Source organism: Nyctibius grandis, chromosome Z, assembly GCF_013368605.1.
Source record: "Nyctibius grandis isolate bNycGra1 chromosome Z, bNycGra1.pri, whole genome shotgun sequence".
NCBI classification, from domain to species: domain Eukaryota; kingdom Metazoa; phylum Chordata; class Aves; order Nyctibiiformes; family Nyctibiidae; genus Nyctibius; species Nyctibius grandis.
In genome coordinates this window covers 16,658,028-16,946,385 of record NC_090695.1, presented here as the reverse complement: position 1 = coordinate 16,946,385, position 288,358 = coordinate 16,658,028, and the positions used below count along the sequence as shown (strand labels likewise).

Genomic DNA, 288,358 nt, shown 5'->3' with positions numbered 1-288,358 from the left:
GTCTGTATACAGGACAAAAGTTGTTGTAGGGCCTCTCTTCACCATCTGAACAGATACTCTTAAGTATCTATTAAGGGGCTTCAGAACAAAAATCTTTCTTTTTTTTTCCTTTAAAATGTAAGTTGATGTTTTGACAATAACCCCAGAAGTAGTACCCAAAATACATGCTGGAGGAAGGAAAGAGAAGGAAAAAGTTATTAAGCGGACAGCTTTGGCCAAAACCCAGTTGCATACACATCTAGCATCAAATAATTTAGTGTGAACTACAGAAGAACGTTTCAAACATTTTGTAATTCCTGTCATTTCTGTGTGACTGTATGGTACTCTCCTCTCGCCTGGCCTTCAGGTCTATCCACTCGAACTTGAGAGAAATTTTTTCTTGCCTTGACCAAGAAAAAGATGCTGTTTATTACTGCAATGCAAAATAACTGTAATAGCATTCGGGGTCCATCCATTATACCGGTGCTTACAGACCAAATTCAGTGCCAATGAGATCAAGTGCAATTCATTTCAAACAGTTGTGTCTCCCTAGCTGCAGTGAAAGCATTTTAAAAAATATTTGCTGTTGCATAGTTTTCATTCCCAGCCTGAAATGAAATAACAGAATACTTCTTTTCACTCTTCTAATGACATTAAGAGTGTATAAAGTCAATTTATATGTTACATGAACTTCCTCATGTAATGAATTCAGTTACAGTTCTTACCTCTAAATGGGAATAAGATATTAATGAATATAGGTTGCTCCAGTAGCGTAGTTACATATGACAGGTTTTGTGTTTTACTGTATACAGATTTTCAGTGTTTGTATAGTTCATATTTTTTTCTGGTAGTCATATTTTTAAAGCATTTTATTTCATTGTTAATAACAAGTACTGGCATTTGTGTTTCTCTTGGCTCAACATGCTGATAATGCAGTAATAGATATATTGAGAAGTTCTAACATCCCTAATTTCTTTGCTTAGCTGTTATGTCTCAATACCAACAACTTCAAAAGAAAAAAAAATGTCCAAGTAGGATAACATATAACTTAATTGAAATTATTTAAAATAATTCTTCAGAAAGCTTCACCCCAGACATTCTTCATTTAAAGAGGGAACTAGGAAAAAAAGGGAAAGAAAAAAAGAAAAGTGTCTACACAGGGATCTCCTGTTCTTAATTTTGGTTGAAACCATGCATACCCCTTTGAAGTATTGGCTCTAATACACACCTTATCCCTCTCTATGCCAGCCATATGAACCTATTTACATTGTAAGATTCAGCCAGAGGCCAGGAAAGAGATATGTACAGTAATTCCAAACACAGTCTATAAGGAAGTGCCTCAAAGATTTTCATAAAAGTCAATGACACCTATCAAATGGCATTAGAAACATGTAAGCAGGCATGGCCATGATTACTTCAAACTGACATGATAGTACCTGTCTCAAAGAAATTGCACTTTATTGAATTGTCTTTAAACATTTATATAAAGTAACAAAGTCAGCAAAGTAGTTTAAACTTCCACCAAAACAGATGTCAAAGAGTGACTATGCTTTGAAATATAAATGAAGTCAAGGGTCTTCTGTTGCTTTTGAGTAAGACAAGCTGACTGAAAAGCAAAACAATTTAAATGAAAAACATTGTTTTTCTGTTGTGGTACTTCTAGCCATAACTATCTATCTGTCTGTCTGTCTGTCTGCCTATCTAATAAAAGTAATCTGTGTTCTTAAAGGTAAAGAAATAAGACTGAAAATGCACTCCAAAGTCAGCCTTTAGTACTCTGGAATAATGGGAGATATTATTTTCCACCCCTGGATCCCTCTCCAGTACTGGGTACTGCGTACCCTTATAAGGAATGACATAAATTTCAGCAAAGCTTACTGAGTTCCATCAATGCACGTTCTAGGTATGATGCTAAATATTTTGGAGATTACTTCAGCTATCTAGTTATGAAGAATGACAGTCTGGTGTATGTCATAAATCTACAGTAAATCATAAATCTGACACAAATTATCATAGTAGAAGGGGAACTGAGATAAAGCCATACACACTCAGCAGTAACAGCTTTGGATCACCACAGAACATATATGTGTGCTTGACTTTAAGTACTGAAACCATCTACATTCTTCAAGGGAAATATGTGCTTGAGGGACTTCTTGCTTATATCACCAAACCTTTGGAAAAAACGTGTTTTTCAGAATTTTCCAGGACTGAATTTTCCAGTATGTTTTTTTCACGTTATACAATATTGACAGCATTTGTCACTCTGTCACTGTCAACAACTGATTGGGCATAGATCCCTGGATACTCACACTGTAGTGCTTCTCTATCATGATCTCAGTCTGTGTACGAGCATGTGTTGAACACATTAAAATGAATCATCAAAAGGCACCAGGTGCATGGAGTGAACAGAGCCATATAAAAAAGCAAGAAAGTCGTAAGCGCTATCATGCCCTGTTTTCCATGAAATAAACAAGGGAATACTGCGCCATTCCATATTTATTATGGTTAAGGGTGCATTTAGCTCCCACAGTAATCCAGACCATCTCTAGGCCAAAGAATTTCATGTACTAAGATGGAGGAGATGACAGAACTAACTTAGTGCTAAATATCCATCAAACAGTTTTGCTGTGGGTTATGTCTACATTCACTTTTCTCAAACTCCATATTTAATAGTGTTTCTGCTTACACTACAATGTCTTCAATTAGCATAACATTTTTGTTCTGGAGCTTGACCCCTGGTGTTTGGGATATTTGGCTTCCCCCAGGTTCTGGCCATTACTCAAATTCTGGCATTCCTGAACGTCCATATGGACATAAAAGTTGCCAAACTTCAAATTCCAACCAGAAGCACCTCCTGCTCTTGCTCTGCACACATTGCTGGATCACAGAGAGATGTGCAAAGTTCTCGGATCCTTCTCTGGGTCTCCATCCCTATCTGTTCAGCCTCAGATTTGCATTCAGCCTGGGCAGTTGTTGCAGTGAAAGGATGCCCTGTGGATTCTCTGCAGCTCTGGCCAGATCTCTGCCCTTTCACAGACGACCTCCCTCAGGTACCTCACCTGCTCTAATGCTGATGTCTCATGTGGAAGCCAACCAAATTCAGAATTCAAGCTCGTGGGAAAAAAACCTGTTCCACCAGGGTCTGTGCTAACTTTGCCCCACCTGACAGGGACACAAGCTCCACTCTTTATGCCAGATGCTCTGGAAGTGGTTTTCCAGTGCTTTCTTAATAATTTTCTGTTTATTACCTCTAGCATTACTAAGATGTCTCAAATGCCTAATCAAAGTAAAAATTAGAAATGCAAGACTAATCACTTTCTGAACCTTTTCTCCAAGCGTAAACAGTAAAGTGTCTGGCAGTGAACAGCAGTTTGACATTTCATTTGCATTGCACTGATATGAAAATCTGCTAAAAGTAACCAAAGAAAATGTGCATTTGTTACTATCAGAAATGCTCTAGCATTAATGCTGGAAGGCTAGGATATATCTTGTTCACTTTGCTGGAAGCATACTGAAATTTTCCATATCTGCATACTGAACAGTGATTCTAAGAATTCTGTTGAAAAAAATACTGTTCCTTAGTATCATTACCATCAACTATTCTGTTACTATTATTACTGTTACTGCAATAGTTTATCATTGATGGCTGATATCATGGGCCTACCATCCAAGCTCAGAACATCAATACCGGCATTCAGAAGGGGCCAACACACTCCTGGAAATTCCCTCAAATTCCCCAGACTCAGCCCTTTGTACACATACCACAGAGGAACTGTGTTGGTGGTCTCCAACTTGAGATCAACTGGATGCTGTGTAACCTTTGCTGGAGAGATGAGCAACAAATGCCAGCTGGACCATTCAGGTGTCAGTCATTCTTAATAGAGCTTTTCTGGAGAGTCCTGCCTACATCATTCCTCCTGTTTTTTTCCAGCTTTATGCTGCCAGGTCTTGCTGAAATGTCACTGTAGTTGATTTGCTGGGCAATGCTTTAAAGACACTTTTTCTTTTCTAAACAATAAAAATGAACCAAGTCACGCTTTCACAAAATGATAACACAAATGTGAAGATATATGTAAATACACAAGTTAGAAATCTTTCCTTTCTGTTGTCAGGCAGCCGCTAAGATCCCAGCCCTGGGGCAGGAAGGGCAGGGATGATGGTTCCACTGCTGTGATAGCACAGCCAGCTGCTTGCCAGCCTGCCAAGCTCTGTGCACCTCGTGCAACTGAGGGATTTGGCAGCCCTGCCTTGTTTATCCTCACCTCCAGTGAAATATTGAGAGAGGGTAACCAATAGCCTTAGGGATGAGGCACTAAGCTGACAATATAAGGTTTGGGCTTTACCACTTCAAAGGGCTGACTATAATCCTGCGTGCATCACTAACAGTATTTTTGACTCTTCGATTTTTTTATATCACTGATGGCAGTCAGTTATCGTTTGACCCTTCCCCTTTGCCACAAGTTGCACAAGATCACCCCACCCAGCACAGGGAGCAGGTCCCAAGTGCGACAGACCCAGACCTTGGCCCCGTTGCTTCTCAGAAGGAATAAGCCAAATCTTCTTTGCCTCTGTCTATCTTGCTGGAGGCTGTCCTGAGGAGCCCCAGACCCCTGAAGCCCCAGAAGAAGTCAGGGTAGAGAAGGAGTCTGTCTTGGTTGATGAGGGCTGGGTCAGGGACCAATTAAGCAATCTGGACGTCCATAAATCCATGGGCCCTGATGGGATGCACCCGCAGGTGCTGAGGGAGCTGGCGGAAGTCATTGCTAGGCCACTCTCCATCATCTTTGCTAAGTCATGGGGAACGGAAGAGGTGCCTGAGGACTGGAGGAAAGCAAATGTCACTCCAGTCTTCAAAAAGGACAAGAAGGAGGACCCGGGTAACTACAGAACGGTCAGCCTCACCTCCATCCCTGGAAAGGTAATGGAAAAACTTGTCCTTGGTGTGGTCTCTAGGCACATTGAGGATTGGGGGATCATTAGGGGCAGTCAATATGGCTTCACCAAGGGGAAGTCCCGCTTAACCTACTTGATAGCCTTTTATGAGGACATAACCTGGTGGATAGATGATGGTAAAGCAGTAGATGTGGTCTATCTCGATTTCAGTAAAGCGTTTGACACAGTCTCCCACAGCATCCTCGCAGCTAAACTGAGGAAGTGTGGTCTGGATGATCGGGTAGTGAGGTGGATTGTGAACTGGCTGAAGGAAAGAAGCCAGAGAGTGGTGGTCAATGGGGCAGAGTCCAGTTGGAGGCCTGTATCTAGTGGAGTCCCACAAGGGTCGGTACTGGGACCAGTACTATTCAATATATTCATTAATGACAAGGATGAGGGAATAGAGTGCACTGTCGGCAAGTTCGCTGATGACACCAAACTGGGAGGAGTGGCTGACACACCAGAAGGCTGTGCAGCCATTCAGAGAGACCTAGACAGGCTGGAGAGTTGGGCGGGGAGAAATTTAATGAAATATAACAAGGGCAAGTGTAGAGTCCTGCATCTGGGCAAGAACAACCCCATGTATGAGTACAAGTTGGGGACAGACCTGTTGGAGACCAGCGTAGGGGAAAGGGACCTGGGGGTCCTAGTGGACAGCAGGATGACCATGAGCCAGCAATGTTCCCTTGTGGCCAAGAAGGCCAATGGCATCCTGGGGTGTATTAGAAGGGGTGTGGTTAGTAGGTCGAGAGAGGTTCTCCTCCCCCTCTACTCTGCCCTGGTGAGGCCGCATCTGGAATACTGTGTCCAGTTCTGGGCCCCTCAGTTCAAGAAGGACAGGCAACTGCTAGAGAGAGTCCAGTGCAGAGCCACAAAGATGATTAAGGGGGTGGAACATCTCCCTTATGAGGAGAGGCTGAGGGAGCTGGATCTCTTTAGCTTAGAGAAGAGGAGACTGAGGGGTGACCTCATTAATGTTTATAAATATGTAAAGGGTAAGTGTCATGAGGATGGAGCCAGGCTCTTCTCAGTGACATCCCTTGACAGGACAAGGGGCAATGGGTGCAAGTTGGAACACAGGAGGTTCCACTTAAATATGAGGAAAAACTTCTTTACAGGGAGGGTAACTGAACACTGGAACAGGCTGCCCAGAGAGGCTGTGGAGTCTCCTTCTCTGGAGACATTCAAAACCTTCCTGGACTCGTTCCTGTATGATATGATCTAGGTAATCCTCCTCTGGCAGGGGGATTGGACTAGATGATCTTTCGAGGTCCCTTCCAATCCCTAACATTCTGTGATTCTGTGATTCTGTGAAATCCAGAGCTCTGCTTGCTCCATGCGCATCAACAGGTAGGAGCTGAACAGAGACATCCAGATATGGATGCAACCGTGTCACAAACAGCCCTGCAAACTAGCAGTATGTGCTGGGTCCAACACCTGAAAGTGGGAGGATGCCAAGGGAAAAATCCACCTTCTGCTGTCACCTGTAGGGTTGTATTCTGTGTTGTGCATCTTCAGATCTGGGGCTTGAGGAGACAACATTTGTAATCTGATGATGAAAGATGAATAATAATAGACTGCAATTGTAATGGACCACTGTTGCATGGCAGCCTTTCCCCAGGTCAGAATCCATTTTTTTTAAAGCCTAAGTGAGTCTGCAATCATAAAAAATAGCTCATTAAAAAATGGCTTAAAAATCAGAAAGGGAACTGCACAAACCTGTGGCTGCTAGACCCTTTCTCTGTGTGACCCCACCAGTTAGCAGGCAGGACTGAAGCAAGCTTGTTACAGCCCAATATTAAACGAACACAGAGACAGAGTCTGGTTGCGCCAGGGTGCACTTTGGAAAGACAGAATGTGAAAAGGAAGTATTCTTTGGCAAATTTAATTTAAACAGGCTTCAATGGAAATGTAAAGAATTCATTACATGTCGGTAGCAGAAATAGGAGTGCTGTATTCAGTTGTACACCTCTCATTATATTTCTATTTCTAACACTTCATTGTTTCTCAGACAAAGCATTAGTATTTCTTTCATTTCTGCAATAATAAAACATTATATTTATTACTAAGAGGTAGAGACTAGAGACAGAAGGTAGGGAGCTTTCATCCAGGTGGACAAGACAAGTGCTCTGTATGGGCATTACTTAATGTGGAGCCATGACTCACATGCAATGACATTTTAACAGCTTTCTGTGTTTAATTTCCTTTTCTTTAACCAGTAGCCTAACACAGCGGCACTCAGACTGCAGTCTATGGACCACCAGTGGTTTGTGCGGCTCTCCCAGGTGGTCTGAGGAATACGCCATGCCCGACAGATCTCAAGGAAGGGAACTGAGTGCTCCAGAAGGTGTTTTTTTTCCCCTTGTTGCACAAATGGCCTCCAGAGAAAAAAAATCTGGGAAGCCATTGGGTTGAGGAGCCCTTTTACTTTAATTTTTGTGGGAAAAGAATGCTAACAGTTGGGTTTTGGACACTGGTTTACATTCTCAGTGTCTATAGTAGTCAGAAAGCTTTAAGCCTTTGTAAGGGAAGACAAAACAGAGCTGCAGATGGTGCAGAGCAACAGGACCAAACAGTTGCAGAGGGGGCTGGAAGCCAAGCAAGTTTTATCTGCCTGACACTTTTGGGAGATTTTGGGCAGTCAGATCTCATTACTTAGGCCAGATTTAATCTTGACCTCATGCCTCCCACCTCCTGTGAGGTCCCAACATCCTCAAGGGAGAGCTTCCCTGGGTTTCTTCTCCCCTGCTTCTCGAGAGGCTTGTTTGGCAGGTGAGGGGTGTAGCAGGCAATGGACCACATGGACCTGGTCATCTCCAAGCCCACGTGGTGTATCTCCCACAGAGGGACTGCATGGAGGCATGATGATGGACACGCTGCCAGCGGTGCCCACAAAGGGCTCAGAAGCCACGACATCAACCCTGGAAAAGAGAGAGGACGCTTTCTGTTCTGCTCATGACCCTCGTGGACCTGGGGGATGACTTGAACTTGGGTTGCACATGTGGATCCGTTTAACACCTGGCAGCAGTGTTTCGGGGTGAACTCCAAAGGAAAGGGTGCCACCTACTGAACTGCCACCCACAGCTCCCACAGCACCCGACTTCTCCTTGGAGATCCTCTCCGGTACTCACTGACCTAGCCTAACCCTGCCGTGGCTTATGAGATCCAGTGAGCTCATTGCCTAAAGGGGCATGGCTGCAGGCCAGATAGGAGAAATGTAATACTTAAATAATGCGTGTGCTTCAGTGTTCAAAAATGCAACAGTTTGGAGAGGGTAAAGAGGATGGGGGAAAATTGGAAAGCTGGTTGCATGTCCAAAATTAGAGCTTGTATCAGAAGCAAGAAAGAGGACAATATAACCAGTTTACAGGGAAAGAACACTTCCAGTAAGGTTCATTTAGCCTATTTCTAGCAATGAAGTCTGTCCTAGGAAATTTCCATTGCATTATGATGGGCTTAATTAGAATAAGTGCATTTGGCAGAGCAGTGGGAAAGGAGAATGCTACCATTGCAGGGTTAGCTGCATGCCCGTCTTCTGCTCATCCTGTTCGAAGATACCTGCTCAGATGTTGGGCTTTACTTTTCCTCAGGTGCAATTCCAATGGTTTCCCAGGCTCAGAATCAATTTGGGGATGCTCAGTTCTGAGCATTAGCCCCAAATGCCCGATAAGTCCAAGCAGACCTAGGACACGCAGGTCTTCTACGGACTCAGTTGAAAAAAAAATAAAATACAGAAATATGTTCTTGTTAAATTATTAGGTCATGGAAGCCTGTTCTGTACAGTCTAAACCCTTTTGATATCCCTAAAAGCTAGATCGACTTCCATGGTATCAGTTTGGACCCTAATGACTTCAGTGAGATTAAATTTAAGCCTCATATAGTGACGTTAGGTCTTGCAGTATTCCTGGGAGCCTCGTAACTACTCAAAATTGCTATATTAGAGTCTGGTGTGACCCTCTCTTGCATCCTCACTCTTGGTTTCTCTCTTGCCTCAGAGATATTTGGGGAATGCTGGAGGCCAGAGGGAAGATAGAATGGGAGCTGCAGAAGGCTGACATAAAGATGCTTAGTCTTTTTGAGAAGAAATCTTCCCACAACTGTTATTTAATGCTATTTTGGCCTTTTATGTTATATGGGGTTTGACAGGAAGACTAAGGCATCTTCCGCCTCTTATTTAGGGCTTAGGTCTGCAAATGTCTTTAGAGCCACAGGTTCTATCTATATTACTGACACATCTTGCCTGGAAACATTCACTGAAATAATAATTCTACTTTCACAAAACAGGTTTTTTTTAGTAACATCGAATCAATTCTTCAGAACATTTTTTTTCTGCCTTCAAAGCGACTAAAAAGTTGTTCTATGTGAGAAATAAAAAAAAACCTCAAGAGCAAGAACTAAGGGCCAACATCAGAACAAAATTTTCAAACGTATCAAAACTATCAGTTCTAGAAAAAAACTCCCCAAAAATGAAATGGTAATTTTGATATTTCTCCTAATCTGGCATCAAGGAGTTCCAAAACATTGTTTGCCCCAGACTCCCCATTCACCCCCCCACACCGCCCCATCCCTAATGGAGAGAAGAATAATTTTCTTGTGTAGTCTTTTAGTTAGGGTTTAGGATGCTGAATATTTTACAAGATCATGCCCTGGAACAACTCCACTGCAAGTCAATGGAATGATATTAGAGCAAAACTGGGCTAAAAAAAGAGACTCAGGCATGTAATATACCCTGGGGACTCAGAAAGTTCCAGTTTCCTTTCCATAGTCTTACATTACTTGCACTAGTACCAATGCCATGAATGCCTTCAGAATTTCAGTTGTAGACAGTAAGCCATTTTAATGCAGAGAGCACTTTAAAAAGGGTGTAAAACCAGGTGAAAGCAAAAGATGCTGCTCTACAATCAGGAGATAAGATAACTAGCCAAGGAAACCTATGAATATTTCACATTTGGCTTCTGGGCTGAGAATTAATATCTTTGCCAGACTTCAAACAATTTTATTGTAGCTACTAAAACAATACACCACTAAGCCACTAAAATGATATTTTTGGAGTAAAATGAACTTTCAGTAAAATTTGATACTTCCAGAGTACTGTTTGTAATCACTTGAGAGAAAAATTTTTTTTGCCTCTTTTTTTTTTTAATCTTCTTGTGAAGTGAGAGGAATGTGCAAACCAGTATGGGCTAGTAAAGCATATGACACAAATTTTGGCTCTACTGAAGTCATAATTGGATGAGACTATGATCCACCCACAGAAATAACACAAATCCTTTAACAAGAGACTTAAGAATAGTTAACTAAAGCCAACATAGCAACAAACTTCCCCTGAAAACACACCTTATCTCAGGAAGTGAAAACTACTCACTGCCTAAATTTCAATTAACTTTGTCATGCTTTTCAGAACCACAGCAGTTGCAAGCTTTATTCACGTTATGATGACAGATAGTTGCTTTTACGGGTCTGGCTTGGTGGAACTGTGGAAAAAGGCTTGCCAGACTGTATTACATGAGTGAAAAACATTAAATAGACAGCTAACATGTCTCATCTCTTCCTCTACCTCTTCTCTCATTTTTTTCCTATCTTTTGTAACCTCCCATAGAGGTTTATGTGTGTGCATCTGTGTGTGTCTTTGTGTTTGTGTCAGTAAAAGCCCAAACATTAGATCACAAGTTCTTGTTTATATAAGCTTCAATTTACCCTTCAGGCAGAAACTTAGAGATTTCCAAACACACAGATGCTTGCCACTATCCAAATTCAATTTGAAATGCTCTGCACAACATCTCCTTTAACTTAACTAACCTTGTATTGTTCAAATACTTCATAACGTGTTTTGATTGCCAAACATCATTACTAACTTTGCCATCGTTAACAAAGCAAATTGAAACACAAATAAATGGAATTCCATAAAATGTCAAATCTTCTGGAAAAAAAAATTGTGTTCTTTTTATTAAACACATAAATCTGATTTTACAAATACTTACTATGCAAAGTTATTACGGAAAAGCTATCACAAAACCAAAAGAATATGTTGCTACCTGGTATGATCAAGACCCTGAAAGAGACCCTACAGGAATATGTAGGAATGGGCCATCATCTGCCAAGAGTCTCAGGACTATAATTCATTCACATAGAGCAAAACCTAAGGAAGGGAGACAGAACCCTCAGGAAGCAAAGCAAGGTTTACCTACGGAATTGCCAAAGAATGCCCCCTCAAGGGAAGATCTGTAAGTTTGTGGAAGACAGAGGGAGAAGGGCCGAACCTAGCACACTCTGGGAAATGTAACGTTTTCAGACCATGACACAGTGCAGTTTCTTTCCATGGGCACACTGCGGAGGCAGCGGTTCTTCGCTCTACAAATAATTGAAATAGGAGAGATTCAGGAAGAGAGAATAAGTGTTGCTAACTTCCAAAAAGCTCATGCTGCAAATAACATGGAGGAGCCTTCAAGATCTCACCCCTTATGGATTCATTTCAAGAGAACACACAAAGCAAATGTAACTTAGTTACAGACAAAGGAAGCAGAAAGTTTGTCATCATCAATCTCTATTTTTGCCCACATGTTGCCAGAAAGCAATGCTGCTTTTAGCTGGGCTTTTTTTTTTTTTTACCCTTTCAGACACAACATGGTTTAGAAAGTGGCTGCACATAACCCTCCCAAAAATAATGAAAATCTGAGTCTAGCAATGCCATTATCTGCTAGATTACGTTCTGGATCGGGAAGCGATATTCTGCATGGAGGTTCTTCTGCAGGATGTCCTCCTGCTCCCGCTTCTCCCTGATCCTCCTGTGTCTCCCGGAAAAGGGATGTGGGGCCTCAGTCTGCAATTTCCATCCTATGGAATGGACGTGCACAAACTCTTGATAGCAATTAGCTGACCCAATTTTACTGTTGTTAATTTTTCCTTAATGAGCTAGCTGCTGCAGCGCAAATTTGTGGCAAAGCACTTACTCTGTCACAGTGGACCGTGATTCTGCAGTGTCCTCTACCAGAGACGATGTTGTTTACACCTCAACAAAAGATTGACAGGATGCCCTGGGTAGACTGCGAGATACAGTAGGTAGTACTGCGTGCATGGGATGCTGCCGCAAACAGCTGAAACGCTGCAAGTTTACTTCCTAATTTCCCAATAGTAACTTCCTCATCTACCTATATGCGTTTGATATATATTGAAAATATGTTCTATGCCCACAGGATATCCACATATTGTCCCTTTCTGGCACAACATAAATCTACTGCAGGAATTGTTGCATAGCTTGAAAAATGTAAGCACAGCATGTTCTCCAAGATTCATAGCAACATATGTCTGTGTATCTTGTTCAGAGCTGTGCCTGAAACATGTTAATGTGCATGTACAAGCAATGGCACGTAAAGGGGGTTTTGGTTTAGGCACATTTTACCACTGGATTTATATGGGCATGAGGTAACACCTACTTCTTTTTTTTTTCTTCAAAGAGCTAATCCACATGCATAATTGAAACAAGTCCTTATTCTGCTCACTATAAATATGTACCAGATGTATCTATTCTAAATGTTACATTTTGTAGCGTGGTGGGATTTGCTAGTACCTATGAGTTATGTCAACCTTGATCCAAAGGGAAATAAAAATGAAGAGCATTGCACTGTAGGAGATGGTGTGTCCCAGACATGGTCACAGGCAAGTCTTTAAGTACAGTAAACAGCTACGTTATCACCCTATTGATTTACTCTGTGTAACATGATGGCTTGATTGCTGTAAACAGGAATCACGCCACTAAAATAACAAACAAAATTGATTGTACTGAAGCACACACATTGTAATTTTCACTGGGTTTTAGGCTTGCTGTGATATACACTCACAGATCATGGGGTTATGATTATCTGGTCTAACAGGAGAATAAAGATGTGAAAATGTTGTGAATACACTACATTGCATCCTTAAGAATTAACTTTAAGTATTGGGCTGCTCGCAGTTTGAAGGCATTTTAAAAGGACTCATCATGTGACAGTGCCTTGGCTTGAGCTAAATAAACACTCTCGGACTTCTGTCAAAACCCTTCTGATAAAATACCAGCCAACCCTTTTAAAAATACAGATATACCGCAGAAAAAGTTGCTACCGCTTTTGGTTCTCTGAAAATCTTATTTCTCTCAAAAATGCTATCACAGGATGCCAGATATGGACCCTTTTCTCACCAGGTCCAGGTGACCCAATAAAAAGGCTTTACGCCCATGATCACCAGCAGAAAATCCTGTCTCTAGTCCAAGACATTCAAAACAAACTGGAGAAAAAACATAACACAGCTTCAAAGCTTTCTGAGATGTTTATCCTCTCATTTGTGCATCTGCTAAAAAGTCTCTGTTTTCACTTAATACATTAAAAAAATACAGCAAAAAATAGAAAAGCAACTTGTGAACCAATTACTAACGAGTAAAAGTATAACAGATGCAAACAAAGAGCTGCAGTATTTTTCACCATATGTTTCAAATCAATCTTATTCCTTCATCAGTTGGAAACAAAGCATAATGTTGTGGTTCTAACAGTAACTAACCTTGATCTATCAAACCACAGAAAAACTAGCAGTACTTTGACATGCCATTTGTTCTATTTATCATAAACAGTCAATACGATTAACTAAGATTCACTGTTCATTTAGAATTATATTATCTAATTACTGCTATTTCAGCTCCTTTTCTAATTGCCCTCTGGAATTCAAATTCCCCCATTGCTCATTTACTAGTTTCTGCTCCATTCACTTGGCATTTTATTTAACAGCCTCCAGTCTGCAATTTCAGGTACACAGGTCTGGAGGCGAACAGGGTGGTGATGGGGAGAAGCCGGGGAAAGGGCTGTGCAGGACTGCAGCTGCTTCCCCCTCACATGCCACAGACGGTGCAGAGCACCGGGGTGCACCAGCACTGCGGCTGTAGTCCCTGACGTCCTCCTGAGAAATCTACCCACACGTACAGGCACCTGCATGACATGGCATTTTTACTGTCTTTAAAACAAGCCATTCATCTTGAGGTTAATAGCAAAAAAGCTCCACATACTTCGGTCACAACACGACTGCCTGAGAACCTCAATGTGCATTTTAAAACTAGAGGCTTTTTCCTGACTTCTCTCTTCCTCTCTCTTCTGCTTTTTTCATTTAGGTCTTTATTTGGCTTTTGCACCATAGAGCCCAAATGATGCTCCACATCTTTGAGTCTGTCAGCAGGCAACGGGCCTGAGAAGATAGTAAGAGTGAGGCACTGGAGAGAACCCCACAGTTTCAAGCTTCAGGTGGGAGGCATGACTGGGTGATCTCCGGAGAGCCCTTCCAACTCATGTTTCTATCATTCTCCCTTGCAGCTTCCTCGTAAATGCATGGAGACACGTTAGTAAGAACTGCAGGTGCATTTTTGCACTTGTCTGCAGTGTGTGTCACAGTGGCTGAATATGGTGTGAAGGTGCTTTTGATGTGGATGTTAGGGTCTCCTTTACCACCTGTAAGCAATCAGCCACAGTACCAGGATATTACATGCAGTGCTCACCAACATCTCGCAGGTGTGTTGATGTGCAGCTCCCTGCGCATACAGCAGTTCAGGCAGGGCTAGCAGGGGGATCTTCAGTGTCACAGCATTTACGGGCACACTGTCACCACGTCAGACTCTCTGCTCCCTCCTTCACTTCCCTCACAGCTCTCTGCATGGAGCTCTGCTCAGGCTGGTGCTTAGGGGAGTAAATATAATCTCTCTTGCTTTGAGGATATATGAACTGTAGAAACTGAGTGTTGTAGGTCTGCCAGATTCCCAGCTCTCTGAACCACCTTAGCCTGTGTTTCCTGAACTCTCATGATCATTGGCTATGTTCATGAGCTCAGTGAACTTTGCACCCAAAACTAAGATGAGAAAGCAGGGACTTAATGTAAATGCTATGTTCAGATCTAACCATGACTTTGGGCCAGCTCCAAAGGAGGACTTAAGCCCTTTATTTGGGATCTAGGAGCTTATACCTGAAATACCTGCCTGAATATACTGAAAGTACCTGCCTACCCCTGGAGACATCTGGGGTTAATAGGCAGTTGACTTTTTTCAATTTAAATTTTCCTCCAAAGTTGGTCAGTTTGTGTATCCACATTGACCCATGTTGGCATGGACAATCAAGCTTAGTTCCATCTTCTTTATGAGATGATTCAGAGTTATACATCCTCCCTTAGAGGAAAATGTCCTGACACTAGACTAGAAACTGAGCTGGGCAGTTGTACGGTCCACCACTATGCCACTGCACCGACAAGACTTCAAGGTTTATGGGGCCAAACATGATGCAGTAGTTTAGCGGTTAAGTGGCTCAGCTCAGTAGGAAAAGTTCTGAGTTCTGGTTTTTGCTCCTAAGACAGTGTCTGCATTTTAGATGAAATAAACAAAATAGAGGAACAATCATTGAAATGGGCACCAGAACTGTGCTCCCTAGCTGTAAGCCTAACCACTAGACTATACAGTCACGCTCTGGCTCTCTGTCATGGTTTAAAGCTGGGCCGGCTATTAAACATGTGGCAGATGCTCTCTGTTATCCCCCCAACTCCTCCCCCCAAAGGGAAAGGGAAAAGGGAGAGAGACTTCTGGGTTGGAAAGTTAAAACAGTTTTAATAAACTATAATAATGGAAAAGAGTATAATAATAATAATAGAAATAATCAAATATATACAAATATATATACAAAACCAAGATTGAGCTCCCCTGAAGTCAGCCACGTCACCACCGGCACTGCAGGGCAGGCTCCGGGAAGGCCCAGCCTGGGCCTAGCGACGGTCGGGAGCTGGATTCAGGGATGCACAGATCGGGATCGGGGGCAGCAGGAAAACAGACGGAGTCCTCCTTGGACACTGGCCATAGCAGAAAGAGAGCGAGACCCTCGTGATCCCCCCGCTTTATACCGAGAATGACGTGTGTGGGATGGAATACCCTCGTTGGTCAATTTTGGGTCACCTGCCCTGTCTGCTCCCCGCTGCAGCTGCGACCCCCGTTCGGCTTTTCACTCGTAAACAGTGAGGAATTCAGCAGTGACCTTGGTTTCTCTAAGAATAAGTACAGCAAGAGCCTTACTGCACAACATCCCTACCGGTACCTCAGCGATAACTACAAACTTCGAGCGTTATCAGTCCTGGAAGCAGACACTGTCTGCAAACATGCAGTTAGTTTCAGAAAGTGCAGTTACTTAGAGGAGACTTAGCTGAAAGTAAAAATCGCTGAAAGGAAAATCGGCCTGGTTTAGGACACTCTCTCAGTCAGTCTTTCATATTTTCCGCACAGCAGCCTCATTTTAGCAAGGGGGAGAGGAGAGTCTTTTTCTACCTCCTGCATCAGCCTATCAGGATTAGGCAACCTCCTGGTGATCTCCATCTTCTGGAAAGCAGGAGAAGAGGGATTAGAGTATTTTGAGATGAGGAAATAATTGAGTCTCTTTCTCCTGAGCACTCTCACTACTTTTGAAGGGCACAGCAGAAGTTCTGGCTTCATTTTTAAGGAAACAAATGAGCCCTGCCTAGTTCTTTAGAGACATATACCTTCCAGAGGGGGTCCTGGCTGTGCACGTCAAGTGCATAAAACCAATTTCTTGCAGCCCTGAGTAAAGAGTAAGACCTAAGACACACGCTATCCTTAGGGTTTCTTTTTTGGCTGGCTCCTGGTGTCTGTAGGCTGACTGACACAGGGTAGCTCCTGGCTTAGCTGGCTCTTAGGTTTCTCCTGTCATTCTAAGATGCCTAAATTCACATGGACAATTCATAGAGAACTACTTTGAGGTTCTGGTTGTCATGCTGGGGTACTAGACATCTGAAAGGTTTTGAAAACCCGGGCTGGGTATTTAAATTGGATCAAGCCTACAGTATAGGAGTACTAAAATTTCTCTTCGTTCTCGGTCTCTCCAGCCTTTTCTGCCCTTATCCTGCCATGTGCCAGTGAGAGGGAGAATGTAGGCAAGACTGTGGCTCCAGGACAAGTCCCTTGGTCTCTGTCCAATTATTTTTTCCTTCATTTTCATATTCATCTCTCTTCTCCCTTCCTCCCAGGGAGGGCAGCTGAGACCATGTCATCAGAGACAACCCTCATTTCTCCTCTCCTCAGTTGCATTTACGCTTCCCGTTGGTTGAAAGACAATGGTTCCCCAATGACGTCACCCAGAGGAGATGTGTCCCAGCCTCATCGGGCGCTCGCATTGGCCAGTGAAGAGCCAGAGCCTTTGTTACATTAAAGATTCACATGAAGATGAATTTGCTGTGTCTGCCCTTGCAGTCAGCAGCAAGGCTCCCGGCTGGGTTCTGGTGGCCAAGATTCACCAGAAAAGCCCTTCACTCCCAGCTGGCTGAGTACTGAAGGGGTAGACAGACAGATGGACTCGATGTACTGTACGGAAATGAAACTGGTTAAAACATACACACGGAGAGAATGGATTATGACTTCCTTTTCTCTTTGCTGTCAAACCCGTATTAGCCAAGGAGAGGTCTAGCAAGAGTGCTGTAACTATCTAATTACTGATTATAAAATGGGGTCATTCAGGGCACTTTCTGGCTCTACTCACTGATATCATCCCAAAGCTGAGGCCCAACATCCTACTTTACAGAAAAACAAACTAGTAGCAGAGGAGAAGACCCTGGTGCCTGGGTTTCTTTTCCTATGTAGACATAAAGGGGGTGGCATTACAATACTCCCACTGGTGGCTGGACGTAACTGCTTGCTCAGGCTGACAATAGGGCACATGGTGGTCATTTTCCCTCCTGGTGTATGCAAGGACAGTGGGTCCCTCTTCAAGGAGAGAATCACAGAATCATAGAACTGTATGGGTTGGAAGGAACCTTAAAGATCATCTAGCTCCAATCGCCCTGCCATGGGCAGGGACACCTTTCCACTAGACCAGGTTGCTGAAGGTCCCATCCACCCTGGCCTTGAACACTTCCAGGAAGGGGGCATCCACAACTCCTCTGGGCAACAAATATTGCAATATTGGAGCTTAACCCCATGCCTTTGCATGCATGCTGTTCTGGTCCAGTGGAGTCATTACTTCAGCCTCTTTTCTCATTCAGCAAGATGTAATCAGGTTTTCAATACTTGGAGTAAGTTTTCTTCACAGGTTTGGTTTTCCTGAAATAAAAACCCCAAATGTAATACCTTGACTGGAGTTATTGTCTCTTTCACCAGTTTTGACAGGTACCATAATGGACAGCTCACAGGATCGTGCCACTATCTGTGGATGTCTGATCTGCCTTGATTCTGTCATTGATCGTTAGTTGCAGTCCTTGACTAGGAACTGAAACAGAGAGCTCCATAGGCAAAAGGAGAACAGTACCAGGTCCAAAAGGTTAATTTTTTTACACATAGAATGATCGCGCGCACATAGAGGCTGCCCACCATCACAGCACTTGAGTATCTCTCTGATTCTGTGTTCCTATCTACAGCACAACTCCTATGGTACCAAAAAGGACATGTGTCCCACTGTGTACTCAGAGGAAAAGTATCACAGCTAAATGACCTGCACCTTGGCCTGACAGTTTCTCACCCCATCTCTCACTGGCCAAATCCTGCACAAGGACAAAGCTCAGGGTGGTGTCTGCAGGTAAAGTTTTACATAGCTGAATCTGTCATTTTCAAAGATGATTTTGGAGTCAAATTATTATTTATCACCTTACCATAACACAATAAAAGTCATGCTATATCTTTCACGGTTGAAAATAATGCATAGGGATGACTATAATTAATTTGTTGGGTTTTGGGCAAAGGCCACTGGAGTCACAAAACCATACAGTGTCCCAGAGTGATGGATTTTACGTTTGGATCTCTTTGAATGCTGCCTAAAATTATACACACGCTATTTCCTACTGAATCGGAAGATACTCATTTGTATGGCCCATTCCTTGTAGCCATGTGGCATGCACTGTACTCATTAAATATGCTGCTGACACCATACTGCCAGGAAGCAATAGCTGTTGAGTAGGGGTAAACCCCACAAATATTTGATCAGAACATGTCTTTCATCACAGCAACATAGCCACGTCTCAAAGAAACCTGATGTGGGAAAAGCAGAAATAGCAGTAGCCAATGCATGGTTTCACTGCTGGGACAGCGTTAGGAATTGATCTTTACAGTGTTGATCTGAAATAATCTTGTAATGACAAGCAAGAGCAAAGCACAAGCAATGTGAGCCCAGATGGCTCCACTGCAGGTAAGACATGGATTTCCTGAACACATAAGTATTTTGCTCACCAGGATTCCTCCAAGGCAAAAGTTTGTGGTTTCTCTATCCCTTGACCAAGAATCATGTTACTTAAAGATACTTCTGCCCCAACTCAGCAAATAGTAGATATGTGCTGGAATTACTGTTCTCACTGACAGACTCACTAATCTGAAAAATCAGGAGGTTAAGGTTTTTTAAAAAAAATCCCTATGATCATTTACTCTATTTCAGCAGTATGGGAAGGACAAAAATCTGTATGAAAATTTTTTGGTTTATACCACTGCAAAGGTGGAAAACAGATATACGGTGCTGCTTTATTAGGAAAATTGATTTGTTCTTAACCAAAACGTTGTGACTACAATACAAAATCTTAGTGAAGACAAGGCAGCTTATAGTTTTCCCACATTTTGGTAGGTTGTGCAGACATGAGGAAAATCTAAGGCTATGGGTAAGACACTTCATGCTAGAAAGAGAACCTGATTGTCTTCAGCAGGATTTTACTCTGTTCATTCTGGTTCTTGGCACACGAGCAAGTCACTGCAAGCATAGTGTGGGCACAGGGTTGCTCATGATAACTGTCCTGGTGCCTGCTCTTCAGGAAATTCACTCCTTAACAGCAGCAGGAGCAAGTTAGTTTGTACTTACCAGAGAGTAGGGTGTGTGAGGAGCAAGTACAAAGTGGCCAAGCTAACACACAGCTCTGTGGTAATAAGTTCATGGGACAAAGCCCCGGCATTAGCAAGCTCAGGGAACTCACCTCCTTCCTAATGAGGACAACACAACTGCGTATATGTGTAATGGGTCTGTCCATCTTCCAGGGTGATCTCCCTGTTTACACCAGAAATCACTCTTTTGACTGAAGTACAAGCTCATTAAGAAATCAGACACAACCTATTACAAACAATAGCTCATTAAATCAGTGCCTGCTATATTGCTTATCTTCCTTTTAACTGTTGAAACTGTAATCTTTAACAAACTTTCCTTAGCCAGTGAAATCCTCTTATTTTAGGAGACAAAGGAGCTCCTTTACAGCTGCTGAGGGTGAGGACAAGGTGGCAGCTCCATCTCTTCTGTTGTTGAGGTCTTCAGTGAAAACTCCCAAGCCTTCTCTAACGTACAGTAACTTGGGTATTCCCAACGGTAGGGATAAGTATTTGCAGGTAGCACTAAAACACTGCAACTACTGCTAATAAAGTTAAGTATGTCCAAAACTCTTCAGAAAATACTGATTAACTTTCAAGGACACCCAGTACCTTTTTGTTTGAATTGGGTTGTTACTGGAAAAAGCTATGCTTTAAACTAATGTATAAATTCTGAACTACATCAGATGGTGTTCTCTGCATAATATATTAATTGGATGCAAAAGCAAGAAGGATATTAATGATGTGACTCAGAAACTACTGTAGAGTCCCACTCCCAGACTGTTGCTGTTTCTGTATTTCTGACCATTGTATGGCATTGCAATATATTTAATGATTTGGTTCTTCCACTTCTAGAACCCAAAACCCAGAAATAGTAACACTTGTCTACTGCAGAGAGGTATTGTGAGGTTTTACAAATATTCTACACTGAGAAAATGTAAACTCTATAAAATATAGGAAGCCAGACTGTCAAACTAGAGGAGATCAAATTAAACAACCAGTTCTCTATTCAAGCATTAACTACGCCAACAGCTACTGGAAACTAGTGTACACTTGTAGGTCTTGGTGAAAAGGGAGGGACTTCCAAAGATGAGAGTGTTAACTTGGGTGCTCATATATCGAATTAAATTTTAAAAATTCACTGAGACTTGAAAATGCAGAGCTTATATTCTCCTTTTTTTATATAGATATGTATTACTCTGCATATATACTTACATATAAATGTGATACATAATTTGTGCATTCTGCTCCTCCATGTCAGTATTTCAGAAATTCTCTCGCTTCCAGGAAAGATTTGCAGGTGGCTGCAGCCTGCTTCAGAGCACACAGTAACATTAATACAAGCTGACTACGTGTGGTTTAGTTTGAAGCTGGACTGTTGTAAAAGTCCTGAAGCTCAGTGTCCTTCTGCCCTTCCATCCTGCCATTACTCTTACAGGTTCCCTCGTCAAGCCCTTTCTAGGATCCTTTCCTGGTTTCTGTTTGTACTAATGAGCTTTTTTATACACAAGTTTACTTTAGTGCAGATGGTATTTGTCCACAGCCAGAAACACTTCCCAAGAAGTACCACAGCTCAATAAATAAGTTCAAAAAGCATCTTAACGAAAATAAACAGTCAAATGAAATATTGCTTGGATCAAAACAGAGATTAGCAAGTATCAAATCCTATGAGCACCATAACTGGCCCCTTTTCACCTCTCTCCTCTCAGTTTTAACAATTTGATCTAGTACACAAGTATAAGAAATAGAAAATTGATTTCATGACTATATATATGTGATTTAATGAGACTTGGTAACTCGATCTGCCAACACCTGTGCTGCATTAAAAACAGGATATTATGCATCTCTCTAAACTGTACCAGATAGAACTGTTCACTTAGGGTGTAGTGTACCTTGCATTGCAGGAGCGTGGTAACACACACCTCTCACCAAAGACAGTGGAGAGTCCCTGGAGAAATCCTGGCCATGGCTTTTTCCACATAGGTGGAATTTCTTCTTTCCGTGCATGCCGTTAATTTTATTTAATTTGCCTTGATTTTATTTTTGCATGTAAAGAAAAAAGCAGTGCAGGCATACTGTTGATACTTCGTGATAAGCACAATTCCTATGAAAATATGTCACAGTCCCTTAGAAGGAACAATGATAGGACGCAAAAATGAACAGTTTTCCCTGTAGCTGAAAGACGTATTATGAAATGTTAATGAACAGCTCATCATGCATTTTCTTCATATGAATGTCCCATTTACCTATTTTTCTTAGTGGGCTTTAAGAGTAGGCATTCACCCGTTAGCATTGAGGACTTTATACCAAGATTTGGCTCCTGCATTTGATACGTTTGAGAGGAACGAAGTTGAGATACAACCATAATGAATAACATGACATCATCCCAAAAGTGAGCGATTGCTGCTAACGTGTACTGCCACCAAATGGTCGATTAACTGAAAAGCATCAGTTTCCCCCATACACTAGGCAAAAAGACAAGTATTCCCAGAAATTACTCATGTGGCCTGTTAGAAAAACATGTTTTTACTAATAAAGTAATAAATTTGATACAGTACTTAGTATTTCATGAAAAGAAAATAGGAAATTAAGTGTTTCAGATCCAAAGGGGAATTATTATTGGATTAAATAAAAATGCCTAACCTTCTGAAACCCCTTTCCTCTCCTTCATTCTTTCAGTTCTAGCCTTTATTACACCGTGCCCTCACTGAGAGATGAACATCTCCTGTTTGAACTGGGATTTCCCCCTTCATTGCTGCGCCAGGGAGCCTTGTTTTCCCTTTCAATACTTTTATACTGCTTTTTTTCCCCAAGCCTATCAACATTACCTTGCCAGGGATTTCCTGCCCCTTCATTATGGCAATAAAGAAAAAATACTAACCAAGCTACATGACTCCCCCTCAGTCTGCATGGCTTTGTCTACTAAATTCATCTTATCGCCTTCAAGTTCTGGTTCAGGACTTGCTCCTGGTGCAAAGCCTGCAAGATACGGACACCGGCTAACGGCTGACAACAGAGCCACAGTGGGCCACTGAGTGATGCTCTCCTGTACCATAGAGGTCCCAGTGCATGATTTAGCGCTGTTCTTCGGTGAGCAGTGCCAGCCTACAGCAACCAGTCACCCTGATGCCCATCTCACCTTGTTTACATCCTACTTTTTCTTCCTAAGTTAAATTTTAAGCTCTGCAGACCAAAGCCTGTATCTTCTTATATGCTTGTATGGTGTTAAGTACAGCTGGACCCTGATTGGGACATCTGGGTACTATTACAAAACAAAAAATGAATCATGCCAGTAATAACTAGGACTTAAACAAAGCAGCAAAACTTATGGTCAGAGTCTGGCGTTTGCAGCATGGGAATGTAAGAAGTGCATCTCCTTTCTCATGGTCTAATGCAGAGACTGTCCTAATTCTGGTACTTGGGCTAAATTAAAAAACACATGGTAACAAAGACTGACTTATTTGGGGTGAGGGCTACTCTTGTACAGTACTTATATACAGTACTTAGGAGATCGGAGGTACTTGCAGGCATTGCCCCAGTACAGAAGTGCTACCACTGGCTCTGACATCCATGCAATGAGATGGAAAGGTCAAGCCTTGCCTGAGACATTCTTCAACACTGGACATGAAAGTGGGTGCTGAGCCGTGAGGAAGAGCAGCACTCTGCCAGCATGCCACAGACACCAAAACAGTTAAAACCTTCAGCCTGTGCAGTCTTCTGGGCAGCACTGTGCCTTCCTATCTGCCTGAACAGGATTTATTTATCAACACCCACAGGTGCACTAGAGCTGCCTTTGGCACGAACCCCTCACTCTCCGAGTTTGGATGGGAAGAGAAAAAAAAAAGGGAAAGCGGACGTCGTGAATGAAGAGGATGAAGGACAAGATAAAGTGCTGAGATTATTGGTAGTTAAAGAAGGCATGTGACCAGCTTGGAAGAATATATTCTTTATTTCCCAGCACTACTCTTCGCAGAAGTAAAGTTGTCACTCTAATCAATCAATCAATCAATCAATCAATCAATCAATCAATCATTCAGGTTGGAAGAGACCTCTGGGATCATCGAGTCCAACCAATGCCCTGACATCACCATGTCAACTAGACCATGGCACTAAGTGCCATGTCCAGTCTTTTCTTAAACACATCCAGGGATGGTGACTCCACCACCTCCCTGGGCAGCCCGTTTCAGTGTCTAATGACCCTTTCTGAGAAGAAGTCCACATTTTTTCGGCCTGGGGGATGCAATGGTCAGGATCGATCGAGGTGCAGTGGAGAAAAAGGTGCAGCTGAGATCTGAGGCAGTGTGAAAAACTGTATTTGTGAGATGAATGGGGCATCCAAGCTGTCACTGTAGGAAGGCTAGAGGGAGATAGCAATGCAAAAAGAGCAAATTCAAACATCAACAGACAATTAAAATGGCAACAACAGAAGAAGAAAGTATGTATAAATCCCTTCTGTCATTATGCACAGAATAATTTGTAAATATGAAGTTAATTTTTTTGTGAAAGGAAATGCCAGAATATAAATACCTGCGGCCAGAAGACAGGTTTCAGTATGCCAAAACCAAGCCCTGGTATGCTATTCCAGACGGCTCAGTCACAAAAGTAGACCTGGGTTAACACAAATGTTAATGCATGTACTTAGGCATCTGAGCACACCTTATATTTTGTAGACTTATAAAGGAAAGTTAATTTCATTCAATTAAAGATAGTTATGAAAAATTATATCCTGGAGGGCAAGACATAACAAACACTGAGATCTTATCCTATACTTGTCTGTGGCAACAACACATAGTTAAAGAAATCAAGTAAAGGGAAGACTTTACAAAACCGTGGAAAAATTAGTCTCAGTTTGCATATCCTCTGGAAAATTTATCAATGTGATGGTTCAAGACTAATTAGAGTTCTGACTCTGCTTTTAAGAGAGAAAGCCAAATACCAGTCACAATAAAACAATAAGCATTGTATATAATGTGATTAACTCAAATAGTCACAACTACTGTAATGTCCTGAGAGGTCTCTTCCCGTCCTTTGGTGCCCATCCTAGTACACATATAACTCTTCTGCAATTGTAGCTAACAACATAGGCTTGAGAACCAGGACCTTCTCCATATTGATGTATGGGCCAAAGAAGTGCTGCCTAAAAAGCTGAGGAAATAAAGCCTCCCAGAGAGGACAATAGGTTTTCTTTACAAAACATATGTGCTAAATTTCTGTTTTTACTATCCTCCGTCAGTTTCACTCAAGATGCATTGCAAGTTAATTGCTTTATCATTTTTCACATACAAATATCACTTATCCTGGAAAACAATCATCTCTTCTAGATTTCATGAAATAACAATGTGCTTTTGCTTTAAGTGAAGGAGAGTGGGGGGAAAAGGAGAAGAAAAAATAAGAAGCCTTAGTGAAAATGAAAGACTTGTGCCAGACAGACTGGATCTGCATTTGCAATACCCTTGCTTCAGGGTATTTGGATGTATCCACAGTTTTGATTAAGACCATTAGAGAGACAGAACCCAACTGTAAAAGTCTAAGAGAGATCTAAGCAATGCTTAGAGTGTATTTGGATATAGAGTTTTGGCTGACCTATTTAAAGGATGATGTTGTGCAAGCGATTACTCCATAATCTAGGCAAGTGCCAAGACATATTTAATAGGAAAAAGTAGCCAAGACCTAAAAGTTTTCCTTTTTCTTTTTTTCATAAAGACTAAAAAAATAAAAAAAGGATTATATACCACATTGTAGAGTTAGGCAGATATCTCTCTGCAGAATAAGTCACCATTTCTCCTAGAAAAAACAGCATTCAAATTAGGTGGGCAATTTAGGATTATTTCTGTAAAACAAGACAGATTTGCTACGGTTCTGAAACAACTGTGACGGTTCCTTTTCCAGTAAGCCAGAAACGCTTAGTGAGCTACTGCCTAGTGATCTGTTTGGGCAACTTCACCTTACAGAGGATCAAAACTATGCCCCACTCCCAGGGCTGTGCTTTGTCTCTCTTTCAGTTCTTCTCTTGGCCTCTGCACAAAAAACAAGAAGGTTCAGCCATTTTTATTGCAGTTGTTAGGTTCCTCCAAAACACTGGACCAAAACCCAAGTGCTGTAAGAAATACTGTATTGCATTAGCACACTGAACAACAGGATAAGATAGTAAGGAAAAAGCATCATCTAAATACCGGACAAGGAATCAGGGTTTTAATCCGCCTTCTGCTAATGATTTCTTTGTGGCCTGGAGGAGTATCACATATTCTGTCTGCCTTTGCTTCCACATCCTAGCTGCTCAGCAAGAGGATAATGATCTCAAAGCTTGTTGTAAGAATTAGTTAATAACAATAAGCGTGTTGATAAGGTCAACTAGCAGTTTTGTGTAACAAGAAAGTGATCTTGAGCATGAATGAGTCTTTTCCTGATGAAAAGCTGGTTTAAAGAAAACAGATTTAATCAAGAAAAAAATGCCTTTTGGTCAAACCAGAGTGGAAAGTCTACTACTGAAAAAAGAAGCTCCAGATTAGAAATGCAGACATAGTATTGGCTGGTAAAAAGCAAGGCCCTGTTTGCAAATATTTGTAAATATTTGCACCAAGCTCCAAATCCACTCAAAGACAGATCCTGTCTAGTCTCACAAAATAGGTCAAGTTTATAAATGTACTAGCTAATACACGGATAAGCACTACCCCACACAGAGCATCACTGCTAAAATACATTAGGTGGGCTGGCTGATGCTGAGATGCTTCTTGTTGTGGGATAACCTATTCATTAAATCCATCCATTTGCAACAGCTTGAGGGTAATGGGCTCATTTTGGTTTCTCTTCAGAGAAAAACATCCCTTCCTTCCCACTGGGACCTTCAACTCTCTAGTAAGCCTCAGGGCATACCTGGAGACATTTAAAAATAAATAAAAAAAAAAAACAGAAAACATTCCAGGAAATTACATTTGGGATTGAACTTTATATGCAATCAACTGAACAACATATATGTGCAAAAACCACTAACTGTGGAAGTCGGTCTTGCGGAGGCAGGGGAGAGCTGGGAGGCTGGTCCTGGGGGAGGCCATGCACTGCACTGCTCTCCCTGCTACCGTGCCACAATGCCTGCCTTCTATTAAACTCTCCTCCTGGTGGGGTGGGAATTCTTGTGTTCCTAAACCACTCATGCACAATTCATAAGCATAATGGAAATTAAATTCATTGAATAAAATATGTGCTGTAAGTTAGGCAATTGTCTCTAACATGTTCTCTGAAAGCTTTGTCCATTCAATTTCAAATTATTCCAAAGACAGATACATGGATATAACTTCTGATTTCCTCTGGCCCTCAGGACTTTGTCTGAGTACTTTACCATCTGTAGCATATTTATTCTCACAAGATGTCTGTGATATAGAGAGGGACTATTAAATCCATCTTAAGGATGAGGAATGAGAGCCAGAACAACACTGGGAGAAATAGGTGATCTGGGCTTGAGTAGGGTATGAATCAAAGCCTTTCTGATCATACTAAAGCCTTACTTAGTGCATGTTTACCCCCCAGTATTGTCTTTGCTGAGAGTTTTTTCAAGCTGGGGAATTTGTGGAACTGGCAAAAATTCTACAAAAAATATTTACTTCTCTTTTTTTACAGCCTATAGGGCTTTTTCCCAGCATGGAAGATTGGAAGGAGCTGGAGAGTGAAATCTGAGATAAGGGGAATAGGTTTACAGTCGCAACGTGAAGGTAACTTCCCTGATATCAGTGAGACAGAAATTCAAGCGAGGCCTCAAGGAGGGAGGGAATGGGAGAATTTCCTTATAGCAATGGGCAAAAAAATGACAGGAGTGATGCTTTTCACTTTTCAGATCATATCGAACTTAAGAGCACTACGTGGTTGTTACCCAGCACAGTTAGCTCTCCTGTCAGAGCTGCAGACAGGTTTAGTTTTTCAACTTGAGCTGTAACTCAGCCCCTGCTGCCCCTTACTGCCTTCTGTTGTTCTCCTATGAGTGTCTAGCCCTGAAACATACTTTTTATTTAGGCACTAGATCACATTACACATATCTAAACTGCTGTCTATTGTTACTGTCTTTCAGTTTTGCTAATTTCCAGAAATTCTAGATTCTCTAGCTATATTAGGTTGCATTTTTTCAGGCTGAATCACAGTTTAATACTTCCAACCCATATTCCTTAACTCTCAGTGTGAACTTTATTATTACTCCTGGCCTCACAGAATCACAGAATAACAGAATGGTTGGGGTTGGAAGGAACCTCTGGAGATCATCTAGTCCAGCCCCCTGCCAAAGCAGGTTCCACTACAGCATGTTGCACAGGGTCACGTCCAGGCGGGTTTTGAATATCTCCAGAGAAGGAGGCTCCACAACCTCCCTGGGCAGCCTGTTCCAGTGCTCTGTCACCCTCAAAGTAAAGAAGTTTTTCCTCATTTTCAGATGGAACTTCTCATGTTTCAGTTTGTGCTTGTTGCCCCTTGTCCTGTCACTGGGTACCACTGAGAAGAGTCTGGCCCCATCCTCTTGACACCTGCCCCTCTAGTATTTGTAAGTATTGATAACAGGTGCACACTTCGCTGGGTTAAGAACTGGCTGGATGGCCAGGCCCAGAGGGTGGTGGTGAACGGTACCGCATCCAGTTGGTGTCTAGTCACTAGTGGTGTCCCCCAGGGCTCAGTACTGGGCCCAGTCCTGTTTAATATCTTTATTGATGATCTGAATGAGGGTATTGAGTGCACCCTCAGTAAACTTGCAGACGACAATAAGTTGGGTGGGCGTGTTGATCTGCCTGAGGGTAGGAAGGCTCTGCAGAGGGATTTGGACAGGTTGGATAGATGGGCCGAGACCAATGGCATGAAGTTCAACAAGGCCAAGTGCCAGGTCCTACACTTGGGCCACAACAACCCCATACAGCGCTACAGGCTGGGGGGAAGACTGGTTGGAAAGCGGCCCAGTGAAAAAGGACCTGGGGGTATTGGTGGACAGCCGGCTAAACATGAGCCAGCAGTGTGCTCAGGTGGCCAAGAAGGCCAACAGCATCCTGGTGTGTATCAGGAATAGTGTGGCCAGCAGGACTGGGGAAGTGATCGTCCCGCTGTACTTGGCACTGGTGAGGTCGCACCTTGAATACAGTGTCCAGTTCTGGGCCCCACACTTCAAGAAAGACATTGAGGTGTTGGAGTGAGTCCAGAGGAGGGCAACAAAGCTGGTGAAGGGTCTGGAGGGGTATGACCTATGAGGAGCAGCTGGGGGAACTGGGATTGTTTAGCCTGGAAAAAAGGAGGCTGAGGGGAGACCTTATAGCTCTCTACAACTACCTGAAAGGAGGCTGTAGCGGGGTGGGAGTCAGCCTCTTCTTCCAGGCAACTAGCAACAGGACTAGAGGGCACAGCCTCAGGTTACACCAGGGAAGGTTCAGGTTAGACATTAGGAAAAAATTCTTCACAGAAAGGTTTAGCAGGCATTGGAATGGGCTACCCAAGGAGGTGGTGGAATCACCATCCCTGGAGGTGTTTAAGAGAAGACTAGATGTGGCACTTAGTGCCATGGTCTAGTTGACACAGTGGTGTTAGGTCAAAGGTTGGACTCGATGATCCCAGAGGTCTCTTCCAACCTAGCTGATTCTGTGATAAGATCCCCACTCAGTCTTCTCTTCTCCAGGCTAAACAGACCCAGCTCCATCAGCCTCTCCTTGTAAGAGAGATGCTCCAGTCCTCTGATCATATTTGTAGCCCTCTGCTGGACTCTCTCTAGTAGTTCCTTATCTTTTTTTGAACTGTGGGACCCAGAACTAGACACAGTACTCCAGGTGTGGCCTCACTAGTGCAGTGCAGAGCGGGAGGATAACTTCCCACGACCTGCTGGCCACACTCTTCCTAATGCACCCCAGGATACCATTGACCTTCTTGGCCACAAGGGCACATTGTTGGCTCATGGTGACCTTGTTGTCCAACAGAACTCCCAGGTCCTTCTCCGCAGAGCTGCTTTCCAGCAGGTCAACCCCCAACCTGTACTGGTGTATGGGGTTATTCCTCCCTAGGTGCAGGACCCTACACTTGCCTTTGTTGAATTCCATGAGGTTCCTCTCCACCCAACTCTCCAGCCTGTCCAGGTCTCACTGAAAGGCAGCGCAGCCTTCTGGTGTATCGGCCACTCCTCCCAGTTTTGTGTCATCAGCAAACTTGCTGAGGGTACACTCTGTCCCTTCAGCCAGGTCATTGATGAATAAGTTAAACAGGACTGGACCCAGTACTGACCCCTGGGGAACACCACTAGCTACAGGCCTCCAACTAGACTCAGCACCACTGATCACAACCCTCTGAGTTCAGCTGTACAGCCAGTTCTCAACCCACCTCATTCATCCAACTCACAGTTCCTGAGTTTTCCTTTGAGGATGTCTCCTTCATGTTTACTTCACTTCCCAAACTTAATTACTGTAGTTTTACTATCCTTTTCCATTGAATCAATATTGATATGCAATAAGACTAATCCTTATGACACTGTGTAGATAATTCACTGCCAGTGTAACTTACTGCCATTAACTGTTACTCTTCATTTATAACACTTCAGGTAATAAAGGCACTGATCATGTGCCTATTCAGTTCCCAATTTACAATAATTTTCCAAGTTTTCAAGAAGCAATGAACAAATTCCTCTCTCATATCTCGCTAGACTTACTCCATATACAGTATCATACAAATCACTGATGCTGATTTACATGCTATAATAAATACCAATAAACAGAGGATGCTATGATCCTTCTATGTCTCCTTATCTATCCCAATATGACAGTTTTTATTTTTCAATAATTCTTTGCAGCAAGAGCACATGATCAGACCGCAAAGTGTGCAGCACATCAAATGAGCCCAGTGATGGGGAGCGCTGTTAGCCCACAGCAAATAGATTTAATCTGCAAAGGAAAAAGTTTAAGTTCTTTTCAATGACTTTGCAACTAGTAAAAGCTGGGAGAAAATACACTGTCAGTTGCCATGGCTTGGATGACTTATGGCAACTTAATTGTATTTTTGAAATTCAGAGTGATCAATCTATACTGTAAATGCTTATAGCTCAGTTCCACTGGCTCTGACATTCCCAGTACCAACGCTTGCATATGTATCATGAACCACTGAGAGCAAATATAGCATCAGTCTTGCCACTGCCAGTATTGTATTGCATTGAATGACACCCTGACTCAGATTCTGATGTGACAGCATTCTACCCGGACATACTCATGATGCTTTTTTCTTTGAATTACACCAGATGGAAGAGTCAGAATTGTTCAGTACTTTGGGAGAAAATATGAGCATTTTGAAGACAGCTTTTAGTGACTAAACAGCATTTTCTCCTTTGAGTAAATTTTGAAACAATCCTTGAATAGATTTTTTTTCTTTTTTTTTGCTTTTCTGCTGCTTAAGGTGCTGTTTCCAAAAAAAGGCGAAATGAAGTCGTAAGAACTTGTGGCAAATTAAATATTTATGGATACCCATATCCCTATTACTGATTCATGTATTTACAAGAAATCCTTTAAGCACATTGACCAAATGCAAATGCTAGTAATTAGATCAGCCTCACTAAATATTCCCATTATTGTTTCATACGAAGGCATTTTTCTTAACTTCCCTTACTCAAAAAAGCTGTTATTCCTGGCATGGTACGGTTACCCTATTCTTCTCCAGCAGCAACTGCACTTCAGTGGTGGGTGAAGAATGATTTTTATATGTACAGTCTGTAAAACTCTTTGGGATCTGTCATGATGAAAGGTGCTCTGTGTACAACACTATTATTAACTTAGTGTATTTCATCAGGTTATTCTATTTCACATCATGTTACTCTACTGAAAAAGCCTTGCCAAAAATAAAAGCTGTGCAATGTCATCAATGGAGAAAACAGACTCCTTCAAGAGGCAATGTAGCATGCACACAGCATGGAAGTCCCCAGGAGTTCAGGCTGGCATTGCTGTAGCACGCAGGGACATCTGCAGTTTCAGTGTGCGTTAGGTGTAAAACACTGTGTACGGTGAGATGAAGGATAAGAACTGAATTAGATTGTGAAGAATGCTTAATATATCAACTTCTGAATTAATACCTCTTCAGAACTACTGGAGATGATAATTTATATTTTATTAGTTTATGCAGATGGATGTAATTTGGCAAATTCTGAAACAGTTTGTTAAGCTTTTTAGCAGTCCTAATAAAAACCATCTGAGTCTTCTTAAACGGAAAGCTTCTATTCAATTATTCATTATTTTAAGAGATAAAATAAAACCATTTGTTTTTTCCATTTATTTTACTGGAAAGTCAGTGCCTATTACCTTTAATAATCCTCTTTTTTTTTTCCTAGCTAGTTCTTTGTAATGTTGTAAGTTGTATCATGTAGTTTTTGTACAATTTATGGAAGACTGTTGCAGCTAAAGAACAAATACAATGAAGATCAAAATTAGGATCTGAATGATTTTTGATAAGACTTGTGACTGTGACTCCTGAAATCCTAATCACGTTCAACCAACTCCTGGTTTCCTAATTGTATTCCAGAATAGCTCATTTTAAAGAAGGAAACTAGACGCAGAACAAGATCTAAGGTTTTCCAAGTAAAAAAAAATCACATCAACACTTTATTACTTGTTTTGCACATCTTTACACAAACAAACAAGTACTAATGTGATTAATTTATTGTATTCCCAAGGCCTCATAAATCTACAGGCATTCTGTGACAATATAATAACAAGTTTTGTTTTGAAGGTTGTAGCTAATATTCTAGCTAACGAGCCTTCCTCTCCTTAAGGCTGAACGACGGATGTGTTCCAAGTCCTAAGCAAGAGGCAGCGCATTGCTGCACTGCCACCAGCAACGACCAGGGCTGTGCCTGCGATTTCGGGAACCACCTTCTGCTTTGGCCACCTCGATGATATGAGGAGGCCGTCATTAGACCAGGTCTCTGCCCCTTAAAGGGTATGTTTCATGGGAGACTGACCAGCACAGCACACTGTCCCCTCTTTGCTTTGCATGTCCACGCTCCCAAGCTATCAGATGGCCCTAAATTATCCATATTTTAACTGAAAGGAAAAGAAAAACTGTCAGAGATGGATCAGGTTCTCTTGTAAATCATATTGTTCTGCACACAGAGGAGTTAAAACCAGACAAGGGTGATTCTTCTCTTCACCTTCCTAATTGTGGCCTACGCCTGAAAGCAGTTTTTCCATAGTCCAACTTAAAACAGTCCAAAAATTGTTCAAAATTAGACTAGATCGAAAAAGCTCTTCATAGACTGCTTTCTGGGGAAAGAGCTAGCTAGTAAATGCACCATGGCCATACCCTCTGCAGCTACGGACTCCTTGTCAGCAGCTCATCACCTGCACTGTTTATAAATATGTAAAGGGCAAGTGTCATGAGGATGGAGCCAGGCTCTTCTCAGTGCCATCCATTGACAGGACAAGGGGCAACGGGTTCAAGCTGGAACACAGGAGGTTCCACATAAATATGAGGAAAAACTTCTTTATGGTGAGGGTGACCGAACACTGGAACAGGCTGCCCAGAGAGGTTGTGGAGTCTCCTTCTCTGGAGACATTCAAAACCCGCCTGGACGCGTTCCTGTGTGATATGATCTAGGTAATCCTGCTCCGGCAGGGGGATTGGACTAGATGATCTTTCGAGATCCCTTCCAACCCCTAACATTCTGTGATTCTGTGTGATTCTGTGAAGAGTGGTACCTGGTTTAAAGTTGTTAATGTTGCTGTACCCTAAGGGGCAAGCTGCATTCCATTCACAGCTCTTCTTTAAATGCATAATAATGCAGTGTTAATGTAGAAAAAAAAACCTATGTTCAAGTAACACAGTATAAGTTAAATTAAAAACTAAGGTTTCTGATTTCAGAAACAGAGGCTGCCATACCAGAATATTTTTACCACACTTTTGTTAAAATCTCATAGGGTATTATTCTCAGCCCCCTGCAGCTGTAAGCACAATGGGTGGACTGAGCATTCGCTCTGCATATGCTGCTTGGCTTTAAGTCAGACTTCTTAACAGTATCTCAGTGGCATTTTCCCCAGGCCAATTCCCTTTGTTGTGTTTTTGGGTTTTTTTTGTTTTTTTTTTTTACAGGAAAGAAATATATGTCACTGAAGAACCACATGAGAAACAGTCTTAAAATTGTGACACATCCTTCATCTCAATGGAAATGCCCCCAGTGTTTCATCTTAATGAATATATTGTAGGGCTGCATTGAAATGTAACTTCTTATAAACAAATGCAAGCAAAACCAGAACAAATATACTCGCCACCCTATAGTGAAGTATATTAAACTCCACTGCTTCACTTTGTTGGAAATGACTGATGAAAGAGAATAAGATCAGCAGACGTAAAGCAATAAGGAAGACGGTGAGGAGGTTTCAGCAGGAGGGAGAGAGAGTGCTGGGCAGGGGATGCTGAGCAGCTGCCTGCCCCAGTGCCTTGTATGGAGGGAATAAAGGTGGTTTTAAGACATCTGTCCGTTCAGCACCAGTAAAAGAAGGATCATGTATGACACACCTTATTTTCCAAAAAGTTGGGTTAAGATAACCCACCACAAGCTTTTGCAAATTGCACTGACTGGGTTTTTTTGGTAAAAATTTGGGTTCTACTGCTTCGCAGAACTGCCATAAAGAATTAACAATTCTTTTACCTTTAAATCAAATAAATCTGCTAGTAACTGACACTTAATAAATATAACTGACTAGCAAACACAGTGTATAATTGTAATAATAAAATCAATAAATTCCGTATATTCATATTTATAGAGCCTCTTTCAGACCTTGAATGTACTCTTGGCTTAAGGCTTGATTACCCCATGCTACTTCTTACAAAGTTTTAATCTTCCACTAATGGCCAGAAGTTTATTTTTTGTTTGTGACAATTACATGGTTTTTATGGGTCAAGCAACAGGCCTTAGGAAAAATGCTGGGATGGAAGGGAAGGGGAAGTGCTTTGAATGTTGATGAAGAATTAATTCAGAACTCAGTTCTTCCAGGCTTTTAATGATGTTTTCTTTCTGGAAAGACATTAGAGTTATTTAATTCATGTGACCTCTATGGCATTGAGGACAATGCTTTGATTTTTTTTTCTTTACTATGCTTTCTGTTTTATCTTTTTTATTTGTTATATTTAGAGGTATTTTTTACTTATCAAATGTGATGTTTAAACTCTGCTGTAATTACTGGCTTTTTTTCTTTCTCACATTTAGTTTATTAATGTTGTTACCCACATCAGATTGACTAAATATTTTGAGAACTCTTCAGGGATTGATAGAGGGCAATTAATATCAACTGTTGATGTTCTCTTTTCTTTTTCCCAAGATCTTATCTTTAATCTAGATTAAAGGGATGGGAGAAGGAGAGGAATTCAAGTCATTTGGACCAAGATTTAGAATCTAAATGTTTCCAAAGTTGTGCTCAGCTGTTTTGGTTTGGCCTTCTGCAGTGACAGGGACCATCTGAGGACTTTGGATTTGGATCCAGTTTGGATTCCTTGGAAATGAGCCTCACACACAGAGGCAAAGATAAACGCACAAACGTACACACAAATGTTCATGCTCGACTGGGCCCACCTCTTGTTGCATATTTATAAAGTTAATCTGGTATTATCACAAGGTTAATAGTGGAATAATCATAGACAAAAATAGATGGTCAGAGACAAACTAGGAGATCTCTACGACAAAAACCTAAACACTATTGCTAGACCCCATTCCCTCTTCTATCAGCCAGTCTGGCACATTAAGCCAGGATATTAATTTCATGGGTCTTTACAGAAGAAAAATGTCTTCTAGAAAAAACTGGAATTTAAAATGCTACAAGATGCTGTCTGCCTCTAATGAGATATAAGATGGCCTCAAATGTGGGCTCAGCAGTTAAAAGGAATGCACCAGATCCACTGCGCTTATTCAAGCACACAAGCTTCAGTGGGACAGAGGGAGTCCCAAACCACTGCAGGACTTGCTTTGCAGCAGACTGAAGTCTTTTCCTAGAAAAAAAATGCGGGCAACACCTAACAAAGCTGACAGGAGCTCTCTTTGATCCCAAAGGTGTGGAAGGCTAGTGAGATGTACCTGGTATTGACTAGTGGACAATTATTAAAAATTGACAAAATGACAGCTAGGTACATGATCTGGAAGTACTTAACCAAGAAAGGAAAAAGAAATTTGTAGAGAATCCAAGGTACATCAGCTGTAATTCCCCCTTCCTCTTTAGTCAACTTTGCATTTCTTCCTTCTTTTCAGCTTCTTCATATTTCACCTTTTCTGTACTTCAAAAGTAGTTTATCACTCAGTGGTTGGGGGGGGCGGGATCAAACCCAAATCAGGATCTGAATCTCAGGAATGATTTTTGAGCTACCACTGGACTCCATTCTGTAACAAGGTGGAAGGGCTGGAGCACAGGGTGATGTGCAGAGCAGTGGTTTTTACCGAGGCAGACCTCACACAGCTCTGGCCCCTGCCAGGATTTAGCGGTCCTACATTCCTCCCAAAAGCCCAGATGCGTATTCTCCCAACCCAAGGTTTTCTACCATCCCCTCATCTTCCTCTCTTCATCTTCCTGTCTTTCACCTCCTCAGCTCAGCACCTCATTTTCTCTCCCCTCTGCCGACTGCTGTTCTGCCTCCCAAACCCACTCCATGCCTCTGCGCCCATCATCTCTGGTCTGCTTGTGGGCAGACTTGGACCTTGGGATGTGCCAAGTAGCTTGCTTTTGCCAACGCCTCTATAAAAGAACAATGAATTATTGTGGGGTAGGAGCCTACACATTGCTAGTAAGGACATTGCCATTGGCATATGATAATTGAAGGACAGAAGAAAGGTTAAACAGGCCAGGTCTGAGGAGCTGCTTGGAAAGTAAGATTGTTCTTGGACTCTCTGGGATTAGGGCTGACCTTGTTAGCATTTGTACTCTGGCTGGTTTCATCTTACCTAACTCCAAGTAGCTGGCCAGGTACCTTAATCAGGAATGCATTAATTGTTAGCTCCCTCTTGAAAATCTTTCCAAAGTGTTTTTCAGCTCACCCCTAACTATTCCCCAAAAATGTCTCTCTCTCTTAACAGACTATTAAGGTAGCATGGGTCAAATATGCTCCTAATTAAAATCCCTCAGTTAAACTGTGTGAATCAGACCTTTGCATTCAGCTCACGCCCCACAAACCTTAATTCTACATTCATAAAGTTGAGGAGGAATGAGACGAAAAAGTGTAGACCTGCAGGCAAGAAAGTGATGCAGCTGAATCCTGTGTGACGCTTTTATTCAGCCGGTAGCATAGTGCATGTCATTGCATGAGTTGGCTCCGCGTGTTTGCGTGTTGGGACATACGGTAATCAGAGAAGCCACAGTGCTCAGTGCTACAGGCAAAAAACGTGCCGGTCTTTGTTTCTTACATCCCCAGAGACTCAGCTAGCAAGAAACAAATGTTGAGAGGTCTGAAAGAAACCCACAAAAACGAGTCAAATAGTGGAACCAGGTCTCCTACTCTCTGAGGAAGAGACACAAATAATAACATTTTCTGCAACCTAACGGGTTGAGAAAAAATCTGCGTAGGAAGAGCCCTGAACGTTGGGCTAGTTCCAGCTGTGGATCAGCACTCTGTGGTCCAAACCCAATACCTGGACAGAAAGCAAAAATCTAGACCATGCCTCAGCTGAAGAAAAACATGAACTTGATGGTTTTTTCTGTCTCAGGGCTGATTGCAAACATTTAATACCACCGACCATGTGAAACTGCAGTCAGAACAGTGAACACACAGAACTATTTTGGCATCCAGGCTATTAAGAAACAATGACCTGGTTCGGATCTCAAGGATATATAGAACAGTGTTAACCCCATTCAAGAAAATGGTGTTAGGCTGCTATAAATACAGGTTTTGTGAAAAGAAATTCACCTTCTATTATTGGTGACCAAGATTATTCGGTTCTTACTTAAATTCCTAAGAAAAGTGTCCCACTTTTTATATACCCATTTAACTTGTAAAAATCCTCTGGCTCCCTCATTTTCTCCTCCACAGTCAGTTATTTTATTTTACTGATTAATAAGGTCCCATTTATGGGCTCTCAAGTTTGAGTAGGCGATAAATGTGTAGTCCTAAGCACAGGGATCTGTTGAGAATGGAATTGCAAGAGTTGAAGAAATGAGCACTTTCTGTGGAAGTCCTCAAAGTAATAGGCTCATAGAAGAATTGACACAGGAAGGGAGCTTGGGACATCACCCAGTCTGAGCACCTGCTCAGAGCAGAACGACTTCCAACATCAGCTCAGGCTGCTCCGTGCCTTCCTCAGTTGAGTTTTGAATGGAGACTCCAAATCCCTTCTGGGCAACCTGTTCCAGCGCTTGCCCAATCCTGTTCTGAAAATATTTTCCTTAGCATCTTCAAGGGGTAATTCCCAGAGTAATAGCAGATGCCCAATTATCTTGAACTGATTCAGAGGTCCAGTGCTTGCTCCCCAAATGAAAAAAAAATCAAGTCTTGCCTAAGCCTTTCCTGGAAGAGATAAAAAAAGTAATATTTTTTTTTCTGGAAACTTTAAAAATGCATGTTACAGAATTATTATTCATCCTTTTACCCCTTGAGAAAGTTGTTCTTGGAAGAGCAGCCTCTTCAGAAACTGGTATAGCTGGAAACTCTACATCAAAATTAGAATAAAAGGGGTAGATAATGGAGCTACTAAGATTTTTGTTTTATTTGCATAAATCTGTTGCAGAGTAACCTACAGTTTTGTGTTTTACACTTAGTGTTGTGTATTGGAATTAGGACAACAAACATCCAAAGAGACGTCATTGCCATCCATGCTGTGTTGAAATTCTGGAAATATTTACTCAAAACAACTACACTCCTGGCAGTTCATTCTGTTTCAAGGCTGACAAAGTTTCAGTGTCTCAAAAACAGCAAGGAAAATAAACGAGTATTTTAACAGGCCCTGGCTGCAGAGCCCTGTGATGAGCCCACTTCATTGTCAGGGTCAGTTTAAATCAGTTCTGCCATTGATCTCTATTTCCCAAGACTGTTTACAGCAACTATCCTTTCCCCATGACTAAATGTAACACTGATGTAATGGCCAATACTGATGTTACATGCCAACAGTTAAAGGCAAGTGGTATGAGAATCACCTAGTTGCAAATTTTACCAAGCAAAGGTACTGAACTTGAAATAGTTGCAAAATTTATAATATGTACAATTGCATATTATCAATACCTACTATTTTCCCGTCAATCTGCAAATTTGTCCGTCCCATCAGAGGGATTCTAGTCCCCTGGGATTGCTCAGTGAAATGAAGCTGAGGAGCTCCACAGTCTTCCCCTGATCCAGGGAAGGCTAGTGTATTCCCAGCACATCAATGACCGAGGTGTGCAAGTTCTGGGAGAGTTTTGCAGCAGATGTTCAGTGACAAGCACAAATCAGTGAATATCCATCCAGATTTCTTACCTACAGACAGAGTGGTGTTATACTTATGTTTCTTCTGCACAAATGTATATGCTTTCCTTAACAGTGTGGCCAAAGGCATCTGAGTGATTTGTTTTTCCTTAGAACACCTCTCAGTATCACACCTTCCGTGAATGCTAACAGGATCTGTTGCTAGGGACTTTTGTGCTGTCATGCCCTCTTTCCAGCTTGACATGTTTTTAAGCTTTAAAATTATGGTGATTTAGTCTGTTTTAGTCTGCATGGCAATGAAATTATATAAACTGGTCTTAAAAAGGATACTTATGAGCATCATTTTATGTATTTTAATTATATTTTAAGTTTCCTGTTGGGGTAGCAGCACTGTGAAAACTCTCATATGCTCAGAAATATTTAGTTTAAAAGGTTTTTGGTCTGTTTGAAGTACTTCAGTGCCTACAGAATGAAGTACATTCAGTTTTTGATAATTTACATTATTTTCCCCCTTTATATTCTAATAGTTAAAGCTGAGATACCTTCCTCTGCATTTACCAAACTGTAGCAATGTCTCTGAAGCCCCGGTAGTCTGACTTTAACAATAAAAGATCTTTCACAGTGGTCGAGACAGAACTGAAGAAGTTCCAAGATGAAGCTGTAGAAACAGCAGTAACACGAAGTCTTTGAAAGAAAGATATTCTGCTTTTCCATCCCAGGTTCTACTTGAAAGTGTTGCTCTATCGCACGCATGTGATGGCAATATGTGGCATATCTATATACAGTCCTTTCAAATATTGGTCTTTGAATGTGAGGACATGAATTTTCTTTCAGAGCTGCCCAAAGCAATGTCTTATAATCTGCCCTAGCCTCCTGAAGACACCAAAGAGAAAAAGGATCCACAGTTGGAAGAGGCAAAGAGACGAATCTCCGTTCAGCAACATACAAAGGCAATGCCCAGGTGACAAGTCTTCACAGCTTGAATGTATAGCTAAAGTGGTGTTGCAATTTGCATCAAGCATTACATTTTCTTTATCTCTGCTGGGTCAAAGAGAATTGTGAAAAGCTAAACCAAGTACACAGGACATATAAATAATATTGAGACTGGTCAGTAACTACTTGAAGTTAATTCTGGCCCTGTTACCTTCAGTTTCACAATCTCTGAGGTCCCAAGAGAGTCTACAAACCAGGACTGTCACATACGAAGAAAGTAAAAAATGGACAAGACAGTAGAAGGATTCCCAAACCACAGTTCCTCATGTACACTATATCCCTTGTCACACATATGCTGGATTGTAAAACTAACTCTTTTAACTAACAACTCCTACTTATTCTGCTATAGAGAAAAAGCATCACTACATTGAAACTTTTTGAAAAAGAAATCACAAACAGCTTCATTCTCTCTCTGTTCAAATCCCAGGGAAAGATCCAAAGCAAAAGCTCAGGTCTACTGTAGGCTTGTAAGATACAGGCTCCCACTAACCATATTAATTTATGTGTGGATGAGTGTGTGCATCATTCAATTTTAGTAATAAAGAGGCTGAAACTCGACATGACCAGTTTTAAATTGGGCTGATGCTGGAGCTGTGTGAAACTGAGATGGGAGTTCAGGAGGAGAGGTCTAAAAACAGGCATTCTCCCTCAGTCCTGAGAAGCACTCCCAAGATGCTCTTACCAAAGGAAAAGTAACGACAGAAGCACTGAAGAAAAGAATTATTACCTTGGGGTCACTGGAGGAGGCTGTGTAGCATTTGAGACCCTATTAGGTTTGTTATAGACCACTTTCATTTCCCAGGTCTGAGATCTGAGTACTGAGCCCAAAGGAAATTCCATATCAGTTTCTACTTTGGAGAGTTTACTTTTACAGGGAAAGCTTTATTCCAGATCAGTTGAGTAACCCATAGTCCCTCACTTAATGGAGGGAGGTTACTCGATATTCTAGAGATTTCTCCTCGTAACACCACTTCTTTAGTCCAACTAAGCACTTGTGAACTTTTAATTTGATAAACCAATCACAGGGTCTAGACTTATTCTCAAAATAAAGGACAGTTTTACTTCCAAGGAACCACCCCTAGGTCTGCCCACAATCATGGCCTGTGTCTGGGGGTACCAGCACCCTGACCCCAGCTGTACAGGTCAGCTGATGGTGTGCATGGGCAGCAGATGAAACGCACTCAACTTCATTAACTTGCACCTTCATTTCTTTGACAACAGCATGCCCATCTTCGTGCACAAATTTTTAAACTGTTTTTTTTTTGAATGTAGTATTGGGAGAACAATTACATTCTGGTATTGGACACCTGACATTCTTCTGAAATCTGGGTTCACTTTTCTGTTCTTAAATTTGTGAATGACTAACAAAAGACTTTATCAGTGTGAGTTTCCACTTATGTATCATTGTTATATTGGCAACCCTTAGTCAGTAGACCCATGAGCAGTTTATTTTGGCATAAACTCCACACTGCTGCTGAAATAAATGATCACACTTTCCCATTCCTTGTTCCCACCCATACCTTCTCTCCTGAGCTGGCATCAATGTCCATGCAGCTGCACGGTGAACCGATATACTTTCTTTGCAAAGTTTTTTTTGGCTGGGGCTAGACAGCTTTCAGCAGTTACATTTGATGGCAAGGCTGGCCACACTAGCTGAAAGTGCTTACGGAATCAGAAATGCTACATGTGTACATAATATGGCAAGAAATGCTTTTGTTAGCCTTTTAAAACAAGGCCAGTAATCATTAGCATCAGGTTGACTGAAGTGTATCTGCTCACTACCAAAAAAGAGGTAAGCAGTAACTGCTTATCTGCAAGACTTTAAGAGTATTATGAATTTTGACAAGATTTGTAAGTGCAAATTGTTCAAAACAGACTGTAAATGTCCTTATTGCAGAAAGCACATAAAGCTGTATGAAACTCAAGCCTGCAGATACCACGCTGCATGTATTAAGCAGACATGGTATGCTTTAAACTTTCCAGCTATTTTTACTTCTCACTGTTTAGATATATATGCTTAAGAGGAAGTGACAAGGCCATTCTTAGGATTAGCTATAAATTCTGTCCAGCCAGGAAAACCTGAATTTCAGCAGTGGTTTTACCTTTGCATCTAAAATGGAAAGGCAAAGAGACATTCCTTTACTTTAATCAATATTTACTTTCCATTTGTATCAGTCCTGCAGAATTTGATTGAGGGACATCAGCTCTCTAAAAAAGACTCAGGTTTGCAATTCCAAGAGCCCTATAAAGTTGCTGTACATCAGTACAGAGTATGCTTCTCTCAAGCTGCTATGGGCAGCACTTTTACCACACTCTTGAAGCATTCTGCAGTGTATCTAGACTCATTGCAAAGGTGGGGAAAAAAGGCTGCTGCCATTTGTTCTTCAGAGCAAACACCAGCCAGGAGCAAGTATGTCCAGGTCCTGATGCTGCATGGAAAAAGAGGTTGCAGTTCCCTGGCTGTGGGTATATATATTCATTAACTAAAATTGTATAAATATTTATCAAAAATAAAAATTTGAGGAGGCCAGGAGAAGTCCAGACTAAGGAAGGGGACACCAGAGGACTTCCTTGAGACTGAAATGTGCTGGGGAAAAACAACTGGGACATGCCTTGAACAAGAAAAAAAGAAGTAACACCATAATTCTACTTAAATGTAATTTATACTAGCAAACGTTTGTCTTTACCTGGCAGTTGGAAAAAAATTGCCATAACTGCAATTTGCCCTAATATCTTTACCAATCATACCACTGCTTGGTCTCCTTGGTAGAGATATCTGGTAAGTCATCCGAGTTAATCCATGGAAAACACGTTAGTGCTTCTGCTCATTGAAGGATTATTTTTTCTGTTAATTTTGATTTTAATTATTGAATAGCATTATTCCAAACACAGCACTGGAAAAACAGGACTCTGTTAGGAGACTTAGGGCTTGTCTCACACAACTTTCATTTTGTTAACACATTTGGATTCAGTTTGTGAAATGGTCCATTTGAACAAGTTTACTCTATTTGTGAACTGGAGTGCTAAGGAAGAGAAACTCTTAAGTACAGAGGAAGATCCATGCTTTCACTGAATACCTATTAGCAAGAGAGAGCTGGTGAGGAAAACACCACACATAACCTCTGTAGTTACTTCTAAATTCTTTCCAGAGTTGCCACTTCCTAGTACAAAGACTCGTGAGTGTTCAAAGCCTGCACTCTTTGTTTGCACATGCATGACCATGCATCTCGATTGCTCATCTATATCCCTACTTTCTCCTGTGCCACATTGCTGTCATTATTTTGGTGTCAATTTTAGTACCTGGGTCTCCAACGTACTAAATATGAGAAAGAGTTCGGCTATTAAAACTTTCTTATTTAGAGTTATAAGCCATGTAGAAGTGCTCATTAATCAGACACGAGCTGCAAATGCACAATACCACCTAAAAATGGATGGGACTATTTCACTCAACTTCAGCTGTCTAAAAGTCAGGTGTCTAATCTAGTCCCATATGATCCCTCTATAGTAAGTGAAGCTCCACAGCTGCCTCTAGACAACAGATATCTTACCCACGGTAAGTATCAAAGTTAGGCCAGTGTAAAAGACCTGAACTGCTTTCTGAAGATGTCTCTACCTCTTCATTAACTAAAGGAGAAGCCTAAGCAACAAATTAAGGCTCATTAAATAACACTTGGACAGCTAAAATTAAGTCAAACAACTCCCATCCTTTCTGACAGACCTCAGCTCAGAAGCTTCCCACAGAAATCACTGCTACTCTAGCTAGTGTCACCACTGCCCTGCGCTACAGCTTCAGCTTATAGTCTTTTATTTTTCACCCTTATCTTAGTTCTTGTAGTTCCTGTGATGCCTTTGAAACCTCCTCTGACTTGTCAGTACCACTTAGACTCAAGAGGCCGTGACTCACACACACCAAACGGATCCTGGCACGCAAAGTGTTATCAGCTTCACAATTCCCCTCAGGTATGAACACTCCTATAGTGCCTAGGGTACTGACTCTCTCAGGGTTTTACTCAGCAACAAAGCTTCATTTTAGGCATTATTTTTGTTATCTCAGTGTGCTTGCTGAAGTCTCAGGTTCCTGGTTATGCATCATTAGCTTTGTTATCTTCTCCTATATTATCAGCTACGTTGAGCTAAATTGAGGTCTGACCTATGTTAAAATCAGTTATCCAGAATCTTGAGAAATCTTCTGGTGTCTCCAAGGCATCAGGCTTTTCAGTTGATGAATATATATTCACCTAATCCAGCCTTCTAGATAGCTGAACAAGTACTTTATGGATCAGCCAGAACCTTTTTTATTGCAATACTTATAACACTTACTGGCTCTATTGATCACTTCCCCTTAAAAAGTGCTTTAGGAAAAAAAGCAATAGAAGAAGACAACCAAACAACTCTCATTCCCCTCCTCCCTTCTCCTGACATATAGCTATCATTGAGTTGTCAGAGATAATTGCTGGGGCCTATAACAAAAAAGCATCCATTAATCATCTCTTGCATTTCTCTTGGTAGTATTTGAAGAAAGGAAATAATCACTTAACGTAACACTGGTGCCAAAACAATATCTCAAAATACAGGTCCACACAATAAATACCTTAACATTTTCTGGCATGCATCTAATTTATATTTAGTAGACATGAAACACTTGCATGGAGAACTTTTCCTTTTCAGTGCACAGGTGATGCAGGGAGGGAACTTGCAGGTATGAACTTCTTCCTCTTTCCCAAAAATAGTCACTTGAGAATTTTGGACCCAGAGTACTTTTGTAAATTTTGCAAGACTAAATTACTGTGCTAAAGGGAAGATATCGTCCTTCCAAATTACCATTTTTTCTTAGAAAAAATAGCCTAAAGATTCTTTAAAGTGACTATTTTCCCTCAGGATTTCCAGTAGATTCACATCTTAACAATTTTTTAGTCTGCTCCAATGCTCAAGTTTGTTCTCATGCTATGAAACATGCTTCTGTCTATGTATTGACGTGGCAATGAGGTCTGACAATAGTCCTCAGCTCAACACCTTTTCTGATTTTTCCAACTCTGTGGCTTCCTGCTGAGAAAAAATTTTCCTCGGCTTCCCCTGCTAAAGAGGACTATACTATACTATACCATGACATCTCTAATCTTCAAATAATGGTATTTTGTTTCTTTATCACCAGGAGAGAGTATTCACTAAGACCAAGATTAGCCCCAAGAGGCCAATTTCTCCAGACCACCCCAACAGTCAACAGAGAAACAGGCTTTGGCCAGGGGCAAGCAAGAGAAGTTGTTAATTTGGTTCTTCTGAGTCACTGGAAAAGCCTATGGGTTTCCGCTTCTTAGAGTCCAGGGAGATTAGGCTCACTAGGCTAAAACAGCTTTTGGGAATACCCTCCAAAGCATTTTGGAAGTTCCTGACAAGTTCCTCCTTCCTTCAAAATGCTGTCCAGCTGATTTCAAGGAAAAATACCCTTTACATCACTTCATGTCATGTGCAGTCACTTCAGTCAAATAACCCTGCAGTCTGCTTGGGTAACCTTCCCTATTTAGCTAATATATTGTTACATTCTCCTTATAGCATGCAGTCTGCTGGCCCCCGAAGAAAGTCTCAAGCCTTTGCAGTTTTGATTGCCTGACGCTCTGGGAGATGGGAGAGGAAATGCAATCATTCTTGTACTGTATTTGCATTGGTCAACGTTCTTGGAGTTCATTGGGGAAAGGAATTGGACAATCCTGGTCCTGAATCCTCAGCCTAATCCAGAGTAGAGCACCAATTAGTTTTCGCTTTTTTTAAAAAGATTATGTAACTTCTACAAATGGAATGGGTGGGAATGCGAATTGTGGATTTAATAAAAATGAGCTAAAACTTTTGGATTTTTGTTCTCCTTTCAAAGCTAAGGAATATTAAACTTTACCAATTTTAGTGAGAGTTCTTACATTCCATTATGCAGCCAGGTTAAAAAAGAATTTTAATTTTATTTCATTTAAAAACTTAACATCCCCACATCTCTATGTGATTAAAGTTTATTTCAAGATTTCTGATGAATGTAAAGTTTAGAGAAAGTAAAAATACTGCTGCCCTAAGAAGTGAAAAAGAATAAAACAAGATTGGGGAACTATAACATTTAACAGTTCAATCAACTCTAACTCTGTAAGTATAAGGATGGAGTGACCGTTGATTGATATGTTAATTTCAGAAACAGATTACATGTTAGTCTAAGAATAAGATGTCAGCTGGTGCCCTCATGTGGATATCTGTGCCGTTATATGTAATAGAAAACGAAACTTTTAGTCAACACAAAGCCACAGAAACTAGCATCTCAGTTCTGCAAACAGATTTTGGATAGTTTGTTTAAGACAGGCTTTCATGATTTGCCTGCAGTGCAGGCAATCCTGTATTACTTAGTTGTAAGCAGAATTTCCTAGTTGGATGCCAGGATATGCATGGCTCATAATGTAAATTTGAATTACAAAACTGAACTCATTCTTAACTCCACAGCCACAATCTATCTCCCTCACAAAAACTATTGATTCATATTAAAAAGTAAAAGTTATCAAGTGACTGGCTTTCAGAACTAATCACACAACTTTTTTCCAGGGTTTGCAAAAATTTCAACAGAATCTAGTCTTTCTTGAAAAAATGCCTTTCTTATTTACAAAGAAAGCATTCCAGTTGTCAGCCAACACAGAGAAGAGTTGAATATGCACAGGGCATCTAAGCTGGTGGAAATAATTCCTGTTTGATCAACCTCAGTGGAAGACATTATCAGTCAAGATCTAACCGTGTTTTCCCAGAAATGTGCTAAACAGGTGAGCGAAAAGCATACAACACTTACAATAAGAATACCAATTCAGTTTTATATATTGACTGTATGATGATGAACATCTGCAGACTGTTAGCAAGGGTCCTACATTGATGGCGAGGAGGTAGGTATGGGAACACAGCATGATGCAAGCTGCAGCCAACCCCCTGGCTAGGGTCAGTGCAGATCTACTCCTAGTGTCTCTTGTGCCACTGTCTCTTTGGAGTGCTTCTAAAAGTGTATGCAATTTTGACTCTATTACTCAAAAATGCTAAACTTTAAATGTAGAATTAATCAAGATGTTTAAATAAAAGCCCAGCATTCTACAGAATCAGCTATATAATCTTTACTTCTTAATTGTAAGGAAAAGATTGAAGGCAATCCAACTAGAATACTTTAACAGATATTGAAAGAATTAACCATGTGATACAACCAGAATCTAAACCTAAACTAGACTGGCATTTGCAGAATATCTTGTCACAACTGTGCCTTGTGTGCCCCCAGAGGTAGGTAAAGATACTGATCTGAAACACTGTAAAAACTTCAGCAAAACTTCCATTTTCAAGCTAAGCAAAGCAGCTACAATGATTATAAAGAACTGATTAGGTAGGTTAGACGCAATCTGTAATCTGATATGACAAGTGTCTAACTCAAAACCCAAATTCTGAACTGATGGGTAAAGAGGTTGGTTTTATTTTCATCAGCCACCCACAGATCAGTTACTCCCGGAGAATTTCATTGGGTTCAGCAATCCATATTGTGAAATGTTTCTTACCTTGTGCAATGCATCAAATTCTTACACACGATGATAATTAGAGGGCCAACAATTTAATCTGGGAATATAAACTAACATTGTATTATTTATCTGCAGGCATTTTATGTCTTCCTGTGCTACGTGCTTTACAAAAGGACGGAAAAGCATTCAAGCCAAGCAAAACACAAGAGACAAGAAAGAAATTTTATCTTTTTAAAGATAATATCTGAGACATGACTTGAAGATTTGATAGCATTCAAAATTCTCTGTCCTTACAGCTACTTTGTTACACAAATTCAGGGCCTCTGCAGGATGTAATGCATTTTTGACATCACAATTTTTTTCCATAATGACAGATAACACATTTGCTATTTTGAATATTTAGATTATCCAGATCAAATATTAGCCAGGTAGTTCAGTAACATGCACTTTAAAATATGAGGTTCTATGGGATAAAATTTGTGCTTTGCCTTGGCATCGAAGATTGCAGAAACTGTTTTTACCTTAGCACCATCACTGAATGCCCTAATGCCCTTTCCCACCATTCTTCAGACCACGTGTTACATTGCTTAATGATCATCCAAAACTCCATAGCTAGCTTTATTTGAATGCTGGTTTAATACAACATTTAGCTATTCTTTGGGGCAAAGGACAGTATGAAAATGAAAGAGATCACCTCTTTAGGAATACTGTAGCCGTCAACAGAAAAGGAAAATACTTTAAACAAAACCTGAAAATTTATGCAATTTTTAAAATCTCATTTAACAAGTTACATATTTCACTTACTGCTGTTGCTCAATGAAAATAAAAAGAAATTATTGTAGAAAAGACTTGCCCATAAATGAGACAGTTGAACAGAAAGAGTTGTGTGCCTATGAATTATAGTTCCAGACTGCTTATACTCTGCCTTAAAGCTGTGTATTCTTCCTCTGTGCTTGTGCAATGCATTTATATTGGAAGGCCCTCTTAAAACTGAGAGATCTATTGGTTTAGGGAGCTAAAGATTAATTCCAGATGTGGTCATGCTCTTCTAGCCCTTCAAAAAGTAACTACTGCACCATCTGTTTTGTAATAGACAATTTCAAAGAGTGCCAAGGGGAATGTTAAAGACATTGGTCAAACAGCCACATATACCTCACACACAGGAATCCTAGAGGTCATAGTGCCTCTGACAGATTCATATTTTCACTTTTTTCTGCCCATTCTTCCACCATGGAAACTCAAGGAACAGCTCTCCTTCCTCCCAAAATAGGAAGGAGATGTTTTCCAGATTATTACCAATGTTGACATGTATGAGACCAAATACAGACCTGAATTCAGTGGAATGACTGGAATTCATGGTGACATATCTCTTATCTGCCTCTCTTTTGGATCCTTGCACATTCTTCCAAACAGCTTTGTTTTTTTGTTTGTTTTTTTTTTTTTTAAATGAACTCAGTAGCAGGAGGTTAATGCTAAACTGACTTCAGATCTGTCTGGTTGCGCAAGACAAATTAAGGGTGCCACAGGCAATGAAAGGTTATTCCAGATCATGATCATTTTTATTTTTACTGGTTATTTCAGGAAGCTCGAAGGAAAGGAATTGTGTCTGTTCTTCTAAATACAGTGTTATGCATCAAGATCTACCTTTCGGGTATATAACAAAGATGCACTCAGGTCTAGCACCAACATAACTTAAATTCTTCACAACAGTAAAACCGAAGTAAAAGAAGTTCTCTGAAGATTTCCTAAGTGTAAATCTGAAATTCAGAGCAGCAACTCATTATTTATACCAAGTAGTCCTGAAAAAAGGTCTAAAATGAAAACAAAATGAAACAGAAAATCTGCTAGAGCTTAGACAATCACAATCTTGTGCAGTCCCAGAAAGTAATTTTTTTTGCAATGACATTAAGTAAATCATTGGTAAAAAGAAATAAAGATTAACAATATGTCTCCAGTTCATTCCTCTTTGTTTTTCCCAGTGCATCCAGTCATGTTTTATACCAATTCTTGTAATAAGTTATTACAAAAATAGCTTAAGACTAGCAGACTAGTGTACCTACTTAAGTTTTGTTGACTTTGCTGTGGTTTCCTCCATTCAACAGCACCCTGCAGAATCAGTGCCCTAGACTGTAAGTTTAGTGTCTGGGTATAGTCCAGCTAGATCTTCAACTTCGAAGTTTGCTGCTGGTAAGCAAGAAATAAATTAATAGGAATAACAGCTCCTCACCATTTGCCTCTCCTTAGTATTATTAGAATTGAATTTCTCTTAAGCCATGGTCTATTTGGGTGGTGTAAGGGAATTCCATACAGTAAGATTTGCACTTTTTTAGTATTAAACATTACTAAAACAAAGAAAGGTTGGAAAGCGGACTAGGAAATGTCTGCTTTGGAGGGCTTCAACGCAGCTTTTAAATTTAAAGACATCCAAAAGAAACACATTCTGAGAAGCTAATATAAATATTGGTGCAGGAAGATGCATACACACCTGTTAGCTAAAGTAAAGGCCCCGTGGCTTAGGACAAGATTTAATTCAAAATATTAGACTCAATAAATAACACTTAGAACTAGACATTATACACTGCAGCTCCTCACAGTCACACTCTAAACCAAAAGCTGCAAGAAGAAAGTAGTGCCTGAAAGAAGGATCCAAACCAGAAAATATTTTAAGGGAAAATCATGTGGAGCTAGCCTATAGAAATCATAGAGAAGAGATGGTTTTGAAAACCCAGTCTCTATAGAGCTAACAAGTCTCCTCCAGAGCTATAGAAACACCTGTCACTTCATCTTATGTAGGTATCCATACTTCCAAAAAACCCCACAAATCAAGCCAAACTAACAAAAGAAAGAAAAAAAGGAACCTGAATAAAACTCACTCTTGCAAACCAAGCAGTAGTTACACCTCTTCTGAGGCTGTTGTTCCTGGAAGAAAAGACCTCCAGAATGAAGAGGTATTTAGGGGGAGTTTTGTTTTAGACATTCATATTACACCTCAGCTTAATTTCTGGTTTTGTTTAAGAACTTTTAACCTCTTTTTATCTGTTCTAGAACATAGTTAGTAGATTATCACAGTCACAAATCCTACTATATTCCTGTGCTTTTTAGGCTTAGGTGAGTCATTAGTTGGAGCTCAAATCAAGGAAAATACAGAAATTCACTGCCAGTAACTCTTCTCTCCTTATTCTGTAGTGGACCTAACTCTAAATTAAACCCCAAATGTGTAGATAAATCTTCCAAAGCTCACTTTTCTGGGCTGAGAGGCTAATTTGCTCCAGCTGAGCCCAGCACTCACCCACTTCACTCCAAACACAGACTCCTGTGGCACGTCTTTTGCAGCGGAAAAATGTGCGAGCCTCTTGCTAGCTACCAGCTGGGTCACACGCACCTTGTCAAAGTGATCTATTTCATTTAGGATGTATAGATCCAAGATTATACATCCCAGAGAAAAAAGAAAGCAATCATTTTATTCACTTGACACACGCTGTCTTGAGGAGAGTTCAATTTGTAACAGTAGTTAATCATTCACAAACAAAAGCACACAGTTTTATTTGTTCCTTGAAGCAGAGGATTAAGACATGGTGTACCGGGTAACTGGTACAAAATACACACTCCATGGAAGTAATTGTATTTCTATTGCACATTTTTTTTGAAAACTTTATCACTTTAACACTCATTGTCTTTGTACCTCAGAGGCAAGAATTATTACCTAGAAAGGTCTGTTTCCTTTCTCAATCATCTTTTGGAATGACTGCATAGTACTTCTTTATTTGAAGGCCTTTATTTTTTGCTGACAGTGCTGCATCCAGCTAGGACACGTTTTACACCTGCCCGAACCACAATTACCAACCACAAACTCCCTGTTGCTGATAACCACTGCAGAGCTCCCCCTGGTTCGCCTGAAGGGAGGAGCTCCTCATTTACTGTCGTGAGGTTACAAGCGTTACCAAACACACAGCATAGCAATAACCCTGGCCACCCATGAGGACATGGCTCCGGGGCAGAGCTGTCCCTTGTGGAACAGTTGCCATGGGTCTCGCCGCAGCACCTGCCATATACCCCGCGCCGCCTTCCCCTGCGTTCTCCCACACAGGCGATTGCTGAAGGCATATGGTTGTCCACGGCAATCTCCACACTGACACAGGACGTACTCCACAAATACTGTTATCAGCATTTTGATGGATCTTTGGCTTTTATGCATTATGTATACCTATTGTGTGTAAGTGCAGTGGATGTACAATGTGTGCAAGGCAGCAGATGCATAATGTTTGCAATCGTTTGCAATCTCCGTGCTCTCTGGGGACTGAGCCCATGTGAAAACCTGGCTCTAAAGATGCTGTCCCCAAAATTACCGGCTGCGTCTGGGGGCCAAAGCCACGGCCTCTCATTCCCTGCTCCCCCACCATCCTCCGAGGGCCGCTTCCCACCTCGGTTATTCCCCCGTGCCGGGGAAAGGCCCGGGAGCTGGCCTGAGCTGCACCGCTATGCGCGGCCCGGCCCGGCCCTGCCTCTGCAGGCCTAACAGCGCCGGAGGCCGGCAGCGCCGCGCTGCCGGGCCAGGCCGCAGGGGGCGGGCCGGGCCCGGCCCCTCGCCTCCGGGCGCAGGCGCCACTGTGAGCCCGCGGGGGGCGAAGGGCTGCCCGCCCGGGGACGGCGGCTCCATGAGCTGCCAGGTACGGGTAGTCTGTCGGTGGCCCCGGGGAGAGGGCCCGGCTGGAGGCGAGGCGGGTGCCGGGGCGGGCGGCGGGGGTCCCTCAGCCCCTCTCCTCGGCGGGCAGAGGCGCCGGGCGCGCGAGGCCTGGGCGGCGGGAGCGGGACACGGATCCGCGCTGACTTACCCCTCCGCAACCATTTCCCTGCTCTCCTGCCGGCCGGGACAGGGGGAACGCGGCAGAGCTTATCGGCATTAAAGCCAGGGAGAGCTTCTTCTCACGCTTGTTTGGTGTCGGTTGTTGGTTTTGGCATTTTCGGAGAAGTTAATGTGCAGTAGCGTTTTTTTTTTTTTTTCGCGTTACCGTGCATTAGGCCGCGACGCCCTGATGGCGTTTGTTCCCCGAGCAGGTGTCGGTGCTGTACTTCGCCAGGAGCGCGGAGCTGGCCGGGCTGCGCTGTGAGACCCTCTCGGTGCCACGGCAGGTCACCGCGCTGCAGCTCTGGGAGGAGATCGTCAAGGTGCACCCCAGGTACTCGGGAAAGTTACTGCTGAGGTGCACAAAGCTTAACGTGGTTGGGGTTTTTTGGTAAATACAAATTCAGCGTTTAGAGCTAAGCTGGAACATGTATCAGTACTTTGGTACCGTAAAAACAGTGACGTTAACTTGTTCTTGTAACCTGCAGCAAGTGAACTGCGTTTTGGCCAGTTGGAAATGCCGTAATTTTATGTATACACAAGGAAAGACTAGGTCCAATAAATGGACTAGGGCTATAAATAAGAAATCCATGATAATGTGCAGGTGTTTTCAATCACTTACCTTTAACTGTGCTGTTGGCTGAGCTTATGGCACACTCTGGAAGGCGGGTCAGGAAGGGAGCTGAAGCCCTGCCACAGGCTTCCAGCCACTCAGCCCTTACACAGGAAATAGGTTCAGCCACTTTTCAACCTCCTCTGCTTTGGAAAAAAACCCAAAGCACTGTTGGTAACATTTCATGGGAGTCTGGTCCTGAGTGAGCGCAAGATGTGTGCTGTAAGGACCCCAGCAGCGCTGGTGCTCTTTGAGGGTGTCAGCAGAAGTCTCCCTTCAGGTTAAGGCTGAGGGAAGGTGCTCAGTCCTGTCAAGAATGAGTCTGAGAAACAGGTGCAACACCGTTTTGGAGGTGGGGAGGAAAAAAAAAAAAAGCAAGCTATAACAGAGGTTAAAGTCCTCAAGATTTAGTGCTGAATACACTGGAATTTCCATAGTGTTGGACTTAGGTGCCAAAGTCTTCCTTTAGGCATCACCCTTCTTTATTAGATCTCCTCTCAAAGGCTACGAAAAAAATTAAGTATTTAGCAATGGCATCTGTTTCCAAATGAGAAGCTCTAACCAAATTTTAGACAGGGGCCTTTTCCTCACGGAGAGTTGAGATGAAGTGTGTTTTCAGGGAGGAGGCAGTAGGGAATGAGTGTGTTTTACTTCGCAGCCTATTACTCGGTGTCAGCAGCAGCACCTTTGGTTGGTTTGCCATAGTTTGTCAACTTTGTCCTTTTATGAATGATGACTTGGGGCAGTACATTTTGCATGTGCAGTTACTTCCTGCCCGCCTTCTTGGAAAATGCTGCTGCTCCTAGCTTTTCTGGAAAAACTCAACATAATTGTAGGACATTGACCACAGACTTCTATTCACATTGCTAATGGATATTCAAACTGCAGCTTGAGCATACTTTAAAATGCTCTTCTGTTCCACCCATTTTCCCCAATGAATTAACTTACAAGTGACATTATTTAGAGCCCATCCTTCTAATGGGCACTTTAGTTCCATAGTTGTGCTCAGTTCCTCAGTGGATTGCTTTACTTTGATACAGTAACTCCCTTCAGTCTGCCCTCTGGCTCAGTGCTACTGTGTTTTGCTCAGCCTGTGCCTTGCCTACTTTTGTCTGACTGGTAGGAAATAAGATGATTTCTACTTGTAACCTTTTGGCGTGACTACTTGTTTCTAGGGAATACAGCTCTCTGCTGTCTGTGCCAGATTTTGTAGTCTAGAACAGTAACAGTTATCACTCCTGCACCTTATAAAGTAAAATGATGGCATTTTTTTCTGGTCTTACTGGTGTTGCCCTTATAGTCACTGTGTGATTGCACTTAGTCATGAAAGCAACTCCCTGCCTCATGGTATCCAGAGCTGTGGACTCTCACAGCAACATCTCACAGGGGTGAAATCAAACAATACATAGAAGCTCTGCCAGAAAACACACCATATCTGCCCTCTTACTTCTATTGCCACTCCTTACCCATAGCAAATTTCAGATCTGTGAGTACCAAAAGCCTTATAAACTGTGAGGTTATGCAACAAGAGCAACTCTTTGACCATTGAATCTTCATCAGGACTCACAAACAGCATCCCACAGTGCTTCTTGCATTGTAAGAAAATTGCTCCAGTCCAGCCAGACTGAATCAAGGGAACATTTCCTTCTAATCCCAAATTGGACGGTTTTTACCTCTTGAGTTACCTAATTCTTTGTTAGAAGCTGCTGAAGTGTGTCTGGTATACATTGGTTCGTTCTGATGTAGGCCTATGACAAATCCAATTCCTGACTTCTGAAAATTATACTGAGTTGTTTTTTCCCTACCACCACAAGAAAATCCCAGAGCAGGAGGTGGGTGTTTGTTGTATTTTTGAAAGTGTATTGTAAGCAGAGCTGTGTGAGTCTCAGTGGTATTTATCCCAGCTGCCCTAGACTGTGTACCAGTTTGTTCTTTAATGAAATCTCATGGTTAAATGCAAACACTCTATTTAGAAACCTGTTTGTGCTCCTGCCAATCCCCCTCAGGCTTGCTGTCATCCGGGATCAAGTGGTTTTTGCTGTTCGGCAGGAGTACGTGCTTCTTGGAGATCAGCTCCTGGTCCTGCAGCCTGGAGACGAGGTTGCCATCATCCCACCAATTAGTGGAGGCTGAAAGTGCCCAGGTTCTGTCAGGTAGGTATCACTTCTTGCTTAGTTTCCTATCAAGTGTCATCCTGTACTAAAATATCTCACGGATTCTGTATAATGTTCAATAATCTTTTTTTGTTTAGGTTCAGAGATGTGATTGCAATTCTCTCCCTCTACCTGGTACTCTTTTGAGAGAGCGTAACTTGCATTTCCTGCTGGAGAGAACCATTGTGCTGACCAGAAAAGATAAGGTGGTGCACCAATAAATGATTAACACATATGCAGTAAATGGAAGAAAATTGCCAAAGAGGTCAGGCATTGTTTTTAATTTGTGTTTTAGGTCTTGTTATTCTTTCGTAGTTGTTTCTGGCTGCCAGTAGGTACCCAGCTTGCCTAAATAAGATAGTAATGAAAAAACTCCTGCCACTTTTTAACAGAAAAGATGATACAGAAAAAGAATTGACTGCTGCTTAAAAAAACCTTTTTTTTTTTTTAATGTTTGTTGCTGTCAAAGAAATATATCCTTAGAATAGCTTCGTTTGTTTGCATGCTTTCAAGTGCCAGTCCATGTATTTACTGCAGCTTGTTCCATTGCTGCTGCTCAAAATACTTCTTTTCCTCCTCATTCTTAGATGAACTGATGACTGGTTTCTACTCAGAGAAATTTAGAAGTGACTCCTGTGTCATTGAAATGCACTGATAGTATGAGGTCCTGAATGTCCTTGAGAGCATATAAAACTTTAGGATTAGAACTCTAATCTGTGTTTATCAGAAATCTGATACATTTAAACTGTGTTTCATTTCAGTATAAGATAGGGAGGAGGGGCTGACAATCTTATCACAGATTTACTAGCACAGTGGCCTGTGCTGCTTGATTATCCTGTTAAACGGGGGCCTCAGACTAGTTCTAGTTTTGTCTTACTCGACCAGACTTTCCTACCAGGAAAGAACCTGTATGCGTTAAAAAACAGGTCATTGCTTGATATTTGCAGTTAGTATTCTCTCAGCAAGTCTGACGAGAAGAGAATTTGCCATGGAGACTGGTCTCTTGGAATGAGGAAGTAGGTAGTGCATGTTTTCTGCGTCAAGTGGGGCATCAGTACTGGATAAAAGGCAGTTGGCCAGTGCTAGTATCGCCAAAAACAACAGAATCTGTTTGGTTTCAGCTTTTCTAGTGAGCTATGGATGAAAGCGAAGATGTGCCAAAAGATTTTATCAAGCTGAAGTCTGAAAAGCTCTCAGTAGATGAAGTGTCAGAGCTGGTCATTTCATCATACTGTGGGGCAGTGTCTCTGTTCATTGGTGAGTTTAATATTTTGGAGCTGGATCTCTGGGTGTGTTAATAGTCTAATAAATGGAACCTAGATTGTCCACACCCCAAACTCATGCTTCTCAAATAAATAAATTCCTGGAGTGAACCCAGGATATTTAGAAAACACATTTGGAATTATTTAGAACAAGGCCATGGCAGCTCTTAAACAGCTGCACTGGGACAAAGTGGTGAGAAGCTTCGCAGCTGGTGTGGCTATCCTAGGGCTCAACAGAACAGCGGCTCTGGAGTACAGAACTGCTTGGCAGCTATTCTCCTGTCCCCTTGGCCACAGCTTGTTCAAGGTGGGAAGTGGGATATTGTGGCTATGCAAACCACAGGTCTACACCTGTATGAAAGCTCCTGCAACTCAGATCTTCGTTGAAAGTAAAGTACAGTTTTACTCATGGGCTGATGAAGGTCCTGTCCTGTTCCTAAATGTACATGATACAGATCTTGAAACCTGTTTGTGCTTAAACCTTAGTGCTACTGGGCTCCTAAATACTGAGTAACTGCTAAGGTCCTATTATTGCATTTGCCACAGAAGATGTTCCAGCCTTGGACACTACAGACTGCAGATTTGTATAATGTGTAAACTAAATTCTTCCTTGTATATTAAAGATTTCTCTTGTTCGAAGAATCTTTTTACGCAACCATGATTAGAGGAGGTTGTTTATATTTCCGCAGTGCTGACCTTGACCATAGCAGGAGATCCTAGGTTTTACTCAGTATTTATATATAATGTATTATTACATAATAAATATATAATATATATATTATAATATATATTTATTTACTCAGTGTTTTTGGTTGATATATCTTTTGTGTTTAGGTACTACAAGAAATAATTTTGAAGGGAAAAAAGTGGTTCACTTAGAATATGAAGCATATACTTCAATGGCAGAGACTGAAATAAAGAAAATCTGCAGAGATGTTAGACAGAAATGGCCATCAGTCAAACACATTGCAGTGCACCATAGACTTGGGTATGTATGGCCAGACCCCATCTTTCTGCAAGCGGAATATTAATCCTTATCTGGTGCGTGGTTGTGCTTACATAGTTGCAGGACATGCAGAAGTCTTTATAAACTGTAATGCAGCAAAGTTGGCTGCAGGATGAAGCTCTCACTGTGGAGCTAAGTTTCAGAAATCGTCTCTTTAAAAAAGTGTGCATTGTATTTGTATAGTATAGTGTTTGCTGGAGTCCACATTTAGCCTGCAGGATCCTTGATGCTGGTGTGATGGTTTGAAACTGGGGAGAAGGGATTGAGATTTCATTCCAGGGAAGGGGAGGCTGTTGGTTTGTTTTGTGTTTTTTTAAAGACATGAAGTTGGCAGCACTTTCTTTTTTCTTCTGTCTTCCATTGAGGTGCCACAGAATGATCTTATTGTCTGATTTAAGTCAAATTATGCCATAGGGAACCTGAAAGCTCAGACTCTGAGGAGGGGAGAGGCATGGTAATTACCAGCCATGCTTGCTGGAGAGCTTCCTGTTGTTCTCTGAGTCTTGGATAAGCATTTTCCGTTGGGTTCAAAACATGGAAGAGTAGTGTCTGACATACTCTTGAGCCTTCACCGTTCATCAGATTTCTCACTGAAACTAGCAGGATTTGCAGAGTCTGTTGCAAATGCTTTCTTCCTTTTCTCACAGCAGGAATCTTAGGAGGTGACTGCAAAGGGTAATATTAGCTCTGAGGGGTAGTTTCCTTAAATTTCCTCTATGGTTGACAGAGAGAGTGATTCTCTTGAGGGCAGCTCAAAGCATTTAAGCTTAGATTTTTCTTATAAACTGTTTGCCAGAGGAGTCTTACTATAGAGGGAGGGCTGGGAGGCAGCTTTTGGGAATACTACCATTGTGAGGAGCAAAACAAAATGATGTGCTACTTCTGTTAAGTTTGGAAAACAACACACCAAACAGGAAAACTTCATAATTTGAAATCAGAAGTTGTCAGAAATTAAGTTTCATTGCAAAATCTGCATAGTTTGAGGCACTTAATTTCTTTTTTCACAAATTCTTGTGCAAACTGAGCTGATTTCTTAGGTTTTCAGATAAGAACTGGCGGTTCCTAACTTGTTATTGTTCATTATTAAGCCAACTTCCAGTGAGTTTGCTATGCATTGTTGCAAGTTAGCAGTTTTCCCCTCTTAATTCCATAGACTTTATTTTAAAAAAAAGAAAGAATGGAAGAAAAAAGCATATGTCTGGTGGGTTTATTTATTCTAAAGCATGGAATTCTCACATCTGGTACTGATTTTGGTTGTGGTTTTCTTTCTTTTGAAAAGTGTATAATCTTTTGGACGTGGCTTGACACTTGCTCAGAATGAATGAGTCAGGAAAGCGTGTGGCCAGAATACTGACGTGACATGGCGACAACTTTTGGGTGCTCTTGATGTTAAGCATTAGCTAAAGCTGCTGTTGTTCCTCTTCTCCCCCTAGTGTGGTTCCAATAAGTGAAGCAAGTGTAATTGTTGCAGTCTCCTCTCCACACAGAGCAGAATCCCTTGAAGCTGTAATGTACTGCATCAATACCTTAAAAGCATCTGTCCCAATATGGAAAAAGGTATGTTTGGGGATGAATTTGATTTTAGGCCTGTGCCAGTCTTAGACAGCTGGGCTAAAGGCTGCTGCTGCTCTTAAGGGAAGCAGCTGAAGCATTATGGGCAACAGTTGCTCCTGATGGGATGCCAATGTCTAGTACCAGTGAGTTTCCTCTAATGCAGCCAGGCCCATTTCTGGCAGGTAGGACACCTGGAAGGTCCTTCCTTGCCTCTACCATCCAGCTCCTCTTACTTCTAATGCCATCCTGGAGTCAAAGTGAAGGAGCCTTGAGCTCTCCTCTTTTGAGTGGCAAAACTCAGTTCTACACAGGCTTGTGGAAGAACTTTGACTCAGCTTTGCTGCAAGTAAAAGTGGCATTTCTTGTCTTTCTCCTTTCCCCTTGTCCCTGTGGCCTTGAGAAAGCACAAGGCGTTAAGCAGCAGCACACAATGAAGGGATGAGCAGAGGTCCCAAAGCTAGTATGGGCACACAACAATGTGTGGAGAGACCAGCCTGTGTCTAGAAAGAACCTCATTGCATAACCACAGTGTTGTATGCAAGTAATGAGCATTACCTCTGCCTTCTCTCCCAGGCAGGACTTGGCATGTGGTAACAGTGATGTTCTCTGCATTACTCCACTTTCCTGACATCTCTTTTAGGGATACTGGAGTTCTGTGGTCTCAGAAAGAATAATCAGGGGCTCAGAGCCCTGCTGAATTTGCTTGCTTAGGACTGGACTGCTGCTGGGTAGTCCAGTCTGTCCTGAAGTTCTAATACTTACTGTATTTTGCATATTGTTGTCATTTTTATGTTTTTAGCATTGACATTTTGTGTACACTAAAATACGCTCCTAAAAATGATCGTACAGTAGGTTAACATGGCAACATGTAAAAAGGGCAGTTTCAGACATGAGTGCTGTGTACTCTACAGCTTTTACATCATTTCTTCTAAATATCTTTCTTCAATTGACTTCAGTATAGATGGGCCCTTGTAAATTTAATGGGGCTCAGCCTGAGATTTAGCATCTGCCCACATGTAAGTCAGTATGTTCCAAGGGTACTGCCCTCTTTTCTGTTTGCCAGACAAGTGCTGTGTAGTCCTTTTGTGATCAGTAAATAATAGCAGGATGGCTGTTGAGTTGTTTGGCCTGGCTTGTGGCGATACGTAGCAGACTCCCACGATATTTCCCATTCTTTGTTTATATTTGCAGGAGATTTATGAAGATGAATATTCTTGGAAAGAAAACAAGGAATGCTTTTGGGCAAATTCAGAAAAATAAATGTACTCTTTTAAAAATAAAGTGTTACTGTTCCTAATGAGCATCCTGGTTTAGCTTTGAGTTGTTTTTACATATCAATCTGAATAATTTAATTAGGACTGAATGAAATGAATGAGTAGTAATTAGGGTTGTTAAGCTTTCTTGGCTCTCCTTTGAAATAATCTCTCTGTATTCTGCATTTTAACATGGCATCAGTTTTTAAAACAATCGTCCCTAAAATTCTTGGTTGCAAGGTGTTTAGTCGTCTGTGAGATACACTGTGTGAGATATACTATGCTTTAAGGCCTTTACATTGGTAGTCTGTGTTCACTGTCTGCATGGGAAGTCACAACAGGACAATTGGATTTTTTTAAATCTTAAAAATCCTTTAATTTTATATGGCTGTAGAATCAGTTTGCAAGCTTTATGCTATTTTGACATTCTTGTAATGTGAAAGCTACTTGAAGTAGATGAAATATTTTGGTACAGACAGAGAAGAAAATATAAACTATACTCCAGAGTTATTAGCTTTTTAGTAGTGGTTACATTCGAGTAGCTCTGTCTCACAGAAACATTTTTACTGTGCAGCTGATATTACAAGTCCATTGCATTAAAAAGATATGGACAGACCTTGATTCAAAGTTAGATCTAATACTCTACCAGCAACTCACTTGCATTAGCAATAACATGCAAACCTGTAACTACTTGATGTCTAGGCACGATTAATTTTGAAGGAGCTTTTTTGGCTGTGTAATTGTATGGTGCTGCAGGAAAAAAAAAAAGCCAGTTATTATTACAAAGAGACAACTGTAAGTTTAGTAGTTTTAGTAGTTTGACTTTAGACATGTTAGGATTCAAAGTAATCTAAATGGATTAGTTTTTGAAATGAAAGTGAGTCTGTTGAATTTTTGCAGTTCATATATGCGTTTATATTCGCATCTATGATTTTAATACCGTTTTTCTCGTTACTGTTTTGAAACATAGTTAAAAGAGAAAAAGGCTGATATAGTATGCCTGTGCTTCCATTGGAAACAATGGGCTGCTCGTCTGAGTAAGATCATTTTATTTGTATTATTGTACTGTGCCATGATAGTGTTTAGATGCTAAAGAGTTTAAAGTCCTATTGTGTACGGCATTTTCACTAATGCTGAGAGGCAGTTTTATCTAGTCATCATTGTTATTGTAGACAAGATGATATATAAAAAGGAAGGGTAATGAGGTAAAGAAAAGTAAAATGAATTGTTCAAGTTTGCATATCATTACATCACACAACACTTAAGCCTCAGTGTTAAGTATCAGCTGTATAATCCATTTCACTGTGTCTGCAGTAAAAATCTACGAACAGCTGCTAGCTGCACAAAATAAACCAAGGAAAACAGGTGATCTTTTTTCCCCCCAGTGATCTCAATCAGTTTTAATACTTACTGATGGTTACTGCACCTGGATTAAGTAAGCCCCAACAAAACATACAACTTAAGGCAGAAGCATAGTTAAATGTGTTTGTTAATCTCCTGATGCACTTTCCTCAATGGAAGTGAGCGAGTCCTTCCTCTGCAGGACAGCAGCTGCTCCTTGCGTGCTTACACATAGGCAGCCTCCAAACTGTGTGGGCCCTATTATCCAGGCACATCTGAGCAAGTTCAAGGGTGAATTTTCCTTTGCTTTGGAGGTTGGAGAGAAGCCCTCTGCTATTTTAATGTCATTTTTACCAAGAATTGTACAGAATCCTGGGTACAGATCACTTCCTCTGTCAAATAATTCTTTTTTGTTTTTATAAAAGAAAGAAATACACAAACTGTCCCATTTTTGGTGTTCATTTTTCCACGTTTATGTTTGCTGTTACCATGCAACTAGCGTATTAATTTCACAAAAATAAATGGCTAGCTTGCCTTGTAGTGGATGGTTCATGAATGAAGTAAAACCTATGCAGTGCTTGCATACTGGTGCTGTGCTCTAATACAGAAAACTAGTGGTATTTACAACAGTTAAATTGTACTTGGGACCCTATGATCAGGGGCAATTCCTGTGTTGCACTAGTGCACCTCTAGTGCTGCAGTCTCCTGGAAGATTTCTTCAGAGTGACCTTAAGTGCACCTTCCTCATCAGCAGTGCAGCTGGGAAGGAGGGTGCAGAAAAGAAGAGAAAGAATAATTGTGTACCTCCCCACAGTGACCAGGAACAATGAATGGAAGAGATGTTGTACTGAGTCACAGCTGAGTGTTACAATGTGTGTACGCTGCCATGGTCAAAACAATGAAATGTCATTTTGTGTCCCTAGCTGTGCATGAGGCAAGTACTGCTTTGTTCTGGAACAATGATGTATCAGTCTTGTGTAACTTTGGGTTCTTCAGCTGGCATCTAACAGCGAAATGGAAATGCCCCTAGGAGGGATGATGTGCATAATTAGAGGTAAAATATATCTCGCTGAAATTTAAGTCCATACTCTGAGCTCAGTGTTCCGGCTCCCTCTGTAGGGCTACCCTCTCTGCTAGGGAGATATTATCCTAAGAGGGCAAATAAATTACTCTGTTCTAAGATAGCTGCCTAAGGCTATGTCTGGAGCGACCCAGAAGTACTTCCAAATTTCCAGGCCAGGGGATGAATCCCAGCTGTCTGACTGTGTGTCAGGGAAAGATGTGGCTGCACATGTCCTAGTTTCCACACATGCAGGACTAGGCTGCTGGGTGAGGGCTATCTTGTGTTCTGGTGAGGTCCGTGAGTGGGATGATAGGCAGCTGCAGATCAATATACAATGTGGTCCTAGCTTTCTGGGATGAGTCCAGCTGTTTCTCTGCCTTGGCTATAGGGGAGGGTAATCCCACTCCTCCATAGCTCTTCCAGCTGTTTTACAGTGTGCTGCAGAGGTGGTGGCTCCAGGTGTGGACAGATGTTCCTGGGAACAGACACTGCAGACCAGAGGGTCATCGTGTGATTCCTCTAGAGATTTGCCAGACGAGGGGTATTTGTGGAAGCGAAGCACATGTCTTCAGAGCAAGAGTTTGTCCTTCTGAAAGGATGTCTTGGTCTTGGCTGGCAACATTTGAATACACTGATCCATCCCTTTGTCTGGCGGAATGTCCATGCACCAGCATTGTTTAATTTTAAGAGTTTCCTTTCTTGATTTTCATCTTTCCTTCTGCTCTGTTCTCAAGAGAAGCTCAGCCTGGTGCGTACTATGAAAACAGTAACTGATGGATTGAAATGAAATAAACGGGGACCGACGACACTGTTATAAGGAGCCTACCCAGGAGATGGCAGCAGAGAGATGGCTGTGTGAGGAGCGGCTCCCAGCCTGCCCAGGTGCTCACTCTGCTGGGAAATCCAGGCGCTCGCTTCGGCTGACACTCATGAAACCACCACTGTCGCACTCAGGAATGAAGCCTTTACATCGCTCAACTTTAAACTAGATTTTTGGCTTTCAACTCACTTTCCCCATAGCTGTTCAAAGAATTTGTAGTTTTATAGACTAACACATTCATTTGCTCCCTCAAAGACATCAAAAAACTGCTAAAACTAGTTATTAACAAAGTGAAATTGTCACTGGAAGCAGACAGTGCTACCCCTGACCCCGATAAAGCTCTGGAAAAAGTCAATGTTGAGCTCTTCATTGAGTCTCCTGTGGAGGTACTGGAAGAAAGAGAGTTAAGAATAGGCTGATGACTATAAATCATCAGTTTCTTTGAGTACCTTAGGCCAGTTTTTTAAAAACAAACCAACCATAGAGTTTGATGAAAAATTACAGTTACAAAAATTAGCATCCTGATGTATCTTTATAGCAGTTCTTTTATAAGTTCAATTTCGACTCTTTTAAAAGAAAGAGGCACATATATTTTAAAAACTGCTAGTGCACCAAAGCTTGTGATTGCCTATGAATAATTGATCATAATTGAGGGCAGAAAGGTTGACTTAAAAGATAGGACTCAGCTTTTCTGAGGCTGTGAAAATGACATACACTTTATTACCTTTAAAGGCAATAAAAAGTTGAGGCAATTAGCTGTAGATTTTGGGATGTGTTTTCATACTTTCATTTTCCTTAGTCTTTAATTTGCAAGCTTTTGTTGTACTGCAGTTTTGGATATAAAGGGTAGTACACACAAGTCAGTATATAAGGAATCTGACTTCCAAGTTTGCAAAACAGTGAGACTTGGTGAAAGATGGAGTTTTGAGCCTTAAGATTAGGGTCATCTGATTCTGTATTATGGAAGTGTTAAAGTTGGTAGCCTGAATGTTTATGTACCACTGTTAAAAGTATGGAGGAGTTGAAAGTAGGGGAAAAAAAAGAAAGAAGCTCCGTGAAAGTGGCTAGTTTTCAGGTGGTTACTGCCATGACTGTCTTCCTATTCACAGCCAAGTTCCTCCATCTCTTCCTTTCCCCCTGTGCTTCTGCTGAAATGTTGCATTCGGCTTTTCCAACGTATGGTGGGGAGTAGCCAGAGCTGGTGTCAGGATGTGCTACTGCTGACCAGTTCTGTACATAGTATAAAGTGCAGGGCATGAGACTGGCAGCATATGGTGTAATTTTAGATGCCAGTGATGGTAACCCCATGTTTATAGGAAGGCCTGGCCACGGTAAGATTTTACCACCAACTATTCAAACAGAGCCATTCAAATACAGGTATTTTGCACTAATGTGAACTGACTTACATACTACAGTATAGCTTACCAGTAGTGACAAGACTTCAAGTGTAGCTTCTTTGTATACCTAGCAGAGTCATGCCTTTACAGTTTTCACTGTGTGCTACTGGAACAAAGACATATTTGTCCCCATTTTATGTAGTGCTTTTTCAGCAGCATTTCTTCTCTTTAGAGTGCTGTTTAAAAATAAATGAGTCTGTTGTTCAGCAGTATTCTTGTTTTTATTGTAGTAATGCTGTTAGGCCCTAGGTGGGCACCACAGTGATACAGTCCCTGCTCCCACAGAGCTTACATGCTAGCTTTCAGAAGTCAGTTTGATTATAAACTCTCTTGTACATCCCAAATCTATACATAGGCTCATATGAAACTAACTCTGATTTTGGACTTGATTCTAGTACTTCAGGAAGTCAGCAGCTAGATTTCAAGACCAGAATCGGATATTACTTGAGTTTGCTGAAGGTATTCCTGACTTCTTTTGCTGCAAGCACAAACAGAAGCATGTGCCAAAGCTCAACATTTCAGAATATTATTTCACCTGTAATGTGCTGTTTTAAAAAAGTAGAACTAAAAAAAAAACCATCCCCTTGCGCATAATACAAAATATACATAATATTTCCAGCATTATTTGTGGCCGTGCCAACTTAAAAAGTGCAATAAACTCACTCATTACAAAACTGAATTAGCCATTTAAGTATTAATTGTAAAAGAAAAACAAACTAGTAACTTGAAGTGGTTAGGATACAAAAACCTTACCCATTGCTATGCCTTCTCTTTATTTTGGGAAAAAGTAGTATGTCCAGGCTTGTGGGGAAATCCTGTTGTCTGGGTCAAAATAAAACCCAGTGAAGACTAGTGAATTGAATCATTGCTACCTAATTGATAAACTGTTATATCCCCAGAGAAGCTGAATGTCAGATATTGACCTGTACCTCCCACTGAAGATGGAAGAAGGAAATCTGGCTCAATGCCTAAATTTCCCTTCTAAGCAGTGCCAGAAATGAAAGATGCTGCCAACTGCTGCGTTGAGAAATTCCCCCTCTGGCCTGGAGTGCATGACCCTGGTTATGTAGGAGCTTCCCACACATACTGAGTGTAGAGTTTTGCTTTCTTCCTCACAAGTTTATCCAAGAATTGAGGCAGACAAATTTTTATCTTTACTTTCAGGGCATTTGCCCACAGGGTTTATAATTATAAGTCAGGAGCTTATTCTTTAGTTTATGCAATTGCTACCTTTTTTTTTTTTTTTACTTTTTAAATAATTGTTTTGGTCACAAACTCAGCTGATGGCAACAGTCTTGTTTGACAATCAAGAGTAGAATCTGGATTGTTTTTCAGAATGTTAAAAAAAAAAATCCACCCCAAAACATAACATTTCATACATACAAAATAAATCCAAAACACATATAAAACTACACTGAGCACAATCCAGCTGTAACTGCAAATGACACTGTTATTTGCCAAAGACATGGTTGGCTCCTGACTAATTATTGATTAAAAAAAGACAGTAAAACTTTCAAATGTGCTCAAGCCTAGTTTTTGAAGAGTTCCTCAGAAAATAATCTGAAAGGTGCCTAAGCATAATTACAACCTAGTTTTGGGGGAAAGAAAACATGACTTCCCATTCCGAATCAGGCACGTTTAAATGTTTTACTTTTCAAGTAAATCACCTCGAGTTGGAAACAATCTCACTTGCACGGCAGCCTACATAAGGCTAACACACTCATCTTCTCTCACAATCAATTATAAGCATAACTGCTAGCCATGAGAGAGAAAGTCAGCCAAAAGGCCAGTTCCCCTGACTGTTACCAGTCTTACAGCATGGGCCTTTTTAAGACTGAGCTTTCATTAAAATCAGGCAGCGTAATGGCATGTGATAAACTTGAGGTGTGTAACCAACACAAAGTCACCCAAGTGTTGTGCTCAGAGCTCCTTCCAGAGCACTACAGTACTTTACTGTATAAAACATAAGTTAACTTCATCAAGACATGAACACGTGGGACCAAATAAAATGTGACGGGTAAGGAGGTCATACTGAACTTTGGTCTCCTGGAGGGCACTGAGATGCTAAAGAAACAAGTGCAGTAAACAATTTACAGAGCTTAGATCTTCACTGTCCTCTGTCCTAATGTGCATACTTCCTCAGTTAATATCCCCTTTAGTTCACTTCATGCTCTTAGTCTTGCAAAATCTTTCGGTACAGAATTAAAGGCAAGATCTTGATTGTCTTCCCTATTTATGTCAAAAGCCAAACTGATGTCAGAGGGACTGTGAGCATAAGGCCCACTGTAACAGTAGTGGTAGTGCTTCTCAGGATGAAATTTGAAAACCAATCATAACATTGCAGAGAACGTGCTGTAAATGATTATGAAATTCATATTTTCTTCTTGGAGGGAAAGTATGCAGAAGGCAGTTATACATACCATTTGGCAATATTTCCCCAAAACAATGTACTCCAGTAATTTAGTTGTGACCTTAGTGCAAGGAGTATGGTGAACTTTTGGAACAGTTTGCCCATCCAGTGGTCCTGTAGCACCCACACAGACATCTTCATACGCAGTTCCCACTTTATAGATCAGTTAAGATAAAGGTTTGCTGGTGCAAATTATTTCTCTAAAACAATAAGGATGGTGCTAGTCAATGAAAAAATAAGTTTTCTTCTCCCAGTCTGGAAGCTGTACTCACTACACATTCATCATCAACTTAATAGAAAATGTCCTTTGCACATATGGTATTTGTCAACTGAATTACGAACTGATGCTGTTCCACAATAATCTGAAATAAATTGCTCTGTTTCACTCTGCAGTGGATCAGGAGAAGAGTTGCTGGCACAATATGTCACTGTAAACTCTGGACCTGCCAGTTCTAAGGGCTAAGTTTGTTTGAAAGGCAAGAATTTACAAGAAAAGGCACTATAAATCATTTTTTAAAAAAACCAAACTGTCCTGCAGTTACTCTTATAATGGAGTAGAATCTGTAAAATATTTTCATCTATAAAAAGACACTTTCATTAAAAATGTTTAAATGTTACTAAGCTTTAAGGCACTCCAGCTGAAGAACCGACTGGATCACAACTACTGTTGGTGGCTCAGATCTCTTCTCTTTATCCACTCAACTCATCATCTTCAGTCTTTGTCCTTTGTGAGTTCTGTAATTTCATCGACATCTTCTATATCCTGTGTCATTTTCTCATACTGCCTCTTGAAGAAGCCAAGCTGTGAGAAGTATTAAAATAACACCACATTGCAGGCAATCATCGATCATTACATTTCTCAACTAAGCTAAATAGTGTGAAGGTTAGAAATGCACATGTGTGCGTGCACAGACATACAGTGTTTGATTTGTAGACAATTCCTAACTCTTAAATGAAAGGAGCTAGGCCTTAAACTCCTGCCTGGTGCAACTAAATGCCAAAACAGCAGCGCTGAGTAGCCAGTTGTCTCCCTGCCAAGATACAGGCATCTCCATGCTGCCTTGGTGTGCCAAGGAGCCCTTCAAGCACCAATGCCCTGGCACACAGAAAAACTTTTCTCTCCCCTTAATCTAGGTATCATTTGTAAATAACTTTTTTGCCCTTGCCCTTCTCTGTTCTCTTCTTGTCTGTTCAGTGTATATCCTCTCCCTCCTTGCTTCCAATTCCCAGCCTTGCCCACTGGTAATATCATGGGAGCTCAGAGCCCAGCTGGGGAGTTATGGAAGGAGGCAGGCAGTGTCAAAAGGGAAAAAGTAAATGCCATAGCCCCTATTTTGAACCACTAGAAACTCATTTATCGTCTTCACGTTGCCAGTTTCTATGGGGACTCATTTCAGAATTTTGATTTTTAAAGCCCTTCTAAATGCTCCCATCAAGGGTGCAATGCCAATGCAGTATTTTTTATATATATATATATATATATATTTTATATATATATATTATATATATTATTTTATATATATATATACCACCAAACTGCATGTGTGGTTTTGTTCAGCACCAGAGAAGAGAGGTTCCAAAGAAAATAGCCCAAATGTATTTATCCCTTTCTGCTTTTCTTCTTAAGAATATAAACACCTACTTACTTTCCACAAAACGGCAACCAATACTAACAGCAAGAGGAGTCCAGCCAATACACTGCCAATCACAACACCAACTGGTATCTCAGCTTTCTCATCCGGCTTCATTATTGTAACTGGGATCTGAAAGCACAGAGATTGTGCGTTAGGGGTTAATGTTAACTGCATATAAAGTAGGATTTGTAAGCCAAATACTTCACTAATCAAGAATAGCTGGACTGAACACATTCCAGGATCAATGACTGGAACACACCAGGCAATTACAGCCCTTTGACTGGTGTCCATAGGTACCTGGTTGCACCACCATGGCACATGTCAGTGCCAGTTAAGCATTAGGGGCCCTCATCACTCTTGGCCACACACAACAGGCAGAGAAGCAATCTCTTCCTGCCAGCTTTCTGCCTCTCCAGTAACAGAAGGTCATTCAGAGTTGTTCCCATAGTGCATGGACACACCACCACTAGGTAAACCAGACATGGTTACATGCAGGCGGGGAACAGCCTGATGTAGAGACCCATCTCAAAACAGACTTCTGCTGCATCAGCTGGAGAAGAACTACTTCCAACTGAGCATTGTCAGAGCCTGTTATCTGTGGTGGGCAGCTGTAGGAGTCAATACTAATCATGGAGGCCAAACACCATCATGCACTCACTGTGTCTGCTGGAATTTCTCCCCTCTGGTTGAGCAGGTCCTCTGTCTTCTTTGCCTGCTGTTCCTACCTTCTGGGAAACCACTAACAATTTGTTAGATCTTCTCATGTTAATCTGTGTTCTCCATAGTCAACTGTCTGAATTTGCTGTAAGATGTATGGGTCAAACAGGAGTGTTTCTAGCACACCTATGCTTCCTGAACTACAAATTCTGGGAGAGCTCCCAGAACAGGATATGGTGTCTGGAAGTTAGTTTTCAGGTGATACCCTATCTAGTTGGATTGGGTATGACCAACTGTATAGTTAGGTATAACATAGTTGCTCAGGGAGACATTGCTGTAATATTTATGATCTGTCAAATCTTTGGATTTAATCTTGGAACAACATGCATTTAGCATGAAGGTTTTTTCCTTCCTGAAACATGATAAAAGAAGTCACATTGGTTTACTTTCTCAGGGTTGCTTGCTCAGTGCATTTGTCTGGTGTAATTTAATCTTAAGCTTTCTGGGAAACGTGCACTGGACTGACATCTCAGTGATTTAAGTAATTTCTGCTGGAAGGCTCCAACGTTGTGCTAGGTGTGGCTATGTGTATTCATTTCACTGAGGCAGGATGGCTTTGTGTATTTTCTAACCGATTGGCCATAATGATGATTATAGCAGGTTAATGATCTGTCCTCCAGCTGGCAGTTCTTTCCAACTTGGAAAAAATCTGAAAGCTTTCACACAAAGAATCCTAAGCAGCTTCCCCATATAGCATCACAAGATAGTTAATTCATTTGGCTACACAGCAACCCAGCTCATCCAAACTAAAGAGCCAGTCTCATATGTATGTGCAGTTTGCCTAGTAATGCTTTCTCCATTAGATTAACAGTGAAGTGGCAGTGTTGGAGATGTAAATTGATGCCTAAGACAAATATCTTCTCTGAAGTTAAATTGTGGTCAGTAAGACACCATGGCTGGGGTTCACCTCATCTAGTGTTATATCTACAATATAGTTCCTTGGCTTCCAATGGAGAAGGACAGGCTCTTTTAGGGCCTAATTCACCCTACTTATTTTCAGGATCATCTTTAAGAGGAGATGAATTGCATCTCAGAAATACCTGTTCTTTCTATGGATTAGGGTTTATAGAAGGACTAACTCTGATGCGGATGACTAATGTAGATAGTAAGTTGGATGAATCCTACTACCCTTGTGGTACTTAAAAAGCCTGTGCAATTAATTAGCCTATTTGCATTGTGTATTAATGAGTTTCATCTCCTAGCAGAGATGAAGCCACAAAGCTGAGGCACTCAGCACACTTCAAATAGAGGCATGTAATTTTTCTGCAAAAACATGGTATTATTTCCAGAACTACATTCTCTTTGCTTCTTCAGGCACTGGAGGTTTCCCTGAATACAAATGGGTCTATTTAGAGGCTCTTCACAAGAAATGGAGTGATCCATGAGAAAACAGTGACAGAAGATAGTACTGAATTATGGTCTTACTTCCACAGTGAGGTAGATAAATCAATAACCACCTTCGTACATATTTAACTGAATTTTCCATTTCCTGTGAATGGGCTATGCTACACATTCTCACAGGTATTTGACTCCCTTACTAACTTGCATTTTGGTCTTCAACAGCCTTGGTTATTTTTATGGATATAACAGGCTGGTAAATTCTGTAAAAATAAATCTAAACTTAGTATTGCAAATGGAAGAGTGTTCCTCTCTAGACAAGCCAAGAGAACAAGGTATCTTTTTATTACAACAGCACCACAGCGCTAATGTATTCTTCAAGTGTTATTTATTTTTGTATATAGCAGATGGAAACCTTGGGAGAAGGATTCTACACTAATAAAGTGGTGGTTTGGAGACTTTTCTTGAGATTAGCTGTATCCATATTGTCCGTATGACAGCCATTCCAAATGCAAAAAATACTCCACATTCTTTTACAAATGAGATTAAGTATATTTGCTGGAGATCTGTGCCAAACATCTGTCTACAAACATCAAACCAAATACACTTACAGAAGTAAGACTATAAATCAGATTTGTGAAAATGTTTCCCAGAGCTCATTTATCTACAACAATTAATTCCATTGCAGAAAGAAGTCCAAATTTTGATCTTTTTACGGACAAGAAGCTAAATGAATTTAAAAAGTTTCTAACTGAGTTTTGCTGATAGTTCTACAATCTATTTGAGATCTACAGGTTTTAACTAAGTCTGGTTTATATAGCAGTTGGCGGAAATGAAAACACTTTAGGAACTTAAAGGAAGATGTATATAGCCAAAAGGGTACATTAGTTCAACATAATCAAACATCATCAGAGTTTGTAATTTGCTATGTACTTCTAAAGGACACGGAACATTAAATATTGTCACTTTAATACAGTAAAAGATAGAGAAGTTGAAAAAATATAGTTATCTATCACTTACAGTTAGGGTATTCTCTCCAATTACAAATAACTCAGGGTTATGCGTATCAATTTTTGCCTCTGCAGAGAGTTGTAATGTCTGGAAAGTTAACTGAAAGGGAATATTAAAAAAAACCTGTAAAGCTCTGTTACAGCGCAAAAAAGTTAGACTGTAGACATCCTAAAATAATTCTCTTGCTTTGAAACGAAGACTTCAGAAACAGAAAAATAATCACAGTATTAAGAAAATTAAAATGATCTTTTTATTTGTCCCAAGCTAACGTGTCTAGGAAAGTAATAACGTATCAGTAAATCAGACCTAATTTTGCTGTTCTTATTAGCAATGAAATTGGAGAACTGACTTTTTTCTTTAACATATAGTTCAAGCAAAACAGAAGGAGTTGATTATATATCCATTTTTATAGTTATTTCAAAGCTGTCACTGCTGCTAGCAGGGAAGAGATGGGGGGAAAAATAACAGTGAGAAAGGGAGAAAGAGCTCAGCAACAAAAGACAAATGGGGATGTATCTCTGGCCTTTGAAAGAAATGGAAACTGGATGTTCTTTCCCTTTTTTCCCCCCTCACCTCTATCCAATGCTTCTGGTTTTCCCCATTTATTTTTTCCTATCCCTATCTGTTCCTCTCCACTGCTCAAATTCTGACATCCCTCCCTCAGTTTAAACAGACGGCAACAAGAATCTGAAGCCAATTCCCATTTGAAATGGGACCTTGTTCCAGATCCCACTTTCCTCTGTGCATGTGTCAAGAGGAGAGGAGCATGGCTGTGCAAACCCTGCTAGCTCACCGCTGCTCTTCTCCCCGTGCAGTGGGCACGGTGAGCCCCCTTTCCTACAGCACCACTGGGAACGGCCTCAGGTTCGTGGGAGCACAGCAGCACTCACCAGGTGTACCAAATGCAATGGCTGCTCTGTTATTTTGCCTCCTCAGCCATCTCTCTGTGGAAGGGCCAGGTACAGTGGGCTTGACACCGGGAATGTGAGCAACCGCGGGTCTGCAGCAGCTGATGCACACCAAATTGACTGTCCCTGCATTATACAGTTATTGCACGCCTGCACTATGGCCATCTGCCCAAGCGGTCTGTCATGCGCTCCTAGACGTTTAGAAACCTGCCTAAGCACTATTCAGAGCACCTCGATAATTCCTAAACGCATCTTCCTTTGCTTTGCTTAGCAGGTACTGGCAAGCCTGCTATCCCCTTCTTGGAAAATGACTGGTTGCCACTAAATAAAAAGGCTGATTATGTGCATTGTTGAGTGCTTGCAAGATTATTTGCACTGAACATTGATAATCAAATAGAAAATAACAAAATGGGAGATGAGAGGAAAACTGTGACGTGATCTTTCCTTCCCATCACCCAGTGGTAAACAAATTATTTCCACTCACTTTCTTGCAAGGGTAGCAACCTTTTGTTCAGGTCTCCACCTCCTGCATACCTGACAGTACTAAGAAGTGGTCTGGACCCAGCTGATATGAAAAATACAAACTTTAAAGACAGACAGATGTTTTTCTTCACACACTTACATAAGTATATTACATTATCAACCTGACCTTTTCCTTTTAAGAGCTGAATGCTAAAGCTGACAACAGCCCTGCTGTTAAATGTCAATACCTGCCATAAGACTCGCCAGACAAACTAAGGAGACTGCGTCATGTTCCTGACGCTCTAGACAAAGCCAGGACTCCAAGACAGTTTGGTTAGTTGCCTAGCTAGGAAGCAAACATGGTCTCATTTCAAAAGTCTGGTAATTCACAATGAGTTATTGTCCTGGAGGACACAGAGATTTAAAATGGGAAAGTCAAGGTATTATTGATGGATATTTTTTAAGCATCCTGTAGGTCTTCAAGCAAGGACTGTTTCCTTGACATAAACTCTAATAAAAAACAAAAAATCAATTAAAAAAAATTTCCACACCTTCTCTAACAAATATAATGGGCAGCACTAACAGGCTTTTGATATTTTGATGTGACTTAAAATGATCCCTATGTAGGCTGTGATGTTCAAAAGCTAAAAGCAACATTATTTTCCAGGATACGACAATACTGTACTCTGCTGTCCTATGCTGAGTTTTGTGGAAACTGTAGTGTCCTGGTTTCATGCAATAAAATTTATAGAAGCAAGTTTCTGTTAGATTTCGTTTCAGTTTGTGTCCAGCCATGGTGATCAAGGGCAGCTGACCCAGGCTGTCCCACAAATATATTCTATATCATTAACATCAAGTTCACTACAAAAGGCAAAGCTTGCTGGGGAGGAGAGGGGCTCTTTTTGCTCTCCTCTCTTCCTTCTTTCTCATTCCCAGCGACTGCTATTCCTGGAGCAACTTGCTGCAACTCTGTAGCTAAGTATAATTTTGTGTGTTCTGTATTATCATTGATATTGGTTTCTTTATTTTATTAAAACTGTTTAACTTTAACCCACGAGTCTCCCTCCTTTTCCCAATTCCCTTCCTGAGTCAGGGAAGAGACACTGGGTGAGAGAACAACTGTTACTGTTGAGCCCCAGGTGCAGGCTAAACGTAGACATGTAGTTACCCTTGAATGAATTTAACGGGCACAGAAAATGTTTTTTTCAGCTGTGAAGATTGCATTATCACAGCATTTTCTTAGGTTTTGTGCTGGACTGAAGATTATCACCTCCACTATACAGCCTCACTACTTTAATTTTAGAGTCAAGTTTTCAATCTGGAAAAACACACACACCAATGTAAAGTAAAGGAAGGTCTTTCTGGATTGGAAGGTCTCTTTACTGAACTTTGAAAAATATAGGAGTTAGGAAATATTTGAGTATTGGATCCTTCATGAAGATGCAGCTGATACTCACAGCAGCAAAGGTTCCGTTCCAGATTCGGGTGGACACGTTCACAAGGTACTCTCCCTTCAGCATAATGTCTTCCAGTTCGCATGCAATGGTACTGCATTTGACATTCTTACAGTTCTTCCAGACGAAACAGCAAGGAGAGGCAACAGCATGCATTAAAAATACACATTAACAAATGCTCTTTTAACATCCAGATTTTTTGCCCTTGCCTTTGCCATTCTGTGCGTACAAATTAAATGCTTGTAGGCTGTGAAGAACATGCACCTTTTCTTCTGTCTGTCTAAGGCAGATGCAGCATGTGCGAGAACATCCATAGGCTGCACTCCTGCACTGTGAATGAAGAATGCCACCCCCACCACAGCTGTCCCCACAGGTACAGCAATGGGTTTGTAAGGAGCAGCTCAGTGCCCCTGTCCCGCAGTACTGCAGCCCTGAGTCTTACCAGTTCTTTGGAAGCTCTGAAGTTCTCTTTTGTGAAAGATGCAGAATAAGGTCTTTTTCCTATTTGCAGTGGATTTATCTGAGCTTGACAAGTAACACCTCTGGCCTAGGAAAGATGGCAGGAATGAAGCTGGATGACATCATATTCAGGCGTTTATAGTCACAATAATAATAGATACTTCTGGGATGAGATGGTGGCTGTAAAAGGCTAGATTATGAATTATATAACACTGGATACTTTACGAAACTAAGAGACTGTATGTGGTTTTGGTAAGAATTAAACAACTCTTATGGTAATTTTTTTCCCCCTAGATTGACCTGAAGGGTTTGTCCTGATCTAAAAATTCCATTTTTACAGTAACCTTCCCAGGAACTTGGAGAAGGACTTAGCTGAAGAGTTCCAGAGTCGTATGAAAAGTCAGCCATGGACCATAAAGATAATCCATATCTGCCAAGTAATAGACTAGAGTACTGCTGACACCGTGGTCCTCCCCATTCCCTTATGAGGAAGGGACAAGGAGAAAGGGCATATTCTCTGAATCTCAGCCACACAATGAGGGAAATAATTGATGTTTATGGTACTGATTAAACTGCAAAACACAGCAATTTACGTAATTCAGTTCTTCACCTGATCTGTGGTGACTGCAGTTATGTACATGAGTGGGTTTTCTTTGCTGGTCAGTTCTGGAAGATAGATTTTTACAGATGCCATCTTTACTGGAATACTTCCTGTTGTTATCTGCAAAGCAAATAACTCACAATTAATTCAGGTAGCTATACTTACATATGCATAAATTAATTGATATAGCAAGAAAATCAGAAATCATGGATGAGTATGGAAGAACTGGACTCTTTTTGCATCAATTTTTTTTTTGTACTAAGACACTTAGGGTAGTAATTATACTATGCTAATAGTAAAGCAGAAAGTGTACTGTATAGCTTCAGGTCCCTGTCTGTTTCCTTAGCAAAGCTCGTATTAACTGCATGAAATATGTTTTGAAAAGCAAGTATTCTGCCACAGCCAGTAGGCCTTTTATTTAGTCTTTTAGAGTAGCAGTTACAGGAATGTAAATGGAACATAATTTAAGTTTCTTCCACGTTGCATATTTGGATGTAAGTTTTTCTGAGTTATGTAATAAATGCTGTGATCTGGCTAGTTCTTTCATCTGGTTTGAGCACTTAACCCTTGCCAAACTTCAAGTTTCAAAGTCCAAGCCTGCGAAGACTTGTTTTCCTTTATCAAGTCGACAGGAGACAAACATCCTTTGTGAAAAAACAGTCTAAGTTGGACTAAAGTTAAGCATTAACCATCTTCTAAATATGTAAACAGTGCAGGACCAATCCCTCTCCCCATTCTACTTGCGCAGTAATTGCAAATTTCATCCTTAACCTCATAAAGACTGTAAGCATTTATCCCCCACCTATCTGCAATTTTTTTTTCTTACTTGACTGATTCCAAAGCATCAAAATCAGACAGTGAAATCAGGAATGTTTTTTTCCACTATGTTTTGGGACCAGGCTACAGGAGGAGGTAAGGCAGCTTCTTGAACCAGAAACGTTTACTAACCTTAACTGAGAAGTTGAATGCAGGGCCAATATCTTCAAAATTATTCACAGTGGAAGGAATGTTATGACCAGAGTACACTTCATAAAAGTTGATGTTGGCAAGCCTAGTTAACAACCATAAAACAATACATTTCAATTTGGCAGCTGCTTTGAAAACATGTTACTGGATGTACCTTCGTGAAACAGGTCAGAAGTACAGTCAGAGGAAAAATAAGGCACTTGTACTGCTGCTGCTGTTTGAATTTTACAAAGTTGGTTAAGAAGATATACAGTGTACTGAAGCCCAGAGCCAGAGCGAGCATGTGAACGTAAGACAGGAGGGCTGCCTGAGACGCAGGCTCCACTCAGCCTCCTGCACCCTGTGGTGTTTCAGTGCCATACCGCAAGCTCCTCTCCTGGGCACAAACTGTGACTTTGAGCCTTGCAGTTGTCTCCCTCCTCAGAAAGGGCCCCCGACAATCCCCCTTGGTACATCTAGAACAGCAAATACTTACAGACTCTGAGGGAGATCCTGAGACCTAATGCCATAGACCACAGGCAGGCTTGTTTCCACCCTGCCTGGGCGTGGAAACACACATAGCACCCTGCTTGTTTGTGTGATACATATCCCATGGCCTTCTGTTTCCTCTGAGCCACTTACTTTGTTATTTAAGTGTTTCAAAATTCAAAATTTCCAAAGTAACACGAGGGTAGTTGCAGCCCACCATAGCATGAAATTACAGGTGTGTGATGGAAGAGTGTGGTGCAAGGACCCGTGGATGCTTGAGGGGCTCAGCCAGTTGGGACCATGCTGAAAGACAATGAAAGCATCTCTGTGTAGTGCATTGTATCCATGTGCTACCTGTGAGCAGCTCCTCTGCTGAACCATGCCAGAACTGTGTCTACCCTTCATCATTAGTTTTCATTAGGAGGCTAATTTGAGCAGTTCAAAAGCAAGCTGTGGAATGAGTCAAGAAGGAGCAGGGGCTATCATGATTCCTACAGCAGCTCTTCCTGTAGCACAAGGTGCAAATCCATCCTCTTTACCAGTGCCTCTCACCCCCTTTAATCTGGGTGACATCTGTGCATACAATCCTGAGGAGAAAGACTTGGGGGTAACGGTCAATGAGAAGCTCAACATGAGCCAGCAATGTGCGTTTGCAGCCCAGAAGGCCAACGGTATCCTGGGCTGCATCAAAACCAGCGTGGCCAGCAGGTCGAGGGAGGTGATTCTCCCCCTCTACTCCACTCTCATGAGACCCCACTTGGAGTACTGCGTTCAGCTCTGGGGCCCCCAGCATAAGAAGGACATGGAGCTGTTGGAGCAAGTCCAGAGCAGAGCCACGAAGATGATCTGAGGGCTGGAGCACCGCTCCTATGAAGACAGGCTGAGAGAGTTGGGATTGTTCAGCCTGGAGAAGAGAAGGCTCCACGAAGACCTTCTATCAGCTTTCTAGTACCTGAAGGGGGCCTACAGGAAAGCTGGAGAGGGACTTTTTACAAGGGCAAGTAGTGATAGGACGAGGGGGAATGGTTTTAAACTGAAATAGGGTAGATTTAGATTAGATATTAGTAAGAAATTCTTTCCTGTGAGGGTGGTGGGACACTGGAAGAGGTTGCCCAGAGAAGCTGTGGCTGCCCCCTCCCTGGCAGTGTTCAAGGCCAGGTTGGATGGGGCTTTGAGCAACCTGGTCTAATGGAAGGTGTCCCTGCTAACGGCAGGGGTATTGTAACTAGATGATCTTTAAGGTCCCTTCCAACTCAAACCATTCTATGATTCTATGAATCCCAAATTAACACATGTGCAGTCTCACAGAGGTGCTTCCTGATCAGTTGTGCTCCTCCATGCTGCATCATGGATCCTTTTCAATCCTCCATACTTCCTCCCATGGGCCCTTTCCTTGAAGAGTCCTCACAAGGACTCCTAGGAAAACCTGCATGATACATTTTCTACTTCCTTATTGCTCAAATCTTCAGTCCTTCCAGGATGCACAGTATCAGCTTCCTTGTCCTTGCAGGAGTCACTGGTAAGATCGATTCCTGCCCTCTTCTCCTGGAAACTCAGGTTCAGAGATTTTTCCCTAGAAAGGCTTCACTTCAGCAGGACAACACTTTTTTCTCAACCCATGTATTTTAAGAGGTGGCTCCTTGGCTATATTACCTGCCTCAAGAAGGAACTATCTGCAGATAGGTATTTCCTAAGTGGAAGAGTGTAAAAATGAGATAACTCCAAGGGAAGGATTTAAATTTGTACCTTGGCTTAATGTGTATTTCCTTTAGTACTTTTAAATTGATCCATCTCCAAGAATAACTAATCCTTTTCTGGCAGCAGGGATTCTTTCATGCCTTGACGTGCAAGTGAGGAGATGCACCTGACTTCAAACCCCTGTTTTTCCTTGAGTAAGTCTTTTATACACTCCATGCCTGGCCTTTTCTGAAGCATTGAGCTTCTGTTCATATTTCTCAGCTAATTAAATTTGCTGATTCAAGTCTGCACCATCTCAGTTTCCTAGGAGGCTATTCAAGTTGCGGTGCTAGCCCCCTAGTCAGATCTTCTTCCTGTAGTCTCTGTGCAGCTGCTAACTTTAGTAACAAACACTCTGCTTCTGCTGAAGCCTCATGTAACTTTCTCAGGGAGCTGAGAGAATTCACATCACTTACTCAAATGCTTCTCTGCAATTAAAATAACCTGAAAATTTCTTCATGACACCAGCATTGGTGCACCTAGCCATGGTGAATGCAGGGCCTCCTAATATTCTGAAACTGCTGATGCAAAGCAGGTTATTTAACTGATCTTCTGTACTGTGGTCCCTATTCCAGCTCAGGTCATCCTGCGCAGCCAACATTTCTTGTAGTTTGGTGATCTTTGAATATTCATTTCCTGAATTCATTGTTGCTGTGCATTTTTAAGCAGCTTCCTCTTTTTCAAATTTCTGTCATTCTTTGAATAACTACTGTTTATTTTCTATCAGCTTACGTTTACAAATTTTGGAATGCTTTGGGATGCAAAAGCATTTTTGCACCAAGAATTGGTGACCAAGTGCATCAAATGTAACTACATGTCATTTATCCTAGAAATTCAGTAACTGGGAAAGATAAACAAATCTTTTATTTGATAAAAAGTAAAATATCCTATCTTGATCCGAGAGTCAAACCAGTGTATTTTTGTTTCAGTTCTAATGTAAGTTAAATTGTAACTGAAATCATTCTTGTTTGGAACACTAACAGACTAATTACTGTTCCAGTGCATCCCAAATCACCAGGGGTTTCCAGGGCTGAAGATAAGAGGTTTCAAAGGGCATGATATGAAGATCAATCTTAAAGGGATTTTTGTCTCTCTGCCCCTGCCTGCCCAGCTGTCTCTCTTTACAAACTGCCCTTCCCAGGGTAAATGACCCCTCTTGCAACAGCCCTGCCTGCCTTCTGCGGGGAGGGGAAAGGGCTGACACCAGGAGGGAAGGGGTAGGTGTGAGCCAGAGTCTCTGGGAAAGCAGGGTGTGCTGCTCCCAATGCCAACACAGCTGCAGCAAGGGGAAATCTACCATGTGCCACCTCAGGTTTTAGTTCAAATCATTATTTCAAACTGCTAACGAGTTTATATTTTTGGTCCAGGTTCAGCAGATATGTTTGAGCTGGGGTACTTTCTTCTTTTTCTTGTTGTTGTTTTGTTTAGTTTTGATCATTTTAACTCCAGATTTGATCCAATGTCACTACATTTGAGCCCAGAGGCCCAAACTTATCATACAGTATATACTAATTATATTAACAAAACCACAAGCACTGTTTAGTTTTATACCACTTCCATTCATCTGCAACAACTGCGCAGAGGTGAACGTGGGTCCATGATTTCTTACTACACATTCCATAATTTTTTACATTATTGGAATAACGTAAAATTCTGCTAATGTTGATGAAGTGGGAATTTCTTACGACTTTCAAAATGAAAACAAAGTTTCACTATCTTTTCAGTGGCCTTTCAAGACTGTTACTATATTCAAATGCCTTGGCAAAATGATAGTGACTCTATATTATTCAGCATACCTTGTGAAGTGAATTTCTGCGTCGTATCGCAAAGGAATTGATAAGCTGACTTGGTTGTCCAGTTCTTGCTTTTCCTTACTTTCACTGTTCATCAAAATACATTTAAGTCAGGTGTTACAATATTGTTTTATACAAATAATATATTAATACCTAACTTGCTTTCATACAATTATATACTTTACCTCAATGCACGAAAACTTAGAACTGCCATATTCTGAAGATTTTTCAGGTTAAAATCAAAACTAATATCAAAGGATACCTATGGAAGAGACAAGGAACACACAGTAAATGAGCTGATGGTACAACATTCAAAGGACTTCCCAATAGCAACATAATTATTCATATGTGCAACAATCTAGAATTGCCCTCTGTATCTGAGTTCTCCACCGATTTCTGTGTAATATTTCAGTAATTTTTAATATTCCAGAATTGCTTTGTTCTATCTTTCCCCTACAAATAAGCATTGTTACATAAACATGACCTATTTTCATTTTTAAATTGGTTATAACTAGCTACAAGCTGCACCAGAAGGTGTTCAGGATTGCTTCAATTACATACTTTTAAACACTAGCACTAACACAAGCTTTCTATTCACTCTTTTCTTCCATTGGTTCCAACAGGCCCGCTTTGAGCAATGCCATCAAAAATTGGGAACAAACGTAACTTTTTATGTGTAACTTTTTATATAGTGGGTTTTTTTTAATTATTTTGCTGCCCCCACTGCAGAACGTCATGTTCCTGTTCTTTCTAGCAAGTTTCTTATTGCTCCAGTTGATGGTGTTAGAGGCTGCAAGGCATTTTCTGTTCTTCCCTTGTGGAGTAAGAGATTAAGTTCCATGAAACCATGGATATCCCAAGATTTATGGTATATATGAGAAAATGGATATATGATCTATCATAGGGCTGTGTGGGCCACCCATCTCCTCTCAAAGCAATACTGCTTTCTTGGACAGATGAGATTCACAGAGCAGGCGAGAGAGCTACCCCAGGTTCACGCAGCAGGAGGGGTTTGATGGGAATTGTGCTCAGTTCCCAGGAGGCTATGCACGATGCTATCTGCTTCAGCCCTCAGCCTCCAACAGTTACAAAGCTACAGTAGCATTTGAAAGCCATGGGTAGAGACAAATGTGCTTCAAGACCCTTTTTTCCTTTAATCTGGCAGGGAGTCACAAAAGTTTAGACCTCAGTTTGCTTCTTTTAACGCCTCTGAAACCCAAAGGGAAGTTAACTGTTGCCAAATGTAAGAAATCCTCACCAGCAGTAAATGCAGATTTAGGGGAAAACAACAACAAAAAAGCTTTTGGATATCATTCAAGGTTATTTAAACACACTAGCTGTACCTGTTGTCCTGTTCTGAAAACAGGATAGCTTATTTGGCAAACAACTGTACTTTGTGCTGTTCCTGTTTGACACGAGACTTCAGTCCCATCACTCTGCAGAGGAAACAGACAGAAAAGTCATCTTAATATCAGGTTTTGATAAAGCAGAGAGGAAGTTTCCAGTCTGTATCTTCAACAGGACATGTATTACAGTAAGGAGTAGTATAAATAGGTGTTATGGCAGTAATTCCTAGAGATGAGTGGGGCATAGGCAGGGCTAGGAGAGAGGCAGGAGAAAGGTGGGACAAGGACCAGTCCCGTGCGATTTCTTGTGAGCTGTACTGATCTTATTAGAGGTCTGTGCTGGGCTTGGAAGAAGGAATACAGGCTAGAGAGTACAGGTCACCTCCAGCATTAACTCCTACAGTGCTTTTTTACAGCATTTTTATGTATCTTTTGCAGGCATATTTACACACACAACCTGAGAGCTAGTTAAGTACTCTCACTGTAGAAATTAGTGTGCAGAGGAAAATTCTATCGTACTTCTTGTAGAAAAAATCTACAATACACAAGAGTTTATTTACTACTTTGCAGAATATTTAGCATGTCGTCATCCTACATCAAAGACAAACTTGTAGACCGTAGCCAGTTATCATCACTTTGAAAAGAATTCATTAAAATGTACTGTCTTTTGTTACAAGCATCCCTAGCAGACATTTACCATTCATGAATTATGCTACAACAAAAAAAACACAAACCCAACAATATATTCTCATCTTATGCTTTTCTTCCTGCTTTGAAGCAGGCACATTTTTGTCAAAAGCTTCACTTGCAGGCTGAAATACTTCTAAGCAAATGGGCTTTCAAAGCAAAAGAAAATCCTAGCTCCAGTGTGGTCTTTTGGCATGAGTGGAATGAACAATTTTGCTGCACAACAGGATGGGGAGGTAGAGGGGCACCCTCAGCACTGTGTGGAGTACTTCTGCCAGTTCATTGTTCAGGAAAATGCTGCTCTTGGGCAGTGATGAATGCTCCTGTCCCTCCTCTCCCTTCATTACAGTGATTGCTCTGGATTTCAACCCTAGGACTATCATGCACCTCTCCAGTAGTGGCCTGACCATATAAGCCAAGCACTGAGGTCTGGATTTCATCCTTCATGAATTGTTTGGGAGTGACAGTTGAGATTATAGATTTACTGCATTCTGCAAAATAGTATGTATAATTCCTTTCTTTTCCCTTTCCTAAGAAAAAATTCATTAGAAGAAGAGCTTCTGGTATAGCAATCATTTAAATATCTGATTAACTGTCTAGCTGGAACACATGGCCTTGGCAGTAACACTATTTCTAGATCCAAAGGCTGTGCTTTAAGGCTGCATCATTGATGCTGCATGCTTGATTTATCAAATACAAATTCCCTAGGGCACAGCAACTGCATTCAGGCATGCTGTTGGGAGTCAAGCAGAAGGTGTGTGTGCCAAGGCCTAAAGTGAGGAAAAGATGACTGCAATACTGAGGAGGTGAGGTCAAACTCGACAGATTGCCAGCTTTTATGCTGAGTTGGCAGTGTCTCTCCTTGACCTAAATAAACTGATATGCCGAAGGGAATAATTCTGGTATTCAAGAAAATAAATAGGGAGAGAGGTTTGCACAAACATTCCTTCCTGGGATAGGCACTACTAGAAAGAAAAAAAGAAATATTTCTCCAACAATCTCGAAAATCAGTGACAATAATAGAAACGCTGAGGTTGGGTAACACGTACCGGTAAAGAAGATGAAGCAAAAAACAAGTTGTCTGAAAATGTAGCCTGGATTCTGGTGTTATATGCATTTTCCTTTTTATTTCTCAATTTCACATTGAACGTTAGTCTTCTGTTTTTGCTGCTGACAACAAACTGCTGTTTGCTGTTGGAAAATAAAGTCTATTGTTGTAAACAGAGGTACTAGAACAGCTGTAGATCATGAAAATGTGTTGCCTGTAGCCAACAACAAATAACAAGCACAGCAAGACATTTCCTATGTTATAGTCATTTAAACACTCTGCTTTCTAAACCCTTTGACATAAGAAACTCTGTGATGGTGTTTCTTAAAACCAAATGGAATTAGTGTCTTCTCAAAGTGCAGGACCTTGATTACATATGGGCAAGGTCACTTTGCTGAATTTTCACAGGCTCCACCCTGGTGGGAAGGTTAGCAGAGAGTGGGCAGCAGACCCACATGGCAGGTCCAGGAAAAGGCAGCCCTGTCTCTCTGCATACTGTACACGTATGCATATATCTGCATATGGACCTGCAATATGTGGTGCCCGAATGGCTGACCCCAGCTGCTCTCCCAGTGTGCTCCCCTTCCCGACAGCAGACAGCCAGACACGATTCTTCTGAATGCTCACTGTGTCCTGGTCCCTAACGTAACAAAAATTTGGCTTGTCTAAGCTGACAAGAATCCTACTTCTATATCTGTGTTCCTGTCATACTTCCTTTTCCTTGATTAGTTATTTAGACAGAAATGCTATTGCTTTTTTTATCCCTGCTATTTCTATGTAGGTGTTGAACTAGAAAGGCATTATCACCTAGAAATTCATCCAAAGCCTACAGACAAACCAACTGTTGAAAACTTAACACCCAATCCCAACAATTCCACTGATTCCGCTCTTACCCATCATCTGCCTTCCGCTGAACATTCAGAACAAGATCACAGATACAAAGTTCATCTTCACCACAGTCTTTAATAAAAGGAATCTATGAAAAACAAAACCATTTCCTGAATGAGAGAGCTCAACTTTAAAATTATCTACAGACAGTAGGGTGCAAACACCTTTGAGGTGAAGCACATTCTTGGTTTATAGATAAGAAAATCCCTCTGAAGGGCATTAAAAACTCTGACACATGAACAAGTTAACTCTGAGTAACATGTTACTACATGTCAGCTGATCCATGAGAACAGTGCAGGCACGTTATTGTTAACCCACAACAAACGATGTAATCAAAGGAGTTCCATCTCTCTTTCACATTCTCTTTTATTGTAGGATAAACTAACCTAAAATAGTTCACCTTTGCCATCAACTAGAAGTTCACATTTACAGTGACATGGCTCAACTGACATGCTTGTTATACCATGGTGGCTGATGTGTGTCTGAGCAAGCCCATGCAATACAGACAAACGTACAAAAAGAACCAGGGGACATCCCCCCAGGTGCCTTTTTTCAGCCCAGTGACTTTACTAGAACACCAGTTGTCACTTGCATATACCTCTTTGGCGTTTGTGGGGGCCACACACACATTATGGACGTGTGTATAGCCACGCATTTTTCGATAGTGAGTCAGCATACTTACACTATAGGCCACAGATGCAGGAGAATATATATCAAGGACAGGGCTGGAGCCAGGATTTGCAAGGTCAATGTCAATGCGCAAACTAAGTGAATTTACTGCATCAGAAGGTTCCTGTAAAACACATAGTTCAGATGATAGCTGTCAGCACAGCAAACAGAATAAAATTGGTAATTCTACTGTAAATTGAGAATGCATAGTAAAATCATACTTGGTCTAAACAAGAAGTAACAGTACAAAGCTTCATTTCTTGACAGAAATGACTTTGTGAGATTGCCTAGTGTGGGCTCCTCTTGCTAAACAGCTTTTACTGCTGTTTCCACGATAAAACTAATTTTCCTAGGATTCCTGGAGACTCATAGAATCATAGAATGGTTTGGATTGGAAGGGACCTTAAAGATCATCTAGTTCCAACCCCCCTGCCATGGGTGGGGACACCTACCACTAGACCAGGTTGCTCAAAGCCCCATCCAACCTGGCCTTTAACACTGCCAGGGAGGGGGCATCCACAACTTCTCTGGGCAGCCTGTTCCAGTGTCTCACCACCCTCACAGGAAAGAATTTCTTCCTAAGATCTAATCTAAATCTACCCTATTTCAGCTTAAAACCATTCCCCCTCATCCTGACACTACATGCCCTTGTAAAAAGTCCCTCTCCAGCTTTCCTGTAGGCCCCTTCAGGTACTGTAAGGCTGCTAGAAGGTCTCTCCAGAGCCTTCTCTTCTCCAGGCTGAAGAGCCCCAACTCTCTCAGCCTCTCTTCATAGGAGAGGTGCTCCAGCCCTCTGATCATCTTTGTGGCCCTCCTCTGGACACGCTTCAACAGGTCCATTTCTTTCCTGTGCTGAGGACCCCAGAGCTGGATGCAGTACTCCAGGTGGGGTCTCACAGAGCGGAGTAGAGGGGGAGAACAACCTCCCTCGACCTGCTGGCCACGCTGGTTTTGATGCAGCCCAGGATACAGTTGGCCTTCTGGACTGCAAGCGCACATTGCTGGCTCATGTTGAGCTTCTCATTGACCATCACCCCCAAGTCCTTCTCCTCAGGGCTGCTCTCAATCTATTCTCCGCCCAGCCTGTATCTGTGCTTCGGATTGCCCTGACCCATGTGCAGAACCTTGCACTTGGCCTTGTTGAAGTTCATGCGGTTCGCACGGGCCCACCTCTCAAGTCTGTCAAGGTCCCTCTGGATGGCATCCCTTCCCTCCAGCGTGTCGACCGCATCACACAGCTTGGTGTCATCAGCAAACTTGCTGAGGGTGCACTGAATCCCACTGTCCATGCTACCAACAAAGATGTTAAACAGCGCAGTCCAAATGCCAACCCCTGAGGAATGCCACTTGTCACTGGTGTCCACTTGGACACAGAGCCATTGACGACAACTCTTTGAGTGTGACCATCCTGTCAATTCCTTATCCAGAGTGCTCCATCCATCAAGTCCATGTCTCTCCAATTTAGAGACAAGGATGTCATGCAGGACAGTGTCAAATGCTTTGCAGAAGTACAGGTAAATGATGTCAGTTGCTCTTTATCCTTATCCACCAGCGCTGTAACCCCATCGTAGAAGGCCACCAGATTTGTCAGGCACGATTTGCCCTTAGTGAAGCCATGCTGGCTGTCACCAACCATCTCCCTGTTTTCCATATGCCTTAGTATAGTTTCCAGGAGGATCAGCTCCATGATCTTGCAGGGCACAGAGGTGAGACTGACTGGCCTGTAGTTCCCTGGGTCTTCCTTTTTTCCCTTTTTAAAAATGGGAGTTATGTTTCCCCTTTTCCAGTGAGTGGGAACTTCACCAGACTGCCACGACTTCTCAAAAATTATGGATAGTAGCTTAGCAACTTCATCCGCTAGTTCCCTCAGGACCCATGGATGCAGTTTGTCAGCTCCCATGGACTTGTGCACCTTCAGGTTCCTTAGATGGTCTCGAACCTGATCATGTCCTACAGTGGGCAGATCTTCATCCTCCCAGTCCCTGCCTTTGCGTTCTGGGACTTGGGCGGTGTGGCTCGAGCACTTGCCGGTGAAGACTAAGGCAAAAAAAGTTGTTGAGTACCGCAGCCTTCTCCATATCCCAGGTAACTACGTCTCCCGTTTCCTTCCAGAGAGGGCCCACATTTTCCCTAGTCTTCCTTTTATCACTGACATACCTTTTCTTGTTGCCCTTGACATCCCTGGCCAGATTTAATTCTATCAGGGCTTTAGCTTTCCTAACCTGATCCCTGGCTGCTTGGACAATTTCTCTGTATTTCTCCCAGGCTGCCTGCCCTTGCTTCCACCCCCTGTAGGCTTCCTTTTTGTGTCCGAGTTTGTCCAGGTGCCCCTTGTTCATCCATGCAGCCTCCTGGCGTTTTTGCCTGACTTCCTCTTTGTTGTGATGCATCACTCCTGAGCCTGGAGGGGGTGATCCTTGGATACTACCCAGCTTTCTTCAGCCCCTCTTCCCTCCTGGCCTTTATCCCAAGGTACTCTACCAAGCAGGTCCCTGAAGAGACGAGAGTCTGCTCTCCTGAAGTCCAGGGTAATGAGCCTGCAGTGTGCCCTCCTTGCTACCCTAAGGATCTTGAACTCCACCATTTCATGGTCACTGCAGCCAAGGCTGCCCTTGAGCTTCACATCCCCACCAGCTCCTCCTTGTTGGTGAGAACAAGGTCCAGCATAGCACCTGTCTTCATTGGCTCCTCTATGACCTGGAGAAGGAAGTTATCATCAATGCAGCCCAGGAACCTCCTGGATTGGTTATGCCCTGCTATAACCTGCCCAACAGATACCGGGGTGGCTGAAGTCTGCCATGAGGACCAAGGCTTGTGAACATGAAGCTACTCCTATCTGTCTATAGAGGGCCTCATCTGCTCAGTCTTCCTGGTCAGGTGGCCTGTAGCAGATCCCCACTATAATGTCACCTGTCCCTGCCCTCCCTTTAATCCTGACCCGTTAGCTCTCAGTCGGCTCCTCATCCATCCCCAGGTGGAGCTCCATGCACTCCAGCTGGTCATTGACACAGAGGGTGACACCCCCTCCTTGTCTCCCCTGCCTGTCCTTCCTAAAGAACCTGTATCCTTCCATTCCAACGCTCTATTAATCGCAGTCTCTTTTAGGGCTAAGGAACATGCAGATTCTCTGCAGCTGCAGAAGCTGGTCCTCAAAAGCCACCACCAGGTGACTTTCATTCTCACCTGGCTGCAGAAGTCAAATTCCTATCCCACTCTACCATACCATCACAGAAAGCAGCTGGGCCCGAGCAACACTAAAACACAATATACCTCATGTCTCCTCTGTTTCTTAGTACTGAATGAATACTCTTCTAGCTCCATGGCTCATGGTTCCACAATAGTACAAAAAATGATCAACAAGTCAAAGATATTTGCATTGCAAAGCAAAGCAGGAATCCAAACCCTCTACCTGACCTAACATCATGCAGGGGGCTTAAGGCAACTCTCAGGGCTGTGTTTGGTCTTTGGTTCTAGAAAAAGATGGAGACTTGCTTATTTTTATTTTTTTCCTAGGTGTATACCTCAGGCTATCATGCACCAGAAGTCTGCCTGAAATGTCAGTTTGACAGAAAACATTTGTATGTATGTATTAGTTCTTACAGAAGAATCTACTTAGAGGGAAATTAAAATCTATCGAAACTATGGGCTATGGTCTCTGTGTTATGTCAGAGATGAATTACGTAATTGGAACTGCCTCTTCTATCCTAAAAAGCTGTGTTTAATTTGACAGTTATTAGTTTTTTTGAAATCAGAATCTTACTAAGTATTTTTCAGTTGTGGTGGATTTGAGAAATGTAAATCACTGAGTACACCATGCATGAAATTCATCTTACAGACACAAAATTCATCAACGTCTTCCTCTGATCATTTTTGTCACATAAGACTGCTTGCAAGTGCACTTACCTGCACACTGAAGATATCATGAACACAATTCTCCTCATGACGTACCACAAGATCCTTCTGCATGTACCTTTCATTATTTTCTTTGAATAATCCTCTAGAAGTCATTCTAGACAACTGGAGATCTGCATCCAATGTTGCATTGTACTTTATAGCTACAAGAAGAATAACAGTACATTTTTTGCTGAGTATGACTGCCCATGATCTCATTACTATGCTCAACCTTACAGAGTGACCCGGCTTTCCAAACCACATTAAATATTTTACTTTTTTCATAGCTTGCTAAACACAGAACAGCCTCAAAATAAAAAAATTTTCTCTTGTGTTTTCCAAAGCAGTCAAACAGGTTTAAATCCTGATGTAAGTTCTCATCCACAGAGAGCACATTAAATGGCAATCAATCCAGTCTCCACTGCAGATGTCTGAGCCTGCAGCTCAGGCAAGAAGCCAGTTACCAGGGCCAGGATTACGCTAGATAAAGGGGCCTTGCAACAATATCCCTGAACTCTGAGGAGACTATAAAGAATCTGCATCTTCTCTTCAATCACATAATGATTTCTGTCTTCTTCTCTTCATGTTATGACTAATACGCTGTGGAAGTTCACTCTTATTTTACAGCTCACAATCATGAGTTCCTAAAGGTACTATACACAGCACTGAAGCAGTCCAACTGGTGTTATCCATGACATTTAACTAAATAGCTTCATGAGAGGCCAGTGCTGGTCTCAGAAACATTTGGTGCTCTTTGTTCCCTGAAAAGAAGAGCTTCTCCCCGCTGACACCTGCACTGAGCCTATGGAATATTTTTTTTTTTCTGAAGGAAGAAGAAAAGGCTGCAGTCTGCTGTTGAAACCAGCAGGTTGAAAAAAAATCAGCTTCCCACTAATGGCATTTTCTGGGGTTTATTGAACAGCAAGGATACAGCTCTCCTTTATACTGTTAATTCCTCACTTTTCAAATATTATGGAGCCAGTGACAAAAGTAGGTCTTCAAAACAATTTTTGAAGCACTTAAGTTTTACACTGATTTTGCCTTTCTTGACATTCAATCTAATATATCTTTAGAATTTCCACTTCTCATTTGAATAATGGACTTTCGAAGAAATTAATATAAGACAAGTCATTGAAATACTCTTACCCACTTGATTATTTCTCTTAGCAGGTCTAAATGTAGCCTGAAAACATATTTTGACAGTTATTTCTGTGTTCTTGTTCAGCAGACTGATTTTCTCAGGTTTAAATGAGGCAATTATGGACACATTTGCAATGCTTTGTGACCTGAAAAATATTTTTAAAAGGTTACATACGATTTTCAAGAGCACTGGGTAATGTAGAAGCTGTTGTCTATTACCACCTGTAAATGTAACATTGATTTTCTTGGTTCCCAATGTAAACATTTTTTAATGGTACTGGTAAAATTATTTTCTTTGGATATAAGTGAACTTATTGATACAGTAGCTTTCAGTAATGACAATAAATAATTTATCATGTCAATTTAATGGATAATCAATGTCTTTATCCTAATGCTCTAATCATTCCCTTAAGATATCAGAGAACAAAGCTGTTGTCCTGTTTTCCCAATAAGTAACCTCCTTCTGCTCCTTTAAGGAAGTTACTGAGCTCCTCTAGGAAGGTGAAGAAGGGTAATTCTTCATTTTAATTAATATTCTTATTTTTCAGAAAAACAACTTTCATGTAATTAATCAAGATTTTGAAGAACAGTTTCAAAGGAACCCTGCATGTAAAAACAAACACTTTAATCAAAAGTGAAACTCATTAATCAGACCAAATGCCAGAGTGAAAGAAAAATGAGCATCTTCATTAATCAAATCTAAATAAATGCTGGTAATCCAAGGAGCATAATTTTCTTTAATGCAATTCCCACCAGCAGCAGTTTTATTGTGGGTCAAAGGTCCAAACTGACCATTCATTTTTAATAATCTTGTTTTATTATGAAATAAGTAGCAATTCAGTAATGTTTTTCTTCTTACAATGAGGAGCCTCAGGCGAGAAGACAGGCAACAGGAAAGCAAACTGCATTCTAATTTAGCTCCTCAAGGAAGTAGTGGAAAATACACAGTACTTAGGGAGGCAGAAGATTTGGGTTCTGTGAAGCCTTTATTCTTTATTTTGTGAAAGTACTCAGATTGCCCTGGCAAAGGCCACTTGCCAGAAAAGGTGGGTTTCTTGCCAGAAATAGGTGCCAATTCTCTTTCACTGACCTCTGTCCTTACCCTGCAGGACAACTTTCTCCCCAGTAAAGGTCATGTAGGTTATGTGGGAAATGGTTTCATCTGTCTCAGGTTCAGCTATCAAAATTATACAGTAGCTACTGAAGTACAACCTGCTGTTACAAATACTCTCACGCAAACCCTACTCCCTTGCTGCTGCCCCTTCCCTCTGGACCATGTGCCTGCACAACAGCAGTAGGCACGGGTGTCTCCTGGCCCTCCCCATCCCTGCTCAGGTCCCTCCCAGTAGCCCCCGCCACCCAGCTTCCCCTCCATGCCCTGGCTCTGCCCCCCACACTGCCTTGGCTTTTGATGGTCTGATGATACATGCTTAAAAGAGGTTTATTCTAATGCTGTTTTTCAGCTAGCTACAATAGCAGCAATGAGGCAACAAGTGTGTTAGCTCTGAACACATGGAATGAAAGAGCTTTTTTGGTTTGTTTGTTTTGCTGTTTAATTAACTAAATGCTCAACTTGCATCTGAATCATTAAGTGCTTCCTTTCTAAAAGAGTTTACCAACCATAGCAGAACCACATTTCCATCAGCACCAACTGACACATCAGTAATGTCATCGTCATCTAAGTCTCTATGGCCATCTACTGATCTTCCAAAGAATTGAAGCCGTTGTCCAAAAGCAGAATCCGATCCTAAAATTTTCTGGGAAAGAGAGTTTGGTTACTAAGTTTGACACAAGCGTGCTTAAGTCTGTAGATAGCAGCCTAAGCAATGGATTTTCACTGATATTCCCTGTATATGCAATGTATTGTTTAGACCAAATGCTTTTGTGGATGTTTTCTCAGATGCTTTTAGGCACTTTTTCCTCCCCTGTTGGAGCAGACAATGGACCAGATTTTTCTGTCTTGGATCAACTAACTGACTGCTGTATGCCAGCTAGTATTTACTGGAAACTTTTTCCATCTCACATTGAGCAACTCAAAGAATAGGAAGCTTAACAGGGCTTATAACAAATACTTTCTGCAACCAGAAAGTCTGAATGGAAAGTGACATTAAAATCACCATTATATTAACATACAGGATATGCAAAGACAATTGAAAGTCTTTTCCTTTAATATGACATATTTATAATTTACAGAGCTGGGATTTATCTAATCCTCATTGCTGTACACCTACCCTAAAAACCTGAATAATGGGTGTCAAAAAATGTATAGGAAATTAGCTAACTTCATACGCAGGCACCAAAAATTGTAAGAGGCTCAGACGGAGCATCTTGCAAGTCCTTTTCCTCTATGTGCTTCAGTATATAAGCATCACAACTTCAACCAAGGCATGCTGACAGCTGAAGTAAGGAGAGGCATAAAACGTGAAATAAGCCATGAGAATAACAATACTCCTTTATGGGGATGAAACAGTAGCCAATTAAGAGACAGAAAATCCCTCTGTTTTCCCCTAGCAGATCTAAAGGCACAGAGTACAGCATTATGCAACAAAGTTAATTACCTGAGAATATTTGGTACGTATAGTCTTTTGAAATCCATTGTAAATGTAAATTGCTCCAGAGTTTTGGTTTTCCAGTGGTGCACCTATTACAACATCATTAAAGCCATCCAAATCAATGTCTGCAAGTGTTGCGATCGCTGATCCAAAGCGAGCGTTTTCTGACCCTTGTGGACCTTCCAGGAGTTCTTGTTGATCCAAAATTCCCTTTAAAAAAGGTGAAAGAAGAAAAAACAAACACACTGCTATCATTGCACCAGATTAGACATAGGACCAGTATCTATGTGCATTGTTTTTTGTTTTTGTTTTCCAGTACATTCCCCTTGTACCGCTCAACCCTGAATTCCTTCCCCATTGTATTGCCCATTCAGTTTGCATTATGTCTCAGAGTCTTGGCAAGCATTACACAGCAAAATTAAAGCATGCTATGCAAAGCACTAACAGCAAATATAACCATATGTATGAAGCTTAAATGCTCTCACTGTCCTCATCTGACTGTTCTGAAAGTTTCACAATACATTGAAAAATACAGTTTTCAGTTTTGGATTACTAGTTTTTATGCAGAGGGAATGGAAATTATGTAACTGGACATAATTCTTTGAAACAGAAATGGAATTTCCTAACTAAACTAATGCAAAAAACATGTGTCCAAATGCTAAACTCCTGACCTCTCCAGTGCCAATGAAGAAAGAAAGACTGGAGATTTTTACAGTTAAATAATCACATTTACACTAGCTTAAATTCCATCTCTCTGGCAAATACTGTTCTCATCTTTAACCTCAGTTTTCACGCTGTGCTTAAAATTTTAGAAATACCAGCCAAGTTATTTATTAAAAATTACTAGAAAAGTATTATTTGCGCAACATGGACAAGTTGCACAAATCCAGGTTCTCTAAAAAAAATTAAAAATAATTCTTTCATTATTCTTAATTTTTAAATAATTTTAAACCTAACGTTTGACAAAGACTGAATGTTGTAAGGATAGTCTTCCAATTTACTCAGTTTTCAAAACATGAAAAAAAAAATCCTTCATTTTTCTTTTCTTCCATATTTCGCATCCAGTTCTACAGTCAGAGAGACCAATGTCAGCTGCCAGCAGTACCACTTCCAGCACTTCCATCTACCTTGAAATTGCCTTAGGGTACAGTTTCCTGTTGCTCCAGGATGATATGACTGTGAGCTGCTGCGGAGAAGGGCAGTCCTTCCTCTCTATTTATGTGATTGCAATTTACCTAGTTAAAAGGCCATGTTCTGTTTTCTCTGATGGATGTCAGGTATTAATTTACTTTGCATATCCTGACATCCAATGACCGATTGAGAGAGAATGTTCAAAAGTGCCAGAGGCTTCAGGACTGTTAGTACAGATACTCCAGAAACACCTGCTACAGGTCTGAATAAAAAACACAGTCAACAATCAGACAAATAACATAGGTTCACTGAACAAAGAAGACAACATAAGTAACAGCAACCATGCAGTGTGAAAGTCTACAACAATGCTGAAAACTGGCAGCAGAGCATTAATTAGAAATGTTTTGGGAATACTGTTAGGTGGCAAACAATTAATTAGTAAAAGCCTCAATCTAAGTTTTACAGAGGAACGGTCAACCTTGTGTTATATTTGTGTACAGTGCCTACAACCAGGACCAGGGAGCCACCTAGAGCAGCAGGCCCCTGGTCACTAATAGTGTTTAGCTACTAACTTGCTTATTGACTCCATTTTGGTCTGTCCCAGCTGGCTTATTCCCAGACTACATGCACAAGCAGTTCTGGGGAAAGTCTGCAGTTGCTCCTGAAAAGCAGAATGGGTGAGATGGCACTGGGAAGGGCTCCATCACAGTCCTCTAACCAGGCAGGCTTGGCATCATTTACCCCTGCCCTTATGCCACACCTTAGGAAAAGCACATGCTCAGTTTCTCATTACAAAAATGCCACTCATGATATTTCTAACACTTCAGAAAAGATACACTAAATAGTGACTTAGAGGCCCTGAAAAGATCCAGGCCCAAAGGCTTTTTAGCATGCATGTGGCCAGTCTGCTTTGAAAGAAGCTAGCCCTAAGCAATGCCGGCTTGAGCAAGTCTGCTGCACCTTGACTGTGAGGCCAAGGGCTGCTCTTTTGATCACAGTCTGATTTAACAGAATAGACACTGCCACTAAGTACTATTGCAGTCTGGACAGCCTTTTCCTTGGTAAAACTGTAGTCCAGGGAACAACAGTAAGTCCCTCCAGCTGTAAATTAAAGTATCAGCACTTATCACAGATTGAGAGGCAGGAAGCTGATTTCAGCTTTGCTACAGTGCCATTCTTACCTTTGTGATGGAAAACATGTATACTCTTCCTGCCTCTTTCTTCAGGTCATTCATAAACATTGGTGCACCCACAAGCAGCGCATCTGTCACAGAATCCCTGTCAACATCCACTGAACACACCACACTACCAAAGTAGGAGCCAATCTGAAATCAGTAGTAAGAGAGTCGTGTTTGTATGTGGACTTTGTAAAGCATAGTGTTTTAGGAGCTGACTCAGAAAACTTACACCCAGAAATAAGTTCAATACTAATAAATGAAACTGCCCATTGGAATGAAATTACTCTATAACATACTCCAGTGTTTGAAGAATCATTTGTGCTGGTTTTGGCTGGGGTAGAGTTAATTTTCTCCATAGTAGCCAGTATGGGGCTGGGTTTTGGATTTGTGCTGGAAACAGCATTGATAATACAGGGATGTTTTTGTTATTGCTGAGCAGAGCTTATACAGCATCAAGGCCTTTTCTGCTTCTCACACCACCCCACCAGCGAGTAGGCTGGGGGTGCACAAGAAGCTGGGAGGGGACATAGCTGGGACAGCTGACCCCAAATGACCAAAGGGATATTCCATACAATATTGTGTCATGCTCAGCATACAAAGTTGGGAGAAGAAGGAACTGGGGGACATTTGGAGTGATGGCATTTGTCCTTCCAAGTAACCGTTATGCGCAATGGAGCCCTGCTTTCCTGGAAATGGCTGAACACCTGCCTGCCAGTGGGAAGCGATGAATGAATTCCTTGTTTTGCTTTGCTTGCACACATGGCTTTTGCTTTGCCTATTAAACGGTTTTTATCTTAACCCATGAGTTTTCTCGCTTTTACTCTTCTGATGGGGAGTGAGCGAGCAGCTGTGTGGTGCTTAGTTGCTGGCTGGGGTTAAACCATGACAATGGCCTTACATGTCCACTGTTTCTGCCCAGCAGCTGCTGCTATGGCTTTACCACTCCGCAGTAAGAATGCAAACAGAGAAGAAACTATGGGAGGTATATTTTTTTATACTAAACTGTGCACATGAAACTATCCAATCTCTGATTTACTCTCAGATTTGTCTTACAAACAAAACCAAAACCACCTAAACTCACTGCTCTTTTCCAAATGGAGAAAAAGAGAATGAGCGTCCAAATCTCTTTTGACGTTATCTACTTCACAACTTCTCAGGCAGAGTGGAGCTCACTGAGTCTCTCCCAATTAGAAGTGTTGACAGAATGATACACAAAGTAGCTTTGTGTATTATCTTTTACCACTAATTGGATGACTTCCTAAAATACTGTTTAAGAGTTACACTTAACCTCATTGAAATAGTCTAGTGGCAGAGAAAAGTTCAAGTGGATTCTAAATGCATTGCAAGAAAGAGGAATATTCAGAACAAATGCATTGCAATTTACTGCTGTGTGAATAAAAACAGATGCCTCCAAAATCTGTGTTCGTGACCAAAATATACATGCCTGCTCGCCTCTCTGGGACTGCACAATTGCGATATTACCATTACTGTCAACATCATAAACCACTACTCTGCCAGTGTAGTTGGATCTCGGTGCGCCAGCAACAAAATAGATGGAGTTCTGAGTTGAGAGAACAGCAACAGAGTAACCTGGGGAGAGAAGTCAACATTTAACATGTGTGAGAGACAATTAACTACAAGTCGTCAGCTGGTTATCCATAAAGGCACAGAGGATGAGTCAGTCTGGTACGTTAATCACAGGGAATGATGCCTCCAGACGGGAAGTAAAGCTGTCACATATGCATAAAATTTGCAATAGTCTTTTGGAGAGAACAATGACACACTGATCAAGTTGAAGCAGGTTTGCAGAATAGCATGGTGAATAGTTTAGCCTATTCAGTAAAATGTAGACCACAAAAATGTCATGCTTGTGAAGGAGATAGGAAAAAAGAGTGCAAAGAGTATCCCTGGAATGAAGATATAAAGAGAAACACGAGATGAACATTTGGGCCGGCCTTCAAACCGGGAAGGAACACCTAGCTTCTGCAAAGCTTGCAGTGCGTTTTCCCACAGCTCACCAAACCACAGCCCGTGTGTTGGCTGAATACAACAGGCTATATTAATAGCTTGTCAGCTGAAGGGCTTAGGTTGATTGAACTTCTCTGAACATTTTAATCCTCATTCCCATTATTCTCACATTATTTGCTTTCAGGAAACATCTTTTAATACCTGGAAATATTTTAAACTTGTATTAGCACTATAAAGCTAGCATTACTACATATTTTACATTTCTGTGGTTTAGTTACAGTAAATTTATTTTAACAGAAGAAAACAAAATCATCCTTTATAAAGACTAGTTTAAACTGAGCAACAAAATCCCAGTGATTGGGCAGAATATGCACGTCTTTAGCAAGCTGCAGGACAATGTGAGGAGCACAGTCTCAAAGAATTATGCCTTGGTCATTACATATACCAGTCTAATTCAGATTTGTGTTCAGTCGCTGTTTTTCTAGGGAGAGGACATAATTGGAGACTAGAAGTTCAATAAGCAACAACAAAACAAGATTTTATTCTGCAAGTTAAGGCCACACATTCGTAATTAATACACCATACAGCCATTTGAAGTGAGAGGGTACAGCGCAGAAGGTGGGCCAATCTAGCAAGCTATGATGTGCTAGCAGCCCTTTAGTTTGGGCTCCTCCAAGTTGGTGAGAGAGAGCTGGTACAGAGAGCTCCTAGTGGGGGACAGAAGGAGGTGGAAAGGAAACAAAGGGACAGAAAATACAATAATTTATAAATAACACCTCTGTTAAACTGCAGCAATATTCCTAAAACTATAAACTGAATTGGAAAATGCCAAGAAAAGAGCGAACACAGATGAAATGATATCAAGTCAATCAACTTCTCATCCACATGCAATTGGGGAAGTACATACCAATATTACAACAGAAAGTACCCATAATGATCAGTATGATACACTAAGCAGCCTTTTCAAATCCCATGACTTCTAATATCTCTGTGACAAAGGTTGATTTTTTTTTCAGCCTACCACATTAAGTAGAATTTTAAAAACACAATAAAGATTTAATTTAAAGAACTGTTGACCAGTGAATAAAATCTTTTTGGATGCAAAATTCTTTTCATCCTCTCAAATCAGTTCTTAACTGGAATCTGCGTAGAGCTGAATTTCCCAAGTTCTTTAATATCTTAATAAAGGTTTGATACATTTCCAGATTTGTATTTCAGCCCCTTACCTAGATAAGAGCTATGATTTCTGTCCTGTAGAATTTTTTCAAACACATGGCTTGGAAAGGTGGTGACTCTGTCTGAAGACTCCTGAACTACTGTTCCACTCCAGTCATAGGCCCCAACAGCACCCAGCACCAGAACATCCTTTAAAAAAAATAAAAATCAACATTTTAGAGTTATCTATTTCAGAAAAAGTGTGAGCAAAGCTGAAGTTACCGTACGTAATTTCCTACATCACTATGTTTAAGGCAGTGATGTACCGTCTAATGACCGCAAGCAGTTGACTGGAGCTGCTTATAGTTACCACTTACATGCCCTGTTGAGAGGGATCATCACCACTCTACTGCAAGAGGATAAATCACTGCTTTAGCTCCCAGGGCACTGCAACTCAGGATAAAATGGGTTTGTTTAAACACACTGATAATTTCCTAAGACTGTCCACTCTGGAGCTGGGCTTGCCAAGCCTATGCTTTTATGCACTCATGATCCTCAGAAGACTGAGGATCAGACAAACAAAACTGTAAGAAAAAGTTAAAGCCCCCTTTGCCAACAAAAGTGCCAATGACAGCACACAAAGGCTGATGGAAAAAGATACAAGACTTCATTCTTTAAGTGTATTGTAAGGAGATGTCCTTGAGAGAACAGTTAAATCTAAAATCCAAATTAATAAGGTTTATTACACAGAATACTTAATACAGAAATACTTAATCTTAGACTTGCACACATAAAGCAAACATAGTTTAGATTATTCACGTTATTTAAATTCTTTACTGAACTGAGATAGTTACAGAAAACCAGAGTGAAAACAGTATGTATAATTTCCCTGAAGAAACCCCCAAATCTTCCTTAATTTTTGTCATTTCCTAGCATCAAGTTATTCATAAATTAAAACTTCAATTTGTGCAAATACAGAGAACTTTTAAGAAATTATTTCATTCATCTTTAAGGGCTATGATAAAGAAACAACCTTCCTGTATTTTCAACTCAAAGCTGCTTGAACCACACTTGAATTTTACCAAGAGGACCTATTTGGTCAAGACGATCTTAAAATTGAATAGCAAGAAAAAGATATCTGATTTGTTATTCTTTCTAAGTGAAATATGCTTTAAGCAAATATTTTTAACTTCATAAATATTAGACAAATTCTTTTCAGGCTTGATTTATTTACATCTTGGTGACTGCCTAGAAATATACCAGCTTTAGAATATGGTTTCAATTCTTCTGAGTTATTCAACTACAAAATATTAACTTGGAGCAATTGAATTTTTCATGCTACGAGAACTCAGAAATCACTGAAATAATTGGATTAACACAGGTCAAAAGCATTACATGAAAGAAACTATTACTCAGCGTCACATATTCATGTATATTTTTTATTTTAGGGATATACAGCATCTATTAGAAGTAATTTTTGTGATATTCAAATAAAAAAAAGATGATAATTTGACATTCTCCTGCTTGTAAAAAAAAAAATCTTAAAATTGGTCATTGTGCTTTTTTAGTCTTATTTTGTTGCACTTCCTAAGAATTCATGTCTATGTAATTACATCTATTTGTGTCATTAAATAATTAAATTCACATACCCTTTTTTGTGAGTAATATGCACTGAAGCCCACCTGTGACATTTCCATTTGGAATGTATCACCTTGATCTGTACCTGGTGAAATAAATATTCACATATGGTTAACCCTATAGAACCACACAAGAGATCTAATATTGCTGCCTCAGAGTAGCTATATGGGGACTATACATTATTTTTTTCCTAATCCACCCATTCTGCTAAAACATTTCCACCATTTACAAATAATGGAAATCTGAGAGCTAATAACCTTTAATGGAAAATTGGTAAGATGGAGCCATGATGCTACTGAGTCTCTTCCAAAAAAAAGGTAGAGGATGATGATAAAGATGGCTTGAATCAGCCTGCACAGTATTGTCACTGTGGCTAATCTCTTTTTATGTTTCCTAGGAAGCACTAATATGCTGACATTAGCGGCTGTAATAACTGCATATTCACAACTTTCAAATGAATGTTTATTATCATATAGTACTTACAAAACTGTTGTAATTGTCTTGAAAAATACTGTGACATGCAGGAATATTTCCTAAGCTAGACGGATGGGACTTGGGTAACCGGAATTCAACGGGAGTACAAAAAACCCAGGACGGGGAGCTTACATGATCCCCTTGACTTGATTAGCAGCATGGGCCTGGTAAAGAATAGGCAGAGGTGAAAGAGAAGCGAAGATTTCATCCTGAGCACACAAAGGTTGCAGCCATGAAAAGCTCCTCAGGGGGAGCTGAGGGCAGGTCACAAGTCTCCCAAGCACGACCTAAATTTGACTTTGAAAATCTAGCTTTTGGGGAGACGAAGTGCCTCTGAGTCAGCTCTACAGCACCCTCCTCCAAACAGTACAGAGAACTGTGGGTGACACTAGGGACAGAGCCTGGTAGATGCCACATGGATTGCATTACTGTAGCTTCAGTTCTGTAATCAGTAACCTAGTCTTCTGATTTGCTTTTTAAATTCACAGTTGCTTAGCATTAACAGAAAAACACAGGTGAATCTGACAAGCATAAAGATACCTTTACTCCTCCAGTGGTAATAGCTCTGAATACCTTTGGACGCATATGGACAAGCCCCCAGTGGATGCCTGAAGCCCAGGACTTGACTGAAATTTTCAGCAACTGGGGAATATCTCCCACAAATTGCAGAAACTAACTTGAAGCTCAGGCTCATTAGGGGTGGGGTAGCTGGGGGAACCTCTTGTGCAAACCAGAACCTTCCTGGGGAGCAGGCAGCAGCCTGCAGCTCCAGCTGCGCGTCGTTTTCACAGTACTACACTAAAGTGAAGCTAAATAAAATGCTTAGCTCATCAGCTGGAAGAATCTGATCTAAGTTTTCAGAGACATGGAGTATTTTACCTTCTATACTAAAAATGCGCTCTCCAAGCGTTCCTGCTTCTTCCAGTAGTGCAGCCTCAGACGACACATTAAAGAAATACTTGTCTGTTGGATGACTAGCAATTCCTTTGATTTCTTTAATTAAGTTTTTAGTATCAAGTTCATGCCTGATTAAGTATCCCAAAACCTTGGATAAAAAAAGAACAAAATAAGATGGGTGAAGGAAATCATGGTGTTAATCCATTTCCTTCTGTATTATTTGAGTAAATATTCTACATATTAAAAAAAAATTACCTTAATTCATATTACTGAATTGTTTATCAGACTGTATTCCTACACAAGGGACCATTCAGACAGGAAAAATACATAAACCAAGGCAAAGGAGAAAATCACTGAAGTTGCTCAGGTAATACTGGTTTTGCTTTTTCAGCCAAAGATGACCAATATTTCACTAGTTCATAAAGATTCATTTCACCTAGTTTCAGTCTCACCAGTGTAACAATACAGAACATGCACTTTCATATATACACAACAAAATGATCTTTCAAAAATTGCAATAATATATATAATTATAGTATTACTTACAGCAATGCCAAATCTGGTTATATTGTCTTCATTGCATTTACTTATCACTGTTTTCAAGTTGGAGCCATCATGTGATTCACCATCTGTCACAACAACCATTACTTTGGTGGCTGTTGGACGTCCTCCTGATTCAGGTGAGAAGGCATGCTGCCTGTTGTAAAACATTGAATTTATCACGTCTATTTATAATGAATGGAATTCGGTATACATATTGTAGCGAATATGTCCATCACTGACTTAGAACAAGGTGCATCTGTAGTGCTTTTTATTTGGAAATTAACAACCTGCAATAAGAATTTTCAATTATGCTTCTGATAGCTTCTTCTCAAAGTACTGCTCAAAGAGCCATCAGAAACGTAATCAAGGAAGTAGAAAAAAAAATCCAAGTAGGACTGGATGGTATTTCTGATAGAAATGTACATTCCAGGGAAACAACATATTTTTGTACAAATGTTTCTAAATAAAAAGGGTTTTTTTTGTCAAGAACTATTAATATTTTGTAACACCAGAGTAGCCGGGAATTGGTTCCACCAAGTTCAAACAAAAGGAGAAGAGTATTAATAATAGGTTCCTCAATACTACTGCAAATATCAACTCCATTGAAGGCTGAGTCTGTCCCTAAACAAGATTTCAGGGCCATTTGATTCAGCATGTATTTTGGCCTAGAGTCCTATCTTTGATTCAACTGCAAATTAGCATCTTCCTATTGAGAAACAGACCTGGTTTGTACATGTATTCAGAGTCACGGTACATCGTTTTAAGTTTTTCCTGTTTTTCATGCTGCTCGTGCTGCAGTGACAAACTGACAACAGATTTTATTTTCTCTGCAATCAACCAAAGCCTGACCTGCAAACAGGAATGTTACCAGTCCCACTGAATCCCTGGATAAACTTTACTTCTTTCAATGGTTTTGTATCTTTCCTAAAAGCTTGTTTGTGCGTCTGATGCACTGTCACGTTTAGACACCTGTGACAGCCCAAACAATTCTGTTGGGTACGAGAACTACTTTAGCGTAGAGTTTAACCCAATGCACTGGGAACTTCCTCAGAGGCTCCAGGCACTTGCAGCGGGAATGAAATTCAGGATGTGCCCGTTGCCTCATAAGGTAAGTTACAATAGTTGCACAGTAGTCATCAATGTGTTTTACCTTGCATTGTCAATGGCTTTGAAAGTATTAGTCAGATCTCCTCCCTTCTGATATGTTCCCTCCATTGCTTTAACAACCTCATCCTTTGTTTGATATGTATTCAAGTTGAACACTACACGGGGATCGTTAGCATACTGAATTAAACCCACCTATGCAATAAAGAAATGATGTTAGATTATCATGCATTACAATGTTACATAGAATCGTGACGCTTACTTATTTGTCAGGTTGGAGTAAAAGATCTTCAGATGCACATGGGATTACAATTTTCTTTCAACACATGTAAAACCAATTAATATTAACATGTTTGGAAAGCAAAGAAAGCTAAAATGCTCTTGCACTTCATGTCATTTATGATGGACAACAATATGTTAATGCAAACAATCTGAAACAGCAGGCACTAAATGTTTGCTTGGTTACTTCTGGAAGAGCTGATGGATAGCAATAATACAGGGAGCTCTGGGAAAAATGAGAAAATAGCAAAAATTCTACAAGCTGACAGCACCTCAATCTGATCTCTTCTAAGAAATCCTAAAGGTTAGTTACTTGACAGCACTGTAAACCCTATTTATTTTTAATACAGGTGAAGCTAAAGACATATGCTAAGATATATATTTAGTATGAGAGAAAAAAAGAGGAGAAGATGCTAACAGTGAGGTTCAGAAAGGACTGAGCAGGAAGCCTAGCTTTTAAGCACCTCACTTCCAAAGTCGCCCAAGGAAGAAGGCAGCCTTTGGGAGAGAGATTTCCAGTGCCCCAGTCTTTGTTTCCAGAACTGTTTATGGAAAATGGACAACTGTAAAGACAGAAAATGTTTAAAAAAAAAGCAATAAAATTTTCCTTACCATCAGCAAATTAAAAGGAAAAAAGAACTCAAAGATCAGACAGTAACCAAGTAGGAAAAACTCCTATTTTAAAGATGCAGCAGTTGGAAAGTAAGAGCTATATGAAAAGCCCATAAAAAATCTGTTCTACTTTTATCACATTCCCACAGACTACATTTTAATTACTTTTACACCTAATGTATGAAAGAGCTGACTCCACTAGATATAACCTAGACTTAAGTTTCAGTTGGTTTATGTTTTGAATCAAATTACTAATCTCTTCTGAAATAGGTTAGCTGTGAGATAAAAAACCCAATACTGAAAGATAAAGACAAGTGCGTAACCTGTGACTTTGGTGGAGGTACTGTAGTTACGCTAAAGCACACTGGGTTCCTTTAAAAATGCTAATAAAACCCACTACTTCTTTTTTTTTTTTTTTTTTTTCCTCTCAAAGATGTCTTTGACTTACCTGGGTTTTGTTAAGGCCTATGTCTAAGCCTTGTACAAATTTTTTCAAAAATGCCCGCACAGCATCCCATGGATAAATGCTGTTTGACTCATCACAAACCACCACAACATCTATGACAGAGGAACACTCTAAAACAAAAATAAAAAGTGAAGATTAAATGCACTTTCAGTCTCAGTATACTTACAATTCTTTGGCTAAACCCAGAGGGACATACTTAGGTCTCACACAGGCAACACTTCACATCAGGAAGGTTTTGCCAGAATGAGGACTCAACAGAAGCATATGCAGATTTTGAGCCTGCGCTGGTGCACTGCCTCTGAATTCAGAGGGGTGAGTCCATATTCATATCAGCATTGGATCATGATTTGTCAGTCTTTACATGTGAATCACAGGACTTTGTTTTTTGCTCATACTTTTTTTTTTTAAATCCCAAATAAAGAGTCCCCGACACAACATATCTTGATTTCGTTTGATATATTTTTTTAATTGAATCTTTTTTGCACTTGTTGCCTTACTTTGAACAGCAGGAGAAAAGCTTCTTAGGATCTGGAAACTTGGACTGATTTCAGAACAGACTCCTGTTGCATAGTATTGGCTTCCACACTGCTGTGCCCACAAGGGACCACAAGTCTTTAAAAATAACAACAAAAAGAAACTATAAAAATAACAAATATTTGTCTCACTGTATCCATATACAAAAGCACAATTAGCAGGACTACAGGCATATAGGATCAGAAAAGCCCTCTTGGGTTATCAGGTCAATTCCCTTGCAATCATGGTGACAGTGTAACCACTTTCATAAACTTTCTCATTAAAAAGGTTTTCTATTCATGATCATCCTCGTGCCTCCTTCTGCAAGCTGGCCCCTTCAGTCTATGCGCAGCTATAATATCTAGGGAGTGTGACTTGGTCTGCAAGGAATCTGTCCTGCTTTAAGCCACCTGCTCTACAAACCATGGTTTTAAAACTAGGTTTGGTATTTGCACATCGCTTATAAGGGTGCAGAGAAGTACTTTCACAAACCAGGAGGTGTCATCAGAGAGGCAAGCAGGTCGCTGCAAATAACACAAAGAGGAACTTCTCTTGCGGTACGTCCGATTACCACCAACGGTGTGACCACACTGAAGAGTTTTGTGATCAGTGCGCACAAACACGCACACATTTATTAACTTGAGAAGCCCTGTTCCCTAGGAAAATTCACTTTTCCAAAATATTTAGAAGTTAAACTTCATCATCTCCAGTGAGGGTGCAGCCTCATGGTATGCACTGTTCTATTTAGCTGTGGCTGAAAGAAGTTTGGCCCTGGCCTCACATATCCCTCGGCTACGCGTTTCATTGCCTTCCGGGGAAGATAACTTGCTTCTTTGCCGAAAATGATCTCTGTAAAAAGAAACGTTTTCAGCTGGATCAACCAGCTGGTTGCATGACAGCCACACCTTTGATATAGAAGGATTTTTACAAAAGTACCTAGATAAAAAAGACAGATACTGAGACAGTATTTTGTCGTGAGGATATTTGAGGGGGAGGGATTTTCTTTTTTAAAAGAAAATCATGTTAAGAACTCAAGGAAAAAACATAACCTCTGTTCAACAGTTCTGAAAGAAATGATAATTTAACTTCCTGTACTTTGTGACTGCCCTATCCAGTCAGGAGAGCCTGTAAAACAGAAAATGCACCATATCTATTTAGGAAAAGAAGACAGAGTGAACAGCACTATTACCCTTTTACCAAGAATATTGGAAAAAAAGGTAATTAAAGGCAGAAGTAAATGGAAAATGAGCTAAATCGCACACTGGTTTACCAGTGGTAGACCACATCAAACTATCCTAACATTGGACAAGATGGCAGATTTTCTAGACAAGAGAAGAGCAACTGGATCTACATTATCTGATCTTACATGGCCTTTTAGCTGCTACATGGGGCATGATTAATTTTACTGGAAAAGATTGATATTTACAGAGGTGAGGTACAAAATAAATCTATATTGGTAACTATGAAGCTGGAGGAGAGTTACCAGTCTTTATTTTTAATTTAAAGTTCTTTTTAGATCAATCTCATTTGCCCATTTTCTGGTTTTCTTCTGCATTAGTGGTAACTCAAAATTGCGATGTTAATTTTGGACCAAAAAATAGAAAGTTCTAATAAATTTTGCCAACCTTCACTTAAAAAAAAAGGGAAAAGCTCTAATATTCTAGCATTGTTAGAGACAGAAATTTAAGATGCATCATTAATGCAGGGGAAAACTCGGAGATCACATATTAAGAGCTGATAAACTTGAAAAACGGAATGTTAGAAAGGGGCACAGACTTGCCCTTAAAGACTAATGTTAAGAAATGTGGACATAAACTGGGAGCTCATTGAGTGGAATAGTAAAAAGCAGACTGATCGGGCACTGGCTGATTGCAGGGTGACCATAAGCATGCAGCCAGCAGGAAAAGCAAATATAGCCTAAAGATATGTGACAAGCAAAGCTTAGCAAAGCGAAGGACAAAGGAGAATGATTGTGAGGTGTTAAATATAGAAGGCACATTTCACATGTAGCGAGATCGGAGCTGTTCCTTTCAACTAAAGGCACAGTACTGCCCCAAGAACAAACTGATACAACCTTAGATCAGAAATCCAGAAAAAAGTTGTTAACCATCAGTGAAATTCTTAAGCACCTTTCCAACAGGACTAAGCATGCCTCAGAAAAATGTAATGAGCATGTGGAAATGACTGCCCTGTACTTAGGATGCTTGCAGGAAGCAATCACATGGCATCAAACGCCTGAACCAGCAGGACCCATGGGCTACAGCACTGACATGCCAGGCTGCGTCACGCTCCAGCCAAGCAGCCCGGGGATGCAGCACAGGCTGGTGCAAGCTCATGGAGGCTGAGAGAGAAGCAGCTGCAGGAGGAAGGAGCACAGTGAGCTGGGAGGAAGAAGGCCTGAACATAACCCAGAGAGTCTATCACAGAGGCCAGCTGCCAGAGACAGCGTCTTGGAGCGAAGTCCTGGCTGGCAGCAGCTTGCTATTATGAGCAGACAGTCTCTGCTTGTTGTCCAGTTCTTGCCACAACTAAGTCATAGGGCTTTTGATGTTTGTTGAGGCTGGGTCACAGATAAGCACCTGTCTCCAGTATCCCATTCTCCTTATTTCAAAAAGAACTCCTGTTGCCAAAGTTCATGTCTTAGCTGTCAACTTTTTTTTTGTTACTTTATGCAATTTAAGGAGAGTCAATCACTAACGTATGGATCAGGAAATTCTTTTTAACTGAGAGAAGTTCAAGTATTATCAGAAAACAGAAATTCTTCTGCATGAAATGTTTTAAATCATTGCAATTACTGATACTGATTAAAAGTGGGTATGCACGGGACAGTATAAACAGTAATTAAAGGTATTATCCAAGAGACAGAATAAGATTTTATTTAATCAGTATCTTCTCAAACCAACAATCAAGAAGAGCACTGTTGCTGTATTTTGAAGTTACGATTAACTTCACCAACCCCAACAGAGCTGCTGGAAAGGCTGGAATTAGACCTACTTTTAAGTACTTCAGTGAATTGGGCTATGTGGTAATGAAGATAATAAACATTTGAATACTTTTGCGATTACTAGGAAGACGTAACAGAAAAATAAAAAGCTTACAGTTAGCCTCAAAGCTCTTTGGTCTGTGGTTTATTGTTTCACTTAATAACTGCACATGCCTTCAATGTATGCATCAAACTGGAAGACACCTACACTGCAACAGTTCTCATGCTTACAGTTAAGACTCTAAAAAAAGCATATTAAACAGGCCTTAACTTCCTTTCAATTATGAAATCTGTTTTGCAGGCTCCAAGGAGCGCGGCTTGCAGAATATACACATAGAAAATGAATCCTCCTCCTGCTCACTAACCAAGTAAAACATATTGCAGATCCATGGGACTAGACATCCGAATATCTCAGGAGAACAGTCACTGTGCAAGGGTGTATGGTGGAGGAGAGATCCCATACTGTCTTTTAAAGCATAATCAGAACTATACAAGACTGCCTTAAAGATGTCTATGGTGGGAATATTCTTGCCTACATTGTCTGACTTAAGTTACAGAATCTTTAATTACGTGCCCTTCCATAGGATATTTAGATAAATGACGAACGAGAGAATTCATAATTTTCCCAATTTTGGACCCTAGGTAATGACAGTGGGAAGGGATATTTTAAAATATGCAAAATATGTATTAATCTGTGCTGCATAACAAAATATATTCAGCTTGGATTTATCAAAAAATGTGGAGAATTCTAGTTTCTTCATTCTCCTCAGGAATTGCTGTGTGTACTGAATATGTCCTTGATACGTACCAAAAATCCTCCTGTTTTCGAGTTCTGTATCAGAGTCAAGCCAAGGTTCATGTCTTCCTTTATCTCAGTCACATTTGGAATATTTATTACAGCTGAAATAAAAAGAGATACTAAGTAATGACAGAAAAGTAAATAATATGTAGAAGCAATTAAGTAAGTCAGAATTCCTTTTCAAAAGCTTGATTTCTCGGAATCTAAGATGCCTTTTCCAAATGACTGCATACAATTCTGAGACGAAATGAAAGCTAATCTTTGTCAAAAATTTGCTAACCATTAACTATAGACGTGAATTAAGTATGGCCATTTAGAGTACCTGCTCTCAAAAGAGCTGAAGGGAAAAGAGAGGAAGAAAAGGTCTACCTATTATTTTTGGCTGACTGAGTAGCTGCAGAGCCGAGCAGCTACTGTTACATTCCTCAGGACACCAGACTCCTCTGATCCAGTATCAAGCTCTAGACAAAAACCTGGAAGGAGCAGCAGAGGACAGAAACGCTCCACACCACAAACAAACATAAAGCAGGCATCTCAGCACACTCTGCTGCCACCCCATATTTTCATTGCATCCAAAAGCGAATCCCATTTTATACTCAGTCTGCAAACACACAGAGGCAGAAAAGGCTTCATATATATTCAATAAGTGCTATTCAAAATGAGAATGTAACAAGTGTTAAGTTACATTAAGAGCGTGGCGGCCTCCTCCAGCTGCTCTGGCCCAGGACCCTCCTGCCCTGCCCTGGGAGCCCAGCCCAGTGCACGGGGACCCAGGGCCTCAGCCCAGGCTGAGGGACGTGGCACCGGTAGCAAAGCTGAGCACATACCTGAGACGCACACAGACACACGAGGACCCTGACAGGGCTGGGCACACAGACTGGCATGGACAAGGCGCTGCCTTCAGCAGCACCCGTGTACAGGGTGTGCTCCTCCAGGGCTGGCAGAGGCGAGAGGTCACTAGTGCAGGCACATGCACACACCTGACACTCCGGCACTCCCACACGCACATTCGCAGATCCCTCAGGTACCAGCATGGCCTCTCTGTCTGCCCCGCGGCTCCCCATACACTAGTAAGTATATGTAAGGGAAGACATAGACCCACGGTCCTGCTCCAGCTGCCAGCGCGGAGCCCCTCTCTGATGCAGAGCCCTGGTCCCCCTGCAGCAGCTGGTTTTGGGACACACACGGTTCCCACCCCACGGCTAGAGGTTAAGGACCCCAGCTGCTCCAGTGGCTGATGCTGAGACGCCAGTGCTCCAGCTGCTGGCACCACAGGCCTGGGCACCCACAACCCCCAGCCCAACTCGAGTGGCAGGCACCAATTTCCACTCACACACACACGGGACTCACCAACAGCTGGCACTGAATCCTCGCAGCACACTCACACACACAAACATTCACACAACAGAGACTGAGATTATGCAGAGAGATAGTTAAGATTTAATAGGATAGATTGGTCTGGCACAGAAATGAGGAAAAACTGAACAATTGTAGCAAGACATTATTCATTACAACTTACCTTGTAAATTCAATTTTTCACATGTGGTTTTGGACGTACCAACAGGACATGCATAGATATCTCCAGTTCTGCTAGCTGGATAGCCACTCCAGGGTGAACCAACCAACAGCCTAAAGTAACAGGAACTTCATTAGGTCTTTAATGATACGGGAAAAGTCCAGCAGCATTACTGCATAGCACACTGTAGGTAACAGGTGAAGAGGCTTTTACCAGACATAGCACCTAAGGCACTCAGGAGTGTTCTCCAGAGCTCTTCAGCAGCTTTACTTGCATGTTAATACACCGGATTCACCAGGGGCAACACTGGTGGAGAAGCCTCTGGGGATTAGGCTCCTTCAAATATGTATACTGTTGTTTCTGTGACATTATGTTGTAGTGTCAGAAGAAATACAGCAAAGATATTAATATATACAGATGCATACAAATTTAGAAATATATACATTGGGGATTGAAAGACAAAAAAATTATTGCCCTGTCAGTTAACAGTTAACTGATTCCTTTTCAGTTATTCTTCTAGGTGATAAGAAGCATTTCCTACAGGATCTGCTCAGCAACAGTCAAATGCTTACGTCTGAGCTTGAACACTATCACACCTTGACAACCCTGAGTCAGAAAGAAAATACTGCAGGTGATAACAGTGTGCTGCATGAAGTATTTAATCCTGAACAAGAAAGTTAAGACTTATAATTTGTACCTACAATACAAAGTGATTCACTTTCTCCAACTCATTCCTTCATCTGGAGTTAGAAATCTGTGTTCGGTCGGGGGGTTATGATCTAGTGGCAATTACAGAGACTTGGTGGGACAACTCGCATGACTGGAATGTGGTCATGGATGGCTATGTCCTGTTCAGGAAAGACAGGCCAGTAAGGAGAGATGGTGGAGTTGCTCTTTATGTGAGTGAGCAGCTAGAATGTATTGAGTTCTATCCAGGGGCAGATCAGGAGCGAGTTGAGAGTGTGGGTACGAATTAAGGGGCAGACTGGCATGGGTGATACTATTGTGGGTGTCTATTACAGGCCACCAGATCAGGATGAGGAGGTTGACGAGGCCTTCTACAGGCCCTGGTTGTCGTGGGGCATTTCAATTACCCTGATATTTGCTGGAAGGCCTACTCAGCCAGCCATCCTCACTCCAGGAGGTTCCTCCAGTGCATTGATGACAACTTTCTGATGCAAATGGTGGATGAACCAACTAGGAGAGGAGCGTTGCTGGATCTTGTTCTCGGTAATAAGGAGGGTCTGGCTGAAGCGGTGAAGGTTGAGGGCAGCCTTGGTTGTAGTGACCATGAGATGGTAGAGTTCAGGATCTCATGTGGCAGGAACAGAATATCTAGCAAAATCACAGCTCCGGACTTCAGTAGGGCCAACTTTGGCCTTTTCAAGCAATTGCTAGGGGAAATCCCATGGGACAGGGTACTAGAAGGTGAGGGGGCCCAAGATAGTTGGTTAGCATTCAAGGACTGCTTCTTCCGAGCTCAAGATCTGAGCATCCCAACAGGTAGGAAGTCAAGAAAGGGTACCAGGAGACCTGCATGGTTAAACAGGGAACTGCTGGGCAAACTCAAGTGGAAGAAGAGAGTGTACAGATCATGGAAGGAGGGGCTGGCCACTTGGGAGGAATATAAGTCTGTTGTCAAGAGGATGTAGGGAGTGTCCTGGTTTGGCCCAAACCAGGCCAATTAGTCTTAGAGAAACCAAGGTCACTGCTAAATTCCTCACTGCTTACGAGTGAAGAGCCAAAGGGGGGTCGCACCTGCAGGGGAGGAGCAGACAGGGCAGGTGACCCAAGACTGACCAACGAGGTATTCCATCCCATACACGTCATTCTCACTTTCCTATTTATCACTAACCCACCGCCTCCTGGAGGTGGGGCCCAGGAGGGACGGGCCCTCCTGTCTCCCACTGATTGGTACCAGCTTTGCCAGTTCTCCAGTTAAAAGCCTGCAGGTGTGATGGCACGGGGAGCTACTGCATTTTCCCCTCTGCCTGTGCTGGGGGGAGCAACTCTGCCTGAGGAGGACTTCCAAGCTCTTGATCTTGATTTTGTATATATTTGATTATTTCTATTATTCTTATTATACTCTTTTTCATTACTATAGTTTATTAAAACTGTTTTAACTTTCCAACCCATAAGTCTCTCTCCCTTTTCCCTTTCCCTTAGGGTGGGTGGGGGGGAGAGGGTTAACAGAGAGAGTCTGCCACCAGGTTAATAGCTGGCCCAGCTTTAAACCATGACAGATTTATTGGTGCCCAACGTGGGGCTCGAGAGAAGCTCCAACAGGTTGCTCTGATAAGTTGAATCCTGGCTCTGGTGGGAGGAGACCTGGAGAGCTCAGCTGAGAGAATATCAGATTTCTTCCTCTGAGATTTACAAGGGGTTGGAAATTAAAACAGATAGTGAAGATGGTGATGTCATTTTTGAATGCTGTGTTATCTCGTCTTTTTATAGAGTTTCTTTCACAGTTGAGTATTGCAATGATGCCTTACCTGCCATGGGCACTGTGTTATTGCTTGCTTCTTATGAATGTTTACATGCAGTTTAGCAGTGGGCGCTGGTTGAAATGTATTGTTTTGGTATGGGGTTTGATACTGATTTATGCTGTGATAAACTGGGCAGTTACTATTCCGATCTCTTATCTCTGTGACACAATGATGGGCAGCTTTAATCGCGAATCAGTAGCAGCGACTTCATCTGCACGCTCCAGGCGTCCTTTAGCTGATTCTGTTAATGATTACACTTCCAGTTTTACTTCGGGAAATAGTACCTTCTCCTTTTCTGCCAAGCTGATTCCACTAGATTTTTGCGAAATTAGGATGGTGCTGTCTAGGTGGCATGTTTTTATTTTCGGTTGTCCTGAATGTGTTTCTGATGTGGGATAAGATTAAATATCGGTGCAGGGACAGTTGTAGGTGTTATGCAGTCACCTCAGAACCTACAGTGTGTGCTGCCGCTACAGCCACTAAATCCACTGAAACCTTGGCAGCCTGCACCACAGCTGCTACACCCCCCAAGATGGCCACTGCAGCTACTCAGACTCTAACAAGTCTCAGCACTCCCACAACAGCCACTGCATCTACTCAGACCCCAGCATCTATCGAATCTGTACCAATTGCTCCTGTAACCAGGAAGAAATACCAAAAGAAATCAGCTCGTGAAGAGAAGGATGATGACTCAGAGCCTTCTAAGACAGAGCCATCATATGACCCAGGTGAGGGCCCTTCTCAGGCAGAGTTAGGGCCTGACACAGATGGGGGTTTCCTCAATCATCCTTTTAAAGCAGACCCATCACAGAAGAAAGGTCCTTCTAAAGCAGAACTATCACAAGAGGAGGACTCGGACGTAGAGATAACCTACCACTCCTTATCCCTGAAGGACCTGAGAAATATAAGGAAAGACTTCAGCCGTTATGACGGTGAACCTATTATTACCTGGTTGCTCCGATGCTGGGATAATGGGGCAGATAGCATGCAATTAGATGGCAGAGAAGCCAGACAGTTGGGATCCCTGTCCAGACATGGTGGTATTGATAAGGCGCTCGCAAGAAAGTCAAACACTATCAGTCTCTGGAGGCGACTCTTGTCAGCTGTAAAGAGCAGGTATCCCTATAAAGATGATGTTATGAGCCACCTGAGCAAATGGACCACTATAGAAAAAGGTATTAACTACCTTAGAGAACTAGCTGTGCAAGAGATCATTTATAGACACCCACGGGAAGTTGTAGATCCTGATGAAGTGGAATGCAACCGATCCATGTTCCAGAAGGTCGTGAAGAATGCTCCACCGACATATACCCATACATTGTCAATGTTAGTATGGGGAGAAGATGATATGGCACGTTCTACTGTGGGTAAAATGGCTAACTGCATGCGACAGTATGAAGTTAGTATTTCTTCCCCACTGCAGGCACGCATCTCGGCTGTGGAAAAACTGACTAAGGAAAACAAGGACTCATTTAAACAACTGTCAGACAAACTGTCCAGGATCGAGACTCCCTACCTACACAGGCGCGCGTTGCAGCTGTTAGGAGAAAACGCTCTCCTACAGGACCAGCTCAAAGGAAACGGAACACATCATGAGGTATCCTGTGGTTTGCCCCGTGTGGTTATGGGGAGGACATGAGCAGATGGCATGGACAACCTACCAGTACCCTATAGGCACGAGTACGTGAGTTGCAAGCTAACAGAAATACCAGAGAGAATTTTTCTAGAAGGATGGCTGCTCCAGTTACCAGTGAGCAGGACCCCAGTCAGGGGAGATGGGCCTCAAATCCCTTTTTCCCAAGTGTGAATAGGAGAAATGAAGGTCCAGTCCCTGTGAGCAGCACGAATCCATTTCTTAATTAGGGGGGCCCTGCCTCCAGCCAGGTGGAGGAGAGGGACAACCGAGTTTATTGGACTGTGTGGATTCGATGGCCTGGCACATCAAAACCTCAAAGGTATCGAGCCTTGGTAGACACTGGTGCACAGTGCACCCTAATGCCATCGGATCATAAAGGGGCAGAATCTATCAGTATTTCAGGAGTAACAGGAGGATCTCAAGTGTTATCTGTATTGGAGGCCGAAGTGAGCCTAACTAAAAATGAATGGAAAAAGCACCCCATTGTGACTGGCCCAGATGCTCCGTGCATCCTTGGCATAGACTACCTCAAGAGAGGGTATTTTAAGGACCCAAAAGGGTATAGATGGGCCTTTGGTATAGCAGCTGTAGAGACTGAGGACATTAAACAGCTGTTTACCTTGCCTGGCCTCTCAGAAGATCTTTCTGTTGTGGGGTTGCTGAAGGTTGAAGAACAACAGGTGCCAACTGCTACTACCACGGTGCACCGACAACAATATCCCACCAATCGAGACTCCCTGGTCCCCATTCATAAACTGATCAGACAATTAGAAAATCAAGGAGTGATTGGCAAGACTTGCTCACCCTTTAATAGTCCTATATGGCCAGTGCGAAAGTCTGATGGAGAATGGAGATTAACTGTGGACTATCGTGGCCTAAATGAAGTTACGCCACCGCTGAGTGCTGCTGTGCCAGACATGCTAGAACTTCAATACGAACTGGAGTCAAAGGCAGCCAAGTGCTATGCCACCATAGACATTGCTAATGCATTTTTCTCTATTCCTTTGGCACCAAAGTGCAGGCCACAGTTTGCTTTTACCTGGAGAGGTATCCAGTATACCTGGAATCGACTGCCCCAGGGGTGGAAACAGAGTCCTACTGTTTGCCATGGACTGATCCAGACTGCACTAGAAAAGGGTGGAGCTCCAGAACATTTGCAATACATTGATGACATCATTGTGTGGGGTGATACAGCAGCAGAAGTTTTTGACAAAGGGGAGAAAACAATCCAAATTCTTCTGAAAGCTGGTTTTGCCATAAAAAGAGGCAAGGTCAAGGGACCTGCCCGGGAGATCCAGTTTTTAGGGATTAAACGGCAAGATGGGCGTCGCCAGATCCCGATAGAGGTGATCAACAAAATAACAGCTATGTCCCCACCAACTAACAAAAAGGAAACACAAGCCTTCTTAGGCGTTGTGGGTTTCTGGAGAATGCATATTCCAGATTACAGCCAGATTGTACGCCCTCTTTATCAAGTGACCAGAAAGAAGAATGATTTTCAGTGGGGTCCTGAACAATGACAGGCTTTTGAACAGATTAAACAAGAGATTGTGCATGCAGTAGCCCTTGGACCAGTTCGTACGGGACAAGATGTTAAAAATGTGCTCTACACCTCAGCTGGGGACAATGGTCCTACCTGGAGCCTCTGGCAGAAAGTACCAGGGGAGACTCGAGGTCGACCCCTAGGATTTTGGAGTCGAGGATACAAGGGTTCCAAGGCCAACTACACCCCAACAGAAAAAGAGATACTGGCAGCATATGAAGGAGTTAGAGCTGCTTCAGAGGTAATCGGTACTGAAGCACAACTTCTCCTGGCACCTCGATTACCAGTACTAGGCTGGATGTTCAAGGGTAAGGTTCCCACTACCCATCATGCAACTGATGCTACATGGAGTAAATGGATTGCATTAATTACACAGAGGGCTCGAATAGGAAACCCTAATCGCCCAGGAATCTTAGAAGTGATCATGGACTGGCCAGAAGGCAAAGACTTCGGAATGCCACCAGAAAAGGAGGTGACACGTGCTGAAGAAGCCCCACCATATAATGAACTACCAGAGGATGAGAAGCAGTATGCCCTGTTCACTGATGGATCCTGCCATCTTGTAGGAAAGCATCGGAAGTGGAAAGCTGCTGTATGGAGTCCCATACGACGAGTCACAGAAGCCACAGAAGGACAAGGTGAATCAAGTCAATTTGCAGAGGTAAAAGCCATCCAGCTGGCTTTAGACATTGCTGAACGAGAAAAGTGGCCAAGGCTGTATCTTTATACTGACTCATGGATGGTAGCAAATGCCTTGTGGGGGTGGTTAAAGCAGTGGAAGCGAAGCAACTGGCAGCGCAAAGGTAAACCTATTTGGGCTGCTGAATTGTGGCAAGATATTGCTGCTCGGCTAGAGAAATTAGTCGTGAAGGTACGTCATGTAGATGCTCACGTACCTAAAAGTCGGGCAACTGAGGAACATCGAAACAACCAACAAGCAGATCAAGCTGCTAAAGTGTTCCAAATAGATTTGGACTGGGAACATAAAGGTGAACTATTTTTAGCTCGGTGGGCTCATGACACTTCAGGTCATCAAGGGAGAGATGCAACATACAGATGGGCTTGTGACCGAGGGGTGGACTTAACCGTGGACTCTATTGCACAGGTTATCCATGATTGTGAAACATGCGCCGCAATTAAGCAAGCCAGATGGTTAAAACCTTTGTGGTATGGGGGACGGTGGTTGAAATATAAATATGGGGAGGCCTGGCAAATTGACTATATCACACTCCCTCAAACCTGCCAGGGTAAACACTATGTGCTTACCATGGTGGAGGCGACCACCGGATGGTTGGAAACATACTCTGTGCCCCATGCCACTGCCCGGAACACTATTATGGGCCTCGAAAAGCAAATCTTGTGGCGACACGGCACGCCAGAGAGAATTGAGTCGGACAATGGGACTCATTTCAAAAACAGTCTCATAGATAACTGGGCCAAAGAGCATGGCATCAAATGGGTATATCACATCCCCTATCATGCACCAGCCTCTGGGAAAATTGAACGGTATAATGGGCTGTTAAAAACTACCCTGAAAGCAATGGGGGGTGGAACCTTTAAAAATTGGGATAAGCATCTGGCACAAGCTACCTGGTTAGTTAACACCAGGGGATCTATCAATCGAGCTGGCCCTGCTCAGTCAGACCTTCTACATACAGTAGAAGGAGATAAAGTCCCTGTGGTGCATGAAAGGAATCTGTTGGGAAAAACTGTCTGGGTACTTCCTGCAACGGGCAAAGGTAAACCCATTCGTGGGATTGCTTTTGCTCAGGGACCTGGATGTACTTGGGTGATGTTGCAAGATGGTGAAGTCCAATGTGTCCCTGAAGGTGATCTGATTCTGGGTGAGACTACTTAATTCTGAACTGTATGTTGTTGCTGCATAATACTAACAGTGTTCATAAGTGTCTTTCAGGTTAAGACAGTGGTGATGAGACCGGAGCTAGCTGCAAGCGGTGTCCAGTAACCTCCTCGAGACTGACATTTTGAACCTGCAACCCGTGGGCATGAACCATGACAAAACTCATACCATGTCTCCTGCCCTGAGAGACTGCTAGCCACATGGAAACCCACAATCCTGAACTAAATGAACTTGATGAACTTTTTGCATAAAGATGAATCATAAACTAGTGATATGTGTATATATATTTGAAAATGAAAAGGTAGTGGTGATCTGAGTATGACGTGAATGGTATGGAATAAGGGGTGGAATGTCCTGGTTTGGCCCAAACCAGGCCAGTTAGTCTTAGAGAAACCAAGGTCACTGCTAAATTCCTCACTGCTTACGAGTGAAGAGCTGAAGGGGGGTCGCACCTGCAGGGAGGAGCAGACAGGGCAGGTGACCCAAGATTGACCAAAGAGGTATTCCATCCCACACACGTCATTCTCACTTTCCTATTTATCACTAACCCACTGCCTCCTGGAGGTGGGGCCCAGGAGGGACGGGCCCTCCTGTCTCCCACTGATTGGTACCAGCTTTGCCAATTCTCCAGTTAAAAGCCTGCAGGTGCGATGGCAGGGGGAGCTACTGCATTTTCCCCTCTGCCTGTGCTGGGGGGAGCAACTCTGCCTGAGGAGGATTTCCAAGCTCTTGATCTTGGTTTTGTATATGTTTGATTATTTCTATTTTTCTTATTATACTCTTTTTCATTACTATAGTTTATTAAAACTGTTTTAACTTTCCAACCCGTAAGTCTCTCTCCCTTTTCCCTTTCCCTTAGGGTGGGTGGGGGGGAGAGGGTTAACAGAGAGTGTCTGCCACTGGGTTAATAGCCGGCCCAGCTTTAAACCGTGACAGGGAGGCAACTAGGAAAGCTAAGGCCTCCTTGGAATTAAACCTTGCAAGAGAGGTCAAGGACAACAGAAAGGGCTTCTTCAAATACATTGCAGGTAAAACCAACACTAGAGGCAATGTAGGCCCACTGATGAATAAGGTGGGGGCGCTGGAGACAGAGGATAAAAAGAAGGCGGAGTTACTGAATGCCTTCTTTGCCTCTGTCTATACTGCTGGAGGCTGTCCTGAGGAGCCCCGGACCCCTGAGGCCCCAGGAGAAGTCAGGATAGAGAAGTCGGTCTTGGTAGATGAGGGCTGGGTCAGGGACCAATTAAGCAATCTGGACGTCCATAAATCCATGGGCCCTGATGGGAAGCACCCGCGGGTGCTGAGGGAGCTGGCGGAAGTCATTGCTAGGCCACTCTCCATCATCTTTGCTAAGTCGTCGGCAACGGGAGAGGTACCTGAGGACTGGAGGAAAGCAAATGTCACTCCAGTCTTCAAAAAGGGCAAGAAGGAAGACCTGGGTAACTATAGACTGGTCAGCCTCACCTCCATCCCTGGAAAGGTGATGGAACAACTTGTCCTTGGTGCTGTCTCTAGGCACATCAAGGATAGGGGGATCATTAGGGGCAGTCAACATGGCTTCACCAAGGGGAAGTCATGCTTAACCAACTTGATAGCCTTTTATGAGGATGTTACCCGGTGGATAGATGATGGTAAAGCAGTGGATGTGGTCTATCTCGATTTCAGTAAAGCGTTTGACACAGTCTCCCACAGCATCCTCGCAGCTAAACTGTGGAAGTGTGGTCTGGATGTTTGGGTAGTGAAGTAGATTGTGAACTGGCTGAAGGAAAGAAGCCAGAGAGTAGTGGTCAATGGGACAGAGTCCAGTTGGAGGCCTGTGTCTAGCAGAGTCCCTCAAGGGTCAGTACTGGGACCAGTACTAGTCAATATATTCATTAGTGACTTGGATGAGGGAATAGAGTGCACTGTCGGCAAGTTCGCTGATGACACAAAACTGGGAGGAGTGGCTGACACACCAGAAGGCTGTGTTGCCATTCAGAGAGACCTAGACAGGCTGGAGGGTTGGGCGGGGAGAAATTTAATGAAATATAACAAGGGCAAGTGTAGAGTCCTGCATCTGGGCAAGAACAACCCCAGGTATGAGTACAAGTTGGGGACAGACCTGTTGGAGACCAGCGTAGGGGAAAGGGACCTGGGGGTCCTAGTGGACAGCAGGATGACCATGAGCCAGCAATGTGCCCTTGTGGCCAAGAAGGCCAGTGGCATCCTGGGGTATATTAGAAGGGGTGTGGTTAGCAGGTCAAGAGAGGTTCTCCTCCCCCTCTACTCTGCCCTGGTGAGGCCGCATCTGGAATATTGTGTCCAGTTCTGGGCCCCTCCGTTCAAGAAGGACAGGGAACTGCTAGAGAGAGTCCAGCACAGAGCCACAAAGATGATTAAGGGGGTGGAACATCTCCCTTATGAGGAGAGGCTGAGGGAGCTGGGTCTCTTTAGCTTGGAGAAGAGAAGACTGAGGGGTGACCTCATTAATGTTTATAAATATGTAAAGGGCAAGTGTCATGAGGATGGAGCCAGGCTCTTCTCAGTGACATCCATTGACAGGACAAGGGGCAACGGGTGCAAGCTGGAACACAGGAGGTTCCACATAAATATGAGGAAAAACTTCTTTACAGGGAGGGTAACCGAACACTGGAACAGGCTGCCCAGAGAGGTTGTGGAGTCTCCTTCTCTGGAGACATTCAAAACCCGCCTGGACGCGTTCCTGTGTGATATGATCTAGGTAATCCTGCTCCAGCAGGGGGATTGGACTAGATGATCTTTCGAGGTCCCTTCCAACCCCTAACATTCTGTGATTCTGTCTGCCATAAGGTTTCCCCTCCAATATCGGCCCCTCAAGATCCCTTTAATTTTTATCTGAAAGCTTTCACAAAACCGATTAATTCACCCCCTGGGAATACTGCTTAAGAACACCTATTTTTCATCACAACTTTCTGAGACAGTGAAACCCAGACAGTATAGGGGCATGCAGGGCGGGGAAGAGAATTCTTTATACAGTTTAACATGCAGTGAAATAAGGGTAAGCCAAAACATGACCTTAGGAAGATGACTTCAAGGGATATGAAAAAATTAAATGGGTGATTAGAAAGCAGGGACTGGGAGTATTTGCTCCAGCAGCAACATGACTTTCCTTTCATACAGAACAGTCTATGGTAGTAATTAATGCATTTATGGGACAGTAAAAGGACAAGCAACGGGTCCCCAGTACAGAATACGGAGTTTCATAAGAAACGATCTTTTTTAGTTGGTCAACAGGCTGCTAAAAGCAAAATTGTCATCCTCTAAAATTTTATCAGTAGATAATGCAAATACAGAATACATAAAAAGAACACATTTTGTGAAATTATGTTTCACAGCAATTGCTATATATCATACTAACTTTCCAGGGATCATCTGATTTTACTGCTGCAATTTTATAACTAGTTTGAATAAAATGGCTTTCATAAAAATACATAGTTTTAGATACACAAGCAAGAGTTTGAGTCCTTTTTAGCTTTCTGAAAGAAAATACTGCTAACTGGATTTCTTTAGTTTATTTCATCGCAAACACAAATTTAAGAGTACAAACAATGTTATGCTGTTTTACCAGTTTGCTTGGGGTAACTTCAGATTCTATTTTCTTTGTGTAGTGGTATTTTAAAAATACCTACCGCCTTCTCAATTACCTTGCTGAAAAACAGTGATTACGCAGGCAGCAGGAACAGGATTTTGTGTACTTTTAGCATCTCTAAACCTGCAATTCAGGTTCATATAAATACCTCTCTCTCTAAAAACAGTGTATGTTACACCAGCTGTGAGGAGGCCTCTCATCTTCTTCTTATGTTCTGAGGAATATAGCCTTTTCTGCACAGTGGAAACCAGAACCACCATAGCTCAGGACCAAATAACCAGAGCTCATGAGAAACTATTCTGTCAGTCACGTGCTAATAGACGATACAACCCGCCAATACTTGCAGTGACAGAGGGCTGGAGCCAGGCAATAGCGATCGGGAAAAGGAAGACAGTGTCACAGTCTCTCCACTTGCTAGGTACTACAAAGGTATTTACAGTTATAAAATGCTAACTGGGCTGATGGGAGAGAGGAAGGGCTAACAGTTTTTGTGGAAACAGAACACAGTTTTAAAAAGGATGGCAGAACTGTATGTGTTATATCTGAAACTGGAACAGCTTTCAGCATTAACTGTCCAGCTGAACACTGCACTATGTACATTTATAAATATTTGTATGTTTTTTCTAAGTTTCCCAGAAGGCAAATGTATTGAGTTCCCGCAGGAAGACAGCTACTGTTCAAAGAATGACCTTAATGGATCTTGGAAATTCCCCCTGCACCACTCCGTCTGGTCATGAAACTCACTGTTAAATCTCTGCACTGCACTGACATCGCTCTGCAGCCATGGGTTATCCTGAAGCCCAAAGCACATAGTTTCACTCACCGAGTGAGAACTAGAGGAGGAGAGGAGGAGGAGAGGAGGAGGAAAGGAGGAGGAGAGGAGGAGGAGAGGAGGAGGAGAGGAGGAGAAGCATGCTTGAGCAGTAGCTTTCCCCAAATCCAAGCCTAGCACCAAGCCTAATTCCAACCCTCACCCTTGCTATTAGCATAAACTAGGGACAAACACCATCCACAGAGTTTAGAAAAAGCAGTTATCTCCCTTTCAGCATGCATATTTGCGCTCACTCCATGGGCTTTATGCTGCTCAGCAGTAATGTGGGCTCTAAAACTCCATTTTTCCCCAACCTCAACATAAATTCCAACCCAGACATCTATTTATACCAAAGAACCATCACTCTTTATACCTAATCCACATCTAGAACTTAATATTCACAACTGTATTTTACTTTCGCTATCCCTAAAACTAACCTTGTGGCTGTTGTGTGGTACAAACAGAAAAATGTAAGCCAAACAAGACAAATTCTTAGAATTTTAATCTCAAATCTAAATCTATGCCAATTGTGCCCAAAGCGAACTTAATTTTGTCTTTCATTTGGCTTGCACTCCTCATACTTTACTGGAAGTTATAATACTACCTTCCCCTTTGCTGTATTAGACTTCCTTGTAGATTTGTAGGGTTCATGAATCTCAATGCCATAACTACGCTGTAGGCCAAAAAATGCCCCTCCACACACAAGTGTTAAGAATTTAACACTTAGAACTGACTATTACTGACACTGTGATTTTCAGAAATGAACAGAGCTATTAAACCCCTTCCCTTATTTGACTTAGTCTCACCTATTAGCAGTATGAATGAGAAAAAGTCATTAACCAACTTCTGCCAAGCCTAGCCCTCTACTTTTAATTGCCAACCTTAAAGGTCCTAGGAAATAATAATTATTTCTTTTGTACTCTGAGCCTTACTCAAGCTTGACGCTAGGCTTAATCTATATTAGAAATCAGCAAGTCCTATTTGCCTTTGAAAATTAACATAAACCATTACAGCAGAGAATTACCCAATACTGCTCTGGGAAAATGCATGTGTATCTTTCCAAAACATCAGACATGAAGAAAGCAAGAGAGTATCTGGATAGCATCCTGCTAACTACAAAAATATTTTTTTACTGTGATTAAACAGGATGCACACGAAGCAGAGTGAAACAATGTATCCAGAAAGAATGCAAAAAATGAGTACTAAAATACTTGAAAATGCTTGTTTCTAAATAAACTGTATCATGTATAGTATACTAATTAAGGGTCTTTTTCAGCCATGAGTTAAATATTTATTTTTACAAAACTTCCTTATGTGTCCTTGCAGACTGTCTTTACACAATACTGTAGTGATTAGCTTGCAATATTGCCACTGATTTTATTATTCAGCTGCTTATCAGTCTCCAACACTGTATACAAAGCATTGGAACTACATGAAGTCAAAAAAAGTTCAGCAGCAGTGCCATACCACACAGGCTGCAGGAGTGGCAGATCAAAGTGCAACAGGAATTATTTCTGGGAAATTACACCATGACAAAGCTAGTAACTGGCAGTGTGATGTAGCAGAAAACAAAATCAGAATTCATGGCGAAGGGCTGAATTCGCAGCTGTTGTCAGACCACGTTTTATATTTTCTGGTTTCTTTTTTTTTTTTCTTTTAATGCATTTGCTCTTTACTGTGTTTTTTTTTTAAACACAAAGATGGCTAATAGGAAATAGGAAAATAAAAGTAGAAAGGACCTCTTAAATCATCTGGCCCTTCCTGTAATTACAGGAAGCGATGAATAGATACAAAGACCAGAAAACTCTTCACTCTCATAGATGCTTCTCTGCACACCCTAAAACACTTATCACCATCTAAATCTTTCAATCCTTTGAATAGAAGACTCAAAACTTCAAAAACTACAGTAAGCTATGGCAAGCAAATTTGACTGACAAAAGGCCTAGAAGACAGAAGCCAGAGCTGCTTCTCCAAGCAGGAAAAAGGCAAACTGTAGGGCATGCAGTCAGGGGAAGCAAAAGCTGGGCAAAGAATTCAACGTTAGCAGTAGTGCTGGCACTGAAAAAATGGAGATGTAACAATGACAGCATTTTGTTTAAAAAAAAAAGAGTTGGCAGAAATTGCCCTCCTCATTAAAATCAAAGGCATTGATTTCAACAAAAGTTGCTACAGAAATGTGTGTTTTCGGCAAAACATATTATTGGTCTGAGGAAGCAACACATCACCTCAGGAGAAAGGCTGCTGGGCTTTGATGAATAGTGAGTAGCATGCAATGATTTTTAAAACTATTTAGTAGTGCCATGATTATGTGATACATCAGTAAGGGCAGTGCATATTACGGTGTCATTAGTGACATGATATGGAAGAAACAAAATACTTCAAAAAAGAAAAATCCCATAACATAATTCCCAAAACAAAATTCAAAATTTCCAAATCCTAAGCATGCAGACACAAGTGAGCAGGGTGGCTCAACTTGATACCAAACAGTACCTCAACAGCAGGCTGAGATTTTAGCTGTTGTAGGATGTGTCTACAGTCTGAAGACACATACGAGTAGGAAAAAGCATTTTAACAGCTATATACAGCTATTCAATCTTCCTCACCTGAGAGTGATATAAAACCAAATGTCAGCATGGAGTAAGTACTGTTATCTTTGCAGAATGTACTATCAGCTGCTGTTGAGGGCATGCACATTCAAGGCAAACTTGGCAGGGTACAATTAGCCTTTCTAAAAGATTATGTTATAAAATAATAGAGACTTTGGTCTCAATTTAAGGTTCAAATAGAGATGATCTCATGACAGGGAGAACTAGAGCGTAAACTGAATGATGTGTCTGTTGTGGCTTATTACTTGTGAGGTGGACTGCCTAAACTTTTCTAACTGATAAGTTTCTTCGGTGTTCACAATTTTCCTTGAGTTCATTAAAGAGCCTGTTTTGAAATTCCCACCAGACACCAAAAGTTTGAGCTGTGCTTGACTTGCAAGTTTGTTCTTATTTACAAGCCTCAGATGCCATCAATGCACAGCAGACCAGTGTCCAATTATCCTGGATCATCTGACTCTACACAAAAAGGGGTCCCTTGCTGATTTTTGTCACAGCTTCCCAACACGTACCAGTCCCCTCTATAGCCCTACACTCCTGGTTGGACTGTCTTCCTTCTTCTCTCTGAACTCATCTCCAAGTAAAAATGATAACATACTGCTGCATGCAGTCCCAATTCTGTGGAAATTCCCTTTATCATTTTCTGTAGCCCTTATTGCCTCAGGAGATGTACCTCCCAGAAATACAGGTGAATAATATAACTAGCATCTCCTGTTTTTTCTGTATCTCTCCTTTCTGCTCTTTGAGAGAGTACAGGAAGATTTTTAAAGCTGTATTTAACACAGCACCATGCGATTTTATTAACAGAAACAAGGTCTAGGAAGTGATGAAATTTCTGGTGGATCTCAGATTCTGGATAATCTCTCCCTTGGAGAGACGTGCCACCCCACCAGCGTTTGATGTGGTGAGCAGCCTCACTGTGTCTGAACAGAGTTTTCAAGTGCATTACATTCTTGCTGCACACTGATGGTCTCTTTATAAAAGCATATGGTGATAAATGCTCCCTTCTGACAGAAAGCAGCGTCCTGGTCTTATGCAAAGCTCGAACTGTTTCTCTCACTCCTAGTTCAGCCATGTCAACATGAGACTGCAGTCTCTGTGTCACTTATAGGAGAAACCAATTCTACTGAACTTTTATTTTTTTTAATAACCCACACAAGAAAAAGCTCTATTGTGCCAAGAAAAAGAAAACAGCCTAGAAATGAAGAGAACAAGAGAGTAAACCATGACTGACTTGTTTTTTAAGACTGGCTAATGATTTCTTGAGAAAGAGACTGAAAAGAGCTTTTCTTCACCGACGACTGTCTTAACAAGTCATGGTTACTCAAACAAGAGGTGACAAAATTCCCCTGACTTTTGGAGCTATGGTCAGACACCATGCAGTGAATGAACAAATTATGAAGTGGCTATCTACAGAAAAGCTTCCCAGATTCATAATATTCATATACTTGGGAGATGATAAGAAAAGTTAATTCGAAGTTACTTTCTTTCCTGAACTCCACCACACGTTATCCAAGAAAGTGGTAATGGAGGAGTTTTTATATCAGAAGTAAAAATAGAACTGGGAATTATAAAATGTAAATAGCTTGGGTAAGGCTGGAACCTAGTGCTACTGTTGCAAGCTTATAGAAAAACTTAGAAGAAGGATAAAACACAAGACATAATTTCTCTATGTATGAGCCAAAGCATTCAATTCACTTCAGGGAGACATTCTTGTTCTCCTTCAATGGCTTTACACAGAAGTTTTAAAAAAGAGCTCTGATCTATGGGTGACTGAACACATAATTAAAACAGGCAGAAACACAGTGAGAAGCCACTACAACATCAGGGAAGGCGTGGGGATAGGTTGTGAGCCCACCCAAGGGAGGGAGAGGAAATGCTGAGCTTTTAGTTTAGGGGATACGGCTCTGCTCTCCTCTTACTTTGCCTCCTGGTCACTGGTGGTAAACACAGTAAAGCCAAAGACGCAGTGAGATCTAGGTAGTTGCATATGCAACCAACTGCAACTGCAGTGTCTCTGTGCAAGGCTATGCATAAATGTCTCAGCTAGCTCGGTATTTTTGTATGGACTTTTCCAAACTTTAACTGTAAAATACATTTTCATATGCATTTCCATGGATTTCAGATTTTGACATATTACTTTCTTTTTACTGAAAAAAGTTCAGTTACTTACTATCCATCCATCATCACTTAAGTAAATGTGCCAGTTTGTGGCTATTTTCGTTCTGACACTGTTTCAATCTATGGAGAATGACACACCTAAAATGTTGTCTTGGCTTATGAGAATACATATAACTTGTGTGACTTTCTGCTATAGACCTAAACCCATGTATGCACAAATAACCACCAACAGTAGCTGAATGACACTGAACTCATTTATAGACATATAGTCCTTGCCATGAAAGATACCTTAAGCTTTGTGGTTGCTGAGGCTGCAGAAGAGGAAACAATGTGTTTTCCACTAAATGGGCTTACTCTGAGTTAATATTTTAAAGTTCTTTTTGAAACCAACATAACCAGAAAAAATATTTTACTAATTAGTCATCAAGCCCAATGTTGTGGCAACAGTGGATTTCACATCAAATTTTATGGCTGAAGAGATTCAACAGACACAAGGCCTTTGCTAGGATGGTATTATATACATACAAATATGCCATCCCTTGAGAAGAAAACGCTTCGTACTATATCAGATACAAAAGGATATAAATTTAAGTTCACTTAATTTTAATATTAATAATTTGAACTTCCCAGCCCTAATCATTTGTTTTAACCTGAACAATGTTAAAATGGAAAAATATCCCACATATATGTAACGTGTAACAGAGATGGTATTGGTAGAGGAAGGAATGAAATGAGACTTAAAAATTCTACAGCAATTGTGAGTCTGAGGAAACTGCTGTATTGGAGATGAAAGTACAAGATTAATAGAAAGACAGACCTCAGTTCGCATTGTGTAAAGGAAAAATGCCTGAACCTTCACATGTGTGCACCCTTAGAATATTTAAACTTTTGTTTTAATAACATAAGTATTTATTCATAAAAAGATAACTCTAATATAAAAAGGAATTAACCATTTAAATGAAATGCAGAATTATAAAAGAAAAATGAGTTGCAACATTTTTTCCTTAACCTTTTAACTGGACATATAACAAGCTGTTCAAATTGCTTACCATTTGCCTTGTTCATTTGTAAACTGTTGAACTGCATATCCAAACTGCTCTCTTGATGGACCAGAAAATATTTTTGCTTCTAGGAGCCCAACATTGTAGGCTTCACAGCACTTATGAAGAATGCCTGTTAACAGAAAGATTATGATTATCACAGAAGCAATTAAAGAAGAACTTCGATCCCAGTGAAAAAGGCTCTTCCTCTGTGCCAGCTCCCCCGACAGAAGAAAACAAAATGTAGCCTTTGACACGTGCAAGAAAAAAATCCGCCTTTTCCCTACAGCACGCATCTGCCCATGCAGAATGCCTGTCTAGCACTCTTTACAGGTCTTATAATACTGTGGTCAGAAATCAATGACTTATTCACTGTTTGACTTAACGAAAGTTGCAGCACTACTAATGGGCATGTTTTAGCTGAAGGGAGGCAAGAAATACGATTCAGAGGTCTGTTATCCTCGTTTACCCTAAGGCGTAAATTAAGCTTAGGGCACAGACACACATCAACGGCCTGCTGAGGTACATTAAAATGATAATGCACTGACTGTAACTGCTAACACTGTTCGTATTCTAGTGTCTGTCTGTAACTTAATGTTTGAAGCACTGGAACAAAAATCAGGTTATCTACTGCATAAGAAAACCTTTTTGAGTCCTTTCATTATCACGCTAGAAGCCTTTGTTTTCAGTCCAAACAGTCTGAACAGTTGTCCAAACAGGAAAACTTAAGAAATACAAACATGCAAGATAGAACTGCATTAATAAATCACGACACTTACCACTGAAACTCCACTTTGCTGTGGTCATTATATTAACCGCTCTTCCTTGGGCACTTGTATGCCTAGGAATAAGGGTATGCCACCCCATGCTGTTTTGGGGGGAACCAGCAGTGTGGGCTGGGGAGAAGGTCCTAAGTGTCACAAGTTTGCAGGGCATGAGGGCCCGCTCCTCATTCATAAAGGACCTGACTTCTTTCTCATCAAGCTGCAGCTGGACATGCAGGAGAATGTCCACTACAGAAGCTGCAGGAAAAGGGTCAGAGTCCCCTAATAGCTGGGAGTGGGTAACTCCTCCCCCAGCTTGGAGGTGGAAGGACTGAGACAACGGTGGGATGCCAGGAACAAGCTACAGCCCAGTTGGGGAACACCTTAGGGCTCCTGACAACCCTCCAAAAATGGCAGTGATGGAAGAAATCATGACCTGTTGTTGCACTGTGAAGTTACTGCCCGAGGTGCCCAAGTGAGGCAGGTTTGTGGCATTGCTCACGGGTTAAACAACATCCCTCATGTTTCCCCTCCCTTCCTGTGTTCCCAGACAGAATGAGTCTTATCTGCTTTACACACAAAATAGGCCTCACCATGGTTATTTAGTATGAGTCATTGTGTAGCAAAGTGGCAGCCTTTATGACAATCCCTTATAACAGGGACCCTTTAAGAGAGACGTGCCTATCTTTGGCATCTTGAAAATATATCACAGAATCAACTAGGTTGGAAGAGACCTCTGGGATCATTGAGTCCAACCTTTGACCTAACACCACTGTGTCAACTATACCATGGCACTAAGTGCCACATCTAGTCTTCTCTTAAACACCTCCAGGGATGGTGACTCCAGCACGTCCCTGGGTAGCCCATTCCAATGTCTAATAACCCTTTCCGTGAAGAAATTTTTCCTAATGTCTAACCTGAACCACCCCTGGCGCAGCTTGAGGCTATGTCCTCTAGTCCTGTTGCTAGTTGCCTGGAAGAAGAGCCTGACCCCCACCCTGCTAAAACCTCCTTTCAGGTAGTTGTAGAGAGCTATAAGGTCTTCCCTCAGCCTCCTTTTCTCCAGGCTAAACAATCCCAGTTCCCCCAGCTGCTCCTCATAGGTCATACCCTCCAGATCCTTCACCAGCTTTGTTGCCCTCCTCTGGACTCGCTCCAGCACCTCAATGTCTTTCTTGAAGTGAGGGGCCCAGAACTGGACACAGTACTCGAGGTGTGGCCTCACCAGTGCCAACTTTTTTAATTTTAGAATTTAACATGCTTAAGTTCTAAGCATTTCTCTAGTTTTTATGGGCAGGGAGCTCATTGTTAGTATCACTTTCTTCTGGGTCCCAAACCAGTTTTGGAAGAGAGTTTAACAGGGATTATATCAGCATAAAACAGTCCATGACAATAGCTTAGCTGTAATAGTCATAACAATAGTAACATAATAGTGAGAACATTAAAATTGCAACTGCAGGTTTGCAGGCAAAGTTCATGACATGTAAAAAATTTCAATGACTTTTGTACCTTTGACCATAGAATAGAAAAAAAACGTTACTAGCAGAAGACTAAATACAACTCATGCAGTTACTACTTCTTACCACAAACTCAAAACAGGAAATAATATATTAGTTATTTCAAACAAGCACTATCTACAGCTGGTCTCTGTAAAGCAAGAATCACCCTTTGCTAAAAGTATAGTTCCTTGAGAAACATCCTTAGAGATAAATATATTTCCTGAGTCATGTTATTTAAGACTGGAGAAGACAATGTGTACAGACATACTACTCTCTGTTTTGCAATACTTTTGACACTAAACACAACCACATATACTCATAGTTTAAGTCTGGGTTTTGGGGAGAGGGAAAAAAGGAGTTGAGACAGATATTGACTACTGCCAGTAAGTTTTTTGTTACCTAATATAGTTGCATTTTATCAAAATATTTTGCTCATGTCACATCCTACGTTTATTTTTTTGCTCTGTTCTTTTCAAATTATATTATCCTCAGTCAGAAATCAAGCACAATTTAGCAGTGCCCCATTCTCAGAGGCCACAGAAGACTACCACAATGCCATCCTGCATGTAAATACAGAAGAAGAGTAACTCTCCAAGTTACATGCTGCACATAGAAATAAACTCTTGCTTTTGAATGAAGAGCCAAAAGTATCCTAGAATGATAAACATTTCTAGTCTGACCCCAAATCCAATGACATCTAGAGAAAAACTCTTGACTGTCTGGACTCTCTTGCACAGTTACTAACAAATCACACTGCTAGCCAAATGGTAACTTTGCTAGATGTCTTCTGTCTAAGTGCATTGGCCAACTTCGGTGCAAATGTATGGAAGATCTTTCAAACTGTGTCCAAGGCGAGGGTTTTATTAAATGCTACAGCCAGGGCAAAAATTTCCAGAACTGGATAAAACTACAGAGACCAGATGTCACAACCAACAGCCTGAAGGGAAGTCCCTGTCCTGGTTCAAATTCCCCTACGGCGCTGTGACAAGTCAGATGGGGGTCAACACAATGCATTCTGGGTTACACGTTGCCTGTCCACCTCCCCCCTTGCCCTCCCCACAGGTGCTGCAGCACCCCTCCCTGGACCTTCCAGGGCTGCTCTTATGGTCCTGCTTTCTCCAAGACGGGTGCTGATTCCAGCCCAGCCCAGGGATGCTTCACCTCCTTGCAGTTTCTCTGGGTCTCATCATGGCTTAGGGAAGCAATGCCTTTTTCTCCCCAACCTCCCATCCTGTCTCCTCACTGAACCATTTCACCCATCCTTCCCATTCACCACTGGGGCTTGATTTTATTTTTCTTAAATTGTTTGCACTACTGCAGCAACAAAGCACTGCTCTTTGAGGGTAAGAATTTCTACCTGGAATAAGGGGAAAAGTGTCTGCCAGACCACAGGTCTCTTCTCAAAACTGCCTCTATCATCCCTACTTTCTGGTCAGGCAGCCACTCAAGGCCAACAAAAAGAAAAGACCAAAAAAGCAAGCAGAAAACTCACCTCTGAAAACACACTGCCATCTGCAATATTCTTGTGGATCAGCTTTGCCTCTCACTCATAGCTGCTTTGCAAAATCAAAGTAGAAAAGCTGGCAAACATACTCAAGACTCACCACAAACATTATCAAGTGAATCATAGTTTCAACATATTTCAATCACAGTAATTTTAAATTCCACATTTTTACAGTTTTTAGCAGGTTTTTGACTTTCAGATCTACTCCACACAAATCTTGGTTTGGGCCTAGCAAGTATATACTTGCAATTATATACTAGGCATTTTCTTGATATTTTCCTCCATCTTATATAGTGCTTACACTATAAGGACAGCTTTTATCCATTTTGTATATCTATCTAAATACAGTATTCAGAACAAGAAATTCAAGCATTTGTAGCCAAAAAAAAGAGGAAATGCTAAGTTTGCTTCAAACCTATTTTAAGCCTGTGGCAGAATAAGAGGGTCTCTTATGCATTAAATGGGTGCCAATCATGGAAGCATCTAGGTTCAAAGTACTGTATATTCTAGGCTGGAAAGATTCAGTATCTGTTGCTGCCTTCAGGCAATGAACTTCGATAACTTAAGAATCTTGAAATAAAGAAAACTAATTCACTATCTGGATTTTAATAGCTTTTGGTGACAGACTTCTACTTTGTGACCTAATGATCACGATGAGAGACTAGTCGGGCAAGTAAAACTCCACTTCCTAACTTCTGTCTGTAAATGGCACTTTATTTACAGTCAAATAAACAGACTGCATGGAACAAAGGAGGCCAGATAGAAGCTTAAAGCTTCTGAAGGCCCCTCTGAAGACTTCAAAAGCAGCAGTTCCTCTCTGCTGATTGGGCAGGGGGCTTGGGCGCTTTGGTTTAAACACGACAGCTTCATTGAGCAGAGTAGCTCCCAACATAAAGCTTCAGAAAAGAAAAGTTAGAAAAAAATCCTTAATGGGATAAACGGAACTGTAAGCTTTCCAATAAACTCCAGTATCTCTTTGCATGGTGTTTTTTTCTGGGAATTCCCATATTCCAGCAACTGCATTATTGCAGTGTATACCACAGGAGATGGAGTGCAGGAGTATAGCTGCTTTTGGTGCTTCTGCACCACCATTTTCTTGCTTCTAGCAGGACAAAAAATAATACATGTTCTGACTGTGCACCTTTAAGCCTGAACATGTGGGAATTCTTCTGTAACTACAGACAACACGTCTAAGGATGACTATAATGCCTTCTGTTTTCTGCCGTTGAAGTACAAGCTGAAGCAAGTCTATTGAAGTACTAAGTCACATTAGGTACACCCAGTTCATAATTGTTTTGATTTTCTAAGCGAAGCTCACTGCTTAAAGCGAGCAAGCAGAAAATGTCTGTTGGGTAATCAATCATGATTATAAAAGTTGTCTGACTGTAACCCCTTATTCAGATTAATCAGTATAACAAAAAAGTTTTTTAATTGGATGAGAAAAAATGAAATCAGATTTTATGTGTTTGATTACTTGGTTTGTGAAATAAGTTTATAAAAGTTTAATTAAATATATGAAAAATATACTAAAAGTATTATTAGCCTGCATTTTGTGTAATAAGTGTCATAATAAATGTGTCATTTTTTCAGTCTAAATAGTAAAATTGAATTTTCAATCACTTCATATTACACTGCAAAGGCGATGCTCCAATTTAACATGGCAATATATGACAGAATCTCATTATCATACAGACTCAGTTACGCCAAGTCTCATCTCTCATTAACACATCCGAACAGAGGCATTCACTGCTGCTATTTATAGCTTGCATCAAACAGGTCTAGCAATCACAGTATAAGGAATAAAGAAGACACAATGGAATTTGTCTACTGAGTCTATAAGGATCAACCTCATGCTAAGCATGAGTTTTAGATTTATCTAGTACTAACCTTGCCAGAAGTAAACTTTACAATGAAGGGAACTTCATCACCTTTTTTCCTTAACAGTATGGTGTTCGCTTCTTCGAACAACTATTAGCTATTAAACAGGAAAAATTTGTTACATAATCCAGCTAAGTGACCATTTGTCTTTGTGAGTGTGCATTCACGCCAGTAAGGATGCCAGGACAGGGAACAGAAAGAGCCCCTGTGGGCAGCTTCTCTCTGCTCAGTAGCATGGCCACAGCTACAAACGCTGCCCCTTGTGCCACCTCCAACAGGGCAGCAGACCCTAACAAACCCAGAGTCATCAGCACGCTGGGGGATTTGGGGGTGTAAGGAGTAAGCCTGTAGTCACCAAAAAAGAGCAAGGCCATGACCTGGCACTATGGTAAAACCAAAATAGTATGACACGCATTCTCGCACAGGTTTTTATAGTCTGTGAATTGTTTTGGAAAAAAATATCAAGAAAATCCCACTGGATTATTGTCTGCTTCCTGAAGCAGTTTCATCGATTGGCAGCCAATAAGATGTGTACAGCCTACACTGCCTTAATTGCTCAGTCTAGCATTTTTAAAGTATCTATTCTTTCCAGAAGAGGGCTTTACTTTGCCCTTTATGTTAATCTGCTCCAAGAGAGCCACTACAAATTCCACAAAGAAAATTCTTTCCCTTGGCCTCAAAGACTTTTTCCTCCAAAGAACATACATCAGCAGGACCCTGAAGCCTGTCAGACCCTGCTGGGGGCGGAGAAAAGAAAGGGGTGGGAAGGATGAGAGAACTCATAACTCTTGCTTTCTGCTGGCTGTTTCTCACAGTGGATTGCACACTCTCTTCATGACTGAAGTATTTCTAAGGGCTCTCTTTGGGACGGATTTTCTGATGTTTTATATTGTGCAAGATCACACTGGATCTCCTTAGCTGTCAGGGAACTTGTAAAAGCACCTTTGTCTCACTCCAGTACCCAACTGGCTATTTTTTTCATCCTGCTGCAAAATTTTGCTGAAATTGGCTCACAGGTTCCAAAGCTAGTAAGGGAGTACAGGCACCTACAGATACTGTTCGCTCTATAATCACCCACTGTCCTTTAAGTATTAGGCAGAAGGTGGAATGAAGGCAGGAAGGGAAAGTAATGAAGTTATGAAAGATGGGAGTCACGTAGTATTTGCTTCATATTAAATACATTTAGCGTTACTTTACTGCTCTTTATTAAAAGGCAACAACATTTTGGTGTAAGAGTAAAGTTACTCCCTTATTATTCAGAACCTAAATTATCAGACCAGTAATCCAGCTAGAATTAGTCAACTATTCTTACAGAATTAACAACCCATAATTTGAACAGCTTTCATAATACATTGTGTTTTGAAGGTTTTATTGACAAGACTGTGAATACATAAAGAACAAAACAAGCAGCAGTTACTTTATTCTATTGAATTGCAGTACAGATATTCTTCATTGTGGCTTTCAGAAGCCACCAAGCAATTCTCACTGCAATGAGCTTGTGCAGGGAGCAAATCTGCCCAAAAAAGGAAGCACTTTTTTTTTCGTGTCTTCAGCCTGATCCGCTTTACTGTATTGGTACGTGCATTGTGTGCATGCACAGGAAATGACCTCAAATCAAGTTCTTTTCATGTAAAACAAGTAATTCTATACTGATTGCAATGTTTGGGGATTTTCTGTAAATGAGGATAAATATAAAACACCTTTTTGATGTATCTTTAGTGTACTCAGTCAGGGATATGTGGAATTGTCCTGGTTTGGCCTAAACCAGGCCGATTGGCCAGGTGGGGGGGTCCAACCCACTAATGCAGGGAAAAGGGAGGACTACTTATAATTCAATCTGGAAAGGTATATTAACCTTTACCCAATACAGTCAATGTAAGTCAAAAATATTTTCTCATTAATTTTCTCCTGTATATTTACTTCTCTATTTTTTGTAATTTTTTCTTCAATATGCATAACCTCATCAGTATATATTTACAATGGCAAGTAGGTATCTTCAGCTCATGCACTGAAACAGCAGTTTCATAATAACAGTTAATCTGTTTTTATTTTAAATCAAACAGATTTCTTACTGAGAACAACCTTCTAAATAAAGACAATGTGAACATCTGACAGGAGTCGGAGGTTCACCTCTCCTACGAAGACTGGCTGAGAGAGTTGGGGCTCCTCAGCCTGGAGAAGGCTCCAGGGAGACCTTCTAGCAGCCTTCCAGTACCTGAAAGGGGCCTACAGGAAAGTTGGAGAGGGGCTTTTTACAAGGGCAAGTAGTGACAGGACGAGGGGGAATGGTTTTAAATTGAAAGAGGGTGTATTTAGATTAGATATTAGGAAGAAATTCTTGACTGTGAGGGTGTTGAGACACTGGAACAGGTTGCCCAGCGAAGCTGTGGATGTCCCCTCCCTGGCAGTGTTCAAGGCCAGGTTGGATGGGGCTTTGAGCAACCTGGTCTAATGGAAGGTGTCCCTGCCTGTGGCAGGGGGGTTGGAACTAGATGATCTTTAAGGTCCCTTCCAATCCAAACCATTCTATGATTCTATGATTCTATGAGTCAAAAGGAGCAAAGAATGAGATTGGCAAGACACTGGATTTTTTTGTACTAAAAGTCAGAGTATCTTATAATCCTCACTTCAATTACTTGGTTAATATTTCATTATGTTTACAGAAGCCTTAATAGGCAAGTCTTCATTTTACTGCTTCATCTATTTGTTTTACTTTGTTTTATCCCGAGACCAATGTTTTCTTCACATCAGCTACAATATCTCCAACCATTTAATTATTAACAGAGATTATAACGTTTAGTGTAGAAGTAAATTACAGGCCACAAAAAAGAAAAAAAAATCCCTACCCAGAAGAAAGGGAAAACAATGCCTCATTTAGTAGCAAATCCTCCTTCCCGCCCCTCTTCCTCCCCTCCTCTCCCTCCCTCCAACAAGTTTTCTTGGTTTAGTTGGCCGACTGCTTCTTCCTGGAAGTAGGTCAGCTTCCAGCCTGAAAGCCTCCGCGTGTGCGACAGCCTGAGTCACTGCCTTTCAGTTACAGCTCTTCACGATCCAAGAAGCTGCACCGACGAGTTATCAATAACCTGCTATAAAAGCAACCCAAACATGGTATGACACACAAATTGTGAATGAAAAGTTGGAGAGACTGGGATAACACGACTAGGTGCTGTCTATTTTACTGTTCTGGCACTGCTGCAGAATAAGAGATCTAATTACCACGACTGCATTAGTTACTCTGAAAGACTTGTTTTTCTCTTGATAACTCCCTATTTGTGGCCCACACATTGGCCTCCTTGGCTCCCAGAGCAGATGAATAAGCTGCTCTTCATCTGTAGTTCAGAAATCTCACCAACCTACTGTACACACAAAGACTGATTCCAAAGTAATGCTTAAGAGCAGTTCCTGCAGGACTGACAACTTCCTATCTGTTTTTAATAAAGACAGCAAGCATTCAAGCCTACTCAAATTTATTATCCTGGCATGTTTCCATCATTAAGTTCAGTGGGAAAAACTTCCTTTTACAGAAAATTCACATAAATTGCATCTTTTTAATATGACCTGCAGTTTTTCTTTTATCTTGGTACAACAAACAGGATTGTTTCAACTTTGTCCTTAGAGTACCACAATTTGTTCTCAACGACACCACAAAGAGATTAGAAGTACATGACACTAACAAGCTGTACACACAATACATGTTATACATGCAGTTGGGTCACTGACTTCACAAGTAATGATGATTAAAAAAAAAACCTTCACATGCTTCCCTATGATAAAAAATGACTTTTCAAGCAGCATTCCACTCCAGCAAATTCTCTTCCCTTGTGTCCACATTATCAGCTGTTGACCCCTTTTTTAAAACCAGCAGTATTTCCAAATATAGTCAGAGAAGCACGAGCCATATTACGACTGTAAGAGTGGAAATGCATGTCATCACACAGAAACCGATGCAACTGCTATCTCTGTACCCTACTTGCCGCATTTGCTATGCTATGCTCAGCTGCTATGAAAACATGTTTGTAGACAGACGAAAATGCACGTTAGCACACAGGTATCAAGAAGATGGGAAAGCAATCAAAGGCATCTGTATTTTCCTGCCCATATCGCACTCTAGGCTATATGAAAATGTCAATGTACTATAACATATTAGTGTATTTTATCATATCCCTGTTAAATGTGACCTGAAAAGGCTAAATTAGAAAAAGGCTGAGGGACTTGTCATCACCATTGATCCCTCTGCTGCTCCAGTGTCGCAGCCTGCAGCGTGAGGACTGCAGTGGCTTGAGAGTGATCCTGCCATCACGCCATTTAGGACACCAGGTTTAGGACCCTGTTCCTCCCTCAGAACTTCTCAAGATCTAGCCGGGAGCTCAGCTTTCTGCACTATACACACAGCCCCAGAAACAAGAACAGCCTCAGCTGTAAAAAGTTTGCTACACCAGCTTCCTGCAACAAGAAAACCTCCAAAGCACCACAGGATATATAATACAATAGTTGGAAGAGCTATAATTATCAGAACTTTTGTTTTCCGATAGCAGACTTGACTATTTCTCCCTCCTGATTGTCATGGGAGCTCATGGCCTGGCAGCCTGAATGGTAGGTAGGTGGTCCCAATCACCCACCTGAAATTCCTCCTTAATGCACATTGAAATGAATAATTCTGACAACATATAGGGCCTAGGCAGAATTTGGGCTCATTAAAACCAGGAAAACGATCCAGGAAGCCCAGACTTCAGTAGCTGCTTAACCCAGAATGAACTTAAAATTATCTGTCACCTAGGTTTCATAGCACAAAGTCACATAAAAAATTCAGAATATGACACAGGTGTAGAAGCACTCCTGTCTAAGAGCAAGGTATCCTACCCTACTGTAGACCCACTCTGATATCATGGCCAGAGGCGATGAATGCTTCCTGATTAAATAATTTCTGCTCTAAATAATTAAATGATTTAACTAAATAACTTCTTTTTATGCACTGCCTACTTACCAAATGTGAATTGCATGAGCAGTCCAAAAGGGCCAACTCAGAACTGCTCTCCTCCCAGCTAAGGGCCCCAGACGTTAGGCCAGAGGCAAGATGTGTCTTTGCTTGTCTGACTGGAAACACAAATATGCATCCCAGGATGAGCTGAGACCTGGTTTCAATAACAGAGGTAGAGAATGCTTCTCCAACTACTTTATTGCCTGGTAGCAAAGACATTTCTGGAAGAGTTTGAGAAGCAAGTCTACATTGCCATGAGCCTCAAGGGAGAACTAAGCCCATGTTTCCCAGGTGATTACTACCATCACTTTCTTAGGCAGATACTTCTTGAAAAAAAAAGGCTGAATGAGACATCTACCTCCCAAAATTCTTCCCCAGCCTTGACCTCAGCAGAAGGAGGTACCTCATGCAGGTGCTTGAGAAGGATGGAGTTCAAACACTCCCCTCAACCCACTACTTAACTGTAGGAGCCTTTCTGCTTTGCAAGCAAATATTTTTCATGCACTTTAAAAGTGCCTAAATGTCTCTGCTGAGTCCAAGGCACCCAGCTGTGCACTCTGGGGCAGGGGGACCAGGTTTCAGGTGAAGTGGGGCTGCAGCGTGCACTCTCCCAGCCCTCACACCAGACTCTGGTATATCCAGATGCCTGTGGCCAGGTGGGTGACAGGCTATCTCTAGTCAGAGTTCAGAAAGAAGTTATCTTTTTTATAAAATGCAGCCATTGTACGTTTTCGGGTCAGAAAGAAGGACCCATGTACATTTTAGAAGAGTTTTCTGGAGATAATACTTGCTTCCACAGAAGCAGAACAGTTGCTTTTTTGTCTTCAGAAAAGCAAAGTCTATTGTAGCTGTCAACTACTCAGAAAGACAACTCCAGAGACTCTTAAAGTATTTTTTTACTGTTCAATATGATGAACTGGCTTTGGGCAGTTTGGAAAAGAAAACAAAAACAAAAAAAGGGAGAGCAGAGACAGTGAAATGAAAGGATATTTGGCTAGAGTCAAATGGATAACTATTATTAGCAGAGATACTAAAGGACTACTCTCCAAGCAATGCTGCTGGATTTTTTTCTCTGTTTACTGTTTTGCCCATCTTTATAAGAGAGTTCATTTTCAGCCATTTCTGCGCTGCCAAATTTGACCTATATGCACTTATGGCATATTTAAATGGAAAGTCTATTTGGTGGGCATAGCTAGACGAAGTGTCAGGCCACTTAAAATTAACTTAGGAAAGGTTAGCTAAATTCTCATTTGAGAAATTTCAGTTAAATCTGAGCTTAATATCTATAAATCCAATCAGTTCTATGCAGTACTGCACATAAAGATAACTGAATTTTATACTGCACAGTAGGAATACTGGATTAGATTGCTCTCATGTTCATTATTAGAGCAGTATTTTATTTGCCTTATTGGAATTTACAATTAAGAAAGTAGAATCAGTGAAAAACTATTTAATAAAGTGTTGTGCCTTTCTTCAGTTAGCAATTACCATTCCCCTCAGAGAGAAAAGGCAAATAAGTATACAGGCACAGAAACATTTGAGTCACACACCCTCCATTGCAATGACGTTTGGTAACCACCTAGGACACCCTAGCTGCCCAGGGACAAGATGCCCCACTTGCTTCTGCTTCAGACAGGTGTCTATCGAGGGGATTCTTGTGTTTACTTTCCTTATTTTAGCATGTTGCTATTAAGAAAACAGGCCACTAACTCTTGACACAGGTTGCCCTGGTTTGGACACTTATGTAGACATTTACCTAATGAAGAGAATGGGATCAGCCAAGAGCAAATTTAGGCTTAAAGTCCAGTAATTCACCGATTTGTTGCTTTAGCAGATTATGTAATGAAGTAGAATTTCTTACCTGGTGTGCTTTCACAGCTGAAGGGAGACATGAACACAATGGTCACAAGAACTGAGAAGTTATGAGAAGTGACTGCTGTGTATGTGAACAAGGTAGACACCCTGTTAGCTAATCCAGCTGGTTTACCTGTGGGCAGCTGCCTTACTCCAGGCAGCATATAGCATGACATGAACACATCCCAAAAGAAGTGCTGGGTTCACAGCTTCTCGTAATGGCATCCATTGCTGCACTAAGCTCATGTGAGCCAAGGAGCGCCGGCTGACTATTCCTCATTCAGATAAGAAGTCTGATCTTGCAGCTGGTTTAGGCAGTTATTTACTGGGTAATCCAGCAGGGCAGGCAGCCTGGGCATCTGCAGTCTTACCACTACTTACAGCTTTGTGTTGCAGCCTTAACTCAGCATCAGCTGCTGCCAGCTTTCTTGTTTAAGGGAGGGTCACTTATATATGAGACAGATAGCTAGACAAGCACATAGATAGACTGCTAAATAGATAAAAGGTAAAAACCTAATTCAGTCTTTCCCCACCACCCCCCCCATTCTCAAACTCCTTGGGTATTTCCACTATGCAATACACTCCCTTCCAGAAGTGTGTGTTAACAGTAATTTTCGTCAAGATTTCTTTATTGTCTGTTCTTTAGAAAAAAACAACCATTTAGCCAAGGAAATTTGTGTTGTTAAAAAAATACCCTGTATGAAATAAAGGAAGAATGATGAACTTGGAAGCAGCATTCAAAGGGCAAAATAAATCAGGAGTAAGGCAAGAGAGTTCCACCAGGGCTGTGGGTAACTTCCAAGCCCTTCACCCTGTCTACCTGTAATTTGAAAGGGACAAAAGAATCCGTGACATTCATCATCTGTGACATTCAGCCATGCAGATGCCATTTGGTTATACACAAAATGTCTTTACTCCTCCTGCATTCAAAGAGTCTGTTGATCTTACTTCTTTGCCTGTATAACTCCTCTTTTAAGTCCTGCATAACATGCAAGTTAGATTTTTAAAGAATATGCATTTCCAGCAGAAAATAAAACTTAGTCCTCTAAAGATCCTGAAATGCTATTCAGGGACTATTTCAAAGTAACAATTACTAGCACTCAGAACACTGAGTTTATTCAGCGATTCAGAACTCCCAGACTGATTTGGAAGCGATGGAAGTGCTCGCACAGCTTATGTTGACTCCACTAGATACCTTTAGTATTCTCCACCTCCAGAAAATGAGTGCAGCATGAGCAGGAAGAACATTATCGCATACTGCTTTACAGGGATACACACTCACACTCAGCTAATATAGACAGAAGGTATCATTTATCCCGTGTAATTCACATTCATTTATTTTTGTTATCCTTTTATCAGTGCCTTGAGAAGCGGGTATGTTCACATAACTATTTAGCACAGATATGTGTCAGTCTTTTTCACCTAAAGGTTTATAAATAAAAATCCTTCTCCATTATCTTTTTTTAACAGAAATGAAAACCAAGGCTGAGACAGTTCTCTGATGTCCTTGAGTAATTTGAATGAGAACAGTACAGCCAATTTATTTACACAAAAACTAAGCTTATCAACTTGCTTTCTCTTGCTGTACAGGGCCTGAAATCCTAACACAGCGCAGTATCACAGGGCCAGAGATCACTATGTGAAAAAGAAGTCCTAAACATTAAAACTGCTAACGGAAACGACCTCAGCCGAGCAGATAACATGTGTTGGTATGCAAGTGCATGGCTGCGCTGATGAAAATCCAGCCTGTGTCCCGTCTGCATTTCAGCATGGTCACCATGGAAATGGGAACAGGCCTGCACAGAGCCTAACAAAGGAAACCTCTACATGAAAATAACAACACTGGATAGAGACTGCCCAAGAGTTCTGCTGGGGAAAATTACTTGCTTTACTCGTCTGAAGATGCAGAAACTCTCCTTTACCCACATTAACCTTAAAGGAAAGTATTTTATTCATATTTAGCTGTTTCAACATTAAGCCATTACACTGTCAGTTCCAGTTATTAGCCCTCATGAAAAGACATTACATAAAGTACACACAAAATCAATTTTCATTCATTCAAAATTAACAACAGTGAAGAACGACCACAATGAATAACATTTATACAGTGGCTAACAAACAATAAAACCAAGCAGTATCAGTCCTTTTACTTCTTTGACTTCTTAAATGAAAATTCTGTGTCACTCAATCAAAAAAGCAAAGAACAACTCGAAAATTGTTCCAAAGCCAGAGAGCACACAGTTAAAACTTGTTGGTAAGGTCTCATGTTGACTTTGTCCAAATTATGCACAAATAAATATTAACTGTTAATGTGTTCAGGAGTGTGATGCTAATACCCTGTATTCTTTCTAAAATAAACATCATTTGTGCAAAATACAAGTCCTGTGTGAATGAAGCCTTACTTCAACGTGCAATGCTTTGAAAGGCAAAACTCCAAAAATAACATATAATAACTCTCCTACTACCTGATAAACTCTCTTAAAGTAGGAAAAACTAGAGAGAGTTTTCGTTTAAGAAGAGTTCACATTTGGGTCCTGCTTTCAAACAATCTCCAGATTTTAGAATGATTTTTAACATTAGCACTACTCATAAATACGTTATAAAACAGCAAGGTAACTAAAGATGATCACAAAGAGGAAGAAAGGCAGAAATTAAGATGGGCTGTACAGCTTTAAGTTGGTGTGTGTGCACGTGTGTTATGATCATACACTGCATTTTCACTTGGACTTCTGGCTTCATTTATTGCACCGAAAGTGCAATTTTCACTTTTTATTCAGTTATCAGCTTAATCCTTGCTGCTCAGTACATGGCCTTGTACTTTTTATGTATACTATTTTAACCTACTGAATTAGCATCTTCCTTGTGGATTAATCTCTACATATCTTGACCAGAAGCATATAAATAAGCACTTGCAAGTGACAGAGAATTTATTTTTCAATACTCAAGTGAAATGAGAGATCAACCTTAGCCCAATGAAAAAAAAAAATAAGGTCAAAAGTACTTGCCACTTTTGGGTATCGAGTGATACAGCTAAAACCTTATTTTTTCAGAATGCTTAGCACATTCAAAATACAATTTTCACTGCCTTCATTCACAGCTGTGAATACACAGCAGCTTTGCATGTCAAAACGCACTTCCACAACCATCTCAAGCCAGTGGAAGTGCTGGCTACCAGTGAAAGGGACTTTTCCAGCTTCCCTCCTTCCTCTGGCCACGAGTTCTGACTGTCCTCTATGCCAGCACTAACACTTAAATAAATTGCTCAAGTAAATAGGATCAATTTAGCTCATCTCCAAAACAGACCTGGCCCAAAAAAGGGAAAAAATTACTCAGGAAAATGGGTCCCTGACCTGTTCCCCAGACCAAGCCCCAGTGGTAGCATGGGGAAACTGGCGAGAACATCCAATCAGGACTGGACGAAATGTCCTTGGAGCGTCAGCCCCGCATTCAGGTCAGCTTAACCAGATCATGAAAACGCAGCTTCAGTTTTGAGAACCCCTGGCTGAGCAAAGAGAAAGAGAGGAGCACAAAAGCTCCAACCACATGTCAAAGATTTGATTTAAATGACTCGCCTGAAATTGCACTCGGCTTTTGTGACAAAAAAAAAGGAGAGAAAGAATCCAATTTTGCAAGGGGAAAAAATAAATGTACCTTTCTCATCATCCTACCTTTCTTCCTCATTCATAAAGCATCTTCTAATTTGAAAACTAAGCAAGGCAGGAGTCCCAGCCTCTTCTCTGATCACGCTACCTTCCCCTCTCCACAGGCAGCGACAGCAGCAAGGCTGTACATGTGGACCCAAGGGACCACATGATGCATCGATGCGCAGAAGGGACAAATACAGATTGCTAACTTGTTTCACGCACTTCCTAACATATGCATGTTAAACTCTGGTCATTTATCACAACCTTCATCCCAGTTTAGACAGAAGTGATCTAAAGAACAAGACTACATTAGTGGCGTCCTCTCCTATCCCTCTCTACAGCTCTACAGCCCATTGACAACAAGGTCCCCAGGACAACAGGATTTTTTTCATCAGCAAGTGTCAGATATGTACCAAACAGAAAAGGGGTTACACTTGGAAATTCTGGATTCTATCCAAAGTTTGACAGAAACCCTCCCCTCCCAATTTCACTTAGGGCTGCTTTCTCCTCCAGGCTGCCTTGGTCCCACAGGGAGGCTTGAGGACTTGTGATCCTCAAGTGGTACACCTGTGGCCCAAATGGCATAACCCTTATTTAGCTGTGATTTTTCACTTCAGTGTTAAATAGTGTGAGGGGTGCATGCTTCACAGAGTGGAGATTTTAAGAACATACCAGAGTTGTATCATTCATGTCCTAGTTTGCTGGAGGAAGGTGCGTGGTGGGCTTGAATGTGAAGGCCTGCTAAGATAGCATAGGTGAGGCCACACTAAATTTGATTTCCTCTACTTGGCATGGTCCTCCAACACTATTACTTGAGAGTTGACTCTGGAGTGAATTATTCTCTTAAAATGGAGAACAAGCCGATTCACCCGGAGCCCTGGAATCAGCTAACAGCATGCAGTACAGACAATCAGTGGACCAAGATCCAGAAGAAAACTGGAAAGCAGAGTGCCTCAAGCACCAACTGAGATTGGTGTAAAAATACCAAATTACATGAGAACACGAGACGGAGTTTCTGTGTTTGCAGGTGTAGACCTGCACCTCACACACAAACAGCTATACCCCACTACAACTCCCAATAGCAGAGGAAGTCTGACTGAGCTCCACACCAAGTATGGACAGAATTTGTTATGTTAGAATCAAGCTGATAAAAACAGATTTCTTTCCAGAGGAATGCAATTTTCCAGAGATTTGTTACTTGGCCAAATTTAGGTAGATTTTCAAGACAATGCAAATAACACCTTCCTGCCAAATTTCAAATATATCCTCTGAAGCGTGAAGGCACTAGAGCTTTCCAAAGAAAATGTTACCAGAATTGAGCCCAGGAAAGCTACTGTATTTTCCATTGGCCTCGCTCTCTGAAAGAGCTGGGCTATTTTGGCCCTGTTTTTAAGAATAAGCTAAGGAAAAAACTGGGTACTTAAAATGTAAATTTAAAGAACTAGATGTGGTAAACCTCTGAGCAGCTAAGAGCAGTGTGTTACAACAGAAAGCATCAGGCTTTTTTGTATAGGTTGCTCTATTAAGTCATTCACTTATTGTTATTCCTCTTAACATAATATACTTCTGTGTGCTATATACTTTTTAGTCAACGAGTAACAAGGTTGGGAGCAAAGTCTTACTATCCAAATGGTAGTTCTATTGCATTTCTATTCCTTTCTTCTTGTAGCATGTACAAAGCCCTAATTACTTCCGAAACACAAAAGTACACACCAACAATGAATAACCCACACCTTTACTAACTGTTGCATTACTTTTAGTTGAATTTGGAGACACAACAAAGCAATAAGCCTATGTGGTCCATTTAATACAGCTGATAATTCATGTACTGACATAAAATCAAGTTTAAAATAAACTTGGAATATTTTCCTTAAGTATTGACTAATTCAGCTAAGCTAGCCCAACTAAATTCAAGAATACCACCTTTGAAAGTAAACCAGTTCATTAGAATTCAATCAATTTGACAATGATTATGGGAGAACTACAACTGTACTGCCACAGCGGGACTCCAGATCACTCAGGGAAAATGCTCCCATCCTGAAACTTTCTTTTCCCTGCTACTTCTAGAAGATCAAAAAGGCCTAAGTGAGTATTAACTCAGCAATTACATACACTAACATCAAATGTCACGACACATCCAAAGTCAAAATTATGACAGGTTTCAACTGTATAAATGAAGATAAATCATGGATAGTGCTTGAACAAAGTAGACCTATCCCACTTCTGTCAGCCTCATTGCCAGAAGAAACCTCCTCTCACAATCTAGTCCTTATCTTCTGCTTTCAGCACCGCTCTACAAACCTTTGCAAGTCCTAAGACCCCATGAATTACAGGGCATGTTAATGGTCCTGGTATGCAGTGACTGTAACCAGGAGAATAAAGGATGGATTAAGCAAAAGTGCAGAGCGAATGTTTTGCCCATTTGATACTTCTATGATTTTTTTCTTTTTATGAAAAGTTACCAGGTTATTTGTATACTGTATATCTCATCACAGGTTAATATTTTTGTATTTGATTTCATACCCTGCAGCCGCACATTCCGCTGCGGCGTTTGCTATAGTTACTGCAAGAACAAGTTGGAACAGCTCATCAGTGAAAACTCATTTTAATGCTGCTCCTTCAGTGACTTGCTAATTAAGGGTTTGTGAGAGTACACAGTAATATTAAAATGCTGCAAGTGCTTGGGAATTTGCTCATGGCAAGTGAATATGATGGCTTATAGTTCCCAGGAAAATATATGTAATGGTAATTTAGTCAGCCAAGAGAAGGAGGAGATGGTTCAAGTTTCCCTGTCCTTTTCCAAGGAGCGACATCTACCCAACAGGGTGGGAACAGACCTAGAGGACTCTCGCAAATTAGGAACAGCACAATGAAGAGTATCTTCCCTTTTAAAAAGCCATAATCACCATATAACCGTAAATTCACACGCCAAACTGCACCCATTCCCTCCCCCCACCGCGCACACACACTCCCATTTCACGGGAAGGGGAACTCCACGCCAACCCAGGAGCTCAGGGGTTCAACCTGCTTTAAAAATGCCGCCGATGCATCGCACTCCACACAGCCACCGCCACACGCGCTTCTGGCCCACAAACCAAAGAGCCGCCCGCAGCCGGGCACTCACCGCCCGCCCCTGCCCCGTCCCCAGCGCTCCGGTGAGAGGCGGCGGCCGCAGCCGGGGGCCGCCCCCCGCGACCCCCGCTCCGCACCGGGCGCAGCCGCCGTTCCGCGCCCGCGGAGAGACCTTCGCAGGGCGGGGGGACCCTTCCAGGGCGAGCGGGGGGACCTACCCAGGGCGAGGAGGAGCAGCGGCGGCAGCGCCGCGCCCGCTGAGCCCATGGCGCGCTGCAGTGCGGAGGCCGTGCCGGTGCCGGTGCCACTGCCAACCTGGCCGCTTCCCAGCGCGGCACTAAGCACCACCTGCTCCTCACCGCCCCGAAATACGCCTCCTCCTCCTCTTCCTCCTCCTCCTCCTCCTCCCCGCCCCCTGCGCGCTGCGAGCGCGGAGCCGCCGGAGGCAGCTACGTGCCCCCCCGGCCCCCTGCAGGCTGCAGGCGGGTTGCCCCCTCGGCACTCCCCCAGTTTCAGTCCCTAGAGGAGAAGACATGGGCGGTCGCCCCGGCTGGCGCTGCCCGGCGCCGCGCTGGAGGGCGGAGGGCCGCGGAGCGAGGACCTGCTGCCGCACGGCAGGAACCGCCGCCTCAGCCCGGGGTACCCCGAGACAATGCTTTGCGGGGGTAGGGATGCCTCTTTTCCCGTTTTGGAGTCAGAAAATCATGGTAAAACGTGGATTTATGTAACAGCGTGGAGCTGCTGTCTTCCTCGAGTACTAAATTGCTCGTTTAATGACATTGAGTCGGTGTCTTTAAATGAAATTCGTGCAGAATATGCCCTCAGCTGTGTAGGAGTGCAACAGGATGCAGGAGCCTTGCCACACAACTGATCAGAAGTTGGCAATGATGGTGAGGACGTATTGCCTATGCAAAACACTGCCTACGTTGGCTTAGCTGCCAGGCCAATATCCAGGGAGACAATGTGAATTGAAGCCTGTAAAAATAGGGAGGTGAGGATTTTAACTTGCTAAGAAATCAGAAAGAAGTGCAAAGTGCAATACCTGTGCGTGTGCAGCTTTCAGCCTATCTAGCCTCATCAGCACTGTTTGAATACTGTGTATTCTGAGTATTTGAGAAACATTCAGTTTCTCCATCCCACAGTTTTGGTAAATATAAAAATCTGTGGTGCTACCTTTTCATATCTGACGTATTCGATTTTGTAACAATGATTTCTGTGGAATAATTTTGAACTTCTTGGCATTAACATTGTGTAATGAAAAAGACAGTTTGCCTGGAAATTTGAAGTTGAAATGCTTCCTTCTTTCCCCCTTCTCAGCATCTAAGTCATGGTCCTTTAGGTATGACACAGACTGTAGCTTTTATTTCAAGAGTGCTATAAAAGTACATGTGTTGTCCTAGTTTCTTATTTCTTTTTAACATTCTGAATCTGAATTCTAAGTTAAAATGAAGAAGCCTGTCAACAGATGTTCAACAAATTGTTCAACAGGTATTTATTCGGACATTGGTTCTTTATGGACATAGTGTAGTTCAAGAAAGCTCCTCTAGGACATTAAAATTGTTGATGAAGTACAGCAGGGACCTGTGCCTGTATAACTCACATTGATTTATTTCAAGTATTTACTCTTTTAGGACACACAGACATGTTACTCATCCTAACGCATGAACTTGCACATGGACTCACTGTTTGTGAGCACTTCCCAAGTCACCGTCACTTCCAATCTCTGAAGCCCTTGGTCAATCGTTTGCCAGGCATGACTCAGACGTCTGTCTCTCAGAGCAGTCCCTGGGTTTCCTCTTTGTGGTGTCACAGAAGCCCTGCAAACAGACGCTTCGAGGTGCAGCTACCTAAGGCAGAAATACCAGCTTCAATACCAAGTGCAATCCAGTGACCAGTATGCAAATTGTGATGGGAAAAACAGCTCTAGCCGCTTCTCTTCCCATCTGCGCTGGGTGTATAAATACCATGTGCAACTCTGGGACAGGGAGAAAAATCTGGTTTTCCACAAGGAAGAAGAACAACACTAATTAATGGATACTAGTGAAAGGACAATAACAAAGAAAATCCACAGCATAGAGAAAAATGGTTTCTTAATAGATGGAATAAACCTAGAATCCCCCTCTGCCCCACCCTAAAATAACCTCTGCTGACTAAGGTGTCTCAGTGTCCTAAGAAACAATGTCTTTGATTCAGTTACATCATTGTAATTATAAACACACCCTAAGGATACGAAACTTTCTTCCTCATCCAGACACAATGTTGAAAAATAATTTCTCACACACAAAGGCTGTCTCCCAGGGTGTTGCTTCTCAGACCAACATTTGTCTGTATCTTCAAAGAATAGGTCATAGGAGAATAAATACTGTGAGAATTATTGTATTCTTTAACATTATTCCCTCAGATGAATACTTTTGTTTTGAACAGAATATAAGCCATTTGGGAACAACCTGCTCATATAATCCTGAACTGTATATTGCATGTTACAGAAAACAAGTTTTTCTCTGTTGCGCAGTATTTCAACTTTTTGACTCTCTTCAGCTATTTTATACATATTACACTTATTCAGAAAAATTATTCTTTTTTATAGTTCACCTACACTGATAAAAAAAAATCATTCGGAGAACAGTTTGGTTAGTGCTCTTTATCTTTGCAATTTAAAATGGGGCCTGATACACACTCTTTGCTCTACATGTTGTCGTTGTTTAATGATGTGGTTTGTAGCACCCTGTAGTGTCTGCTTGTCAGGGATCACAGGGACACTTGCCAAAACCGCCCTATCTGCCTGAGCTGGTTTGCAAAGTTTCAGGCAAGTAATATGGATTCCTTGCGCATTAGAAGAAACTATTTTGTTGGCAAAGGCCAAACAAACTTCCTTCTTCGTGGTAAGGATTGTAGGAAGCGAGTAGCTCGATCAGTTCCACTACAAAAAGATCACCATAATTTCTGCATTTTCAAGAATAATGAAAAGTTGCAGAGGGAAGATACTGAGCAAATGTTTGATTTTTAAAAGATATTCTGGTGAACACATACTTAGTAATCAGTTTTATTGTGGGATTTTACAGCTAATGTGTGTTATCCTAGCTTTTTAATGTGATGACAAAACGTACAATTAATGCCAGCCGTCTCAGAAAAACATTCAGGTATTTCCATTTTTGTCATCTGTGAGGGGTGGCCACAGACTCAGAGTTTCTGTGGTATGCAAAACTGAGGAGTTTTTTGTTAATGTATTTCTGGGAGGGGCTCTTCCAAAGGTGATGTAATTTGCACACAGGGAGGCCAAGGTGTATGGCTCCAAGTCACTCCTTTGATGTCATTTGTCTGAAGATTTTAGAACGAAGGGCTACCAAGTATCAGTTATTATTTTTGGCCGGCACATGATGTCTGTAACACAAATGTTATGTTAAGGGCTGCACTGAAGGAAAAAAGAATAAGCTACTAAAAAAAAATCAAATCTAAAAAGGAAATGTTAAAATTAGCTGTGAGGATGTAGTTTAGACATAAGCAGTAATTCAGTTTTGGTATTAAACTGGAAAAGGTCAAAAATACACAAATGAGATTTTAGGAGTTATTTAGGCAATGAGTAGAGAACAAAACAGCACTTCACTATGCTGCTGTCCAAAACATATTTTTAATACTTTGTACAATTTTGGTTCAGTCATCTCAAAATGCTACAGCAGAACTGGAAAAAGTTGAGAAAGAGTAAGAAAGGTGGGGAATGGCCTCTATACAAAGGCTAATTAAGTAAATCCAGACTCTGCTCTGGGAAAGTGGTGCCTCTATAAGAACATAGTAAATATATACTAGAAGGGGCATGGATTGGGCTGATGGGGTCAGTTGTACTGTCTTTTACAATACATGAGGGAGGGATGTCTGATGAAGCTGCCACATAGCAAGATGAGCACAAACAGAAGAAGACGATTCTTCCCCCAGGGATCATGCAGGTGCAGATATCAGTGCTGTAGGGTGGCAGACACTTAAAGTTAACCTGGGTTCCCAGTCAGGCTTAGGCAAGAGAAATATGCCAAGGACTGCTAAACACATTGAAACCTTCCCAGCCTATGAAGACCTTGAGCTGCAAAAAGGCTGGAGGCTGAAGAGTGCTTGTGAGAATCTGGTTGCCTGTGTGCCTTGGTCTTAATGCTTTTCGCACGGTATCTGCTTTGGCTGACATGAGACAGGACTTGGTACTGCATAGACCTTTGGTCTGACCCAATATTGGTTCTTTTATATGTTTCTGCTATTGGGCCACTTTATAGTTTTCTATTCAATTGGTTTAATTATAATGAATAATCAGGAAGACAGACTTCTTAGTATATATAAGGATTGATTATTTTTAGTATTTAGCTCATTATGGTTTAATTCCAAGCCGTTATTGAGAATAACATGCCTGATTTGACTATAATAGGTAAATATCTGTATTCTTAATATTGTATTATTAACAAGATAGTTGCTTTCCCCTACTGGGAATCTGCATAGAGGGCAGAAGATTAGTGATAGTTAAAAATATCCTGTAGTCTCACTTCCTTTTGAAAGCCTCTGCGTGCAAAGGGTGAACAGCTAATTCAGGCAGCAAGACTCCCTCTATGCAGATTTCAGAAATACCTGTGATGCTGACTTGAAGGGAAAAGCAGTCATATACTTCAGGAGGACTGGTGTGTCAGACACCTGAAGTAGTATGTAATATGCAGCGTAATGTGTAAAGTGGTATGTCGAGCCTCCTCCCCAGGGACACACACATGCACACTCCCTGTGCACAAGGTAGAGCAGTTAATGGATCACGCCTGCCATAGGTGATGTCTTCGTTCTGTCTCACTCTTTGGCTGTGCTTTTAAACCAAAGTAAGTCTGGACTCAGTCTCCTCTTTACCTGTCTGAGCATTCCCAGCTCCACCTCTTGTGGTAGCACTAGCACTTGTACAGGCTGTAAGGAGGCAGTAAGGTTGTTGGTGCTGCTGAAAACTAACAAACACACACACACACAGACACAAAGAAAATTGCAGATGGGTTACAAAAGCAGACAAAAGGCTGATCGGTTTAAAATCCATGGTGCTGCCTCCTTTACCTCCCCATGCATCTCAAACCCTCTGAGAATCATCCAAATCCACTTTGGGAAGTTGATTTTCTTACATGGTGATGAAGAGTAACCTATCTTGTTACACAAGCCATCCTAGAGTAAAAATTTTAAACCAAGTAACCTCTTTTCCACAAAAACTGTTAAAAATGAATAGAAAAGGGCTAATAGAGGTGACAAAGACTCAAGACAGAGCATGGCAAAATGAAACTCTGGCTGGGTCAGCATGCACTTGATTTCTTAACCAGGTAATATGAACATTGGAGGGAGTAAACGGGATCGAATATTGAAGAAGTCAGGATTTTAAGGACAAAACACAGCAGCCGTAGGTAGTTTAATGCTCCTTTTCACTACAGGCAAAGGCAAGTATGCCAGTGTTCTGAGCTGAAGAGCAGTCCTGCAGGACTAATATTCATGTCCTTTAAAGTAAGGCTGTCCTCTGAAAAATAAATATGAAATTGATATTCAAGACAGGATTCAAAGTAAATACTTCAAAAGGCATATAGTGTGGGCATCGTATCCTCAGTCATAGCTGTATCACTCTCCAGTCCTGCTCCCGATGCACAGCACTGCTTCTTACTCTAGATGTACCAGTGCACGTTTACCTGTTTCATGCTGTTTTGACCAAACTATGTCCTGCCTAGCACGGAGTATATGCATATTTTTACAGATTCTTTTTCCAGGTGAGCAAAGCTTGTGTCTGTCATGGGGAAATTATATTAAAGGGAAATACGGTAGCCAATAAAGAAATGTTCTCATTTACCTGTGATCCCCAAAAGTGAGGCCCTATACGGGAGCCTGCTAATGCAGCTTACGTAATTTCGTGCTCTCTAGAGCAGTCAGTGTGCTACCCTGGCAACTTCAGCCCATTAACCAAAGCAATAACCTTGATACAGCTCCAATAACCACTTGAAGTCATAAAAATAGTGGGTATCTTGAAAATATTTCTCAGATAGGAGTTATAAGTACATTATGAGAAGACGAGAACCTCTATCTCCTCAGAATATGCCTTTATTTACATTTTTGAACATTTCTGTTTTGAAAACGTAGTAATTGTTTTCTAGTCTGTGGAATCTTAATTCCAGTCTTCTGGAATGGAACCCTATCCAGTCTTCTTTTTTATTTGCCTGCCACAAAAAGTTGCTCAATCATTTGGTAGGCATTATTTAGCAAACCTGACTCCCTTAACATTTCCTACTGAATCACACTGAATTTTAAATTAATTAGGTGAGGTGAATTTAAGTCTTAATGCATTGCTTTGGTGTTGTTTTTTTTTTTCCTTTTTCTTTCTTACATTGTTTGCAGCTTAAACATGTAAGCTAATAAAAAATAATAGGGAATATAAAAAAAATACCTTTTGGTATATACATAACTGCTGAATTGGAAGTATTCTCAACTGATCGTTTGCTACATTATCTACCATTAGCTGCTAAACCTTGAGTTAAAGATGTAATATCAGACAGGTGGGTGGGGAATATAATGTGGTAATGGGATCAAGTGTCGTCTAGTTGACTGGATGTACAAAAGTGTTCCTTATCAGATTGCAGAAATCTTACTTATCCTATAAGAAAAATTCCCTTGGAGGGGCGAACAGGCTAGCCCTCAATAACTGGAATCAAACCTGAAGGCGCTTTGCATGTAGGGACAAACTATTTTGCAGCAGGATGTTATAAGACACGTATTGTTCTCTAACTATATTTGCTAATGGCTGTTTGCTGAGAGCTGTAGGCATCTTTCCAAATACTGGAAATTCACGACATAAAGGAGGCCAGAGACTGTGAATTAATTTTGGCAGATCCCTCAAATAAACAGCAAAAAGCAACTCAGTAGTTTTTGAGGTCCCAGAGCATCTCAAAACCTACAGCACCAATACCATCAGAACTCTTTTATTCTGGCTAACAGAGTAGTGGGAAGTTTCAGCTGAACCCTAGAAGTTTTGAGGTGTAATAGTGTCTGTTGTGGCATAGTGTAAAATGACTGAGGCCAGAGTAATATGCTCTTGTCAGTGAGATTTTATGAGCTGGCAAACTAGAAAGTGACATATTAATGGCTATTAATTTGGGCCATAAGATGAGAATACTCAGCAAGGTTTGCGTATACAGTTCCCCAAAAGGAAAGAAAATTAATTACTTTTCTCAGACTATGTCTACTGTCACAAAATTGCAAAACTTCAAATGCTTTTTAGAGAAAACTGAGGAGAGCCTCTGTTTTTCGTCTTATTCTCTCTGACAAGATGAAAAGGCTCTGTAATGAAAGACGATATGAAGAAACTTTCACTAGAGAGGGAGATCCTATCCCATTAACCCAGGCGGAAGAACATTAGCACCCTTAAGATGAATAAACCTTAAGGACCAGGTGTAATACTGAACCAGATACGGTGAAGCTTTGCAACAAATACTAACTTCCTATACCAAATCAAGCTGAACCATAACTGAGAAGCAGGATTTCACCATGGCCACTGCTGAAAGTAAACAGAGAGTGTGTGAAGCGATGGACAAAGTGTGCCAAGACGACTGGCCCACTAGGTCTAAATGTGCAATCCACTTTGAATACTTCTCTCCCTCTCCGATTTCTTTGAAAATCCGTAGCAGGTGCAACATTTGGTGAGCCCTTGAGGAATGTCTGTCCTTTCTGAGAAGTCTTACAACATTGAGAAAGGGAGAAGGGCAGAAGGTAAGTGCAGGAGAGGGGAAAAGCAGTAAAGGAGCACTATGCCCCACTGTGCTAGCGTCAGAAGAAAAATCTGCCTGCGGGTCTTTTACTCACACTTTTTTTTTGACTGAACGAGCAAAGTCCAATATCTCTGGGGTCTCAGCCCTCAGTCTTTGTAATTAAAACACGGTTGCGTTGAGGATAGCGCACTTCATCATCTGCTTCTTTAAACAGAATCCAGTTGTGCTGTCTAAACTGTGGTATCAGCCAGTTGTTACTAAAACTTCATCAGTGCTTTAATGTTTATGACTCTTCATTCTTACAGGGCTCAAACCACACCTACTGCATGAACTGCTATTGCCTTTGGACTGTGAAGTGTTAGGGCTGCTTCTGCTAAATGCAATGAATTATAATCCAGTTTTGTGCAAATGATACATAATACTACACTTCTTGCTGTGAGAAAGTGATTCTAGTTCTTTTTTTAATTCCATTGAAAAGCGATTTAAAACAAACAAACAGAAATAGAAGTGGCTTTTTTTTTCCCTGATTTTCATTAAAATACTCCCATGGAAAACGTCCAACAAACTCTAATGATCAGATATATAGAGTAGGACATTTGGTAAGCACTCCCCTATGACTAGACAGGATGTTGCTATTAGCGAATTGTGGTTCACTATCAAAGTAGTCTCTGATGAGATAACAGTTAAGTAATTACATGGTTTGTAATGTTTTCTAAAAGTTAACTGTGATATAAAAGGTGTAATCTTTGACTTCTAGGAAGTTTTGATACAAATGTTTACTAGGCTTTAATGAAGATCATGTGAATCATTTACAATTATACAAGACAATGGACTATTTGCATCATAGGAATAAATTGTACAGAAAAATCACTAGATAGGAAGAATGGTTAGATGAATGAATGTGTCTTCCACTTTTATGTCATGAAAACAAATCTGTGTCAGAAAGTCATATGGTCCTCTGAAAAGCTTTCAAATGTGGCTGTAACTACAGAATCCATTCAATTAATGGCAATGTATTTCTGACAGCTTGACCACATTCAAGTTTTCCTCGATGTTATGCTGTGCAAGAATGCTTATTTCTACAATAGCATTCTATTGACACATAGATGGATTTGTTTTTAGGTACCGAGATGCCTTTATATTATTCTTATATCAAAGAACAGCAAACAAACTACAAAGGAGGCTCGCTAGATTCTTTATTTTTTTTTTTACTCACTATAACACATGGAATATTTTTACAGGCAAAAGAAAATGCTGTACAGAATGTTGTGATTTTCATAAAAAGGATGTAAATCCCCTCTTATTCCTGTTAAGTGGTATAATTAACAACAGTACATTCTGATTCTCTTGCTCTGCTTTTATTTTTTTTTATTTTTGAATGAGATCATCATCTATGCAATAGTTAATTCAAGAAATTAAAACAATTAGACTATGTGGAATTCATCAATGACCCTAACTCCAGCCTCTTGGTGCCAAATGAGACAAAACCCCTTGGCTCCAGTTGAAGGTGGATTCCCCTGACTCAAACTCTGCAGAAGAGGAACATCATGCTCAAAATGACTGAGCACAGGATAGGTACTAAAGGGTTCAGGTAAGGCATCAGGATAGGTGGGTTGTGTCTGTAGCAAGGGCTCATAATACAAACCTAGAGTGACACCAGATAAGCACAGGGGGAGGTTGCTCTAATGTAGATGCTGTTTTCTAAGTCTTCTAAAATTACATACGGGATCACTAACCTCTAGAACAGCCTCAAATTGAAGCAGGAGTGATGGTTAAAAGCTCTTGCTCCTTTCCAGAGAAGTTTTACACTATAGAAATGTAGCTTGTCCTTTCCCTCTAAGATTAGCTACTTCAGTGCTGAAGTAAGGAACTGAGCTGGGCCAGACTCCCTCTGTTGCTGAAGCTCTGGTTATACACTCAATTTATTATTTTTTTTTTTTACAGGCTTTTATTTGAATGAAAAAATGTTTAGCTTGTTAGTTATTAGAATCATATTACAACACTAATGTGTCTTCTTATAGAAACAAAACAGCTTACAGGCTGTTCTGATATTTTTTGTGCCTGCCAAATTTCAGTGAGATGTTCCTGACGTTTGCAATATTGCTTTCAGTAGGCTTTCCTGTTGTATATAGTGAAAAGCAGTAAAATACTGCTCTTGCAGTGCTGTCTGGAAGGGCTGTTATGGATTAAAAAAAATATTTTACTAATTTAGCCTGTGTAAGAATAATGTGCTATAGTGATATCCCCATTACACACTTGTATTTTAAATAGATACTATATTTGAAAATCTGATAATAGGACAAAAGTGAAAAGGGAGAAAGCATCATGACAAAGAGGAAAGCAGTGTGGTTACATGAAGCTTATTACTGTTTTTACAGTGCAAAGCAAGTCTAAAAAGAATGGCACACTGATCTCAAACATACTTCGCATGGATAAAATGCTTATTTTTGCGTAGTCTTTAGGGAAATGGACTGTTCTTTTGAGATTTTTTCTGTTAGGCTGATGCTTTAAAATAAGACATGAAATGTCATCAGAAAAGTAAAAAGCTCTGGTTAACAGCTTATCATAACTACAAAGTGAAACACTTAAACAAAACAAAAGTATGCTGCATAAGAATGATGTGTGGCTTGCACAACTTGTGAGTAATTTTATGAAGCCAGGAAAAATGATCTCATGGTTAACAAACTGGCTGAATGATAATAAATATCAATATTTCCTCTACTAGCACTGACTTTCTATGTGTGCATAGGTGAGTCACAATTCCTTCATGATTCTGTTCCTTTACAAAACCATAATAGGACAACAGCACTGCTATGCCATTACAGAGATACTATAAGGAAGAAACATTTACGATTCTGAGGCATTCAGGTGCTATGGTGACAGGTGCCATTTAAATCTTTCAAAGAAATTGGCAAAATCATACATTTTCTTAAAATGAAACCTGCATCTCACATGGGACTGAAAACACCTCTGTGAATATTACTTTATCTTCACTGTTCAACAAATGGATTTTTGCCTTCCTTCGAGGACTATTTTACTTGCACGATGAATGAAGCAGGGATTCTATCCACAGCTCCGCTACTGCTTCCATTCAAGTCTTCCTTCTGTGCTCAGAACCAGGGCAGCTCACCTCGTACCCCGTTGGATAGAGCGTGCTTTCAGGCGTGCAGATGAGCACAGTGAGCAAGTTGGCCGACTCGGTGGCTCTCCCAGGCTCCGCAAAGCACAGCCACCCACAGCGTTCCCACGGAGGGCTTTGCCCGCTCCTCTGAGTCACGCTGCTACCTTCAGCAGGCCGCTGTTATGAAAAAAACCACTGTTCCCACAGACACAAGGAGAAATTGCAAACACTTTCAAACTTAATCCTACTTGCTGCATTCACATAAGTCTCAGCCTTTCCCAACAACTACTCTCTCTAATTTAGGAACTAAATAGAAGGGACGTAAGAGTGACAGAGTCTTTCAAACAATAAAGCACCTTCTGGCACACTTCCAGAGTTATACTTGCCAGCACGTTCTACCCAATCTATGGTCTCTTAAAGAAAAAAAAAGTCTTTATAAAATATATTACTGCTTTTTAAGCTATTACTATAAAGTCAATGCTAAGTTAAAACCTTTTGGAAAACTGCAATGATTTTTTTTCATTTCAGTGACATTTGTACCAAGAGGAGGAACAATTTTTCCTGGCTTCCTAGGCAAGGCAAAGCTTTTCTGCAAACAATTACGTCTTCTAGAACTTAGTATGTCTCCTCAATACTTTCTGATCTATTGGCAATCAATACCAAGTCATCTCACGCTGAGGCGACATCGCACTTTGCCAGCACGCCTCCATTTTCTTCTGTTAATTTTGTGTGGCTGCAACTAATATAGGAAGCTCTCAAGGACAAGGCACAGCCCAAGAGCCCCAGGGAGAGATCATGGTGGAAGGAAAAGAAGTGTGTGAAAGAAAGGAGGAAACTGAACAGTCTAAATAGGTTTAAAGAAATCTTTTGCTATCTAAATTTCAGTGCATTCTCATATAAACTTTTAATCTTTGACACAAAATAAACACCATTTGTTAAGTGCTTATTTAGTATGCAAATTCTTCATCACTTCTTAAACTCCTAAGTGACAAAGACGAGGTGTGACTTATAATGCTAGAAGAAGCTTGCCAGTGCTGAGTGTCCTGTTTGTGCTCTTTTGTTAATTATTATTTTGTACACTTTAAACTCATTGGATTAAATAGCTACACATTTACAGTGACAGTTTATGAAGCACCCTCCCGGCTACTCCAAGATATACAGCAAGAGTCAAACTTTCAGGGTACCTCTAAACATTTTCTGCATAAATATGGACATTCCAATTTGCAGATACAATTGTGCCCCTGCTTATTTGAGTACAGTGTGCAATCAGATGGGCTTGAATGTTTTGTGCATACATTTTTAGACCTGCCAAAAAACTGTTTCAAGTTCAAACAGTTACGCAATTTGATGGATCAATCCTTTATGGTCTGCTTGACCATAAAAATCTCTTTCTTGGAGTATCCTGGGTTCAGCTGGACGCACTAAAACAAGCAGAAGGAGAAGTCCAAGATATTTCGGTAATTTTCACTGAAAATTCTGCAGGTGTGTGTCTTCTGAATTGTCATCACATGAGTTACCATACAGTATTTGGTGCATTCTCAAAGTTTGCATGCTCTACTTTAGGAACTGACAGTCTGCTCTCACAGAACTGACATGAGGAAATTTTGAAAATTATGCTTTTTCCTTTTGAAAATCATAAGGTGATAAAAAAGACTGGGATTGCTACATACAAGCTGACTTGTTGCATAATTTGGCATGAAAAATGATTCCACATACATAAGTATACAAAAATATGATTATGCATTCTCCATATTAAAAACCATTACACTCTTTGAACTCTGTTACTCTCCAAAAATTAGTAACACTTGAAAGTATGTCCTTGAGTATCACAAAATGTTATAAGGCTGTTTATTCTTCCTTTGCATCATTTCTTTGCATGTGTACTTGATTTGCTGATTCTTGTTCTGCTTCTTGTTTTATTAATGCACCAGAGTTCAGAAAACATTGTGACTGGTGTATGTATATCTAAGTTTAAAATTTTACAGTAAGATTTTTGAGGCAGACCTGAGCAAAAACTTCTGCATTTTTTTTCCTTCATTTCTCCATTTTCTTCTTTAGTGGTCTCTTGAAAAACCCAGCCTGCAGAAAAGAAAAAAGTGACTAAGAACTGCTCAAAGCATACAACCCATATTGGTGGCATTCATGTGCTGGTTCTTACTACTATTTTAATATTTTCAGTACAGTCAAATGTCATTTAATATTTTATCACTGAAGTACAACACTGTTTTTCCTGGAACGGAAAAACTAAAGAGTTTTCATGTCATGAAAGCAGACAAAAAGAGTACAGCTAATATACAGTGAGCGATTGCTGAATCATTGTTATGCCCACATAATGTCAAAGGCTAAACCGCTTAATAATATTTGGTACTCAATTGAATAAACAATACTTTATTTTATACTTGCCAAATTTGTTAGGAGTTCATGCATGTTGAAATTTACAAATTGTGACCTTCTAGCAAGTATAAACTAAATATTTAGCTTGAAGAAGAGTGCCCACTTGTGGCAATACTTACACCACAGGCCTAGCATCTCTTGCACAAAGAGAAAACCTGGTTATGAAAGGCCGCAGTCAAAGCTAATAAAAAAACCTCTTAATAAACCCTTAATAGTATTAAAATTTCTTTTTATTTTTCTTTTCAAAACATACTGGCAATACAGGTTTCAATCGGTTAGCGTTGCATGTTACATATCAGAAAAATCTAGTGTTATTAGTTATTTTGTCCTTTCTACAAGATTTCACTCTACTTATTAGATAATATTAGTGTCTGTGAGGTTCTGGTTATAGAAAGACACAGCAGAAAATTTAAGCATATTTGTTTATTTTCATGAGAACAGAACACGCAGCTTACCTTCCACAAAGCAAATATAAGCAGTGCAAGAATCAAGAGTCCAGCGAAGATACTCAGGAGGATAACCCATAAGGGGACTGTACCCGGTGGGAGTTCTTTGGAAATCTTAATCATGGTCTGCAAAGTGTTCAGAATGTAAGCAAAAAATAACTTGTCCTTCTAAAACATCAACACAGCAGCATGACTTTTATCAGTATGCAGTGATTTTCCAGGGTACCACTTCATTCTAAGTACAGGAATTTGTAGGAGGGAATTGAGAAAATAATCTCCAACATGAAACCCTGTATTTACATAATATCTTGCACTTTTTAAGTGCATTCATTTCACGAGGGTCGGCCCTGCTATAAGTCAGTAGTCATTGTTATAAAGGATACAGGATCAAAACCATGCGTAGTTGGAGTATATGTTAGGGACTTTCTTTAGTATATTCTTCATCACCCAGTGCCTGCCTCTTGGAAAGATGGCAGTGATTAACAAGCTTCTAAACCAATTAAATGAAATAAGTGTAAAAGGCTGTGCAGATACTAATTTGATTGTAAACCAGGCATATCTGGTGTAAACTACATTGAAATAAGGAATAATCACATTTTAATAAACATGACCATGTAAGAGTTTGAATTATTTTAACTGAAGAATTTATTAGAGACACAACTTTATAGTTCAAAAAAGCACTGAAGATCTGAACACTAAACTTGAAATTATGTCTTTAAAAGAGTTAATTCTGAAGTTCTTTGGTTTGTAAAGGCAGCTCTCATTATCTGCAAGCCTCTCAGCTGTGTTTTCACTACTGGATTGAATTTTAAGCTGTCTCTTAAAAGAAATGCCTGGATACAATACCAGCTAATAGTTGACCTGAGATGTTTGTATTTCAAAAATGTTTTGCACAAGATGTAATTCACACTGGATATTACTTTGCTTTACATTTTGGGGATATTAACAATAGTAACACATAATAAGACTTTTGCTTAAAAACGTACATTGTAGTAAAGAAGTCCCTGCATGTACAAGTTATCACAGAAAAACAATGCATTAACCACTATAAACATCTTGGAATAAAGAGTATTAAAGGATAAATAACAAATTTAGCAAAATTAAAGACATTTCTCTTTATATCTGACACTACAATATTACATACTTTCTCATCTAAGAAAATGACAGGGAACTTCTGAAAAACGAAAGATCCTCTTTCAAATATATGTTCTGGGTGATGAAGTGGAAAGAAATAATAAATAAAGAAATAATAAATAAAATACAATGGATCACTTATAAATGACCCAGTACAATTTTTAAAATACTATTGATTCCTTAAAAGAACTTTAATTATGCTTTTAATTTACATAAATGCAGGAAGCATTTATTCTGCATCAGGCAGAAATACTTCAGACAGTACTTCTTCTCACCCAAGTACATTGGTGGGTAATGGGATTTTGGTATCATCTGACTAATTCTGACATTTCTACTGTAATACAAAATAATTTACTTTTATTTAGAGTAGGATAATACATTACAACAGGTAACAATGAGTTCACTAGTAATGAATGATTCAGTAGCACAATAAAACCTATGAAGAGTAAATCCATGAATTATCATGTTCTTACCTCCAGTTTTTGATGGTCATTTCTCAAAATCAGTGATGAGTTCTCACTCCTAAGTAATGCCTTCACAACAAGGGTTAAGCTGTGAATACTTGCCTGGAAGAAGAGAGGAATGGCTATGGTTTATAATTAGATATTTTGAAGCAGAAAGCTTTGTAGAAATGAGAAGGGTGAAAGCAAAACATAATGCTAAAGTTTTGGGAGATGCTGAAAAGTGTGAAAGTCGGTGAAGCTGCTCGTGTGTGTCACCTTCAGCACACATATCACTGTTTGCAAGATGGCAATACAGCTTTGAAAGAGTAGAGAGCAGAGTTTTCAAAGAAATACTAATTCATCCTGGAACACTACTTTAGCCACAGGGACAGATTTGGGCTTTCTAAAATTCTGCTGTATCTCCCATCCTGTCCTGTCATTTTCCAGAGAAAAACAAAGACACAAACTAGGAGCTCAATGTCAGAAATTTATCCACTGAGCAAAACGGAGCACAGCCTGTCATTGTTGTAACCATCAGACAATCCTGAGGTGTGCTCTGAGGTGGACTCTTTCCTCCTCTGCTCTTTTTTGATCAAAAAAAATCCTTTCTAGACTTGACAAATCTTTCCAGATTAAAACTTATTTAAAAATTATATGCCTCTATGTACCTCTCCTTTCATCTGCTGAATTAGAATTTGTGGATACGTAAGTAAGTATTAAAAAAAGGGCCATCAATACAGAATAAGTAAGGAGTGTCTTCTTACCAAGTTTTGAAATTCCTGCTAAGTTCTAAGTACTTACTTTAAGGATAATAAAATGCATATAACTCAGTTTTGAGGAAATTTTAAAATAGCGAGAGAAACGATTTCAAATACTAGGGGACTGTGGAGACTTAAGAAAATGAAAGGTATCATTTTAATAGACATTAGACATACAAATGGGATTTACTTACTTTTATGATGGTAGGTTTCCATACTCTTAATGAAACATTCACTTGATATATGTCAGATGGCACCAGGGCACAATTAATAGATGCACAGCTGTATGTATCACAGTCCTGTTTAAAAGGCACCAGCATGAATATTAATTCATGGACAGAGACTTTTCACATTACTAAAACAAGAACATGTAAACTACTATATATACAGATTATAGACTTGCTATGACACCAATACTAAACTGACATTAATTATGGGGGCTTTTTATGTTAAAATGACACTGCAGTATATAAACCAAGTTGAGATACTCATGCTGTGGTAGAATAGACTCAGTTTTTGCAGGCTCGCTTAGCCTTGAGGAAGCTCTGTTACTGTAGGTATGCAGCAAAAGGCATCAGCAGAGCACCCAGAGGAGGCACAGCCTGTAACAGCAAGTGTTTTTCTGCCAACACAACTATGGCTTCTCTGCAGTGTTTCTTGATCCTTTCAAATTGTGGGACACCTGAATTTTCAAGCAGGGCAGGATATGTGTGTGAAAATTTAAGAATCTTTACTTCCCAATATCACTTGCTAGCTGGGAGGGCAGCAGAATTATGTTCAACACTTTGGAAATATTTGCTTAGCCTAGACATTTATCACCTCTGTGAAGGACTATGATAAGCATGACAAAATTCTCATGTCGTGGTTTCGTTTGCACCAGAAACTCAACTTGTACCTCTGTGCTGAGGAGTTTTCCCCCTGACATGCCAACATAACTATGGCAGCAAAATTACTTTGCGACTCTTCCATCTAAATGAGAGAGGCAAATCCTTTCCAAATCCATCAATTACATTTCTACCAGTTGCATGGAAGATCTGTCAGATCAGAGTGCTAGCATTTGAAAGTATTTTCAACTGAATATCTAAAAAAGTTACAAGGGAGATGAGAAGCTTTTAAAATATTACTATTTATTAATTACGATGGGAATATAGAAGGTGAAGATTTACTCAGCTGTCGAAAGTGCTACTGTTACTTACACATTTGTTAAATTTAAAAAAAAAACCACCCCAAATTCAGTTTCGCATACAGTTTTTAGCCAAATAAAACTATAGCTACTTACATAAAGATGATTTTTCAGGCTATTAAGACAAAGTGAGTCTCCATAGGATACAGTTTGAGAGAAGCTTTTATATATTTATTGCAAATGTATTCAGTTAAAATATCTGGGTTAATATCTGGGATGAATATATATACTCTGTGTAGGCTTACCATAATTGTATCCTTTGTAGGTTCTTTTATTTTTGGCAACACATATGGTTTCCCAGTGCTGATCTTCAAGGGATCTACAGAGTAACTAGTTTGGCAGATGGCATTCTGTTAGCAGAAATACAAATATTATTCTTATTGTCTGAATATCCAATCTATTACAAAAAAATGCTCTGGAAACAAGCCAACATTAATATTATTTAATATTTAATAACATTAACAATATTTACTAACCGCTAAATGCAATAAAACTGCATATTGCAAGAGTCCGGAATAGGAAATTCAGATGGTGTAGGTATTGAACTATCATTATTCAAACAACAAATGAGCTTTTTATGAGATAAGTTAACCTAAACTCTATCCAGCTACTCAAACATCTGTAGAAGCAAACAAGAGCTTCCTGCAAGATGACCACTACAGGAATCAGCAAGAGCTGGCTATTAAAATGCCTAAATAGCTTTTGCATGGGAATCCACAGAGGTTCTGCCTTAGCAAGCAGACAGGCAGGTTAAGTGCAGGATTCAGGAGCCCCCTTTGCAGCGCCCAGGAACAGGGAGCAGGTGCTGGAGCACTGCTAGACCTCCATGGTTCATTCAAAGGCACTGGGAAATCCTTTGGTGTCTTTGGTGAGGGGGAATTTGCTTTTATCAATCAGTTCATTCACTTTCAGATTGCTAGCGTGAAGAGGATTGCAAATCCCCTGCACGTGCACTCTGGCACACTACTATCACTAGGGTGTAGCTAGTGGTAGATGAATTATACCCACAGAAAAATGCACAGATTTGTTAAGTTTATGTGCAAACTTGGGTCAAATGTGATGACTGCCTAGGAATGAAAATAATGGAGGAAGGAATTTAAGAACAGACACAATTTCTTTGTATTCTAAACATGAAATACTTTGGAGGTTTTGGATTTTTTGTTTTAAAGTGAACCTTGAACTTTCGTTTAGAACATTTAGTTTCTTTTTAAGTGGTGCAACACCTCAAAACTAAGTGAAATGTTTGGAGAGAGGTGCATATGTGTGTGTGTCTCTGAGGGAAAGATAAAAGAAAAAAAAAAGGGGGTTTAGGTTACCAATTAGTGATATTTGAGTTCTTCAGCCATCCAGTTATTGATATAGCTCTAGTTTTAATATCTGCAGATCTGGAATCATGAGATTTGCTGGAGTTGTGATCTCCTCCAGCTGCTCTGGAGCAATGAATTGGAAAAACTGAAATGAGAGCTGAAGTGAAGAGCATTTGAAAGACATGACCTACCATCCCCTTCAAGATGTCTCAGTGCCCCAGAGAAGGAAGAAGCCAGACGACTGCTAGTGCTGGAGAGCAGACATGCAGGAAGGTTAATTTCAGTAACAGAAAGAAGAGGACTGAACAGGAGATTGAGCTCTAGGTGTACACAGCAGGACTACAGCATTTGCAATAAGCACTCTTGACAACGGAGATAATCTGAGGCTCAGTAGGCAAAATTAAGAAAGAAACTCCTGTTGCTCACCTCAGTCTGGACCTCTCATATCAAATTAACCTTGTTAAAGTCCACTTACTGTTCAACACCATTTTAAATTTGCTTGTTTCCTTTTAAGAAAATTTATCTCTCTGTCTTCTTATGCACATCCGTACATACTCTTAACACCTCAGCATCTTGTCTTTTAGACTACAAGCAATATCTACCTTGAAGCAAGGCATAATCCCAAATGTTTCCATTTTGCAGTTCCTTACCACAAAAATTTCAAATTTAAATTAATCATAAAAATACAAATTCCTAGCTTACTTGGGAATGTGACAATGCAGTAAGGTATAGAAGAGTGTTCTTGGCTGCTGTCACATTGGGAAATACGATCTGCAGTGTGAGGTTTGGCATTGGAAAGTGTTCACCTTTTTCAATCTATAAAAAAGAGAAAATGTTTTGATTAGTACTTTCCTTATTTTATTGGTATTTGATTCTGAGTTTTTTCCTTTCCTGTGTTTTTCTTTTCTTCTGTGTTTTTTTCTTTACATTTCCACAGTCAGTTATGCAAAAAGTGCAGTGATGAACTCTTACTTTTTCCCTGAGAACACCCTGTTGTGAATTAGTAGACACATTCTTCTGTGGTCTTTGTTAATCACAGAATCACAGAATGTTAGGGATTGGAAGGGACCTTGAAAGATCATCTAGTCCAATCCCCCTGCTGGAGCAGGATTGCCTAGACCATATCACACAGGAACGCATCCAGGCGGGTTTTGAATGTCTCCAGAGAAGGAGACTCCACAACCTCTCTGGGCAGCCTGTTCCAGTGGTCGGTCACCCTCACCATAAAGAAGTTTTTCCTCATATTTATGTGGAACCTCCTGTGTTCCAACTTGCACCCATTGCCCCTTGTCCTGTCAAGGGATGTCACTGAGAAGAGCCTGGCTCCATCCTCATGACACTTGCCCTTTACATATTTATAAACATTAATGAGGTCACCCCTCAGTCTCCTCTTCTCTAAGCTAAAGAGACCCAGCTCCCTCAGCCTCTCCTCATAAGGGAGATGTTCCACCCCCTTAATCATCTTCGTGGCTCTGCGCTGGACTCTCTCTAGCAGTTCCCTGTCCTTCTTGAACTGAGGGGCCCACAACTGGACACAATATTCCAGATGCGGCCTCACCAGGGCAGAGTAGAGGGGGAGGAGAACCTCTCTTGACCTGCTAACCACACCCCTTCTAATACACCCCAGGATGCCATTGGCCTTCTTGGCCACAAGGGCACACTGCTGGCTCATGGTCATCCTGTTGTCCACTAGGACCCCCAGGTCCCTTTCCCCTACACTGGTCTCCAACAGGTCTGCCCCCAACTTGTACTGGTACATGGGGTTGTTCTTGCCCAGATGCAGGACTCTACACTTGCCCTTGTTATATTTCATTAAATTTCTTGTAGTCCATTAAATATTTTTTCCAAGTGATTTTAGTGCTCTATTGCAGGAAATCAAAAGAACAGAATGAATGGGGCCATTTTGACACAAATTTCTTCTTGTTATCTTGTTTACTGTATCCTCTTATCATCTGGGACTTCCATCTAAGGTCATGTCATTGCAACTTTTAATAAAGCCTCCAAAATGCTTTAACATGGGAGAGGAGCCACTGTACCAGCGGTGGCTCCCACTGGTTCCTCCTCAGGTGTGCTGAGCCAACAGCCCTCCTGCTCACCTGCTCCTCTCCCCTGTTTTCCCTGAGAAGATCACAGGACACCTCTATAAGCTGCTGCTCCTTCTGAACAGGCCTGCTGAGGCCGAGGATGGAGAAAATGCCTAGGTGGAATTGCTGGCAGGGGAATTGGTGATCCTGTCTCTGAAGTGAATGAGCTTAATAAATACTCAAGAACCTGTTTAACTTTTTTCTTCTGATGACTCATTTGTGATAAGCTGCTTGCAGAGCTGAGTTTTGCTTAAGAGATCATAAACGGTACGCTCTGCAGTCCACCAGCTTTTACATTCAGAAAGCGAAGGTGTTGAAATGAGATGAATAATGTCTTAAACGTCCACAAGAGCTTTGAGATTACTGGATTTGAACTTTTAGACTAAAGAATTAGCTGAGTAAAACACTGTACATGGGCTAAAAAATAGGGAAAAAAACCCCTCTGCCATTGCTATTTAGTGAGACCGAGAACTTCTCCATAGCCCATTTTTCACAGACAGAAGTTGATTCAGAGACTTTTATCCTTTGTATATGGGACCCTTGTTCAACTTTGGATTTGACATTGGGAAACAAGGATGCTCTCAAGATAACTAAATTCAGTCCTACTGCAAATTGAGGCTGGGCTTGTAGTCCATTAAATATTTTTTCCAAGTGATTTTAGTTTGCAGTATTCATTCCATTAGGAAGACAACATTCTTGGAGCATGGCGTTTGCCTTTTTCAAAGCTGACTGGATTTTGGAAATATCTGTTCTAAACTACAATGAATGTAGGTCAAATTCTCATTCACCAGGGCATGCTCTCTTTCCCCTCCTGAGGGCAGCAGCTCTAAACCCTACCAGAACTACTCCACAGGGATGGACCACTCTGAGAACCTCTGACTCACATTATTGTGAAGCATGCAAGAAAAAAAAGGTGTTAAACACAAAATACCCATGTAGAAAGCTTAACATGTTGCATAGCTGCTATTTAAGTAATAGGCTATCACATTAAGCTATTCAAACCAAATGGAAAAAAAAAAAAGAGATGAAGGCATTACCTATATCATACAGTTTTAATTGTTTCTTACCTTATAATGTAGAGTAACTTCATCCCCAATCTGCTCTGTTGTGTTAATAGCAGTAGGGACGGTATCATTTGCTGCAATTATAATATGATGCTCTTTGAAAACACTGTGGGTTAAAAAAAACACACAAAAAACCCCAATAAGCACACAAACTTCATAAAAACTCTAGCAGTTAATAATATAGGTCTTTTCATTATTTCATGAATCCTCCAGGACTAGTTTTGCAATTAAGAGGGCACTGCTACTTCCACTGAAGTTCAACTCATACATTTTCTGAGTATTCCTCACTTTTTATTACGTACATTTTAAATGTTTTGTTCAGATAAAACTACAAAATGAGCAAATATTGTTCCCAACAACATTAGGGTCCTTGATTTTGCTGTTCTTATTCTGGCTGTGCAGTCCCTTATCCTGAGTATTGCCATGTGAAACAGGCAGGGTCCTATGAAAGACAGAACCAAGTAAAAAGAGAACAAATACAGCATATTCTAAATTCAATGTTATTCCCTATGGGACAAAAAAAGGCTGGATTTGAACCATGAAATGCACCCAAAATGAATTTGACTTAATTATTCACACCTGTGCACCATGCAATGTAGTCTACTGATAATATTCATAATGTTTTTCAGGGATAGAATTTAATTGAATTCTAGCTATTTCTGAAAATAAAGTGTACTACAAGACCTGCATTAAAGTTTATGTCTGAAATAATAAAAACAACCTCCTGAGAATCCAAAAATTAAGGCTAATTTTTGAAGCTGGAAATCAAACACCACACCATACAATATTATAGTGACACAAACTCATGGCCATTAGGAAGCTGAAAGTATTCGCTTTCTTATGTACCTGAAATGCCTTTGAATGAATAGAGCAAAGTACAAGAATCAACAAAAGCTGCTGTTGTACTTGCAAACTGCAGATCAAATTTAAATAGATGAAATGGAGATACAGAAAGATAGGGACAGTAACTGCTCCATTATTTCATGTAACTGCTCTTTTCAATGAACCCTGTGCTTCCTGTTCATGAGCCTAGAAACTGTCACCTATAGATACTGAGCACAGCTCAACAACAAAACAATACCATATTCTCTTTGAACACCTGCTATTTACTGCGCTAGCAAATAAAAGTACAAAGAAGCATCAATACCTTACAAATATTAATCCTACTTCATATTTTACTGGAATTGTAACGTGTCCTCTGTTGTCACTCAAGGTCTCAGGTGGTTCTTCACTGTCACTAAAATAAAATAACATATGCCACTCAGATCACTTTTTACAAGGGCATGTAGTGGTAGGATGAGGGGTAACAATTTTAAACTGAAAGAGGGTAGATTTAGATTAGATATTAGGAAGAAATTCTTTACTGTGAGGGTGGTGAGACAGTGGAACAGGTTGCCCAGAGAAGCTGTGGATGCCCCCTCCCTGGCAGTGTCCAAGGCCAGGTTGGATGGGGCTTTGAGCAACCTGGGCTAGTGGAAAGGTGTCCCTGCCTGTGGCAGGGGGGTTGGAACTAGATGATCTTCAAGGTCCCTTCCAACCCAAACCATTCCATGATTCTATGATCAGACTGTGCAGATGCAACAGGACTACTAGGTGGGAAGGGATCTTAAGAAACTGAAATACCTACAGCTCTGTGCATGTTTAGCATAAACTGTGATTCACGCTAAAGTATGCAGTAATTTTATAAGTGAATAAACTTTTTCTGATGGTAAAACTACCGGAAATTATGACACTTTTGTGATGCTCAGGCTTTAGGGACAAACATCTATTTATTCATTTCACTCAGTCCACTGCTGGACCGACTTCATCTGTAAAGCTGCCAGCTCTGCAGATTGTTTAACCACTTCTGAGTTCAGAAAAGTCATCCTTGTTTTACTACGAAACAGAACGCTGTAGGCTTACCTAAGGGGAAAGAAAAATCAGAAGGTAAAGAAGTAATGACTGCAACTAACCTTGTTGCATATACATGAACAGTAGCATTTTCAAGGAGGTATGATGCATTGAATTGGAATGATATTTTGAAGGAAATCTGTTTGGAGAAATACATTATACATTTTTGTAAAAGAAAAAGAAATAAAAGCACAATAATAAGGTTTGATCTGATGAAAAACGAGCACATTTTTGCTGCTTTTATCTATGGAATCCTTATTCACATTTTAACACTTTTCTGTGAATGAATCCACTTTTTTGAATTTGTTCCAACCAAGAAGGAAACCCAATAGTTACCACTTATGAAACAGAATCCTCAAATTTTCAGAACTGAGAAGCCTCAGTAAAAGTTGCTATATGGAATATTAGAAATACATAGCTAAATAATTCTTAATAGAAACCAACTGGTCTTGCAAGCATTTTTTTTCCTCTAATGAGGAAGAAACAAAGTTTCAAAGCCTGGCAATTACAGTGGAGATGAGCTGTCTACAAAAGGCTGATGGAATCTCCCTTAATATATAGTTAAATACCTAGAATACCGTACAGAAGTGTTTACAATGTAAATAAATGACTACTAGGTCTCACAAAAATTCCCTACTCGTTATAACTAGGGCAAACCTATCACAATTTGGCACTACAGAAAATTTGGGAACAATGTCCCAAACATGTCCCTCTTCATACCCTGACACTTAAGGGTAATTTTATATGAAGCAAGTATTCTACTATTTGTTACTGTACAGTATTTTTCAGCTCAGACTTTTATTTTTCCTTTAATGTGTACAAATCTTTATTACAAAGTGACACAGAGAAAGTTGTCTTAGTTATTTCTTCATATTAAAAAGAGCCAGGAAAAGGCTTTAAAACGGAATGTATTAGGGATGCTTATCAATGAATCAGAGACTAATTGATTTCTGAATGCAAAGGAGAGTATGCAATTTCTAAATTTAGGGATCTATAGCTACAGAAAAACTAACGAACAAAGCATGAAAGGAAAATGTGAAAAATCCAGTAAAACTGGGCATGGAGCATTGTGGGCACTAGCATTGGGTAGTATGTGTATTTGGCTGCAAGAAAGTAACAGCTGACTTAATTCCTACAAGTCCAAGACACAAGCTGGAACTGTATGTGGGAGGCAGTGTAAGAGGACATCTCCCCTGATCTTCCCTCTGTTAGGCTTCTGCAACACAGCCCTGATATGACAGAGAAACAGACAAGAAACTGACAGGAAAGACAGTTTGTCTTACGTGCATGCAATTTGATATTTCCCAATCCAATATCAGAACTATTTAAGTGAGGCTTGGATGCGTATTTTCAAAGGCTTGGTTTAGCTAAAGCTCCCTCTCTATTCCAGCAGGAGATACAGACTTATCACTGGAGCTCTTCAAGCTGGAGCTCGATTTTAAGTAGACTGCTTGCTGGAAAGGCCTCTCACTCCCCACTGAGCAGAGGTGAAGTCTTGATGCCTGGCTTTGGCAGATCCAGTTTAGCATTTCTACGTACCAGCTTATTCCCTTTTCAACAAACTGACTAAACTTTACATACAAAATAATTAAAGTCATAGGCTCCAACCTGTGGAAAGCCACAGCAGCTAATGTCTTATCAGTATATCCTAACCATATCCCATATACCTGGAGACAGACCCTTCTGGCCAGGTGTGCCACTTGCTTTCTGACAGTGTCAGGGATGGCAACTATGCACTTATTACCTCCTCACATACCACAGCTGACTGCCTGGGTACTGAAGAACTGATGTTTTCCTGTCTGGCTCAGTGCAGTTCATGTCAAGGATATCTTGGGAGACATGCATGGACAGGTTTTGGGGTGAACATAAGAGAAAAGAAATTCAGACGTGATAGGGACTGTCCTGGCCTTAGAACAACATGGAGGAAGGAGAACTTGCATGCAGGGGGACTTTTTACCTCTTCTGTGGGTTTTAGAAATGGATATCCCACTTTACAGGTGATGTTGTGATTAGATTCACAGCTATCTTTCTGTATATCCTAAAAGAAAAAGAAAGTGAAATCATGACCTTGTGCAAACTCTTCTTAAATTTTGACTAAGCATCAAGGGTCTGTTGAACATATATACCATTGCCACTTTTCATTGTCAAAACATTGTAAGAGTCAAAGCCTTAATTGAACTGGAACAAAAATAAGAAGCCACAACTTCCGCAAAACAATTTCCGCCTATGAACAGCTACATCAATTAGTTGCCATTATTCCCTTGCAGGGAAAGTGTTTGGAATGTTAGCAATTATATACAAACTGGACATGCAAATTAGTCATGGGGTCTAGCAGACCAACATATGTGTAAGTACACAGTTTTTACATGCAATTTTGTAAATGTGTTTCTAAGTTGGCAATGAAAGTGACATTCATACTCCATAAATTATTGCCACAGGGTCAGCAACAGTGCTATGGATCCCTGACTTCTAATGTGCACCATCAGGACTGTTGATAGAAAACAAACTTCTCCTAATGTTTCCCACCTGAACTGAGGTGAATTCATAGCATATCTGCTGAGATAAGCAGAAAACCAGCTACTTTGGCAATGTTGTCTGAGGTAGGGATGAGGCAGGCACTGATCTACCAAGAGATCAGTGAGGCAGCAGTCCTACCAAGACAGAGCTTTTTCTATACATGTGCAAAAGGAGAATTTTAGGGGCTCAGGAGCCGTACTGATGAATAACGACGCATTTCTGGCTCTACAGATGTACAGATGATTCATGGTGGTGATGTTCATCTAAGATGCAGGCACTTACTGTCTAAGCGTCATTGTGAAATTTGCATCTGTAGTTAATGGAGGCTAGGCAAGAGTCCACTCAGGTCAAAATAAATACACCCTTTCAGAGCGATAAGCAAGGACAGCACTCCCAGGAAATCTCTTCCAATCAACTGAGATGATGTCAGAGCAGTGAAATTCAGGCTTAATAAAAAGGCTTCCTCAGATCTCGCTAGCCATATAGATTACGATAAATTTGATAATGTGAAAAATTCCTACCTCAATGCCAGCAAAAATAATATTTGGAGAATACTGAACCAAAACTCTGGTATTATAGGCACTGTCTTTTTTGTTCTTCACAGAGAGCTGGATTGTGAACTTATCATTGCGTGACTTCACAATGAATGGAGAAGAGCTGTAAAATAAGGCAAGAATGTTGGAGATCTTAAATTTTGAATAGGTTTTTAATATAAAGAAGAACTTCTTTCAGTGTCCAGACTACAGTGTTTCTATTTGGAAATTATGCCACAGCATTATCTTGTTAGACTATAGACTGTATAATTTACATAGAAATTTTGTACAGATATCAAGTGACACAATAAACCCAGTGTAGTTACCTGTCTCCAGCTATGCTTGCTTTTACATTCAGAACAAGATCTGAAATGCATTTATTTTTGGCTCCACAATCTTTTGTGAAAGGAATCTGCAACAATAGTATTTTTATTCTCAATTTTATTGCATTTAGTATTATTATTAAATACTTGCATTTCAATTCATTATCTAGTATTATATAAGGTCTTCTGTTTGACAATCAAATAAGTCTTCCCTAATATTAATCAGTTAAACATGCCACTATCCTGTAAAATGCACAGGTGGAACATAAGCTTTCTACTCATTCCCTTCTAAGTGATTCATCTATATTAGAAAAAGAGGCAATAGTAGAAGTATAAATGATGCCAAGCACCATCAAAGTATATGACTAACATGCCCCTGCTCTATCTATGTAAAAAATTACAATAAAATTGCTTGTACTCTCTTGCATCTTCAGTTAACTCTGGACAGCTTTAAAACCCCAGGCTGGTTCCCAAGCACATTGAATCAAGCTTTCACTTTTGGAGGAAACATCTTCTGAACAGGCTCAATGACCCTCCCTCTTCAGCCAATTTGTGGACAATACTTTCAGCTCTTGCGTGGGCTATGAATTTTACCTGAAATACTTTGGTTATTAATACAGAACCTTGGTGACTTACATATTCAGATATTGAATTTGGCAGGTTGCTATCAAGAACAGGTCCACTCTCTGGATCAGAGAAATTGAACTCCAGTAAAACCTTTACAGAGTCCTGAAAGTCAGGCTTATCCTAAAACACAAAGAAAACAAAATTGCTGTTATGGACATTCATATTGAAGGAGGTTAAAAAAACCCAAACAATGCTGAGGTAAAATATTTTTCAGTCACACTGTCGCCATCCTTGCTTGAGAAGCATTTGAATGCTTGCAATTGATGATAAAGCATTTAAAGTGCAAGCCAATCCTTATAAATATCTACTAATGTTTTTGTATATCTCATCTCATCATAAAAATGTCACATAGCCTGAGCATATCCAACACAGTTTCATTTAAGAATGTCTTAGAACAGTCAACTCATAGACTTTCCTCTTTTAGTTGTTCTTAAAGGATCAGTAAGATGAACAGCAGCGGTATCACCTTGTGTGAAGTCAAACTGAGGCCTGCTGTTAAGAGATGTATTGCACATTCAAGCAAATTCTGGGAATCATTTATCATTAGTTTTGAATTATGATATAACTGTGAAGTCAATAAACATTTTAAATGTGGGTAGCTTATAATATACACCTCCATTCACTCTGCGCATTAGTTACAATCTGGGCAATTTCACAGTCACAGTTGCTAATTACATTCCTGTTTTGCAGTGAATAAGTATTCTCTATCCCAGACCTAATTTGCAAGTTTTTTTACTATATTTTAGTAGGATGAATTACACCAATATGCAAACTCGACTTCCAGCTCACAGGCTCCTACTGAGTTTGAATGCACCTAAACTACTAACCACACTAGCTGTTTGGTTCCACTAGGTGTGTTATGCTCTTTCTTAAGACAGAGACAAAGAGACAAAGTTAAATAGACTGTACATACAAGTAAATAGTTGATATCTATATACATATACCAATATATAAATCCTAAGCAGTAAACGAATTTTATGTACACTTCTTAAGATTAATTCTGGATGCAGATTTTGTTGTCCAATTTATAATTAATGGAATACATTTGGGTTATTATAATGTCAACATGAGAAAAACACTTTAAATGATTTACTTGCCAACATGTAGAAGTTATGTTTAATACATTCTGACCCTTTGATAGTTATATTTTTCTGCATTTTCCTCTCATGGCTTTCTGTAAACAAGCTTCGAGATATTTGTCTTTGTGAGTCGAGAGTAACCCAATACTGCAGACCTGCAAAGGAAGTTGAGATCAGTATTACGAACCAATTTGCCTCTACACATTTTTTTTTTCCCCCAGTATCTTAAATGCACTTTGAATAGTGAATTTAGAAGAGCTGCATTCCATTTTTGGATAAATAAATGAATGCAAGTACTTCAGTTTTATAGTGTAAAGATTCCATAGCTTAGTGCTTATCTACTTACTGGATTCAAATGTATCTTCCTTTGACTTTAGTTTCATCTTAAAACAAATTGTGGCATTTATGCATATTGTTTTTCTTTTATTTATCTGACAATTTTGTTGTTGGATATTGATGCTTTTGGGCGTAAATTGCATGGAAACATTTACTTCAGCCACATCACGAGACCTTAACAAAAACACAAAAAGAGAAAGTGCCTTGAAAATAATAGCAGCAACTTTTTTTAACTTAAGAATGAACTTAAAAATGTGCAACATTCAACAATAAAATACATGTATGTGATGGTCTAGAGAAGTAATTAACCATACACTCTATACATAGTACCAGTAAACAACAAATTACAGAGAAAATGGCCACAGAGTTTCTCTGCAGTGCTATACTTGTTTCAGAACAGATACCAGATGAAAGGAAATATTTTCAAAAGCATTTAAGCAACTCTGTAGAGCCAGTCCCATTTTAAAAGAGACTGAAGACCCAGACCGATTCTTGAGGTTATCCCACAGATGAACGTATCATTATACACGAGCTGGATGGTAGTGTGCCATCTCTTAGGCTGTGCGTAGATAAACAGGCTGAGATTCACTACCAATTTGCTTCACCTTAACTCCCCTTTGCACCTGTCCCTGCAATGCATTCCTGCAGGAAAAGGAAAGCAAGGAGCTGGCTTAGCAATTGCCTTACCAGAGAGAAAAATAATTTTAGTTGTGCTTTAGAAATGAGGGATTACATGTTACCTTGTTTATTTCTCTTACTGGTATTTTTCTCTTCTCCCTTAAAAATTATATTGTTCATATGCCATCTGAATCATGCTCTTTTATAAAGAAAATGAATTCACTGTTAACCAGAAAGTTTAGTTAAATTTTTCCAAGATTTTCTGTAGGGAGTTAAACCGGAGTTTTCTTATTAGGAAATCAAATGAGTTTTCTTAACATTCACCCCTTTGAACCTGCCCTTGATATTGCTAATAAGATAATATGCAATATAGTGTGAAAAAGAGAACATTAGGGTTTTTTTCTATCTTACTTAGTGCCACAAGTGGAATCAGTTTCTATTTTGAATACGGTCTAGGAGGACAAGGTCTTCACACTACACTAACAAGGTTTCTAAAATGTTTCTATGTTTATTACTGCTCTCCATTAAGTTTTATACTCGTTCCTCCAGAGGAACATGAAAATATGAAGATTCACAGCCAGTGTCAAACCATGAGATGAAACCAATATCCTCACAACGGTCCAAACAGGAGTGCATGCAAGTTTCATCGGTATCCCAAGACAAATGGTTATTTCCTGGCCTGACAGCTGCTGTGAGTATCCGTACCAGAAGAGGGCAGCCCCACCAAGGCCTCCAATGGTGACATCAATCAGCCCGTCATCATTTAAATCCATTTCTCCATGCACAGACTGACCAAAAAATTTCACTTTTTCCCCATCTCCACCTGATGCAATACGCTGTGAAAAGCATTAAGAAGTTTATGCAGTGCATATTGAAGGATTTTACAAGAACATTAAAGACACATTTGTTGGCAGTTAGATGGCTTTTGGACTCTTCAAATATATTAAATTTTCATTACAATACTCCTAAAACAGTTACCATGGTGATGAACACACTATAAATTTTCAGAATTGCAAAATATCTGCTTTTCTGTCTGTACAGAACATTTCAGAAGGTTTCTAATAAAAACATGCAAATGTATTTTCTAACATTATTAGAGTCAAATTTAGTTAACTCCGTCTGAGTTTAACAGTACAGAGCATTTTAAAAAAGAAGCTGTCATGACAGGTGAAGCCACACTTTGATTCTCTGTTGGGAAGACATGGGAGAACAGGATTTGTTCTACATACGCTTACAGCGGATGCCAATCTGTAAAGTTTTTTTTCATACCTGTGAATATTTTTTACTGATTGTGTTGCCACAGCCATGATAAATATAAACAGCTCCCCGATGATCATCCTCTAAGGGAGAACCTATTACAACGTCATTATATCCATCAAGATTGAGATCCTTCACTGCAGCAATCGCAGTGCCGAAGCGTGCACCGCAAGGCTCGTTCTTAAGAACTTTGCAGGTGTCCTGTTTTAATGGCGAACAGCATGTTTGCTTTATAGGTTCGAGACTCATCTGATATTCAAACTTTGTCTGTGAAAGAACAGATGTAGAGTTTGTGGATTTCCATCAACATTTTAGCAATGCAGGCTTTTAAGAGCTCCTGTCCAGAAGAAAAACTGATTAATTAAATGAAACAATTACATCCTATTCCTAGTGATTGAGTGCACTGTAGAAACTGTTATTCTGTAGCTATAATTCAAATGTTCTTTCTGAGCAGTGGGTGGGAAAGACATTCTCACTCCCTCTCCTTCTGCATCTAGATGCTTCTGCATATTTCTTGAAGTTAGAGGTTCACAGGAAAGTGTAGTATCATAACAATATTTGGATGTTATTGTAAGTAAACCACTTAATTCTTAAGACAGTGTAAGGAGTTCTTCTAAAGGCATTCTCTTAATCTGAGAAGTAAGCCAAGTTTCTGATGAAACACAGATGGCAATACTGTTATTCCAGAACAAAAGCCAGCATTTCTCTTACATAGACTCAATTCTCTCCTCAGTAGACACATATTCCATGGCCTAACATATATATTCTTCTGGTCTAGTGTGCATCCTAGACCACATACACACATACAGTATGGTACGTAATCAGTCTTTCCAAGAGACTGGCCGCATGAGTTCCATGTTAGAGATTAGTAGCAGCAAGCAGTTGCTGCATCTCCTTTATTTGGAAATGGATAAAAGGAAGCACAGGAAAAACAAATTTCAAACTCTCACATTACTGGAGGACATGGAATTCTTGTTTTCTTGCCAACCCTATTCACCAGCAATTTGTTGTTAGCAACATGCATGTAGAAACTGGAAGAGTTCCTTGTCAAATAGATCCAGTCTCTTCAGGTCCTTTTCTTGCAATAGTATTTTAGGAGACCATCATTGCCAGGACAAATTTTGATAATAGTTATAATGATACACAATGGTACTGGATTAAAAGAAGAAAAAAAAGAAGTAAAAGTATGCATAGACATTGGAAGGAGAGACTTATCAAATTAAAAAGCTGAGGTGTAGCTGGTATATTCCTCAATCTAGTCATGACGTTTAAAAGCTGTTGGATGTATGGGGTTTAGCTCTAGGTTGGTAAGCAAGTCACAAGGATACTGGAGCACACACTTTAGGATGGAAGAGCCCTACTGTTCTCTAATCTGTGAAAGCAAAGAGAATGTGATAGAAAATTAACCCTATAAATTTGCATCTACACCATATTGCAGCTTTCAGGATACAGTGCTTATCTACGTAATACACTCGATTAGAAAAAAAGGTGACAAAACGAGTTTGAGAAGAAAGTTTTAAAAAATAATCTGTATTATACTCTCAATTGTCAAAATCATGTTCCTCTGTTTTCAACAGGTCTTCTTCCCCAGCTCAAATTATCATATTTCTTTAATAAGAATAGGAAGACAATAAGGAGCATGTTCTGTTCCTGGTGAATAAACAACATCCTTACCTTGTTCAGACTATAAACATATACTTTCCCCTGCTCCTCCTTCTCAGTTCCCATATACATAGGAGCTCCAACAAGAAGAAGGTCTGTAAATGAGTCCCTATCGATGTCAACTGTGGTAATAACACCCCCAAAGTACGACCCAATCTGCAGGAAAATATAAGGTATAAATCAGAGACAGAGTCTGCAGCATCATGCAACATTTCCTATTCAGAAACCTGTTTTATGGCTGCTTACAATAATGCCAAATGTTAACCATTAGGCAGAAATTTTCTTTGCTACCTAGATCTTTTTGGTCTGTTTGCCTTTGAAGCTTGTTTTCTGTTTTAGGGTTTGTTGTCAGATTTTCTTATTTAAGAATAGTCCATTCAACTTGCAACTCCCCTGAATCTGAAAGGTACAAATGTTGCCTTCTACCTGCTAAGGGGAGTAGGATCTCTTAAGGCAGCATTTGAATAGAAGTGTCGGGGAAGCTAGTTTTCTCTTCAGTCCCAACAATAATACATAGAAGGAGCAAAATCAATGGTCTTAGGCTTGCCAGGGGAAAAAAGTGGGATGGTGGACAAAAGCTCTGAGACACCACACTGCAGGCAGTCTCCAAAATTCCCAAGTTGCCACTAAATGCAGAGGAACAAGATCTACACAAAGAGCTAGATACATTCATAGACCCACAAGGTGTGGGATTTATCTGATTACATTCACTTCACAGCTAAGCTAGACATCCTGCATTTCCTTTACACTCAACATGAGAAGCAGTCCCTCCTAGTGCAAGATGCATCTCATCCCACAGAAAACGCCTCAAGTAGGCCAGATCCCTCAAACCTTAAAAATGCCTACTTTCCTTCATTGACTCTAAAAGGATTGATTGATTAGCTGAGTTGCAGACATCAGCTATAGGTGAAAATTAGGTAACCTGAATTCTCCTGAAAGAAGCTTGTACTGCAGCCTGGGGAGACCTGAGTAGGCAGGTCTTTGAACTCTCATGTGCATAATATTGTACTACCATCTTTAATTATGTGATTACATGTTGTATTTTTCCTGCAGGAACAGCTGTCAGTGAGCTGCTACTCAAGCAGCTATTCAATATTTCATGCTATCCCAGCTGATGCTCTCACACAGAACCCTGCTTGTCACACCCCTTTCCTGCCAGTGACATACCCCTTCAACTCAGCAGACAGAGAAAATTGCAAGTACAGAGATGGCTACAACCACTTTGACACTGGTGAAGGTTTAACCCTCAAAGAGAAGATTTCCAAGGGTCTCTGACTACTGTAGACTCCACTTTCCATTACTTACTATACCAGAGCATCTAACTTTTCCTTCTGATCTTGCTTACAACTTGCAGTTTCATTTGCTCTTCTGATGCAGAGTTCTCATTTGAAATCATTATTTCTATTTCTCATGCCATATTCCTCTCACATGTTAATCATGAATGCATACGTACTTGTTCTCCATTTAACCTCTGAAGTACTTGTACCTCTCTTCCTTCCATTTTATAAATGATAACTTGGCCAGTGTGATTGTATCGTGGCTGTCCTGCTACGTACAGTACGTCTCCAAGTGTCAATGCTGAATTCACAGTATATCCTAGGAAGCAGAAAAGAAATCAAGATGCAGTACACACAGAATGCATCATAAATACTTGGTGTGATTTAGAGCCTTTTTAAGGCTTATTCTACAGCTAGATGTATAGCCCTACTTATGCTAGAGAACAATAGCAGAGTTAGTTAAAAATGGTGGATGTGTATTTGCCTACAGTCTCAGAGTCATGAGCACCACTGTGTTATTAAACCTGTTCACAGGCTGGTGAGTCATGTTCATTTTGCCATTCTCATACAGTGTAAGAATATGATGGTACTGATGAAATAACTTGTGAATAGCTGGTTGAAAAGCTACTTTCAAAGAAAAGTTGTTATCGACTCACTGTCAAACCGATGGAGTCTTCCAAATGTGAGTCTGGGGGCATTTTGAACCTAGCTCTGTTTAATATTAGCAACAATTTAACAACTTGGGTGAAGGAAGACTTGAAAAACTTGTGGATTAATCAAAACTGTGGCAGCGTTGCAAATATTATAGAGGATAGAATTTAAATTTAAAATTACTTTACCAAATCTGGGATATAAAAAAAAAATAGCTAATGGCATTCTGCAAAGAAAATAAACAGTGTACTTAGGGAAAAAAATTATTCTAGTGTTGACTCTTCATCAGTGAATATGTGGCTTAAATGAGATAACAGAGCAAACAGAATCATGAGGTGTAGAAAGGAAGACTCAGAGGAGAGAGCAAGGCCACTGATGCTTTTTGGTAGAAAAGGCTGAGAGGAAAACAGTCTGCCAATATGCAAAATATTATTATAAAAAAGAGAGTGGTAAACTGTTGTTCTCGTCCATTGAATGATGGAAATTGGCTTAATTTTAAGCAAAGATTTAGGCTAAATATTGCATAAAACTTTTTAACTATCAAGGCATAGAAAAACTTGATAAGAGTACTAGAGGAATCTGAAATCATCTCTGAACAGATTAGACATCTCTGTTGAGGAAAATCTAGATATAGTTAGGTCTGTAAGTCTTCGGACTAGTTTTTTGATTGTAGAAGTAGTAATTTTTTTTAAAAAAGAACAACAAAATCATACAGTAGACATGTCCATACATTATAAATTTTCCCAGGCTCCTAGAATATAAGATAATATTCTGTAAGATACTCTTTTTGAACGAGATTTGAGAGAGATCTTGTAGCAGTTGTCAAAAAGTGTGATAAGAGGGGCTATTTCTCTTACCTAGATAGGCTGCAAGGGGTTCATTTTTTTCTGAAAGCCTGTCACGAAAAGTGTCATTAGTTGGTATTGAAATACCACTATCCTTCACCATGAGCACTGTGCCGTTCCAGTCATATGCTCCAACTGCTCCAAGCATGATCCAATCCTTATGCAGAGAAAAACAAAAAGCCTGTTTTCTTTTCTGTGTGAACCATCTTTAGATGTTCATTGATCATGGTGCTCAAATTTGGGTAATGCTTCCTGTGTACTTATATATTTAGCGTTGCTTTTTCTATAATATGGCCACTATAATCATAGTATGTCTCCCAGATTTTGTTAAAAATGCACCCAACTTAAAAAAAAAAAAGGCCATTCAGGAAAAGCAGCAGAATGAAACACATCTCCTACAACTTCAGCCCACCATTCTGGGCGATATAGAAAGACAAAAGGGATTTAGCAAAGGAACTCAGAGAATACAACACTTAAATGCATTTCCCAGACAAACTTTCAGAAACTTGAACCTTTCTCTGTTGAATCTGTGAGTCTTGTCTATCATGCAAGAGCCTTTGGTGAATGAGAAACGGTTTGCTGACCTTTCTTGCCTAAAGGCATGAACAGAGCCTTCTAGATACAACAGACACCAGAGACCCTGAGTCTGTCAATGCACCAAGGACTGAAGACCCACCTCTGAATTGAGGATCTCATGGTAGCAGGTCAGTTGTTTGTGAACTTCAAGAATACGCTCTACCAAACAGATAATCTTATAAATAATCCTCATGCTCCCTATCAGTACCTTGTTTCTAAGGTATGATACACCATCTGAAGCATCATGTGTAATGTAGTGCAGAGAGCAAAAATGAACAGAGTGTACTTCTGCAATAAAGTATTTATGTTAAATCATATTGAAGGTCTTTTATTCTCTTTTTCACCACTGATATGCTGAGCTGTATACAAAGCCATGTTGAAGATTTCCCTATGTATGTCAGTTTGTCTTGGATTGCTCAGTGTTTGTTCAGTTCAGTTACTCTCCTGTTGTGCTCTTTTCCACTGTCACTACTTTTTTGTATATTTAAAACTTAGTTCTTCTCATTTTTTTTAACCTCACATTAAATTTTAATTTCATTTGTATACACTGAGCAGATCATCACAATGGATACTGTTTGATTTTTCAAGAATAAATAAAATACACAGGGAGTGATTTTCTGCCAATACAAATCCCAGGGATTTTTGCATCCCAGTTTAATAAATATTTACCCCCTGAGAACTGAGATATTCAATGTGTTAACACAACTAAGAATATGCTGTGCTACGAATAATGCAGATCATGTCCATGAAAGAAATAATCCTTTTTATACATCCTCTGTCTCAATTTCACCAACACAATGCAATACCAATTTATACATTAATATTTAGAGAGAAGAGTTCTGTAGTTCATAGAATCACAGAATGGTTTGGGTTGGAAGAGACCTTTACAGATCATCTAGCTCAATGCCCCTGCCATGGGCAGGGACACCTTTCCACTAGACCAGGTTGCTCAAAGCCCCATGCAACCTGGCCTTCAACACTTCCAGGGACAAGGCATCCACCACTTCTCTTGGCAACCTGTTCCAGTGTCTCACCACCCTCACTGCAAAAAATTTCTTCCTTATAGCCAACGTAAATCTACCCTCTTTCAGTTTAAAACTGTTGCCCCTTGTCCTGTCACTACAGGCCTCGTTCTCTGTCTTTCTTAACCTATTATAGACTATTCTCCTGATTGATAGAAAGTGCTATGGGAGCATTAAATTTAGAGTTCATGTGAAGAAGGTACTTATTCTTTTAAGCTTTCATTGTTTATAATACTTCTTGACATATATTTTACAAAAAAAAATAACTGGATTAGGGGAAACTCCAAAACTTCCAACAGCACAGAGGACTGTACAAAAAATTCTGAACTACTCATTCCAAATTCATGCTGTCACCAACAAAAATCTACTTTGTAAAAGAACTTCTATTTTCAAACAGTTTGTTTACCTGAGAATAATGAGCACTGAAACCAGCCTGAGACATTTCCATTTCAAATGAGGCTGCCTGCTGGTCTGTTGTTGCTATTAAACAGAAAAAAATAAGTTTCAAAATTAAATTAATCTCAACCTGAAAAAAGTGTCTGAATAGTGTAATGAAAATATTCATATGATAGTAAAGGATAGTCTAATTAAATAGAATATTCAGTGAATATAGTTTGCCATATATTTTTATAACAAATACAGAAATTAAGGTCTGTGACAAATGCTACCATTAAGTACGAGAGTTTCCATTTTACGATCATGTCTCAGAACTTGTCCAAGAAATATTTCTGGGCTAAAACTGACGAGATTTGACCTCAGGTTGATGGTAAATATGTTTGGAATGTTTGATTAATATGGTTAAGCCATTTTCCACTTGAGCTAAGCGAACAATGAAACACCAGCCATGTAACCCTAGCCTTGTATTCAAGCAACTAAAAATTCATAGGCAACTAGTAGAACTTTAAATGAAAAACACTTGATGTTTGTATGAACCTTTGTGAAAAACAACATAAGAAAATCTCAGCTGTCCAAGATTCACAAGCCTCAGGGAAGGGCTTGGGAACTATAATCCTGCCCAGAAAGTTACATGAAAATCTTCCTGTTTCTCCTAAGTGACTTTGAATAAAAAAGGTATCAGGTGATTTAGTACTAGTTTCAGTATCTTGTCAGGTAGTCATATACTAGTTATTAAACTCTGATGGGCTGCTTTGCTTCCAGGTACACTTGAAATATCATCAGGGAAGAAAGGTGCGCCTCTTCCTCTACTTAAAAGCAATACTCAAGGACAATTTTGCCACCTTAAGCACCACAAGTAAGGTAACTATATTCTACATATTGATTCCTCCTTGAGAGCAAGACACAGTAATGGGTAGTTGAGGGGAACTATGAAATCTGCTCTGATGCTTGTCCAGGAAGAGTTCACAATTTGCTATCAGCTGAGTGCTGAGGCAAGCCTCCAACTGTGTGAATGAAACTGAGGCATAGCAAGACATGGCTGCATGAATTTCAGGCATCTGGACTATTAAATAATACTGAACTTTTGATACTCAGCAACTAAACCACAGAGGTTGCTCCCTGGGACATGATGTCTTTGCTAATTGTTGGGATTTATAGCCAGTCATAGGAAGGAGACATGATCTCAAGCACAAAATGTTTGACACACAAACATAGGCCATCATGTTTCACAAGATGTAGCTGCTTTGCTAAGTCTGAAAAAGTCCTTTTTAAGCATAAAAATTTTAAGCTGCACATTTGCTGATAAACAATATTTTCATGCAGTAAAGGATTCTTCTTAATGAGCTGAGAAAGATAGGACTCTCACAGGCAGAGGACAATGTCAGTACTGTTGGTGTGTGCAGCTCTAAATAATACTTAGATAATGGCCCCCAGTCTAACTTTCCATTGAGTTTCAAACTGCCAAGCATCCTACAAAGGACATTTTGTGAAAAAACATTTGTGCCTGCCTACGGGTTGGGTAAAACATAAAATTGCAGTTAAAACCAGAAGTCCATGCCATGAGACACAGAGGCATATGAAAAAGATTATGTGTAAAAATCCACTGGCTGTCAAGTATGGGTTTTTGTTGGATTTGATTTTTCAACTCTCTCTCAATTTTCCTTTGCATTTTTTTAAAGGCCAAAACCAAAAAGAAAACAAGAAATTCAAGAAAAAATATCAAGTGTACTACTATACTAGCAAGAGGCTATTTAGATGGAGAATTTAAACAGATTCAGATACAGAATTTCGAGAATCAAGGTTCCTGTGACCTCCATGTTATGCACAGAAGTTAATTCAGCTACAATGTATGGGATTAATTAACGTTTTCCACATTGCATACATCCAATAAGCTGTATTGTCACCAGAAAACTGGGTGGGACAGAATAAATCTGCTTTTCTTCCCTGCCACAAAAATGCATCCATGGACACAGTTTCAAATTTAGATATATCTCCTGAAATGCTTTGGGAGGGGACAGGAAACCATGCCTGAAGAATCAATAGAAACTGATTTAGTCAGCACCTTCTAGCTCTAGCCTTACCAACCCTTTGGAGCAACTCAACCTTACTATGTTTTGTCAAAAAGCTAAGGCCACATTTTCAGTTTCTATTCTGATTCCCTTGCAGCCAGACTATGCGATTTCTGGGACTTTCACAGGTGGAGGAAGTGACATTTCTTGTCTCATATCACAGGTGTCTTATATAGAAATCTGAGTGCATCTCTGAGTTCCTACTTAAAATCTTGAAATGAAGAAGTCTTTTGGGAGTGGTGAAATTACCTAGCTCGTCTCTTATGGTGTGGATGAAAATAATTTTCCACTTTTTTTTTGTTTCAAATATGTCTTTTTTGTAATATAGCCAAGTCTATATAAAATAAAAATTGAAAATAAGGCTAATAAATCAAGGCACAAATATCCTAACAGTTTATAATAGGTTTATGTTAAATAAAAAGTAATAATATCCAAGAAGTACATATTTGTTACTGCATCTTTTGCAGAAAATTAAAGCCAAATTCAAGGAGTACTGCAGAACTTGTTGATACTTAAAGAGGTACAATATGCTTAAAGTACCAAAATACTGAGGGACATGATGATGAGAATTAGTTGTCTCAAGAGCTGCCTATGATATAAATAGATATCATTTATACAATTTAAACAGTTAGTTTCACCAGCATCAACATAACTACATTTTTTTGGGATATTTTATTAAGCTACACAACTTGTTCAATGTTCAAATGTTTTGTAATGTTTTATTATGATTAGAGGAATGAATTACTGAAGTCAATTAAAGCGTTAGAGCTCATGATATAAAGCATTCCCCACTAGCAGGGAGTTCAAGCCAGCACAATGTACTCCGCTATTTGGAGGCTGGTGTTTCACGTGACAGACAGGCACTATCTAATGGCTACCAATTGCTAAAAGGGACAAGGTGGAGTGTGACAAAGTGAGACCATCTCTTCTAGTGGCATCTGATTGTTCAAAGGGTTGAGCTATGGCATGAAACCTTGAATTTGAGTACACCAATGTCCAGAAACTCTGTCATGTTAGGTCTTATATCCTTCGTCTGTTGTCATGACTAGCAGTTGATTAACTTTTTATTTTATATCTATTATATTTAACAGATGTGACTACCAGATTTTATTCTACTAATGAAAGACAAGTAGAAAGCACAAGTTGAAGACTAAGTTTTCAATTTCTGTTTGAACAAGTATTTTTCCACTGAAAGTGTATTCTTCCTAGTAAACAGGGACTTCCTAGTAAACAGAGCCCCCTATTCAATGAACTTTGATGTACTCAGTGAGCTTAAAGAAGCTAAACTTTGCACTTTAGAGAGATTAAATTGTCCTCAAATTAATTTGTTTCAAAAGTGAAGAAACAAAATCTTCCAGAACATATAAACTGGAAAAAATATTTAGTAATAATCAGCTGAAAATAGTAATATTTGATCAAGCTAAATTATACACTAAAAAAAAAACCCTAAATATGTCTGAGAAATATAGCTCCAATTTAAAAAACTTTAAAATACTTTCCATATTTGTACTATTTCTTGACATTCAAGTCAACATCATCTTTTGTTTCAGTTGTAAACTACACTATTCCAGCTACTTGGAAAGTTGAGATGTTGAAAAAAATAAGTCCAAATAGATGGATGCTTTCTTTATATGACATGAATCCCTTCAGAGTTGTCCAGTATAATTTATAACTAATTAGCTCAGTCTTCTGTTACTAGTAGTGTGCTTGAAACAAACAGAGATTTGGACAGCATTGCCTAATTTGGATGGAGAATATAAGAAGACATTATGAGAGAATTACTTTTCTGTGCTAAAATCTGAGTATCATGAACATTTCCAAAGGAAAAATATACCTTGTCAACTCTATACAACAAGTCCATGTTAACTTGTACAGCAAAGTAATATGCTGTAATCAATAACTAACCAAAAAGAGAACCTAAAGGTACAGGCAGATGAACACATGATCATGGGGTAATCAAGATATGGTCTGGCGATGCTTTTTTACCTAAGGGAAAGCAACATCATGTTTACTCCAGCTAAAACAGTAAGGGTTACTAACCCTTTTAGGCTATCACCTCCACAGGCTCTAACTCATCTGAATATATTTCACATCTTTCCTATATTTTTAATGTCTATTGTAAAATATTTTTATGATCAGCATGAAAAAAATACCTGCATAATACATTTTATGCAGCACAATACATTGCAAAGGAAGATAAAAGCAGACGGTCTTCTATTTGCTTCTGTTGTAATGCAGGCGCGAAATAAAATTTTAAATAATGTCATACCTTCCAGGGCAAATATTCTCTCTCCAAGTGCTTCAACAATAGTTACAAGAGCTAATTCATCTGAGACATTGAAGAAATGCTTTTCAGTAGGCTTACTAGCAATTGATTTTATTTCCTCTACAAATTTCTCAGTACTTAAATTTCCTCTGCTGTAGCTGCCAAGAATCTAAAGAGAATTAAAAAAAAAAAAAGTCAAGGATACATTTTATAACCTGTTTTAAAAGATAATTTTGAAGCAAGTTGTCAGAGAATATTGGGAAATAATATCTAACCTTTATTTGTTCTGTTAAAACCTCCCTCAAATGGATTTGAAACTATTCTTTTCCAATGATAACAGAACTGTATGAGGGCTCAGCTGTTTTTCTGAAAATATCAACAATAGCAAACAAAGTAACGGTATGGTGTAATGTCTGCTCTCCTCAACTGTCCTTTGTTTCCTTCTTTACAGAATTCTAATTATTTATTCTATGATTCTATGATTTGTTGAAGTAGGCCTTAATTTAGGTAAAAAACAGCACAATACCACCCAAACCAGAATACACAATTGCACTGGCTGCTGCATAGATATCACCCGTTCTCCTCTTGACGCGGTATATGAGCAATTAATGACAAGTTAATTAGGCATAGAATAATTCTTTTTTTGTGTGCAGATTTGCCCTACACCACTTGCATTCAGTCTTAACTCCATCACAGTACAAGACTTTAGATTTGGTTTGCAGTTTTAACACCATTGCTGTAAAAATTCAGGATGCTTCAGAACGAAATGACTCACTTCTCCAATTCCCAGGCTGATAAGTATTTTTCATAGAAAAAATTGCTTAACTTGTTTTGAGGGGGAAATAAAAAACAAACTCCCATGTTCTAGCATTCTTGGACACTGGAGCAATTCAAATTTGCTTCTAGACAGGGATTTTATTGCTAAAAATTATTGCAGCTTCAAGGACAACTTTTTCATTAATGATCTCTAGTTTTATGAAGGAAAACACTGAAAATTTGTGTGCTGCTGGATTCAACTTTTGTTTTAATGTCTTTCTTTAAATTAACGATAACATCTTTCTTGAAGTTGTATGGTCCCATACCACCTCATTGAACCAAAACAAAGAAAGATAGGAACAGAGAAGCAACAATCCAATGTACCTTCAAAATTACTAAGAGAAAACAGATGATTTGAGTATAGAATACACAAATACAGTGGAGAGTTCACACCAAATCTATGATTAATATTTCCATATTTCTTGATATAGGTTAATCTCCATCATGTTCATCCTCTCATTCAGCTACTAAGTTTGCTCAGTATGAAAATGACAACTTTAAAATCCCAGCATACAGAATAGCCATAATGAACCTGTTTTTTTGTTCATGGTTTACATTTGCTTTATTTTTCCAAAGTAGGTAATGCGTCTATAGAAATTACTCAGAAGATTTGAACTAATCCACTCTGTTCAATATTGCTCTTAACAAGAAGGATTTGATTTTATACTGCCCCTCAAACTCTTTCTCCTTTTTCTTCACATGCACACACACCTGTCATCACCAGGAAGACAGATAGATTGCTTTTTGTTATGTGCTATGAAATCAGAAAGCAAATTTTTTTTTTTCAGCTTCTTTCTTTTTTACCTCTCTGAAAGGATTATATTTCCCTAAAGATTCTGTGAAATGAACTTTTTAAAGAGAAATTACATTTGGAAGATGAAACATGCTTTTAAGATTCTGAATTTTCCCATTAAATTTCACTTACAGCAATAGCAAATCTCTGAATGTTTTCATCTTCACAATTATCAATCACTTCTTGCAGTCTGTAGTTGTCGTGTGATTCCCCATCAGTCACAATAACCATTACTTTTTGTACTCCTCTTCGTGCGCCACGAGCCTCAGTAAAAGCCTCTTTCCTGAAAGGAGTATAAAGCGTTTGGAAAGAGGCAATGTCAGCATTTAGCACATGCATCATATTTGCACAGTCAACCATAAACTAAAAGACTTTACATTAACTAAGAAGCAGGAAAAAGAGATTAGTATTAACCATGAACAAATACAAACAACAACAATTGGAACTTACGTGACAGTCACAGCCAAAGAGTTTCACAAACATTCATTCATTATTCTTTCACTTGAGAGCAACAGCAGAAAATACAAAGCTTAATAGTGAAGAATTCTTCCCCTCTCCAGATAAACTTCTGGCACCTTAAAACAGCTTTTGGCAGCTTAAAAAAACCCCAGCCAACACCCCCCCATCCTGAAACCCACATACAAAAACACCACCTATTTCCACCCTACAGCAGCACTTGAAGTGGTCAAAGTATTTACTCAGCTACCAGAACACCTCTGCACACCTGCAGTAAAACTGGGCGTTGGGGATGTGGCAGAGGTAGGCTGCAGGTGAGCAGAGGCTGGTGTGGGTGGCCAGTTGAATTCTACAGCTGCAGATGGGCAAACGGGCACTGAGGTTTTGGGTAGCTGTTCACCCAGACTCTGCAGGTGACCAGAAAAGGCGAGGCTGGATTAGGGCTCTGGAGGAGAAGGAAGGAAGCAGGGCTTCCTCTTTTCAGAAGAATACCGCAGAACTCTTAAGACTGGCCACACAAGTGAAAGCCAAGATCTACCACTGACAATGGCCAAAAGTGGATAGATAGAAAGATTGCAAGAACAGAGGAAGCTTTTGCTGATAATTTCTGTATATACAAGCCTGCAACAGTTTGTGGTGCGCAGGGACTTTCTGAACCACATGTGGTTTCTGAGTATTTGGCAATTCTCAGCTGGGTCTGCTTTCATGAACTTGTTCAGACTCCTTCAAGCTTCTACTTGTATCTAAGGAAAACATTGCTGGCGAATATGTAAGAATTTCCTTGGATTTAAGACATGATATCAACAAAACTTTGGTCAGATAATCAAACAGTTCATCAGAAAGATGCTGCATATTTCACTAAATGGTTGTTTGGAAAGGGTGAATGCAATCTTTTATGGAATAAAGTCATGCTGTCATGCTGGAAAAAAAAAAGCAGGAAAAAAAATGACACCAGGACAACATAGTATGGTTTGAAAGTGTCTAAGAGATTTTGCATTTACTGTCTGTTCTACAGAAGTCAGATTTCATTGTTCTCATAAAGGAAGCATTTCTAAGTAATGCTATTGCTAGAACAGAACTTTAATCTCCCAATGATCCAGAAGCTTCAAAGACTTCAGTTGTAACAAACCCAGTAATAATCTTAACTTCAGAATGAAGACAAATTAACATTAAAAAGTTCTATTTTTTCCTGTTTCCTCTGAAAAACTTAACTTCCTTTATCCCTCTACAGAGTTCCTATCTGCTCTGTGTGGACATCAAAGATTGTTTGCCCTTTGCTTAGGACTACAACCTTGCTCCATGTCTCTCCTCTTTCCCTATTTCCTCCATTCAAGAAAGAGCTGCCTTTTCAGGGTGCCATATACAACAGCTCTAGATGCTGGACAGAGTCTGTTTATTCACTTTCCTTCTAAATTTTGCTTGCTTAGCTAAAATGAAGTCAGATGTCAGTCATATCATATTTTTAATTTATAAAATGAGAACCATCACCATATCTGATTATGTTTGTTTCTACCCTGTGCAGGATAATATTTCGTGAATATACCTTGCCGTATCTATTCCCAGGGCTGTCATAGTCTGCGTGCCACCTCGTTGGCGTATTCTTGTGGCTGCAGCCATCACGTCTTCTGTTGTTGAGTATGTATTCAGGAAAAATTCATGGACTACAGTCTGTCCGTACTGAACAATTCCTACCTGAAACACATAGTTCATGTTAAAAATCAACTACCCTTAAAGAAACCATCTGTATCTCCTGCAGTGCGGTAAATGTCCATCTGTACCTACAGCCAGGAAAAGAATTGAACTCTGTGTGTTTCCCTCAGTGTGAAAGACCTATAAGCATTTGAGCAAGACTGGCCGCAAGACATTCAATCTCATGAAACATTTTGAAATTTCTAAATTGTTTTTACTAAAAATAGGAACAAAGCCAAATGCAGACTCAACGCCTTGCTCTTCCTGACTTGCAGTGATCTGCGCCGCAGCTCTGCTGTCCTCTAGGCCAAGGCAGACCAAACCCCTAACCACCAGTCACAACTTCTCAAAACAGTTTTCCTTATAGCATATGAGGCCATGGTTGACTCACAACTCCCTTCATTCTATCCAAATATAATATTCCTACATCTGATAGTTTATTTACCCCAAACCTAGCCTAGAAACAACACTGCAATGACAAATTTAGCCCCTCAGGGTGAGAGGAAGACCCAAGTACCCTTAACTTGATGAAGACATCAGGGCAGTCCAAGATATGGCCATTCTCCCAGCAGGAGGTAAGCCCAAGTAAGACACCTGACAAGTGCCAGAGGGGGCAATGTGAATAAAATGGTGGCTTCTGGAACGGGGGAGGATGATGGAAAGACTGTAGATGACCTCAGCCCAATAAGTCTGTGTGTGAAAGATCAGCACATGGGCTTGGAACCCAATCACAAATGCCTGAGGGAACCCTGCTCCAAAAACCAGTGTGAAATAAAAAGATGAGCAATATTCTTAAATATTAATTAATTTCTCTCATTCATCTCTGTCAGTTTTAATGTTTTGGCACGTTCCTGACAGCTTTTACTGGGAAGATTCCACACAATGTTCCATTAGCATATTTCAATTTTATGTTACACATGGCAATTTATAGGTGTTATTTAGGATAATGCAGTATTACGTGGCATATTTATGTCTCGCTTATCTATTATTATAAGCACTACAGCATTTATGTACTGAAGATCAATAAGACCTCTGGGATGTTTATGTCACCGCATTATTTTAGAAGTGGCTTAGTATGTACTTTGCAATTGCTTTATAGGTGGTTTTTGAGGTACTTTCATAGCCTCTCAGATTCTGCACAATGTTTGTTTGTAGTAGAAGGGTTAGAGCTGGATAAATATTTGATACTCAACCTCAATATCATGATCATTATGAAAAGCTAGTTACATACAATTATGGGGCTATAGTTATAATGGTATGTGGTAGCAAAACCTCTCTCAATTTCTGTATCCTTTCAAAAACACAATCAAATCTGGAAGAACTGATGTAAGTTCAAAGTTATGACAAGTTGCTCCCTTTTAAGATATTTTAATTCTCTCTTGGAGGTATGCCAACCTCCACCTGCAGCCGAGCATCCAGAAGCTGCACGTTCTCGTGGGCAGCAGCCTCTTAATCCTGTGCAGTGTTTACACAACAGGCTGGGGCACGTGCTGTATTACCGCTCAGAGCAGTCATGTGGCACCAGCTAAACCCCAAGCTGAAGATAAAATTTTTAACCTGTTCCCTCCAAGGCAACTCTTTTGTGGCATGCATCTAAAGTGACATACAGCATAATCTGAACAGGATGCTGCTAGCTATTTAAAAAGACTGCTATTAACTGGTGATATAAACAAGAAGTTTTCATAATGTTTGGTCTTTTGGAGCAGGAGGAGTGCCTTAAGTGTTCCAGGACCATGAGCAAGTGTAGGCAGAGACTATTGTACACTAGGGAGCTCACTGCTGTGGATTCACGGGCTCCTTATCTGCACCTTTGAAGACTGGTACCAAGGACTAAATCAACTATTGGCTGCTGCCAGGGTAAAAAGTATCTGCCAGTCTTTCATGATTCTAGAGACCTATGTTGGTGTTGCCATTTTCCTGAAAAAGACTACAGGCTGACATTGAGTTGTATCATTTCCTATTTGAAAGGAAACGCTGTCCATGATCACAGCAAGTAAACATTTTGAGCATTTCCTTCTCAGGAAGTGAATGGGAAGAACATCTGAGTCTGGAAATCTGCACTGTGTTGCATAGCTTGTAAATCAGGAAGGAAGGGGGGCATGTGGTTATCTTATGGGATACAATTGTTCTGTGGAACCCTTCCTTAGCACTACCTTTGAAAACATTGACCATGATGTTCTACATATTTTATGGCATCAAAGATAAGCCATTCCTCAAAAAAGGGTAAGGAAGAGCTTCCCAGAACCGACAAAATACGACTAGGCTGCGTGTTGCATTCTCCTATGGGATCACAGAATCAAGTCCACCTTGTAAAATTAGGATTATATTCTGTTAGATAGCCATGAAGGTTTGAGCTTTTGCAGCCTTTTAATCTAATGGAAAACTATAAAAGACACATCTACATGATGCAAATGTGCCTTTATGGGACAATAAACCTGTTCAAACTGCATAACTTCAGCAAACCCCTAAGAATCATTCTTATAGGCATTGTATGTTTTGATTTACATGTTTAGTTTAAATCTGGAAAATGCAATACTAGTACACAGGACATAATTCTGCTCTACTCAGAAAACCTAATATTTTTTTCCCAGCATTACTGACCATAATCTATTGAACATCTTTGTAATTCCTAAGTTTATGTTCCCTTCCCTAGCATTCCATGGCTTTTATAATACACAAGGGAATAATTCTTTAATTGTCCCCAGTTCCTGTGAAAAAGTGTTGTACAAGAGAACAGGCAAGTGAAGGACTGTTCTACTTTGGGACAAAACATTTCTAAGGCAATTATTTATTGTTGTTCTGTAAGTGAATACAGCCCCTTATTTGGAATGTACATTCTGGTTTTCCCAATAAATTATTGAGCTAATCTATTTGGTAAAAAACTACAACAACAACAACAAAAGCAAAATGAAAGAAAACCACTCACTATATGATAATATGCAAGGATTTTCACTATTGGGATGTGAAGGAACATCATAAATATTTTTAGTTGTACTTAAATCATATTTAATGTAAAAGAAAAGCAGAGATGCTTTGGAAAGCACTAAAGGATAATATAATTTATGATATGAAGAACTTGCTAAAGATACCTAAATCAAAACAAAATTTAATTAATTCTGCGACATTTTGTTTGCTCCCAGGGACTCAGACAGAAATTACTTGTTAACTATTGCAAAAGTCTTTCTTCATCCTGAATCTTTTTAATACCTCTTTAATATACTTCCGTTCTGGAGAGAAAACTGATCATAAGATATGACATGGCATGACTGATCCACCTATACAGTCCCTTTGGAGATATAAGTTACAGGCCAAACACCTATAACCCTTTGGAGATATAATAAGGTACAAGCCAAACACCTATAACTGCCTATGTCATATATTAATGGAGAAATTAAACCTGTCTGAAAATTTCTGAAGGCCATTCCAACATAGCTTTAAAGCTCAATTGAACATAACAAAGTATTCTGCTTTCTCTTTTGATATTCTTCTACTACAGAAGGTTGCTCATATGTAAAGGATTAAAAAACACACTCTCATATTAAAAAGACAATTATCTCTACAAAAGTTAAAAAAGAGAAAAAAAAACCTATCTTGCTTTGCAGTTACATTAAAATGTGGAATAAGGCTGGGAATAATACTTTGTTCCTACTTGTATCAGTTTTTCTCATTTAATTCCTTCTTCCTTTTCCTCTTTTATATCATCACCTTCCTACTTCTTTTATCCCTAAGTTCAGGATATGCAGCTTAACCATCACTATGGTATTGTGGATTTTCTGGAGAATGGAAAGAGGAAGGGAAGGAAATACTTCTGAAAAAATTATATCGTAAAGTTTGGCTTTTTGCATCAGAATCTGCTGGCTTTCACTTTCAAATTTGCCAAGCATGGGCACTGAGGAGCTTGTCTTCTGACTTGCCACAAATCTAATGACCATTGTTCATGGAAGGGGTAAGTGGAAAAAAAATATCTCACAAGCCTCTAATCAAAACATAGTTTTGAACAAGTCACACCCAAGCTGCTAAGGAGTTATTCTGTAATCAGCTCATTCCTTTCCCATGCAAGAGGAAAACAACCTGAAGTCAGTGAAAGTCCACCAATTTCTAAGTGCTCAAAAATCCCCAGGAGATCAACATGGAAAAATCAGTTTAAACAGACAGAATGTAAACTATTGTTCCTTTATTTCTATTTTGTGCTCCCAGAGGAGAGCAGAGAAATAAGCCTGCTCTGTCATTTCTCCTTTTCCCCATTCAATAGTCATTTAAACACAGTTTTTGACAAAGGAGACAGTGTGGGTGGAGGAGGTGGTATAAACTCGTTACTGCCCTTGGCTGTACCAGGGTTCCCAAGCAGGGGGCTTGGAGGAGATGAGAGGGATGGGATATGTTCTGGGGCGGCAGGGAAGGTAAGAGGAACCAAGAAATTTTCAGTTTTTCAGCCTCTCTCCCCATTATCTCATTCTTATCTCCCTCTCAAATGTTTCTGCTCTTTAGCAACCAGATGCCAAAGCTGATGTTCTCGAGTGAATAAGTGTACGTGTGAGAAGAGGGGTAGCTGTGCCAAATCACGGGTGGAACAGATTTGTAGGTGGAGATGGTGGGCTGCTGGAGCACAGGCCAGGAAGGGACCTTTTTGTGCATGAGCCGAGCTGCACAGACGAGGCAGGATTCCAAAAGCAAACATAACAGAGGTGTGGCAATGTAAAAATTTAGGAATTGCAGGGTGAGGAAGAGGGCTGAGGGTGCAGTAGAGTTGATTGCCCTGTGTACTATTCCCATGAAGTCCTTTAGGCAGAAGGCAGCGATAATTTCCATGCAGCCATTGCCCCGTACTGGGAAGTTCAGGTTTAAGTATTTTCCCGAGATGGCACATATTTGAGTAATCACCAGCTTAAGGGACCAGGAAGAACTTATTTATTTTTTTTCCTTTCTGTTAAATTTGACAAAGTGTTTTTCCTTCTTCCTCACAATATCTGGAAGAATAGCATGTTTAAATTAACAGGACACAATTGTAAATTTGACAGTTTATAAGTAATAATTTTAGCAGCCAGTGTTCAGTACAGACAATGGGGGAGTTGAGTGGTAACTCACAAGTCCCAATTAACTTGGAAAATGATGGGAATACTCTAAGCAGACAGAGGTTTCCTTTACACCTTCTCACAGTCTCCTTTGCGAAAGCAGGAGCTGAATGTTAGGAGCCAACCCGAAGTAGCAAAACCACTAAGTATTGGCACGCAGCATATCAAACATCACAGGATCCCAGAAAATCCTTGATTTTGGGAGGGGGGGAAGGGAGAAGTGAAAGGAAGACCTGGTTTCTTCTGTTGCTGTTAATAAAGTTTTGTGTGTTAAAATGTATCCCAGCATCCATGTTTCCCCCCTTCCCTGAGTTCTGCTGGAATTGCTATTTACATACTCTGTTCAGCAGACTGTGGAACATGTGTCAGATCCTCAGCTGGGGTAACTGATTGTAGCTCCATCAATTCTGGTGGAACCGTGCTGATTTATAGCAGCTGGGAATTTGGCCCTCTCCACTTATTATATAAATGCAGCTTCTGCCATTAATAACATGCGGCTTAACAGCCACTCGTTAATTACGATTTCAAATGTTTAAAAGCATGCTCAATGCTCCACAGTACAAAACATTGAATGCTGCTCCAAAAAGCTTATAATCAAAGGCTGTCTGAACCAGGGATGTGCACCTCGGAGGAGCAGAAATGACCTTTGTGCTATGAAGTACAAAAGAAGACAAGATGTGGTTGTGGAGAGGAAGGAAGTGGGAAAGGACAATGCTCAAACGGCCTCACTTAATGCACATAACTTTTGTCTCTAGGTTAGAAAGTTGGTTTCTTCAGACTGCCTGAGTGGTGTGGGGGAGGGAGAGCCTCACTGACATCACTACTTGGCGGCAGACACTCTGGTTTCAGCTATTTTGTTTCAGTACCCCATTGCCGTAAGTTCTTGTGATTGAAGAGCTCCATAGATGATGCTCTCATCCTATTTACTGTAAATCCTTTTTTTCCTCACAAATTAAACAACCATAAAGTATCTACCGTGTTACCTGTGTTTGCTGAGGACCTATATCCATGTTTTTCAGGAGGCTGTTTAGGAAGGCTGTGACACTCTCCCATGGATAAATGCTATTGGACCCATCAAGGACTATGACGATATCCAACTGGGTTTTACACTCTGCAATGCAAATTGCCACATAAGAATTGATAGTAACAAGAATCAAATATATCTCACAGCTCCGGTTACTTTTGTGATTATTAACAAATGCATATCCTTCTGCAGTGGGGCTGAACTGACATGTTTAACATCAACTGTCATTCTTCAATGTTTTCATCTTATTTTACATGGTTTGCGTTCCGTTTATCAGCACCTTCTTGTAAGCAGAAATTTAAGAATGGGATTAAAAGATTACATAACTGGAGCATTTACTAGTGACCCATACCTTCTTCAATGTCAATCTGTTCCCCTCTGATTTTTCCAAAGGACCAGGTCTTTAAGATTTTTATTTATGTTACTAAATTGGGTTTTTATTAGGTCTTAACATGATGTCAGTATTTAAAAAAAGTATTTTGGCCGTAAGTAAAAACCATAAGCTACTATTTTTAGCAATTGTGTTTGGATGTTACATAGCGCTCTAATGATTGTTTATACTGAGATAAATTCCAAAAGTAGCAAGAATTTAGGTTATATACGGACAATGAAAACATTTACTTAACTTGGTAATGCTGGTACCTAAGTTAAGCAGTTCATACTTTTTGGTATGCTTATGTGTATACATTTGTCTTGTTTGGCACTTTGTATTTTCGGATATACAAGAGAATTCCTCTGGCATGCATACCTTGCACAGACGGAGCAATCGCCTGGACGGTTTCAAAAGTGGAGCTGACATTAGAGCAAACTCCAGTTGTGTAATGCAAACGTCCACACTTATAAGCATAAAGGGGTCCACACGCCTTTAAAAGATGAAAAGGGGTGAAACGTTGTTGTGGTACCCGAGCAAAAAACCAGACGACTTTTAAAATTGGCAAAAAGTCCTTTCTTACCAGAAAGCCTCCTTTTGGGCTAGTCACTAAGGTGGTTCCAAGAGTCATGTTTTCTTTTACTTCCACAACGTTAGGAACTGAAGTAGCAGCTATAAATAGATTAAAATGTTAAGTATTTGGGAACATGAAAACAAAATGTTAAAGTATATATCCCCTAGCATGGAGCTTCCAGCTTCTAAAATAAAACCCAGACTGACACTGGTTTCATCAAATATTTTAGCACCCTTCCTCCTCCTTCTTCAATTGCAACAATCAAGAAAAATTTCTGAGACTGGCTTTTATCCCAGATTATTTGTCTGAGTTGCTGTCTCAAATAGTTTTCTTGAACTGCAAAAAAGAAAAAAAAGTAAAAATAACAGCACAATGAAAGCAAGAGATTACTGTTCACACAGTTTTGTTGTTTAGAAAACATTCATTTTTTACCCTGTCCTGCTATAAACGACTTAACAGCTTTTATATTTATTATTGTTATGTTACCTTGCTGACATTTAGGTTTTCAAGGGAAAAGAGGAAATAAAAAATACCATGACAGGTATATTTAGTGAAATGCATATTAACAGGAAGTCTCTTCCTGTCTACATCATGTATCTCTTGACATGAGCAATAAAATGATTAATATTTACCTGTATCATATTATGATGCATCAGCCTGGTTCTGGCTAGCTACGTTCTCACCAAAAGCTTACTGATGGCATTATGAAGACTCTTGTTGGCTTCAGAGAGCTTTGGAAAGTGTAATCCATGAATCTATGCTCCATGGCCTTTCTGGCTCCATGGCCAGGACTGCCAACCACAGTCAAATAATGCCAGTCATAATAAAGTTTTGATAACAGCCAAATGCCCATTCTAAAATTATAAGCATGTCTTCCATTGAACAATGAGAAGCTTTAAAATAAAATTATTTTTGATGTTACAAACACAACTTCCTTCACATTTAGCTCTGGAGTCCTAAGTAAATTTTCTCTATAGAAACAATTCTAGTACATATTTACTAGCTAAAAAACTCCTAAGATTTGACCTCTATTATTCCTCCACATGACAGACCTTTATTTTCTTTCATACCTGGTAAGTTCAGTTTTATGCAGGGTGATTGGCTGTCCCTTCCTACAGGGCATTTGTACACGTCTCCTGTTCTTTTCTCAGGTTGGCCAACTAACGGTGAACCAATAAGTACCCTGCAAATGAAATAAGTTACCTGAAATTTCTTCTTTCTTAAAAGGCATGAAAGTCAGCAAATACAACTTCTAGAAAGAGCACGGCTGCAGCAAGCTCTTGTACGAAGAGCACAGGATGGAGGAGCAAGAAATGTATTATGCTAGTTCAGGCACAAGCAGAAGCAGCCATTCTGTCTCCTCTTTCATAAGGACACAGACAGGAAATGTGCCTATATACCAAATTACACAATAAAATAATATTTTTAAAAATTCCAGTGGAAATTAAAAGCAATATTTTTGGGTGGATGACAAGTATTAAAAGTAATGCAGAAGGAAATATATGTTTTAATTAACATCTCCTTGATCTTTAATATATTTTAGGAGAAAATGTATTTCCAATGCTGAGAGAACAAATGCCAAAGGAGAGGTTCACAAGCTCCCAGAAGAAGAATTCAATGTTAAGTAATGTGTGCCAGCAGTGTAAAATACATAATTTTTCCTCTCGTTAATAAAAACCAGTGTTATTAAAATGGTTATTAAAAGAAATTTCAAATTTTTAAAATGTTAAGGATTTTTGTCTGGTACATTTTTTTTCAAAATATGGTGTTACCAAAAATTACTGTTCTCATATAGTACTTTGTAAGCACCACAAATCAGCATCCACTCCTAAAGCCAGCTGTCAGCAGCAAATGCTGTTTAGAGATGGTCACTGTTTCTGTTCTCAGATCTTCATTAACTACACTAAATAGCTCAGCATTACCCAGCAGATAACAACTGGGTCCACTAAATGTGTAAGGAAGAACTCAAATTAAATTAGAATTCACAGCACACACTGGAAACAGAAATCCTGCCATTAAGAGTAACAGTTCAGTAAGATTTGCTACTAGACACTTAGATGGTTGTGAAAAGTTATTGAGAGAACCATTTCAACCTTTAATCATAAATTAATAACTCCAGGCAGAAGATATTTGAATAGAATGATATAATAGGTAAAATGTAGCCTATGGATTTGAAAAAGACAGAAAGCAGAATTTAAATGCAGTACACAATCCAGCTTCTAAAAAAACTGTACTGGAACAGCTCATTGTGATCCAGTAAGTTTTTTTTCATTAATAATAAATTAATTAACTCTAAAGCAAACTAAAATGCTCCAAGTATATACTGGATCTGGCTGCTCTTTCAAGCTATATGCTGTAATGTACATATATTTTACACCAAAACTTAGAATGAGGCACCACAGCCTATCATGCATCCTTGACTTCCATTTAACTGCAGAGAAGCTGAGCATGCTTGACATCCCACGGGAGGCGATAAATGCTCAGCAGGATCATGTCCCCATGCTGCTCTTTTCTCAGAAAGAAAGAGCCCCATGAACAGAGAGAAGTGGTCTGAAATGCTATTTTGTCTTTTTACATGGGGGATTTTTTTAGGGAATCCCAGTTTTACTGAGAAACAACCGCAGTCAGGTTTACAGAATATTGGCTGCTGAAAAGCTCTATCTGCGGTATCTAGGTAGTGTTATAGTGGTTGACAAAGCATCACAAGGCTGTTTTGTATATTTATTTTTGACTGACAACCTACAGATTTCCTGCTCTGGATGTTGCTATGCTGAAAGCAACTTGAAAGCCTGGCAATTTAACAGCAGCTCTGGAGTTTGAATTCAGAGATGTTCAGATCTAGCACACTAGTTTAGACTCCTGTCTTCTGTCAGCTACTGGAAAAGTCACCGTTTCCAGCTCATATATTATTTTTGTCCATGGGAAATGTTTCAGGACAGCTTACAACAATATAGCTTAGTTTGCAAAATTCCAGCTCCTTGAATGGATACCATTTCCCAAAGATCTAAATTAGCTCAAAGAAGGTCATTATTATTCTCCCATGACCCTCATGCAGATGTATATTTAAACATCCTACAACGTGGGCAATCGAGAGCTAGCATTTTCAAAAGCAGGCTCTGCAATTTCATTTCCCTGAATGTCTCCTATGGCTAATGGTGAACACTGTGTTGCAGTGGTGGACAGACTCTGGGAGTCAGACAACCCCAGCGCTTGGGCAGTGCAGAACCGTCTGACCTGGCTGTCACATAGCCACATGCCCATCATCCCAGGCTGCCCGCAGGAGTCCCTGGGTTTACCATGAATGTCAAATTACTGGCAAAGCTCTGGAAAAAACAGAGCAATCTGCAAAGCATGATGGAGATCTCCAGATTCCCGAACCTTTTACCACTCAGTCGTTATTTCAGTCCTCAAGCCCAGTGGTTAGCCTGTGAAGTGTGTTCTAACAAGAAAAAAGCATAAGCAGTTGTTTATCAAGACTGAGAAGCAATGATACCACTAAGATCACCAAAGTGCAACTTTTAATTCAGGATAACAAGAAGAAGGAAAAGACAAGTTAAGAAGGTGGCTCCAAATACCAAATGCAAATATATTACCAATTGCAAGATATAATTAGCCCTACAAAAGGGAAGGCAGAGTACTGTATTAATAAATATTTTGACAGGGAAATCTCCCCACCAGTTAAAAAGCTCAGTTCAGAAAACATCTGACAGAAAACTTTAGATAAAATTATGTAATACAGATCAGTTAGGTTAAACAGGAACAATTTCCCTTCAATTCACTAACACATTAACACAAGGAAAAGATAAATAATGATTTTATTTGGTAAATGGAAGAAAGAGGGTTTAGGCATAACACAAAACATTCTCAGCTCCATCAATGAAGGAATTTACCCACTTTGTGAACTCATTTATGTCTTTGAGGAAATAAATGTAGATATATATTCAGATCTTTCAGTCTCCCAATCTTTCCAGGTTTCCTTAGGACAGTGCATTCGTTTAAAAATACGGTAACAGAATCTGACTCTTACATATGGGGTATACTTACAAATAATAGTGTAACACCCAAGTCACTGAATACCTGATAATTTGAAGTTTCCATTTAAGAAAAGAAAAACAGCTTACCATTTCCCTTCCTCATTTTCATACTGTTGGACTGTGTACCCAAACATGTCTTCCAGCGGCCCACTGAAGGTCATTGCATTTTTCACATCAACATTGGAAGAGCCGACGAGGTGAAGGAGAGCTTCAAAAGAAAAGTAATATGCAGCAATATACATAAAACCCAAGACTTTTATGAAATCAAAGTTCAATTATGACTTAACTGAGGGTACAAGACAGGGTTTGAAAGTGGCATTTTGGGCATATTTATCACAGTTGGTAAGAGATTTAAAACGTACTTCCTCACACATACATACGCAGCTAAACTCAGAGATGTTAGCAAGTGGACTTCTGTATCCAAAACCTATTTTGCCAAGTCCATCACTCATGTGTAAATCACAATTCAAATAACATTAAGTAAAGTATTATTACCTTTAATAGTAAATAAAACAACTTTTTAGTTATTTTCACTCCTTTAAGCTCCATGCTTTTCTAATGTAAGAATTTTACACAAAATGTTCCTTTCTTCATTCAACATAGTAATTCTCAAATTTTCATCAATATGAGAATTAACTAATTTTCAACCATTTGCAGAAGACACACACAGGAAACGAATGAGGAAAAGCTTTCAGATGTATTTAATTTTAACCTACATTAGAGAAAAAAAAGCATTTAGTTTTCTCTTAATTCTGTTCTAGAGAATAAATTTTTAATGCAACCAGATGCCGTTACATTAAAAGTACCTGTATGTGCCTATTTGCAGAAATTCAACATTTATGCACTTAGGAAAAGTTGCTCTACAACGGTGTTGTTGGACTATGATAAGACCAGTCATGAGAGCAGATGCTTCTTCAGACAGATTTCCTGTACCCTAAAGCTCAGTTATCATCATCAGGGAAAACAGTGTAAAAATATGACTGTGTAGCAAGTTTCAGAAAAATGAGGTATATAGACTGAAAACTCCAGCTTGAAGTGATAATCGTAACCCACCATGAGGCTCATTAAGAAGCCAAAATTACTATTTATATATAAAAATAAGGCTATTTATTTTTCTTATTTTTTATTTCTTATAGTGATTTCTTCCTTCTTTGTCCTGTTGAAGTCAGTTTCAAAAGCAACCACTGACTCTGCTGCTGCAGAGCTGTGTATTTAATACACAAGAGCCAAAAATTAGTTGAATTTGTAGAATATCAAGACTACTTAAAAACACAATTATACACAACTTTCATTTCATTTCAAAGAAGTATTTCATGATCATTTGCTGACATTTAACAGCTACTTGAAAATATCCAAATCCATAATACTTACTGCATTTCAAAGCATCTAAATAATGTCCAGTTACTAAAATACATCTGTGTTATTCACCATTGAGACGATGATATTCTCATAGAAAGCCTGTTACTATAATTAAGCTCCCAAGTGGTCAGTGCTAATCTGTCTCTCACAGCATCTTATTTCCTGCTTAATGCAGTAAAATTATCACAAAAGACTATTTATCACTTAGTAGGTATTTCCATTTTCGCTGGACAGAAAAAGGAAAAATTTCATTTGTGTTATTTTAGCTTTTCTTCCTCCAGTCAGAGTCAGGAAATATAAAGAAGTGAACAAATTAAAAGAGAGTTTACTTTTGTTCTTCAGAAAACATTCATTGCAGGTGATAAGAAAAAATTCATGGCTGATAGTCTGACGGGAAACAAATTGCCAGAAAAGTAATCCATGCATCTTTTGTCTTCCTTAAACATTTATGTTTAAAAAAATTTTGCTATGCCTTTTCATGTGCAATAGGTGTTTTCCTCCCTACTCTTCATCATCTAATCATAATTAAAATCAACTAAACTGATTTTTAAAAATTCAAGTCATGTTATCACTGGTTCAAATCTTCTTTCGCTAAATTTCAGAGTAAAAATAATTGCTGTTATTATTTTTGACACCATGTGTGGGATGCAGATCATGTCATTTAGACTCCCAACGTACCTCCTAGACAATGAAACAGTTCTAATGAGATCGCCTGCTAAAACAAGTGTCCAAGTTCATTATTTAGTCGCAGAAGAAAGGTAGATGCAAAATCTATCCATGTCGACTTTCCTCTTAAAGGTCTCCAGAATTCTGTTTACTCGTGCATTCTATGCTCTGTACACTCCATCATGATACCCTCCATCATCATTCTAACATTTGTTGACAGACAAGGAAATTCTTCACAACGATGCAGTATTGACAACTACTATGATTTTTACTGTGCATTCACTATACTAAATGATCTTGAAGTTTCCTGAATCTGTTATGTGATACACTCAAATCTCATAATTTTAAAGAATACACTTCCAATCCTCATAGGTGCAACAGAAAGTTTGAAATTGTGAAATGCTAAAACCAGCGAACTAGAAGACAAAAAATGCCAGCTATTTGCTACTAACCCCCAAATCCTCATGCTTCTGAGTGAGGTCAAATCAGAACCAGCAATAATAATGTGTTCTAAAAAATAAAGTTAGAGGAATCAAAAGAAGCTAGATGGGCCAGACTGGTCAGAAATAAAAAGGAGGTGACTTCACACAGCAGGGTATAGACCAGTAGACCTTGTCGACAAAGAACATTTTGGATGCTAAATGTTATGTATTCAACGGGTAACTGAATAAATTAATGGAATACAAAACCACTGAAGGTTACAAACCATACAGAACGCACATCTGGTTTGGGAAATCCCTTCAGCTGGAAATATTCAGAAACTGTAAGAGGAATATTATATATGCTTGCTCAGTTATTTTTTGTCTTTGACTATCGGCTTACATGTACTCCTGCAGACATGATACTGGACAAAACATGGTCTCGATTTGATCCAGTGTGGCTATCATTTTGCTCTCACATCTTCCCGTTCTGTCTTAGCCAGAAATCAGATGCTTTGAAGTTTGATTTCATACACAAACCGTGTGGCATATTTTAATATGTAAATGTATGATATGACCTTCTGTGACTTCCATGTGCTATGAAATGTCATGAGCATAATGTTTTTGAATAAAAGTAAGGGTCATGATAAGTAGTGTAAGATTAATTTATTACATTTTCCACAGACTCTGTAAAAGGAAGTCTTACTAGTCAAAGATACGTTCAAATCTGCAGGTGGTGAAAGGAAAAGTGGGGTTTACAGTGACCCACATTACACGGCTAACTAACAATAATCTGCTGATTTATGGCAACCTGGCTTTACATTTTGTTTCATTTTTCACTACAAAGAACATTGTACATATGAGCTGACAATTCAAACACTTAAAAATATCACTGATTGTGACTGTGAAAATGATACTTTATATTAATAACAATATGTAGCTTGCACTCTTCCAAACTTCTAGTTTCTGTCTAAGATGCACTGTTTCTAGCAAACTTGTTTATATGAATTAAAAAGACTACTGGCAGAACCAGTGGAAAGAGAAGAGCTACAGGGAAACTGGAAAGGATTCTTTTGAGACTTACGGGGATTAAGGAGAAAAAAACATTTTTTTTTGTACGGTACGTGGTATTTGTCTATATACTTAATCATAATTGATGTAGGTAAATTAAGATTTTGAATTATTTCATGTTGTGTTAACAGAATGACTAAAAATACAGATCAGAAATGCAGAAAATAAATGTTTATCAGAGGATAAAACTGAAGTTCCAGCTTTTAATTTCATGTTCTGCAAGAAATGAGGCACCGTAGAAAGCCTGGGACAATAACCCTCTCACTACCGATTTAAACTGAGGAGAACAGTAGCTGATGCATGCAGCGTTCTTTGCTGAGCACAGTTTGTACCTATATGCGAAAGGTTAACACTCAGTCACCAAGACAACAACCCAAATATTTCTATGGCAAACCTAGAGTAGTAGCTCATACTTGTCCAGTAGCCACTAATAAATTTTTTTCTGTTTTATTTAATGAGATCTTTTAACCAAACGTTCGTGCTGTCTTCCTGGTTATCCTGCCTCTAAATCATGCAAAACTAGGTTTCCCTGGCACTTGTCCACATGCGTATTGCTTGGCCACTCTAACCTTTGCAAACAGAGAACTACGGAATAGGCACCCTCATTTTCCTAGAACAGATGGATATAAACATAACCCGAATTGTAGAACAAAGTCTAACACCTGGCTCTTCACTGATGAAAAATAGATCACCGCAAATCACCCACAATAAAATGACATAATGAACACTGATGTAGCCAAGAGAAAAGAGTACATTCAGTTAGGATATTTTATCTGTGTATGGTCTGTAGCAAATAACAATTGCATCCTCTATAAACAGTGGTTATTCTGAGAAATACAAATGTTTTTTTTTTAAAAATGGGAAAGGACAAATTTGCACTTTGCATTGAACAGGGCTTACATGTTGGCTGCACACTGCTTCTCCCGACCAGAATGTGGTCAAAGTGTTATTTTTGTTCCATTTCACACTTACTGCCATAGCATGTCAGGTGTCCTTACCAATTCCTCTGCATTTTGCAAGAAGAGACTGAAACAAAGCAGGTCTAAGTGCAATCAAGGAGGACAACAAACCAAGTAGAAAATGTCTTGCAAAAGTATGCACAACTGGAAAATATGGGAAACTCAGAGTTATTAGCAGAAAAAAAAAAATCAGACTGCTTCCATGCTGGAAAATAAAAGAGGATAGAGAAATTTAAGCTAAAGTTCAAAATAAGATTAAAATGTTTTATGGAGTTCTCACATACCTGGACCTCTTGGAAAAATAAAAAAAAACAAAATAAAATAAAATATTGTTTTAATGTCTTGTACAGCACATATTACAACCAATGATGCTGTCAGGGTATTTTGAAGGCCTCCAAACTCCACAGGAGTGCAATACAGCAACACAGAACAGTGCATCTGCCTTAGGTTATAAGGCAATAACTGATTGCCTTTAAAAGTATTTTATGATGATATTGCAAAAGACTACCTGTCTCTGTTGTGATCTTAGAAAATATAAGAAGCAAACAGCATAAAAGGAAGCAATTGGGATGCTGGTGACAGTTCCTCATTGAGGGAGCAGGACTGGGAGCGTTGGCTTTGCCTCCCACAAAAGCTTATTTTCAAAATGGCGGCAAATAGCATCATCCTCTAAAATTAGAAAACACTTTCACTTGAGGAAATTGATGCCACTGCATGTTGGCATGTGCAAACCTGTGCTGCTGCTCTCGGCTAATTGAAATCAAGCCAGTAGCCATTTACCTTCAGTAAGGTCAGCATGGAGCCTCAGCAAATAAAACCTCCCAACAGCTGGATCTTTCAGCTGCATCAACACAACACTGTGCATTTAGGTTCAGGGCTGGACTGCATCTGGTTGGTAGCAAGGGAAGATTAAACATGCATCTGCCTGCAAAGATACACCTATAAAAATGCTATTTGTGAAATCACGGCTCAAGCATGTGAAAGTGGATTCTTTGCTGGACCAGCAAATGGGAGGATCTTCACATTGTATTTTTTTGCTTCATTTGCGATAATGTCACTGCAGGATTATACAGTCTAGTCTTATGAAAAAAAGATTTAGTCACAGACATCCCAAGTGGAAGAAAATACGATGGCGTGGTACAATTGCCGTCTGTGAGTGCGGGGGCCACAGAGCTCTGGCCTGATTGCGGAAGGCCAAGGAGGCTGCAGCAGGAGTTCCTGCTGCATTCAGATCTGGCTGGCTAAGTATCAGCATATTTCAAATAAAGTTCTATATTAAAAAAAAGTTTCAACTTCTGAAACTTTTTCAGTGCTGCTTAAATCAAGCCTTTTATTTTTCAGGGCTACAAAAGAACCTTTGTATAATTTTGCCTCCAGCATTTTTCCTTTAATATTTAACCTTTGAAGAGCAAAAGACTGACTTTCTGGAATGAGACCAAATAATTAAAAAAAAGACTTCTTATTAAAAGTAGATAAATATCCCCAAAAGACAAAGAAATATATATTTGAAAGTAGTTCCAGATTCAGTAGCCCCATGCTTTTCAAAACCAATTAAATGCTTTGTACAACCCACTAAATGAAGCTTCCTTTGCTGGTTTTGTACTGAATAATTTGTCCTGGAAAACAGCTTTCTAATGTGGTGTCAAGCCTGAAAATATACTGAATCAAAGCTTTGTAATATGGTCCCAAATAAGTAACACAATGCTATAGTCAAAACTTTTGGAAATACAATAGCAGAGACCAAGAATATGTATCCTACTGAGTTGACAGTCATCAGAATAAAACCATTTTGTTCAAAGTTTGGAAAGTAGTCCTCTCATAGGCACAATTCTTAGCACTTTGCAGTTTCTCACAGAAGCGAGAAAAAGCCTTAGAAATATGCAGTCACATACAGAAAACTTTGTGAGGTCAGCTACTAGACTTGTACAGATGTAGAGAGGCTTAGCAAATTCAGCAGCTTGATGGAAATGAAAGAACTCTTAGAAAATGTTTCAGCTTGTCTCCCGTAGTCTCCAGTCCAACTTTTGGACGTAGTTCTTCCATCAACACTTACCTCCATTCAAGTGCCTACAATCTTTGTGTTCGCCTCTAGGCCCACCCTCCTTTGCTATCAAACACCATTTCCTCCTGAACATCCCACTATAACTTTTGTTTCCTACCATCTAGCTTTATCTATAAGCCCCCAGGACCCTTTATCTCTTGACCTTTTTTTTGAGATAGAAGATATTTATAGTCATCTATAATTAACTCAGATTTCACACAGAAAGCATTGTTAAAATGAAGGTGTATGTTATTTTCTGAAATAAAATGCAGACGCTTAAAAAGGAGCAAGAGATTAAATTTACGCAAAAAGTGAATAAACAAGGACTCTTTAACCTAAAGAAAAATGTGTTCTTCACAATAGTCTCCAAAACTGCTCATGGACCTGTAGGTTTTCCTCTGCACAAAATTCCTCTACGTTGACAGGAAGAGTCAAGTATGATGTTTCAGCTGGCTTTCTGCAAGCTTTCTGCTTGCTCAGTTACGCTGAATCCCAGTTTTGCAGGCTGATGTCCTGATGCTGTAAGCTTCCCACTGTATAGCCTCGCTGAAACCAGCCTGGTAAGCCACGTACAGCTATTGCGGTGGGAATCATGCATTAAAATCCTTAGCAAGCCCCAAAGTCACTTCTTCCATTGTGATTTTTCATTTGACTTCACATTGTTAACTGGACTGCTTTTCCCACACTAACAGGCATACTTCTTTATGTATTTCCAATTAATTTTGTTCCTCTTAGGCTAAACCAAAGGCCAAGTAGATGCAGTAAGAATCTTGAGGTTTCTTTTAAACAAGTATGATGCTATTTGAGTATCCAAAGCTTGATTATTCTTATAATGTGAAATAATTCCTAAATATTTCTAAGTATTCTTTTTCAGATTTCCTAAGAAATTAAATTCTGTAACACTTGCTTAATGGGAGGAGGCAAACCCAAATTTTTTTTATTCTTAAGCAAGTAGCTCCCGTACCTTTTCTAGCTTATGTAATCACATAAATCACTTCACTTCAAGCAATAGTTCCTTCAACATTATGCCTATGATTCAATCCAAAGATGTAGCTGGATTGTGCCATAGGTAGCACAACTGGTTAAGGAGGTCAACCCATCACAACCTGGTTAAAAAAATGACATGACCATCCTCATATAGCATCAATCCATTATGGTTAATAATTAGTTAACTTAAATGCATCTTTGAATCGGAGACGTATTTTACAATATCAGAGTTGAAGCTCATGACAAAAACATGTGAAAGCTTGTAGAAATACACCAGAAATTTTGAGGCAGAGATGTTAGCGTGATATCTGTTCAACAGTAAGTGTCACACCTATTCTCCATCCAAAGGAGGATTATTTTGAGAAGATGGAAACTGGTGACTTTTGTCATTATGCAACATGGCCTACACCTTTCATAATCTCAGTATACTAATATAGGATTAAGGAAAAAGAAAGCACTGAATACTCACCACACTGGCCAATTCTGTCAGTTGGAGTACATTACTACCTGTCAGTGTTCAAACGTGAATTGCAAATGCCATTGTCTACATATTTTTAAGTTTCTTTTGAATCCATGCTTTGTACTTGTGTTTTCCCTTGCCAGCTAGCAAGCTATCTTTGAAAAATAAAATAAAAATACTCTGTCAAAAAATCAGAAAAAACTGCCAAACACTGCAGACAAATTAATGTACTTCTGAGACTGGATATATTGCCACTACGCTGTTATTTACACATAAAAAACTCTATTTTCTTTTAAGAGAACATGAACAATATCACACCAAAAAAAATCAGTCTATCTGATCAATCTAGACTTTGTCAGTCTATCCCATCAAACTTAAAATCACTCATCTATAAAACGCTCCAGGAGGACAGAAATTCCTTTTGAACATTCTGGGAAATGTGATAATCTGAGAACTGATGCAAAAAATTACGTCTACCTGAAAACTCATGCTACTATCTCCCTACCAGGATGAAGGACAATTGCTATTTTTTTTGCCTTCCTGACTTGGTATCATTATTCATTAATTTTTCCCCTCAATTGTTTTCAGGGATTGTTGGGCATTTTTTCTCAAAGGTCAGCAGTCTTAAGGCTAACATCAGAGTGGAAACACTTTGGTGGCAAAAAAGGTTTTCTGAGAAGCAGCAACTTTTCCATTTCTTTACTTCACAATGGCTACAAACTCCTGTCTTTCATCGCCTTATGCTGAGCATAATCCCTGGCTCGCTCTCAACCAAATCACTCAAGACTTCAGGAAGAGAAGAAATCCTCCAAAAGGAAGTGCAAATATCCTGATATGACCCACTCACACCCAGCTAGGCAGAGCACCACAGAACTTAAATTCAAGCCAGTTTTTATATAGTACAGCAAAACCATATGCAGTCAACATGCATGCTAAAAGCCAATAGCTTATATTTTATATCTGTAAAACACATCAATATCAATTCAGCTGTGATCCAAGAAACTGTAATAAGTGCAGTGGAAGAGAAAAGATGGAATCTTACAAATAGCTATCTTTTCATTTTGTCCCATAGAACTCTGCTATGCAGTAATTTGGGGGAAAAAAACCCCAAAAGCAAGCAGAGAGCTTAACCAAGCAAAAATGCCAGAGCCAAGTGGCGATGGACACTTCAGAATTAAATCTCAGACGTGTATATTAAAAGAAAAAAAAAAAATCAACTTGCAAACGATAGTCAAGTTGTATAGAGAACACCTTTCCTATTAATTCTGACAATACAGCATCTATGATAATTTTCATTGGAAGACAACAGAACATTAATTTTCTTTATCTGAGCCATCTTCTAGTAGAGTAAGAGGGAACCAGTATGTTGCTCCAGCTTCTTATGTCATGGCTACGTAAAAAAGAATCCCATGTTTCCCTGTTCACAATATGTACTCCTGTACTTCAACAGGGACTTGAAAAATCTTAAACTGCCTCCTGGCACAAAGACTTGCATCATTTTTCAGACAAACTCATTATATAAAGCTAATAGATTCCAGGAAAATGTAAATCAAAAGGATTTTTATAAAACTGAACTCCATTTAAACGGCACAGGGAGATGCTACAACAGTCTAAGATAAAAAACACTTTTACAAACCTAAGTATCCTAGTAAAGTTTAAACCAATTTTTGTATTTAAATAATCATACTTGCAGTGTTCTGAGAGCAGAACTGGAGAGTAAGGGATGAAACCTACTGTTGCTACAAGTGAATTTTGAAAAGTTTAAAAATGTTTGACATTGAGCTTAGACTAAAAAAAATGAACCATCATCCAAACAATTCCTCTTTTCTATTGCATATGTTAATTCTTTGCAATGAATCAACTGTATTACCAATAATATTGTTCAAGATGTTTTTTTTAAACTTCTTCTCCTATCAGTAACCAGAAAAATAACTACTGTGAGAATACAGTTGATAAGAGATTGCTACAGGCAGTAATGGAAAATAAGTCACATATTTGTTGAAATGCCGGAATTCCACCACGAATGGTCCCCAGATGCTAGCACTGTCACACCACCACGAGGTCAGATGGAAGTGCCTCTTCATCCCCAGCTCACAGCAGTGAAATGCCCACAGGGAACGCTGGCTCTGTCCCACAGGAGCACGGGGTAGCAGGCACTGCCTGTTTGCATGGATCAGCTCTGACCTGCTCACTAGCAAAATCTCGAGCGTGTCTCGAGCATGCACTGGTGTGGGTAATCATGGTATCAGCTTTCTACCAAGACATATGGAGGTTTTCTGGTTTGAAACTTATGACTGCTCACTGCTAAAAGAGAAGATAATCCTCATCCAGTTTGTTTCCTCACTCGTCTCTACCTGTGAATAGCTAACCGTGATAAGAAATGTTTCTTGCACTGGGGAGTTTAAAGCATATGGCTCAGTGATAACATACATTTTATATTTTTAACTGAGAAATCCAAGCAGACAATAATGTGGGACTGCACATGACCACAGTGGTCATAAAATCCAACCTTCTGTGAACATAAACAACCATAAAATAGCTGCCTAATCTAGAAAGGGCTACAAAAAAACACCGCCGTGCATACACATCACAAAAGACACTGCATCCTAAGAAAAACTGAAGATCAGCAATACAAAGGTTTGTTCATTTGGACCAAAAAAACCCACAAGAACAACTGGCATTGCACTAGGCAATTCATAGACTGCTGCTATGCTTATTTATTTACTTTACTTAAGCAGCTTTACTCATCTTATGGTCTAAGACAATCACAAGGACTTTCACAGGCTCGCCATTTTATACGTTAGTAGCTAATCTCCAGTCTACCTGGGAGGTGAACATAATTTACAGGCAACAGATAAAAACAAACTTTCTGTAAATGGATTCATGTACCAGTAAGTTAGGAAGTGGCATATAGTGTTCACCTGAGACCATCAGAAAAACTGACAAAGCCAAAATGCCAGCTTCATACCAGTATTGCTCAGCTGAAATGAGAATGAAAGATACCCCTCTAGTATATATTAGAAACTTATTCCCTGACATAATCATATGTGACCTGTTTGAAGTGGAATGTGAGAGTCTTTCACTACAAGAAAGACATTGAGGTGTTGGAGCGAGTCCAAAGAAGGGCAACGGAGCTGGTGAAGGGTCTGGAGAACAAGTGTTATGAAGAGCGGCTGAGGGAACTGGGGTTGTTTAGTCTGGAGAACAGGAGGCTGAGGGGAGACCTTATCACTCTCTACAACTGCCTGAAAGGAGGTTGTAGCGAGGTGGGTGTTGGTTTCTTCTCCCACGTAACAAGTGATAGGACAAGAGGAAACGGCCGCAAGTTGTGCTAGGGGAGGTTTAGACTGGATATCAGGAAAAAATTCTTCACTGAAAGGGTTGTTAAGCATTGGAACAGGCTGCCCAGGGAAGCGGTGGAGTCACCATCCCTTGAGGTATTTAAAAGACGAGTAGATGTGCTACTTAGGGACATGGTTTAGTGGTGGACTTGGCAGTCTTAGGTTAATGGTTGGACTCGATGATCTTAAAGGTCCTTTCCAACCAAAATGATTCTACGATTCTATGATAAAGATCAGCAACTCTACCATTGTCATTTCACAGTGCAGTTTGGGGAGTAATTTTAAAAATTGCAGTAACAGTTTATGGGGATTTAATATTATTCTTTTATGTGGTATATTTTTATAGTTGTTACGGTTTTTTTCAATTAAAAGCTTAATACATTCTCCAAAAGCCAGTATATCACCATGAGTTATCAATATTGAATAGCAACATACTGAAAACTTTAGCATAATAATATGCATCGTCAACCATACCTACTGATATTTAAAGACTAAGACACTCAAGTACCAGTAAGAACATGAGCACCTCTTTTGCTGTAGCATTGGTGGATGGATTTTACTGGTAAACCAGCTGAAAGCACTACGGAATTAACCCCACGTCTTCTTACTGCAAATGTTCTTTTTTACTGGTCAGTAAACAATTCAGGGAAATTTGGAACTAGCCATGAAGAGATTATAAGAGGAAGGTTTGTTTCCCTCCCCAAAATTAAAGCTGGACTCCGGAGGTAGAAAAACATCCTGTTTTTTAGATGCAGTTTAAGATAGAGCTTTCTACATGAATTACTGGCGCTAATAACTTACATTTCCCACCCCCAGCACATGAAGTACACCCATGATTTTAAGATATCTGTCCACCCCAGTACTGTTCAGAAAGCATTCTGGTGTTACCAGAAGTTCCATAAAGAAACTGTTACTCTTTCTTTCAAATATATGCATCAACTCCACAAAAGTACCATGGAAGCTTAACAGTGAGGAAATTTTATTTTCTTGTGTAGATGCCACTTGTCCAGGCTAAACTGAAGTTTGCAAAGCTAAGGTCAGTTTTGCTGTTAAAGGGTGACTCAGTCTTCTAAAGTCAAAGGGAGCTGTGAGTGTTAAAAAAGGACCGCATAAAAAGGCACAAAAGAACCTTGTGCCACCACCTATGTCCCACAATACTCCTTTTGCAAATACATGCTACCTTATCACAGATTTAACATCAGCTTTATGCAAGTAGCACCTCAACTACAGTTTCAGCAGCAGAGAGTGGCAATGGATCACTTCCAGCTTTTCCTTCCGGTCCAGCTACAAGGCAGCACAGCAGTGCTGATGCTGCACTCTGGTTTTATTCTTCTTTGGTCTACAGCTCTTTGGAGACCGCAGTTGCCTTTGTCTGAAACAGAATTTTCTAAGCTGTGCCGATAAACACAGAGGACCAACTCACAGCAGCTTGCTTCAGAATCGTTGGAGAAAACATGCTTTCTAAAGGAAACACATTTAATAGTCAATGACTTGAGTCTGATGCCTGTTTACAAATAAAAGGCTCAAAAATTCTTTTTTAATAGATCTTTAAAGCTCCTGGAGGACATCAACCTGGCAGAGATCAAAAGGAAAGTACTCATTAAACCCATATCAGGTACCTAATCTAAGCATCTTTGCATGATCAGCTCAGACAGCTAATCCCTGTCTGACATGAGGTCAGTATGGTGGTGCAATCTGGTGCATCTGTTGAGATGTGGTGCGAACGTATGCGCTAAGAATTGGACTGATATAAACGGGGCAACACAATGCTCTGCTAAAAAACACAATAGCAAGCACTCTGCTTCTGTTCAGAGCATAGAGTACAGGACTGCCGAATTGATGCCTATCTATTGCTGGCAACTACATCATATTTTTCAGGGTAAACAAATTCCACATAAAAGCGACCTTTTGCTCTGATTTTTCTGACTGGAAGGCTGTTCCAACTTCTCATTTTTCCAGTAGTAGGAACTCTCTGCTCTCCAACATATATTTATTTCTTGCCAGTTCTTATGTCAAAATAAAAGTGCTTAAGCTAGGGAACAAAATAGTTTCACAAGTGTTCTAGAAGTAAAAGTGAAAACTTCAATTTCAAAATACTACTGCCTACAGCTCTAAACATTTTCCAGTGACAATTTCAATACTCTTCCCTTGAAAAAAAAAAAGACTATTATAAATTTATATAACCTATTTAGGCTAAAAAGACAAGTCTTCAAAATTAGGAGAGGTTAGACTCACAGTTGTCGGCATTAATTGTCAACATTAATTTTGTTCTTTCTGAACACTTAGTAGGACTTTTGTCTTGTAACAAAAATACACAGGACCATGCAAGTGGACTTGGATAAAACATAGGCAGACGGTTTGCAATTGCTTAAGCAATCATAAATCTGTTGTTTACCAAGATCCCAGTGCTTGACTGTGTATTAATAGTTTTAATAACTGATTTCTGAGGCTTTCAAGAGAAAAAGTCTAAAAACTTGCCATTGACTGACTTGACTTACTAGTCAGGTTATCTTAAAAAACAACGCTTTAGCTGGACAACCTGAAACAGTGTTAAAAAAACTCAAAAAACCTTTTAACATTACTTTTTCTGTCTTTCTCTTACTGTTTCTTCTCACTAAGCACCCCCGCAAAAACTCCAGAAGGTTTATTTCAATCAGCTTCTGCTGGTGGTTTTTTTTTTTTTGACATCTGACTAGAAATTTTTCCTTTGCTTATTATGCCGATTGCCAACACAACACATCGAGGTGTTTGTTTCACAAAGCACTACGAACTACTTTTAAAAAAGAGGGCAGCTTTGAAAGGAAAACAAAGACAGTCTTTCACAAGCCTCAGATACAGCAATGACTCCACGTGTGACACTTGTGCAGCAGGCACGTCAGAAATCAGGTACTCCATAATGACAGAATTAGCAAAGTCTCTATCTCAATTTCAAGTCTCAGCCTCAGGCTCAAGGCTCCTCTCCCTCAGACACAAGCTTAATCACATCAGCTGGCATCTTACCCTCAACTGAGCATGCACTGTTAGAACTGAGTACAGATATTTCAAACATCCACTGCAGCTCTCTTTGCATAAAGAAGTCGCATGCCCAACACAGCATCTCATGTTTTCCGTTGAACCATAGCTTTTCATCTTTCTTCACAGCTCTGGAACTTGGAAAAACTCCCTCATGAGGCAGCTGCTCCTTTTCTGCCTCTCACCACCACTGTCCCAGCAGCTCCTAGGTACAGCCTTGCAGCGAGGGCAGCCGCTGCCCCAAGCAAACAGCTGATGTTCTCCCAGCACCATGCCTGAAGAAAGTCCATTTCAGCTTCTCTTACACACCCTATCTCAGAACAGCAATTTCCACTCAGGAGAGGAATAAATTATATGGGATAAAACAGTTCTCTTTACCAAAGGGAGTGGAAGTGGTTTTATGGCACCTATTCTGCTAAGATAAACAAATGCAATTAATTAATTTCTCGCACACCTAAACTAAAATACCCATACCAGTATTAAACACTTGAAGTCACCAGGCTGGATGCTGCAGGTCAAAGAAAAGGCAGCTCTCTTCAGCAAAACCTGCTGCAGCTTTCAGAGTTTCAGAGACCGTTGAAGGAGACGTTCATGAGCATTCAACAACCGTCAGACATCCTAAATGTAGCACTTGCTGCCGAGTTCCTCCTACCATAAACAAACCTTGAGGCCTGAAGATAACTATCAAGCCTGTGCCTTGAGTCATTCTTTCAGCTACCAAAGCAACTACAGGCTGAGTCGTTAGCTTTTTTTTACATGAAGATACCACTTTCTTTGAGGATCCTGCATCTTTATACACACACACAGTCTTTACAGACATTTGGTGATTTACATCTTTGTTCTGAAGTCCTTCCAGTAAAAAATCAGCTAAACACATTTGTTCTAAATAAAGTAACTGTCTAAGGGTTTTTATTAAGGTTGCATGGGAAATCATCTGTCTTCAAAAGTAGATCTCCTTGGCTGCCACCAGGTCCAAAATCTTTTTGAAAGACAGAACCCTGCTCAGGGCTTTTTTTCTGAAACACGAAGAATACAGCTGGAGTGTGTTAGGTAGGAACAGTCCCAGCTTTCAATCACTTTCCTGTCCCATTCAAATGAGAAATCTGAAAATTGTCTCCCACATCCCAAGAGGTATCATACTTGACTCAGCTGTGGTTTAGCTATCTTGGCCAAAATATAAAAATATTAGGAAGAAACTGTACTTATCAAAGACACTGACAGAAGAGGGAGCATCTTTAGCCTAGTGTTAACAATGAAACAGAAAAGGGTCTTAAGCTTCGCATCTTCTGTCCCATATGACTCCTTAAGCCCCTAGACTCTTTCTTCGCTATTCTAGGCTTGGCTTTGATTAGAAATTCCATTTCGGACCAGAGGAAAAAACTTGCCATCAAGTCTGGTATGTACATTCCTAAAAAGGAGGACTGGCTTCAACTCATTAAGATTCTCTAATGGAACAGCTATTTTGTCAGAGGATTCATGATCACCTCTAATTTGACTTCTAAGTAATTATTAAAGAGGCAGTAATTACATTAGCTGTGAACGTAGCATTTCCCAAAAACAGGGCTGGCAGGGCTTGAAAGCTGCTGCTTCATGTTGCATTTCCCAGAAGACGCTGACTTGGAAGCCAGTGCTGCTCTGATATCAGCCCCCGCTCTGTTTCTTGTACAGCCCTCAAGTGGGACAAGAGGAAGAATTATTTTCAGACAACAGAATAAACAAGCCTGATTTCAGAGGCCTTTTCCTCACACTCTATTTTAGGCTAAGACACCTTAGGAGAGAATTTTTTCACATAAAAGCTATACTGCATTTCTGAAACAGTTAAGTTCAGAAGTTTACAGAGAATATGCACTACAGTTTGGTTGTTAGACAGGAGACATTTCTTTCTTTTATATTCTGTATTATGCAAGCAGTTATCCTCAAAGTCAATGCCCTACTTGAGTCAAGCATGAAAAATGTGGCAGGACTAAACATTACGCTTATTAAGCGATTCTTTGGGCAACTGTCGCACAAGAAGCTCCACAGCCCATGTTTACTCTTGCCACTGCTGAAAAAGCCCAGGCTCAGCCCATGTCAGAGCCTGAATTAAGAATTATAACAAGAATCACAAGACCCAAATAGTTAGGCATTTTCCTAACTCTAAATTAGCAGAATGAGTTTGCAAAATACTATTTTCCTATATGAAATCTGAATACAACAGTCTCTAAAAGCAAGTTGTGGCCATTATAGGAGAAACACTGCAAAATAATCTACTGCAACGCCAGGTCTCTCTTGCGTTCCCACCATCTGTTAAATCAAACCAAAACTGAGAAATCCTAACAGCATCAAAACCTTTATCATTCACTTTGTAACAAGTTGTATGTGTATATTTAACAAGAACTGAGAATGGAATGACCCCCACAGCTGTATCATTCCCCTCATTAGCACAGCTTGAGGAAGAAACATTTTTGTTCAATAACCATCAACTCGAACCACCTCAGCTGCACCTAGCTCTACATTTTAAGAACTTCATTCCAAAATAAACATTTTAACTTTATCTTAAAAAAAGCAAAGGGAACTGATAAAAGCAACTAGTATATCCAGGAGCAAGAAAAAAAAAATCATGTCTGAAGTTTTGCTGTATCTAAAAAGTACAAAGATAAGTAGTTTTCTGAAGTAATTCCTTCATTTTTTTGTTATTATGTGTTTTGCAGGAATTCCAATTTTGAGTTATAAACAAGGGTTCCTAATTGCAGACCTTCTAATTGCAGTTTCACATTTTAAAAACTGCTTTCTTAGATCTTTCGTAGAAGAACTAGAATACACAGCACAAATGTGGATTCAGATAAAACAGCAGCATAAATGTTCTGAGAACATGTTTTTTCCTGCAAAACTAGACATCTATTCCTTCATGAAACAGGCTTGTTTTCTTTAAAAACAGATATGAAAATCTGAGAGAAAAGTGAATGGACTGGGTGACTAAAGGAGATCACATGCACATGATTACACCTTTTATCTCCACTTTGCCTTTATGAAACAGCACATTTTCTGGATGGATAATGCAGCTTTCAGAAAGAAATTAGAAAGGTTCAAGCTATAAAGCAGTCAACTGAGAAGGCAGCTGTAATATACCTTCACAGAAAAAGGCAAACCAATGTCAGTAGCTCAGAAGTTAAACTAAGAAATTTTCAAAGGGTAAGTAAGATAGTTTTAATATTCAGGGCTACTTAAATGTTTGAGAAATCAGTAGCAAATGGAAATTACTTCTAGACACTTACATGGCTTTAAAAACATCATGCTAGTTACAACACAAATGAAACTGAAGAGCTATGGGCTCTTATTACACTGGTGGTCAGGGAGTGGTCAAAAGATCATTTATTACCAGTATTTTACTCATATAGTGTACAATGGTGAAGACAGGAGGAGGGAGATAAGGAATTCCCTAAGTCAAATACTGTTAAATCTTTACAACTTTACTGAAAGATTTACCTTTTATTTTGCTTTATAACTAGTAGGATTATTTTGGACTCCTGCTGGTGTTGACCTCATGTTTTACACCAAACTTTATTTGGTACACAACCACAATAAAATGATATAATAACAACTGGATTTAAATGCCAAAGGTGACAAAGCTAACAAACTGGGGCCTGTTCCAAAGTTTAAGTTTGCAAGAGAGGCTTTATGACCTAAATTAATGAATTTATTTGAATCTTTGAAGCTAAGAGCACAGTAGGGTTCAGGATCAAGCTAATTTCATGATACTTTTTAAAGCTTTCTTCCTACCAAACGTACTAAACACTAAAAAGTCCTACAATGTGTATTCGTTTATTTTGAAAACTGAAAAATTGGAATATAAACCATGCTACTAATTCAAAGAATGATGTCAGACCATAATCAGAAACTAAACTGAGACACTGTTTGAAATTACTAAATACTTCATGGTGGAAGAGAACAATTTTCATATTGCAGACAGCTTTCAGTTCACTTATGTTTAGTTCCAAAGAAAAGACACAAAAAGTATTTTCCCATGGCTGTAGCACTTACTCATTTGATCTGCAGATAACATGCATCTTCTGCATAAGTGTCACCTACGTATGGACATTAAGGTCTGTGTTAAACAAGCATCTTTGTCAATATGGACTTTTCAACCATTCAAAATTCCTTTAAATGTAAAAGACACTAGCAATCCTGGAACTTTGCCAGGTCAAGCATCTGCAACTACTGAACACAGCCTGCTTTCAATACCAAGCCCTTAAGCTGTTTCCTGAAATAAGATGCAGTTGTCTATATAGTGATTGTATATTTATTTTATTACAAAAATGCTCACAAAAAAAAAATCCCACCCTTCCATATTCTGGGCAACTAGATGTGTATTTCTTTCAGGGACTTAATGCAATAGCTTAATGCAGAGACTTTTAGCAATAGCTATAAAAATACTCATAAATTGTAAAGTCAGTGCAGAATGTTAATTCTAAGCGTAAATAATTCAAAGAATTACTGTGAACATATTTTCTTACCAGATGCTTGCTGTTGTATCTTTAAAAAAACAAATAAGCAGCAAAATGGCTGCTGCTTTTCCTTGGTGATACACCACCACAGGCACAAAAGAGAGAACTGCAGAATTGTCATTGTAATCTTCTTATAGTACACAGCAAGAACTCTTCATAATTTCTTGTTTAAAACAGTAACTGGAATAAATCTGGTGTAATAAAATAGCAAACCATTCCACAATCAAGGAATAGTTTGATTGGTCTCTCAGTTTGCTGAGAATAAGAAGGGAAATACTAATATATCAGCTTAAAGAAATTAATGATTTTGGTTGGACATTATGAGTCTGTTTAAAGCTGTAATTTGCTGTATATAAGTAATATTTATTGAAGGTCAGATTCTTTTACCTCTTTCATATGTTCTTTACATTTAACTCTGTATATAGCAGGGATCAAGGTGCTTTCTAGGTGACAAAGTATATAATCGACTTAGGCAGATTTTTAAAAGAAAAAAAAGAAATTTTAATTTAACCAGTCCTAACTGCTGAAGGAAGCCTACCTGAGCATTCTATGACTTGTGGCACTCAACACCTTTAAAGACAAAACCGTAAAGCTCAAATAACATAGTTTATCTGTGCAAGCTGACTCTTAACAACTGCCTTAATGGGCTTGCATGTCTTCAGTGAGAGAAGAATCAAAGTGTTAATAAAGTACAGCTCTAAAATAAGTTCCGTTCATGCATTCCTTAGACTGTGTGGATGATGGGAAAAGGGGAAATGGCTTTTAACCCAAAAGTACTTCTCTATCAAGGAGTTTAGGCTGATGTTTCGGCTGATATTTCAGCTAGCAATAGATAATATCAAATCCACAGAACTGGCACACATCAACATATGGCAGTACCATTAAAATGATTTTTCTAAAGTTATTCTACTCCCACTAAAAGTTTTGGCGTTTTTATTTTTAATCTTCCATTGTTATGTCCCTTTCCGTACGCCAGAAGTCTTCCACAGTTTTCTTAAATGAAATTTATTTTTGGCAAGTCTCTCCTGTTCCCCCTTTTCCACCACATTTGAAAAAGGATACCTTTTTTAAAACACAACCTACACCATCAAACACTGGTTTAAACTGAACGATCCTCTTGCAGATATGTCAGAATCTGAAAGCAATTTCTGCTTCCCCAGCCCAAGATCTATTGTCCAGTGAAGAAAGAAAACTCATAGTGCCTCTCAATACTTTGAGCAGATTGCATAATTGGAAAAGCAATTTTGATTTTTACAGTTGTCATTATCTTAAACTGAAGTTCAATTTATAAATTTGTAATCCTTACTTCTGTATCACAGCTTATTTATGTTTTTACAGAGGTACACAAACAGACAAATACCAGATTATGAACTTAAACTATCTGTTGTCAAAAGAATCCTCAGGGAAACTAGGGTCCTGATTTTGTAAGCCTTTTCATATACTTTCTCAGAACTGTGTGCTAAATAATCCCAATGCCAATTTATCGGAACGCAGTCAATGCCAAGATACATCATACCTTGTTATTCTTAGGACAGTCTCCCAAGATAATAGCATTCAGAAAGATCACTGAAATGGGTGCACTGAGCTTCACAATTTATCTTGCATCTACTATCGTATTAAGGAGGAAATGGTTAATTTAAAGGGTCTGGCTTCTGAAAGATTGCTTCAAGTGTTTCACAGAAATATGTAAGTGGTTAGACTCATAACACCAAAAAAAACCCTAACACATGATGTTAATCCCACTCCTCTGCCGCATCTTAGAAAGAATGGTGAGTTCCTAAGATCAAGCACAGTTTTGACAGGTCTTACATGAAGTTTACATTTGTTTTGCAATCCTGTTTTCAAGCATTTAAACACAAATAGACAGTCTGACATAGTTTTCTCCCTCTTTATTATCTTTTCATAAACATTCCAAAACAGTAAGCTACCACTCTGCCTTAACATGCAGATGAGCAGCTTTGAGGAGTCAAATTAGTTTCTTGTACTGCAGGAGGTCCAGGGTGTAAATTGCAAAAACAGTCAGCTCCAATGCACAGTATACGAATAATCATTATCATAGAACAGATATCCATTAGTGTGCTGAGCAGAGCTATACACTGTAAGAAATATTACAGAAAACTTAAATTACACATCATGGCACATCTGCACACCGTATTTCGGAAGGGAGGGCCTTTAATGTCATTTCAACATGACTTGGAAAAGAAACTGTGGAATGAAGTCACTGTTATCAATCCTCCTCAGAGCTAGAGTCTTCTTCCTGGTCAGAAAGCTCAGCAACAGGAAAGCGCAGGATGGCTGCCACCCCTGTCAGCTGGCCAAGCTGCTCTCCAGACACATGAAGGCTGGAGAAAATGCGTACCGTGCCCATGTTCTCCCGTACGCTATCTACCAATTTAACATATCGGGCACGTGTAGCCACATCCTGGTGCCGGAAAAGCTCATCACTAATCAGCAAGGTATCAATGGCCATGGCTTCACTGGCCTTCTCCACATGCTTTAGGCCATAAAAAGCCCGGTCAGGCTCATGCTGAAGCATTTTATAGAAGTCATCTAAGGCTTTGACCTCACCAGCTGCCTTAGTGTCAGAGAGACGGCTGGTTACAGCTGGGTCGCAGAGGGCTTCCTTCAATGCGTATTTATGTCCCGAGGAAGAGTGGACCTAGGGTAAAAAAAGTCAAAGGTTTGTTTTTTTTTTTTTTCTTTTTTTTAAATAAAGAGGACCATTTTCTTGATTAGCCAATCACAAACAGCTTCCACTATATCTAATATTTATCTTGATAATTATTCAAGGAAGTTATCTCTTTCTATTCTTTTCTTAAAGGATCTCTCCTGCAACCCAAAGCCTAGACCAAATCCCTTAACTATATTTTAATAAGTGCAAGAAAGCTGTTTCTCTTACTCAAAGACGGGGTTAAATACGCAAGCTGTCGCAGACAGTCCCCAAAGTAGGGCCACTTGAAACTAAGAAACTAAGACTTAAACCTCTTTCTTTTAAAGCATTCAAGAGGAAGACCTCTTAAGACTGCAGACACATAGTGCATCCTCTCGCACAACTGCACACCTACTATGCTTGCAAAGCTGTGAAGTATATTAACACTTTTCACACTTACTATTATCACTTTGCTACAAATGCAAAAGGAGGCTTCTCGGTGCAATTTGCCTCCTAAACGTTGTGACCGTTACGCATTGGGACAGGGTCTGCAGCCTGCCACCCACCCTCATCTCCCTGCCTTTTGCAAGCAGAGATTACAGGCCTCCTCCAATTAAAAAATCATACAAGTATCCTTATGAAAAGGAAACCTTACTTTAGGCTCTGAGTTTGCCTATTTCAGTGAAAGGCAAAAAAACCCCACCCACTCAGTCAATGAGATGACTAATGAACAGCAAAAAATGCTATGCTCTGCATAACCTTTAACTATGTAGCACAAAACTAACACCACAATTAACTAACCTCTGCCACATCCAGGTACTTTTTTCTTTAAAAAGCTTGAGAAAGCTGTTATTAAACATGCATACTATACAGTATGACAGATTTAACACTAAACTATTTTTCAATTTGTACTTCACTCTTAATTGAAGATTAAATATGCCCTTATAAGGAGTTTGAAATATTTAATACTTTCTCTACTCCACATTAAGGTATTCTAAGAAAGAACCATCCCTGTATCTTGCAAAACTACCTTATAGTTTGGGAGGCATGAGTATAATTTCCTTATGATGCTCAGACAGGAATTTATTTTCTCTAGTAAGTGAATTATTTCCCATTATCCTTGTAATTATCTTCTATTATCAGAGATAGCTCTTAAACCTCTTTTTACCCACTCTGGAGACTGTTTTGCTCCTTACCTGTAGGAACTTGGACTTGTTCTCCAGCAGAAGCTTGTTGTCAGTCTTGACTGCCTGCTGGAACATGTAGTCACAAAACTGCTCCCGTACGAAGCCTGGGCTAGCCACCAGTACACACTTCACCACCTCAAAGTTGATATGCCGCTGGATGGCTTGCACCACCTGCTCGTAAAACCTCTCCAGGGCCCGGTCGTGCTGACTGCAATTCCCTTTCCGCTTGCGGGGGATGTTCACCTCCACCTTGGCACGGGTAAGCGTCATGCTTGGAGTAACCAAGCAGACGTGAGCCAACCCTTCCTGCATGACCACAGCTGCCACATCAGCGCTCCAAGCCGGGTCGCAGGCCTGCTCAATGCGCTCCAGCACCACGCTGTCCCACTGCTTCTTCGCCAACGTGAACTGCCGGTTCGGCTCCAGCTCGATGGTGTGGTAGGCCCCCATCTTGACATACTCGTTCTCTTGGATGTTAGTGCCCTTGACCCGCAGCTGGCAGGCCTGGGAGTCAAAGTCGATGGCCTCCACGCAAAGGGTGAGGGTGGTGCGGATGCGGTTGCTGCCCACGCTGCCCGTAGCCGACTCGGTCTGCACCTTCCGGATGGTGGAGGCCCGCAGGCTGTCACCCACCTGCAGCAGGTTGTAGGTGTGCCACATGTCCTCGGGCTCCTCGGGGATCAGCGTCACCTGCCCCGCATTATCCTTCTCCAGGTCCTTCCTCACCAGCTTCATCCTGGCGGTTCCTTGTGCCGCCCCGGCTTCCCCCCGGCGGCAGCGGAGGCCAGAAGGCCTGTTCCGGGAGGCGGCGGGCCCCGCGCGTTCCCGGCCGGCGGCCGGCCTCCTCTGGGCCGCGATCAATGGCCTTTCCCGCACACCGGCTGCCCCGGGCCCGCGGCGAGGCCTGGGCTGAGCCCTCCGGCGCGCCGAGGCGACTCCCGCGAGCACTCACCACCGCCTCCTCACGCACGCGTAGCACCCGGCCGCCCTACGGCGCATGCGCACAGCCCGCCCTCAGATGCGCCGGCCGGACGCGCACCTCCCCCTGCCTTTTCTCCTTTGCGCCAGACACGCATGCGCGCGCTCACTTCCTCCCCGCCGCCTCTGCACCAACGCCCGGCGCATGCGCGGGGGGGGCGGTGTGCTACGCACGGAAGCGGCGCCGAGGGGCGGGCGCTGTATGCTGAGGGGCAGTGGGGGTGTGCTGCCGCCTCCGCAAGCCAGGGCCGCCCAGGGTGGGCGTCTGCGGAGGGAAACCTTCCGGGGGGGAATAGGCGGCAGTCGCGACGCTCCTGTGTGCCGTGAGGCGGGAGGGGACTGTACATTGGTGTGTCCCCCCGCTACAACCTCTCCGTGAGTGAGGGGGGAGGGCGTCGGAGCCCGCGCTAGCCCTTCCGCTCTGGCTCTTTACAGAGACGATTCAAACTTAGCAAAGGCTTCTCACACAGTCCCTCACGTTTGAGAAGAGAAAAAAAAAACCCCAAACTAAGTAGTTGTGGAAGGTTACGGTTACAGTTCGAGAAAGAGATGAGAACGGCATGGCCAACTAGCCAGTTTTCTGGGTGTGGCAAGAGGATGCCGCGGCACCTCATAGTCGGGGAGAGAGGCAGCACCACCTCAGCGCTGCTGGTGCCTGAACGAGGCGGCGAGCCAGCCCCCGCGACACAGCGAAATGAAAACCAGGCGCAGGCAACACAAGAACCTGAACTATTACTTTGACATTGCTCTTAAACTGATCTTCACTTAAAAAGTTTTTGGTTAAACTTGCAAGTTACACTTCAGCCTATACTGAAACTTGACCTGCTTCCTGAATCTGCTCGTTACTCTGAACGAGACAGTTCTGAGAAGCTTCGGAGGCCAATAAGCACGTTTCAAATGAAGCGAGATGTTGACAAATGTAATACGCCTTGCAAAACCCTTTTAATTAACCCACAGGTTAGTTCAATTATACTTGCACAGAAAGGGGACCTGAACAATAACTAGACAGCTCAATTTGCAGCCTAGACAAATTTAACAGGCCAGAAATAATATATTAAAAAGATAATGTCATTACGCAAGTACTGCAGCTTATTTTGAAATGGTTTATGGCGCTGAAAACTCCATTTCAGAATAAATGTTGCCAATTCAGGAAGAATGAGAAAAAGAAAATTAATAGAATGGAGAACAGAAAAAATGCTTGTATGAAGAATGATTCAAAAGAACAAAAAAAATTTGAGAAAGTGGACAACTAATGTGCCATGATAAGTGCATCAGGGCAACTGGAACAGATACAGTAAGTCTGGAATGTCTACACACTCAGTATGATAACAAAAAAGCAAGAGGACATCCTCTTAGAGATGAGAAAGTGGCAAATTTAGAATTGTTAAAAGGAAGTTTCTGGTTCCTTTTAGTTGGTTGTTTTGTTTTTGTTTTTTTTTTTAAAAAACAAAACACTGTGGATTATGGAATTTGCTGACTTGGAAAGGCTTTGGAGTCAGGGATTTAATGAGACACAAGGCTACTGTGAGCAAAAATCATCCCATATCTCCCATTACAGTGTACATATCAATTTCTCTCAAGTATCTAACATTAGTCAGTTGTTGTGACAGGACACTGAACTCAGATCTGGCCCAGTAATGTGCGTTCCTTGTTTCTAAGCTTGATATTGATGTAAAAACAACTTTATCAGATATTACATAATAGGATTTATTTATGAGACCTCAGACTCTCTTCCTGTGAGTACACATGCTTAACTCTCTTAGCATGAATAGTTTCACAGAAGGAAGCTGGACCACCCAAGGGAATATAACATAAGCACACATATAAATAACTGCTTGTTTAATCTGGGCTTGACCATACTCGTAATTTTCTATTAATGTTTTGTGGCTTAGGCAGAAGAGTGTGCATTCAGCTTTTCTTTAGGAGTTCCTTTCACTTATCTATGTAAATGCTGCATAGTGAATTTATGGTGAATTTCATCTCTACGTTCTTTGCGATTATAGAATTCCAAGGGTTAACCTCATGCTATTCTCTCAAGAAAATTCAGCTGTAGTGCATATTTACCTTCCATGTTAATATTTATTTTATTTTTTATTCTTTTGCTGCTGTGTATTTACGAACTTTTTTTCTGCTTGTTGGTTCCAGTCTAATTTTTACAAGCAGCCTCACATCCCTGGAGATGCCATATATTTTAGATAAACGTTGCAAGTTGGCATCCAGTAGATAATAAACATTCAGTTCATGCAAGCAGGTGACTTGCTACATTAAAAAAAAAAAAAACCAAACCACAAACAAAAAAAACCCAACCCAAACCAAACAACCACCTTGAAACAAAGTTGCCACTCAACATACTACATTGACTGTTGTTGTAGAAAGAGACATTTTGAGATGCACTGAAGTCCTTTCTCGAACAAAAAATCATGAGATTTTATACAATTATGAACAGTGATCCACAAGTATTTAGTGGCAACTCTAAACTTCAATGATGTGTCCACAATTAGCAAGACCATTGTCAGCTTACAAAGGAAAACATTTACTAGTGATAATGGTTTGCCTACTCTGTTAAGAAGTAAGTACTGGGTATTGTTATTTTTTTGAATATGTCAAAGAATGAGCAGTAGAAGAAAAACAACATTTCTAAAAATTTAAGAACCATGTAACTGTAAGTTTGTAAGTTCATACTAATTTTGCTAATGTCAGGGAGAGAGATGAATGTGACTCCAGTAGAGCCAAAACAAGTGGATACTTTTAACTCTACATACAGTTTTAACATAAAAGTTCAAAATCATATGGTGTGTTCCAGTCTTGGTAAAAGGTTATGACTAAGTGTAGAACCTGACAGTTCTTGCCATTTATCACTTTTTAAAAACAATTTTATAGGTACTAACAATTGCAGCAATTTGGGATCCATTTTCAGACTTTCTTAAGCACAGTAGAAGACAAGATAAAAATGGTGACAGCATATATTCATAGGGATTTTGGAGCCATGCTGTTTTTGTAAGATTATTATTTTGAAAACATTTGAGACATACTGCCCTACATCTTCAAGTCTTGATTGGCTGCTTTATGAAGATGAATTGCGTACAGATTTCAGGAGAGGTCATGTTCCTAGGAAACCCTCTCTCCCTGATATTATAGTCATTTTAGCTAGAATTCATGCAAACACACTCAAGTCCTGAATAAGAAAAACTAGTGGGAAAGAATCTCAAATATAGGGGGAAATCTCCTGAGAAATGTTGGATGTTATTGTTGCAAGAGCAAAGGAAGATAAAAGATAAAGACGGAGAGGGAAATGGGAAAATGTGTTTTTTCATGCTTTCCCTGTATCCTGTGTCTGTCCTGCCTTTGCAAGCTCTGGACAGAGACCACTTAATTTTCTGCATAGCATTCTGTCTTTATGATTACTGGTCTTTCCTGTTGTAAAGATGAGTACTCAATCAGTACCAACAACGTGATCATCACCAATGAAGAGAGAATTCCAGGAGGGAAAAGGCTATGTATAAAACTAAGTGAAGAAGCATTAAAAAGTGGTGGAACCCTTTGAATTGATTTCTTCCTTCCTCTTCTGTTGAAATGAAGCACTGGAGAAAACTTCAGCAGATCCCTAGTCAAACCACTTACACTGAGGCCAGGTGGAGACTGCCACCGATCCCTCCCAACTTCATCAAAACTTTCAGTGATTATACAGGGGTGGGCTTTTTTGGTAGCCTGTTCTAGCAATTGATTACCTGAAGAGCAAGAAAGTTCTTCTGAATATTCCCTAAGTTTTTTGCACAGCGAGTTACATTGATTTTCACTTGTCCTTTGTTGGACATGGAGAATCAGCTATTCATCAATCTCTTTATAAACCAACATATGTGATACAGAAAGTCATGACTGAGTGCTCTCACAAAACAAAGAAAACATTTACATTTGGAGGAATATTCTCACTAATAATACTTTGGTAAAAAGATATATTTGAAATGCTCAACACTTTGTCCTTAGTTTTCTGTCTTCCAGATAAACAAGCCTAACTCATTCAGTCTTTCTTCATAGATCATTTTCCTCAGCCCTTATCAGGCTTGTCACTTCTCTGTGCACTTCTGCCTGTTTGTCTGCCTCTGTCAGACTTCCTGTACTCAAGATTCTCAGAGGCTTCACCAATACCGAGTTGAATTAAAAGAAAAAAACTGTATAAATACACAAACATACACCTCTATGCACCTCCTTTATTCTAGGTTGTTTTTGTCTGCTAGTGCACGCCAGATTATTTGCCTTTTTTAAAGAAAGAGCAGCATGTAATTAATTTGCATTTTTCTTTTAATTTTACTGTATTACTGAAACTCCTTGTCCCTATTTTTAGGACACTTTGACTTGCTTATGTAGAACTACTTCTCTTATTTATCTGAGACAGTTTGCATCCCATTCTTGGTATCTGTAATGCCTCTTCTTTCTAACTATACTCTATTTCACACCCACTTTTTAGAAAAAGAAAAAAAGCAACAAAAACTAGTAAGCCCCTGACAGATCTTGATGGGACCCACCCTTGAGATGTTTTCCTATCTGACAATAAACCTTTTTGTCATTACTGGTGAATTGTCTGTCAGCGGTACCAGTGGCAACTTTGCAACTCTGAAGGGAAGTTGTGGCACACTAAATTTTTGCCACTTCCCTAAGCGCCCTTCTGTGAAGAAACACAAACAAAACCATATTTTGCAGAATGTCAGTGTGTAATAAAAGTAATAAAGACATCTATGAACAAGGCCTAAATATGTCACACCGAAGTACTACATTTGGATTTTCACATTTTCCTTTATCTGGTCTTCCTTGCACAATAAGCACAAAGTGAAGAGGGAAAAACCCTGGTCTTGCCTTTTCCCCACTTGCTGCTGCCTGCGTTTTGACCATCCTTATGAAATCCATTTCTTGCTGTGTAGTGCCTCACGTTCACTGCGTGCTAGTTGCCAGCGCAAGAGCTGCTGGGGAGCTCAGTGTCAAAGTTTGCAAGCACATGTCCCAGCATTGCCTTAGCCTCTTTCCCACTTCTTGGATTCCCCCAATTTCAGATCCAAAACGTTACTACAGATTAACTAGCTAGGGGGATTGTTACTTGCTGTATTTGTTTTACTAAAAAAGCAAGTAAGTCCCTAACAATGAATGAAACCCTAAAATGAAATATTACATATTCCATCTCCGGCTGAACTAATCTTTCTGAAGTTAGTTGGGTGCAGTTAACTGCTTCCTCACTTCCCCTTTTACCACTCAGAACATCTGAAAGCAAAACGGAGGGAAACACAAAAACTGCCCTAATTTTAAAAAGTTGCCAGGTGAGCCTCTTTTGCCAAGCCAGATTCAGTCATAGTATTTCTTCTCACCCATTCATCCTCATCCAGCAGCCTTCCCCCAACGCCCCCGACTTCTAAGACTGGTTTAGGGATTAAAGTTCCCAGAGAGAAGCAAACCGAAGTCCCTCACGGGCTGCAGCTGGAGGGCAGCTCTGGGCAGGGCACTCGTGGGGCAGGGGCAGGTGGAGGGATCGGGGCGGGGGGACGCCGTCCCTCGGGGCCAGCCCCCAACAGCTGCACCCCGCTCCCGCAGGGAGCAGAGCTGCCTTCGGGACCTGGGTCTTCAAAGTGAGACAAAAAGGGGGCTTTCCTCACCTGTCAGCATCCAGTAGGAGGCAGCCATGCCTGGGCTTCTGCTAGCCTGGGGCCAGGAGCCCGGGCTGGGTCAGGGGTGGCGGGAGCGGTCCTGCCGCCGGCACGACCGCGGTGCTGCGCTGCGAGTGGAGCTCAGCGCTCTGCGCCGCCCGTCCGCCCCGCAGCCGAGTTAGGCATTTCCTGTTTGTTATTCAGTCTTTACGTTGTGTCTCCGCATCAAGAAGAATTTATCTTCCTCCCCCCACACACAACTTTCCTCCCACCCACCCCCCCAAAGACCTCTGAGCTTTGGAAACCTCCCCGTGAACCTAGCCCAGCGCTAAGATGTACAAATAAAGCCAAATCTCCCCCCCGCGAGCCTCCGGCTGCAGCCCTCGGAGAGCACAGCAGACCTTAAAGGGACATCTGCCCGCTCATAATTAATTAATATTTGTTTCTCTCTGGCCAGCCCCCCGTGCTCCACGGCCACCTCTCTCGCCCTTCTTAGCGGGAGAAACACATCGTTGAGGTAGGGGGTGTGTTTGGCTGGTCAAGTTTAATTTCTCTTACATCACCCCTTAAAAACGCATTCTGCGGCCGGTCATTTGCCTGCAGGAGGAAGCCAGCCACCCCCTCCTCGTTCTCCGCGGCTCTGGGGGGGATGCAGTAACTCCTCAGACAGTGGACGATTTTCCGAAGTCTTTGTGTCTCCCTGTGTTTTGCTTGCGTAGAGGAAAGAGGCGACAACTGCCTTTGCCCTCATGTACCGAACACTTGCATGGCATCCATACCCCCTCCTTCCCTGCCCCCTGAATAGCTTCCCTAATAAATGACTGAATAAATTGCAAAGGTAATAATCAGCCAGATTCAGGCCTGTGAGTGGGGGTTTTCAGGGTTCATTAAACGCTCGGTAAAAGAGCAGCTTGCAGGACTTACTACATTTAGCAGAGTGATGCTCAGGTGGAGTGACATCCCTTCACCAGTGTATGAGTTCTTACACTGGACCTGGTGAAAAATCATTTTGTTTTTCATAAAACAAGGGAACCCATGGTCCCTCAAGCAAGAAAAAGAGAAATCAATATACTTTATAAGGATTTGGAGATCTTGGTGCTACTAGAAAAATTCCCCATTTTTTCTTTGATTTGGAGCAAAGAATTTGGTGAATAAGTGGAGGTTAATGGAATTTTTCTAAGTTCCTCTGGGGCTAATAAACTACAGCTGTTAATCATCACTATAATAGTTAAATACATCTTCCAACTTCTGTCTTAATTTTATGAGAACTCTTTGGGTGCACCTTTACTTGTAGACCTGTGGAAATTTTAGAAAACGGTACACAATTTCAAAGTTAGGTTTAAAAGCAAAGGTTCTCATTCAGTAATACTTTATGTGTATACCTGCCCTTACACATTGTAAAGTATATTTAATTACCACAGTAAGACTATGCAAAGTTGATAAAATTAAGTACATGTGTAACTTTTGCTGAATGAGGATCTGGGCTCTGTTGGTACCAGTTTAAAAGACAGACACAATTTTCCAGTTGCAGGTTTTATGCATAGAATTAAGGGAAACTAAAATAGCATTCAAACTAAAAGAAGACTGAGATTTTGGAAAAAGCTGTCATTTCATTTTTTGCAAGGGATTTGAGTTGTATTACTACTGCCAGTTTTACCACAGTTTCAAAGGTGGCAATAACTTGCTGTGGTTTTCTTATTTTTTTTTTAATAAATCTTTGTATTCCCTTTCTGTCACTATACTTCAACTAAATGCACATGGAGGAGTTGAGCTTGTTTTCAAATCATAGTGAAGGATTTCTTTCTGTGATAGAATTAACTATGCCAGAGGAAGAAACAAAGAAACTAAGGACTTTCGCAAAATAATCAGTTCAAACCTATTTGAAGTATATGTGATAATTGGTATGTATGTGGGGAATGTAGATCATGTTGGAGAATAAGACTTCTTGAGAATAAAAAAAAAAATCCTGATGTAGGATTATTCCTAAATTCTTCCAAATTATTCTTGATATTATTATTTATTAATTTCTTTTTGTGGTGGTGTCTTATGCCTCTTGTATCAGGCAAGCAATGTCAAAAGGAAGACATTAGAAAGGACGAACTGCTGGACTGAGCTAGCATTTATTATTAATTTGTACACATTCAAAAAAATAAAATACATTACAGACTTGCAGACCATTATTTATTTTGGAATGACAAACTAATTCAGAAAAAAGCAAACTCCTATTGCTTGTAGAATAACTGCTGCATCTTTTCACAGTCGTTGCTTTGGGTGCATTCATTCAGGCAACTATTCATAACATCACTAAATGCTCTTCTTGGAGTTTAAAGCTTTATATGTTAGTGGCAAGGAACACATGTAACAGGAATCCTTAGATTAGGTGTGCTCAGGCCCAGAAGTAGTTAAGATGTTCGGTAATTTCAGTATCTGCATAACAAATATTATTAGTTTCAGTGGATCATAGTAGTATAGAAAATCATTAACTATAGTGATGATTTAAATAAAAAGGTCAAAATAGTTCATAGAATATAATTGTTTTGCACATTCTTTTATACCTTTCTAAAGTGTCACAGAATTCTGAGGAAGAATTTTTTTCTAATGCTGTAAATTAAACATGATTTGTCATTTTGAACTCTGCCTCCCAGTTTAATTTCGGCGAGGTATTTTAGAATACACATTATAGAATAAGTACACTAGTAGTTTCATGGAATCTGATGGAAGTGTTTGTGATTAAAGATTAATTTAAAGACTTCAAAGGATTAGACTTTGAAAAGACAACAAAAATTAAAAATATCAGGAAGACCCAATTATTCTGCCTTCAAGAGGGTGTTAGTCCTGCAAAAAACAGTGGAAATACATTCTGTCCCAAAGGTGAGGGGTGAAGGAACAGGAACCAAAGCTTTTCATATAGGTTCAAAGGCAGGCAGTCTTCTAAATAATGTGACTATAAAGTACATAGAACTCATTTTCCATAGAAATTGTTCTTCCATTCTTATAGAGGATATGAGCAATTTTAATTTATTTTTCATTGTTAGGTAAAAAAGATCTCTAACCTGCAGCACAAGAGAGCAATGAGTAATGCAAGACTTTGACTTCAAATAGCCAGAAGCATGCTTAACTTACTTCCATTAAAGGAATAGTATGACAACAATAACTGTAAGAGAGACGTAACATGTTTCTGCAATGTTCACTGTTGTTATTATACTGTATTATGCACTGCTCTATACTACAGAGCTTGTTCATATAGCTTCTAAGTGAAGGTTTATCATTGAAAGCACTTAGTATCATCTTTGATGGTTTACATTGTACTGTAGATTAGTGATAATTTACATTTACTTTTTTTTCTTACACTTGCTTATTCACACTCTCCAAGATGTCTTTCACCTTGATTACTCTGTTGTTCATTTTCATAGTCTCCATTTTTTCCCATCTGATTCTAGGACCATGCTAGAACTCACTTGGCAGAACTGGTGGGGCTGTAGTCTTATTTTTATTATGTCTGAGATACTGAAGGGCTCCTTCTTCAAGTACCAGAACTAAGGCCCTGCAGGATTTGGTATGGTTCCAGCAATACTCTGTGCATAAATCTTCTCATGTTTTACAGCTCAGCTTTTAGCTGATACTTGATATTCTTGGAGAATGCCCATGTTTCTGCTCCATGTGTATTAACCAGTGGTACAAATGTGCCAAAAATCCTTTTTACTGTACAATGTGATCTTCATAAAGGTTTTGTTTTGCAGCTTGTGTTAGTTTAATTAATGTAGGTGGGAAATGTTATGGAAAATGTCCTTTATGTTCTGTGTTAAGTTTGTTCTCTACAGTATATTTTATGTCGTCTTCATTTCAGATTATATATCAACTATCCAAGAAGTTGGTATGTAGTTGTGAACCAAATTAATATACAGTCTGTATTCTTACCAAAACAAAATAATCTGATTCTCCTCCTTAACAGATTTAAAGTATCTAACATCCTCAGTCATGCTGCTTTTCTTTCCACATTCTCTCTGGATGCATTTTTTTTCAATATTCATCCTGAATTTGTAGAGAGCAAAACTAGCTGTATCACAAAAATACATGAAGACTAGGAAGAGATGAGTTTGTATGGCATCATTTACTATGATACTGTTATTCTGTTATTACTGTTTTAAATCTTCCACCAATCTATTTTATGATGTTGCTTTATACTCATGCAGAAGAATTTTTATCTTAGAATAGATTTTAAGATTCTTTCAGATGATACCTCTACTCTTTTCATCATTTTTTATGCTATTTCAATTTCCTTTGAGTCAGCTTCTTATAATTTAAACCCTGATTCACTGTTTTATCATGTAACACGGAGGAGATTTTCTGCTTGCTTGTTTAGTTGGCTGTTTATCTGTTTACTGTGTCAACAATATATCTTTGAGTTCTGTAGTATATTACCAGACTTTAAGATGAATATATATTCTTCAAAGTGTATGCTACGAATAAGGCTAGAAAAAACACGGGCTGGTTTATCTATTCGACTTGAATGAGGTACTGATCTCTCTGGCCTGACTATTTCAGCCTTTTTTGTTCTGAAGCACTTTTTCTGCAGCACAGAAGTCATCAGAGCTACGGCATTGAGCTGAAGGGAATAGAACTGGTAACATCAAGTGCGGGGAGATGAAATATATAAATTCCTATTTTATTGTACAAAATTAAGGGGCTAAACTTTATGAGGTTTTTGACTAAAGGTACATATAACATCCCAGCTAATGTTGGTCCATCAGTGTGTTAGCTTCACTGCATTATACAAATGAAATTATTTGGAATGAGGCCAGAATTTAGGGGCAGAGGATTAATTGATTCTTATTATTACCTTGGGCTTTCTGCATTCCATCCACACTTCTATTACAGCTTCTTAACAATTACGTGTCTTTTTTTTTAACGTGCTGCTTGTGGTATGTTGCATAACCAATATTATTTATTGCTCAGATAGATTTCAATTATGAAACTATGTAAAAGAATAACTTGCTGAGAACATGCTGTGAAGGGAGACTGTCCTGGTTTCATTGGGATTTTGTTTCAGTTTGTGGCCAGCCATGGTGATCAAGGCCCTTAGCTGTTTAAATGCAGAACAGCTGACCCAGGCTGGCCCACAGGTGTATTCTATATCATTAACAATCAAGCTCACTATAAAAGGGAGGGCTTGGTAGGGAGAGGTGGCACTGTTTTTACTTTTATTGACTCCATTTTTCTTATTGCTAATAATTGATATTCCTGGAACCTGCTGCAACTGTAGCTGAGTATACTTTTGTGTGTTTTATGGTATCATTTATATTGGTTCCTTTATTTTATTAAATCTGTTTAATTTTAACCCACAAATTTCCCTCTTTTTCCCAATTTCCTTCCTTGGTTGGGGAAGAGACATTGAGTGAGAGAAAAACTGTTATTGATTAGCCCTGGGTACGAGCTAAATGAAGACAGTTTATTTGGTCCCCAACGTAAGTAGCTCACCTGAGAGAACTGTAGACTTTTGATCTAAAAATCTTGGAGGGCTGAAGTTTTCACAGATTTGAGTGTTTTTGTTACGAGCGTTCATTATGTTGGTGTCAGTAGCAGGGTCACTGAGTAGAATTCTCTGGGGTTTGGTTTTACAGTTGCATTTGTGGTGGCTAATTGAATGTGTGGCTTTGCTGCTGTTTGTTACCACTTTTGTGCAGTTTATCACTTCTGGGCATGGACTTAGAGGTATCATGCTGCTATGTTGTTTGGCATTGGTTTATGGTATTATAAATTATTTTGGTACTATGTCCATTTCTGATTCCTATGGAATGGGAATGTGTGACATGTACTCTCTTTTCCCTCGAAGCTGTTCTCAATGGCTTTTGAGAATTTTGAATGCCCTTGGGATGTTTCAACCACCATGCTCATATTGTCAGGCCTTTTGAATGTCTTTCAGTTCTTGCTTTTGCTTACATATTGGTATATGGGTGGATACAGCACAGCTGCTGCAACCACTGTAACGAGCCCCACAGCAGCCCTGGCCCCTACATCAGGCACCACAACAGTTCCAGCCCTTATGACTGACACTGCAGCTGCCCCAGCACCCACAACTGGAATCAGAGATACTCAGACCCTGCCAGTCCCTACAGCAGCCATCCTGGCTACCCCAGAGGCTATTCTTCTCAGAAAGGGTCATTAGACATTGGAACGGGCTGCCCAGGAGGTGGTGGAGCCACCATCTCTGAATGTGTTTAAGAAAAGACTGGACATGGCACTTAGTGCCATGGTCTAGTTGAAATGGTGGTGTCAGGGCAATGGTTGGACTCAATAATCCCAGAGGTCTCTTCCAGCCTGACTGATTGATTGATTCAGATCTCTGCACTGGGTACTGCGATTACTCAACTCCAGGAAGCACTTGCTGCAGTTACCCAGACTTTGACAACAAGGGCTGCAGCTATTCAGCCCCCAGTGATGGGTGATGCAGCTAACCTAGGGACTCAACCAGTGCCGGTATCAGCCGCCCCTGTACAGAAGATGAAAACCACAAAAAGGGCATGTCGTGATGGCCAACCAGAGGCATCAAAGCAGGATGAGCCAGAGGTAACCACTCGATCCCCATCCGTCAGTGAGCTGCAAGATATACGTAAAGATTACGGCCGTCATGAAGGCGAGCAACTTGTTACTTGGCTGCTCCGCTGCTGGGATAATGGAGCTGATGGTTTTGAGTTAGATGGTAAAGAAACCAAGCAGCTGGGACCAATGGCTAGAGAAGTGAGTATTGATAGGGGTCTTGCAACTGGTGCACAGCCCCTCACTCTCTGGCGACAACTCCCACGAAGCGTAAGGAACAGATATCCCTTTAGGGATAATGTCATATACCACCCAGGCAAGCAGACAACCATTGAGAGAGTGTTAAGAATCTAAGGGAAATAGCTGTGCGGGAGCTGATTTTTGAGGACCTGGATGACCCACAGACACCAGTAGATCCAGATGCACTCAAAGTTACCGGATCTCTGTGGTGCAAGTGGGCACTGAGCACGCCACAGTTGTATGGCAACACATTAGCATTATTTAGCTGTGCAGGTGCCGATGCACCAGTGGTGGGTGACATAGATAATCCGATGTGGCAGTATGCAGACAAGCTCTTTTCCTCCCCATGAGCCAGCATCTCACCTGTGAAAAAAACGTCTGACAAACCCACAGAACTGCTCGGTGAGGTGTTGGAAAAATTGACCCAGAGGGAAGATGGACCCCACTCCCCACCTGCACCAATGAGTGTCTCAGCCATCAGAAGGCAGTGTTCCCCTGGAAGACCTGCTCAGGAGAGATGGTACACATCATGAGGCACCCTGTGTTTTTTTCCTGCGTGACCATGGGGAAGACATGAGAAAATGGGATGGAAAACCTACCTTGGCTTTATGGGCACGCGTATTTTAGTTGCAAGGTAAACCTATTAGGAATGGGGCTTCTTCCAGGAAATTTGTTGCTCCAGTTTCCAATGGGAAGCTCTCCAGACAGCGTAGATGGGCTTTGGATCCCTGTTTGCCAGGCGTGAATAATGGGGATTAAATCTACGTGAGCTGCTCGAACCAAGATGTCGATAATGAACGCTATGTCCAGGATTAGAGGGGCCCTGCCTCCAGCCAGCTGGAGGATAGGGACAACTGTGTTTTTTGGGCTGTGTGGGTTCGATGGCCTGGCGTATCATAACCACAGCAGTATAAGGCTCTAGTGGACACTGGTGCACAATGCACCATAATACCATAAAACTATAAAGGAACAGAATCAATTTTTTTCTCTGGCGTGACAGGGGGCTCCCAAGAGCTGACTGTATTGGAAGCTGAAGTGAGTCTGGCTGGGACTGAGTGGCAGATGCACCCTATTCTGACCGGCACAGAAGCCCTGTGCATTCTTGGTATAGATTACCTGAGGAGAGGGTATTTCAAGGACCCGAGGGGGTATGAGTGGGCATTTGGTGTAGCGGCCATGGAGATGGAATAAATTAAACAGCTGTCTACCCTGCCCGGCCTATCAGAGGACCCTTCTGTTGTGGGGCTGCTGAGTGTTGAGGAGCAAAAGGTACCCATTGCTACTACAGCGATCCACTGACGGCAATATCGTACTAATAGAGACTCACTGATCCCCATCCACGAGCTGATCTGTCAACTGGAGAGCCAAGGTGTGATCAGCAAAACGCGCTCCCCCTTCAACAGTCCCATATGGCCAGTGCAAAAGTCCAATGGGGAACGGAGACTAACTGTGGACTATTGTGGCCTGAATGAAGTAACACCACCGCTGAGTGCTGCTGTACTGGACATGTTAGAACTCCATTATGAATTGAAGTCAAAGGCAGCGAAGTGGCATGCCACGACTGACATCACAAATGTGTTTTTCTCCATTCTTTTGGCAGTGGAGTGCAGGCAACAGTTTGCTTTCACCTGGAGGGGCATCCAGTACACATGGAATCAACTGCCCCAGGGGTGGAATCAGAGCCCCACAATTTGCCATGGACTGGTCCAGACTGCACTGGAGAAGGGTGGAGCTCCAGAACACCTGCAGTACATTGAGAACATGATTGTATGGGGTAACACAGCAGGAGAAGTTTTTGAGAAAGCGGAGACAGTAATTCAAGACCTTCTAGAAGCTGCTTTTGCAATCAAACACACTAAGGTCAAGGGACCTGCAAAAGAGATCCAGTTTTTAGGAATCAAGTGGCAAGATGGCCACTGTCAGATCTCAATGGACGCGATTAACAAAACAGCCATGTCTCCGCCAACTAACAAAAAGGAGACACAGACTTTCCTAGGCATAGTAGGCTTCTGGAGGATGCGCATTCCCCATTACAGTCAGATTGTGAGCCCTCTCTATGAAGTAACTCAGAAGAAGAATGACTTTAAAAGGGGCCCTGAGCAACAACAGGCTTTGGGGCAAATTAAACAAGAGATAGTCCATGCAGTGGCCCTTGGACCAGTCTGGATGGGACCAGAAGTAAAGAACATCCTCTATATCGGGGAGAACGGTTCTGCCTGGAGCGTCTGGCAAAAGGCACTGGGGGATACTCGAGATCGACCCCTAGGGTTTTGGAGCCGGGGATACAGAGGATCAGAGGACCGTTATACTCCAACAGGAAAAGAGATACTGGCAGCCTATGAAGGAGTTCGAGCTGCCTCAGAAGTAATTGGCACTGAGGCACAGCTCCTCCTGGCACCCCAATTGCCAGTGTTGAACTGGATGTTTAAAGGGCACACCCTCTCTACACATCATGCAACTGATGTTACATAGAGTAAGTGCGTTGCATTGATTACTCAGCGGGCCCGAATAGGGAACATCAATCACCCAGGAATTCTGGAAGTAATCATGGACTGGCCAGAAGGCAAAGATTTTGGAATGTTGCCAAAGGAGGAGGTCATGCCGAAGAGGCCCCACCATAAAATAAACTATCAGAAAATGAGAAACATCATGCCTTGTTCACTGATGGATCCTGTCGTATTGTAGGCAAACAGCAAAGGTGGAAAGCTGCTGTGTGGAGTCCTACGTGACGAGTGGCAGAAACAGCTGAGGGAGACAGTGAGTCGAGTCAGTTTGCAGAGGTGAAAGCCATACAGCTGGCTCTAGATATTGCTGAGCGAGAAACATGGCCAGTAATCTACCTGTGTACTGACTCATGGATGGTAGGAAATGCCCTGTGGGCATGGCTGAAGCAATGCAAGAAAGACAACTGTAGCACAGAGGCAAACCCATCTGGGCAGCTGAATTGTGGCAGGATATTGCTACCTGATTAGAGAAGCTGGTTGTGAAGGTACATCATGTAGATGCCCATGTACCAAAGAGCAGAGCCACTGAGGAACAGCAAAACAACGAGCAGGTGGGTCAAACTGCTAAGACTAAAGTGTCCCAAGTAAACCTGGACTGGCAGCATAAAGATGAATTATTTTTAGCTCAGTGGGTCCATAATACATGAGGTCATCAAGGCAGAGATGCCACATATAGATGGGCCCGTGACCAAGGGGTGGATTTGACCATGGACACTATTGCACAGGTCATCCATGAATGTGAAACTTGTGCTACAATTAAACAAGCCAAATGGCTGAAACCCCCGTGGTATGGAGGATGATGGCTAAAATATAAGTATGGAGAGGCCTGGCAAATTGATTAGATCTCGCTTCCACGAACCTGCCAAGGCCAACGCTATGCGCTCACGATGGTGGAAGCAAGTACCGGCTGGTTGGAGACATACCCCGTGCTTCATGCCACTGCCTGTAACACTATTGTGGACCTTGAAAAGCAGATTTTGTGGCGACAAGGCACTCTGGAAAGAATAGAGTCGGACAACGGGACTCATTTCTGAAATAGCCTCATAGACACCTGCGCTAAAGAGCATGGTATTGAATGGATATACCACATCCCCTACCATGCACCCGCTGCCAGGAAGGTGGAACGATGTAATGGACTGTTGAAGACTACACCGAAAGCGATAGGTGATGGGACGTTCAAAAATTGGGACGAACACTTAGCAAAGGCCACCTGGTTAGTTAATACCAGGGGATCTGTCAATTGGGCTTGTCCTGCTCAATCTGAGCTGTTGTGCAGTGTAGAGGGGGATAAAGTCCCTGTGGTTCATGCAAGAAATATGTTGGGGAAAACAGTTGAGGCTCCTGCCTCAAGCAAAGGCAAACCCACGTGTGGAGGTGCTTTTGCTCAAGGACCTGGGTGCACGTGGTGGATGATGCAGGAAGATGGGGAAGTTAAATGTGTGCCCCAAGGAGATTTGATTCTGGGTGAAAATAGCCAATAACTTGAACTGTATGATGCTGTATCATTATTACAGTAAGAATCACCCCAGACTGTGAATATGGGCTGCACCAGATACACCAGCTGCAAGGTAAAGATGCAACACATCATCCTGCTGCGCCCAACTTCACCAGTCCACGACACTGTATTGAGGCCTGGGCCTGATCTGCCAACTGAGTGAATCCCACGCCAATGTTTTTCCTGCCCTGAGAGACTATTATGAGAAATGGAACCCACAGATTTGGACTGAATTGATTTAATGGACTTCTTGGAGAGATGGCCCATGGACTGGAGAGAATAGCTGTGTGTATATGTGGATGTGTATGTATGTTGAGGGATGGGGAAAATAGTAGTGACTTGATGTAAATGATATAGAATAGGGGGTGGAATCCTGTCCTGGTTTCATTGGGATTTTGTTTCAGTTTGTGGCCAGCCATGGTGATCAAGGGCAGCTGACCCAGGCTGGCCCACAGGTGTATTCTGTATCATTAACATCAAGCTCACTATAAAAGGGAGGGCTTGGTGGGTAGAGGAGGGGCTGGTTTTGCTCTTCTTGCCTCTCTTTTTCTTATTGCCAACAACTGGTATTCCTGGAACCTGCTGCAACTGTAGCTAAGTATATTTTTGTGTGTTTTATGTTATAATTTATATTGGTTCCTTTATTTATTAAATCTGTTTAATTTTAACCGACGAATCTCCCTCTTTTTCCCAATTCCCTTCCTTGGTTGAGGAAGGGACACCGAGTGAGAGAAAACTGTTATTGGTTAGCCCTGGGTACAGGCTAAACAAAGAAAGAGACTAATAGATGACAATAATTTCTCAAAATAATTATGTAGTCTGCAGAGTTTTACATTGAATTGCATTGCATTCATTGCCTTCACAGCTGGCCTGAATAATGTAATTACTTACTACTGTTTGGTTACAGAAAAAAGGTAGCTGTGACTGCAATAACCATGGTGAAAACTCTCACTTTATTCTATTTTTTTCTATCTATTCTATGTAGATAAAAACAACTCTCCCCTTTTTCCTTGATGCATTCACACATTCCTCTTCCATTTCTGTTGTTTTGCTCAGTTAGTGCAAAAGCAACATTTAAATATAGATCACTGCCCAGGATTTCCTTTAATCTTCATGACCAGGAAAAAAATGTTGCTTTTGCAGGAACACGACCCTGGTCATGATGCCAGTATATGTTTTATGGCATACATTTAAAAAAAAAAAAAACAAACAAAAAACAAAAACAAAACAAAATAAAAAACCAAAAAACCCCAAAACAACAACAAAACAGCACTCACATGAGAAAAATATCGCTGTAGTGCAGAAAGTTCAGATTTTGCAATGATTACTTTTTTTTTTAACTATATGATTTTAAGACAAATTACAACTTTGCAACAATCCTTCCATAATGAGCAACATTTTGCTACTTTTTTAGTGGATGTTGCAAACCAGACTCCTGCTGGGATTCCAGCTTCTGTAGATTGCTATAACTCTTTGTTTCAGGGGTGCTACAATTTTTACCTACTGAGACCTGTAATCTAAATCCCACTGCTCCACCCTCCTGTCCATGTGCATAATTTGTTTTTGTGGTTTGAAACAGTTTGATGGTTTTAGCTTAGTGGTTAAGTCACTCTGGTGAGAAGACAGTCTTGGTCTTCATACAGAAGCCCATGTTGGGTTTTATTATCCTGTATTGATTTTTCCAGAAGTAAGACAATTATCAAACACATGGATTAAGTCAAGTCTGAAATCCAACCTCTTTTTCAAGCCTAGGCTTTTTAGTGCAAGATATAGACACATAGGCATCTCTAGGCACCTCCAGACTGGAGTCTGGAACCTTCTGAATGTGAGTTACATAGAAACAGTGGACAGCTGACAGAGAAGGTAATATACATAATTTTCTTAGCAGACTCATCAAGCACTCAGCTTCAAAGTAAGAGTAATAAGTTGGTGTTCTTTTTCACATTGAAAGACTTTTTAAAAAGCATCTCCAGTCTACCAGAGTTATGTCAAAACCAGCAGGCTTTTGCCTAACTGACTGTAGCATTCTATTGAAATGAACACCGTGTACTGGAGACTAAGGTTTCTTCAGACCAGAAACAGGTAGCAGAATAGTAACTCTGGAAGCTACTGCAATGAGCCTTTTTCAACCATGCGGGCTGCGTTATGTAGCTCTTTATGTCATGAGATGTGCTCTCTGCAAGTAACCAGTATGTTAACATGTCTGTCACGTGACCAAATGCACATGTATATGCCCTGTCAGATGAGTACAATGCAGATATTCTGTGACATTGTGGTTTTGCATATTGTGCATTTGAGATATGATAGGCATGCATGTGATCATGTGATGAAAGAGGTGCTGCCAGGACCTCATGAAAGAGGATGACAAAAGACAAGGCTACCAGGACAATCCATTTAGTCTTCTGCCTACTTCATCACAATATCCAAACAGCCTTCAGGTAGCTGAAGGGCCTTAAATGTGACTGAGTTGTTCTGGTGGTCTGGATCCACTCAGTCATTTTAGGTTAGTTCACTTACGTAGGAGTGTCCTGAGCATCGTATAGAATGCATATGGTCCTAGGAGAAGGAACGGGAAATCAGGACTCTCTCATCACTGCAACAGCAACTTAGCCATCTTGTCAAAGGACTCAAAAGTTGGGACATTTTCCTTGGGGTGTAAGACATTGTGAATCTGTCCAGACTGGAAAGGGAAGTGAATTCAATGAATGCTGTAAACATTAAGCTATTACAGAAAAGGTGGACACAGTCTCTTCTTCTACCCATGCCTTAAAAGAAGTGGTGGCAACTGCATTTTGTGAGGAGACCAATCCTATCAATTTGTGCTAAGCATACTCTGAGTGTGTCTACAGGATCTGTCTTTTTAGGAAAATTGAGGGGAAGAACGTCTGGTCTGGATGTCTGATCCAGACACCAAACTGCTTTGGAAGCACAGTTCTAGCCATGCAAAACCAAAATGCTAAATGTCTGGAGAACCTTACAGACTCAAACAGGTTAGCATCCAAACAGAGCAGTTATCTCCAAGTGCAGAGAAGAGGTGAAAGAAGAATTTTTAAATCACAATTTTGGATTTAAGTACCCAGTTTAATTTAGGAATTGCTTTATTAGTATCAGTGGATCTAGATCATGGAGCATAGCTTTAGTTTTAAAAAGAGGGAGATTTCTTATAGTACTTTAATCAAATAGTGGCAATATTTGCTGATACAAAAACTAAGAAGCTGTGTTCCATTTCTGTAAAATGATCCTTGGGTATAACAAATATAACTTTAGCACTTCCTAGAAATTGTTTAAAGTATATAGTCATAATGAAAGAGGAAGTTCTGCTCTGACAATGGGAGTTTGTGATTAGTAGCTTTTTCTTAGGCTGAAAACTCGTCTTCTGTGAAACACAGCAAAGTTGCTCATGTTTTCTTAGTCTCCTTTCTAGCTTATCAGCAACAGAACTAGAAATTAATAGAAATTATACTATACATGTGTCATTGTTATGCCATCTGAGTGATGTCTAAATATTTTCTGCTTGTTGTAAAAATATAACCTAAAAAAAGAAAGATACAGATATTTCCTCCAGCTCACAGGAAATTGTAACAGGTTTTAGAGATCAGAAATAACTCAAAACTCAAGGTGCAAGGAGAAGGTTATCTCTTAGGTGGAAGTTTTCAGAACTGATGGTTATCATTGTCATAAACCAGGAATACCAAGGACAGATGTGCAGTCTTCTACTGTGGGGTCCTGTTGACTCAGATGAAACAGTGTTAATAGAGGCAGCTTCAGAGTGACCTGCGTTTGATATACAGGTGGAAGCAAAAAAAAAAAAAAAAAAAAAAAAATCTTATTTTGTATATGTTTGTAAGGTCTAAGGAAACAATTTTTCTTCATCCTCAGGATACTCTGTAGTGTGTAACAAGCATGAATAAATCAACCTGTTTCTCCAGACTATGTAATAAGTTTTGTCTTTAAAGAAATTGTGTCACCTTCATCAAAGATGGTTCATTAAACTATATCAGAGCCCAAGCATTCAGTGACCATAATGGGGTTGTTAAAATAACCAACATATCTGCCAGAGGCAGAGTTAATTTTATTAGTAATAGTGTGCTTATTGGTGAGTCAGTGGATATGAGTGTTATGCCTGGATTAATTTGTGTTTACTGTTTATGGAAATCTTGTTTCTCCAATAGGGCTGGGCTCACAGCCAAGACCTTGGTTCAGGTCAGCACCCCTTGCAGAGGCTTTAAAGCTAGCTCAGCAGTCCAAATAACTCCCTGTGGAGCAATTCAGGAGAACATTTCCCTCAAAATCTGCAGCCAAACTAGCCTTTTTGACCTTGTCTAGAACTCATAGGTTGCAGCTTCTTGATTAACTCAGTCTGGCACCATTATCAAATACCTGTGCACCTAACATGCATTTATCTGCCTGGGATCTTCAACTCTTTTAGGAGACTTCCAGGCTCTAATGTAAGGTCCTGTATCACTGGACATAGTTTGGTTTTGAGTGCTAGAACAACAGCATTTGTTTGCTTTCATGAGTGCTCTTTGAGTGCTCTTATTAACACAAATAGATGGTTGTATCCTTGACCACGTTTGATAACCACACTGCTGTGCCTTGTAGTCACAATATCTAGTTTAAGATGACAGCCTTCTGCAGCTATGGTGGCAAGATTCGTAGTAGTGATTGCGACGCTGCATCAGCGTTGTGCGTTTCATGTGGGAAATAGCAAAGCTGTGGAGAAGAGACCCTTGAAAAGTCACAGGGTTTCTAGTTGTCAAAACAAAGTCAATCAAGCTAAAAGAGAAAGAAACTTTGAGACCAAATTTTTTTCCTGTTATTAGTCATATGTATAATGCCAAAGGAATTTATGCAGCTAGGTATATAGTAGCAGTGTAGGTACATAGTGAGATTTTTTAAAAAAGACTGAGCTTTCCAGTTAATGCAAGCTAGTTTGCTATTTGAAATTTTGCACATGGTATCAGTATGTGTTTTTGGTGAACTTTAATATCGAGAACATTCTGAACTTGGTGATTGTTTTTTTAGTTACTAACTTTTCCAAAATTTGTCTGCATACAAAGCTTGATTGACAAATTGGTAAGGGATTGTTTTGTGAACCAGATTGATGGATTTACTAGAATTAAAATTAGAGTAAATAGTATAGTGATGTAAGGTACATGATACAAGCACTGTAAATGATAACATATAATGAAACTAGCTTCTTATAATTTGATTTAACCCTTCTTGATACATGATATTAGATTAATTGTTTAAATTTTTTTAGTGCTGTTTGGACTTAAGAGACTGTTTTGGTGGGAAACAAAAACTTCTAAATCCAGATAATTGCTCAGTTTTGTACTTTCTTTAAACATTCAAAATCTGATCTATAATATAATCCTAAAATAATCCAAGCTATTAAATCAGTTTGATTTGGTATTTTGCATATCATGTTGTCTGCACTCCTGAGATGCTGTTATTGTACCTCACAAGCGTAGTTTACTGCATGTGTTTCAAGACATATTTTATTGACTTTCTCCAAATCTCTAGACCTGCAAACTATAAGAAAACCTGTCACAGTGGAGAAATTGTATTTCCAGTGGGATGGCCAAAAATTTATTTCGGAGTGAACAGACTTTAAGGCCAAGGGAATTATTATGTTTGTTTAGTCTGACCTACTGGAAAGCACAGAGTTCTCATTTAATGTTCTCTTTAGGTCAGATAAGTATGAAATACATTTATATAATATTACACAAAATACAATTTCACTAGTTTAATAGACAAGTTTAAAGTATTTTGTCTTAGAGATCTATCCAACATATTAATTTTTGCCTTTCCTGACAGATCTGAGAATTTTCAGACGGGGCTTCAACTCAAGCCAGTAGGGTTGAAGGAGAAGTTAGAGAACAAAAAAAGGAACAGAATTAGAAGCAATATGCATTTATATCCATTTGTTAAAATCCAGTTGTTAAAATCCTTGCTCTGAACATTGCCAATAACTTTTGTCTAAGCAGGCAGTGGGTAAACTTGACTTAGGTCTATTTTTCAACTTTTTCATGGACTTCAGAAGGCAAGCACCAGCCAGTTTATGAGAGCAAATATGTGCTTAAAAGTATAACACGGCATGGTATGTTCTTGTTGAAATGCAGCTTTTTACATGAAAATATTAAAACCAGTCCATAAGTTAGCTCAACATGTTTAATGCTATTAACACTTGAGTTCAGTCATGACTGCATTTTGACTGGTTTTAGAAGGTATGATGCAAAATCAGAATTTACAGATATAATGAATGGACACTGTATTTTGGACTACAAGTGTAAGTTGATTGGATTGGAGTACATCTTGGGGATTTCAAGAGGGAAAGTGAGAAAGGCTTAAAGGATAAGTTTTGGAATATCTTCAAAATATAAGGAATATTGTGAAGAAAAGGACAAAGCAGTGTAATCTTACATAGCAGGAGGTAAAGAGTCAAGCTATAAATAGAAACGACATCAATCCTGTGTTATGATGAACTCAACCTAGCTTCCTGTTAGCAAACTGTTTTCTATCCTCTCCCCAATGTAAAAAGAAAAAAATAACCACCACAACTGTAAACATTAACTTAACCTGTGTTAATGTTTATTAGTGATCCACCTGTAAAAGAATCCTATTAGAGCAACTGAGGAAATAGGTTAGCAGACATGCACGTAACAGACAGTTAATAATTCTGTCACTTTCTCCTGTCGTGGCCTTGCAAAATGAGTTCCTAAAAAATGGAGTCTGAACATTTACGTAGTCATAGCATCTAACAGAAAGGATCCTTCTTAGACCCTGTGAACTACAATTGTATTTATTTTTTCTTTTATTGGTTTGTTTGAATGACAAAGTTTATTTAGGAATGACAGGTAAAATGATGTTGCAAGAGGAAAACTGTGGCCATTTTGCCTGAAGAAGGGAAGTTCAGCTACAAAGAAGTGTACACTTCACATTGATAGATGCTATTTGCAGTTCACAAAGAGCTTACTAGTACTGGCTGTCTTTACCTGCAGCTGAACCAAGTCCTGTGAATAAAATTTATCTGAGTAAATGGAGATATCTTTACCTGAAGTAGTCATTTTAGGCTTTTCTTATTATCAGTGAAGAGAAACAGGCTTTCCCAGTGAAAGACTTCATATTATAAGAGGTCTAAAAAAGATTAGATAACTCATGACCTGAAACACCCTTTTTCTATTTATTTTCTGTGGATATAAACTCTGATGAATAGCTGGAGATGTAGAAGTCAACACTGTAGACACAGAAACTAAAGAGTTGAATCCATCCTGGGAATGTAATCCTTAATTTAGAAAAATCTGTGACAAATCTTTTGGTAGCTTCATTAGGGACAGAATGTCAACATGTGTTCTGAACGAGACGTACACCCTATATGGAAGGTAGCTAGGATTACAAAGACTGGTTTTCTACATCTAATTTTCCACCTACACAATTGATGTAACTGCCAAACATTTGTTATGTGTTCACCAGTAGGGAGAAACTCTTTCTATTAAATTGTGGCCCACATAATAAACACAAGGAGATTTCCTTGTTCAAAGAATAATGAAAAGAGAGAGAAACTGCTTCTGACATGATTTCTTCAAAGAATGCCAGTGGACATTTTCAGAGAGATAAGTCAAAGTTAAAATGTGCTCAATGTGTATCTATAGTAGTTAACAATCTTTTCTGCATATGTTGATGACAAAGGAAGATTTGTCCCCATAATTAGGAAGGGAGAAAAAAATCCGCTTGTGTTAAGATAGACTACAAAAAATGCTGTTTTCACATATCTTTGTGATGGCTGGTAGTATCAGCGTTCATTGTATTGGTCAAATGTTGTTTTGCAGTGAGCTCTCCTGTCACAGAAAGAGAAAAAGAAAAAGAAAGAATGAATAATGAAGAGGGATAAAGGATGTCATGGTATGTAAAAGGCATTGGAAATCACCAGACAGATTTTCCTTTCAACTTCTCTTATGTGTTTATTTGGTCTGTATTGCTAGACTGGAATACCTGACATACACAGAATTCACAGTCATAGTGCCTAGTCTTTTGTTGTATGCCTTAAAGGAGACTTTTTCTGTTTTCATTTCTTTGTCCTTACTAGGACCCTGCTAAAATGCGAGAGAATAGTTTTGAGTAACTGTGTTGACACCATTTGGTCAAGAAAACGTTTTCAAAAGATGACAACCATATTCCTTTTTTAACTTTTAATTTTCTGATTTTAATCACCCTTCTAGAGTTGAACATGGTGCAATTATGCTGTCAGTTTATCAGTTTGATTGCATATGTGCCATTTTCCCGAGTAATCTTTGAATCTAGCAGTCAGTTTCAGATGATTCCATTTGAGGGAGAAGTGGAGGACTGAGTGTGGTCTCACAACTCTGGGAAGTGAGCAATTAGTCAGCTGAGTAGGGATAAATTAGAGCCTCATCTTTTCCACCAGTTCCCCTGTAGGATGATGTTAGAGCCTTGATCAAGCAGTATATATTATACAAGATAGCTAATTATCATGCTTAAAAGTTCAGTGTAGCAGCAACACTGTTTTCTCATGCGTGGCAAAAGGTGTTTGATAGATGTGGGTGAAGGGAAGGAAGAAGTTGAAATCGTCACAATAGGGGAAGAGATTTACAAGAAAAACTCACAGAAAACCAGCCATTTTTCATGAGTTTTCTTATTCAAAGAACATTTTTTTTTTTTTAGATTACAAATAATTAATCTAATTCTTATTTAAAAATATAATTCAAAACCAATAAACCTTTTTGGTCTTAAGTCAACTTTCAGTTAGATATTGAAAGTGGAAGAATTTTTTCCCTTTACAAGAAACCCTATTAAAAGACTGAAACTTGTGGTAAGTTTACTGGAATTCTGTGGCAACATCTGGGAACTGACTGGGCACAGCTATCTGTTCCAAGTTACCAAACAGTTTGGTAGATTAATGGAAAAAAGGTGTTGCGACTTTACGGCCACTGTTGTGGAAAAAAAGAATATATTGTTTAATTTTGAAGAGATATTGACCTCCTGTTCTTTATACATATAATACTGAAGAATAATCAGATACTTGAAATGCTCAATTCCATATAATAAGATTTTAAAGATGCTATTTTGAAATAACAATCATTAATTCATATATGATACATGATTTTTTTCCTGGTTTTGTCTCTGTTTATTTTTTTTCACCGTGAAATAAGGAGCGAAACACTATGAAGCAAAAAAATACAAGAGAGAATCTAGAATTAAAAGAATAGGATAACTTCAACAGTATGATTATAGTATGATTTTTTTTAAATAGTTACACAATTTTGAATTTGAAGTACTTTTACTACTGAAGTACAACATCTATAATCAGAGGTGCAGCTGTAATACATATTTTTTGTTATGAGTCAAATACATAGTTATGTATAGTGTGAAGAGTTGTATCGTATTTCTGAACAATATTTGTGTACTATTTGCTTATCAAAATAAGCTGATGAAGTAGTTTTGTAAAGTTAATTTTCAGGTCCAGCTTAACAGATTCTTTCTCCATCAACTTGCACATAAACACACAGATTTCCTCTGATGTATTTCTGCAGCGGGACAGTGCAAGTTATATTGTGACACAGGCCCTCCAGAACTGCAGAAAAGCCAACACAATGGCAAGAAAGCATGATGTTATTTATTTTTTCTTATCACCAGCTTTATGGGGTCACTTGTGCTCTATTTCCTGTTACAGAGGTCAGTATAAAAGCAGATGCTATAATAATTAATAGTTTATATTTTCCCACCTATGAAAAGCAATGCAAATTTTCATACCAGCTTAAGTTCTATCTAGAACAGAAATATTTGAGGAAAAACTATAGACTATATTTTACCGTAGGAAGCAAAAACATTGGGAGATGCATATTGCCAAAAGAACAGTGTTCAATAAGAAGTGGAATGGATTTAAAAGCTTTATAACAAAGCAAATTCCTTGTAAACATTGTTTTCAGGAAATTTCATACACAAGTTATCCACGCCTTTTCCTGCCAATACACTGTATGATATCTCTGAAACCACAGTTCTTTATCCCAGGTCTAACACTTACAAGGATTTTAGTTACCTTAGACAAATGGAAAGTGAAGGTTTAGTCTTTTTTTGTTAAATAAAGATCGCTGAGGAGTTTTACATGAAAGACAGGTGGATTTAAAAGAATGTGTAGAGGTCAGTGCAGAGAGTGTGTTGAAGTTTGGTGGAATTTTTTTCTCAAACAGACCACTGAACTATCGTGTTTGCACCTTGTACTCCTCATATACTGGATAGTCCAAGCTTTTCATACTGCTTGGAATATAAAAACTGGTTTCCTGAATTCAATTTGTACAATATCTCCCATAAGAGATAAAATCAGTTTTATGAAATTTCCCTGGCTTTGTTTTTTACTCAGTCAGATAATGCTTTTTATCTTATTTCCCCAAAATGACAGTTTAGCTTTTGAAAGCTCTCATTCTATTGAACAGTTTGGTGATTCTTTACTTTTAAAGAATCAATTATCTCTAAAATCACAGAATCACAGAATCAACCAGGTTGGAAGAGACCTCTGGGATCATCGAGTCCAACCGTTGCCCTGACACCACCCTGTCAACTAGACCATGGCACTAAGTGCCATATCCAGTCTTTTCTTAAACACATCCAGAGATGGTGACTCTACCACCTCCCTGGGCAGCCCATTCCAATGTCTAATAAACCTTTCTGAAAAGAAATTCTTCCTAATGTCCAACCTGAACCTCCCCCGGCAAAGCTTGAGGCTGTGTCCTCTTGTCCTATTCCTAGTTGCCCGGGAGAAGAGGCCGACTCCCACTTCACTACAACCTCCCTTCAGGTAGTTGTAGACGGCAATAAGGTCATCTCGGAGCCTCCTCTTCTCCAGGCTAAACAACCCCAGCTCCCTCAGCCATTCCTCGTAGGTCAGACCCTCCAGACCCTTCACCAGCTTGGTCGACCTCCTCTGGACTCACTCCAACACCTCAACATCTTTCTTGAAGTGCGGGGCCCAGAACTGAACACAGTACTCAAGGTGCGGCCTCACCAGTGCCGAGTACAGAGGGACGATCACTTCCCTAGACAGGCTGGCTACACTATTCCTAATAGAGGCCAGGATGCCTTTGGCCTTCTTGGCCACCTGGGCACACTGCTGGCTCATGTTTAGCCAGCTGTCGATCAGCACCCCCAAGTCTCTTTCCACCAGGCCGCTTTCTAACCACTCTTCCCCCAGTCCAAAATGTGCACTATTTGATTGTTATAAAATCTCATCTAGGTTAATTTTAATCTGACATAATAAAATTACTTGAAAAAAACAGAATTCTCATATGCAACCAAGTGAAATAAAAATATGAATATTTGAAGGCTGGAAAAGGGATATAAAATCTGAAAGCAAGGCACAAATAAATTAGATTCAGCCTTGGATGAAATTTAGTGCCAATACAGTGCATATCAGATACAGATTTTTTTGATCTTCATTTCTGTTACATTTCTAAACAGCCCTGACCCCGATGTTCAGTATTGGAGAGGATTCCTTAGTAAGTCATGCCACTGCATTTTGTGTTAAGATACATCTTTTGCATTAAAATGTGTCTGTCTAATCCAAATCTCATTTTACAGCCAATGAAATGAAGTATCCCCCTAGCCATATCTAGCCTGCTTTTCTCAGAACAGCTAGAGAAGCTCTCCTGTACCTTCTTTTCTCCATTAACTCTAGAGGGAGCCTACCTGCCATCTTAGGCTGAGTATAACATTTAAATGGTTAAAGGTAGGGGAAGTGAAGTCTACCTTTTGTTAACTTTCTGTGTCTATATATAATACGGAAGTATTACCATTGTTATTAGGAAAATACCCATTAGTATCAGCTAGATCATGATTTGATATGTATGGGCATTTTTGTTTATTGCTTGTTTCTTCCTCCTCTAGCTTTGTAGTACTTTTTTTTTTCCTCTTCAAATCCTTTTTTCATTATCAAAATTTGATTAATGTTTTCTTGGAAATTGTTCATAAGTTTGGGTGTGTTTCTTTTTGTTCAAGTTAATTAAAATTGGAAGTGAAAGTAACTAAACAATGCATGACCTTGAATAAACTAACATGATTTTAACACAATGTGAGTGAACCTCCCATCCAAAATAAACAAAGTGGCAAGTTCTTGAAATGATACAACACATGCTGTTAACTATTAAAAAAGCACTGTTTGAGTAACTCAGCATTTGAACGTTCAGGATAAAAACATTTTACACCTTTTCCCAGGTGCTTCAGTATTCAAGGATGCAAAAGACATTTCATTCCATGTCTTCAAGGAGAACAGCTGCAGTGATTTATAAAATACAAACAGATCTCTTTTTTACTGTCAGGTTTCTAGCTGGGCAAATAGACTGGAGATAAAAAGTGTATCTGCTGAGGATTTGCCTGCAACTATAATTTAATTCATGGGTGCTTAGAAGTTGGATTGCCCTAGAATCTACTGTAGGAGAGCTTGAGAGGTTTTCAAGCAGGTAAGAAGGAGATCTGAACTGGAATTAAAGGAATTTCCTCATTTAACATCAAGAACTTGCAATATTGTATTTTCTGTTTCAGTTCTTGGGTAGAACTGAAAAGATTTTTCTGACACTGACATTGTAAAATACTGCATTCCTTAATCCCAGGTTTGTCCAGCCTCAAACTGACTCAAGGGTTCTATGTATGTTTTGCCAAAAATAGGATATATTATATCTGATTTTTTACATCTGATAATGTGGAGAAAGCTAGTTTTTTAGGCTTCCTCTGTAGTTAAAGAAGAGGGAGAGTTTCTCCAGGAACTGATTCTTCCCATCTTACAGTGGGTGTTATGAGAACCTATGGTTTGGACAAGCTCTCTCTTGGAAGTGTGTGCAGAAGGAGCCTAAATAGTGAATTGGACTAGCCGTCCACTTACACTTATTAAGATTAGTTACACCTCAAAGCTCTAGCCCCTATTATAATTTGACAGTATGAATCTTCTTCTTGGCTTCAGGAAATGAGTTTTTTTCACATGTAAATATTGTCCCCAGACTAAGCTAGTCCCTGAGAGTATTTCTACTCAGAGATAAAGGAATCTTATCAGAGACAGCCATGTCCTTTGTCTTCCTTGAAAAGTGCCAACAGTTCTGCGACAATGTTATTTTTATATTGGTAAATTCTTTCTTACCCTCTCTGCGAATAGTTCCATGGAGAAATATTCAGTAGGAAACCACTATTAATGTGTTCATCATGTCACACTCTGACCGGAGTACAACTATGTATCATTACAATCTCTGATAGATCTTCAGAATCAGTGAGCATATTCAGAAAAAACGCACATTTCAGAGATTAAATACGTATCTGTGAGGCTTCTCACCCAATAAAGCAGAAAACTATTGTCCCTGAGCAGCAGTTTCAGAGAAACCTCTATATCCATCTTAATACGTAGGAATGCAGGTCTGGCATCATAGACAATATTTCTTTCAGGAAACCATGATTTGCTTCCACTTGGGCAACCAAGTGCGGACTGAGCCCCATGTTCAGAAGCTGTGTCAGTTTCTGCTGTAACATTACTGCAAAGAAAGTTGTGCTTTAGGTTATATTTCTATAGCTTGAACTGGCTGTCACAGTTTCAGGTGGACTTCCTTACAAAAGTGGACCTTTTGCAAGCAACTGATCTGTTGCGGCTTGGCTGATGATTTCTTCTGGGGCTTGATAGGAAATTCCAGTGGTTCTAAGGACCACTGCAATACAAAATTACAGCATTTTTTTGTTGTTGTTTTGACCAAAAAAAAAATCCCCAAACCCAAAAAACCCCCAAAAAACTTCAAGAATTGGTCTTGACCACCAGCCTTCAGTCTTCCTGTTAAGTCACATCCTTTCGAGCATGGGTATGCTAATAAGCAGATATTTTGTTTCAGCCCTAAATTGACTTTTATTCTAGAAAATTTTAATAATAATTTAATAATCTCTTTCTACATAGCTGAAAATATGAAAGGTCTTCAAAAATAATAATTTGTAATAGCATATGAACTTTAAAAGCAACAAGAACCTTTTAGCTGACTGCTGACTGCAGCATGGGAATTCTCTTTGCTGAGTCAAGTAATGACCTCTAGTTTCCTTTTGACAAGATAATAGATCAAGGTAATTTTTGCAATGCTAGTGTGGAAAAGACCATTTGGCCTTCCAGTTTGCAAGAACAATACACTTCCTTGTCGTTTCTCTTGTATAATTAAGAAATATTTGTTCCCAGAGTATTTATACTTGGAAGAATTTCTTCTTGCTTAGGCAAGTAGTCCTTTCAGAACAATTGGATTTATTCACTTGAGTAAATATTGTTTTAGTAAGTAAAGACTGCAGGACTGAACTCCAAATATAAAAGATTTTCCTTAGTTTGGATCTATACAGGATGTAAATCAATTATTAATTTAAGATTATTGAAGGAACATAACATTTTAAAATTTCTGGATTTTAAACTAGATTTTCTCACATTTCCATACTGATTTGTGTGTTTGCTACAAAGACTTTCATATATTGTTGTTTTCATCCAAAAGAAACAAAACAATTTACAATGTGACTTGATTCCTATTAACTTCATCCCACAAAATTATATACATATTTGAGGTAGAGGGCAACATTATATGCAGGGGGATAAATGTTAACTCTTTTCTTCAGTTCTGTAAAGACTACTACGAAATTCTCTTGTACTAAGTGAAATCTAAATTTATGTGGTGCTTAGGTATTAGCACAAAGATTAATTTCATTGTCTGTAAATTGCATCTTGGAGCTTATGAAGGACGGAAGAAGAAAGTTGTAGCCAAATACTCTAACATCTCTTTTTAGGGTGTTTTAGGTGTCACTTTTATAGATTGGCTTAGATTCATGTCCTGTTTCATGGTTTGAGTATATATGAAACCTGGACTTTCCCTTGCCCTGTGACAATTTCTTTGATAAGTTAACCAAAAGGACCACTTCTGTTCTGACTATTTTTATCCCATGTCTTCACTAGGACATACATGTGGAAGGGTTTTCCATTTCTTTGATTCTGGCTATTCTCCACATCAGTCCCATGAGCAAACAGCTGAAACTGCTGAATTCAACAACGCTTACAAAAAACCATTGCTGCTCAGTTGGAGTTGAAGCCTGAGCTCTATGATACTGCAGAATAGTAAGTTGCATTTCCCAAGTGTTTTTCATGATCCCAACTGGGGAGTATAGATATAATTCAGTGTGGGCAGGAATATCTGGATGGAAAGTCATTTTTAGGAACACATGTCATTTTGTGGTCTAACTGAAATAGTGAATTTTGGAGTTATTAGGTAAGTGAATCAATTTAGTCCCTGTGTTGAGAAGAAAGCCAAATGCAATAATGAACACCCTGGAGTAAAAGGAGAGCCCTTCTACCATAAGGGACAGCTATATCTGGGAGAGTGACATCACATTGGAGTATACCAGAGCTTCTGTGAGGAAGAAAGTGGGATGATCTCTGAGACCAGTTTTCATGTGCTGGGAATACTGAGGAAAACTAGAATGAGAAGTATCTGTAGTAGAAGAGCCAAAAGGAGTGAAGCCTAGGGAAGAGGAAGGAGGAGAGCTTCTGGGAGCCAAGAACCTTAAAAAAGATGTCCAGAATCTATGCAGTAACCTGGCGGCCACAACAGACATATCTGTGGACACATTCTTCCCGATCCATTTCTTCCTTTAGTTGCTGCTTTTTTGCGGCTTTATGGTAGATTTTTTCTATAAAACTTTTTTGATGGAAGTGTGCTTCTAGTCTAGGTTCCTTGGAAACGGAACTTTGTCAGTCATTGCTTGCATTATGCTTGCTGGAGCACCCTAGTCACCTCTGCTATAATGTCCAGTTCACACAATAGCAAGTTGAAGGGAGCATATCTGTGGAACTACAGATGTTCTTGACTGACCCAAAGCAGAATTTCTGTATGTGTGAAGCACCATCAGCCACAGCTAGCCTGAGTTAAGAACTATCCAAACAGCAGAGGTTGCGTTTTAATTGTGATGCTCACTGTTAGCTTTTTGTCCCTAAATGAGCTTGTAATGAAGTGGGATGAATATGGATTGCCAGATTCTGAGTGATCAAATCACCTTTTTAATGCCCATTGGCATGTTGGTTTCATGCCTCTCCAAGCTGAGAGAGTGCTTAGGGGCAATCTTCAAATGTCAGATCTCCTGTCCCTCAGTTTTCCTGCTCTGGTGGTCTTCCTACTTTTATAGTCTTTGCTCTTCTGATTGCTTTGCTCAACTTTGCTCTTAGGATTAGAGTTGATAGCTCTGGGCAGCAATACAGCATACTAAGGCTATACAGTCAAGGACTGTCAGACTAGTTACCTTCTTTCCAGAGTCCTTATGTACAGCCACTTCCAAAACGTGATTTCCAATCCCACCAGCCTAGAACCTGAAGGAACCAGGGAATACCAGAGCCCATTGCGTGGAGATCCTATGTCAGATACAGACAGGCCTGGAGTAGCTTGTGGACTTGGAATAAGAGTAGGCCTTCCACTATGAAAGACTGCTCCAATTCCACCAAGTCCCTATCTTCTGCAGGTACAAGACCTAGGCCAGGGTATACTATGCCTGATGCAGATCTACTGAGAAGTTAGAGATTGAGGGATGGGATAATGGAAGTGTGTATTTCATTTGTGTTGTCTTCAATTCTGAACCTCCATCTCTACTTGCTGTAGGCACTGTCAACAAGGAGCAGTCTGAGCACCAGCAGAGGTAGTGAGTCCTCCAAAAGTCAGGACTGGTTATTTTGCTAGCTGTGCAATTCTGACCAAATTTGTATTGACATCTGATCTAGTACATGTCAGAAATGATACAAGAATTCTCTGAGTCTTGCCTGAGCCAAGTTCACCACGAGCTAACTGAGGGATATCTACCACAAAACTACATGATACTCTCATTTGTATTTAAAAATTGGTTGCTGGAAGAAGAACAGAGAAAATAAGCTTGCTGGAGTTCTTTGTATGCGACAACCTTGTAATGCAGAATGCTGGTTCCTCTTTCCTCCTCTTCTGAGAGTAATATACTTGCTAAGGTTTTCTGTGAGTGGTTTGGTTCATTGGTAATGCTATTTGCTTTTTTAACACTCTGTTTCTGGCAGGACACTGGCAGAAATAACACAGCAGCAGTTGGAATGATGGAAGCTGTAATTAAAAGTGTTTCTGAAATTAACCGCAAGGGCAGGCAGCAGCATCTTAGTGAAGAATACAAGTAAAAAGAATAAAATAGAATTAAAAAAAATAGATCAAGAAATATGTAATGTACCATTTATATTTGCTTCCTGTCTGTGCAGTAACTTGAAACAAAGTAGTAATCCCTGTCTTCCCAACCCCCTTCTGATAGCATTGTAAAACTTTTCAGACCTGGATACACAGCTCTAGATATTGCTGATAAAAAACAGAGGGCCATTTCAATGAGAAGAAATAATAAATCTAGGACTTAGTTGCCAAGGAAACAGATCAGGAGCTAAAGGACAGCAAGGCTGTTTCTAGTTTAGCTAGCTCTAACAGAAAATAAAAATGTGAAGCGATCCTACCTCTGTCCTTTGCCATATATCTGTCAAGAAAATACCATTCTGAACAGAGGAGAGAGTGTTATGTCTCCCATGAGGAACTGTGCAGGTACCAAGCCTCAGGACAGCCATTGTGCCAATAGTGGTGGAAGCCCAGGTCCATTCCTTTGGGTGGAGTCTGTGTTGCAGAATTTTCACTGTACTTCTGAGTAGAGGTGTTAGAAAGGCTGTTTGTGCCCTCTCCTTGTCCCTCCTTCAGCTCAGAGATGCATAGATAGTGGTTCCATCCTTTGTCCCTTAGCTTAAAGTAACCTGTTACAGTTCAAGGACTCTGTCAGGAGTTTCTGTTTGATGTTACGACCCAGAGATATTAAGAAGTGCCTCAATGTCTAAATCTACTATGAACTGAGAAGGCTGTTATATGTGCCTACAAAAATCAATCATTAAGCCTTATAACTGCCTAATCTAGGAGGAAATGCCTTGGGGCGATAGATGGCTAAAGATTTGGTGAACTAGGCGAACCATGCTTCTCTGCAAAGAGTTTTACAGAATGGAAAATCCCCAAGTCAGGCAAAAAGGGCTGATGTAAGGCTTTCTGAACCAGAGACTGATTGGGTCAGCAATGACTCTGTGATCCATAGTACATGCTTGGGTCAGGAAAAGGAAGAGGTGGGGATGTTATATGATGTAAATGTGCAGTAGTTCCTGTTTGAGGAGCTAAGGAATAAGAAGCGGGGTGGGGGAAGGGGGGAAGGAGGCAGAGAGAGAGAGAGAGGAGGGTCCAAGAATTCTGGGGAGATGCCATATGCATGTGGACATTCTGCCTGCCTTATATCACTCAACTGTTTTGTTTTGTTTCGTTTTATCCCCAATTTCTTTTGAGTGTGGTATGGAAAGAAGGCAGAGAAATGGGTTACCATGAGATTTTAAAAATGCAAATTAAATGTAAATTATGTATAAATATACTTTTTTTTTTTAGAATCCTAAACAAAGTTTTTTTCTTTGCTTACCTCATGGCCCTGCTTATTACATTGTAAATGGAAAGTGCTGGCATGGTGGACTGTATGAGGAAGGGCATGTTTCAGCTGAGTGGGGAGGCAAGCACTGACTGAGGGCTGTGGGGTCCCTGTTCTGTGAAGGAACATGTGCCAGGCTGCTAGGAGAAACAGTAATGCTTCCTCTTCTGGGCCCAGAGAAGCTTCAGAGCCCAGAGGCCTTGTAAACCAGGGGGAAAAAAAAAAAAAGGCGCCAGAGAGCCAGTATGTGGATTGTGCAGCAGGAGAAATATAACAAGTGCTTTAATCTATCAGAAGGACAAGATCCTTTAACCTGAGCAGGACCATTGCTGCTAATAAGAGTAATGACAGCTCATGTAAGCTGGAGTTCCAAGATTTAGTACTGAATGATGGGCTTTTTTTTTAAATAGAGGTATCTATTTATTTTTAGCTGTTTTAAAGCATAGTTATACAACTTGACTATAATAATACACAATTCATTTAAAATGTAGATGCCAATGAAGCAGAGAGTTAAGGGACAAAAATCCATTAAATAAATTGAGGAAAATGACTCTGTTATCATTACTATTAGAATGACAGTAGTGTCCATAGCAAGTCAAATATTCTTGACACTTCTAAGTGGTCTCAGGCCAGAATCTTAGACAACTTTAATAATCAGTGATATTAATGGGAGCTGTATTCATTGATGGCCTCTGTGGGTTTGTGTCTCTCCAGTTTTGCTGTGAAAATCTGAGTATGTCTCCAGGTAAACCAACACAGTAGCCAAACGTCTTTTTCTTTTGTTATTTCTTCTCCAGTCTCTGCTGTCAGTAGGATTCTCAGAAAAATAAAACAATATAGTAGGCCTCATACCAAGATTGCTGACATTTAGGGAATCTGTCCCTTCCCTCTCCCCCTCGTCCCCACACGACTTTTGGATCAAACCTGTAACTTAGGAGAGGCATGTAATGTAACTGTGAGTACCTGCTGAGTTGCACTAACTCTTGTTTTGGTTGCTAGCAGGAGAATTGGCTTTTATAAACAAAGATATTTTTCATTACTTAGTTATCTTCATTTTCATTTACAGCTTCTTTTTCCTTTAGCCTCAGTTATAAAAACTAGGAATTTCTATGGGCACTTGTTAGATAATGTTCAATTCCAACATTGTGGATGCCCCCTCCCTGGCAGTGTTCAAGGCCAGGTTGGATGGGGCTTTGAGCAACCCGGTCTAGTGGAAAGGTGTCCCTGCCTGTGGCAGGGGAGTTGGAACTAGATGATCTTTAAGGTCCTTTCCAACCCAAACCATTCTATGATTCTATTCGAACATGAACAACAAATTCGTTAGGAGAACACTCAGGAAATGTCTTAAACACCAGTTTAACCACTTAAACATTAGTTTTAGTGCATTATTGCTTGTAGAAATGTATTACCTAATTCACACTGTTTGTCCATCTGAGGGACAGACTAAGGCACAGGTGAGTAATGCTGAACACTGAATGATGTCTGCAGTATTCTCTGAAACCCCTAACAAAGCCCACTTTGTTCTCTGAAACTCCAAATCACTTATTTCTGCTCTTCCCCATCCTTCTAATGGGGAAGGATTAGATTCTGCTCTTCCCCAGCCCTAATGGGATACAGCCGGTCCAATGGGGATGTGGTGGAGAGGCAACCTATATCAGAGGTCCCACCACAGTCAGAAAAACCTGACAGGCGTATAGCTACCTCCTCCACAAGGAAGAAGAGAAGAGTTTTAGTGGTTGGAGACTCCTTCCTAAAGGGATCTGAGGGCCCAATATGCAGAGCTGACCCCCATCACAGGGAGGTCTGCAGCCTGCCTGGAGCCCGAATCAGGGATATCATCAGGCAACTCCCCAACCTGGTGAAGGCCACAGACTACTACCCCCTGCTGATCTTCCAGACAGGTGGGGAAGAAGCTGCATCCCGTAGTCTGAGGGGGATGAAGAAAGACTACAAGGCCCTAGGACGGTTGGTGAAAGAGTCTGGGGCACAAGTTGTTTTCTCCTCCCTCCTTCCATTTTCAGGTGATGACGTGGGATGGAACAGAGGATTCTCTCTATTAACGCCTGGCTACGAGACTGGTGCTACAGGCAGGGCTTTGGCTTCTTTGATAATGGCTGGTTTTGTAAGACAACAGGCGTGACAGTGATACATGGGAAAGGTTTATGTCGCAGGGGCAAAAGGGTTCTGGGACAGGAATTAGCAGGGCTCATTGGGAGAGCTTTAAACTAGATTCGAAGGGGGATGGGGTAGTAGCTGGGCTTGCAACACTGGGGCAACGCTCTAGTGTTGAGGTAGACCAGGAGGCCTCCCATCCCCCTGGGGTGAAATCGGTGTGCCCAGCTCGCTCCCTGAAATGCCTGTACACCAATGCACGCAGCATGGGGAATAAGAAGGAGGAGTTAGAAATCCGTGTTCGGTCGGGGGGCTATGATCTAGTGGCAATCACAGAGACTTGGTGGGACGCCTCGCATGACTGGAACGTGGTCATGGATGGCTATGTCCTGTTCAGGAAAGACAGGCCGCTAAGGAGAGGTGGTGGAGTTGTTCTTTATGTGAGTGAGCAGCTAGAATGTATTGAGTTCTGTCCAGGGGCAGATCAGGAGCGAGTTGAGAGTTTGTGGGTGCGAATTAAGGGGCAGGCTGGCAGGGGTGATACTATTGTGGGTGTCTATTACAGGCCACCGGATCAGGATGAGGAAGGTGATGAGGCCTTCTACAGGCAGCTGAGAGCAGTCTCGCAATTACAGGGCCTGGTTGTCATGGGGGATATCAACCACCCTGATATTTGCTGGGAGGCCTACTCAGCCAGCCATCCTCAGTCCAGGAGGTTCCTCCAGTGCATTGATGATAACTTTCTGATGCAAATGGTGGATGAGCCAACTAGGAGAGGAGCACTGCTGGATCTTATCCTCACTAACAAGGAGGGTCTGGTTGAAGAGGTGAAGGTTGAGGGCAGCCTTGGTTGTAGTGACCATGAGATGGTAGAGTTCAGGATCTCATGTGGCAGGAACAGAATAGCTAGCAGAATCACAACCCTGAACTTCAGGAGGGCCAACTTTGGCCTTTTCAAGCAATTGCTAGGGGAAATCCCATGGGACAGGGTACTAGAAGGTAAGGGGCCCAAGATAGTTGGTTAGCATTCAAGGACTGCTTCTTCCAAGCTCAAGATCAGAGCATCCCAGCAGGTAGGAAGTCAAGGAAGGGTTCCAGGAGACCTGCATGGTTAAACAGGGAACTGCTGGGCAAACTCAAGTGGAAGAAGAGGGTGTACAGATTGTGGAAGGAGGGGCTGGCCACTTGGGAGGAATATAAGTCTGTTGTCAGAGGATGTAGGGAGGCAACTAGGAAAGCTAAGGCCTCCTTGGAATTAAACCTTGCAAGAGAGGTCAAGGACAACAGAAAGGGCTTCTTCAAATACATTGCAGGTAAAGCCAACACTAGAGGCAATGTAGGCCCACTGATGAATAAGGTGGGGGTCCTGGAGACAGAGGATAAAAAGAAGGTGGAGTTACTGAATGCCTTCTTTGCCTTTGTCTATACTGTTGGAGGCGTTCCTGAGGAGCCCTGGACCCCTGAGGCCTCAGAAGAAGTCAGGATAGAGGAGGAATCTGTCTTGGTTGATGAGGGCTGGGTCAGGGACCAATTAAGCAATCTGGACATCCATAAATCCATGGGCCCTGATGGGATGCACCCGCGGGTGCTGAGGGAGCTGGCGGAAGTCATTGCTAGGCCACTCTCCATCATTTTTGCTAAGTCGTGGGCAACAGGAGAGGTGCCTGAGGACTGGAGGAAAGCGAATGTCACTCCAGTCTTCAAAAAGGGCAAGAAGGAGGACGCGGGTAACTATAGACCGGTCAGCCTCACCTCCATCCCTGGAAAGGTGATGGAACAACTTGTCCTTGGTGCTGTCTCTAGGCACATCAAGGATAGGGGGATCATTAGGGGCAGTCAACATGGCTTCACCAAGGGGAAGTCATGCTCAACCAACTTGATAGCCTTTTATGAGGATGTTACCCGGTGGATAGATGATGGTAAAGCTGTGGATGTGGTCTATCTCGATTTCAGTAAAGCGTTTGACACGGTCTCCCACAGCATCCTCACAGCTAAACTGTGGAAGTGTGGTGTGGATGATCGGGTAGTGAGGTGGATTGTGAACTGGCTGAAGGAAAGAAGCCAGAGAGTGGTGGTCAATGGGACAGAGTCCAGTTGGAGGTCTGTGTCTAGCGGAGTCCCGCAAGGGTCAGTTCTGGGACCAGTTCTATTCAATATATTCATTAATGACTTGGATGAGGGAATAGAGTGCGCTGTCAGCAAGTTCGCTGATGACACCAAACTGGGAGGAGTGGCTGACGCACCGGAAGCCTGCGCAGTCATTCAGAGGGACCTGGACAGGCTGGAGAGTTGGGCGGGGAGAAATTTAATGAAATATAACAAGGGCAAGTGTAGAGTCCTGCATCTGGGCAAGAACAACCCCATGTACCAGTACAAGTTGGGGACAGACCTGTTGGAGACCAGCGTAGGGGAAAGGGACCTGGGGGTCCTAGTGGACAACAGGATGACCATGAGCCAGCAATGTGCCCTTGTGGCCAAGAAGGCCAATGGCATCCTGGGGTGTATTAGAAGGGGTGTGGTTAGTAGGTCGAGAGAGGTTCTCCTCCCCCTCTACTCTGCCCTGGTGAGGCCGCATCTGGAGTATTGTGTCCAGTTGTGGGCCCCTCAGTTCAAGAAGGACAGGGAACTGCTAGAGAGAGTCCAGCGCAGAGCCACGAAGATGAATAAGGGAGTGGAACATCTCCCTTATGAGGAGAGGCTGAGGGAGCTGGATCTCTTTAGCTTGGAGAAGAGGAGACTGAGGGGTGACCTCATTAATGTTTATAAATATGTAAAGGGCAAGTGTCAAGAGGATGGAGCCAGGCTCTTCTCAGTGACATCCCTTGACAGGACAAGGGGCAATGGGTGCAAGCTGAAACACAGGAGGTTCCACTTAAATATGAGGAAAAACTTCTTTACGGTGAGGGTGACTGAACACTGGAACAGGCTGCCCAGAGATGTTGTGGAGTCTCCTTCTCTGGAGACATTCAAAACCCACCTGGATGCGTTCCTGTGTGATATGGTCTAGGCAATCCTGCCCCGGCAGGGGGATTGGACTAGATGATCTTTCGAGGTCCCTTCCAATCCCTAACATTCTGTGATTCTGTGATTCTAGGGAGACATTCTGAAGTCCTACTCTCCCCTATCAGTATTCCGTGCACCCAGAGGCTCCCTCAAGCTTTCCCAGCCCTTTTCTTTACCCTGACCTCCACTGAACTATTCCAACCTGCTGAAACTCTCACTGATGTTTCCCAGGCTCCCTCCCACCTCCAGAAATTCCTGGACCTCTCCCAGCTACTTGTACAAAAATACTGCACTGCTGAGCAGGAGACTGGATCTGTTCAGGCAGACCGTTACCAAGGTTTAAACAGCAATATACTGGAATGTAAAACTTGGATTCCGTAACAGTTCACAGACTGCAGGAAATGTTGCTTTTTTTTACAAGTGCTTCCTGGCTTCCATTAACTGGAAAGCATAAGACAAGGGAATTCTGTCAGGAGTTCCAACAGCTATTGTCATACCCCATATCTAAAAAAGGAATTTGTTTTAGAGTTCAATGGAACATACATATTTCTCTGTATCAGTAAAGACTCCTTAGTTAAAGGTTCATAGCCAGAATCACTGTAAGGAATAGAAGTCAATACCTGGCTATTCTTCAAAATACCTTGCTTAAGTCCCTTTTGGGTCAGATCTCCAGTCCCTGTCATGACTGCATAAAGCAACTGCAGAGCTTCTTTCATGTAGAAGTTGGAAAGTCTTCTTGATGTGAAAGAATAGTGGTTATCAGAAAGCTCTTGAAGCTTGTTCTATATGTTGTGTGCTCTGCTATGTGCTGTGGCAAGCTGAACATAAGATTGGGAGATAAGATCTTACATTCAGTTGGCTTACTGTTGTCCTAATACAGATATGAGAACATTAATGGGCTTCCCATAGAAGACAACCATTTGTACACTGGAGAAAATGGGAAGAAAGGAAGAAATATAAGGGTGATCAGAAGCTATTAATCAGCTGGACAGTAAAGTCTTTTAAGTACATGTCCACTAAATATTGTCCTTAATAGAGAAATATTTTTTGGAGGTGCAAAATCTCTGTCTTCAAGATATATAGCAGTAATAAAATCAGCCGGTTTTGACTTACAGTGGATAAAGTCATTCAAATATTAAACTGTTAAAACAGATTGATAGCTAAGGAGAGGCTTCATTTGAACGAGCGTGGGAACAGGATAAAATAATAGAAAGTGAGATAATGACGCGCAGGCAGAATAGGTGTTTTAAAACTACAAAGCTGTATGAAACATTGTAAAAATTAAACAGATCTAGAGTACTGAGTAGAATATTTTAATATATATGAAAACACCCCAGCAGCATCTCCTTATTTCTGCTAAATGTCTCCCTAACCTAAAAAGTAGAGCAAATGAACTACAGAAAAATATATCTTGCTAGGATATTAATCATAGATGAGATTATATACTGACAGTGGTGAAAGAAAACCTTTCCATTTATAAAAGATGAATGGATGAAAAAAAACCAAGAGGCAATATAGTACAGTGTTCCTCTGTGGTGTTAAAAAGCTGCTAAAAGCAGAGAGTTTGTTGCCTTTCTGTGATGAGTGAAATTAGTCCTTCATATGTTCCTCCACCTGTAATACTTTGCTAGTTGAGCGGTAGGGCAAAATCATGTTACCATAGCTTGAAAAGGTACTTTGTATCGATTTGACTTCCTATTTGCATTGTTTATGAGCATTTACCTGGTCAAGTGGTGCATCCCTTATAACATTAAACCAATAAATTCAGATCCCATATTCTGATGTCAAGAAATGAAGCTGATCAAGTGCATTTCCTCAATAACAAAATGCTTAGAAAGACAAATACTGTTAAGATAACACTGACATCAAGTCCTAGCCTACGTAAGTTCCCAAACTTCATATCATGCTATTTCCACATTGTAATTTTCAACTATGATGAGCCTACAGTAGTGATGCACATATCAAAAGTACTTTGACATGAACTTCAAAATGCAAAATCTCATGTCTGAACTCCTGGTGTTATTTTAAATAATTTATTGGGATTTTTTATTTTAACATGGAAAGGTTAGAATTTCTGCTAACATTTATTTGTGGTCTGCTAACCACTCCAGAATAGTATGATCAGCTTTGTCACACATGGTCAGCTTTGCATACTGGCCAGAACAAGCAAGCAAAGATATTTAGTGTCCTCCACTACATTTTGAAATGCATTATGTATAACATTATTCAAGTGTATATTGACACAGTTGTTCAGTATTATCTGGGCCTTGAAGAGATCAACAGATGAATGCAAAGGGTGAATTCCTTACCATGGTGGATCCGAAGACTCTGTGCTTACATTTTAAAAATGGCAAGAAAAGGAAGGATGGAGAGAAGTAATGCTGTAAGGGAGGCAGTGTGTACTATGGAAGTTTAGGATTATGCAAGTTGTTTGTAATGAGTTATGAGTGAAGTTCAGCATAAAGAGGAATGGAAGAGAAGTGTGAGCTAACAAATGAACACCATCCTATTGGGTATTTCCATTCAAGGAGGAGGAAAAGAATCAACAGGTGGTTCAAGTTACTTGAATTAATGTTTTGCGTAGTTTGTGAAAATATATTGATTTTATGTTCTTAGTCCATGTAAATTTGTCCTGCTTCAGAGACACACTCAGCCATGATTCTAATCCTGAGAAACTGAGTCATTTTGTCTGTCTTTAAGATTGTTGAATAACACTATTTCCTAGAATCTTGACTGATGTTACAGAAACAGTGAGATTCTCAGAAGTCTGCATTGGTAGGAAATAGTATACAATCTAAATACCAATTTTTTCTGCATGTGAAAAGGCCAATTAATTGCACTGTGCTAACAGGCATCACAATGCTAAGTCAAGGCAGCATGTCTAGAGTTTGTCTTGGATGATGTGCATTTATTTTCGGCAATGGCCTGTCCTCACTCCCATGTTCTTGGTACCTGTTCTAAATCTTATTAAAACAACTGGAAATTCATGGGATTTTTTGACATTTTCTTCACTGCAGCCACATCAAAATATGTCTCCTTGAGAAATGAGTTAAAGTGTAATATAAAGGTGGAGAGTTATATTGTAAATGGCCAGGCACAGTTAGTTCTTTTTGTGTCAGTTTCTCTACAATCTATAATAGAAAGAATGTTCAGAAGTATGCTTATTCTGAACTGGTTTTCCTCCACACTTTACATCAGAGAAACTGACTGCAGTTACAATAGTTTGTGCATCCTCTTCTTCACCTGTTGCAAGAAACTTTCTGAGTTGCAGGTTTAAAGACCAAACCAAACCAAAACAAAGAGCAGAATGGCACTTCAGTGGCATTGCATTACCCTGAAGTGGCAGTGGGCGAACTGAGGTCTACCCTAAAACCTCAGTTGTGTTTATACTAGAATGTGTTTATGTCAGCCTTGCTAACTCAGTATTCTGCCCTTATTTTTAAACAACCTCACTGCTCTAACTGCAAGCACATCATGTGCCTTGTATGCAGGAAAGTACTTAGATATGAATTTGAGTTTCATTTCCTGGGGATGCAAAGAAAATACAGATACAAAACTACCTAAAAGAATAGTATGATGGATTCTCCTTTTGCCTTTAAATGCATTTATATTAATTTATCCTCATTAGTATCAGGAAAACCTCAGTGGCTGTGAGGGGACAGTCTTGATTTTTGTAGAAAATGTGACTTAAGTATTTCCCTCTCCTGCCTCCTATACCTATTGTTATACACTGAGCTGCTGATGGAAGCCATGGGCAGCAGCAGGCTTTTCAGATGGGAAAGTGCAGCAACCAACTTGTTATAGGATTTTCAGGTACTGTTGTGTAAAGATTGGTATGATTTTATTTGTTTTTGATTTGTATTTTGTTCACAGAAATAATATATTCAGGAATCATGCTAAACATTCTATGAAAATGTCAACCAGGAGATGACAGTTATCACACAATTACATATTGGTCTTTAAACTTTACATGATTGCCTAGTTACCTGCAACTTTGAAAAGGGAATAGAATAAAGAACATCCTGAATAGAAATACTCTGGGCAACTATTGAATATATCTAGACTTCATATTGATGCACAGTGTTTATCTAAAAGACTTAACACGATGGAACTGTACTGACCCTGCAGTAGTCCTTATTCATACCGACAATAATTTCAACAGGGTTTTTTTTGGATGAACGTTTTAGAATCTAACAAAAAATATCTCCTGCTGATCCAATGCCAATCGTAGATCATTGCTATTACTGTATGGATTCTTTTTTAAAATATTTTAAAATTTCTCTAAAAATACCCTAATATTTCTTATCCTGTCTGATCTCTTGTATTCTACACAGGAATCCTATTCTGCAGGGAAAAAATGACACTAATGCAATTATTTTTGAAATGTTGGAAGGGGCCCTGATTTGTCATGTCAAACATCATTGTATTTGCTTTTATACAGAACCCCAGGAACTATTACAATTTTTATTCTCAGCCTTTCAATAAACCAGGAAATGGATGTGGGAATCATAATGCTAAATCAGACCAGTGCTCCCCTGCATCCATGTCACTGTCCGATCTTTAACCAAAACCAATTGGTTCAAAGTAGGATACATAAAACCTACAGAAGATTGGTGGTTAAGTCTGTCCACATCTTCTTGGCTATTCAGGTCTGATTACACCTTAAAACTCATTGTTAACATTAGTAGTCTCTGCTTTACATCTGACAGCTGCATTTCAAACACTCACTCTCTATAAAGCACTGGTTTCTTACTGCAGCTTTTCCAAAATGGGAGCCATTGAAAATAAAGTGAGAACTGAAGTGGTGAAGAAATCAAGATGGTATTAAGTTTATTGTGTTTTGCCTAGACTTAAGAAATTATTAGTTACCAAGCACAGGTACTCTCAGGAGCAGTAAAATATTCCAGGGTATGCTGTCAGAGCAGTGAACAGTAAAATGCTGTACTGAGTTCTGATTAGACATGTTTTTCCTTGATTATGGTTAAGTGCAATCTAGCTAAAGTGCTTTAGGTAACTCATACAGAATTAGATATGTAATTGATTTTGCTAAGGTTTTAGTAAATTGGTATGGGATACAAATCTTCCAAGAATGTGCACAAGATTTTGAGTGGAACTTCTAGGGTTAGTGCCCATCCAAATGGTAACAGTTTGAACAGCTCTAACGTTCATGTACATGGTATAGCTTGTTATATCTATCCCTGCAGTACAAAATAGCTTGTCCAGAAGAACAGCAGTTGACATTTCTGGTCACCCTGAAGTGGCATGTCAGCTCTTGCTAGACCAGAAGGTAATTCATATATCTCCAAGGAACTGAGTTGAAAATTGAATAAAGATTGTTTATTTCTTCAGATACAAGAGTCCATGTAATATCTCCACAGACAAAGATAAAGATAATACAGATGCTTATTTTGCCATCTACTGGTTCTCTTTTTACTTAGAAACAACAAAAAGAAAGTTATTTTTCTGTACATTTTCTGTGTAATAATTTTCAGAAGTTATAAGTAGAAAACAGTTGTCACTTTTACTATAATATGTATTTAATCTGGGCTATAAGATTCTACAACATTTTATTTTTAGTCACTCCTTTATTCATAATTATAACTGTGCCCTGCTAGTCAATTAAATATTAATTTCACTCTTTATTATGAATACGTTGCCAATACTTCCTAGATATCTTTATAAGATTATGAGTTTGGAAAGTTTGCCATGCCCTTTCTTAACAGAAAAGGGATCAGCAATTCTATAACATCAAATAATGTAGTAGGAAACCTGCTTTTTAACCTGGCTCAAATGGTAATTTATGTCGTGTTCTGACTGTATCAATAGGCCTAAAAAGAGAAAGAAGGAGAGAGGGAGGCAAAGAGAGAAACCAAAGCCTATTCGGAACATCAAATGCTAATTGCAGCTGAATATAAGCACCTGAATTTCTGCCACAAAGGGAGAATAATGTTGCCAAGAGCATTGCAATGACCATTTGGCATTTCAGCTGTTGATCCTGCAGCATATAATCACAGGGTGTATTTAAATTCTCCAGCAATTGCAAGCCTACTAAAAATGTAGTATTCTGACATCCATCAAGCTGAAGGAATGACAGCTAAAAAATACATATGAATATAAATTGTGTTCTTCCCGAGGGTGCTTTTTGTGTAACAAGTGATTGAGCTTGCATTTCGGTAAGGTTTTTTCATTCTTCTTTGCAATCTTTGAAGTCCCTTGGTAACAATAACATAGTTTGTTTTATGAAGCTATTATGAGTATTAGCTTCATAATGACTACCTGTGCACTATGCAGAGAGAAACTTTCTACTGCTGCATTACGAGAGTCTCTGTGACTTTGAAAAGTGCATGCCGTTTCCCTCAACATGTCAAACAGTTTTAGGGATGGTTGTGAGGGATTTGGAAACCACAGCTGTCTGTCTTTCCTGCTCCTTTGGAAGCTAACTGTGCTAAGAGCAATAACCTCTGCTCCCATCATGTGATAACATTCCCATAAGAAATGTCGATTATGCAATGGCTTTCAGGTAATAGAAAATAAAAGTCACTGAGTGGCCAATGTAGCAAAACCTAAAGAACTGAAATGAAATATCAGCTTGGTGGTGACACAGGGTAGAAACCCTATGTCAAAAGCCAGTAACAGTTAAGCCCTTGCTTGCCTTTATCATTGTGGGCTTCTGGTCAAAAGCTTATCTTCAAGAGCTGAGATATTAAGGTCCCTGCCCAACACAGCATTGATACATAGGCTTAATATTAAGTATATTCATAATTCTACTAAGTCAACGTTAGCCTTTGTGTCATACAAGAACTTTCCAGTTAAAAGTCTCAGGTAGGCAGTGCTATCCAGGCAGAATGTGGAAGAATTTAATGAAAAACATAGTTTTAAGCCACTGAATCAGGAACATCTTTTCCACTGTAGACTGAAACATGAATTTTCTTTCTCTTCTGCAAATACCTTCCTTGAAACATTTTCTTCAGCTCCATCTCACTAATGACAAAGGGACAAGTTTGAAGGTCAGACCTTAAGAATAACCTTTATTTCAATACTTGCAAAGGTATTGCACAAAACAAAGCTGTGCTACAAGTCAGTCTTCAATTTGCAACATTGTGGACACAGCTAAACGGGTTTATTGGCAGCAGCCAAACTCGTTAATGTATTCATTCTCTCAGACTGAACATACCTTGCTTACCTGGATATAATAGCTTGTTTTTGTTTTGTTCATGGCACTTTGTTGGATCTTGAAGGTGTAGTTCACACAGCAAAATCTTAATGTCTCATTCATTTTGTTGGAAGTTGTGTCTAAATAATGACACATAAATGACCCTCCTGTATCTGGATTGTTTACCCAACTGAAAAAGCACAAAACCTCTCCACACTGCCTGCAAATCTGGTTCAACATTACACACATTTACCTGAGTTTAGAAGCAAATGTACAACTAAAATAATGTCTCCATAGTAAAATACTGCTGCAAGCATTTTGAGAATATCTGCATCAAGGCATGTCAAAATGATGACTCAGGGCCATCTACTGTAACATTTTTCTTTAATAGCCAGAGGATAATGAAAGTGCCCAGCCTCGACTGTACTCTTCAAGATTTGCTTCGTGACAGGAGCACTTGAAGGCTCAACAGATTTTAGCATTAAGTGCAGTGTGAATGTAAGAAGACACATCTTGTGTTCTGATGTGCATAGAATCTTGAGAGAAGTCACAGGTATCACAGACCCAGACTGAGGCCAGACTCTGGACTTGACTAGGGTTGGAGATGTGTTGATTCAGTGTAATAGCTAAAAAGCCTCTACAAGCAAGGCTGCAATGGAGACATAAAAGGAATTTAAAGCCTCTTCTCTGATAAAAAAAATAAGAAAGATGATATTAAGTGCAGGGCAAGAGGCCACATACAGTCCCATAGCTGAATATTCCTGGGGGGGGAAAGAGAAAGAAAAACAGGCACACATGAAGAGGTGCCCTTAAATTAGTCTTGAAGGAAAAATCTGTGGTGACAACTGATCTGAGATCGTTTATTCCCCATCTCTAGCTGTTAAGTTTACAGATCTCATCTGGGCCCATTTGGTATTTATCTTTTCTCTAGGGAGAGAAGGGAAAAAAACAGTGTACAGACTTCCCAGTCTTTGAAAGCCCAAAATAATAGCTGTTACACTTCACATTGGCTGACCTTTGCGAGTGAGGACGTGCCTCCAACCGGCTCAGCTATTTTCTCAGTAGAGATGTCAGTGTGCTGCACATACTCCATGTTACAAAGGAAACTTAGGCACATCTTAGTAATCAGGACTCCAGTGAAAGCAGCTTTCATTTTCATGAGAAGATTCCTTCCAAACTGCACCTGGCAAATTAAGAATTGTTGTGGGTTCACTGTGTTTAGATTGTATGACACTGCTAAACCTAACAAATGGTATTACTTCATAAAATAAACATATGTTTCATTGTAGTAATGCATTGAGAGATGATGCCCTGAGATAGTTCTTCAGATAATTCTGTAGGCACTGTAAAATGATTACTTCAAAGTATGAAAGCACAAGAAAGACTGTTCTTCATAGCCTGTGCTATAGACGTTATGACCAAGACTTTAGCTGCATCTGGTCTAGCCATTTTCTTTGAACTTCAGAACTGTGATAATGAATGTGGCTTAAAAATTAAGATTGATTTTTCTCATGATAGAATGGCTGCTTAAGAACTCTTTTCTCCTTGATAGTGCATCAGCCACTATAGTAAGGGCTGAGATCAAGTTTAATAAAGCTGTGTCATAAAAAAGAGGGAAAAGAGCATGATAAAAATGAAATCAGCTTCAAAAGAAAAGTACTTCTTACTCCAAAATGCTCCACTGCCTGGGCCATAAAAAGATCTCAAGGGAAAAGGAAGGCAAATGAAAGAAATGTTCGTTCTTGTTCTTCTGTGCATGATACCAAAGACCTTACTATTTAAGTAACAACTTTACAAGAAAACAAAGCTCTGAGATGATGTGCAGCACCTAAACTTGTGGATCGATTTTGAAGTGTGGAGAGTGGTGGAAAAGACATTCCCAGTATTGGCTTGGTGGTAGGTTATATTTTAGGTCCCAATCCACGGGAACTTAAGAGAGGCTTGGAAGCTCCATTTACATTTGTGTATGGTATGGCTGGACTCTAGAGAAAAGTGCTGGGAGCAGAATGAATGAGTGAAGTCTCTTGATCCTGGGGGTGTTGGGGTATCAGTCTTTTACAGTTACTGGTCAGACGAGTAAGTTCTAGTTTGTAGCTGCCATATGGCCACCTCATATACATTTCCAAGTCCTGACAGCAGCTGGTCTGAGGTTCAAAATTATTTTTGTTCAAGACTTTCTCTGTTGCAGTTGAGATTTTACAGGACAGAATTAGAGGGTGCTGAATTCTTTCAGTTCCAACCAAACACAGGAAAAGTTGAAAGCATGCAGATCGGACCTTTTGAAGATACCAGTTGAACATCTTGTGGGAAAACTCTGTGTGCTTACATGATCATGCTGCTCCATGTATTACACATCTTGGAAACATAAGATTAATGTTGTGCCGGAAATACTGTAACAGGCCAGACAACTAAACAAACAGCAATCATTCCCTGCTCTCAGCTATTTCATCAGCTTTCTGCTGTTGTTACAGATGGTTTGACTGAAAACAGAGAGAAGTGAGTCTGAGCACCCCTCCTACAGGAAAACCTGCAGTGCAGCATAATGGGTAAGGAAAGCTCTGCAAACTTTATTAGAGGGTTCTTCTCTGTCATTCCAAATGGGGAGGGGAGGAGGCAAGGTTTGCTTTCCTGTAAAGGGACACAGCAAATTCCTGTGGATATCAGCTATAGTCTGATGTCAGAGGGATCCCAGACAATTAACTGCAGAGCAAACCATTCAGCCATGGAGGTATATAACAAACTTGCCCAAAAGATGATCCCTGGGGAGAAGCCTCAGGAGTAATCCTACACATAATCCTATTATGAAAGAAGTCCCTTGTAAGCTTTAAAGTTTAAATGACATCAAGGCCCTCCCAAAATAAAAACAAAACAGGTCATCAAGGAAATGCTTTCTGATTGTTAGAATATCAGAACAGTGTTGCCAGTTCAAACACTCCAAAGGACATTTGTCTGAGAAACCATATGGTACAATTTATTGGACAATGACCTGCACACACAGCAAGCTGCTGTCTAGCTGCTAATACCGGGGTCATGAGGAGGGGAAGAAAAAAATTGCTGTGAAAAGAACCACCATAGGATTGCAGGCAGAAAATTCGGCAAATGAACTATACTCTTGTGGAACTGTGATTCACAAAAAGATAATTTGTTTTCTGGATTACAGACTAGGAGAAGTATATAGATTCCTAAGACCTGTTAGAGTTTCAGGGACATATGATGACTCTGCACTAACACTTCACAGTTTACTGAGCATGAAGAGTACTCATGGTATTCCTAACCAGTCATGGTTTGGTGTGTGTATTGGGTTTACATGGCAAGGTTTTGGTAGCAGGAACACTACAGGGGTGGCTTCTGTGAGAAGCTGCTAGAAGCTGCCCCCTTGTCCAATAGAGCCAATGCCAGCCAGCTCCGAGATGGACCCGCCGCTGACCAAGGCCAAGCCCATCTGCAATGGTGGTAGCACCTCTGTGATAACATATTTAGGAAAAGAAACAACTCTGCAGACACCAAGGTCAGTGAAGAAGGAGGGGGAGGAGGTGCTCCAGGTGCCAGAGCAGATATTCCCCTGCAGCCCATGGTGAAGACCATGGTGAGACAGGCTGTCCTCCTGCAGCCCATGGAGGTCCATGGTGGTGCACATATCCACCTGCAGCCCATGGAGACTCCCATGACAGAGCAGATGGATGCGCCTGAAGGAGGATGTGACCACATGGGAAGCCTGCACTGGAGCAGACTCCTGGAAGGACCCGTGTAGAGAGAAGCCCATGGTCGAGGAGGTTTGCTGGCAGGACTTGTGATCCCACAGGGGGCCCATGCTGTAGCAGTCTGTTCCTGAAGGACTGCAGCCCGTGGAAGGGACCCATGCTGGAGCAGTTTGTGGAGAACTGTCTTCTGTTCCTTCCCCACACTGGAGCAGGGGAAGAGTGTGAGGAGTCCTCCTCCTGGGGAAGAAGGAGCAGCAGAGACAACGTGTGAACTGACTGCAACCCCCATTCCCTGTCCCCCTGTGCCATTCAAGAGGAAGAGGTAGAGAAAACTGGGAGCAAGGTTGAGCTCAGGAAGAAGGGAGGAGTGCGGCGAAGGTGTTTTAAAATTCTGCAGTGTAACAAGCAGTTCAAAAGTAAAGAGGAAACATAAAAATGCTTACTTGAAAAGGGTGGACATGAGAAACATGGAAACACTGTGTGAAACAAGTGAAAGTGAATGTATTCTGAAAGAAAAGGCTGGCTGCAATGTGAAGACTTGTCCTTTCATAAGACACAGCACTGGGTTGTGATAAACAGTGTTATTTGCTAGTGTTGTTTCTGCCTCTCTGATGCATACATTAAATTTATATACTACTGAGTTCTTCAAGTTTTGGCATAAGCCTTGAGACTGTTAATTTTGAACGTGTGGATCTGGAACATGTGAACTGTCAATAGCGTATCTAATTATTACCTAGCTTATTTAACTAGCAATTACATACATCCTGCAGAAGAAAACCAGAATGATACAAGTTGGTCATCAGGCGTTTGAGTTTCTTCTGCTAGAATGGCACACTGATCCACCTGCAACACATTACAGCAGTTTTTCCATTATTTTATCTGTTTTGCAGTTGAGGTGCTTCTCCCTACCTTTGGTTGCCTCAGAATTTCAGCTGCCATTATCCCGTTGTTGACTTTTCAAGCAAGCAGTGTTAGATCCTCTCCAATCCTGCCATTAGTGTTTGGAAGAAGATTCCTGAGATAAGAATGCCTTTATGTCCAGCCAAACCCGGCTTACTTTTTTTTTTTTTTCTCTGTGATGCCTCCAAAATCTTCTGCAATTGTTATGCTACTGACATGCAGAGCACTGCTTAGGATGGTAAGACAGTATCTTTGTTGCCTATACTGCTTCACCTGGCTCTTTCCATCCATTGATTCCTGTAGAATGCAAGACATTTTCAGCCAGGATAGTAATTTACTTCTATGTTTGTAAACAATGTAGAGATGGGACTCCAGCAGGGCTCTTAAGGGCCCTGGTAAACAGCAACAGCACCAAACAACAAAATAATGTATGTGGTAGAAATACTTCTGTTGGAAGACTCTAATGGAAAAGACAATGAATATTTTTCTTAACATTTTTTGCATGTTTTTTTTAATGAAGTAAATGACGTTACCAAATATGAGTAAATAAAAAGAGCTGCACTGAAAGGATTTATGGCCAACTTAACAACACAGACAGGAGTTTAGGAGTTGCTTGAATTGTTTTGAGGGAAATAGCTAAATGGAATTCACATTTTTTGTAGTGAATTAAATGATAGCTAGAATCCATGCAGGTAGTCTTTAATGAATGGGAAAGGAAGTGAAGACACAAGGGGGTAATATATGTAATGAGTGAACACAGTAAGGAAGAATTGTCTGAAGTAAGAAAATGGTTGACAGAAAGAAAATTGTATTAGTGGTGAAACAGATCTAGGAAGAAAGAAAAAAAGAAAGAGGAGTTTTGAGGGAAGAACAATCAGAAAGTAGAGACAAGTATTGGGCAAGTAAGAGCATCAACATTTGAAAATGTTTAAGATGCCTGTCAAGCAAAGGGGGCAAGAGACCTGCATGGATGAGCAAGGAGCTTCTGGCAAAACTCAAATGGAAGGAGGAAGTTTATGGAATGTGGAAAAAGGGACAGGCCACTTGGGAGGAATATAGGAAGGTTGTCAGAGTACGGAGGGATGCGATGAGGAAGGCTAAGGCCCACTTGGAATTAAATCTGGTAAGGGACATCAAGCACAACAAGAAGGGCTTCTTCAAGTACATCAGCAGCAAAAGGAAGACTAGGGGAAATGTGGGCCCACTGCTGAATGAGGAGGGTGCCCTGGTGATGGAAGATACAGAGAAGGTGGAGTTGCTGAAAGCCTTCTTTGCTTCAGTCTTTACTGCTAAGGCCAGCCCTCAGGAATCCCAGGCCCTGGAGGTAAGAGAGAAAGTCTGGAGAAAGGAAGACTTTGCCTTGGTCAAGGAGGATCAGGTTAGAGATCATTCAGACGAACTGGACACCCACAAATCTATGGGCCCTGATGAGATGCACCCACGAGTGCTGAGGGAGCTGGCAGATATTATTGCCAAGCCACTCTCCATCATCTTTCAAAGGTCATGAAGAACAGGAGAGATGCCTGAGGACTGGAGGAAGGCCAATGTCAGTCCAGTCTTCAAAATGGGCAAGAAGGAGAACCCAGGGAACTACAGGCTGGTCAGCCTCACCTCCATCCCCAGAAAGGTGATGAAACAGCTCATTCTGGATGCCATCTCTAAGCATGTGGAGGAAAAGAAGGTTATCAGGAATAATCAACATGGATTCACCAAGGGGAAATCATGCTTGACCAATCTGATGGCCTTCTACGAGGGGAGGGCAGTGGGTGTTGTCTACCTGACTTCAGCAAGGCTTTTGACACTGTCTCCCATAACATCCTCATAGGAAAGCTCAGGAAGTGTGGGTTAGATGAGTGGACAGTGAGGTGGATTGAGAACTAGGTGATTGGCAGAGATCAGAGGGTTGTGATCAGTGGTGCTGAGTCTAGTTGGAGGCCTGTAGCTAGCAGTGTTCCCCAGGGATCAGTACTGGGTCCTGTCCTGTTTAGCTTATGCATCAGTGACCTGGATGAAGGGACAGAGTGTACACTCAGCAAGTTTGCTGATGACATAAAACCGGGAGGAGTGGCTGATACACCAGAAGGCTGTGCTGTCATTTAGCGAGACCTGGACAGGTTAGAGAGTTGGGCAGAGAGGAACCTCATGAAATTCAACAAAGGCAAGTGTAGGGTCCTGTACCTAGGGAGGAATAACCCCATGCATCAGTACAGGTTGGGGGCTGACCTGCTGGAAAGCAGCTCTGTGGAGAAGGACCTGGGAGTTCTGTTGGACCAGTTCACCATGAGCCAACAATGTGCCCTTGTGGCCAAGAAGGCCAATGCTATCCTGGGGCGCATTAGGAAGAGTGTAGCCAGCAGGTCGAAGGAAGTTATCCTCCCCCTCTACACTGCCCGAGGGAGGCCACATCTGGAGTACTGTGTCTAGTTCTGGGCCCCCCAGTTCAAGAAAGATCAGGAACTACTGGAGAGAGTCCAGTGGAGGGCTACAAAGATGATCAGAGGACTGGAGCATCTTGCTTATTAGGAGAGGCTGAGAGAGCTGTGTCTGTTTAGCCTAGAGAAGAAAAGGCTGAGAGGGGATCATATCAATACTTTAAAATACCTTAGGGGTGGGTGTCAAGGGGATGGGGCCAGACCCTTCTCAGTGGTGCCCAGTGACAGGACAAGGGGCAATGGGCACAAACTGAAACATGGGAAATTCTCTCTGAAGATGAGGAAAAAGTTCGTTACTTTGAGGGTGACAGAGCACTGGAACAGGCTGCCCAGGGGGGTTGTGGAGTCTCCTTCTCTGGAGATATTCAAAACTCACCTGGATGTGACCCTGTGCAATGTGCTCTAGGGGAACCTGCTTTGGCAGGGGGTTGAGCTAGATGATCTCCAGAGATTCCTTCCAACCCCAACCATTCTGTGATTTGGTGATTCTACCTTTCAAAAGAAAACGTGGGAAATGAAGTTAAATAAATGGAACATGGTGTACTTTAGCAATCAATTAAAAAGCAGCATAAATAAAGTAATAATAATAGAGAGATTTTTAAAACAAAACAGTCAAATGAGTTTGCAAAAACAGAAGTGGAAAAACCAAAAATTTAAACCATTATTACTGTAGTTTGGTATTAAAAATAAAAGAAGAAAACCAATCATGTTTTACAGCATTGTAATCTGGAGAGCCACGTTCAGCGGCTGAATTTAAAACATACGAAGATGGTAAACTATCTGTGAGAGCTGAAGCACCTAAACAAGTACGAACCTTGTTGCACAGAGGAATATTTTTCAAGTTACAAAACCATCTGATTTGGTGGCACAGATATGTTAAGATGCAGTTGTTGAAAAACCCTCCTTTGGAAACATTTATTTGAGATTTGAACAAGCATTTCTGTGGGGGAAACTATAACTTAGTATATAAGAGGATGGTAACAGAGTTGATACTCTGCACCAAGCCCATGATCTGTGTAACCCAGATCTCTCTGACTAGCCACCAAAGACATTTCGTTCAAGAATATCGGAACTAAAGCAAGCACTGAGTAATACTTTTTGTATATGAATACAGCATTCATTTATTCACTAAAATACTTATGCTTCTGCTTTAGTCTCCATTTCTTTCCTAACTTTGTTTTTATTTTTTTTTTAATTTTATTTCATTCCTGAGCCAATCGTTGAATAGACATCTTTCAGAGAATTTAAATTTGTCATTCTCTTTTCTGACCAGTAAGACCTAATTCAAAGGCCAGCTCTTTTCCCTGGATACCCTTCAGAAGAATTGAAATGAACAGTCCCACAGGAATGCCTATTATTTCCCCTAGTAGCTTTGTGAAGATCCTCCTAGAATACTCCTAGCTGGTTTTTTGAGGCAACCTTGTTAAAAGTAAGTTTGTGACAATGGGCTGGCAAAAAGTAGGAATGAATCCAGCAGGCTTATTACATGGAAGGTGCGCTGTATATGGCACAATGCTGACAGTATGACAAGTATATAGCATTTGTGAAGTGTCCCTGTGGTCTACAATATAGTGCTTATCCTTGCTTTCTTGATGAAGCAGCTGAGGAGGACATGGTTCAAAGAGTTTTGCTCCCTTACCCTGAATTTTGCAGCTGAAAAGGACAACTGAACTTTAGCATGGGCAATCACAGACATGAAAATGTGTTTACAAATACAAAGAAAACAGGTATATAAACCCAGAGTAATTTGAACATTTGCACAGGGACAAATTCTGCTCTCCGTTATAGCTGAGACCCAACCATGTTGACCCAATTGACATTACCTGAGGATGAAATTGGCCTGAGGCTTCATTGGCCCCTTCTTTTTTTTCAATAGCATGATTATTTGGAGAGGCAACTGTAAGGTAGTCTTAAAGCAGAGGTTAATAATCTAATGGTGGTACATTTTGGGCTAATAAAACAGTAGCATCTGAGCGTGATGAATTATAGAAGAAGACAGAAGATCCTGGGTGAAGTAATAGAGAGGATAAAGACAATCTTATTACAATTAGTAAGTACCACTGAGGTGACACATGGTAGCTTATAATTATTTTTCTGCAAGAAAAACTGGAAGAACTACAGTTAGTAAAAAAGAAAAGTAATGAACTGAAAAAGAAGCTTGCTGGATATAAACAAATACAGAAGATGAATAGGAATAATAAGGTGATTTATTGAAAATTGCTGTGGTAGTTTTGAGGATCAGTGGTGTCATAGAGAACACTTAAAACTCATTGGAGTTGAGGGTTTCTGGAGAGACATTATCATTTCTGCTAATAAATTGAGGGTTTACTTCCAGTTATAAAAGCAATAGGTGCATTGTGAAAATGTGTATCACTGTTGCAGTGATACATGTGAATTATTTTCACATGAACGGGTTTCAAAATTGCACAGCAATAAAAGAATATAGTAAACAAACCGAAATACTTCCACAAGACAATGGAAAGTACTGTATATAAGCCTGAGCAATTCAGAATATAGTAATATTTTGTAAAGCAAAAGATACTAAAAAGTTAAATTGGGATTTGGGGGAGTACTTGGGTGTTTGTTTCATTAGCTTTAGTGGGTTTGGGATAGCCAGTTCAAATATCTCATTGTGAAAATAACTACATGCTAATGAAAAAATAGCAGAAGCACTTAATAGAAATAAAAAAGATTTGAATGACAGTAATTCTGTCTCAGAAATCAAGTCTTTTAAAGACTGTTGAGAACTGTCTGCTTCTATCTGTGAGAAGAATTTGGTCAGATTTCAGCTTCAGAGACATTCTTCTCATTATGAAGTCCATATTTAGGCACAGATTCCCAAGCTGATGATTTGCTAGAGAGAAAAATATATCTGTCTCCAGCTGAAGTGATTTGAAAGGTTCCCATTGGCTCCAACGGAAGTTGGAACAGGGTATGTGTAAGAAGGTAGCCCCTAATCTCTCTAGCAGACTAGCTCATCTTTGTTGCTTTTTAAATTAAGTTTTTTAGCACTGCCAGATCAACCAGTGTCAGTTGCTAAACATGGTATCAAACCAAGAGATTTCAAAGCTAGATGTGCTAGAACAGGGCAACCTGTTTAAGTAGCCAACACTGAGCAAAATATAGTAAACTAGAGACAAAACTGTACAAACAAAATAAAATAGGATCTATCCAAAATAAAATTAGCCTCAAAGCCTATCTTACTCTTGTTCAAAGTGGCACTTTGGTAGATATTAATGAAAGTTATTTCTGTTGGTTTAGGTGGGGAATTTTAATATGGTCAAACAGGGAGGAGCATTTCACTCTTGTGGTATGACTATTTCCTTTTTGTTCCTCCCCCCCTCAGTTCTTGTGTACAATGCTATCCTTTCCCCACTCTACACTGTTAATGCTGTTTTCTGGAATAGAAAACCTCTCCTGGATTCATTTGCCTTCAAAACAATGGAGAATATTTCCAGACATTAGGAACATTGTATGTTAAACACATTTTGTAGTTGAAAGGGCATCAGTACATTTATTCGTTGTGCAAAAATCCTGTAAAAATCTTGATGCAAATATCAACACAAAGTTATGGGGAAGCAAACCAAATGGTCATAGATCCTTGGTGGTACACTTTGGCTCAGTGTTTTACTGTTTGCAGGATCCAACCTCTGCAGTGGCTATCAAACTCTGTAATTTTGGGCTTGGAGATTTTCCCACTTCACCACATTAATTAATGTCTCTCAAGCTTCTGTTTCATACAGTGCTGTTCCTAGGAATGATTGAGGTGGAGGAGTAAGAACAATAATTCACGGAACTGCTATGCTCTTGCAGAATGAATTCTCAGATAGTATTTTCATTTACAATTCTGTTGAAATAAGTGAAGAAGCGTTAGAAGGTTTCCTGACAAACAGGATGTGTCATTTCTTCATTATAGACTTTACAAATTGGTATATATTCATAGATTAAGAAGAAGCCAGTTGTAGGGGTAGTTACAATGCTCATATATTTACAGTGGCATAAAGTTTAGCTATCTTGTTTTCTACCTCTGAAATATGAGAGCAATCAGTTCTTAACAGCTGACATGTGTAATAAGATACTGTGCTGCAGCTATTGTATGTATTATTAATTCAGTTTTGATAATGCTGTAGACTGTAGATAATGCTGTAGATAATGCTGTAGGATACATGGGGCACAATGGAAGGAGGGAGAGAAGATCAAGTGAAAACCAATTGGAACCAGTTTCAAAACAAGTAAAAGAGGTAGTTCTTCATGCAGTAGGTAGCAGATCAGTGCAACTCCCTGCCAAATGATGAGTGAATAGTAAAAATCTACATACATTCAAGAGGAGGACAGAGAATTTAATGGAATAGAAATTCATTGAAGATTACTAAGTGTATAGAAACCATTTCTAGCTCATGAAGAGCTGAAAATACTTGAAGGCTGGAAGGTTTTAGGGAGGGACAATGTATATCCTTGTGCTGTTCTTACTTGTACTTCGGCATCTCCCTGTGATCCGTACCGGAGACCAGGCTCTGAGCTTGACAGACTTCTGCTGTCATCCAGGATGGATTTCTAATGTTCCTATGTTATAGGAATTAAAGTTTAGTATTTACTGAATACAGTAAATAATTTTCATTTACCATACATTACATATAAAATATAAATACATAAAATATTCCTTACCTGAAAAAGAAATATACACCACAAATATACATAGTCCTTCATTTTCTTCTGATGTAATATTCCATGAAAGAATAGCGATCTCATTGTATTACTGTCTGTCTCCCTATGAAACATAATTAGCAGGAAAACTTAAGCTGAAGGTGCTTAGAAGTAAGATTTTTCTACGGGAATTTGAATGTTCTGCTTTGTAGTGGCTTCATTTGCCCAGTGTGGGTAATCAGAGTTCTCTGAATACCAGGTGTCTTCGCTGGGGCATTTAAAAAAGAAGCATTAGAGAATTTTGATGACATGACATATGCTTTTTTTAAAAGAACATATTTCTCCAGCCTAAAATGAAATACACATGGAAAAACCCCAAGTGCCTTACAGTGAAAATCAGTGCAAACAGAAGGGTTCACCCATACAGATTAAATTGTGGAACTGGATTCTCAATATGTAACCCCTCCAGCTCCATGTGCAGCACACTGAAGGTTTTCCAACCATGAAACATGTGGTCAGTGATATATCATTTTGGATGCCTTTCTGATAGCATCCCATAACCCCTTTAGCAATTTTTCTGCCTTGGTATGATAAACAGTGCCATGTGTTATGGGGTGAGAACTCTCTGATTTATGAGCATTTCAAAGGAGCAATGTGTACTTTTTCATTTGGTATATGCAAGAACAAATTCTAGAAAAGCTTGTGTGTCTTTAGCTTTGGTTTGATCTGCTAAAACATTACAAAACTAAGTTTTAATATTTAAAACTTACAAGAAAAAATGCAGAATTTGATTACTTTCTGAAGCCTGGTCCAAACTCCTTCAAATCCATGGGAACCTTGATTTGATTTTGTTTGGTTTTGGATCAGCCTTTTAGTCATCACAAAATAAAGATAGACTCTTTTACAATCAGGCCATATTAGCACACAACTTAATATTTGACTCTGTACATTAGTATTATGTTGATCGCTTTCAAAATATATTTTATTTTAATCCTTATTCTGTATTCTGCATGTTTAAATGGATTCCTTTTATTCTCTTTTGAATTATTCTTCTCTAATGTCTACTAGGGTTCTGCTGCTTCATGACCCTAATTCCTCTATTTGTGATTTATTCTCTTCTTACAAACAGCCATTCTATTTTGTCCTTGTAATACCCTGCTTATGTGTAGAAACATTTGTAGAAGACAAGTTATTTCACTGTACTATTTATGCATGAGGAATTATGTGGCAGTAAAGTAAATGGTGAGTGGATGGAGGTCATGTCTTTACTCTTTCCTTCTTTAAAGCAGGATCCAGTGGGTGTGATTAGCAGCAACTTTTAGTTCAGCATCTGCATTTAATCAGAAGTTATTTCCCCATTTCCTAGACTGCTTAGTGTAACACTTCACCACTTCATCTCTCTTCCCTGCCAACCAGGCAATAAAAGAAGGGTTTCTAACTTTCTCCTCTTTCTTTTTTTTTTTGGCCAACATTGATAAAACTTAAATATTTGATTTTCTGTAAAGAAGTGATAACATAAGTAAAGTAAATGACCAGAAAAAACTTCTCAACCCTTTCTGAAGTTTTTGTATAGCACAGTGCAGTAATGACTCAGCAACACAGAATAGGATGAAAATGTTTAAATAATTACATACATTTAATTTTAAGTTCAAGTATTAATTTCAGCTTACTGAAATTAGAGGTGCAAAAGAGGTGTGTTCTCCTGGTTTCTGGCACATCAATGACATTTACCATGTACCAAGAATCATGAGCTTGCATTAAGGAATCCTGAGCCTTGAATCTCCCCCTCCCCGTCCCAGACAAAAGTGCTTAATCTGCTCTCCCATGTAAGCAGTGGATCAAAAGCAATTCATACATCCGTGGGAAATCACATGAAGAAACTGCAGTTTAACTATATAAACGTGAAAGAAATTTTTGTCTTTTTTTTTAAAAGAAGAAGCCTCTCTTTTCCTGTATAATGTTTATAGACCCAAAAACATTGACATTGACATTCAAATGTAGGTAATTCTTTAGAAGGTGGAAATGTAATTTTCTTCTTTTTTTTTTGTTTTTGTAATCAGACACCAAATGTGAGTTTGTTTATATTGAAAGCAAAGCTGGATAAAATATCTTTTAAAATGATCTCTTGCGTGAAAATCTGCCAGCAGGTTTAATTAGTATTAGGCAATTAATAAATTAAAAATTATTTCCCTATTACTTTTCTTA

At 40.3% G+C, this 288,358-nt stretch overlaps 5 protein-coding genes across 6 annotated transcripts; 2 read left to right on the top strand and 3 right to left on the bottom strand.

Moving 5' to 3' along the window:
• Positions 1–52,174: 52,174 nt before the first annotated feature.
• Positions 52,175–55,392, top strand: LOC137676551 (molybdopterin synthase sulfur carrier subunit-like). 2 transcript variants are annotated; one of them, XM_068423432.1, is made up of 4 exons: positions 52,175–52,262; positions 52,651–52,772; positions 55,101–55,204; positions 55,303–55,392. In XM_068423432.1, the coding sequence occupies exons 1-4, from the start codon at positions 52,251–52,253 to the stop codon at positions 55,314–55,316; spliced, it is 252 nt and encodes an 83-aa protein (XP_068279533.1). In that variant the 5' UTR covers positions 52,175–52,250; the 3' UTR covers positions 55,317–55,392. The 2 variants fall into 2 exon arrangements, with proteins under 2 accessions (XP_068279533.1, XP_068279532.1); XM_068423431.1 differs by having other exon boundaries at positions 55,058–55,204.
• LOC137676550 (molybdopterin synthase catalytic subunit) lies at positions 55,379–60,327 on the top strand. The gene is made up of 5 exons (XM_068423430.1): positions 55,379–55,469; positions 56,326–56,461; positions 57,301–57,454; positions 58,906–59,029; positions 60,218–60,327. The coding sequence occupies exons 2-5, from the start codon at positions 56,341–56,343 to the stop codon at positions 60,284–60,286; spliced, it is 468 nt and encodes a 155-aa protein (XP_068279531.1). The 5' UTR covers positions 55,379–55,469; positions 56,326–56,340; the 3' UTR covers positions 60,287–60,327.
• A 7,645-nt stretch (positions 60,328–67,972) lies between these two features.
• On the bottom strand, positions 67,973–147,530 carry ITGA2 (integrin subunit alpha 2). Its single transcript, XM_068423278.1, has 30 exons — positions 147,455–147,530; positions 128,053–128,176; positions 110,339–110,448; positions 108,829–108,920; positions 105,022–105,136; positions 104,507–104,634; positions 103,214–103,362; positions 102,067–102,217; positions 101,503–101,668; positions 100,161–100,234; positions 98,583–98,721; positions 96,833–96,978; positions 95,392–95,535; positions 93,086–93,289; positions 92,148–92,284; positions 90,534–90,673; positions 89,400–89,551; positions 85,510–85,620; positions 84,833–84,915; positions 83,941–84,082; positions 82,202–82,294; positions 81,044–81,120; positions 80,862–80,945; positions 76,843–76,945; positions 75,904–76,014; positions 75,277–75,381; positions 74,838–74,951; positions 72,020–72,109; positions 68,957–69,073; positions 67,973–68,112 (listed from the first exon to the last, which is right to left on the bottom strand). The coding sequence occupies exons 1-30, from the start codon at positions 147,501–147,503 to the stop codon at positions 68,023–68,025; spliced, it is 3,540 nt and encodes a 1,179-aa protein (XP_068279379.1). The 5' UTR covers positions 147,504–147,530; the 3' UTR covers positions 67,973–68,022.
• Positions 147,531–156,162: 8,632 nt separating this feature from the next.
• Positions 156,163–233,138, bottom strand: ITGA1 (integrin subunit alpha 1). The gene is made up of 30 exons (XM_068422190.1): positions 232,938–233,138; positions 203,772–203,892; positions 200,721–200,833; positions 199,660–199,748; positions 199,455–199,569; positions 198,666–198,793; positions 192,465–192,613; positions 190,598–190,748; positions 188,860–189,025; positions 184,532–184,605; positions 182,540–182,684; positions 181,208–181,350; positions 179,767–179,910; positions 178,105–178,359; positions 177,541–177,671; positions 176,228–176,391; positions 175,900–176,036; positions 174,812–174,922; positions 174,179–174,264; positions 173,841–173,976; positions 172,760–172,840; positions 170,865–170,941; positions 170,060–170,149; positions 168,916–169,018; positions 166,467–166,580; positions 164,703–164,807; positions 163,469–163,573; positions 162,547–162,639; positions 160,949–161,065; positions 156,163–160,178 (listed from the first exon to the last, which is right to left on the bottom strand). The coding sequence occupies exons 1-30, from the start codon at positions 232,963–232,965 to the stop codon at positions 160,134–160,136; spliced, it is 3,516 nt and encodes a 1,171-aa protein (XP_068278291.1). The 5' UTR covers positions 232,966–233,138; the 3' UTR covers positions 156,163–160,133.
• PELO (pelota mRNA surveillance and ribosome rescue factor) lies at positions 224,358–227,446 on the bottom strand. The gene is made up of 2 exons (XM_068422191.1): positions 226,330–227,446; positions 224,358–225,142 (listed from the first exon to the last, which is right to left on the bottom strand). Exons 1-2 carry the CDS (start codon positions 227,053–227,055, stop codon positions 224,711–224,713), a joined length of 1,158 nt encoding a protein of 385 aa, XP_068278292.1. The 5' UTR covers positions 227,056–227,446; the 3' UTR covers positions 224,358–224,710.
• Positions 233,139–288,358: the final 55,220 nt, after the last annotated feature.

What these genes read in the sequence shown, in the direction of transcription:
- ITGA1 (XM_068422190.1), bottom strand. Translation starts at nt 232,965, where the DNA reads ATGGCTGCCTCCTACTGGATGCTGACAG. An exon ending in AACATAACTTCTACATGTTG is followed by an intron (nt 174,923 to 175,899) that starts GCAAGTAAATCA and finishes TTTGTGTTTTAG; the next exon opens with GATAAGCCTGACTTTCAGGA. An exon ending in GCAAGCATAGCTGGAGACAG is followed by an intron (nt 173,977 to 174,178) that starts GTAACTACACTG and finishes CTTATTTTACAG; the next exon opens with CTCTTCTCCATTCATTGTGA.
- LOC137676551 (XM_068423431.1), top strand. An exon ending in ATCGTCAAGGTGCACCCCAG is followed by an intron (nt 52,773 to 55,057) that starts GTACTCGGGAAA and finishes AATCCCCCTCAG; the next exon opens with GCTTGCTGTCATCCGGGATC.
- LOC137676550 (XM_068423430.1), top strand. Translation starts at nt 56,341, where the DNA reads ATGGATGAAAGCGAAGATGTGCCAAAAGATTTTATCAAGCTGAAGTCT. An exon ending in GGCAGTGTCTCTGTTCATTG is followed by an intron (nt 56,462 to 57,300) that starts GTGAGTTTAATA and finishes TTTTGTGTTTAG; the next exon opens with GTACTACAAGAAATAATTTT. An exon ending in CTGTCCCAATATGGAAAAAG is followed by an intron (nt 59,030 to 60,217) that starts GTATGTTTGGGG and finishes TTATATTTGCAG; the next exon opens with GAGATTTATGAAGATGAATA.
- ITGA2 (XM_068423278.1), bottom strand. Translation starts at nt 147,503, where the DNA reads ATGGGCTCAGCGGGCGCGGCGCTGCCGCCGCTGCTCCTCCTCGCCCTG. An exon ending in CGAAAACAGGAGGATTTTTG is followed by an intron (nt 105,137 to 108,828) that starts GTACGTATCAAG and finishes TTATTTTTAAAG; the next exon opens with ACTTGTGGTCCCTTGTGGGC. An exon ending in CATTCAACTTCTCAGTTAAG is followed by an intron (nt 76,015 to 76,842) that starts GTTAGTAAACGT and finishes TTTGCTTTGCAG; the next exon opens with ATAACAACAGGAAGTATTCC.
- PELO (XM_068422191.1), bottom strand. Translation starts at nt 227,055, where the DNA reads ATGAAGCTGGTGAGGAAGGACCTGGAGAAGGATAATGCGGGGCAGGTG. An exon ending in ACAAGTCCAAGTTCCTACAG is followed by an intron (nt 225,143 to 226,329) that starts GTAAGGAGCAAA and finishes TTTTTACCCTAG; the next exon opens with GTCCACTCTTCCTCGGGACA.